The sequence below is a fragment of the Streptopelia decaocto genome (assembly GCF_964273445.1).
Source record: "Streptopelia decaocto genome assembly, chromosome: 17".
Taxonomy (NCBI): domain Eukaryota; kingdom Metazoa; phylum Chordata; class Aves; order Columbiformes; family Columbidae; genus Streptopelia; species Streptopelia decaocto.
This window is the reverse complement of record NC_138672.1, coordinates 3672645-3952329: the sequence shown is the minus strand read 5'-3', so window position 1 is coordinate 3952329 and position 279685 is coordinate 3672645. Positions and strand designations below refer to the sequence as shown.

At 52.5% G+C, this 279685-nt stretch overlaps 9 protein-coding genes and 3 long non-coding RNA genes across 23 annotated transcripts in view; 6 read left to right on the top strand and 6 right to left on the bottom strand.

The window, feature by feature from the left end:
- TNFSF15 (TNF superfamily member 15) overlaps positions 1-3814 on the top strand; it is a 17385-nt gene extending 13571 nt beyond the window's left edge. For both annotated transcript variants that reach the window (XM_082067795.1, XM_082067794.1), the window contains one exon: positions 1-3814. This exon is cut by the window's left edge and continues 1568 nt beyond it. The gene's annotated coding sequence lies outside the window, so the exon portion shown is untranslated.
- The window catches only part of LOC309447126, a 127921-nt gene extending 80467 nt beyond the window's left edge, over positions 1-47454 (bottom strand). For 2 of the 3 annotated variants that reach the window (XR_014185564.1, XR_014185565.1), the window contains exons 1-3: positions 47369-47443; positions 9779-9896; positions 7956-8077 (exon numbers count right to left, since the gene is read on the bottom strand). This is a non-coding gene — a long non-coding RNA (uncharacterized lncRNA). Of the gene's footprint in view, positions 1-7955; positions 8078-9778; positions 9897-47368 lie in introns of all 3 variants that reach the window. The other variant, XR_014185563.1, reaches the window with a different exon arrangement.
- On the top strand, positions 45257-48926 carry LOC309447125. The gene is made up of 3 exons (XR_014185562.1): positions 45257-45413; positions 46245-46346; positions 48182-48926. It is a non-coding gene; the product is annotated as an uncharacterized lncRNA (long non-coding RNA).
- A 524-nt stretch (positions 48927-49450) lies between these two features.
- On the bottom strand, positions 49451-69518 carry TMEM268 (transmembrane protein 268). Of its 4 annotated transcripts, none has more exons than XM_082067434.1 (12): positions 69495-69516; positions 66503-66765; positions 62811-63224; positions 61301-62246; positions 59352-59663; positions 57516-57625; positions 56884-56991; positions 55519-55668; positions 54119-54229; positions 52503-52583; positions 51420-51605; positions 49452-50645 (listed from the first exon to the last, which is right to left on the bottom strand). In XM_082067434.1, the coding sequence occupies exons 5-12, from the start codon at positions 59452-59454 to the stop codon at positions 50466-50468; spliced, it is 1029 nt and encodes a 342-aa protein (XP_081923560.1). In that variant the 5' UTR covers positions 59455-59663; positions 61301-62246; positions 62811-63224; positions 66503-66765; positions 69495-69516; the 3' UTR covers positions 49452-50465. The 4 variants fall into 4 exon arrangements, with proteins under 4 accessions (XP_081923563.1, XP_081923560.1, XP_081923562.1 ...); XM_082067436.1 differs by having other exon boundaries at positions 61315-62246; XM_082067437.1 differs by lacking the exons at positions 52503-52583; positions 54119-54229 and having other exon boundaries at positions 49451-50645; positions 69495-69518.
- A 122-nt stretch (positions 69519-69640) lies between these two features.
- Positions 69641-73360, bottom strand: ATP6V1G1 (ATPase H+ transporting V1 subunit G1). Its single transcript, XM_082067438.1, has 3 exons — positions 73220-73360; positions 71821-71921; positions 69641-70417 (listed from the first exon to the last, which is right to left on the bottom strand). Exons 1-3 carry the CDS (start codon positions 73299-73301, stop codon positions 70244-70246), a joined length of 357 nt encoding a protein of 118 aa, XP_081923564.1. The 5' UTR covers positions 73302-73360; the 3' UTR covers positions 69641-70243.
- Positions 73361-100209: 26849 nt separating this feature from the next.
- On the top strand, positions 100210-145352 carry WHRN (whirlin). 2 transcript variants are annotated; one of them, XM_082067898.1, is made up of 13 exons: positions 100210-100895; positions 114170-114385; positions 124112-124237; positions 131353-131555; positions 131925-131961; positions 133256-133468; positions 133798-134010; positions 135816-135848; positions 139831-139902; positions 140295-140892; positions 142702-142880; positions 143514-143636; positions 144605-145352. In XM_082067898.1, the coding sequence occupies exons 1-13, from the start codon at positions 100296-100298 to the stop codon at positions 144785-144787; spliced, it is 2796 nt and encodes a 931-aa protein (XP_081924024.1). In that variant the 5' UTR covers positions 100210-100295; the 3' UTR covers positions 144788-145352. The 2 variants fall into 2 exon arrangements, with proteins under 2 accessions (XP_081924024.1, XP_081924025.1); XM_082067899.1 differs by lacking the exon at positions 135816-135848 and having other exon boundaries at positions 143496-143636.
- Positions 145353-145790: 438 nt separating this feature from the next.
- On the top strand, positions 145791-160509 carry AKNA (AT-hook transcription factor). Of its 3 annotated transcripts, XM_082067877.1 has the most exons (22): positions 145791-145923; positions 150707-150988; positions 151112-152097; positions 152591-152665; positions 153086-153227; positions 153363-153529; positions 153604-153663; positions 153784-153884; positions 153994-154156; positions 154259-154386; positions 154449-154646; positions 154836-155043; positions 155179-155285; positions 155497-155720; positions 155922-156102; positions 156829-157002; positions 157238-157341; positions 157564-157668; positions 157757-157858; positions 157989-158114; positions 158421-158595; positions 158959-160509. In XM_082067877.1, the coding sequence occupies exons 2-22, from the start codon at positions 150829-150831 to the stop codon at positions 159209-159211; spliced, it is 3939 nt and encodes a 1312-aa protein (XP_081924003.1). In that variant the 5' UTR covers positions 145791-145923; positions 150707-150828; the 3' UTR covers positions 159212-160509. The 3 variants fall into 3 exon arrangements, with proteins under 3 accessions (XP_081924003.1, XP_081924002.1, XP_081924001.1); XM_082067876.1 differs by lacking the exon at positions 145791-145923 and having other exon boundaries at positions 150718-150988; positions 154473-154646; XM_082067875.1 differs by lacking the exon at positions 145791-145923 and having other exon boundaries at positions 150718-150988; positions 158424-158595.
- Positions 160510-160659: 150 nt separating this feature from the next.
- On the bottom strand, positions 160660-183057 carry LOC309447358 (syntaxin-binding protein 1). 2 transcript variants are annotated; one of them, XM_082067878.1, is made up of 20 exons: positions 182842-183057; positions 172534-172583; positions 172298-172379; positions 171499-171575; positions 171209-171287; positions 170771-170874; positions 169906-170054; positions 169211-169295; positions 168884-169014; positions 168260-168367; positions 168091-168151; positions 167429-167494; positions 167204-167284; positions 166954-167092; positions 166631-166740; positions 166359-166460; positions 165064-165149; positions 164609-164763; positions 162362-163682; positions 160660-162247 (listed from the first exon to the last, which is right to left on the bottom strand). In XM_082067878.1, exons 1-19 carry the CDS (start codon positions 182876-182878, stop codon positions 163573-163575), a joined length of 1812 nt encoding a protein of 603 aa, XP_081924004.1. In that variant the 5' UTR covers positions 182879-183057; the 3' UTR covers positions 160660-162247; positions 162362-163572. The 2 variants fall into 2 exon arrangements, with proteins under 2 accessions (XP_081924004.1, XP_081924005.1); XM_082067879.1 differs by lacking the exon at positions 162362-163682.
- Positions 183058-184574: 1517 nt separating this feature from the next.
- On the top strand, positions 184575-189012 carry LOC309447404. The gene is made up of 3 exons (XR_014185600.1): positions 184575-184646; positions 187474-187564; positions 188640-189012. It is a non-coding gene; the product is annotated as an uncharacterized lncRNA (long non-coding RNA).
- Positions 189013-191470: 2458 nt separating this feature from the next.
- Positions 191471-222564, top strand: NIBAN2 (niban apoptosis regulator 2). The gene is made up of 14 exons (XM_082067658.1): positions 191471-191650; positions 206792-206922; positions 210623-210751; positions 210870-210975; positions 211706-211873; positions 215679-215794; positions 215881-215985; positions 216956-217118; positions 217395-217582; positions 217748-217903; positions 218627-218743; positions 219408-219515; positions 219627-219738; positions 220410-222564. The coding sequence occupies exons 1-14, from the start codon at positions 191596-191598 to the stop codon at positions 221510-221512; spliced, it is 2757 nt and encodes a 918-aa protein (XP_081923784.1). The 5' UTR covers positions 191471-191595; the 3' UTR covers positions 221513-222564.
- Positions 222565-222702: 138 nt separating this feature from the next.
- On the bottom strand, positions 222703-228306 carry SLC31A2 (solute carrier family 31 member 2). Of its 2 annotated transcripts, none has more exons than XM_082067659.1 (4): positions 227821-228306; positions 225447-225513; positions 224259-224436; positions 222703-223695 (listed from the first exon to the last, which is right to left on the bottom strand). In XM_082067659.1, exons 1-4 carry the CDS (start codon positions 227824-227826, stop codon positions 223527-223529), a joined length of 420 nt encoding a protein of 139 aa, XP_081923785.1. In that variant the 5' UTR covers positions 227827-228306; the 3' UTR covers positions 222703-223526. The 2 variants fall into 2 exon arrangements, with proteins under 2 accessions (XP_081923785.1, XP_081923786.1); XM_082067660.1 differs by lacking the exon at positions 227821-228306 and adding an exon at positions 226535-226703.
- Positions 228307-228762: 456 nt separating this feature from the next.
- On the bottom strand, positions 228763-278592 carry LOC309447232 (uncharacterized protein; the record flags this gene model as incomplete). Its single annotated transcript, XM_082067635.1, has 69 exons — positions 228763-229131; positions 229931-230119; positions 230374-230454; positions 230724-230830; positions 231119-231284; positions 231580-231642; positions 231830-231883; positions 232023-232040; positions 232159-232212; positions 232370-232423; positions 232503-232556; positions 233619-233672; positions 234360-234413; positions 235168-235221; positions 235421-235474; positions 235950-236003; positions 236297-236350; positions 236468-236521; positions 236730-236837; positions 237492-237545; positions 237963-238016; positions 238247-238300; positions 238435-238488; positions 238789-238896; positions 239167-239220; positions 239638-239745; positions 239988-240041; positions 240247-240300; positions 240548-240601; positions 240893-241000; positions 241308-241352; positions 241644-241688; positions 241868-241921; positions 242569-242622; positions 242832-242885; positions 243081-243134; positions 243554-243607; positions 244292-244336; positions 244568-244621; positions 245229-245273; positions 245478-245531; positions 245803-245856; positions 246785-246892; positions 247323-247376; positions 247936-247980; positions 248573-248626; positions 248851-248895; positions 249551-249604; positions 249904-249948; positions 250039-250092; positions 250422-250466; positions 251230-251283; positions 251513-251557; positions 251681-251734; positions 253014-253067; positions 253789-253896; positions 254707-254760; positions 255216-255269; positions 255400-255438; positions 259229-259348; positions 260221-260265; positions 263175-263584; positions 263669-263933; positions 271705-271746; positions 273646-273789; positions 275579-275774; positions 276320-276478; positions 277351-277498; positions 278538-278592. The coding sequence occupies 69 exons, from the start codon at positions 278590-278592 to the stop codon at positions 228982-228984; spliced, it is 5394 nt and encodes a 1797-aa protein (XP_081923761.1). The 3' UTR covers positions 228763-228981.
- Between the last annotated feature and the right edge of the window lie 1093 nt (positions 278593-279685).

Here is a 279685-nt window from a genome sequence, read left to right as displayed (position 1 = left end):
ATTCTGACCCTGTTGTATATCAGATATTCCTCCACAGAAGTCAATGGCATGAAGTCAGAGTAAAGCCACTTAAGTGAGACAGAAGTCAAGCTTAAAGGGAAGTATCTCAAACAGGCCAGCCAAGCTGTGGAGTCTTAGATTTTTCTGAAGCTTAATAGGGACAGAAGTGTTCTCAGAAATTTGTGTTTATTGAATTAGGAATGAGAGTTAATGTAAATAACGTCTGGAGATGTGAAAATGCATGTGCATCAGCATTTTCAATTGAATTAGAGGATGATGAAATCTGGTCACACAAACAAGTGACCTTTCAGCCTGCGGTCAAACTGAAAATATGTTTTGGTTTGGTTGGATGTGAAACCAAAACAGTTATAAGAAAAAATCCAAGCTGGAGAAAAAGGGTGAAATAGGCAGCTCATGCTAATTGAGTTCAAAATACATTATTTCAGGTTTTGACCCTTACAGAACTCAGGAGAAAGAAAAACATACAAACAAACAACAACAACAACAAAACAAAACACCCACACTTTTCAGAATAAAACCATTGGTAAAAAAGTAACAGATTTTTTTATATGAAGTCTTATAAAAATATTTTCATTCTTAGGAATTACCTTCTTCCCTAATCTCTTTGACACCCAGAAAACTAACACTAAATATAACCCAAATTCATAAATAGGTTCACTTACCTACCGCTTCCTTTCCCCCTAAAAACTAAGTATTGGTAAATAAGCATTAACTTTTTCTCTGTGTACATACAGAAGTAAATTTAGATCAAGCTGTAAGTCTCACAGCCCCAATCTTACCAACATAAACTTGTGCTGTACTTAGTCCTGAATATGTGGCTAAAAGGGTATAATTCACTTTAAAAGCAAGCTCAGTTTTCCTATTTGGTGTATGGGATGAGTAAAATCTACACGGCTTAAATTAAAAGTGGATAAAATATTTTACCTGTATTTACCCTCAATTATATCATTATGGGAACAACCCTCCAAAGAAAGGAGCGCTCACATGGACCATCTTCAGCACGTAAATGTTGGCAGGATTAGGGTCTAGAGGTGTAAAGCTGAAAGTTATGTTCCTTAACAAAAAATAGCCAAAGTGATGAAAAGGATGCTGCTGAGATGATTTTGGATATAACAGTTCAGTGTATTGTATAACTGACCACACTGTGCTTTGTTGTATTAATCTCCTGAGTGGCCCATCATTTCAGATGAGAAGTGAGGAGAAAATTCATTCTTTAGAAGAATCAGAAAAATGTCAAGATTATTTGCCCAGATCTGGGTATTAGATACTAGTATGGCATTTTGCTATTGTAATGTATTTTAATATAAGTGATTATATATTGTTTTGTGCTTTGGTACTGATGTGTGTCTTTACCAGCAGAACTGACTTAGCTTCTTGTTTCCAAGTTCTATAATAATAAAAATTCAAGTTAAGTGATATGACAACTGCTGATCCTGGTCCCCTTCCAAAAACACTGGCCAAAGAGCACACCTAAGAGCAATCAGCTAATACAACCAGATAATGCTGATGTATAAGAAACCTATTTTGCTGTGTGTTAGTGTGTGAATGATTGTTATTTCACGCACGGTTAGAGGTGCCTCACCAGAGTGAACTCAGATTCAGACTTTCCCCCAGGGGCTGACAGAGACTTGCATTTCAAGAAGGAAAACATAAAGGCTGAGCAGATTGGCTTTTTTTAGTCCCTTTTCCCCTTTGCGGCATGGGGAACAGCTGATTGCCTCTTTTTTGTTACTTCTTAATCTATTTTGAAGAAGAAAGTTCTCCAGAAAAGCAGTGCACATCAGAAACTGCATTGCAGATGGACCGATGCTCCCGGCTGAGCACCCCAGGGAGACAGGACCCACAGTATCAATAACCAGTCAAAAAGCCAGATTGTAACCATATGTAAACTCACCTGGGAACTCAGTGTTCCCAGCTGCTCAGCTCCCATCTGCCAGGCACAACCCAGCTAGGAAATTTTGGCCAGATGAGGGTCAAAGCCCTGTTCGAAGGCAGCAGAGCTCTGTGCACCCTGAGCCCCCTTCTAGCATGAGCTTTGCTGTCTTTATACCTTCAGCACAACAGCAGCATCCACTGGATATGTATTTCTTATCTTGGGCGGTGTGATCTTGAATTCCTCCACTGCCAAGAATGCAAATTCTTTCCACTAGCAGAACTGAGAAACATTCTCCCATTGGGCCTATTATTTTGTATTTCCACAATTTGTTGTTTTCCTGGCTCCAAGTCAGAGTGTCATATTTAAATTGTTTCAAAAGAGGTTTCTGGTTAAGGGCTCTGTGTTCTGGATCAAGGAAGGTTTTCACTTGAAAACCCTGTTTACCCTGATTTCCACCCACTTGCAAATACCCAAGATGCTTCATTAGGCTGTGGGTGGCAGCTTCCGCAGACCAGACAGGGGTTAATTAGGCAGTAATCAGATCACTTTTTTCTATAATACCGATTGTTTTTTTAATCCAATAGCTACCTCATGTTTAAAATAACAGCAAAAGCAAATAATATTTTTAATATTATTATTATTTTCTGTTTTAACTTAAGCTAAGCAGAATTCACTTGTTTTATTGCCATTTTACTCTGTGCTTTGCAAATAACAGCTTCAGTTAACATCTTCTTTGTGGTCTAAATACACTGGCATATATATAGTCCCTCCACCTGAGCATTGTGTTTCATTTGACCTACTGTTAATCATCCAGGTGTCTATTCTTTATAAACTCCCAGTCTCCCTCTCTAGTGGGATGGAGGAAGAGATGCACATTTCTGACGGGCTACACATGCCAGGGAAGGTGGGGATAACAGAGATGCTTCTCTCCAGGGCTGCAGAGGGATGTATATAGTATTTTTCTACCTAAATACAAGTAAGGTGATGATACCAGCACTCAGTGAGAGTGGAAACAGCTCTGCACTCACTTTCACAGACTGCTGGATAAAGCTGCCCAGCTACTGCCTGGGCAGAATCCCCATAGGCTTAGCGTTGATAAAGATATACATGAAAACATATCTTGAGGGAAGGCAGAACCTCACTTCCACAGAATGAAGTTGTTGCTCCATGAAATTCACTCTGCAGAGTAGGATACTGCCATGAGAGGTTAATGTTCCCAGTTCTCCTCTGTTGGCCAACGGCAGCCGCATCTGCCCCTTGCCAGCTTTGTTCTTGCATGAACACCCCTTGTCCAAGCTGGGGACAAGTTCAGTGTCACAGTTAACACCTCCATCTTCTGGGAAGAGCTTTGAGTTCACTCTGGCAGGGCATGGAGACTTTTTCTCCTAACCATCTCGCAGGATGGGGCACAAGCTGAGATGAAGTGACCTGCACTCACAGGAAGGTCCTATGCTATAAAAATGTCAGCTCATAGACAGGCAAAATTCATTTTACCTTATGAGTATTATTGTGAAATCCTTCGGAGCAGCATGAAAGACATTGCCTGAGAAGTTATAACCTGGTTTATTAAGCACCTTGTTTATTAAGTCAGGGGTGTTTGGGTTTTTTACTGAATTATGAACTGGACTAGATTTCCAGATGCTCTCATTCTTGCACAAATCAAGCTATGTTCTTTCATTGACTGTAGAGTTTTATATTAAAACGTCAAAAAAGGCACTGAAAAAAGTTTGTTGCATATTTATTGGTACTGTACATATAAATGCCTTAATTTTATGTAAGAGAAATTGTAAAAATCGTGGTATAAAGTTTAGATCTATTATACTTAACAGCTATTTCTTTTAGAAACTAGTTTTGATACTTTCTGGGAATGAAGTTTATAAACAGCTTTTTAAAACATACTTTGTATCTTAAAGCAAAAAATAAAAGCATTTGATTCATATTTATTCCTGAGTCTGTCTTTAATAAATACCCAGCAAGTGGTCATATTTACAACTGGGAAGGGGAGACATTTACCTGGGCCAAAGTGGCTGAAGTGTGCTCTGTGTTGCATGTTATATATGTTCTTTCAGATGTGTAAGAGGTTTTTTCTATATAAGCTATTAATCACATACACACTACACACACAGAAAGTTATAAATCCTAACACTTCAAGAACAGTGAACTTAAACCCTATTCATAAGGGCTTTAATTAGAGAATTTTGCTCCAGTAGCATACGGTTGAGTACTAGGACTGTAATTTTCAATTCCACACGGATTTAATGTTTTTTCTCTCGATGTAGCTGAATCTCACCCTCATTTTTAAGGATACCTAACTCCCACTGACAAGACTTTCCACCCCCAAAAATATAACAATCAAGGCATCCCAGAGATGACGTTCCTTGCATTAGAATGAAAACCTCTCACTCAGTTGCCTCCTGCTCAGCAACACTAAGTTTATTTAGTAAAACCTATCGTGTTTTGAGTTTTCTTTAGAATTTCAGAGCATTGGAGCATTTTCGATTCAGAAAATAAGACTTTTTGTGGATTAACTAAATTCCTAAGTCTTGCAATAGGATCTATTTGACCAACCCCACAAATTGCTATTTCTGTAGAAGCACCAAAGGGAAAAAATAATTCTGTTTTCTACAGTAGTGAATTTTGTTCATGGGCATCAGCTAGAACTACAGAGGTGGCTCCACCTGCAGTCTGCATGTCAGGTATCAGTCTGGCTCCTTCTGAAGTCTGACAGAGACGGGTCAAATCTCAGGTGCCATCTCTCTTTCTCTATTAACTCCATAGAGCTTAGAAACTTCTCAGTGCAGGGAATCACAGCCTGAACTCCATTTTTGAGCTGAACAAGGGTCTGTTTGGGTGGGCAGCTCCATTAGTTGACCCCAGAACTGGCAGCTCAGCAACCAGAATAGAGTCTGCATGGCTGTTCTTCAGCAACCAGCACAAAGATTCCAGGTTTCCCCCTTCTCTCCCTGCCTTATTTGATGACAATCAACACTCTAGTTAAATATGAGAGCACTGTCCTACATGCCAGGAGGGGAAGAGGTTAATAATTCCCTCCTGATGGTCCAGACAGTTGATTACCACAAAGGTACACAAACATCTCCCTGAGTTTTGAGTTGATCTTTGCAGACAAGATATAGAGGCACATTTCAGCGTGCAAAGTGGAAGAGATCTATTAAGACGTCATCAAGCAAACAGCTGCCAGGACATGGTTAGCTGTGAAATCACAGAAAATAGATGTTTGACACTTCCCTTCTCTCATCAGTGCCTGAAAGCAAAGGGTGAAAACCAACACGCTTTCAAAGAGATAGTGAGCAGCAAGCGCTGCCCGTGCCCCAGCCCTTCAGCAAGATGACTTCACTTTTTGAAGAAAAGGAAGTGGGACATCTGCATGTAAATCAGGGGAATCTCTAGAACAAAAACAAGGAGATATGAAACAACTTTTTGCTATAGCAGTGAGATTGTTCCTCTTTGCTATCAAATTATCTGGTGAGAAGGTAGGAAAGACATTACAGCATGTGGAAAACTCCAGTATCTGTGTACAAATCTCTTGGTCCACTGAAACTAGATGGTCCCGAGGGTTCTGCTATCACAACCTTATGCATGGTGGCATCTCATCAGTTTACCTTCTTTAATAGAACAGGTGAGGTAAAGAGGACTGAAAAGGACCTTTTCTTTACCCATCAGCTAAAGCTAATTCTGACATAGGCTAAAAGTACAGGTCTGATCTCCTGTATATCACATCATTACCGACCCTCTACAGTCATAAACTAGACTTCAATGCTTATTCATTAGGCATGTTCTGTTGCACAAATCTGCTATTCCTTACCCCACCATCTAAATTACAATCTCATTTCCAGGAAGGTATTGATGCACCCATTCAAAGCCAAGAGCATAACCACAAACCATTTCTTTTGCAAGCATAGTTTACTATGGGAGTCTTTTCTTGCCTCAGCAGGGCACCATCAGGTTGTGCTTTTAGGCTGTAATTGTAGTAATGACAGAGTTCTTTAAATAGGTTTTACTTCATTTATTCTTGTGGAAAGTTTCTGAGACACAGGTGAGCAAAGTCCCTCTATTTTTAGGGCAACTACGCTGGGTAAAGAAGAAGGCTGCCACGGGGAATTTTAATGTCACTTCTTCCCAGAAAAGTCTTACTGCATCACAGGGTGGATATCCTACATGATAACATTAACTACCATGCTATACCAGCATCCGCTCTATAATTTCTGGAAAATCCCAGAGGAAGGCACGCACACCATGAGCTCGGCTGCGGTGAGTCAGCTGTGACAGCAGTGCCACCGATGCCCCGCAGACAGGCAGCAGGGGCTGCTTCACCTGCCCTCTGCTCACCTGTATTTTCTGTAACCACATCAGGTCACCGCACACCCAGAGCAAGGGAAACGGGACACCAGGCACGTGCCTGGGCCACCCCAAGTCCAGCAGTTGTGAGCTACATCATTTCTCCACCCTCCCTTTAAGCATGTACATTGGCAGGACACAATGCTAAAATTGTTTTGATTTCATAATCAATGGCTTTATGCCCATCTTCTGGTAGGCTAAGAAGCTCGCTGATAACTTCCCAAGTTGGGGCTGTGGCACCTCTCTGCTCTCCAACCCCTTTACTATCCCTACAGAAGGATCTGCAACCCCAACTCCGAAGGTTCCAAAGGCTCCTCTCTTCCCACACAGAACACCTTTCCCTTTGCAGTAAAGAATTCAAATTACATTATTCTACCTTCATTGTACATTTAGGCCTGTCTTATATGATGGAAACAAATCAAAGCTCATTCATTTAGGTTTATGTTCACACAGCTTAGAAGCACAGAAGACTAAAAACTTCAACTCATGCTTCACAAAACACTCATCTAGACCTCTGAAGGGCTCCCATAGCCTTTATTGGCCTCTCCAGCATCTGGAGCATCCAGTCACCACTCCAGCATCTGGGAATATCACACCTTCAGTGACTTTCCCAGGTTGTGAGCAAGCAACTCTCTGCAACTCAGAGGCAAAAAATGCCAGAATACTTTAATCTATTACAAGTATAGTACCAGCAGTGGGCAGTGCATTCAGCTCAGGATTCATCTCCAAAAGAACCACTTTGGCAAAATAACAGGTTGGTGTGAGGAGACGGCAGCTTCAATGGAAGTTCTTGCGAAAGGTTTTTCCACTCAAAAATGAGATTTGTTTCCACCATCCCTGGGGACAGACAGGGTCATAACAATGCTGGTTCCTCTGGCACAGTCATCCCTTTCTAAAGGCCTGACCGCACTCCAGAGGGGCTCTAAGAGCCCCGACCCTTCCTCCACAAGCTGTGCCCCTGGGGGCTGTGCTCTGGGCTGGAGCTTTCTACATGACAGGAATCACAGGAGTCAAGAGCATCACTAAGTCTACAAGCAACTGGAAAGCACCCATTGGAGCAAGGTCCAGGAGGGAAGCATTTCACAGCCTGGTCTCACCTCTCCCCTGGTCTCCAGGGAAAGAAGCTCATGCCAAGAGAGCGGGCAGGAACCACTGGGTGCTCTGCCCAGGCTTCGAGAGGTACATCGGGTGCACCATGTCTCCATGTGCCAAGGGGTCCAGACAGAGCCAACACCTCCCAACAGACACGTTTGCTCCAATACAAGTCATGCTGCAAGTCAGTAACCCAGAGCGAGCATTCTCCCAATAAATCAAAGACTGAAGAGACCCTTAAAGACATATGGCACATCCTAAAATATCAGACCAACAGTGTGTTGAGGCCAGTTCTTGAACAACAGTGGTAGAAGATGCTGTTCAGAGAGAACACAGGGGTGTTTCTTTTCCCTCCTACCCTGTTGCATCCACACTCACATCTGTCATAGCAATGGTTTCAGAGGATACATCCACACTTAATTCCCTTTAGTATTAAACTCACAAGTAACAGCTCCATTAACAGATTAACCACTTTTTAAACTATTCAGTAGCATTTGTTCGGTTTCCTGTGGCAGATGTCTTAAATTCTTTACTCTCTGTGTAAGAGCACTCTTACCTGTTCCAACCCAATGATGAGATCGGCCCTTGAGCCTGGGGCTGTGGCACTCACCTGGACCACAGGAGTCACAAAATCAGTCTAGTCCGGGGCAGGTTCTCCTTCTTGGCTGAAGCTTTGGAACATGACAGTTGTGTGTCAGCATTCGTGCTTCCCGTTGTTCATCATTCAGCAACCTGTACCACATGAAAGAAACCTCATCAGAAGACACAATCACACCCTTTCTCCCTCGCATACAATACAATGGCCAGCCTGTGTATCTTATTGGGTACAAGACTGGTCCTGAAGCCACAGCAATTCGCACAGATTCTAATAACCCAGACTTGCTGCACCACATGAGGCCACTCTCCAGCAAACAGAGATCCCCCTACTAGGGCCCTGTGTCAAAGGGGCTACTAGGACATTTTTCATCAAAGAGGTTATGAGTAAGTGTAAGCATCAGACTCCAATTTAGAGAAAGCTCCTGACTTCCTACCAGCTGAAGGCACATTTCCTTCCTTCCTTGCTTCCTTCCTTTCTTCCTTCCCTTCCCTTTCTCCAGCTCCTCTCTGCTGGGAAGAGCCACTGGGCTTCTTATGGGGAGCGGCTGAGGGACCTGGGGGGTTCAGCTGGAGAACAGGAGCTGAGGGGAGACCTTCTGATCTCTGAACTGCCTGAAAGGAGCTTGGAGCCAGTGGGGGTCGGGCTCTGCTCCCCAGGAACAAGCGCCAGGAGCAGAGGAAACGGCCTCAAGTTGCGCCAGGGGAGGTTGAGGTTGGATGTGGGGAACAATTTCTTCCCCAAAGGGCTGTGGGGCATTGGAACAGGCTGCCCAGGGCAGTGCTGGAGTCACCATCCCTGAAGTGGGTTAAAAGATGCGGAGATGAGGTTCTTATGGACATGGTTTAAAGGTGGACTGGGCAGTGTGAGGTTAATGGTAGGACTCAACAGTTTCAAAGGTTTTTTCCAACCTAAACAATTCTATGGTTCTACAATTTACTGCTTACATCAGAGAAAATATTATTTGCAGTTTCCTTTGTTTTCTGTCTTTACAGCTTTTCCTTTATGTAGTCAAGGACCTAAATCAGCACCCTGTAATACAGCCAAACTACAATGGTCTATACATGACAAATGGAATTAGTTATCAAGAACAACTTCCAAACACCACTATGTGCTTTGATGTAGTCACTCAAAATATTACTTGTTTTCTTAGGAATAATTGATGTATTCCCAGAAAATCAAGATCTTTTCTGGCTGTTTACTCATAGGAGGTACTGCTTTATCTGGACTCAGTCTACATGAAAGAGTATACAAGGCTCATTAGTGTATTTATTGTTTTATCATTCCTGTGACATAGGGAAAGTCCATTTTTGCAAGTGGGGAACTGTGGAGACATTAAACGACTTGTCTGGAGTCACACAGGAAATTTGTGGTGGGCATAGAAAAGAGAATCAGACGGCTCTTCCAAGGTCCCCCACTATCCCATAACCTCTTCCCTGTCCCCGGCACCGTGTGGGGGATCGTTGGTCAGGGGGTAGTGAGAGTCCCCACCCCTGTAGCTGATCTCAGAGAGACAGTGGATCTCCCCCTCCTACACAGCCTGAGTCAGAGGTGGTCACCGCTGTCACCCTGCTCCGCAGCACCTCTGGCCACCAAAACACATCACTTGAGTGAGAAACAGAAGCAGGTGAAGAAGCCATGGGCAGCACAGAGCTTGGACCTTCACTTGGGTTCCTGGATAGTCATCAGCAGTGGAAACATACTTGGAGATGTGGGAAATCTCCAGTTCAGCTCCCAGGATGGTGCTGGGACCAGCTGGATCTGCAGAACACATGGTCTTTAGAACAAATACCCCGGGGACTGTGTGTTGCCACTGCCACACTGTGCTGGGGGAATACCTGCACTCGGGAAAGATGTTGTGCATCTCCCAGTTCTTGGCTGTCTCCACAGGGAGACTGGAGAGAATTTTGGCACCGTTCCTCTCTGGGGGAAGGAATCCATCTGCTGCTGGAAACACTGCAGTAGAGGGGAAAGAACAAAAAAAAATATTTCAAAAGCAAATTTTTCTGCCTGCTGAATTCTCAGTCTTCAGGGTTTACTTTGAATTAATATGGTCTGTCTCTGCTCTAGGATTAAAGTTACTGATTCAGTCCTTGATTACTGTCATCCATCTTTGTTCCTGGACTTATTATCATCCGTGCAGGGCAAAAGTCTGTAATTATGGACACCAATTTCTGATCTTACTCCATAGTCACCATCAAGGAAACCATCAGCATACTGACTGGCTACAAAGTCTTTGGGCCAGCTCGAGTTAATGGGGAACAGAACTGCTCAGGAGGCTTCAGGTAGGGGCAGGTGGAGCTGGACGACCACCCAGGACCCCCAGCCTTGCAGAGGTCAGAGCTTCCCTGGCATTTCCCCCAGGCTCCCACAAAACCACTGGAGCAGCAATAAATCCCACTTTCAGTTTCTTAGAGTAATAAATATCTGTCCTAGCTTCAAGATTTGTTGGGATGCAAGTCAACTACTAAGAAGCATTTATTATCTAGCAAAATGGTTTGGATTTACTTTTAGTAATCCACATTTTCTCTCGGTTCTGCATCACCGGTCCCTGGTGCTGAGCTGAGAGGCATCAGACCACGCTGCTGTGCCATGGCCAGGCCTCCCAGGAGAAAACTACTGGCACGAACCATCTTAATTAACTGTTGTAACAAGTAGGAGAGGTGCGTGCCAGCGAATAATTACCAGGGGCTGTTCAGGAAAGCCCTGTGAAGTCCCTTAAATAACATTCCCATGAGTATGATATGATGAGGGACTGCACATCAGCCACCCTTACCCGGACAGGACAGAGCCTGCACGGCCACCGCACAGAGAAGCCCAAATCCTCTCCTGGATCTCCTGCGATCCCACTGGTGTCGGAGGAGGTTTTCACATGGATGCAGATGACTTCATGTCACCCATAGCTGCCCTCACCCGGCTCAGTGGGAAATGTGAACTCCAGCTCTTGCTGCTCTGTCCTGAGCATCCAGATACCCCAACCGAGGAAAACGTGGTGGTTTTGAGACAGTATTTACTCCTGGCTGGACTTCCCCTGGGTGTGATCTCAAGGCATGACTGGGTTATGCCCTTGGACCCATTAATTAGACACAGCTTATATGGCAAGAAACGTAGACATGTGGCAAAAAATCTCCTCTTGTAAGTGAAGAGTTGGCACCTTCTGCACTCAAGAGATCTGGAAGACTAGCTGAATTAGCGTTGCAGTATGAATTTTTACACGGTTTTGATTTAGCAGCAATTTGGGATTTATTGAGGCAGATCAAATTTTAATATATGGTTTTTAATAACTCTTAATCAACAGCTGATTAATCAAGTGATTTAAAGCAATTCCGTGGTATTTGTCTGGCAGGACAGACTCACCTCCTGTCCCCTAGGAGTTTTATGCAGACTATGCTCTGAATTTTCCAAATAATGTCTTCTTTTGTTTTTTATAGGAAGATTCAGGATTAACTGTCTGAAGTATATTTTCCCTTGGTGATCTTCTTTCATTTGCCCAGCCTCTCAAAATAGAAACTACTTGAACAATGTCTACCAGAGACATAAATCCTGCTCGCGTTCAGTATAATATGGAGGTTGTTATTCTTTTGGGAGTTTTGGATGTTGGACTGAAAGTCTATTTTGGGGAAGATTTGCATCAGAACAGTGTCTAACGCAGTGAGCAAAGCCTGGGTGACTGGTGGCTCTGGGCCATGCAAAAAGCTGAGCTTTAGCATCTGCCCTGACTGTTGCACCACTGGCAGCTGGGGGAGATGCAAGATGGACCAACAGCAAAGATCTGTCCACTGAATGCTGCTCTGAGGAGAATATTAAACAGTTAAAATGACGTGCAAAAAGTGGCAGGTGACCGAAGGCTCAGCAGAGCACTGACTATGCTGCAAGAGACATGAGGATGTGGGAAAGATTCCCATTTTCCATCTGGTTTTAGCCTAAAATGACCAAGTCCTCATGCACAAAGTTATACAAGACCTCTCCCTGAGCAGCTCCCTCTTATCAATTTTGTTCTCAAATGGGTTTTTTAAAGGCCAAAATATTTCTAGGCAGACATTTGGGTTTTGACTTGGAGTGACTAAATAAACAAAGCATGTTGAGTAAACTCATGAAAACAAGGACATGAAAACTTCGGGGCCATATCTGTCCATCTCCTGTCCAAAGACAGAATCCCTGCACTTACCCCAGGGTAGACATCACCAGGACTCCTCATCCAGGACCCCAGTACATCCTTTTAAATCTTTTCCTTTCCCCAAACAACCTTAAGCAAAATTAAGGACTTGTTCATTAATGTTAAAGCCAAGGTAACTATGCAAAGGGCTGTGTTGAACATGGCAAAAGAGGAGAGATGCATGGAAACGGGTGGGAGAAATGGGGCAGCCGGTGGGCAGGAGCTGGGAGCACAGAGATTAAACCTGCTTCCAGTCTACAAAAGAAACACATGGCAAAACCAGGAGCTGAATCTGAGCTCACACTTCTCCTTCCAGACCATTGTCCCTGAGCAAACTGGGATTTTTGCTTTGGTATGTTTGTCTTTGAGGTTTCTTGGGGTTCTCCTTTTCATTCCTTGAGACGGGCAACTTCAGTCAGCTAAAAACAAGCAGTCAGCAATCACATCAGACTCTCAAAATACAGCCTGACCCCTGTGACACCTCTCCTCATGTAACTGAATTGTGGAACGGGTAGAAAACCCAAATCCTGGGATTTCCCATCAACTGAGATGCAAGAGGCTCTGGCCAGCCGAGCAGTGCTGGCCCCTCACACCAGGCAGGGACCTGCGGTCGGGTCCTGGTTTCCCCGTCTCTGGTGGCAGAAATGGCTGGATCCTGGTCAATCCCACATCTGGAATTACAGAACAGCTGGATCACAGTGAATTCTGCAGCTGAAATTACAGAACAGCTATTTCTCCCGGGAAGTTACGTCTGAATCTCCCCAACATGCTCAGGGCAGGTTCTGTGTTGGTTTGGTTCAAGCCTGACATTTCGGAGTTTGAGGCTTGGGAAAATGTGGTGTTCACAAATAGAGACTGAAAACCTTGCCGTGCTGGCGTTCAGGAATCCCACATCCTTTCCCCACCTCTAAAAATACTACAGAATCTCCATCTGTAGCTCACACAGTTTGCTTGTCCCCTTTCAAACCCAACTTTTAAAAATCCAGGGGAAAAAAAACCCTAAAATATCTACTTCTTTCTGTATGTACTCCTCAGGTAAAAGTCCTCAGAGCTTTGAAACATTCAGCCTTCAAACATGCAAAACTATTTGAGCAAGGATGGAATGATCAGCTGAATTCTTACAAAGATTTCTTCCTAAATGATGGGAACACTGAGAGACTTGTGGACTTAAAGCCCTGGTTTACCACATTCGAAAACAGAACTTGCACCCCAGGGCAATTTCTGACATTTGGGTTTTCTACCTTAAAGCGGGATGAAAACTGAAAATATAGAAGTTCACTGAATAAATATACCCAAGAATTTTTTCTGTGAAAGAGGTGAAACTAAAGTTTCTGTAATTTCTAAAGAAATCTATTTCTTTTCCAATGTTGATGTTTCAAAATACCTCCCCCACAAATATTTCCTTATCATAAAGCCAAGAATTTTACTCTAAACCATGATTCTTCCATGAAAATACCCCATTCAATATATCATAATCTCATTAGGATTATAGTTCTAGGTGAAAAGGCTTTATTCAGCCTAGAGTTCAACATTAGATCCTGAACCCTAGTTAATCGCTTTCTTTTAATAAACATTTTCAAAACGCTGCACAGAAGCACCTAAAATGCCACAGAGAAATAATATTTATAACTAATTTAGTACCCTCCAAGTGTGTCAGTATTTTTGGCACCCAGTTGGTATCCAGTCCATACTAAATGACAATGAACAAATACTGCAGACCTTGAAGGAAAAGGTATTACACTGTGGAAAAGGTATTTGTTAGCTTTATGCATACTTCTTTCTGCATACTTTTGCCACTGATAAGAAGCCAGAAAATGACTCACATTATTAGTCAGAGGAAAAAGCTTACAACTGAGAGCCCCGAATGTATAACAGAATGAAATGAGATAATAAGAATTGGGAAATATATCAGCAAACAAATAATAGTAATAAAAAACTTAAACGAGCCACAAAACAAAGCAAAATAAAAAAAGCAACAGCAACAACACCACCCACAGAAAACCCTGTAGAGACACCTTTGGAAAGGCAAAGGTGAATGGGCAAAGCCACCCACAAAATTACCTGTTTTCTCTTTCTGCTTGTTTTGCATTCAGCAACATGCCAACTCACAATTGTAAATACGCCTCAGGTTGAAGTTTTGGTTAAAAGAATGAGGCAAGCACAGCCAAAACATACAAAACCTGACTGGATTGATATGGCCATTGTCAATAATTTGCTGAGGTTGGAAAAGTTTGGAGCATTTTCTCCCACTTTTTGAGCAGCAATATTAACAGCTGCTTTGCCCTTTAACAAATGACATCTCCAGCAGCCTGGTAACCTGCGGGGACCACCAAGTGTCACAGCCATTCATTAATTTTTTTACTGTCTTCATTTGAAGCCTGCAAGACAGAGCTGATCCCAGGGCCGAAGCCTCTACACAGCCATAAATAATTCCCTTGTCTCGTGTTGCATTTCCCAAACCTAATTGCCTTCAGCTTGCAAAGGACATGTCTCTCATTTCACTATTCCTGCCTGAATTCTGTTTGCTTAGTGTGCTGCTGTGAGATGTTTCTGTGGAAGCCATGCTGTAGGAAGAGGGCCCTTAGGGAAAACATGGGAAGTCTGGGGTTTTTTTTGCTATTTCCTTTCATCCTCATCTTATCTCATCAATGAAATGGAGCGGGATGGTGTATTTAAAGTGCATGAAGAAAACAACTCTCAGCTGGTTTTCATCAGTGGGTTTGCCTGCACACAGGAATGTGGCAGACTCCTCCAGCCACTGATGGGAGTCCCAGAGAGTCGGAACATCCCAGGGAATTCCTGCACTGGAATTTCTCCAGCAGAAAGGAGCGGTGGGGTGTCCCGGCCGGGCAGGACGTCAGCCCAGCACGAGGCAGTGGCAGCGCTGAGCTGAAACCACGCGGGCAGTAGACAAGGACAGTGTCATCGCAGACCACTGCTTTAAAAGAGGAATTTCATGAACAAAACAAAAAATTCATGACATTACAAATTTGGCTTATAACGTTAACCAGAGACCAGACATGAACTGTTTCTATTTTTTTTCTCCTCTTTCAGTGAAAGCCAAGACTAAGGCGCTTAGTACAGGATCTGAACCTGGCATGAAGAGGACATGTATCCCACCACCTGCCCCATCACTGGGCTTGGTATAGGTCCAGCACAGAGAATTGGAGACACAGGGCTGTGAGCAGCCCTGGACACACACTCAGCTTGTGTTTGCTCCTACAGCTTCAGCCCAAGAAAAGACACAACATCACAGAGTTTTCCATTGAGTTAAATGCTACAACAAAAAACAAAGAGTTGATTAACCTTAAGACCTAGAGATACCAACCCATGATTTAAGATTCTACCAGTGCTACATGTCAAGCCTGTGGCACTCCTGTAAACATCTGGTTTTAAGTAGCTAAACATCCAACCCTTGCTTACCTTCAGCCACATTTACAGGGCCTGGTGAGCTCCTTCACAAATTGCCAGTGACTTATTCACAGCCTAAGAAGTCGAAAAGGTAAGAAACAACAAAACCAGAAGCAAAGCAGATGGTCACAGAGCTAATCCACACCAAAGCTGGATTAGCAATGAGGGCTCATAACTTGCAGGTTCAGTTTCCAGTGCCACTTTCCAGTTCTTCAACATTTATAATACCCCTTGTGCTGCCTTTCTGCAGCTGGTCCTGAACTCTGCCATCCTCAGCAGTGAGCTGTACTTCCTAAAGATAACGACTATCATGAAAAAGTAGCGCAAAAGCCTCCCAAAGAAGATCTGATAGAGATGAGTGGGGGCGAGCAGCTTTGACCAGCTTCAGGAAGTTTTATTGCTTCAGGAACATTGCAAAATATGAGCAGCTTTGGCCTAGAGCAAAGAGGCAGGGAGTAGGGAAACCACATGGACACAAGACAGTCCATAAAGCCAGTATCTCTCCCTCAGGAGCGTGGAAAACAAACACAGATGTTTTCTTGGCTAGGAGAAGCCAAAACAACTTTCCAACAGCCCTTCCAGAACAGTTCAAAACACTGTATTAAATGAGTGACGCAAACACTGACAGCGCTGAGAAGCAAACTGGAGGAACCTGGCTGTGGTTTGGGTCTAAAAGGAACAAAGAGAGACAAAAAGAAGATTCACTCCCTACTGTCCCCCTTGGACATCAATTGCTAGTTCAAAATCTTTCCAGAACAACACTGAGTCTACCAAAAGACTGGCGAGTACTTCTCAATGTCATAGTGTTTGTGCCTTTGGGACTGCTGAAGGATGCCAGGGCCAGAACCACCTGCTCTCCCGTCCCCCAGTTCTACTGAGCAGCTCCATGTCAGACACAAAACAATGTTTTCAAGGAACTGAGTACGTGGTCAGTTCCATCTAATTCTTAGGGAGGTTGGACTGGGTTCAATCTCCCAACTGTGGAGTTCAGGTTGCCCAAGAAAGCCAACCAAAAGAAACGTGGTCTTCTGTTGCACAAAGACATAAACCCTTCTCAGATATCAAATTGTCTTGCATTGCCTATGGATGACATCAACTGATCAGCAGAGGTAGTTCTTATCTTTGGTCAGAGACCAGAGTGATGAATGATGCCCAGTTTGTCCTCCATCAGTTCCAAGAAGAGACTGGTTTTCCCTCAAGTGTTCCGTAAAACTAGAGGGGAGTAGGTGACCCAATGTTCTAATTGCTGAGAAACCTAACGCAATTAAAACCCCAGGAAAATCAGTCGCTTTCCCTCTTGATCCAAAGGTCTCGCGTAGTTTCAAAAGGACCACTTTGCACTGCCAGCTGCTGAGTATTCCCCTGCAGAACCAACGTGCGTTATTTCAGACACACACCTGCCTGCTTCAAAACCAACCAAACAAAAAGATAGCATAATTTATGCATTCCTTATTTAAATGACCCCACTATAAATACTACTGTGTAGGTAGCAGCAAGCACACCCTGCCCCATGGGCCATCCTGTTTCCTCAACAGTGTAAACCAACGCAGCCAAATTACACACGGAAATTTTAAAATGAAACATTCTCTATTCAACAGGACAATATTTGCAGTTAATAGACTACACGGCCTCTCCCTTCCTGTTGCAAATGGGATCCCACATGGGGATTAATTGTTCCTCAGAAATAGTACAACCAGTTGCAGAGTTATTGGCACTGCTCCCTTCTCATCACAAATAGGGAACTCTTGACATAGACTGAGTCATCTTCCTAGTAGTTCTTTTCAAGTCTATACTTATTGGCTTCCAGGTGAGTGAAGCTCTGATTTTCAGCTAACATAACTTTGGTTTCTCCAGTTTCGGCCAAATCAAGTAGCCTGCAGAGATGGAAAACAGCTGGCTGTAATTTAGTGCCAGCCTCACCCCACACGGATGAGCAAAGCTCATCAGGGCACAGCAAAACAAATCTATTTGCCTCATTAACAAAAAATGCTATTTGTTTTCATATTCTTTGGAGTTCAGCAGTATTATTCAGCATTTAAGAGTAAGAATACTAAAACCAGAAACAGTATAAAAAGGGAAAGGGACCAGGGGGTCCTGGGGACAGCAGGGTGACCATGAGCCAGCACTGGGCCCTTGTGGCCAGGAAGGCCAGTGGTACCTGGGGTGGGTTAGAAGGGGGTGGTCAGTAGGTCAGAGAGGTTCTCCTGCCCCTCTGCTCTGCCCTGGGGAGACCACACCTGGAATATTGTGTCCAGTTGTGGCCCCTCAGTTCCAGCAGGACAGGAAACTGCTGGAGAGAGTCCAGCGCAGCCACCAAGATGCTGAAGGGAGTGGAGCATCTCCCGTGTGAGGAAAGGCTGAGGGAGCTGGGGCTCTGGAGCTGGACAAGAGGAGACTGAGGGGTGACTCACTCATGGGGATCAATATGGAAAGGGGGAGTGTCAGGAGGATGGAGCCAGGCTCTTCTTGGTGACAACCAGTGACAGGACAAGGGGCAATGGGTACAAACTGGAACACAAGAGGTTCCACTTGAATTTGAGAAGAAACTTCTTCCTGGTGAGGGTGGCAGAGCCTGGCCCAGGCTGCCCAGGGAGGTTGTGGAGTCTCCTTCTCTGCAGACATTCCAACCCGCCTGGACACCTTCCTGTGTAACCTCATCTGGGTGTTCCTGCTCCATGGGGGGATTGCACTGGATGAGCTTTCCAGGTCCCTTCCAATCCCTCACATTCTGTAGTTCTGTGATAAACAGCAAAATCAGATCACTGGTTGAAGTGACATTCATTTTTTGGCACAAAATCTCCTTTCTGAGAACATGTCTGTTAAGTTATTTTCTGGCCTGTCTGTCCATTTTGGATACAGGTTCACAAGGAGGGCAGTGGCAAAATGCCACAGCCGAAGCAGCAGCACCATCCTGATGCCTGACCTGGAGCTGGACTCCACACTTCCCAGACATAAAGCAGGTCAGGCCCAAAATTATTTTAAAAATAGCACATTCACAATGAAAAAGGCATAACTTCACTACTTACATTCTTTTTCCAGATGCAAAACGGTGGTTTTGCTCACATCCCAGCAAGACTTGGCTTTGTCCAAAAGGAAGGAAACCAGAGTCAAACAAAAGGAAGGAATAAGAGGGTGAAATAGGGTTTCAGTGGTGCATTGAGCTGCCTGTTTGCCAAAACACTCACCTGAGCAGAATCAGACCAGGGACTGATATCTAAACCAAGTCTGAACCCTAATATCACACAGTTGTGCGTATCCTGTTCATAAAAGGATGGACAGATGGATATACCTTTGCTCAGTGACTTATGCCCCAGCTTTATACAAGGTAGATATTCCAAACAGCACCTTGCAGCAACTTCAGTGCCCTTTTAGGTCTCCAGATCAATTGCACTGAAACTAAACACACAGGACATTTCCACCAGGGTCGAGTAAAAGCAGCTGTACAGTTGAAATTAGATCCAATAACCAATAAAGGATGTTTAGGGGGGCAGAGGATTTCTACACTATATATACCTTTGGGTTTAACATCAGATACTCTGTGGCACACATTTCACCTTATATTCAGTGCCAAAGGCACATTTTATTTTCCTAAAGCTATTCATTACACTTGCATAGATTTAAATACCTTACAATGATATAATGGTGGACTACAACAAATTAGCAGTTAAACTGTATAGTATTATATGTTAGAGCTTTAATTTTTCCCAGCTTACTAAAAATCTGCACTATGCTTTTAAAGGGGTAAAGATTTTCAATGGCAGATGGAAAAACTGAAACAATTGTATAATCTCTTAAAAGTTATTGGATTTTGAAAATCCAATGGATTAAGTGCTGATTTAGAATTGTTTTCCTCGTCTGACTTTTGTTACTTTTAAATCTTGCAGCTATTAATTCCATCCTGCCAGAGAACTTCAAAGAAATCTCATTTTCTTCTGTGGAAATTTATATGTAGTGGGTTTTCTTTAACAGAAACCAGGAAAATTGTGCATGCAGTAAGTGAAATTCATTCAAAAGGAGTCTCATGCCCACCCCCTCCAGCTCATTGACTCAGTTCCTTGGGGCATTGCCCTGTGGCTGTTCCTCCCTGTACTGCTCATGGGCTTGAGCTCAGTTCTGCTTTGGCATAAAGATAAATAATCACATTTCTCGTACTCCTTAGGGAACTTTTCCGTAATTAAATGAAAATAAGCACTAAATAACACAGCATGTGTCTCGTATCAGTTCTTTTATCATAAAGACAGCTGTTCCTGTTTCAGTCCTGCACTAAAAATGAAGCCAAGCTCCAGTCAGTTATTGTTCTCTAAATGAATTATAAATGCCAACAGATGTCAATGAAAAGCTTTACGGAACTTTCCTTGGGGTCGCCTTTGTGAACAGCTTCTGGGAGGAATTCAGACATGAGATCAGCAGCACCAGGAATCCTCGCATCAGATGAATCACTGCATAGTTGTGGTTGGAAAAGACCTTTATGATGACCAAGTCCAAGCATTAACCCAACACTGCCCAGTTGACCACTACCCCATGTCCTGAGAACCTCATCTCTGTCTGTCCAACCCTCCAGGGATGGTGACTCCAGCACTGCCCTGGGCAGCCTGTTCCAATGCCCCACAGCCCTTTGGGGAAGAAATTGTTCCCCACATCCAACCTCAACCTCCCCTGGCGCAACTTGAGGCCGTTTCCTCTGCTCCTGGCGCTTGTTCCTGGGGAGCAGAGCCCGACCCCCCCTGGCTCCAAGCTCCTTTCAGGCAGTTCAGAGATCAGAAGGTCTCCCCTCAGCTCCTGTTCTCCAGCTGAACCCCCCAGGTCCCTCAGCTGCTCCCCATAAGAAGCCCGGTGGCTCTTCCCAGCAGAGAGGAGCTGGAGGAAGGAAGGACAGACATGTGCCTTCAGCTGGTAGGAAGCCAGGAGCATGAATGGAGAAGGTCACACTGGCAGGAGAGCTGACTATGTTGTAATCAGAGCACTGCCTTGTCTCAGTGACATCCATACCCAGTGGCACAATTTCCACATTCTTTTCAAATCAAGCAGTGACTTAGATCCCCAGGGTTGAGTCTGCAGGAGAAAGCTCATGGAAAATTTTAGGTTCTTGCCCATATGTAAAAAAACAGACTTGTTTAGAGAAAAGAGGTGGGAACCAGATAAGTATGCTCAAAGCAATGAGTGATAAAGAGAATATGCAGAGAGATTTGGAGATTCCCAACAGGAAAAGCAGAGGAAAATCTGATGGAAAATGATCCATTTAAAATTAGAACACTTTCTAGTGTGCCATTCAAATTATTTTTACATGATACATAATGCACCAAAATGATATTCTCTGAAGTGATCAGTCAGAAATGACAGAGAGAAACTATGGAACAACAGTATTTGTCAAGGTTTCAGTCTCCATATAGAATCGGGTCATTATCAAAGGTGATGCAGGAACATGAAAACACTGAGAGGCTGCAACATCAGTGCCTTCCAAACCACAATCATTAAAGACTGTGGCACTGGGCCAGAGCCACAGCCCCTCTCTGGAATAACCCCTTTCCACCCTCTGGGGCCAAGGAGCCCAAATTTCTGTATGGGATGGGAAGATCTGGTGGATTGTGGACCACCCCCCACCCCACCCCCCACCAGAGCCAGCCACTCCTACCCCCTTTGCCCTAACTGCATAAGTATCTGCACAGAACAAGCACTCCACCCTTCGATGCAAAAGATGAATATACCATGGGAAAAGAGCAGAACAGAGTGAGGACACCTCTGGCACTGAGAGTCCCCAGGTGACTTGTGCAGATCTCTCAGTAAAACCAAGATTTTCAAACCCACCTAGTGCCTTCATCCTCAAAACAGTGTGGCACTGATATCTGTCCTGATGCTGGAGGTGACAACAGCTTGCACCACCAGTATGATCAAACATCCATGCCACACAGAGCCTGGGAAGTCGGGGTTTGCAGGCTCATGCCTGCTGCTCTCTGGACTCCCCAGGCAGCAGGACATGAGCTGGTCCTTTCCCAAAGACAGATGCCAAAACATCAAACGTGCCCACTAGAGCTAGCAAAGGCCAGGCTCCTGAGCCGTCCACCAGACCAGTGAATGAAGTATCACATCATCCTTGAAGAAAACACCATCAAAGAGCTTCCAGTAAACACTGAATTAATCAGAACTTCCCAACAAAAATTACCAGTTTTCTTTCTCCTTCGCTCGAAATAACTGTGTGCTGTCTCTGGCCTTTTGAATTAACAGTTGGTGGTATTAGAATGTATGCATGAGCTGTTGGTCAAAGACCCCGCAGGTTTCCCATGAAAAAGTCCTGAGGGAAACACAATCCTGGGAGATGTAGGTGTGCTCCTGACACAGGAAGGTCATCTGGCCATGCTGACCGCAGAACAAAGCTGGACAGCTGCAAATCTGATACACATCAAGGTCGTGGTATGATCTTATCTGCTCTCCCACTAATCCTTCCAGCCATGTGTTAGTTTTGGAGCCAAGGCAGGAAAGCTTTAGCAGTCATCCATCCACTGCAATGTCTCTGAGTAATAAAAGCTGCAATTTCAGATGTCATAGAGCACCTAGACCCAGAGGTTTCCCCCAAGAATCTTAGGAAAGGAGGAAGCACAGAATGATGGAAGTAATAATTCTTGTAATGGGGTCACCACTGTAAGAAAATTACAAAACAAACCATCTGGTTCTTAACCTTTAATCCCAGCTGAAGGAAGGATGTTTGCCTGCAGCTGTGCATGTTCTGGGTCTGTGCTAAGGCCCCGCCATCTGGGAAGAGATGTGCCAGAAGATGCAGGGCTGGCCACTGCATCTTTATGGGGATGGAAACATGAGGAGACCAGAAAGGTCCCCAACCTTTGGTGTGATTCGTTCCCAGAATGGAGCCACCATCTTGCCTTGGCTTGGAAGCACCAGTTCAAAAGATTCAGAAGTATCCTGAACTTTCCAGGTGTTGTTTTTGCATACATGACAAGGCCAGGCAGCCACAGCTGTGTTGGCAAATCCTCTCTGACTGGGAAAACTCAAATGTGTTCAACAGACACCAAGATTTGTCAAATAACCTGGTCCAAGGATTGACAAGGGGGTGAATTTCCCAGGCCTGCCAAGGCATGACGGCCAGCACGCGAGAGAGGAGATGTCCTGTCACCTCCCAGGCTCTGGGGAACACCAGGATGGTGGCACCTACCTTTTCACTGGTGTCCCCAGGAGGCATTGGCAGCAAAGGCACAAACATGCACTCAGGCTCCTTTCAACAATTGCAAGGGGACACTTTCTTCTGAATTTCAATCAGCTAATCTCGGTTTGGGCCTCACGAGGCACTATCCAGCCATGTTTACACAGTTCTCCCCGAGATGTCAACATCACCTCTGATATTTCCACTGTTATTAGCTCTCTGAAGCACTGAGTTCTCCCACCATTTGGTCACAAATGTCCACAGAGTTTCAAGGAAATTGAAGAGCGTTAAGGCACTACTGCTGGAAACAACAACTTAGATGAATGCAGTTGCAACCTTTTTCCAGGAGATCAGAACAAACCGAAGTAGCATGTCGCATTTTCTGCTTTTCTAGCGCTAAAGACAGAGAGCTCCCATTGCAAAAGCTAAAGAAAAGTCCTGGCCTTATAAGGTCAACACTGCAATGTGCTCCAGCTGACCAAGGAATGCAAAAACCATGGTGTTTTTCAGAATAAAATTTTAAGAGTGTTTAGGGAACCTGGATTCTCAACTTCTTTCTGTCTCCCAGGAAAATCCCAAGCGATCGCTGTTTCTGACTTACCCTTGGTTGCACACCAGCTCTCCTGGGGAAGAAGTGTCCTCCCAAGCAGGTCCGTGCTCCTTGCACAGCTCAGCTGGTGATTTCACAGGCTGTTGAGGCATCAGCCACATATTTACACCACGTCATTCTTGTGGTAACAGCAAGAACATCGCACAAGGAGCAGTTGGTCACTGGAAGGAAATGTCGGTCTTGGTACTGGGACAGCAGTCTTGAGTACTAGTACCTGTTATCAAAAATGTACGGCATGGCTTATAGAGTCCCAGGTACAGCCTTCTGTGCCTTCAGCTCTGGAATAGTTATAGGAGAAAGATTGGAGTTTGGTTAATTGCCACTGGGATTCAAAGCAGGCAAAGCGGAACTTGCTCAAAGCTCCCATTCCCTGACACCAAAATTGCAGCAGCTCCAAAGAGCTTCAAGACTTCATTTTGATTTTGCTAAACGTTTGTATCAAAATAAGGATTGAAAATTCCTGCAGCCCCCAGCCAGGAATGGGTTGTGGACACGAGCTATAATGTGAATAAAGGCTTACAGACCAGGATGGGTGCCAGCCATGCTGTGACCAGCGCTCTCACAGCAGCTGTACCTTGTCCCAGTCTGCAGGAAGGAAAGATGAGAAGTACCCGAAAGAGCCCTAAGGAGCAGCTGGCAGGGGTCAGAGTTGCAAAAGCTCCGAAGCAGAACCGCTCACCTCCCAAACGCATCTGCCAGGCTGGCGGCATGAAAATGGGAACCTGGCTGCAGAGCAGAGACCTGGCAAACTCAGAAATGCTGCAAAGAGAGGGGAGAGGTAAAGCTGAGCCACAGCCACCCTCACCACAATTGTCTCTGTGTGCTGCTAGGAGCTCCCAGGTAGAATAAAAATGTGGAGTGGGTTAGTCTGGCCAGGATTGAGCTGGGTTTTACTGGACTGATCCAACACATGATTGAAATGTGGGAAACATGGTGCCCTCAGAGTTACCCACAGTGAAAGGACAGAGTCGTTACAGAGGGAGAGGTACGGCAGGAGGGGCAGCTTGGCCATCTTCAGCTAAGAGAAAGCGGATGGAGCTGGATGCTCCGCAGACTAAGGAAAAAGAAATGAAGTCATCCTATAACACACAAAATCACTTTCTCAGCCCTGCAGGACAGGCTGGATGCTGCAGCAGTTTTGGAAGAGTTGCTAGCAAGAGGAAACTGCTAGGAAAAGGCTGAGTAAAACCACCCCCCACAGCTAAACCACAGGTCAGGCGTTTTAAGGCAGTGGCTTCCAGCTGAGCTATGAAATGTCTCCGGAGATGGTTCATCCACCACCTCTCTGGCCAACCTGGGACAGGCTCTCACCACCCTCAGGGGCAACAATTTCTATATATTCTAGAGCGACAGAGCATCCAGTAGCAGAAACAGAGAGAGTTGTCTTTCCTTGGAGATATGTGTGTATATTACAGTAAAGGGAAACAGCCTGAATCTCCCTCCTTTAGTTTAAAACCATCACCCCTTGTCCTGCTAAAAGGTCTGTCCCCAACGAACAATAAGGAACTTAAAGGAGAAGCCCAGCATTTTGACAAATTGCCTACATAGGCACATACAATCCCATGTAGACCTTAGAGACAACAGTGCGAGAAATCCCACACTAGACAGGCAGAACAACCACTGGGCAGTCCCTAGGGCCAAAGAGATGTTCCTTACCAAAGTGAAGCTCTCCAGTTTCCATTATCTCTCTAAAGTAATTAACCTGGACACAGATGCGCTATGGGATTATTTTTTCCCGCAGTACATTGCACTGGTGTAACTGGTGCTTGCCCTTGGTTTATGTGAGAGGAAGTTATTGAGATCAGACATGTGCCAGTCCCAAAAGTCCCTCCGTGTTTCTCACAAGGCATTGCCAAGCCCTCCTGCAGCTGCTCGAGACAAGGCAGCAATAGGAGCCCTCCAACCTCTGCATCTGCTCCGCTTCCTGCTGAGAGGACGAGCTTCAATCAAAGGCTGATCCTTATCTCCGGGACACCTGGGAACAGACAGGCAAGGAACCAGTTGGGATTTCCTCTAGGGAAGAGCGGTGGGGACGGCTGGGAATGCAGGAGGTGGATCGCATGCAGCCCTGGAAATATTTAGGCTCATTCCTCAAATACCAGCAAATGCAGGAACCCATCCCGTTCCACACTGCAGATTCTTGAGGAGATGAGTGCAGACATGAGGAATGTGTTCAGGTGAAATATGCCTGAATTTATGTCAAAATTGTGCAAACATGCCAGGATAGCTGTTTGGCGTGTTCTTGCGCAGGGCAATGTGCCATGTGGAGGAAACCCCCAGAGCACCTTGCCAACCACTCAAAAACCAGATTAATTCTTTCAAAGTGTTTCCCTGAATGACCCATTTGGGGAACTTGGTTTTAGATCTTTATATTTATTTCTAATACAAATTAAGTAGGTAATATCACGTCATAAAGGAAGAGAACAACCTCAGCTAACTGCCACCTGCTTGTATGAGATTAAAGCTTTGTCTTTGGTGATTAAAACCTTCATATTATCAGCAGCGGTATCTCTCCAGTCTTGATAGTCCTAGTGCTAACATTGTTTCCAGCATGATAACAAGGTGGGCACAGACCTCTCATAAGTTCTCCATCATAAAAAAATAAATCTATTATTTGGATTATTTGTTCCCTGGTGGAAAAAAAAAACCCTTTCTGCTTCTGCTTAGACAATCGAAACAGTCTGGCTGATTTTTAAACAGTAAAAACATAAAAGGAAGCCAGAATTTGGAGTGCATAGTTCAGTCTGCAGAGACGGAGTGCCTGAAACGCCGAGCTGAGACCCTGAGAAAATCTGCTTCACACCTTCGAGCTGACAAACCCGGCCACTGAGCTTAAAAGTGAAAGAATGAGCGCTCACGCTTGTTTCTGTGGGTGAGAAATTCTTACCGTCAGGAGCTGAGGCGGTTTTGCACCGCTGCACACCCTGCAGAATAAATGTACCTGTGCAAAACAAGTGTGAAACAGTAACAAATCAGAGCTTCCCACTTCCACTGGTGGGAGTGTTTTGCATTCGCTTTCCACTGCTACCATTCACAGCAGATGGGAAAGCACTGAAGTCAGGCTTAATTCTCCTTTTGGGATCAGTAACTCACCTCCAAACTTGTCTAAAGATCAGCTAGTCTGTTATCAACAGAGCTGCTATTTGCGTGTTGTGGATGGCTGTGTGAATAAGTGTTTCTGAACCCTGAATACATTTGAAACCATGTAAGAAAGCTACAGTGAAACATATGAAAGAATAGTTACTTATTCTGATATTCATGAAGCATTTCCAGCCTGCAGGAGCACACAGCTGTACTGCAGGAATCCATAAGCCCTATCACAACAAACTGCTATTTTCATTTCTGACAAGGCATGTAGAGTTTGTGCAGTTAAAGATCATTGTATGATCTTTCTAAGCATGGGAAGGAGACTGGCGCGGGACCCGAGAAATTCACTTTATCTTTTCTGTGCAGAAAAGGGCACTTTGAGGAAAGGCATCAGCAAACCTTCCCTCCACGTTCTTGTTCTACAGCTTGGGGTTTGCAAAGTGCAAGATATTTGGTGCAATTATTTGAAGGAGTTGTCTTTCCTTCTGAAGAAATTCGCAAAATATATTTCTATATATATTCTAGAGAGACAGAGCATCCAGTGGTGGAAACAAAGAGAGGTGTCTTTCCTTGGAGATATGTGTGTATATTACAGTAAATGGAAACAGTAAGAATAGGGAATCTTGTGAAAGCTGGACAATGCAGCCAAGGGCTTTTAGTTTTCTACTTTGCTTACACTGCAAATTGCATTTCCAAATGCCTGTTTCCTTTCAGCTGCCAAGATCTCCTTTGCCCATTTGAGATACCTAGAAGATCAAAAAGTGGAGATCTCAAAAAAGGAAAAACAACAAAAACAAAACCACAAAAAAAAAAAAAAAACCCAATAACTTAATAAAACGTTTTGAGACTTGTTAGGACCATTGTTTTTCTTTGCATCCTGTTACATGGTACCGCCTGAACCACCATAGCAAGAGTCAGTAGTTGATAGGGATGCTCACTGAGGCAGCAGATGCCCAAGCCAGTCACTGCCAGATCTGGATGCAAACTACCAAAGTCTGCAGAAGACCAAAGCCGCCCTGTCGTTACCTACAAACAGCATCCCCACTGACATTTCACTGCCCGCAGCCCTCGAGCTCCAAGTTTCAACCTCCCTTAGAAGAACTTGGAATAAGAGAGCTCTGAGTCCAGAGAACGATGGGTCCATCTTGTAATGGAAAGGATATTTCTCTAATTGAGACAATTTCCTGGCTCTGACGTAACCGGGAGAATTATTTCTCAATGCATCAGCTTTACTGTCATGCCACAGCCTCATGTTCACTGCAAAGGCTCAAACTTGTCTTGCTTGTGCCATAAGATGACAGTTATTTGCAGCTGCATTTACGCAGCTGCCACTCCCAGGGTATTCCAGACATTCCCAATTTGAGGGTGTTCCTGCATCCTCCACTGGGGATGCAGCTGATGGATGGAGGAACATGGGGGTTTGTACTCGGTCCCTCGCTGTCACAGATTAGTTATTTCCATGCCATCCACCTAAATTCCAAATTATTGCCTTGGCCTTTCATCTCTATTTGTTGTGGCTAAAGGCAGACAGAGGTGATGGGAAATGATGAAGACGTGCAAAGTTTGGGGCACTTTGCATGTTTACCTGAGCAGCAGAATCTTCTAGAGTTTGCAAAACAGGTCCGGAAATCGCTCAATTACAAAACTTCTATTGCTTTCTACTTCCAGTCAGGCTAAAAATAAAATAAACCCTTGTGCCAGGCTCATTTCTGCTGCAACCACACTCCTCTCTGCCGTGTTACATGGGGTGAGCATGGGCCTTTACCGTGTTGTTTTTCAGCAGCACAACTTCCAGTCACAGCCAGAACACTGGAAACCAGTGGTGAGCCAGCTGGACCCAGCACTGCTCCCCTGTGCTCCTCTCCACATCCCCAAAACTCCCCATCTCCTCCTGTTCAGCACCATCGCCAAGTTCTTTACAAAGCAGCAATCAGCAACATGTGTTTGAAAGACCTGAGGGAAGACCCGGCTCAATCCCACTCCTATAAGGTCCCAGTTTTGTGTTTAGGCTTGGGCTGAATGCAGCTTAAGCAGGTTTGAAGCTGTCCTGCTTTGCAAGTCTCCATCCCACAGCCTTGCCCTTCCTTGTACTCTATGAAATTGGCGTATTATTTTGGTTTTGTTTGCTCAGAGATGATTCATTTCTCCTGGAATTCCCATGCAGCGTGTGCTGCAATGGGGAAGAAACTCTGTTGTTTCACCAAGGGCAAAACGCAGTGTTGGTCAATCAACCTACCGGACAAAGTGCACATGTTTCTGTCCCCAGCAGGTCACAACAGGGTGGTGAGAGCCTGGCCCAGGTTGGCCAGAGAGGTGGTGGATGAACCATCCCTGGAGACATCCCAGGCCAGGCTGGACGGGGCTCTGAGCAACCTGAGCTGGTGAAGATGTCCCTGCTCATGGCAGGGGGGGCACTGGATGGGCTTTGAAGGTCCCTAAGTTTAGACCAAACAAGAGAGATGCACCTAAACAGGGTTGGACTTTCAGTCTCTAAGGAGTATTTTGCTGAGAGGTTATTGCTCTGCACAGTGTGACAGGAGAGCAAGAACTGAGTCAATTAAGTGACAAGCAAATTCCTAACAAATAAATGGGAATAAGTCTGTGTGGACTACGTTGTCAGCACACTAGAATAAGATAAGGCTCAGCTCCTGCTGCAGAGATTTCATAAGAATTGATAATTTTCAACCCTCGCAATGTCTAGCAGCAGTAATTATATATCACACCTCAGATGAACAGAAAACATTCTCCAATATCGTACGGTAGCTCTGACAGGGTGAATATGGAGCTGCGTGTTCCCCTGGGACACGACGTGGAGGTCGCCAATGGAGAAAATATCAAATAAGGTCAGGATGACATGCTAATGCTGAAATTTCTCCAACTTTTACTTATTTTTCTAACAAGTTCTGAACAAGGGAGAGGGGAAAAAAAATCAATCATTTGAAACAATGGGCTGGAAAGCTTCCAAAACCAAAGCAGCTCAAGTCAGGCTCCTGCTTGTGCATTACTGAGAGCTGCCAGGTTGATTTTGCAGCCTTTTGGCTGAGGTCTCAGTGCATCCCTCCTTGCAAGTGCTGCTTTTGGTGCTGGTGCCACTGCTGCTTTGAGACTTGCTGACACTAAGAGCAGAAAGTTTGTGCCCGGCCCAGAATTTCTTGCATTTGGTCTCGTACCCACTTCCCAGCAGACGTCTCGGTGCACATAAAGCCACCAAGGCTTTATGGATGGTACCAGGGGTATCAGTGCAAGGACACTTAATTTATGCATCCAAAACGATAGCGCCAGGGCCTCCGGAGAGTACCATATTTGGACAATTTCCGAGCCTGACGCCTCTTACCCATTTACCGCAAATGACTTCACCAGCCACCCATTAAATCATTTCAGAAAGCGCATGGAAATATTAAGCAACAAAAAAAATCCCGCCTCATCTTTCCATTCAGTCAGATATACATATATAAACATTTTTTTGGCTAAAGGAAAAACAAACAACGATTTGAAATGTCATTTGTACCTTTGCGGTCCCGGTAAAAGTCCCTTGTCCCTTCTTCGGCTCTCTCGGTTGCAATTTCACAGACAACAGGTACAGGGATCGAAGCTTCACCAGGAAATAAAATATTAGATAGAAGGGAAATTCAACAAACAACGCATAATTGTTGCTCTGAGGTTAGGTTCATCGCTGAGCCTTGGGACTGCTTCCCAGCACATTGCACCATGGTGACCTTCAAGATAACCGCACGAGAAAGGGCTTTTCCACGCTCTGAATCCTGAAATGACTGACTCTGCTTACTCAAGCAGCGTCCTCCTGGGCAAATTACTCACTTTGTCGCTCGTTCTGGTTTCTTTGTTTTCTCACTCTCTCTGCAGCATGACACTGGGAGGCAGCTCCGGGTCAGGTCCTGCAGCATCTTCATCACCATCGCGCTGCTCACGGCTCAAAGGGCACGTTAGTCACTTGGGTACAGAAAGGATTAAGCCCAAGACTCTGCAGGACAGTTTTGTGCATCCCGGTCTGTGTTTGCTCATATGGGGGATTTCTGTAAAGATGCTATATATTCCCATCTATCCTTAGCAACTCTTACCACTCACCCTTTCCCAGCAATCCACCTGATCAGAGAAATGCCCAAAGGCCTTGCAGTAATAAATACAAATGTATTTGTCTTTCCCACACCTCTGTAAAGCACGAATCTCTCTGACAAGGGAAACGAAGATCAAGGTTTAGTGACCAAGCAGAGGGCTCCAAGAGCAGAAATGAGCCTTTTTACCAGTCATTCCACACAGCCCATCCTGGGTATTGACCCCAAAGCGCTTCACTGATCTCAGCTGGGACCCACGCAGGGAGGCTCCCCCACCGCAGCCTGAAGTGAGCTCCCAGCTGTTGGGAACATCTGGATTTTGACATCGATGTTGCTCTCACACCACAGGAAATGTTCAGCAATGCAATCAAGCAGTATCTTTGTGTAGCATTGTCTAAAAATGGAGCCTCTTCTGTTCCTGATGTGTTTGAGCTGTCTCTTGCCTTCTTTCTCATGCTGATTTCAAATTTTCAGACCCATTTAAAAATGCAGATTGAGGTGTTCTTCAAAGAGATCTTCCTGAATATTCCAGAGACTTCATCAATCTCCTTTGAACACAAATGGATGGTGATTCAGACTTTAACTAGAATTCGTGCAGATGCCCAGCATGTAGTGGATATTATGTTAACTATGACTGTGATTAAATGCTGCTAATATATTTGAACACCTAGTAAATGATTTGCCCCAGAGCTTCAGGGCATGGACATGTCCTGCACGCCAGGGACAAAGAGGAAGGCTCCTGCCACCAAGGTCCCTCACCTTGGGACCCCCCAGTGCTGTCCCTTGCTCTGGCACACCCAATGCTCCGCTGGCCCCATCCCTAGAGCCCCCCTTCTCCTGACGCCTCCCTTCCACATGGCTGCCATTCAGCCTGGGGATGCTTCCAGTGAGCCCTTCATTCCAGGAAGATGAGTAATAGTTTCCAATCAATCAACTGTCGTGGCTTCATTAAATTATTCTTATCCTTTCAAAAATGGCAGGCCTGAACCTTCTCTCCGGGTTCTTGTTTTCCCTCCAGTCACTGGTCTGCCACGACTGAGCCTCCTCTTGGAAGGGTTTCAAAAAATGGTGAAAAGCGTTTTTGAAGACGTAGCCAAAAAGTTGTGTTCCTGCAGGTGCAATGTTATGTACATACCCTTAGTTAATCTATGCCATCCTTGAGCCAGCACTGCTTTGAGAGGCCTTCAGCCCTCAATTTTCCTCTCATGCAATTTTTAAGCTCTTAAAGGAATTGCCTGCATTCAGCATTCAGCACAAGAGAGATGTCTCATCTCCCAAAACAGCATCTCCAGGGCAACGCATCCCCCAAAGAGCTCTAGAGCCCCCTCTGCATGAGGGAAGGATGCTCGGCCCGCATGGTGGGGAATTACCCATTTCCTAATAGGTATTTCAGCTCCATCCCTAGTCCATGTTATCACCACCCTGGCACTAACATCACCCAAGAACTCTATCAGCTCTCACTAGGCAGCTTAAATCTACCCTGAACCTTGACTTTCTGCAAACATCCCCCATAGCCAAGGCTGCAGGGAGGGACCCGCACTAAATCTGCCTGTTCAAACCCAGCAGCAGCCACAGAAACCTTTTGCTCTCCTCCCTCGTTTACAGCAATGCAAGTAGAAAGAGCTGCTCTGGGTGATCTAGTCAGTTCACCTCATCAGCCACAAGAATCTTCCTGATTTTGCAGAGATTTGGAACCACCCCAAGAAAGCTGATATACTTTTTTGTTTGGCTCAGATTCTCTAATCAAACCACCTGCTTTATACATGAGCCAGAGGTGTCTGAGTGTTTGCACATGAGATACGTGAAAGGTTGATACACAAAAAATTACTAATCTCATCTGCAAGATATAAATCACATGTATGCTTTGTTACTTAACAATGGCAACTCTCTTTATGGCAGATCAGTTATGCTAATAATGCTCATAAATAACTTTCCTGTTTATTATAATCAGATACTGGTGTGAATGTGACTTGTCTGACATGCTGATGTGCAAGTCTGTGCATCCAGCATGAGTGAACTTGGGTAGAGCTCTTAAACCTGTTTTTTCACCTCCAGCTAGTATAAATCAGGGCTAAATTCCTAATAACTCCACCCAAGGAAATGGAACATTTTTTCCATGTGTTTGCCTTTACCACTCTGCATCTGTTGTAAGTTTAGAGAGATGTTATGAATGCCTTTCTTTTCCTGTCCATTTTGGTCTTTTCCCCATCTCCAAATATCGCCATATCTTGTGGGACCCACATTAACACCCAGGCACCACTTGTTTGCCCCCTGTTTGAAAAGCATGGTTGATCTAAAATACTACAGCTCACTGAGGACCGGGACTGAACTCCTGCTGCTTTCAGCACTGATTTCCTCCATGACCATAAACCGGTTGCTCTTGGTACATCTCGCTTTACACAGAGCTGTGAGAGGGGGATGATGCGTCTTTCTCACTTTGATGATTCACATGTGATGAATCCTCTTGGGGCAGGGACCCAGAAGCCTGGGATAATGTGGCAGTGCCTCCAGGCAACAAGCTTTCCTGTGCTTGGACTACATACCAGCAGCCGCACAGAACAAAACCAAGAAACTGCACGTCCTCCTTTTGGCTTTTAAGGGTGTCTGTTTGGAAGTGCTGGTCTCTCTCCTCATCCCTGCCCTTACTCATGAAATAAATATCACCGGGCAGCCCTTGTGCTAAAATCAGCAGCTCACCCCCTGGGATGGAGGCTGATCTCTGCTCTTACCCACACCCTTGCAGATACACACCTGGCCACTGTGCTAAGAGTGTTTCTCGGCAGCATTCATAAGGTGACATGCACAGGTTTGGTAGGACCTGCTGGCACCCCGTACAGTGACATTTCGTGTGACACCTTTGTACAGAGCTAACACACCGTTCTCCCACTGCACCCACAGTACTTGTCTGTGCCCTGCAGCCCCAACACCTCCCAAACACGCTCATTTTTGCATACCCAGCTCCTGTGGACAAGACCTACGAAGACAAGGTTGTTTTGGCTTTTTGGGTTTTTTTTCCTTCAGCTTCCTGATGGTGCAGCTTTATCAGCTCCACCTTACAGCAGTCCTGACCCATACAATACACCCGGACACGAGTGTGTCAGCAACGCTCAGTGCGCTAACAGTAACGCTAATAATAAATACCTCACCTGTTAAACACACAGGGATGTATTTATCACCCATTTCCTTCAGATAAGAACCTGGCATGTGCTGGAATTCCCGTGCACGTTACCCACCACCGCATGTGGGACTCACTGTTTGAGGAGTGACCTCACGTGGCAACTTCTACTCTTTTAAAAGCATCTGTATGACTTGCCGTGAGCAGCCCTGAGCATCATGCCCAGTGGAGCGTCACGAGTTCCTGCAGGCACGTTTCTTTTCCAATCATTCCTCAGGGCTATGGCCTGAGGAAAAAAACATTAAAAAGGATAGTTTTGCCCTTGATGTGCTGAAAGACGGGCACCTCATTTCTTACATGAGCAGATCTGGAACAGACCTCTGCTCCCACAGCACTTTTGCCTTTAGCCCTGTCCCTTGGCTATGAGTTAACTTGGAATTTCCACTAAAACCCAAGAGCTATACGAAATCCAGATTGCTTTTCAACGTAATAAATAAACCTCATTTCCCAGATTGCTGTTTTGATTAGCCAAGTGGAAGCTGCTGTTTGAACACTGCGGTGCTTATCTGAAAATGTAAAGCTCTTGAATAAGCAATGCCAGAGTGGTGACCTCAGAGCAGGTAGCCCGGGCTATTTTTAAATCTGCTTTATCTAATGCAGCTAAATTTTCATACCAGCCCAGGAACTTGGTGCTGAATCCAGGATATAAATAGAAATGAGACTATCTGCCTACAGCCCTTGCCTTTGGCAGCTGGACAAGCAGCCGGTTGGGAGGAAGGACACGAATGTCACGTCACGGCCAACATGACCATCCACTCTGTCACTTGGCTTTGCTCACCGTAAGCAAACCAGCTACATGAGGTCACCTCGTCATAAGGAAGAAATGTCTCACCTAGACCAAAAAGAGGCTTAGAAACTAATATTCCCCATAGTTTGGCACCCTGATGGGGAAGAAAAAGCCCAGCTGACACCAAACTCTACTCCATTTCTGCTGCAAGCTTCTCTGGTTTCCCAGTATCCCAGTGAGAGGGACTGGGCACCGCTGGGTGCTAAAATCCCCTGCCTTCCCCAGGCCAGTGATACACAGAGAAAAGAATGGTGGGAGAAGATATAACCAAAAAGCTAAAGCCAAGAATAGGGAAGAAAATATTATATGAGTGTGGGACCAACAGCTACAAGAGAACCATCAAATTTCATCAGCTTCCCAAAAGGCCTGGCTGTTTCAGCACGGCGGCTGCTCAGAGGATTCGTTTCCCTTTTCCAAAGCTACACAAGGATGCTGCCAGATGGCAAAGCAAGAAAAAACCTCCACGGGGATACCTCCACCTAGAGGCATCCTCCAAAAAATGTTGGGTTTGGAGCACATCATGGGAAACCACCATGTCATGCATGATCTGGGCACGTCTGCTCCAGCCCTCACCTGAGCATCCCCAGAGCTCCCGCTCTGCCCCAGGACGGTGCTTTCAGGTGGGTTTGTATCAACAGCAGTTGGGTGCTCAAGTGTCAACTCCTCCTGCTATGTCAAGACTTCATCCGAGGCTGAGAGCGGCTCTGCTCCCCGCAGAAGGCACGCAGCATCCATCGCTGCTTCTGCTCCTTCTGGAACAAGCTATTTGCACTTCCCAAGGACCAGCTGCTTCTCCCTGTTCCTCATGTGAACCGGCATCTCCCAGCCCAGCCAAAATCAGCTTTTGGCAAGGGGCTGCACAGAGAAGTAGCAGAAAGAGAGGGTCACTGCCTTAAAGGCTTTGCAGGTGGGATTTGGTGGGGGAGGCAGCAAGCATGGTCTCAATTTCAGAAACAGCAAATGGAGAAGAAGAAATTGTAGCTGTATCCCTGCAATCACCAAGAATACCAGAGCCCCCAGCTCCCACACAGTCCCAAAACATCGGGAGGGTTTTCAGAGCGGCTGGCTCCCCATCACAGAGAAAACCTGTGATAAAGCTGGGATGGAGCCCAAACCCCTGCAGCACCAGGACTCTGTGCTCCCCAACGCCAGCAGCTGCAAAAGGAACCCACACCAATCCAATGAGTTTTCTCTGCCTTTCAAGCACCTAGCAGTAGCTTCTTGCCACACTAATTTGTAATATTGATTTTCAGTACCATATAGGAGTTAATGCGACCCTGTCTCTAATGCCAATAGACATAATACAGCAGAACTGTTAGAATGGATTAGGTGCAGAGCCTTTTACCCACAGAAATATGGAAAAGTGAAAATTTACAAAAACTCTCTTTCTAGCAGCCTATCATAGGAAATGAATTCTAAAGCATCCTCCAGGAAATGACAATGCCGGCAAAATTCATCAGAACAACATTTAATCTCCTTGGTACTTTGTCACTTTTTATCTCGTTTCTCCATAACAATGTAAGGTGGCCAAGGGAAAATATGAGCCAGCTGGGGTTATTTCTATGAACAACTATAGTAACAGGCTTGAACACCCAGTGAAAGCAGATGAGACTGTAATTCTTAACAGGTATATATATTTAATAATCCAAAGTCTGGAAGGAGATGATTAATTGCCTTTGTAGGAAGTTATTTATTAGGATTTATACCAAGGAGGAAATAACACTTTCCTGGAGCGAATGCATCATGACTAGTCTGTTGAAAAAGGCTCGGTGAAGGGTCCGTGGTGGGGTCTGTGCCGCAGGGCCGTGCGAGGCCACGTGCGCTGGGTGAGCTGCTCCTTGCACAACCACCCAGACAAGAGCTGTGACGTCCTATGGTTTTTCATCCCATCAGCTTCCTCCAGCCTCTCTCACCGGGGGTGCTTTACCCAAGCAAAATAAAGCTCAGTCCCTGCCCCCTAAAAAAATGCCTTAGCTAATCAGATGTGAAGGAAATGGAGAAATGAAGCCACTTGCATAAGAGCTCAGTGAGAACAGAGCCAGGAGGGGAGCTGGCATCTCCTGCCCTGCCCGGGCACCCAACTGCTGTGCCTGTTTAGGAAACCTCCCACATGGTTTGTCACATCCTCCGTGTCTGGCTTGTCTCATGGTGAAGGGGAAGAGCAAGGACTAAAAAGGAGGCTGGCTGAGCTGAGCGGGGCTGACAAGACGGCCCCGGGTACCTGCAGAGCATCCGTCCTGCACTGACACGCGCATGGCCAGAGCGTGCCAGCTGGCACGGGCCCCTTGGTATTTCCTTACCCCAGGAAACATCACCTGTCCCTTATAGGGGTGACTCCTGAAGGTCTTCTATCCCTGAAATCCCATTTTTACCACCCCTTTTGCAAGTCCCATCATCACCTCCATGCGCAACAAGGCACTCTTGGCATTTGCAAAGAGGTGAGTGGTTGAATCACCATCCGTGGAGGGGTTTAAACAACACAGAGATGAGGTTCTCAGGGACATGGGTTAGTGCCACTGTTGGGTTAATGCTTGGACTCTACCTTGAGGATATTTCCAACCAAAATGATTCTACAATTCTATGACTGCACACAGCAGGGAGCAGCCAAGCAGCAGGTCTCATCTCCATGGCCACACTTGGGACCATTGTTGCTTATCCGGAATCTACCTGAAATCCCAGCAAAGCCCCTGAGTTATGAGGTTTTTAGTAAGTTCTCAGCACTTCCCAATTCAGATCAGGCAGAACATCTGCCAAGAAGCAGCTTCCCCACACTCAGCATTTTGTTTTCAGGCATGGTGGGAACCTCAATGATGGGGCTGAGGGGGCTCCTGTGCCCCAGGTCCCCTCCGTGGTGCCACAGTTGAACATGGACCTGGGTGAGAGCAGCTTCTGCCCCCCATCTTTGCTGATGGACCCACCTCCTGCTGCCACATCCCTGTGCAAAAAGGGATGCTGATTTACCCAACCTAATTTATTACAGAAAGTGGTTTAATCGACTTAACCTCCCTGCGCTAAGGCTAATGAGTCACTCGAAAGCAGCTTGTCTTAGAGGGGTTACTCAGGCCTTTGTTTGGGATTTTCAAAGCCTCCCAACCCACAACATGAGTGACACTGGAAGCCAGTTACGTGGTTCTGAAAGTCCCACTGCCATTCCCTACTGGGATTTTAGTATTGCAGAAGCTTTGGCTGGCTGGGCTCTTTGCAAAAACATCAATTTCACCCTCTAATAGGTACCAAAAACTTGATTTCAGCCCCACTTACAGCACTGTAAATCCAGGCTAACCATATTAAAGTCAACAGAGCTGATGCCAGAGACTTAAACCAGCTATGAGTAAAAGTCACATCAGGTCTATGCAGTCAATAGCCTGGCCTGCAGCCACCTCGGGCTCATCTGTAGAGCAGCCCAGAGAAATTCTTCTATAAATGTTCCATTAATGTTAACAGCTAAATCCCTGGCCTGCTCTAAAAACCTCACCCCATCTAAGTTAGTAACAACCGTTCTTATTTAATTTGCTCCCAAACCTGACAGACCACACCATCAGTGGTTGCCAGCTGATGTAGTTCCCTTAAAGTCAATCACATTTATTACTGTCAATAGCAGGGGCATAGTTAGTGCCCTGGCTAAGGACCAAGTTTTTACACCATTCCCTTCCAAGGTACTGAACAAAACCTGATCAGAAAATACCAAAGACCTCAGTGCTACAACTTCTCCCTCAATTTTTCATCTAAACTTCACCTAGTGGAAAATGGAGTGTGAATTTTGGCAAGTCATTTTCTCCTTCAACAAGTTGCTTTTGAAGCTTACTAGTGTTCTCCCACCACAAGAAAGATTTGTAAGTAAAACACACCCTGAAGCTGATGCATCAGTCCCTGTGTTATGCCCAGCACACCAGGTATTCTGGACAATATTCACCCAATGATATGACTTATTAATAGGAAAATAGTGGCTTTTATTTTCCTGAGCTATAAGAAAAGCAGCAACTGAGCCAACAGCCGGGCACAGCCCTGGTCCATCCTGCACTTCATCAATCCTTTGGCACCAATTTCACCCTCCCTGGTCCCTGATTAACCATGTCCCAAACCCAGTACTCAATGCAACTCACTCAGGTGACAGAAGGAATTAAATACCATTTCATGTAAATAATAACCAGCTATTTAAACACGGCAGCCTGACCCAGAGGGGATTTCTTGACTTGGCAAGGATGCCGCAGCGTTTCCTATTTGCAGCCCAGAAGATGCTCGACTCCTGTCTCACCTGTCCTGTGCCCGGACCCCCAAACCACATTGGGTGTAAATAAACCAGAATAGGAGCTTCAAATGCTCGAAGGGAGAGTGCAGCCATTCATTACTGCTACCACTGATGGCTCCTGATGCAGTTTTCTCATTGTTTCAGCACCCCGCCTGTTAGAAAGTAAAAATGTGGGAAAGCAAGACATGCGGTTCCAGCCACCTGGGTGATAAAGGAAGATCAATACTAACATGACCATCTGGATGGTCAAAGAAATAATACTAACATAATCAGATCATAATAAAATATAAAGGACCTTGGACAGATTGCGTTGAAGTACGTTTCTCATAATTGTAAAGAGTTATAGCCCAGACTCGTGAGAATGGTACCTCGGGCCGGATAACCGCCCCCAACCGCATGGGATGTGTGAGTATCCTTGGGCCTGGTCTGTGAATGAGTGGAAAAACAGGTGAGACAAATATCACATGAGTTTAGTGTGGTTTTAATAACAATTAGTGGAAAAAACATCTCATGTAAACGTCTTAGTCCAGGCCCGTACCTGTAAATCCTATAAATTGTCAATGGTGAATAAAGAAAGCGGCTTAGGTCAAGCTCTCTGCTTGGCCAGGCTCTGTGCTTTTTTCCAGAACAAGATCCCTGTCTCTGTGAATCTGTCTTCATCTCGGTATGTGTCGTTCCTAATCGCCGCGCAGCCCCCCACCAAAATAAACCAATCTGTGGTCCAACCACATAACAACATGCAGCATCATCAGGCGAGACACTTGCCCTTCCCTACTGCTGCTGTATCTCCTTTTTGCTCCTGGAAGCTCTGCTGTGTGTTATGAGCCGCGGTTTATCATTGGAAAATAATCTGGGATCACACCAAAAAAAAAAAAGTCAGAATACTTGGTCACAAGCCAAAGGTCCTTTGCTCATTTGGCTGCCCTACAGCATTGCAGCGTGATTTAATGCTACAGATGCAACTCCCTCCTAATAAAAAACTGCATCACATCAGACTCATTAGACACACAGCAGCAATATCCAAGGATTGTGGATAAATGCTTTCTGCTTGAATACTTAAGGATTCTGATTGCACTTTTGGCTTTGGTGAGAATTAGTTCAGCTCCTGAACTTTTGGGTGAGGAGCTCTTGTTTTTGGTGCTAAATGAACCCAGATGTTGGCAGGGAGGGAGGGAAAGTATCTGCATCCCACCCAGCCAGGCAGTGCAGATGGACGGACAGACAGACAGCTCCCTTGCCCCCTCCATGTTCGGATCATGTGAACAGTCGGTTTTAGTTGATGACGTGAGCTGACTGCAAATCTGAAACCGGAAAGTAATCAAAGAGAAGCAGAAGAGTGGGCAGCTCGTAAAAGTAAAATAAAGGCACAACAGCGAACATTCCCTGTGCAGAAAAATAGGAAGTGTTGTGAAGAACCAGCACAGCTGCAACAAGAAGTCTTTCTGAAAATCAGAATGAGCGATACAACACCTAGAAATAAGGATATATGGGTAAATACCGTGTGGCACAAATATTTAGTGATTAAACTCAAATGCTGAGATGCAAACTGAGACGTGGAAAGGAAGGGTTAAGAACAAAAGAAAGGTTTTCTCCATTCATCAGAATGAAGAGAAAAAGAAAAGAAAGCACTGAGAGCCACAGGGAAAGCTACAGTAATCAATGCAAAAACAAGCTCAGTTCCACCCAGCTGCCCAGCAATACAGCACTAAATAAAGGTCGTATATGTTAAAAAATTACATTAAATATTAAGGAGTATTGAATACTCTGGTATTCAGCGGTTAAAAGACTCTGAGGTGTTAACAGCCATCCCAAAAACTCCTTGAGACACAGTGACTTGGGGGCCAGAGGAAGGGGACAGCTGAGCTGGCTGCCCAGAAAGGCGGCGAAAAGGGGAGAGGGGATGGTCAGGAAGGTGCAACATCAAAAGCCTGAAGAGTCTCTACATGAGCCATCTGAGGACACTGCAATGGCAAGAGACAAACAAATACCATTTGTCAGGAGCAAACTCAGCCACATAACAGCTTTTGTGAGAGGTGGATTAGGAGGCAGCAGATATACCCAGGATATATCCAGAACTCAGAAAGATTCATTAAGGTTTGCATAGATGAAGTTTTCTGCTGCATCTCCAATAACCTCGTAGTTTGGTTTTGAGCACTATGTTACAGGGATGCCTTTTTTTCTGGATTTTTAAGGCTGCCCTACATGGCAGCAGCTGCTGGAGAAGATGCACAGGAGACCGTGCAGCTCTGGCTTGCACGTTCACTCATTTACATGCACCCCAAGAAGACGCAGGAGACAACAATCTTTACCCTGTGCTTTGGGGGCAAATTATTTCCAAAATACTCTTCCTTCAGAGGCTGCCAGCAATTCCTAGAAGCGCCCAGCCAAGAATGACAACCGCAGGAAGGCCAGACCAGGTGACGGCTCCCATGCCATTAAAACAATTAGCAAACATCAGGAGAAGAAACACACCCCGAGGGATCTCCTGCATTGGCTCTGCTGCTGGTGTTTGCTCAGAGCACCTGGGGATGAGCCAACCTGGGGCTTCTTTCTGAGTTGCATCAATGTCTCTCTTCCATCTCAGCAAGGACGTCACCTTGCCAAGGGCTGGGAAAGGCACAGGTAAACAATTCTGGGGGAATTTTGCTGCGAAAGGCTTGCAGTCACCTTCATCTCTCCTCAGACTTGCAAATACCAGGACAAATGATTCAGAAATATGCTTTTTGTAATGATTGCATCCAGGCTGGAGAGGAAGAGCTGGGCTGGGCCAGTGGCACGGGGCCACCAGCAGGAATGAGCTCCATGCCACAGCAAAGAGGTCACCAAGGTGACAAGAGCCAGTCCCACCTGAGGAATGTTTGATTCAACAGGAATTTCCCACCATCAATACCAGGAACAAATCATTTGGAAAAACATGATGCCAACTTTGGCTCAAAAAAAAGGTCTTTCCCTGTCTTGTTATCCATAGTCATCAATAACTGTCATTGAGAGAGTCTCAGCAGCTCCTGCACACCAAGATCCTTGTAACCCCTCTGGAGAAAGCCTTGTTTGGACGTGCTGATGCCTTGACTCCTCCTGATGCCAGTGAGGTTTTCTGACACAGCACATCACTCTGACACTGGTTGGTTTTCAGCACTTGAGCAAGCAGTAGCAGCACCACGTTTACAGCAGCTCGTTTTGCCTCCTCGCTGCCCCGAGGTCGAGCTGCGCTGGAGCAGCAGTCGTGATGCCCAGCTGGTTTGCAGTGACCCAGCACCCTGGGTGCTAAATGTCACCCATTCTTTCTTCTGAATCAGACCAGACACCTAAACCCACCTCACCCAGCTTATTTACTCCTAAGGAAGCAGATGTGGCAATGCTGACGGTAAATCTCCCAAACAAATTGGGAAAATAGCGAGCATGTAACTGCGGCCACATCATTCCCTGTCACTGCTCTAGTTCATTCACACTAAAGGTATCTTCATCTCTAGCCACAGAACCCACAGGTCACGGACGTGCTCTGAAATGGGGTCACACTGATGCTGAAGATGAGGTCCCTCAACTTCACAAGTTAATGTTCTGTACCCATGGACAATATCAGAGGTTTTAATGGATGATAGGTTGCCTGCAGCCCATGGATTAATTTGACAGCTGATTTTTGAGAGATGCTTGTACTCCTTGAGAAGGAATATCAAGAGGCTGAGGATTCTCATCTTCAGGAAAGCTCAGGTCAGCACTCAGATAACTGCCCCGCTTCTCCCAAGATCCCAGAGCACTGGGTGCTGCGCTTTAGGAAAGCACAGCCTCGAGTAGCCTGATATAAACTGCAAAGTGCTGAGCCACTTATGACCATAATTTGCTGCTTACAAGGGGACTGAGCTGTTCTGAAAGCCCAGCCCAGATTATGGGTTTCAAATACCAGAAAATCTGTCCCTGAGCTCTTAATCCAGTTTATGGGCTCATCACGAATGGAGCTGAGCCATTCTTCGAAGGAAAACTTGGCAAAAGCAGTCTTTCTCCACTGCATCAGTAGAAACCACATTCAAAACTCAGGCCAACAAATCTGGATTGGGAAGCTTTAAAACCTGTGACATCCTCTCTCCATGACGGAGGAAACAGCGATATCAGGGCAGCAGCCGGAGCTAATTGCATGGGAACAGGACCAACACCAAAACTCACTTTTCAGGTTGTTTTCTAGGTTATGCAGCTGGATGCTCCTCAGTTCCAGTCAATCTAAGTGTGCTCCTGCCAAAGAGGTGTCTCCCACAGCCCTACTAAAAACATCAGGTTGTGTGGCGATCCCATCAGTGCCTACAAACAGCTTTTCCCTCTGCAGAACAAGGTACCAGGAGAGGAGCTCAATCCTCCTCTCCCAGCAGCACCACATCCACACAGTGCTATTGAGGTTAGAGAGTTGTTCCCCCCCTATTTATACTTAGTGGGAAGAAAAACAGACCTGAATGGGGCTATTATTTTTGAAAAGTCTCTTCTAACAATAGCTCTTTCAATAGCTTATTTACTACCCATCTGTGACCCCATGTCAAGTTTGTTCAGCTGTTGATCTAACAGACTTCCCCTCCACAGCTAATTCTTGCTGTTCTCTGGCAGCCAGGATGAATTCTCTCTTGATTTCCCACCTCAGTAAATCATACATTATCTGTGCATGAATTTGGTTAAGATTCTGGTTAATGATGCATGAGACAGAAGAGGACTCAGCTGATGTAGTCTTAGTTGTGCTGCTCAGCAAAACCGGTTGAAGTGGAAAAAGCAGCTAAGATGGATTTTTGCCATTAAAAAATCAACTTGTCTGCTGTAGTGCATGGGTAGGAACAGACACACTGATTAAAATCATGATGCATTTGTGGAGTCTCACACATCAGCAGGGAAACATGAAGCGGAAGAAGGGCCTGAGAAGCATTTGCTGCAAATAGAAACGATGAGCACCATAGGAGAGCACCCATACAAATGCACGGGCACCTGGCTGGCAGCAGAGATGTTCTCCACACCCAGGAGGCCTCGGGCAGATCCAGATGTGCAAAGGCAGAGCACCAGGACAACCTCTCCTCAAAGGCCTTTTGCCACCCGCCTTTTCTCTTTAGCTTAGCACCATCTAGAGGGATGCGCCTGCAAACCTGAGGCATCAGCTCCACAGTGCACATTTGGCCAAGAATAACACCCTCCTGAAACCCATCAGAAACCAAACAACTGAAAGCAAAGCCTCAAAGGAGCAGTTTACTCCTCCAGCCACCTTCACTATTTGTTAAAGCACAAAGCTGTGGTACAATCATTCCCTTTGCCCTGGTGAGCTCTTCTGTGAAACAGCTGAGTCCTCTAGAGAGGGTTGGAGGCTGGGGGGGCTTCTGCAGGTCTGGATGGGAATGATCAGGGTTTAGAGCTTTGGTTCTTATGGTTGTTTGTGTATTTTGTTGTTGTTTGGTTTGGTTTTTCTTTTGTTTGGTGGTTGATGTTGTTATGGTTGTGCTGGTTTGTTTTTCTTGTTTTTGTTTGGTTTTGGTTTTTTGTGGGTGGCTTTTTATTTATTTAAAACAGCTACAGATCTTGCATGACATACTCCTGCAGGCTCCAATGACATCTGATGATGCGATGGGGAGTCCTCTGTGGATTAGAGCAGAGATCATTCTTCACGCCCATTGAAGCCTTTGACTTTCATTAACACCACACGGCATGCACCAGCTGAGGTTTTCCATGCTGCCTTTAACAGTTTTCAGCCCAGTGCAGAGCTTACCTAAGTCTCCCAACATGAAACACCAGAACAAGAGCAAGGGTGGGGTGGAGCGACATTAGCTCCTCTCTATCTCACACACTGATCTCGCTCTTTCTTCTGCAGCAGCGCAGGCTGCTGACTCGCAGTGCCGCGAGACACAATACCCACACTCCATCAACCACGTATCTGACCAGCCTCACACAATCCCGAGGCAAGGATGTTGAAAGTCCAACCTGCCCGAATCAGCAAGTGCTTGGCTCGGAAATAGGAAACACATTGTCCTGGTCAAAGGGCAAAGCAGAACCTTTCAGAGTTCACCTGACTTGGAGGAATATATACCAAGCACAAAAACCAGCACGGTTTTGCCAAGGATGCACAAAACCAGCACTTCTTTAGTAACCACCTGCAGCGACCCCTGAGGACAAAAATCAAGCAGTGCTCTGGGGAACCACCCTGGAGAAACAGGCCAGTGTTACTGCCTGTATCTCATCTGCGAGGGGTGTCATCCTTATCTTCCCCCAAGTACAATGGGACGTGGTATAAGAGCGTTTGAAGGTTTGGCTGGGGGAGGGAAGGATATTGATGTCCCTGCAGTAAGAAAGAAGAAACCTCCCTTTCTTCCCCCCAGCTCCACGCAAGCAAAGTGCACGCTGCAGCTCTCCTCTCCAGCTCAGCTTGGAGCTTGCAGCACAATATTTACCTCCCCACCTCTCAAACCCAGTTCCTCCATCAGCACAAAGCACCATCGGCAGCTCCTCCAGCCGAGGCCAAACCGCCTTCCCGGCACAGCCGGTTCAAACCTCGGTGCTCGGGGTGATTCCTCCTTCCCGGGACGTGCCGGATCCCAGCACAGTGCAGCCCTGCCCAGGGGCCGTGCTGGGCCGAGCCTAAGTCAAGTCCATGTGTGACGCGTGTTACCCGAGCAACACCCCCGCGGGAGGGATGGAATGAGGAAGCCGGGCTGTAGAGAAATCTAAAGCACAGCAGAGCTGCCTGCAGGAGCGAGAGACAGGCTGGCCAGGAAGGAGTTTCGCTGAGCCCAGGAGAACATGGTTTGAGTAATTATCAACGGTAAGGAAACCTCTCCTTTGAGGCAAGAGGGTTTTGTGGGATTTCTGCACAGTAAATACTTTGCATATTTTCTGGCCTTGGCTTGTGGGGAGAGAAAGGCTGGAGCGGTTTGGAACACAGCCAGGACGCCAGAAATAGCAACTCCCTTTTACCCTGTTAAATCCAGCCCCCTCTATTTCCTCTGCTCCTTTTGGCCATAACCCACCAAGGGTCCCCAGCAGATCCTCCTCTGCCAGTGTAAGAAACGTTTAACAAAAGAATGTTGTTTTTGCAAAACTGGGGACCTGGCGCCCAAGCCCAGCAGGGGGGAAGGACTGAGAGACATCGGACTATGAACCCTTAATGTAAAACAAAGTCTTTTCAAACTGAACTAATCCCAGAATACAAACTGATTATTTAAAAAGTTGAGCTGGGGGAAGGGTAGCCAAAGAGCCAGAAATCCATATTTAAAATAAATCAATACGGGAAGGTGGTTGTTAGAATTAGGTGAATGACACAGGTAAACTGAGGCAGGCGTTGGGCAGTCTGTAAACCCTGAAGTACCAACCAGTGGGGAGTAGGGGAGGGAAATTGCAGCCGGGAGTTGGGGGGATATAAGCAGGGGCTTTTTGCCCTATTAGGTGTGCCCACCTTTAGGTAGAACACCCGGTCTTGCAAAACTGTTAATAAAACATGCTTTGCTGAGATATCCTCCCTGGGCTTGTTATGTTGGCAAGGCGATTGTTTCTTACACCAGGACCCCCAGCTCTGGACTCTCTGGGGAGGGATTTTCAGGGTAGCCGGTGTTTTGCACCATTGCAGCGAGCAGACAGGTCTCCCCTTTCCCACCAGCCTGTCGCTATGTGGCCAGGAAGATGTGGACCCTGTGCAGGCGGGAGCACCAGGAGCCACCACCCTGCCCAGCACAGGCAGCAACCCCCAGCCACCCCCACAGTAAGTGTGCAGCTCACTGGGGACGGGGACAGTGCACATCTCAGCCCAATGATGCTGGGAATGGAAGGGATGGGGACATCGCACACCTCAGCCCCAATGACACGAGATAGAAAGGATGGGGACATCACATGTCTCAGCTCCAATGACAAAGGGATGGAAGGGACAGGGACATCGGACATCTCAGCCCCAGTGACATGGGACGGAGGGGCCAGGGCTTGTTGGGACTCACAGGTTAGGGGGCACCTGCTGCTGCTGCCCAGCCTGCAGGGGAGACGCGCTGGGTCCCCATCCCTCCCTCTCCTGTCATCCAGCCACCACAGTCTCCTCAGAGCTGTAGCCATAACAGGTGGAAATTGCAAAAGTTTGTTTTCTTTCCTGCTTTATCTTCCCTCACTGGGTTTTACCTTTAAATGTCAGGGCTGCATCCCAGCTCCTGACAGAGAGGATGAGCAAATAGCAGCCTTTAAAAGGCAGGACAGACTGGGGGGTAATCAGAGGAGTGTGTGGATATAACCCCCTGAAGCACTATTTCCCCAGAGCTACGTCTCCCTGGAGCAATATATGTTATTTCAGGCACTCTGCTAAACCCCAAACGCATCACCACGCACCCCAGGCGGCAGTAAGACTTCTGTCCTTGCTGCCAGTCTGCCCCAGCCCCTTCCTGGCCCATTTAAACACACAAGCCGCAATGACTTTGCAGATCACTCATGCGACGTGCCCGAGAGCAGCTGGTCCCGCTTCCGCAAAGCGTTTCGTGGCTCCTCAGCCCTGCCCCAGGGGCTGGTCCGGCACCTCCAGCGCTGCCGCTCTGCTCTTAGAGCTCCCCGTCCAAACAAAATAATGTTTGAACAGCAGACGCGAGCCGTGGAGAGATCTGCCCCACTAATACCAGTTTCACTGGTTTAGCTGAGTCACTCGCGGTTGTTGTTGCTGTTGTGCAAACGTGCCCAGAGCTGCACTCAGGCACAAGCACATTCCCGGGTGGCTGCCACCGCGGTCAGGTTGTGCCCATGGTCTCCTACCTCTGCCAGGAGCTCAGGGCTGTCCCAGGAGAACCGCAGGATAGAGCTGAGTTATCCCCTTTCTGCTGCTCCCACGTGCTGTGTGCGAAGGAGGAAAAGGAACTGCAGGCTTAGGACAGCCCTATAAAACCACCTCTTAAAAACACAGCTGGTTCTTTAATGGGGGTAGGAGGAGGGGAGAACGGTTGCCTCCCTTTAGCTAATGCTTAATTAAGTGCTCATGAAGGAGAAGTCATCTGGCCTGCAACTGGAGCCAGGACTTTGCAGAGGCACCAGATGGGAAGAGCTGGGCAGGTGCTCGGGTGTATTAGTGATGGGAATCAAACTCCTCCTTTGAGCAAAGGAATTAAGCTCCTTCTCTGTAGTTAATTGCTGGGTGTTTATTGCAGACGGGGGGGCTGCCCCAGCTGGCACTAGCAGAGGGTCTGCACCTCTCTCGTGGAGCATCCCCAGCTGTGGGCTCTGCAGCACCCCAGGGAAGGCTGGTCCAGGACAGCGTGTGAGGATCACACAGCTCAGCAGAGCACAGGTGCAGCTGGGGAATGTGGGCGATCTGGAGGCACTGGTGGCATCCAGGTCACAGCTTGGAAACCGTGGAGCTTTGTCCCCTCCTTGCAGCAAGGCAGGCTCTGCCACAAAGTTGTAAACCTGCCCTGACTCCCTCACTCTTACCTAATGGTGCTTACAGTTCCCATCAGGAGGTTTTCCAAGCACATTGACACTTCACACCCCAGTCTTGTCCCTTCAGCAATAATCTTTCCCTTTGGCTAATCCTGAATCCCTCTCTTTTCTCCAACGCTTGTGCATTTGCAGATGTAAAGGCAGATGTAACAGCAGCCCCCCAAGCAAGAGCCTCGCTTCCCAGGAACAACCACCCCATCCCAGAGCAGCCCTGCAAGTCCTGAGGGTAGAAGCTCTCGTGGTCCTTGCCTGAGGCCCACAAGCTTTCTTCCCACCGCTTTCCCCAGGGAACCTCTTCGCTGGGAATCCTGCAGCCCAGAGATTGGAAAACATCAGCAAATGCCTTCTGTGTCTGCTCTCAACACAAGAGCACAATGATAGAAAACGTCCTGATAGGTCTCTCCTTACCAGAATTTTCTAGCTGGCAGGAAAAAAAAATATTGCCAATGTGTATCAGATGCTGCTGGCACTTCTGGGGAAGAGGATGAGCCATTGCATCCTAGCAGCAAATTGGAATTTTGTACCATGAAACTAAATTGTTCTCCCAATGATATTGGCATACATTCAGGTGATTTCCACAACAGTAAAATCAGCTCCTGAGCTGGAGTAAGGAGCCTTAGAGCTCAGGTCTGTGGAAATCCCGTGATGTTTCGTACAAGCTGCTGAAGCTGAGCTCACCCGGCAGCCAGCACCCGGCATGATGCACGGAGAGCTGCAGGGACCGCGGTGGGTTCCCCCGCTTCCCCTCCAGCAAACCTCACACTGTCACAGAGCAATGACAGCAGAATCGCAAACTCCGCATGTGCAGGGGGGAATCTGCCCGACCCCTTCCTGTGACAGCCCGAGCCGAACCAGAAATAAAGACAGATAAAAAGAGGCTGGTTGGGATTGCAGTGGGTTTTCTCCTGGAAGGGGTTTGCTGTTGTTACAGTGTTTGAACGGACTGATGCAGGGGATCGCATGTTGGCACCAGCAGGGTTTGCCTTGCTGCTCATGTAGGAAGAGACGGACCTTGACTCACCACTTCTTGTGGCAGAAACAACAGGAGAGAGTGCAGAGCCACCCTGGGCAGAGCTGGCACCAAGCTCCCGGCTCTCCAGGGCTCAGCCTCTTGCAGCCGCCCTGAGCAATGGTTTGGCCTTTGGTCCAATATCACATGATGGGAAGATGCTCAGTGGTAGGATGGGACATACACAACTGAGGGATGCACACAAACCAAGGACCTTGATTTTAAAACCTTGGTGGCTTCATGTGGGGCAGGTGTCCCATGCTGAGCTTTGTTCAGGTGGGAGAGGCACAAGCTCTGCCCAGGAGGCTGGGGGGCTCTGCTGGAGATGGGGAGAAAGGGAGGGTGGGCTGGGAGATGCAGAACAGACCCATGTATGCTCAGCCACAGCAAGGCTGGAAAACACAGACCGTAGGACTCTTTATTCTGACCATTGGCAGCTATCACCACCAAACTGTGCAGTTAGGTGGTCAGGTAATCATAAGCGCATGCAGGCAGCTGAATTTAATGGGAATGCCGTCCTCTGGGGACAGAGAAGGACACCAGCAGCTTCTGGACCATACCGCGGTTCTGCATTCACAGGCACGACCTGAGCACACAGCCTCTTGTAGGCTTAAAGCACTTTATTTCCCAGTCCCTATGGACTCCAAGCAAATGCAGAGGTCTCCTGCCCACCAATGGCTCCTCTTACACAGTGTGCAAATGTGACTGCGGAAAGAAGGCAAGGAAAAGCAAAGGAAATGAGCCTGTCCCAAAATGGAGCAGAAATGAGGGTCTAAAAAGAGCTGTGCTCCAGTGCACAGTGCCTTCTTTAAGGCCTCATACCATGGATCATCCAGATGCCCATCACCCTCCTCCCAGGGAGGCAGAAGAAGGGGCAGGTACCAAGCACCATCCTGAACTAGTTCTTACATGGAAACTTTGCCAAGTCATCAGCTGAGATGTTGTCCCCTGTCACAGGACAAAGCTCACTGTCACCAACAACTACGTGATGTAAACATAATCCAGAGCAAACATCACATTTGCAACACCATTATGTATATATTTCCCCAGTCTTTCTTGTACTAAACCCCCCATGTACTTCATTTCAAAGGCGTGGGGCTGGCACCTGCAAGTATTGCCTGTGGCTCCTCAAGTAGAACAGTGGGAAATGTCCCAGGGAGCTCCAGGGTTTCCTCAGAGTGTTTCTGCCCCCAGAGCAGCTCCTTCACCCCAAGCCGGTGGGCAGGCAGGTCTCGAAGGTGAGCAGCTTTCTGGTGAGCATCTTGCGTGTTTCATTAGAGTCACAGTTCCACTCGTTCATCCTGATAAGTCCAGGATGAGTGATTACAGCTCTGTCCTCCACCCCACAGTTTCTTCATGCTGTTGTGTTTCACAGCTCTTATTTTGGGGTTTTCCAGCCCGCTCTGGTCACCTGCCCGTGAACCAGCTCTGCTGTGTGTTGAGCGCGGTGGTCTCGATGAACTGGCAGAGACAGGGCACGCTGCTGTGCTCCAGGTGTCCCCCCACCCCGGCCCCAGGGAGCCGGCCGGTGACCAGGAGCCGCACGTAGCATCCGCTGAAGATCACCAGGAGCTGCTGGGCCATCACCTGGAACGAGCACAAGAGGTGTCAGAGCATCTCCCTGTGGGAAGAGGGGATGATACATCAAATACCATTTGCTCCCTTGTTCAAGGACTGTCCTTGTCTGGAAGAAACAGGACAGGAGCCAATGGCATATGTAACTGTCCCAGATCCCCTTCTGGTCAGCAGTGCTGGCACATTGTCCCCACGGGGGAGTGACATGGAATGACCACAGAGCCAGGCTGTTTGGGGACCTGCCTGCCCTGCCACCGCCTCATGACACTTTATCTTGCCCACAGAGAACCAGAGAGCTTCAACCTGCAGGCACATCGCCTGCACCAAATTCACTTAATAACAGTGAGCAGAAAACTAAAATAAATTCAAATCATCCCTTTTGAAGTTTCTTGCTGAGTGGGAATGAGGACACATTTGTCGCTCAGCGTGGCATAAGTCTTTGAAGGCACACTCCATGGAGGAGACAAAGGCTGGGGACATCCATGCCGCATCCCCAGCATGGACAGAGGCGCTGGGTCCCTGCACAGACCCTGGGGAGAGGTTTTCTTCCAAACAGGGACCCCCGGCCACCAGCAAGGAAAAGCACAATCCATTAATTCCTCAAGGATTAAGCACTAGCTGCTCAGTAAGCATTAACTGCTCAGCAGTGCCAGGTTTGGAGAAGGTATTTGTGGACCTCCAGGCTTCCAGGTGCTTCTACTGGTGAAAAAGGACACGTTCCCCATGGCTGGTGGCTGCTGGGATGAGTTTTGGAGTCAAGGTGCCTGGAGGGATATTTCTCATTACCTCTGGTGGGCCATCAGGAACCAGGCGGAGCAGCTCATTGCATGTCACAGGCTTTTTATTTGAGTTCCTTCCCTTGGATAGAAGAGGGGACTCTTCACATGGAGCCTCCTCCTCCGTCCCCGGGTCGGGGTGAACCACTGCCTCCATAACCACGCAGAGCTGGTCCAGGCTGCGCCGCAAGCCCGACTGGAAGAGAAAGAGATTTTGGGGGTGTCCAAAGGCAGGCAGCAGTGCAGGTTTGGGAACAGCCTTTAAAGGGCATGATTGTCTCCTGCACGTGTTTTACTCCTGGGAGTTATCATCCCGAGAGTAAAAAACAGCATTGGCCAAGGGCCGTGCCCGGCACTTGGAGCTGAGCATCTTCATCCCGCCTGCCACCAGCTGCCTCTTGTGCTGGTGACTGTTCCCAGCACGATGGTCACAGCCTGACACAGAGAATCTTGTCTTTAAAAACTATATGAGTTACATCAGTCAATATGTGAATTGGTGTATTACTGTCCATCCCCCAATCTGCATTTCTTAATTGATCCAGGGAGAGGAGCAGCCTTGAGAGGTTTGGGGGGTTGCACCCCTTCACCTCTCATGCCACAGCCATGGTCAGCAAGGGCAATTCAGCACAGGAGAGAGCAGTGTTTGTGTATTTACACACCCACATAGAGGAAAACACTTTCTGAAGGCCAAGAGGGCAAAATTTTTATACAGTTAACCCAGTACAGTGTTTACTTATTCCTCAGGCTATCCCATTTATTTCAGGAGGACAGGTCAAGGTGTCGGCTATTTCAAGTTGTGACACATGCTTTCAAAATTTGCCCTTGATTCTTGATGGCTTTCCTTTATTAAAGTTGTACAGTTAATTATCCAGATACGCAGGTACCGCAGGGTCTAAACAAACTCCTGCTGAACTGGACACCGACAGATGCAGTTTATCCACCTGTCCAGCTCCCAGTTCATAGCAGGGCATGCCCAGGAGGACACTCAAACACTCTGTTCTCCTTGTCCACCTCCATCCCACCAAAACTGGGGCCCAGGGGTGGACCTGGATGTGTCCCTAGGGGATCTTGGGCTGAACCCACCGTCATTTACCTCTCGTGTCCTCTGCAGGTCTGTGATATGGGCTGACAAGGACTGGAGGCAGCGCTCCGGGCTGAAGCGCACGAACCACAGCTGGGACAGGCAGGTTAAGGAAGGGGTTTTGCCGTGTTTCCCCCTCCCCAGCCCTCTGCCTCCATGCGGATCGCGGTACGGACCTCACAGGAAGCAGAGCAAAGGCAGGTGATGCCCATAGGATGCCCAGGACCAAGTCAGGAACCAAATCACATATTGCAGGGCTGATTTTAAGCCAAGAGTGTCTGGGATAAGGCAAGACCTCAAACTAATGGGGAAGAGAAGAGGGGTGGCAAGGAAAGGGGACATTCCCCCAGAGGGCAGCAAGTCCTCGCAAACCTGCAGCCTGTGGGGGTGACAGCTGGGATAACCCAGAGCCATTGCCCATCACTCATCTCAGTGCCTTACATCTAAATAAACTGGTGGGTCACACTGACTTAGCTCCCCTAATCCCCTTCCTCCTTTTCCTTTGTTTCTAGTGATTCATCCAATTTATTTTTTACAAAATTTACTGTACTTGGTGCTTGTCTGCAGGACAGAGGCACCACTTGCAACCCCCGCCCCAAACGCAGCCACAGCTCAAGCTGCCATTGGTAAGGGGATCAGGAACAGCATAAAAGCTGGAGGGTTAACAGGGATCTGACATCGGAGCAGAGAAAACGTAAATCCTTGGGTTATCTTCTGCCCTCAGGCAATTCTGGGACACACAGGTAAAGGTGAAGACTCGTTGGATTAGTCCTCATTTACTGAGGTATAAAACTATGCTAGTTTGAAAAAAAATGTGTAATTCAGGTTCTTAAGCATTTTCTCCTCATTCTGCCTGACTTCAGCCCTCCCCACCTGCAACATTTCCTGCCCCTGTGTCTCAGCCTTGGTTCCCTCTCCATTTCTCTTTCCTACCTCCCTGTCCATACAGGATGGGGTGAGGTCCACCAGCAAACCTGGGACACCACCTCTCTCACCGTCTTTTAACACTTTCATGCTGTCTTAAAACTCTCTTATTTGCCTAGTCCACAAAAGGAACCTCTAAAAAGCACCCAATGAGCCTCCCCTCTACTTGATTTCTTCAAGCTGCATTTTTAGAAGGCCATGAATGTCAGAAGTGCTTGGCGGCTGAAAGGCTCCATGAAACCAAATTCTCTGATGTGCCTGAAGCAGGGAGATGAGGCACCTGGATGCTGTTGGCTTAGTTTGTCTCTGCAAGGCAGAACATGAGCTCCCAGGGACAAGGACTCTCTTTTTCTCCATGTTGTGGATTTTTTTTTGCCATAGGCACATTTCTGTCACTCTGCTCATAATAAGAATCATCACTGTCATGTAGGTATAATACACTTCCAGGGATAATTGCCTGCCCAAAGGACTAATCCTCCTTCAATCCTTTAGACTCATTATTTCCAATTGCCTTTGGGCATATCTCAATTCCCAGTTATAGGAGAAGAAAAAATACCCAAATCCCTCGTACCATTCAATAGGAGAAAAAACAAATGCCAGGAAGCACACCCACTGGAAATCCTCATGAATCATAACATCAACAAATACCTCCACAGCGTTAGATACTCAGAAGGGGCATAAATGGTTCCCTACAGAAAGGATACTTGTAGGATGTTGTGTGGCCCATCCAAGGCATCTGTAATCCCCAGTATTAAACTGTGTTTGATCAAGATTTCATTGACAGCTGCCAGCCTCGCATCTGTATTCATATTTATCTGTTGGAGAATGCAGGAAAAATTACCACGCTCTACAAGAAAAGTTGGGCCAGCCTACAGGTACAAACTGCAGCTGGATAATCCCAAATACTCCATGTCTCAAAGGAAAATGGTGACAAGAGCAGTGTGCAGTCAAGGCAGGATTGTCACCAGCCATCAGCACTGGCCTGGCCACCACTAGCAGATAACTGTATAGACAGAAATCTCACCAAGGATTATTTCTCTTGCAGATAAAATGTCTGAAGTAGAATCGACACCCAATATCATGTTCTCTCTCCTGCCCCCCGCAGTCCCTGAGTTAAGGACTCCTCTCCTGAACCTCTGTGCCCCCACACATTTGCCAGGTTCCCCCTTGGAAGAATCATTGCACAGCTGTCATTAGAGGCTTGCTCCAAAATCCATTCAAATCAGTGCAAAGACTCCTCTGGATTTTGAATCAAGCCTTTCCAATATTATTTTTTCAGATCACTCCTTAGAAATTTCCGTACTCTCGTGATTCCTACAACCAAAGGATGACAACAACCATGCAGTGAATGCTGCAGGCAGGTTGCTCCTCATGGTAACAACATCTCCATGTTTCCTTCTACTGCCCAGTCTGCCTCTGTTTTACAATTTTTTTACAACTTCTGTGTGTTAAGAGCTGCCTTTTTGTCCTGGACCTCTTGCAAGGTCCAGAGCACTGCAGCAACACAAGTGAACGATGTTATTAATGACTGCACAGAGCTGATACACCAAGGACCATCGTGGAAACAGGGCAGGAGCCGGCTCTGCTGGTGAGTCCCTGGGGCTTCCCACCAGCCGTGGGAGCACAAACCACAATCACCATGGTGGCTTTATCTCCAGAGACAGCAGGCACTCAGAGCCAGCCTGCCCGGCTCCAACACCTACGGTTTAGGCATTACAACACCTAACTTGGCTGTAAAACATCCCTTGCCTGAATCTGATCTCTGAGCCTGCTCATAGAATCACAGAATGGTTTGGGTTGAAGGGATGTTCCCAGCTCCCCCAGTGCCCCCCCCGCCATGAGCAGGGACATCTTCACCAGCTCAGGTTGCTCAGAGCCCCGTCCAGCCTGGCCTGGGATGTCTCCAGGGATGGTTCATCCACCACCTCTCTGGCCAACCTGGGCCAGGCTCTCACCACCCTCAGGGACAACAATTTCTTCCTCATGTCTAACGTGCCTCCCCATACCATTATATTCTTTGTACACATCCAGGAGATGACCTGGGTCCCGGCACCTTGGTGGGAAGGAGTTCTGCTCCCTGCACACACCAGCAGCCCCCTCTCACCTTCCTCTGGCGACGGTCGAGAACCAGTATCACAACGACAGTGACCAGTACAGCAGCCAGGGTCACCAGCACGCTCGCCTCCCAGTAGCGACCAAAGGAACACAGCTGGACTGTGGAGTAAATGTTTGTCCAGAGAGACACGTAGAAAACCTAAAAAACCCAGAGAGACTGACAATACTCATAAAACTATGAAAGAGAGAGAGGTCAAAGGAAGAAGAAAACTACTGGTCCCTTCTCTCAGGGTAGTACCTTGCCATAAAATTAAGTCATAGGAGATTTTAAGAGGGTGAGAAAGGACAAGAGTTCTTTCCAGCAATAAACAGGGGAAAGAAAGGACTAGAAGGACTGAGTGGGCCCTAGTTTATTATAAAAAAATTCTGGTCGACGGTGAATTATTAATGATGATTCATACTGGGAAGGATTTCAACCGAGTTCTTCCATTTAGATAAGAAATGCATTCACTGATGCATATTGATAATAATTCTAACAGTCCCTGTACTTAGAAAGCTCCTATGTTAAAGCACTCAGGTTGGTACAGAGACTACTCAATTGTACTAACACTAAATTGGTGAACACTGACACTGGGCTCAAGGACTGTGTTAAGGACTGACAAACTTGGCCTTTGCATAAGGAGAGGCAAAACTGAATTAATTTGGCCTTTACTTCAGAGAGCACGCATCTGAGCAGGAGATTGCCTGGAAACAAATATGATGTGTACAGCACTGCGTGTCACAGCATCATCTTGCAATAATATAACTCATTTGCATTAAACAGGCACCAAAACCCTCAAAACACTGAGCACCAATTCCTACAATATTAGCGAAAGGAGAAGATATATACAATGGCTATTTGAAAAAATAAACACAACTACATTAAGGAGTCAGATTTTATCACACCCTTGGCACACTGCAAAGTATGAGCCGCACAGTAGCTGCTAACGGTTGGGGTCTCTGGAGGAGCTTCTCTCACCAGAAGAAGAGAAGCAAAACTAGACAATTACCTCAGTAGCCAAAGTTAATTGGTCCATTGGTCTAAATTAGTATCAGGACCAAAATATCTACAGATTTTTTAAATCAAGTTAAAAAAAAAAAATCCTGATGTGGGTACTACTGCCTCAGCATCTGCTGGTTATTCAGCCATGGACAGCCTGCTTTGGTGGAACTACCCGCAGGGGGTGGGCAAGGTGCCTTGCCCTCCATCTACAGAAAGTCTGTGAACTGGGGTTTCCAAAGGATGTGTGAAAACCAGCATCTCCTCCTCACCCAAACCTCTCTCCCTGGGCATAAGAACCCCACGTGTAGGTCCTGATGCATCTCAGCGAGTGCATATCTATGGCAAACCTGCGAGACACCCTGCTGTCCTTACCACGGCAATGGCTATCTGGAACGCCCTGGAGTTGTAGAACATGTACCGTCTCACTTCAGGCTTCAGGACAGCATCCTGGATTAACCTTCTGCACTGATCCGCTGCCACCTGCTCGGGGAGAAACCAGAAAACGAGGGTCACCCTCCAGTCTGGGGCTCCTACCCCATCAGAATCAGCTTGGGCCAGGCTGGTGCTGCAACAAAACGCTGTGTCCCAGAGCACCTTCCTGCAGAGAGCACCTCCAACCCCAGCCATACAGCTGTCACACACCAAAAACTTGTGTGCTTGCCCCATCTGCAGGGAGTCAGATCTCCCTGGAAAGTGCAGGGAAAGCCACAAGAAAAAACACCACCTTTTTATGACAAAGGATAAGACAGATTGTCCAAAGGATGCTGCCTCCCAGAGTGACTTTTTGAGCAATTCACTGTGGAGCAGGCTTCTTCATGAAGGTTTAAGCCAAGCCTGTTACAGGTGACTTGCAGTCCATAGACTAAAGCTGACCTGAAACAAGCCACTCAAGCCAAATAAAAAGATGAGCTGTCCGTCACATGGGTGCAAATGCAAAAGATGCTAATCCAGCCAGCATCCATTCCTACAGGGCTCCCAGGGGAGATTACACATGAGGAGCCTACCTGAACCCCAAGGGACTTCAATTTCTCCGCACAAAGCTCCATGTCGAAGGCGGTGGCCGAGCAGTTGTTGTCCATGCGGAGCACCAGGAGCACCTGGCCATCGAGGGGTTCTGCAAGAGCCCAAAGGAGTCATGAGCATGGGTTTTTCTCCCAGCAGTGAAGGAACACATGGCAAAGGGAATGCTGAGGAACACAAACCACTCCAACATGTTTTAAATGGACCGAGAACCCCACCTTGCACATCACAAAGAGCTTTGGGAGCAGCACAGTAGCTGATATCGCCCGTAAGAAATCAACATACAAAACAGGAGGAAACTCCAAACAGGTTCCAGGAGTGAGCAGGGATAACCTGATGCTCTGATCTTCAGCAGGATAATGTCCTGCCTCTCTGATCTCTAACTGAAATGACAATTGACTCAAGCTGTCCCTAACACTATCTGCCTCATTGCCTACTCACCCCACCCACCACAAGAAAAAGCTTGAGCAATCAAACCAAGGTGCTTTCCAATAATCCCATTGTCTGGGATGCAGCAGGGCTGCCCTGGAGCATAAGCTCCATAGATGCTCCAGCATCCAGGTCTCCAGTCTCACAGTGCTCCTGGGCTTTGCTCCAGGCTCTCAGCTTCCCAGTTTCAGCTAGCACTAGGATCAGAGATGTAATCCAGAGACCCAAGCTGCAACCAGGAGCCCAGAAAGTGTGAGGACAGCCTGTCCTGGATTTGAGGAGCCGGCTGCTGGGAGCTGAGGCAGAGCAGCCTTGGATCGGCACAGGAGAGCTGTGATCTCCAGGCATCCCATCTGCCGTTCACCTGGGGTTTACACAAGCTGTGCTGTGTCAAGAGAAAGAGCTCGGGTCTAAGGAAGTGGCGTGTTCATATGAGATCCTGTTTCACTGAAACGTTTCACCATTTTTCCTTCCCCTTTGCAGATCTGGGGTCAGGCAGGTGTCCCCTGGGGCTGCTCCTGCTGCCACTGCGGGTGCTCACCCGGCTGCTGTGCTGGCTGAAATACAGCACACATTCACCATCTCTTCTCTCCCACTTACACCCCCATCCTCACCATCCCTGCGCTGCTCAGCAGCACGAGATGCCAAGTGAAAGGAGGGATTTATATTACAATACAGTACGACTGCATCGAGTCAAAAAGGGATGAGTAGATGCATCTGAAACCTCCAGGATAACAAGATCCTGTTTGTTTGCTGAGGTTTATCTCCTCCCGACACAGAGCAGTGGAGGCGGTGAGTATAAAGCAAGAATAAAACCCAACGGCCTCAGCGCTGGGCTCAGCTCTCCTGTTCTCTGTGGCTTGGATCAAGCTGCTTGGCACCAAGTCGAGCACGTGTGGTGCCAAGCTCGGGCACCTGGGATGTGCAGAGGGGCTCAGCTCCATGGGCTCTGCTGGACTGACAAGAGCTGCAAAAACCGAGTGAGAACAGTCACCCGTGGCGCTGCCTGGGGTCTCTGCACAGCACCCGGGGCGGTTTTGGAATCTGTGCTGCAGCGATGGAGGAAATTGTTACCAGGGTCAGAAGGCACTTAAAAAACCCCACAGGTCAAGTTTCCCAAATATTCCTTGACTTTTGAAGGCCAAAAGAGGACTTTTGGGGTCCTGATTTTTAGTAAGTGGATGTCTATTCATGCCCACATATCAGCCCTTCCAAAAAAATCAAAGTGTGCCCATCCCCTTCCTGAAATACTGAAACATCCTTAACGTTTAGTTACTTTTGGAAATGAGGTGCTGTTAATAAGCTACTTTGGAAAATTTGTCTTCTGTTATTTGAAGGGCACTGTACTCGGTGCTGCCTTTCTCCTTATCGTCATCAAGTTGCTCGCTTACCTTGCACCCACGGCAGGGATCCTTCCGTTAAATCACTCTTGTAGAGGACAGAGGAAAGTGACCCATTTTTCTCAATTCCATCAGCTTGGGTTTTATGGGCCATGCTGAAGGTTCCTCTCCTCTGTCGTATTGTCAGAAATTCAGCACGTTGTGTATCTGCCTTATCTTTCAGTGCTAAGAAACATGGATTCAGCCCAAGGCAGCCGGCTCGCTCTTCTCATTGGGGGCCAGATTGTGAAATCCTCATTCACACTCCCACTGACAGCTTCCTCGATATCCTGCTTTCCGTAAGCAAGGAGGCATTTTCTAGCCCTGAAAAGAGGAAAAGAAAATTCCACATCTTAGAGAGACAGAGAGGTAACAGCACCGATCACTTGGGTGTTCTCTGCTCTTTGGACCCCACTCCCTGTGGGTGTTACCACCAGGTGGGTGTTAGCGAGACACAAGTGCAGTACATACAGACTCACCCTTTGCTGCAATTACTTTTTAACTAATAGGTGAAAAAGTTATCCTTCAATAGTCCTTAAATTAATCCCAACATCTTTAAATATTCATATTTTGTAAGCAATTATTCAAGGAACAGGAGGGATTTGTCTTTCCAAAGCCAACAGATGTTTTGGTGCTACCTTGAGTGGGCGCTCTCAGAAGAAAGTGGAGCTGTGGGCACTGTGCCCACAGGTTTTCCAGGCAAATGCTGCTGCTGTAGGTCTGTAACCTACTGCCAGGACCTGTGGGCGGCAATTAAAGCAAATGCTCGGAAGACTCTGGAGTTTACTTTTCAATTATCTTCCACTCCTGTGGTTCAGCTGCGTCCGCACTGACTCTCTAAAACTATAATTTACTTTTTAAAACCTCAGCTTGGTCTTATTTTTGCACCAGGAGCCTGTTGATGTCTCCTGGTGTAAGGGTCCCTCGCAGAACTCATCCATTCTCCTTCCAAAGAGGATTGCTTTATTTTTGACCGAAGGTTGTTGATGCAATTACCCCCTTGCACAAAGCCGGGATAAGTCACCAGCTGAAGGAGTGTCAGAAAGAAAACTGAGGCAAGAGAAACAGCATGAAAGGTTTTTCTGATCTTTAGAGGGCTGAAAGCTCACGTTTAAAGGAATCAGGCCATGGTACACGTTGCACAAGAGGCGTGCAGCCTGCGTGTGTACACGGGATGGGCACAGCACCTGCGTGTCACCGGCACAGGGTGAGTGTGACTCTGCAGTGCAATCTCCTTGCAGGTCATGGGCAGGCTCGTGTTGCAGAGCACGGCTCCCAGCACCCAAAGGTGGACTCAAACAGTGAATTTTCTCACTCCTTTCCCCTTCTGCCTTCGATCCCTTCAGGTTAGCATCTCGCAGAAGGGAAAGCAAAAGGCAAGACAGACCCACACAGAACAGAAGCAAAGCAGAGAGTGAAAAACTACAAGAAACAGAAGGAAAACCTAATTGAAACCTACCACCCTGTCATTGATTCATCTCTAATTTAACGTGACAGCAGCAGGGTTCTCTTAGATGTGGAGAACTTTGAGTCCCTGGAGGACAGACCCCAGAGGTGACAGCGAAGGCTGCGGCAGGGCCAGGGCAGCTCAGCCTTCCCCAGCCGGGACAAGCTTATTGCCAAAAGCAGCTTTGCTTTTACCTCTTCACGCAGCATAGATTTTGTTTGGCTCCATTGCCTTTTACTGCAGAACAACTGCCTGTTTTTAGAGACTGGTCCCCCAAACCCTGCTCTGCCACCTCCTGTGCTAATGCGAGGGGCATCTTCTCATCTCCCGCACTCCCCAGGCTCTGTGTCCCTCTAAATCTCACCTTTATGCAATGCCAACATCTTTCTAGTGACTTTGTCGCCTTTAGGCTATGGACTTTCTTTTTAAGACACCTCCAAGCCCTAGCTAAACAGCAAATAAACATGCAGAAAGTCTTTCTGCATCACTTCCAGAGCGATCAGCAGGAGCTTACCTGGTCCAGCTCACCTCCTGCTCCTGGGGACCTGGCTCAGCTCCCTCCTCCTCCTCTCACGGTCCTTTATCTGCCATCGTCCCGCTGCGCACAGCCCAGGCGCCATGCTGTCCCACCGCCGAGCAGGGAGGCCCCCGGTCCCACAGCCCCAACACACATGAAGAAGGTCACGTTCTTCCCCGTGTCTCCCGGGACTAAGCAGGCGCAGCTCACCCAAGGCAGGAAGCCTTCGCCCCCGCGCTCCCTCTCATCACCCCGAGCCGCAAGCACCAACTTGCAAAATTTCCCTTGTGCATGTGACTTTTCCCCTGGGCTGGTTTCAGAACCCTGGCTTAACCCTCTAGAGTTCCTCAAAAATGTATCCTCACCGCAGGCACAGCCTTGGGAGGAGATCCCACGCAGGACTTAGGCTCAGCTTTTGCAGGTCCAGAGCTGGACCCTAAGGCAGATGAGCAGAAGAGTAGCACAGACAGAAGGCTGTCCTCCTCCTCCTCCTCGATCAGACAGACAGACTCACAAAGCAAAAATCCCAAAGCTGTGCCAGATTAGTTGTCGTGAATATAGTAGTGAAAGCCAAGCATCGATGACTGGGCTGGAGAAATAAGAAGCGAATGAAGACCTCAAGGCTGAGGACAGATCACTGTATATTTAGCAAAAGATCATGTTAAAGCACAGAGAAACAGATAACGTGAAGGGTGGGAATTGCAGTTGTCCTCAAAACAGGAGGCTGTGCTGATATGGAGGGCGGGTGTGAGTTTCCTCTCCAGCTGCTGGACTCAGCAGAAAAGCAGGAGACTCGGACACAAGGTCAGATGGACCCTCAGAACAGCTTCATGCGCTGGAGAAATCATTCGCTTTCATGCAAAGAGACGAGCTTGGGAGACACCACAGGAGAGAAGGTTTCGTGGTTTCATGGCTCAGTGAAAGCCAGAAGATCCATGGAGGCCTGGAACAGAGTGAATCGAGTATCTTAGTGACTGTTAGTCTTAGTGAACAGTTTCAAAAAGTGAGAAGAAAAAGCTTCATTGCGGCGCCTGCGTACAGTTCCGGAGAAATTGCCGTTTTTCTCTTGGAAGGATGAATTTCTGCAACCCCGCTTGGTCCAGACATTGCTGAGCAATGTGCTCATCACATCACGTGGCCGCGTGGGGAACAGAACTGACTCCAAAACCACTTAACCACACGGGATCCGGTTACACTGGAAACCGGCAACTCACGTGGTAAGTCGTTCAGGTACTGAGAAATATCAGATAAATCTTCTTGCTGTTATCAGTAGCTCAAGGCCCAGCTCTAATCCCCGCCCAAGATAGGGCTATGCAAAGCTTTAGGTTGTATTGCAAATGCTCCTCATCAAAAGCTTTGGCTTTGTTTCCACCTCTTTTCACCCACACAAGGATCCTGACGGAGGGGGAATTATGATGACCAAAGTGCACTGTCAGCTCATTGAAGAAAAATGCCAGGGGCAAAACTCTGCAGAGGCAATAAACTTGAAAGCAATACCCGTAATTACCTGCAGCACGCACACCATACAGCTCTTGCTTAGCCAGACGTGCATGTATGGGTTGACAATTATCTAAGGAACCAAGGAAGAAGTTCCACAGCAGCTTAAACCAACAAAAATGAAAGTCAGGGTTCTCTAGTTGTTTCTCCGAGATGCTTTTCCACCCAACAACCTCCTTGAACTTGCAGGTCTGGCCCAAAGGAGATGCTGGATCTGCAGGTTGGGTCATGAGGAGTCCAAGTCTCTCAGCCCAACTTCAGAAGTGTTCACCAAAGCACATGCTCAGGAACCTTTGGCAGGTGTTAGTTTTCTGATTATCCTACTTGGTGCACAATTTTGATGATTTTGTTTGGCAGGTGAGACCCTACCAGGTATCTTCTCAATCCAAGCAGGTATCCATAGCCACAGGTCCCACAGAATAGTCTATAAAATATTAAATGATTAATATATTCTAATAAACAGCACATTTTAGGTTCCAGCTGGACAATAAACTGCTATTGTATCTGCACATATGCACTTATATCTGGGCTTCTGAAATGCAAGGATGGGTCTGTAACATTCCATCTCACCTATTAATGGACCCACCAGGGAGAACTGTAATTAACAACAAATACAAAGTCAGTCAATAAACTGGAAAGACTTTTGGGGAGAGGCAAAGGTTCACAAGAAATAGGGAACTGTGTGTGAAACAGAAAGAGGAGACTGGCGGGATCCCGGCAGACCGGAGCTGACACCCTCTGAATCCGGCCCTGTTTGAAAAGGAAGGTCTGCCAAAAATTGCAATGGGAATGAACTGAGAGTGAATGAAAAATCAGACTTGTCTCCTCCAGGAAGCACCATATCAGCTGTACCTTTGACTGGCAGGGGATCTGGGGATTCATTTTTATACAAATTCAGAGTTAAGGCAGCTTGAGGTTTGTCTTGAGCTTTACTCACTGGTATCTATGAAGAACCAAGTCCTGACTTCACATAAACCCACAGCAAAGCTATTTGCAAAGTCTCCCTCTCTCACTTCACTTGCTCTTTGCCTATTTTCTGCTCCCCAGTCTTACCTCTCTGAAAATTAAATGATGAGGTCCCACTGCAGCTTTCTCAGGAAGGGACATTTTCCCCCCAGCATGGTGACACCAGCTGCCAGGGCCCGTGGTTATTAGGGGACAAAACCCACCTGCACAACATGGGGACAGCAGGACTCCAGCCTGATAAAAATCAATTAAATACAAAATATTTCCCATTTCAAGTGAACCCAATTACTTCTTCCAGCCCCAGTGAATCAGGTGAAAAATAAACATCTGTCCTCTTCAAAACAATCTAATCTATTTCAAGATTTCTCCATCCAGACTAAATAATCCCTTACCTCCCCCCGTCATCACTCTGAGCCACATTTCCCAATCCCATCCAGGCCTTTCGATGGTCTATTCAAAATACAATTTATTTTCATGTCTTTCAGAGCTCAACATCCAAACAGGACACAGAGACTTGGCCACATTCATGAGCATAACAACTCTCTCCCTTTCTTTCCTCCATCTTACACCGGACACTTGTATCAATACTACATTTCAAAACCAAAGCATTTGCCAAGTCTGGGGAGTTCACCCTCATTTTCACCATTTCTGCAGTGCTGGTTATTGCTTGCTCGGGGTTTGTGTATTTCATTTCTCCTTTCTCAGTTCAGCTTCTCCATTCTCATCGGGGAGTTTCATGCTGTTGGTTGCAGATCATTTCTTCCATTTATCAGGATCATTTTGAACTATAATTTATTCCTCCGTACAGTTTGTATCTCTTCCCAGCTTGCTGCCCTGGACACATATTATAAATGTACTCCCTATTCCATCATGCTGCATTAATGAATATATTACAGCTAACCTGCTTCCAGGAACAAAAAGAATTGCATTTAAGTGCTTTCCCAGACTGACAGTAACCACCGATGCCTCCTGTCCTCTGGGATAACCTCATCCTCTATCACATTCGCAACATCATTTCTTAGATCGCTCTTCATTAATCCAAATACCACTGATTTAAATACCGAGACATATACCTATTAGCCTGCTTTTTCCTATTCTGACTCTGAAGACCCTGTTTTCTCTCTATACTTATTACATTATTTGATACACCTGTTTTGCAAGGTTTGAGAGGCTGATAACACACCACTGTTATTCCTGCTTTATTTGCAAGGTCTATGTGCGATTGCAGCTTCTCATGTTTGCGGCTCCGCACTTTGCAGCGGCCAACAGGCACATCTCATTTTCTTTTGAGGAAACCGCATTTTCAGTGGATAACTGTTCCATCTTTCCTTTTTTCCACTGAGCTTTAATGGGGAGAACAAAGCAGCCAAAAGCCTTGTCTTGCCCTTCCCCTCCTCCTGCACGCAAAGTCTTTTTCACAGACTCTGGGTTGGGTTTTTATTGTTGTCAAACAGCTCAGCAAAGCTGACAGTCATTAAATATAAAAACTTCATTTCACAATATCGCTAAATTATATATTTCAAATGAAAAATGACACTTGCTTAAGTCATAAAGCATGGTTCTCAGGGTTTTTTTTTTCCTCCTACTTCTGCCTTTTTCCCATGAAGACAAAGTATTATTCTTATTACTATGGTAATGCAAAAACCTCTTTCTTGCATCTTAAATTAGAAAAAGGAAAAGCTTGCTATGTGCCTTGGATAATGATTTGGCTATTGATCCAGCAGATGCTTTATTAGATTATTTTGAGACAGCTGAACCTAATTTAATACCTATTTATTTTCTATTCCTATGCCAGTCCAAGATACAATCTTCTCTGCATGAAATTAGTACTTTCTCCTTTCAACCTCAAGGAAAGATTACACTATGCTCCTTTCTTAGATTAGTGTGGAGAACTTTTTTAACAAAACATTGATCTTGAGGGTTCTGGATAGTTTTGCTTTTAATACTTTGAAGCCAAAACCTCAGCTGGGATCAGTGGGTCCTAAGCTTTTCTTTCTTATTATGCATAAATGTGAGAACCAGTGATGTCAAATAAAAGCTAAAGAGGTTCCAGATGAGGGAAATAGAGACAAAATGGAAAAATTAGGGGGTTTCCTACAGGCAGAGAGAAGGAAAAGGAATGGTGTTCTTTTTAGTTATCTATAACCTACAGAAGCTACATCAGAATGGCAAGAGAGCACGAGAGTATGAAAGTACTTAGGTCGGTCAAAATTAGGATTAAAGGAAACGGCCTCAAGTTGCGCCAGGGGAGGTTGAGGTTGGATGTGGGGAACAATTTCTTCCCCAAAGGGCTGTGGGGCATTGGAACAGGCTGCCCAGGGCAGTGCTGGAGTCACCATCCCTGGAGGGTTGGACAGACGGACATGAGGTTCTCAGGACATGGGGCAGTGCCAGGGCTGGGGTTTTTTTACAAGCAAAATTATTCTATTCTACATGCAGCTATTGTTGGGACACACCACCTTGTTGTCCACTTTTCCCACAAGCTGCCTCGCAGGCCAGCAACTGCAGATTTTCTGTAGGGTTATGCATCACCAGGGAACCCCACCAGGTGTAGGGTCGGGGGGGAAACAGCAGCAGCCCAAAGCTGTGGGTGGAAGGGAGGGGACAGGGACTGCCAGCAGCTTAGTGGGCTTATATCGGCATACAAAAAAGCCCCAGCTTTAATAAAGGTCATCAGGAATTGTGTAGAGTCCTTGCAAAAGAAGGATAAATTTAAGTTGTCAAATTTGGACTTACTGGAATACCTCGAGCGATTCGTCCCATCGAGCAGCCAGGCTGTCACTGCAGGACAGGACGAGGAACCAGCAGGAGCCACGGCATCGGGAAAAGTGAGGGTGCTCTCTTGTGGTTCTAAAACTGTCCCCATCAATCTGCTAAGGGAGTTTCTGATAAAACATCAGCAGCCAAAATTTGTCCTCTCTTAAGTAAAGCTCTCAAATTCCTGGGCTCTAGATATGGGGCTGAGGGTGATTTCCCTCCTTCCTTTCTCTGTTTGGACACTGGAAAAGAAGGAAGGAAAAAGGGCTGGAGGAACTTTGGAGTGAAAACTGCTTTCTCTGTAACAAACAAACAAAATTACCAAGTTAAATATCACACAAAATGCTCCTATAAAATAAATCAATGGTGATTGTTCTTACATCAGAGGAAGCACAACAACCCAAAGGCAGGAAGAATCATGGTCTCCTGCCACGACACACCAAGGGAATCCTCCAGGACCACATTTCATCCCTGCTGTCCATTACTGGACCTTTCTCGCATGCTTTTGGGTTTAAATGCAGCAAATGCACAAGGGATCAAACCCACACTGGCTCTGAACTGACAAAAAACTATTAATCATCATGAGACAGATCAGAGGTGACAGACTTGAGTGGGATTACAGGCTCCGATCTCCCCTCTGCCTCCCTCCCAGGGGTGCTGAGCTCTTTAACTTCTCGCTTAAACAGTGAGGAGACACCGACCTTCAGACGAGCAGCACAAGCCAAGTGTGCAGCAAGCTCTGTCAACACAGACACGACTTAAAAATTGAACTCTGGCTTCAAGCAGCACAAACGCGCGGCCTAATCACACCTCTAACCACATGTTAAGCCGTCCAGATGACACTGGTGTTCTGGTGTTAATAAGCCGTCTGTCCATCTGGTGCTTGTGCAGATAACATGTCTTCTCAATGGGATTTTAAAAGTGAAACGTAGAGACTCCATCATAAATCCATAGATAATGTCTGAATAGAAATGCCACAAAAATCACATACAAAGCATTGGTGATGAATGCAGATGTGACCGGAGCCAAACGGCACTGCATAAATCCTGACGTGATCCCAGGAAAGCACTTATTTGCCAACAGTTGTACGTGGGAGAAATCAACAGCAGCAGCCACTCACCTGGCACTGCGTGGACCAAACAAGACACGAGTCCTGAGCACTTCGTACCTCCACACAGCACCAAGGCTTTTTTCAGTCAGCATTTCTGGGGCCAAGAGCTCAAATTAAAGGAACTAGACATGGTGTATGTGCCCAAAGCAGCTTCTGGCCCTTTCTGGGGTACAGGAGCAAACTCATGTACATGGGGCCGCATCTGTGAGGGAAGATGCAGAACAATCGGCAGCATGGAGACTCCAGAGACAGATCTGTACTAGCAGCTGAGGCAGGTTTAACTCTGATTTATCAAACTTGCAGCACAAAGTCTAGAAAAATCAGATTTCAGAGGTAAGAAGCCACGTAGCCAACTCCACACCTCTGTCAGTAGCAGACTGTTCCCTGCAGAGTGTTTTTGTGGCACAGCCTGGCTTAGGCATGAAGATAGCGGTAGGTCTCCCTTTCCCAGGGCATCACAGCATAAAATGAAAGAACATCAATTTAAAATAAAATATCTGCCCAGCAAACAAATCCAGCCTTCCCAGACAGCAATCATTGGAAAGACTTTCATCTGTGCAAAGTTAAGAGTCAGGTCTAATTCTCAACAGTTAAGTTTCAGGGAAATATTACAGAAATACTTATATTCTTGCAATACACTGTTCAAAAGAGAGAGTCTTCACCTTTTGCCAAGAAGAAATAACCAGGGAAGGGTTTTTTCCTTTTCTTCTCTTATTATTCCAGAGATTAAGGATAGAAAGCCCTCATTAACAAGGGGAAACTCATGAACCACTACAAGAAAGTGGGGCACACACTATATTTTTTTCTGGATGTAGTATCAGCCTTTTACTGATAAACCAATGGATGAAATTGCTAATTACAGCCCAGAGCCAGGAGGACATCTACCAGGAGCATCACGCTGGAGTCTGAGCACCTGTTCTCAACAGGAAGAAATGTTTCATCTCCAAAGGACAGACTACAATTAGCACGGCTGTGACTTTTTATGAGGCCATAGCACCTCCTCAGTCATTAGACCAGATTGATTAAAACGGCTTTGATCCTGTTCTCCTTGTACTGACCTGGCTTTTTCCCCAGCCTGGCACATTTGACTTTGCAAGAGGCTTTTGTTTCAATTTCACAACCAATTTAATAGCTTGAATTCCTGAAGAAAGCCTTCCAAAACTACACCACCATAAAATATTACAACAGTTGGCGCTTTCATTAACTGCAGACAGAGATTCATTCCTTTGTGATGCTTTTCATCCATCCTGGTTTTCTCCCTCCCAATCACAATCAAACTCTAGAGGTCCAAGAGGCTTTTCAATGCTACACCAAGGGTGTGGGGAATTACAGGATGTTCTATTTGAGGAACAGCATCAATAAGGTCTCCTGCTTAGATCCCCAACTGCACAACTCTTGGGTGTGACCAGGTATGTGCTCATCAAGGTCTTTTTTCTGGAAAAAACAAAAGCCTTAGGCTGGACTCAACAAAAAAAGCAAAGTTACATTTAATATTCTGCTGGTGAGAGAGGAAGAAACCACCGAAACATGAAGCCTCCTGATGTATTTGTGTGTGATTAAAGAGCTAGCAAGCGATGCACAGACAACCCAAGCACACTTACTTCACACTGTTCCTGGGTACAGGATGCTGCAGGATACAGTATGACCTTGGTATAAAGCAGCAGTGACCAGTATTTGACTAAAGGAGCAATAATTACTGCACAGCACCTGGTTATCAAACTATTCCGGTGAACTGGCAACATCTTATTTCCCCTAATGGTCACTAGAACATTTGTTCCTGAAGGTTTTTAGAATAATCTGGCAGGTAAAACATCAGACTGGAGCCAAGAGGAGGAGATCTGTAATGGGGTTTTAACTCACCTGCTGCGTCCTTCAGACATTTGCTGTATCTCCTACTCCTCTTTTTATCTTGACATTCTTTTTTCAGAGTCCAGACTCCCATGCAACACAGCGAGACCTTTCAGCACCCTCAGAACAAGTGCGCAGGAACGAGACTGACTACAGACTTTGGAGTTAAATAAGTGTTTTTACTTTCAAGTGTCACAGTGCCAGACTTGTAACTCAAGCTAACAGCAGAATATACAGAGGATATTCAACACGAAGAAACTCAAGCACCTGAAAAATATCAGCAAGCACTGTACAGCCAGAGAATTCTGCTTACAAGGTTTAACCCCTGTACAAAGGTTAACAACACACTGAAAAATGCATTTTGGTCAACAAGAACACAGTTGCACAGGTCTAACAATTCCTGGCACAGGAATTAAACTCCATTTAAACCTGGCCAGCAACTCTCTCCCCTTTCTGCTTCTCAGAGGAAAGCCTCCCACTGAATACTATCCAGATAAAAAGGGAGCATTAATGTGCCAACTTGAATGTATATTGAATAACTTAGCCCACATTTGAGACATGGTCATTTAATGTTTGAGTAAGCTCTGAGTGCTGAGAGAGACAAACAGAACTCAACAAGATACTGATGACCTACAGGTTACTGAAATAATTTAACACATTCACAAGGGGAACAGTTAAGGTATGGCTGAGAGCTGTACATTCCACCTGAAGCTCAGACGTTACTACCAGCATTTCCAGTGTGCTTATGCCTCGTTCCGCCACTACCCGTTGATGCGGTAATTCACATGGATTTCGGGTTTGATGTCACACACTAGTGACAACAGCTGGGAGAGGACAACCTCACGGTTCCTCTGGAAGTTCTGCTGGATCACGCTCATCTTTTCCTGGGTCTCTTTCTCAACTTCAGTGGTGCAACTGCCATGAGATCCAAGTGCCTACAAATAGCAAAGGAAAAAGAAAGCTCAGATGTGCACAGCCTGACAAAGAAAATGTGATTTTGTTATTCTGGACTGCCTCACTGCATCTCAAAGATTAATCTTTGCTGAGAGAAGAACCGCACCAAAAAAAAACCAAAGTACTGTTGGATTCTTGACTCTCTGCTCAGATTTCTCACTACACTTATATTTCATCCACAGCCCCTGCCTTTTATCCTCTTATTCATAATCTATGAATTTAAAGCATGGGCTTCTAAAGAACACCCGAAATAAAGCTCCTGCCATACTGGCAACTGGAACTGGGAACCCCTGGGCATTGCTGTACTAGATACTGTTAGAAATGTAATAATCATGATTTAGTTTAAGCACGGTCTTCACACCATCCCATTGCTTCTATCCTTGAAGAATTTTCATAAAAATCTCTGCCTTCTAACCGGACTGTGGGCCACACAACACACACAGCAAGGAGTCTCTCACAGCTTACAATGTCCTTCTTGCCCTATAAGCAAGGGCAAAGAGAACAGACTCCTGTTATAATTGGGGGAAAATGGCAGGGGAAAAAGTACACTGAAGAAAACTTGCACCCCGGGACTCAAATTCAAAGAGCTTCTCTCTCCAAAGAAGGATAAATAAAGCAGAACCAGCTGACTGGCAGTGAAGTCCACTTTATGATCCTGGAATTGACCAGTACCATATACCTAGTGAACCAAGCTAACAAGTGGTTGTAAAAACTAATCCTGACCTCCTGACATGAAGGCAACTATGCAGAAGAAGGGAGGAGGTGGTATTGTGCTAACCAGATGGACAGAAGGGAGGGTTGCCAGGTCATTTTTTTTAAAGATTTTAGAACTGGTAGGGAGACACAGGCAGCAGAAACAACCTCGGCTGGTGAAGGACCCCTGTTCTGCACCTTTGGGAATAACTCGTCTTGTTCAGGAAAGGAAAACGCACCCCTTGGAACACAGCAGGCAATGCTGCTAAGCAGAATACAAGTCTTACAACTGCTTCAGCACGAGAGCAGCACTGATGAGGCAAGCGGTCTTTACCACATTAGCATCCCAGAAACAGCCTTGTCACAGAAGGAATAAGCTGGGTCTTTTTTTAACTCTGCTATGTAGCAGATTTTGGGAGGCTGTGACCCATCAGGGCACCAGCCAATACTTGAGCTTATTAAGCTAATTCACTGTCAATCAATAGTCCTGGCTGTGGAGATGCAACACACCGTGTTCTGATTCACTTCCACTGTTTTTTCCATGACATGTGGCTGTGCATCAGAGGAAGGCAGTTAGGGAAGTGCTTCTCCAGAAACACGCTCCACCCCAAGGGCTGCTCACAAGACAAGTAACCCCAAACACAAGGCTAAGGGGCTGGGTGGGTAACAGTGAATGATCTAGAAAACAAACCGCTGCTTCCTTGGCTTTGAACTCCTTCTCCCTCTGCAGGCGGTATTGCTCAATCTCTGCCTGGGCTTCTTCTTTTGCCTGCTTCAGCCGCCGATTCTTCCCTGTTTCCAAAGAACATGCCATATGAAACAAAGAGAAGAAAGCATTCAGAATGCTTTTCCCCACACCCCTCCAGATACCTGATGCAAACAGTGTTTGCTGTTGCAGCAGAGCTTTCTCTAGGAGGCATCAGCAGGGTACCACACACCTCACAGCCCCCCAGCTTTGCTGTATTAGCCAATCTCAGGAGCATGAGGTCGCCCACATGCCACCAAACCATCACCAGGATCACTACACAACCAGCTCCCACCAGCAAGAACTGGAGAGGTTCTCTGAGCCAGTGGATGCATGAGACAACCCACAGGTCTGGCCTTGCTCACATGAGCATGTAACATCCCTGAATGACCCCAAAGAGCAAAGCAAAAAGAACATTAACTCTTAGTTTTGCCTCAAGCCAATTGTGCAACCAAGAGAAAAACTGATGACTGCATCAACTTCCCCTCTGGACTTTCCACCACAGCCTCCCCTCCAAAGTTACCACCCTTAGAGTGAGCTACAAGAAGCTGCTTCTCACAACACTGTCAGGGGGCAGAACCACAACACTGTGTGTCTTCATTAAAATCAAATAAAAATGCTCGAAGCAGGAAAAATTTGTAAAGGTGGGGATCTTTGCAACCAGAATTTCTCTTGCGTAAAAGGAAAAGCTGACTTGGCTCCTTAAGGAGTAGCTCAGTCAGCTCTATGAAGTGTTTGATCACCAAGATGGAAACACACTGTTTTCATCAAGTAGTAAAAAAAAATAGGAGCAGGAAAGATGCAGATAAGGACACACAGCCACCCTGCTGCCGTGAAGGACGGGCTGGATGGTGGTCTCCTGGGGAGAGGCCCACGGAGCACCCCTGAGACTTGCCCAGGCCTCTCCTCCCATACGAACCAGGACTCCCCTGCGGTTCCGACACCTCCACACAGGCTTCCGGAGGCCTGACCCAAGGAACCGCATTCCTCCCCACCATCCCCGAGCCCCCCGGCCCAGCTCCCACCGGCGAGGCCCAGGGCGCTGCGGGCCCTGCTCCCCATCCCCGAGCGAGGTGAGACCCGCATCCCCTCCCCGAGGGCCCGGGGGGGGTCCCCACGATCAGGGCGGCCCGCAGACAGCGCTGCCCCACACTGCCCTCGGCGGGGCCGCACCGGCAGCTCCCGCTCCCCTAGAGCGACCAGGCCCGAGAGGCCTGAGGCGAACAGGCCGGGCCGGGCCAGGCTAGGCCAGGTCAGGCCGGGCCGGGCCCCTCCGCCGTTTCGGCCCCTCGCGGCAGCCCGCGCACCCCCCGGGACAGAGCGAGGCCGGGCAGGCTGTACTCACGCTTGCGGGCCTCGGCCACCTTCTCGGCGGCCCGTTTCTCGGCCTGCAGCAGCTGCTGGATACCCTGCGACTGGCTCGCCATGGCAGCGTCTCCCCGCTCCCCTCACGGCCGCCGTAAACGTCGTTGCGTCAGAGCGGGCCCCGCCCACAGCAGACAGACACCGCCCTAACCCCGCCTCCAGCCAATAGGCTCCGTCCTAGCACTGCCCTAACCCCGCCTACAGGTATCTGACCCCGCCCTAAATCCAACCCCCGCGCCCAGGCCCCGCCCCCTCCGGCAGGGCCGCTGCTGCCGGTGTTGGGTTCGCGGGTTCGCGCCCGGGGTGCCGTACAGAAAACACTAGAGATGACACCCCCCCCCCGGCTGAGGTTTCCAAGTGCTTTCTTTGCTCCCCCGGCCAGAAAATACGTTGAAAACCTGAAGGGAGCGTGGGGGACTACAGTGGTTCCGTGGATTCCCTGACGGAGGGTATGGGAACAGAGACTGACCTTTAGGATACTAAGGTGTACCTGTGAGAAAGAAGGGAGTAAAAGAGTAACATTTACAATAGCAAAATTAGCCAATGGTATGTTGCTATTGCAGTCTGTAAGCAATAGCAAAAAGACACAAGAGCTGGTAAAGACTATATAAAAAGTATTTGTGGTAATAAATGGAGACTGCCGTTTGTACATAAGAAGAACTTTGTCTATGTCGTTTGTTCATCTCAACTGCGACAAGGGAGCCTCCCTTAAACCCTTCTGGACAGCAGCAGGTGGAATTGATTTTTTTTATTTCACGTTTTTTATTCATTTGCCCCACGGCAACCCAGAATTCATGTTGCCATTAGCACCAGACTCCGCCATGGGAAGCTCTGGTCCCCTCTGGGCAGCAGCATCTCCTCCTGACCGCCTGGGACCTGGTGTGTCACTCCCAAGCAGGGGGGGAATTTATAATCACTCAGGAGCATCTTCTGCAGGAGCTCCCAGGGGAGCCAGACCCCTCTGCTCCAAACACCCACCCACCTCACCCCAACACCAACCCACCTCACCCCAACACCAACCCAACCCTTGGCCATCACATCCCAGGGATGATTTAAAGCCCTGAATACAGCTCTCTCGATGCTTTTGGAGCATAAATTACAATTACTGCTGAATAATATTGCTCTAATGAAGCATCAGAGCCACGACAGTGACTCACAGCACTGCAGGGAGGAGCGGGGTCTGCTGATATGCCTCTCCCATCCCTCGTGATGGAAAGGACAGGAGACAATGAATCAAATGCATATTTATAGAGCAAATAGGAATATTCTGAGTGCTTGGCAGGGTGACCTTCATCTGGGCCCAGCGATTAACTAAATGGGCTTAGCAGGTCTGTTTGTCAAGTGTTAAAGGAAAAGATAAAAGGAAAGATAGGGAGAAAAGCTCTGATCATAAACCTGGGGTTTGAAGCAAACGTGGGACCTGCTGGTTTGTGTGACCGGGGAGCAGGTGCTGCCGCACCGACTGCTCCTGTCAGACATGGGCAAAACAGCAATTCTGGTCCTAAATCCACTATCACAAAGGGGACAGGTTTAGCTGGGGGTGGCAGCTCAGGCTCCGTGCTGGTTATCAGTGAGCACAGAAAGAAAAGGACAGAAAATGCAGGTCCAATTCAAAACACACCACAGCCAAAAAACTCGGTGGGGTTCAGCTGGGCCAGATCCAGGCTGGTTTACAACAGCAATGGCTGAGAAACGGAAGTTTTCGCACCTGTCTCTCAAACTGAGGAGCCCCCTGCCCTCCTCTCACCCAGACCTCTGCAACAGCCATGAAGTGGTTTAACTCCCACCAACTCCTGCAGCCTCTGTCCCATTCCCATCTAGAAACTCACCACCCTCATTAACTGCTCTCATTTTTACAGGGATGTTCATCTGCTGCTAATTAAACCACTTGAGCTGAACCGACAAATTAACCCCCCAGCAAGATGCTCTGAACACATTGTGGTGCATCCAGCCGGGGTGGCAGCAAAGGGGCCCAAACAGGCCCAGCTCCCCCTGAAGTCGCAGCCATCACCAGGACATTATTTTCCTCAAGGGTAATTGCAATTTTCAGACTCGCTGCTTCTGTCTGTAAGATAATTATGATAATGATGCCCCTTTCTGCTCCCAGAAATATCCTGGCTATGATCACACTAAGTTTCCAGATGAAAATCCCACCCAAAGTTACAGTTTTGGTTTGACCAAAAACATTTGATAAGTTTTCAGTGGTTTCATTCTGATGAGGCAATAACAGCTTGCATTTAAAACCACCTTTGGTTTCATTGCATTGCTTTTTAGTTCAAGTTTGCTTGAAAGCTAAATGAAACCTCATGGTGCGCATCACATGAAACAGATGTGAATCTGAAAGCTCTTTGATCAACTTTTCAATTCACTTAAAATTTTAAAAAATGGCTTCTTGCTTATGGCAAAAAGTGTTTCCAATTCTCAAATCTACATTTACATGAATAAGAGAGCTGCTTGTAGAGCTTTAATTCCATCAGCAGTGGATTTATAATCAATTAGCATTACAAATACTTCCAAACTTGGCTTTTATTCCCCCAAAATTCATTTATGTGAGCTTGTCATTTGCTATTACATAGAGAGCAACTATTTCTGAAACCGATACCAGCATCCTGTTATTTGTCCAGTACTGATTTCTTAATACCATAAACTTGACTAACACTACATTTCACGTCACTCACACTCAAAGAAAAACATCTGTAGAAGGCTAAGGCTGCTTCTGCTCTCTATCATAATAAATTGCTAAAAATCTTTTTGGCACAAAACTGCTTCCCCTTGTGCTGCTCTGCCTGGGCTGGTGGATCATTCAGAGACATGAATCCTGCCCGCTCACCCTGAGACCCCAGCCTCTGGTTACACATACACTAAGATATTTAAGCAACATGAAAAGTTTAGTATTTTAGAAAGAAGTTCTGTCTATGTCTGGATTCTGTTGGGATCTGAAACGTCCTGAGGACAAGGAGGTGGCTCAGGGTTCATGCACCGGCTCTTGCCAGAACGAGCAAACGGTCCTGCAGAGCTGGAGGAAATAAAAGCATCTTGTTCTTCTTCAGCTGTTTCCACAGATCACATTAATGAAAGTGAAAATAAACACATTTCTTCACTATTTTCTTTCTTTTTTATTTTCTTGCAAGCGTTGAAGACTGATTTTCATTTTGGAGCGGTGTCTTTCTGCTTTCGTTCGACGCTGGGTCATAACTCCATGCACGCGTTACACCAGCTTCTAAAACATCAGAGGACATTTCTAGAATCAGGAAGAAAAAAAAAGAGAAACACAGGTTGCCTTTGTTTTTCTTTTAGGTTCCAAGCTCAGAAAACATGTGCCACGTCTCATGATCCTGAAGGCATTAAAGATTCTAAGACACTTTTCCTAAGAATGAGACTTTAAACGTGGTTCCTGGCTTCTTTCCAGATCAGGCAATTACATTTCTCCTCTCTAAATTTCCCTGCACTTTCAATTGGATACATTATTATTCTCCATTCCCCAACTTAAACTGTTACGCTGTGCAGTTGTCTACCCTTTTAAAAAGGTTTTGTGTTGAATGCCTGGGAACCGAACTGGTTTCTCTCCTCTGAGTTTTAATTCATTAACACAAATCACTTTGAGGCATTGAGATGATGCAGCTGTTGATTGCCAATAAGCGATCATCAGCTGATCATTACAAGACTACCACTGCATAATTATTAATTAGAATTCATAGTTTGGAGGTATATTTTAAATTTATAAACCGAGTATTAGAAATCTAAGCACAACATAGCAGTAAAATTTACATAGAAAAAAAAAAGACTGTATCTGACCTACACCAAGAATTTGGCCCAAGTATCCAAAAATAAGAACCGTTCATTTTTCATTCGGACTCTCCTTATCATCCAGAGCAGTTTAAAGCCCAGAGTAACCTGATTGCAGTGATGGAATTACACCAGAAGAATACACTTGTGTTTATATTGTAAGAATTGATTTTTTTTTTAAGCAGTTTGAACAGCCTTTCTTCTCGTGTCAACCCTTACTGTCTCTCTTTGGGAAAAATATGTTGCTGGGCTTGTTCAGTCGTTTGCTGGGCAGGCTGGGGGGTCCCCAAGCTGGGTTCTCCATGGGGTCCTGTCCCGCAGCCACATGTTCACTGCAGCCCCTTCCACTGGGCTCCCACATCCTGACCCAGCTGATGAATGTGTTCCCCCAGCACTAACGAGCTGCATTTGGAGCACAGGACCAAGGAGCAGGTGGTGGCAGTGCCATCGGCCTTGGCACAGCCCTGCTGCAAGGTGCCTTCTCCTGCAGGTACCTGCCAAAGCCACCCTTGTCCCATCACCTACAGCAACAAAATGATGTCTGTGTTTCATGTAAATCAGGATCTTTTCATAAGAGCAAGGGAAGGTGGCAACTCTGGTGATGTATTCTTCTGCTGCGATGAAATGTCAGCAGACCTTATTAATTCCTTGCATGCCAAAAGAAATCTCCATTCCTATTTCCTTGACATCTCCTGGTGTCCATTCTTAATCAGAGGTCAAGCATTCTTTGCAAGGGATGTGACTGGGATGTTTAATCCATTGTTTGACGAGTAACTGAACACTCCCCATGGGGCTGTTCCCTCTGAGCTACCAGCTGCTGCTGTGTTTGGTGTCTGCAAAGCCATTGAGGGCCCCAGCATCAGGGACCACAACTGTGTTGGCCGTCATGGATTCATCCATACAGTGCACAGGCTGTCCAGACAAGAATTTTTAGATACAACAGCAAAGCCAAGCAGGCCATGTTATACACTAATTAATAATAGATTCTCCTATAATGGGCAGCACCAAAGCTTTGACTGCTGAAGGCAACTACCAGTTCTTCATTGGCTTCTGCGAAAGCAATGACAGGACGAGGGATGATGGTTTAAAACTAAAGGAGGGGAGACTGAGATTAGACATGAGGAAGAAATTGTTGCCCTGAGGGTGGTGAGAGCCTGGCCCAGGTTGGCCAGAGAGGTGGTGGATGAACCATCCCTGGAGACATCCCAGGCCAGGCTGGACGGGGCTCTGAGCAACCTGAGCTGGTGAAGATGTCCCTGCTCATGGCAGGGGGGGCACTGGGGAAGCTGGGAAGGGCCCTTCAACCCAAACTGTTCTGTGTTTCTTTGAATGAGAGCACTATTCCTGCTCCACTGGGGAGAAGCACACAATCCAATATTGTTTTTCCTATCATAAAAGATCCCTTGGCTTTTCAGTTCAGCTTTCTCTGCCAAGACACTGAGTAATGTCATTGTGTACCACAGTACAGCCACTGCTTTCAGGTGGCTGAATTTCAGTGATGAATGAAGTAATCCCTGCATATGTAGATTGTTTGACACTTTGAGAGATGCTTAAATAAATGACATACTGCAGTATAAGACTCATTATCGATATTGCTTGAAAATACCAAAAACGTCTGAGGCCTCAGTTTAATTTAGATGCTTATCACAGGCTCTAGAGAAATGGGAAAATGTGGCAATAACAAAACACCGCAGCAGTGACACCAGCAGCTTCAAGCCATGGTGGAGAGCTGGTGTATTTGTAGGCCCATGAGGGAAGATGATGTGGGTGCTAGGGGATCCTTTTCAAACACTTGTTCAAACAAAAGTGATGCTGGAAAGCATCCAAGCGACAGCATCTGGGGCTTGAGCAAATATCCTGCTGGCCTCTGGGGCTGGATGAGATGTATAACAAGAGTTGCTGATGTGCAGGTTCCTCAAGGGATCGCTCACAATCAGCTACAAGACTCCTGCCTGCTAAGCGAAGTGGATTTTCTCCATAAAACAGCAGCAGAGCAATAGACCCTTCACTGCAGAGTTCAACCAAATGCTCTGAATTGCCCCAGGAAGGGGACTTTCCTCACCCCCAGCTCAGCAGAGTTTGGAGCCTCAAGTCAGACGACAAATAACTCCTCAAGTAAGGTTTTTCAGAGGTGCACAGGCACCTATGCATGAAGATAGCTACCTAGTGGAACTAATTTGTTTACAACATCCATGGAAAAAAATCTTAATAACCAATTTCTATATTTAGTCTAAATGCCTTTAAAAATCCAAGCTCTATATGACTGTGCTTACTGGCCATATCCACTCATTTGAGGCTATGGGAGAAGGTCAGAAATAAACTGGGAGCCAGCACAACCCTCCCACGGCCCTGATGTTTCTGCCGAACAAAACCCAAAGGCTGCTGGTCTGCTTTGGCAAAGCTGTAAACACATTTTTGACTCATTTATGAAAGGCACAGTTCATTGCAGAATCAAATCCACCCAGTTTACCTGAATTACCCCCTTGTTCTCTTACTGCTCTTCCCTCTCCAGATCAAAACCCTACACTCCATCCCACTTGTTTCCATTGCGATTTGCCAGACAGCACTTAGCTGCGGGGAAAAATAAAAATCAATGTGTTTTTCCACCACCTCATTCATCAGCTTCATGCTTCACCCAGCATCGAGCCATTCGTTGCCAAGATGAGTTCTCCAGCAGCTGGCCACCACCAAACAAGCCCAGGGCCATTGGTTTGCTGTATTACAGAGCTGCGAGTGCAGGGGCTGCAATTATCTGCCTGAGTGTGTTATGGGCAGGGGCACAGGAACCAAGTTTGGGCTCCGTGTAATGAAATTGCAGTTCAGTAGGTTTCAGGATATTAATAGCGTGATTAATCTGGAGCAACCATGATAACAAATTGATTATTCAAGAACAATAAATCATCTTCTTACATGGGTAATTCTGGCTGGTTTTTTGGCATTGGAAAGCCATGAACTTGTCTACAGGGCTGTAACAACCTCCAGTATAGAGCAATACCCAGCACTTGATTAAACTATTTGGGGAATGCAGAAGACAAAGGATGAGAAGGCTGCTGGCTTTTACATCTCTAAGACTTGGACACAAGTAATGGAATCACTTTCATCCTAATTTCTTGACCCTCCTCACCCCCAGCTACTGGCCAGTCCTGGAAGACTTTGGGACTGGCTTTACAGGGTCTGGAGCCAGGACAAGATGTGACTGCCCTGGGCATGAAGGACATGGGCAGGAGTGTGGCTGCTCCAGCATCCAAAGCCTGCAAGATACACCAAGTTGCTGAGTGACAGGCTGGGGACCCTGCACCCCAAAGCCCTGAGCTCCCTGAATTTTCTCATGCAGTTTTCCATCCACAGCCCTTTGAAGGCAGACTCTGGGCTATTTCTAAAGGCTCAGCCCAGCTGGATCCAGCTGCCTTCCCAGTGGCAGTAACATGGGTCACACAGGCTCACTGTGCTGCAATGTATGAAGAACCTTCAAGCATCAGATAGAAAATCTCACTCCCTGTAAACCACAGATGGAAATTGAACTCTCATTTCCTTTGAGGCACAAGTGGATAACTCCTGCACATGGAATACAAGTCATCTGCCCACACCTCCTGATCCAGAAAGGAAACATTGAATGAGCCCCAAGAAGAGCCCTGCTTGCGCACAGGGAGGATGAATTATTGTCTTGCCTTGGTGATCACACCTTTTTTTCAGAGGGGTTCACTAACCATCCACTGTGGCATTGCAGTGTACATATCCACATCCAAGCAGCTGGAGATGAGCACAGCTGAGACGGAATAAGTATGTGCCTCTCAGCCCCTGATGCAGGCTATTTATAACACCCAGGAACTTTTTGGCTGATAATTTGTAAATGCTGTCCACCAGCAGAGAAACAACAGCAGAGAAATAGCCATTTGGCTCCAGGTTAGCACCCAGAGTCCTCTGCTACACCCAGTCACCATCCACATGCAGGGAGGCACCAGCTCTGACATTAACTAGTCCCAGGGCAAATCAGAGCTTGTTTCACTTCCAGGCATCTCCTGGGTGCTCTCAAGTGTAGCATCTCTGTAGGAAGGTGCTCAGGCATTACTGAAGCTCAGAACATCCATGTCCCCTCCATTAACTCTGCTATTGCACTGGGAAACAGCAGATAACAGAGCCCTTCCCAGCCCTCCTGCCCTGGCAGGCTCTCCAGTGCATAAGGAGTTACACAGCTGCTCCTTGTACCGAGGCTAAGAGTTGAGCAGAAGTCTTCATTGGACAGATGGGATAAGAAGTGCCAACTGCTGCAGTTAATAAGTCAAAGCCAGTCCAGCTATCCAATTCAAATTACTGGGCCACAGCTCACTGCTTTAATTTGAGAATAATTTACAGCCAGTGACAAAAATTAGATCTAAGACAAGGAGATCACTAAGATATCCAGGGCAAGTTGGTATCATGCTGTCCATTGACCTGTATTAATATTGGCATCAGAGGAAAGACAGCCTGTGACCCATATGGGCTTCAAGATCCACTGGGAACAGCAGCAAGTCTCCCCTGCACCCCTTTCACTGCCTCCTTCGCAGGAAGAGACTTTTAGAGAGACATTTCTGGGCCAGGAGGAACCCAGAAAGATCCTGGGCACATTGCAGTGGTGGTAAAGTCAGCACATGGAACAACTGAGATGGCAGGTGGTAGAACTCACCCTCTTCCAGCCTTGGCAGTGATACTCCCAGAGAGGTAAGGGTTGCCTCTGGAAGGACCAGCCACACTTTCCCATAGCACCTCCTAACAGAATAGCTTCCATTCTTAATAATTCAGCTCTGCTGCCATCCCCAGAGCCATCGAGTCACTGCAGCACTCTTCTCCCATTGAGAAACTTGCAGGTTAAATGGACAAAATGTCTTGTTGCTTCTTGGACACCTGTGATGCAAAGGCCACAGGCTTGGATCCAATTTTCCCAGCCCTGGGACCTGTTCCCAACCACCTCACGTTGCTGTCAGGAGCAGAGGATGGAGGTGGAGGGAAGAGTGACCTGTTATTTTAGTCTGCCAGTGATAAGATGGAAACCCGACAGAGATATTACAAATTCATCTTGCAGATAATAACATGATATATGAGCACAGCAATTAGAGAAAGATGCGATCTGTTAGAGCAACACCAGGCCATTGGCACAAGCATCGTGGCTGCGATGTAGCTCTGTATTCACCCTCAACCTGATCCAAGCCCCAACAGCACAGATCAACAAAACCTATCGATTTCAGGGGGGTTCCATGGCAATCCTCATGCCTGAGGCAGAACAATGCTCCTATAAAGACTTCTTTGCTTACCCAGGGCTTTAAAAGCATCACTTTGGTTGTGCTGGTATGCATGCGCTTGCTCTTTCCCCATGTAAGGCTCTTCTGTTGGACTGACCTTTTCACTCGTGCAATCATTACATCTAGGTTTAGAAAGAAAATGGTTATGAACTTGGTGACCAGCTCCGACAGCAGTGCTGGAGTATTGCTATTTGGTTTTCATCAACAGATGCCAAGGGTTTGCACGAGTTGGAGTTTAAGTGGCTTTAAGAGAGTCTCCCACATAGCCAAAAGGGTTTAATAGTATTAGGTGCCTTTGATAATCCCATATTATCTTCACAAATAGATGCTGAAATATTCAAGCAGTGTAAGATCAGGCTTTTAAAACCAGTTGTGCATCTACAGATGACACTAAGTGCTACTTTGTGAGAATCCCACTTCTGGGACTCTCAGAAAGAAGTTCCCAACTCCTAATCATATAGAGGCGAGAGCCTAAACCCCCTTAGGCCTTGCCCATACACCAGAGCTGCACAGACTGGACCATGCCTAAATCAACACCCGCTCTTACTGATGCAAATACAGCTGAGATTGCTATTTCTGCTCCAGCTACTGCCACAGAGAAGGAAGCCTCCAACATAAAAACTGCATTCATTCAAGAATTGCATCTTGTAGCAGCATCACTAAGCAAACAATTGGGACAATCCTCCAGGTATGGACACATGAAATGAAACCTGGTGTGCAGAAGTGGAGCAATGTGCATCCCAGCTGCTGCCTATGAACAAGGAGGCTGTGCCTGGGTATCCAGAGGCAGACATTAGGAAAAAAAGCAAGAAAGAAATCAGAAAGTGCAGTTGATTCATGCAGAGATAAATTTGCCATCCCTGCTGTACAGATCCATCATTTTTAGACTTGCACTACACCTGCCCACATATCTGCAGCGTTTTGAAATGATGACAGCTTAGTTTTCCACATGTTAATCCGTGGTCTGAGTGACATCTGCATACAAGCAAAGTCTGAAACACCTACACTTTGTCCCTTGCCAAAAAAGCAGCCTTTTACTTCCATGCTTTGTAACCTTTATGCCCCAGACTCAATATTGGTGAGTCACCAATGTGACAAGACAGAAATCTCAGCATGGAAGGACTTCGTTGCTCCCTTTATTATCAGGCAAGGATGAATGGTTAAGATACCTGCAGCTGGTTTAACGGGAGCTTGTGGTTGATTTATGTAGCAAAATAGCACAATGAAGTGCAGGTCAAAGATACATAAAAATAATTCCCAGATTGTTCACATTTTTCATTGCATATATGAAGGATTAAATAAGGACCAATCCCCCACAAGGACCTTTGAGTGCTGCTGCAGTTTTAACAGGCAGAGTTATTTACTTCTGATACTTGGCTGCGACCTTGATATATTAATTCTCATAAGACTTCCATGGATCCATTTTTCTGTAGAAAGAAATTGCTCAATAGCATCTAGCACTGCTAGAATCAACGTCCTTTGAGGTCTAACTCAGTGCAAACTGCACACGTTGCTTCCCTTCCAATATCTGCAGTGCATTAAACATCCAGCTGACCCACACAGCTGCCACTGTACTCCATCCCAGAATCCCCACATCTCTGGGGAGGAGCAGACAACAGGGAACAGTGGACAAACCCCTGTTTTCTCCAGTCACACACTTTCTAATTCAGCAATTCAGCCTGAGCAGTAAATAAGCTCCACACTGCCAGTTTCTCACTGCAGAGCCAGTCCCTAGACTAGGGTCTAAGAGAGCCTTGAATTCACTCCTAGCAATAAACAGAGGCAGAGCCCATCTGTACAGCCTATGCTATACAGCCTCTGCCTCTTTATATCCAAATCACATTGACTTCCTGACCCACCTCTTGACACAGCCTAAAGCAGTCCCTTTGGAGCAGGAGATATCAAGCCTACCCAGCACATCTACTTGCTCGCTTGGTTGTTCTGCCCAACATAAAATAAAGTGAATTTGCAATAAAAAGGAAAAAAACATGAGGAGTTTCTCTTCGCAATCTCATTCTGCTCCTGGGTAAGACTCCAGCAGAGTCTGCACTCCAGCTCTGTTTCAGCCAGCCCAGCAAGGGGTGTTAGATCAAAGTTCTGCTTGTTCCTACCACAGACACCCTGTTCTTAGCTCTAGGAAACATGGTCTTGCTGCTGTTATTGGCACTGAAAAATATATTTGTGATGGGTGAAACCACCCCTTCAGTTCCAGCCCAAGCTTATTGGTACAGGAGGCTTAAATCCCGGGATTTCACCCAAGAAGAGTGCGGTTTGTTTGTCAGCAATGCTCCAGCAGATAAGATTCAAAGTGACACCTTTCTGCTACACCCACACTCAAGTTTTGTTTAATAATCAACAGCTTAAAGCCCCAGCGGTCCTCATTTCAGGTGGAGGCAAAGCACTGGCACAGAAGCAGCGTTAGCTCCCAATTGCATTGGTTTTCTGTGTGAGCTCCAGCATTTTTGAGAAAAATGTTTGTTATCAAACCCAGACATTTCATACATATATATTTATACAGATATACATATATCCTTTTCCTCCTCTCCTTCTAATTTAGACAGAAAGTGTAATTGGGGGCTGACACTTTAAATGAATTGCATCCAGCTAAGTGAAGTACCCTATGCAGTCAGCTACATATTTCATTACAAAACGCTCCAGCTTTTCTGTGTAAATTCATTTTCCATGAATAATGACTGGTATTTAAACAAGCACATAGCATTTTCTAAAGCATTTTATCCACTTTAATTAAAAACTAACATTTGAAGAGCAGGGCAGATGTGCTATCCACCAAGAGAAAATAACAGTCCCTCCTTCTGGATTGCTAGTGACTTTCTGCAGTAACTGGTATATAACCATTGTTAAACTGGAATAAGTACTATCGATTGGCATTTCTAATAGAGGATATGATTTTAAAGAACTTGCAGCACCAGACTGTTCAAGCTCATTGTATTTATTGACTGTGAAGGCTGTAATTACACATGAAAACATAAGATTATTTGTCATACATCAGATATTCTAAAGGAACATCCAATGCTACTCAAGTGAAATAAAACAAGGGCAACCGCTGCACTTTGCCACCATCCCAGGACTGCAAACCAGAGTGGTGGAGAGTCCTCACGCTGCTCTAAGCTTCAGACAGAGGCAGCTTCTAGGAAAACAAGATGCCAGCAGAAGTAAAACCCTGTGCCCCACACGAACACCCTGCCAGCAGAAACAAGAGACCAGACACTGTCTTCTGGTATCTGTATAGACATACACAAAAGCAATCCCAGCTGGCAGGTTGCTGGGTGGCATTTCATCCCAACAGCAAGAGCCTGGTGTTTCTTCTTCAAAACTGAATCTGGTTGTAAGCAAACACTAGGAATACAGATATAAGGAAGCTATCTATTCAGCATAAGAAAGAAATTCATGGAGTAACATATCATTTCTGTTATGCATAGCTTGCCTCTTTTTGTCTAGTAACTATCACTGTTTCTCCATCTAGCCTCCAGAGCCTTCCACATTACACCACAGCTTATTCATAATTACACATTACCTTATTTTATGATACCCCATTGCATATATGACCATAGAAACTGGACACAGCATCATCACTTCTCAGAGTGCAAGGTTTGTGCTATGGCTTTGGTAGGAAATGCCAGGGAACGACAAAAGGAGTGCTGGGCAAGGGAGGGGGAACCAGGAGCAAAGGGAAGGAGAACTGGGAACAAAGGGAAGGGTCCTTGACAAGGAGGATACAGCACCAGATACCCAAGCAAGAAGAAGACAAACACCAGGCTGGCCATCCATCTCCAGAAAATTCCATAGCCAAAAACTAAAAAAAAAAAACAAAAAAAAAAAAACAAAAAAAAAAAAAAAAAAAACAAAAAAACAAAACAAAAACAACAAACCACCACCACCACAAACCAAAACACAAAAGCACACACATACCCTATAAACATCACAATCTGAGGAAGTGCCTGAGCTTAAATTCGTCTCCTGAGCCAACAGGTGAAAGCCGGTGGGTGGAGACCCCAGACGGGTCTGCCCAGGGCAATCAGGGCCAGGTGGAGCGTAGGGAGAAAGAGCACCAAAGAGGGGGAAAACACTTCATGTGCACAGCCCTACCATTTTGCCACAGTAATTAAGGAGTTATTAAGCAAAATCAGTCCTTAAAAGTACTCCATCCCTGTGCTCCTTGCAATCAGGAGTGTCCGTGACCCCTTCTCAGTGACTAATGCCATCTCTTCTTTCACCAGATCTTCTCTGTGTTTTTCTCCTTGCCTCTGTTTACTTCAACTTCACTAAAAACTTCCCACCACAGCTTCATCACAGATGCTTTTATCAAAGAGCAGCTACATGATTTAATGCCTTTCAGTTGCTTATTAAATCAAGCAACCTACTGAAAGAAGTACTAAATTAGCCTTGCATGTTCCCTGTCAGATCATTAGCCATGTTGGCTTTTAGGCTGTTTTCCACTTAATCTGGGATTTAAGTGTTTTCTCTCTCCAATTTGTTCTAGAGCTCTGCCCGTTCAATGTCAAATGAAAGGTCCTGCTCGCTGCTCTTGTGCCATAGTGCTGGGGTTTCCTCGGGCACTGTCCTGATGTGACAACTTGGAGGTGAGCTCCTGTCTGCTGCAGATTGCTGTTTATAGCATCAACAAGCACCCAGCCTGTTGTAACATTGGGTTTCCCATCTGTGCCCTCAGGAAAAAGGTGACAACAATCCAATGCCTGGGGAAAACAGAAGATGTCTGGTGCAGGCAGTTAGTTTGGTGTGCAAAACTACAGGCAATCCTGATGCTGGAGGACATGTCCCTGATCCACGCGACCTGAATCGCAGAAATGATTTGGTTCTTGGAAGGCCAAAGGAAGTTCAATGGTGTTTGCAATGATGGTTTTGGCAAAAATAGTCCTCTACAACTTGCTGCTGTCTCAGAAGAGCATAGTCACCAGGTTAGAACGAGACACAGGTGACTCCGATAGCGTGAAATATTGCCTTTTGCCTTTTTGTTTTAGCATTTTGATAATCTTTGCAAAAGGGTGGGAAGCTGAGGTGACACTGGGCACTCTACACTTCTGTGTTCCTAATAATACAAAGACACTTGTAAGCTGCAGATGGGACCATCCTATCTGACATGTCTCCACAGCTCCAGGAGCTGCTTCTGAGCTAAATCCCTGCAAAGGGAACAGGAATCATTTCCAGGTCTAGCACAGGCCACGCAGCAATGGAGAAGTGGTCATTCGCCTATTCCAACAGCTCATTTACGTGGAATATTTTGTTTAAAAAGTTTACAGAACCTTCTCCCATAGGAATCCTATGAGGGAAAGCAAAACAGGGCTCAGGTGGTAGAAGACTTCAAAGCTTGCTGAGTGATTATTGGTAGAAGGAGAGCACCTGGGAAAGGACGGGCAGTTATAAGAGGGGTGGCAGCAACCAGGGATTTCTGCCACAGCTCAGGTAGGAGAAGAGGTGGCTGCAGCTGCCTTGGGTTTTGCTGGCTGGGAGAGCTGGAATTTTGTAGGGAGATCTGGTTGAAGTATTAAGAAAATGCATCTTGTGAAAATGTACTGTTGCGTTCTTAACTTTGCTGTTCTCTCATCTGTACTGGCTTATGTATGTGGGGTTGGAATTGGGGACAAACAAGCTCCTGAGTGCCCGCAAAGCCTGAGGAATGTGCTGGGACTTGGGGCTGGCACCCAAAGGGAGGCTGGAGAGAACCAAATGCTAACAGAGACCCTACTGGGGCTGTGGGAAGCTGAAGAGGATGTAAATTCAGTGCACGAGGGCTGCTGGCACCCCACTGCAGTGGTGTGATTGCCTTTACAACCCTCCTGCCTGTGCCCAAAGGAGAGGAGGGTGTTAAGCCCTGTCTGCCTGTCTCCCTGTCTGTTAGTTGGCAGCTCTCCTCCTTCATCATCCTTGTGAGTTTTATTGCCAAGTTTTTATGCAGAGTTGAAAAGCCTCATTAAGCGATGCTGAAAGTGCTCCTCTGTTGATGCTAAAGTGGGACAACAGTGTAAGTGAGCAAAATGTTCTCGTTGGGTTAACACTTCGTACAGGTACGAAATGATGCTGTAAGATGCACATTGAGGAAAAAATCAGGCCTGGAGAGGAAGGTGAACTGATAGAGTTTTCAAACTGTGTCAGTCTCAAAGCTGGGAAACAAGCCCAGACATCCTCATTGCAAGTTTAATATCCAGCTACACATGCCAAATGTCCTTTGACGTCTCTTACAGCACTCCAGAGAACAAATCCAGAAGGACAGTTATGTCCCCTCTGGTATGTCAGTGTTACTTGCAGTCTGTGGACACACAGAGCTTGGTTTTGTGAGCCCTTTGGAGTTGCTCTGTTGCAACCCTTTGGGCTCTGGCCCTCAGGCCAGATCATCAGCTGGTGTAAATCAGGTGGCTCTGTTGTAGCTGAAGGTGCTGTTGCAGTTTGAGATTGTCCTACACCTCCTCATGGCTGGAAGTCCCTCTGGCTGTCACCTCCAGGAGCATCTGATCCATAAAGCATCAGCTAAGAGAAAATGCTTGTGGGAGAGAACTAGGAGTTATGTTCAGATGTTTAACAATTGGAGCAACACTAACCTTGAGCTGGATACCCAGATGGTCTGAAGAGACCAAGGCACTTCTGGAAGGGATCTAAAGGATCAGGGGCTTTGGCTTAGAGCTGCTAAAACATTAAATGGATACCACTATTTGTGTCCAAACTCCTGCCTCTGTGTGGACTGCAACACAGAGCTGGGGTCTAGAGCATGGGGTATTTAAGATCAGGTGCTTTGATTTCTTCTCTGAAAGAAGCCACCAGTTCTCTACTGATGGTGTGGGGGGAGCCGAGAGTTGGGGCAGCACATGTGCACCTCCAGAGGAGTCCTCTCCAGCCGGGCGGTTAGGGACAATGAGCACATCTTGAACTGCTAATAAGCTCCATGCAGAAGGAGCTTTGCAAATTCTGGTTCTTCAGCTCCAGATATTAGGGGAAAATAAGGCACTGGGATGGGGAATCGCAGATTAAAGCCTGGTCCTTGTAGTGGTGCTTTGTTTCTGGAGGAGGTTGTAAAACTATTGTGTGCAGAGAGCTCTGGGTTCTGCTGCTGAAAGTCAGGGCACTTTTAGTGCTTTGCCTGGGAGCAGATTCTCCTGGGCTGGTGCCTGGATGAATCCCAAACACCTCAGAGCAGCTGCTGCCCCAAGAATGCAGTCGGATAGGGATTGTATCTTCATTTTTATTTTAATTCCTTTATTATGAAGGTCTCCAGAGCTTACAGAAATGGCACCTCTGCAGTTCAGTCTTGCAATGCGAGCAAGGATTTGATTGCATCCCTTCTGCTTATGCCATGTAAAAACTGTTTTCATCTGTCTGCTGACAGGCTGCAGTGGAAAGCAGAGCACAGGATGTATAACTGCAGAATTTGTCAGATAAACCAGTGCTTAAAATATCTCTTCTCACTGCATCCCATTACATCTCTACTCCCTGTTGCCTGTCTCATTCAGGATACTATTAACTCAATTGCTTTAGTCGTAGCTCTGCTTACAGCACGGCATTAAGTCAAAATAGAGCAACAGATGCTTGAGATGCAGCAAAATTAATCTCCACTTTCTATTAGCTGGAGGCTGTGGGCCCTCACCAGGAAGAAGGTAAAAAGCAATTCATATTAGAAAGCTGGAAAATTAAATCTGTTGTACCAAAGAGGAATATTTAGGACCAGACGAGAATCCATTTACCCCAGTAGTCCCTGCTGTCATTCCTGATTTCCAGCAGGGATGTGATGACAGGGGAGGTGTTGGTTTGGAGGAGACAGTCTTCATTCATGCCCAGGTGAGCAGCTATTCAAAACTTCCTGTGAATTCAGTTATCTTAATATAGCTTAGGCTGAATGAAGATATTTTTATTCCAGGCTAAACGAGATGTTTTTAATGTCAGCTACTAAATTATCTCGTGTAATCTAGTTGCTGCCTCCTGCTGAAGCAATGACTATCTGTGCTTGGGAGAGGCAGAATAATTTTCCTATTAATGTCTTTGGAGCAGCGTGATAGTGGCTTTACTCTGAGTCTCGTTGCAAAGGTGCTGTGTAGCTACCAGGAGCAGAAATCTCTTCCTTAGCCCAGGGCAGACTCCAAGAGGGAAAATAATCCAGGTGAGGGACTGAGACCTGTTGCTACCACCGATCTGTGGAGGGATCATTTCCTCACTTAGCTTTTATTTAGCTGTTACCAGCTTTCATTTAGATGGGAATCTCATTAATTGTATTTAGGGGCAGAAACTGGATGGGAGTGGGCAGCTCTAGCTCATATTCGGGCTGGTAATTCAGGAAATGGACACTGTGCTCAGCGACTGAGACCAGCTTAAATCTTTAGTGGAAGCTCTTGATGACAGAGAGGATGATGGAATCATAGAATGTCCTGAGTTGGAAGGGACCCCCAGGATGCTGTATTAAGAGCAAGCCTGAGGCTGAGCATCCTTTTCTCCCCTTCCCATCTGGCAGCATTTCCCTCTCAGAGCAAGTCACTGTGAACTGTTCCCTGTGGAGCAGTGATTTCTGTAAGCCCTCCATCCACACGTTCCTCAGACTGCTCCTACATCAGTGCTGCTTTTTGTGTATTCAGGTATCACAGGGCTGTCCATGAACTCACAGAAAGCAGCTGGGACAAGGGGCTTGAGCTTGCAGTTGGGTTTGGCATATCTGTGCCCGTCTTAGGCTCTGTGGTGGATCTGGAGTGTCCTGGGATGCCTGAGTGGCTGTTGTGTTAGTGTTGTATTCAGGGTGGGTGGTTTGTAGCTGCTGGGTTAACCATGTTACGGCCCTGTGTCAGCTTTGCCTTTTAACACCAAGTTAAATCAGTGAGGGACAGAGCACTTCTAACTCTTTCCTTCTGCAAAACAATGTTGTTCTTCAGGTTAGACAAAGCCTGGTTGGCGAGTTGTGGATAAAAGACTGGGCACTCTTTAGCCATTGAAAGTGGCTTGGTCAGGCAGACCTGGGTGCTCCTGCATCTCCGAAGAGATGTGGATCACGGTTATGCAAAGGGTGTTTAACATTCACAGCAGCGCGCTGGCTGCCAGGCTCGCTGTGCTTCACGTTTTGCTGCTGCTGGGAGCTCGAGGATGGACACAAAGCCAGCTCCTAGTAAAAGAATAACATCACTCGGTATAATCATCCTGGTGGTTTTACTCTTTGCATCTAAAATTATGAGATCAGGTGTCATCTAGTGTAAACCCATTCTCTTAATGCAGATGTGACACCATACATGTTTCTGTTATTTCTTCTTTTCCCTGCTTTGATATGCAAGATCTAAAATCCACAACTGCTGTAACAAAAGCAATTCAGCCCTTCCCCTGGGACATCCTGCAGTAAAAGCCTTGCTGAGTGCCTGCTGGTGCTGTCTGCAGTGCTAGAGGGAGGGGAGCAGAAGCACAGATGTCTCAGACCTACAACACCATCTATTCTACAGCCCAGCTGGGGAAAGAAAGGAGTGGGATGGAATGGATGTGCTGTGGGGTTGAATTTGTCCAGAGAGGGTGCTCTGGGCTGTCCCTCCTGCTTGTGGCCACGTCTCCTCCCTCTGTAGCTTTGGTAAGATGATCACAGGAATAGCTGGCTCCTAGCAAGAGCAAAGGGGCCTGATCCAGCCTGCACTGAACTTAGTGGGAGACATTCCCTCCCCTTGGGCAGGAGCAGATGTGCTTGTGACTAATGCTGTGATATTGTAGAGTAGTTTGGGTTGAAGGGCCCTTCCCAGCTCCCTCAATGCCCCCCTGCCATGAGCAGGGACATCTTCACCAGCTCAGGTTGCTCAGAGCCCCGTCCAGCCTGGCCTGGGATGTCTCCAGGGATGGTTCATCCACCACCTCCCTGGCCAACCTGGGCCAGGCTCTCACCACCCTCAGTGTCAAAAATTCCTTCCTCATCTCCAGCCTCAATCTCCTCTCCTTTAGTTTAAAACCGACACCCTTTGTCCTATGGCAATAGGCCCTGTTGAAAGGTCAGTCTCCATCTTTATTATCAGCCCCTGTTAAGTACTGAATGTGTGTGTGTGTATATATATTTATACAAAATATAGTGCTCTGCCCTGGGTTTTCAGAGCATAAAGGCTTATTTTTCCTCCCTTCCCCCCCGCTCCTCTCTGAGGACACAGCCGCCAGGTACCGCCTGGCCAGAGTCCCCGGGGAGTTATAAACCCTCCAGCCACGCTGTCACCATCAGGTCACTCAGCAACGAGGGCAGGAAAGACTCAGGAGGGCACAAGGCTGAAACCCTGCTCTGGGGACAAGAAGGGTTGGTATAAATACAGCTGGTACTGATTAGTGAAGGACGTGTCCATAAATATTTATTCTTGTCACTCCTGCTAGTTGACTTGCAAGAAAATTTGGCTGCTTCTGCCTGAAAAAGTGTTTTATTCTTATTTAACTGGAGTATGACTGTTGATGCACTGAAATGCGCAGACAAGCTCACGTCTGCTTGTGTGGTTCTCCCTCCTCATGCAATAGGAAATATTCAATTTAACTCTAGTCTGAGATGTGAAGTCATGTAGAAAATTAGGGAAGGATGAGCTGATGCTTTCAAAGCTTGTACCAGGGGAACTCCAGTTTCCTTAGGGCAAGGAGAGGAATGGGGACCAGTTCACCTTGTGTGGGAGCTTTGCTTGGAGCAAATCTGGGTTCAGAGCTTCCACTGCAAGCAAATACCACCTCGGGGAGGAGAATAAACATTTAAAAATGTAATCAGAGTCACTGGGGAAATGTGACAGGATTTAAACGATGACATAACACGCTTGTCTTGTCTCTGCTGCCTGTGCTAATGAGCATGAATTGAGAGCATTAGAGATCTATCCACAGGCATTAGTGTGTGAGTCAGGGGATCACAGCTTTAATTAGTCTCATCTTCTACTGGCAGCCAAGCCATTTGCCTGGCCGGTGCCTCTGATGCTCTGGAGTTACTACGCAGGCTTTGACGTAGCACTGTCCATCATGTCCTGAGGATGGACTTACACCTGGTTGTAGGGAGTTTCCTATGTCTTGGTCTCCTGAAGAGAAATCTGAGCATTTTTCCCTCCCTTCTGAGGAGTTTCAGTAGTGTTATGTTTCTTCTGAGACTTCTTTTGTTTTCTGTTGAACATTTCTCACCTCAGGAGAACTTCCAGTATTCAGAATAGGTTTTTGCCAAAACCAATATTCATTCCATCAAATGCTTAATTTCTACAAGAAAATGGTGCTTGTGACTGGAGACAAATGAATAAAAACCTGAAGAAAAAGGATTCAGGCTGGTCCTGGCTTTTCTTCCTATCCCTCCATGCTGCTAATTTGCCTTTTCAGTGAAACCTCATGGGGCCCCATCAGCCAGATTTGGTGTTACTACTGGTCCGTGCTGGGAGGGAATTGAGTCTGTGGCTGCTCAGCCAGCCATGCTCCTTGGGCTGGACATTGGTCCTCTGGCACCTCTTGGCATTGTCCTGATGGTATGAAATGAATTTTGAAAAAGAAAATCAAATGACTGATGTGATTGATTACATGCCTTTGCCCTGCTATGTCTAATCAATGGCAGCAGGTATTTATTGCATTATATACTACAAATCAATAGCGATTAGTACCTCATTACCCTTTTCTGTTCTTTTGATTGTCTTCTTGCAGTGTTGTAATAACAGAGCACAGAGCATCCCTCTCCAGCCTGGCAGAGATGGTTTTGCATGCTGGAGAAGATGAGTGCTGATGCTCTTGATGAGTGTGACTCTGCAGCCCTATTATTTCTCTGAGTAAGTGGAGAGAATATGGTCTAAATCATCCTCACTGGGACAGAGATGCTTATGGGAAGGTTCACTCACCTCCAGGCTCCCAGGGCATCAGCTGCCAACCTGGTAACTCTGTGGTAATGGTGGAATAGGGAGCAAAACTCTGAGCAGTGCAAAACCTCTGGTGTGATGAATATGCCCAAGGAAATGAGACCTGCCAGGTGCTCTGGTGGCGTTGCCACAGCAGGAGTTGGCTGCTCCCGGGTGACATTTGTGTTGTACTTGCCCCTAAGACACAGGACAGTCTGTATTGTGATAGATGCACAGAAAAGGAGGTGGCTTCAGTGAGAAGCTGGAAGGAGTAAGCCCTGCTTTGTCCCCCAATGTGTTTGTTCCCCCACGTCTGCACAAAGAGATATTGAAGCCGAATTATCCTGCTTGTTGGGCTTGAGCTGTGCTCCTGATGCAAACCCATGGGGGTGGTGTGTACCACAGCAGGCAGGCAGCTGGGATTTCCACCGCTGCAGAAAATGTGGCGGGGAGGTCGGCTCATAAATCCTGCTAGACTGACAGGCTTCCACTAGTAGCAGACTTAGATAAATTCATTTGAATTAGATAAATATCTTCAAATTAGGTAAATAACTTCAAATTATATTAGCTCTGTGTGGGTTTGTCAGTTGTCAGTGTGAGCGAAGCCCCTGAATTTCCCACCTACTGGGAGGCTGAACTTGTGCAAATGAGCTCTGCAATGCTCACGCCTGTTCCAAAATTGTCGGATATGTTCAGAGCTCCTCAGAAAGGGACTGTACTTCCCCCAAATTCATCTGGTGTTCTCCAGCTGCAGTGACTGCTGTAAGCGCCACAGCTCATGTGTGATGGGATTGGGAGCATCTTTGTGCTGAAAGGGGCTGCTGCACCAGTTTGGGTGCCTCAACTAGAGAAGTCCAAGCTCTGGTGTGCAGACAGTGTCAGGCAGCCCTTGCCTGAAGGGTGGAGACTAATTAGGCCATTAGGCTGGGGAAATGGTGTACCCAGCAGGAGAATTCAGCATTGGAGGCATACATTTGTACCATAGCACCGTCCGTGTGCAAGGTAGACCCCAGGCTGTGCATAAAGGCAACACAGGATGAAGAGTCTGTGCTCTTCCCTCTCAAAGCATCCTCCAACTTCACATGCAAATGCAGCCACCCAGCTCATCCAGGTGAAAATATTGCACTTGCTTGACAATTTCCACTGTTAATAAGCCCAGTCCTGTGGAGCAAGTTATTCACACCCAAGGCTGCCTACACCACCGCTCTGGAGACTTCACCTCTCACACCTAGGACAATCAACCCTCATGAACAGGCTCCGTGTCCTTTATACACCCAGAAATTTAATGGCCAAGGTGTCCAAATCCTCAGCAAGGCTCTGCTTTGCCTGTGTGTAACACCCAGGCCCACATGGTGACTTACGGATGATTTGTGCTGGGCATTATAAAAAAAGCTGGTGATGCAAGTGGCTTTTTCTTTCAGGCACTTCAAAAGGGACTAGAGAGAGCAAGGAATTGCTGGAGAGGGGAGGAAGAGGACTGCAGCTTTTAAACCGCCTGGCACTGAGATGCAGGGTTACACTCAGTGGTGTTGGCACAGTGGAGAGATCACTGCAGGCAAATCTGGGCAAAACTACTTCTACTTGGAAAGGGGTTTTAATTCCACCAGAAAATGTAGCTCTATCTAAAGCAAATGCTTTTCCCAAATGTGGTTTTAATTTGAATTGCTTTGGTTTGGGGGTTTTAATAAGTGTCAAAGTATTCCAGTGGCACTAAAATATTTCTGGTAGTATAAGTGAAACTATTGTTCTATGATTTTATTAACTTTTTAATCCAAGCAGTGTCTAAATGACTGATAAACTTTAATCCTGTGGTGTCCACCCTATGGAAACATTATGTCTCAGTGGTTTGGAGCTAAAGTTTGATCTCTTGCATAATGGAAAACAACAAATTCCCTCCCAGCTGAACCTGTTTCAAGCTGGCTTTGCTCACTAACAGGCTCAGTGTGGCACTGAGCAATATGAGCATAAAGATTTGTAGATACAGAAGGACTTAAGTGGTGTCTGAGTTCCCTGCCTCCTCTGCCTGCTTGAACCATGCTCTTCAGCATCTACCTCTGCCTGTTTGCTGGGACGTGTCAAATTGAGCTTGGGCTGATTAAGCACGGCAGGGCCAATAAATTGGAAACATTCCTGTTGTGAGTGGATTACATTTACGCTCGTAACTCAGAGCTCAGAAAATCCCCCTTGAAATGATGATTTCTCACTGCTCCCGGGGCTTTTCTTTAAATCCAACTTCTGCCTGTTACACCTGGAGAGATGGAACGTGCATCTCGGCTGTTTGTGCAGCTCCAAGTGCAGTGGGGACCTTGTGTTTGAATTGCGCTGGATCCAGCTTTACCGCAAGACAACTGGTGGGGTGGTGGGACCCAGGATTTCTGTCACGAGACCCTCATGATGCTTTTTCCTCTGCGTTGGCTATTTCTGTAGCCTGCTCAACCACGGCGCTCAGCTAATTCTTGCCCATGCTGAGGAAAGCACATGTTCAAGCTGCACAAACTGGTGCAGCCGGCCAGGGCCGGGGGATTGGGAGCCAATCTGCTAAACAGGGATTTAGCCAAGAGGCAGCCCCGAGTGCCAGCCATCCCCTAATACTCTCTTAAGGAGCCCAGCAGCACAGGCAGCTGCTGCCTCTCCGTCCCTCGTCGCAGCTCAGCTCTGTCCTCCAACTCTGCAGTGAGGCATTTCCAACCAGAATTATGTTTTGTTGTCTTCTTGCTACAATGCCTTTTAATTAGGAGCGCAGCTGCTCTGGAAACGTGGAGCTCACTTTTCAAAGAGTGCTCTGGAAAGTGATTGCAGTGGATTAAAGTGGAAAGGTTAGGCAATTTATTCATCTGGCACTCAGAAAATGCATGGAATTATTTTTGCACTGCAAAGATGACTTTAAAAAACAAATGAATAACACCTTCTTGGCTCTTGCTAGCCGTAAGGCACTGCTGTGCAAGCTGGGTGGTGGTTCTGAAATACTGCTTGAGAGTTGAGCTCCTGGCTGTATGTGGTGGTCCTGGAGTTCCATTGCCACCTTCTGTGCAGCTCCTTGGGTTACAAAAGGTCCCATTCAGTCAGGACTTGCCCCAGGAAATAATGTTGGCACCTTCAGTGTTCACTGTCTAAGCTCCCAAGGGCCATTTGCCTGGATGTTTGCAGAGTAACTGCCATTGTGTGTGGCATTGACTTTCCATCCCAAGCCCTTGCTGACAGCTCCCCAGCTGGCAGAGCTCCCTTTCCCAAAGGACTATTTTGATTTACAGCAGTGAGAATCTGGCCCATTGAGCGTCTCAGCCCTGCGCAGGTTTCGCAAGCTCAGCTTTATTCACTCAGCTGTGTTACTTGTACTGGGAAAGCTTTGAGAGGTTTTATTCAGGGGTGGGAACACTCCTGTGCCCAAGATGAACCCCCTCTGGCCCAAGGCCATGTGCTGCTCTCTCAACTGCGTGGCTTAAGTGCTTAAAGCTGTGGAAAGGATAAAGCCCCTAGAAATTAATCAGCTTCACTTAAAAGCTGAGGTTCTAGGAGAAGATCTCAATCCCTTTCTTCTCCTAAGGAAAAGCAGTGGGTGTCCCTGGCTGGACAGTGCATGATGAATATCCAAGTTGCGCAATGTGTGAACAATCTGGGGAGCAAAACTTCATGTGTTCTGTGAGCAGAAACTAGAACCGGCATCACATCCAGCCCTGCTCTGGGAGGCACCATGGGGTGATCCATGGTGAGTGGCAGCTGGATGGGACATCCCAAGGATGAACAGCCTCCCCTGGCAGGGCTGTAGCTGCAATGAAAAACAGAATTACTGTCAAACATATGGATGTTGTGTGTGTTTCTGCTGGGTAACATTGGATGGAAGTTGTCTTAGGCTTGGTGAATGGGCTTTGTGATAGTTTCTGGAGTAGTGGTCAAAATACCGGAGATGGAATGTGCAGCTTGGGTCATTAAATGCCGCAGTGGCTGTGGTTTGAGCACTGCCGTGCTCTGCTGAACTGGGAAGAACTGGAGCTGCAGCACAGGGGCAGCTCTTTCTGCGTCTGCTCGTGTTAACGTCTTCTCAAAGGATAAAAAAAGGTTGGAAATGTTCAGCTACTGCACTTGTGGGAAGAGTAGTGCTTTAAATAGAGGAGTCTTTGAGCGGGGTACTAGGCATTGAAGTTGTGTTTGAGTGCAATACCTTGTTTGCCCTCCTCTTATTTTGTTTGGCTTATGTAGGCGTATTTTTGTTTTTACTCACTTTTCAGTCCTGTGTTGTTCCTTTTTTTCCAGTAATGTTGACTGTTCCATCTGCTTATTTATCACCCACGGTTAGAACCCGAATTTCAATTAGCAATCTGCTTTGTTTAGTTTTGTTTCAAACAAGGCATTGAAAGCTTCAACAAAGCCTTAATATATAAAACTACTTGTAAGGCAGCTGTTAAAGCTATTCCATCATATCCACGAACAAAATGAATTCTATTGCTATCAACATGCATCTGAGAAATTAGGTTTAATCTTCCTTTGCTGCAGTGGATAGATGGCACTTCAGTGATGACAGAAAGATTTGAAATGACTGAGGTGGAAAATGGTCTTTGCTCAGTGCTCCAGAGATGTAAAAGAAACTAAAACCTCCTGTAGTAAGAAATAATTCATCCAGCAACTGGAAAAGCAGTCTCTGGATTTCTGCACTGGCTTCTAGTCTCGATGCTTCACTTTCAGATCTGAAGTCCCAAGTTAGGGGTGTGAAAGCAGAAAAGAAGGTGCCCAGGCCTCTGGAAGCGTCCCAGCCCAGAATGTGCCCCCCTGAGTCCCCCTGATCCACGCTCTGGTTGGCAATTCCATCTGCTTGCAACCCTGCTGGCTCCTGGATTGCTGGATCCAGATCATCAGGATCCCTCATTGAGGGGCTTCTCTGGGGCAACCAACTCAGCCTACATTTAGTAAATGAAGGACGGTTAATTGCACTGACTTTGGGTTTGACTCCAAGCCAATCATAAATTTTAAAAAGATGTATAGATGAGGCTCTTAGGGACATGGGTTAGTGCTAGATTTAGTTTATGGTTGGACTCGATGATCTTAAAGGTCTCTCCCAACCAAAATGATTCTATTCTATCCTATATTGCTTTAACGCCCTGTCCATAATGCACGTGCCTGAATCCCATTGACTTGTGATTAAAACTGAGCCTGCGCTGAAGTTCTCTGCTGAATAGCAGCTGAATGGATGAATTACCAGTATTATAACTTAGCAGTTATAATCACTAATGCTATAACTTAATGACAATCCATCATCTGACACACTGGGCAATGGAAAAACAACTGTGTGGGTCAAGTGACAGGTGCTGTGTGCCCCGGGCAGGCTGTTCTCCTGGGCTGTAAGCTGATTCCTCCTGCTCGCCAGTGTGGCTTTGCTGTGTGTCCCCTCCCAGCGCTGCGGGCTGAGGTGCCAGGAACAGTGTTTGCTGCTGTTCTGTGACCTGAGGGACAGTGGAAGAGCTCTACAACTATCTGGAAAGAGGCTGTAGTATGGTAGCTGTTGGTCTCTTCTCCCAAGGAGCAAGTGATAGGATGAGAGGAAATGGCTTCAAGTTGTGCCAGGGGAGGTTGAGGTTGGATCTGGGGAACAATTTCTTCCCCAAAGAGCTGTGGGGCATTGGAACAGGCTGCCCAGGGCAGTGCTGGAGTCACCATCCCTGGAGGGGTTGGACAGGCACGAAGATGAGGTTCTCAGAGACATGGGTTAGTGCCAGGGTTGGAATAAGGGTTGGACTTGATGATCTTAAGGGTCTTTTCCAACCAGAAGGATTCAATGACTTTGTGTCCCTGCTGTCCGCCCCCACCCGCCGTTCCTCGCCCCGTGCCCGGCTCAGGTGCCGCTGTTCCTGCGCGGCTCATCCCTGCCATGAGCTGCGCCCCGGCCTCAGCCCGGGCGGGTGGGGGCGGTCCCGGGGCAGGGCTGATCCCGCCCCGTCACACCGCCGTGTCCCCCGCTAATGAGCGGCCGCGCTAATTGCCGCGGGGGCGGGGCGCTGGGCGGGCCGGGGGTGTGAGGGGGGGCGCGGTCCCGCCGCCGGGGCCGCTGTGTATAACCCGTCTCCCGGCAACGGCGGGCACGTCACTTCCTGGGGAGCCGCCGTGAGGCGCCGGCGAGCGGGCGGCAGGTGGAGCGGGGCGGCAGGGTCCGGGCTCCGCTCCCGCTTCGGGCCGGTCCCGCCCGGTCCCGCCCGGCGCCATGAGCGCGGAGCTGGACGGCGTGTCGGTGCACTCGTCCTCCTCGTCGTCGGGCTCCCTGGGCTCGGCGGCGGGACCGGTGCCGCGGCCGCTGTCCGCCAACGTGCGGCGGCTGCACCAGGCGCTGACGGCGCTGCTGAGCGAGGCGGAGCGGGAGCGCTTCATCCTCTGCCTCAACGCTTACCACGGCCGCCGCAACGTCTACGACCTGGTGCGCTCCCTCCGCGCCCTCCTCGACGGGCCCCGGCGCCGCCAGCTCCTGCCGCTGCTCCGCCTCGTCCTGCCGCGCTCCGACCAGCTGCTCTTCGACCAGTACACGGCCGAGGGGCCCTACCTGCCGCCGCCTGGCCGCCCCCCGCCGGCCCCTGCCCCGCCGCCCGTGGTCCCCGGGGAGCTGCGGCAGGTGACCCTGCGGCGGAGCAAGGCCCACGAGGGCCTGGGCTTCAGCATCCGCGGAGGGGCCGAGCACGGCGTGGGGATCTACGTGTCCCTGGTGGAGCCGGGCTCGCTGGCCGAGCGGGAGGGGCTGCGCGTCGGTGACCAGATCCTGGGTGTCAACGGCAAGTCCTTGGACAGGGTGACCCACGCCGAGGCGGTCAAGGTAAGGGGGCTCCGGCTGCTGTGCCCCCCATCCCGGGCTTCGCTTCATCCCGCTCTGCCCCTCCCGGAGCTGCCGGCTGTGCGTGTCCCCCCGCCCCGCTGCTTTCCCCGAGTGTTGTCTCTGTGCGCCCCGTCCAGCCTCACCTCCATGCCCGGCTTCGCTTGCTGCTCCGTCCCGGTTCCCCCCCGGCTCTCCGGGGCGTAGCGGTGGGAACCTGCAGCCCCTGGGCTGCGCGGAGCGGAGCGGCGCCGGGTTCGCATCGTGCCGGAGACATCGGGCTCGTCCCGCCGCCGTGCGGGCACCAGCCGTGGGTGACGCCTAACCGGGAAGTTTACGGTGAAAATAACGGTTCCTGCTGATAGCACGGGCGGGAAGAGGCTGCTGGGGGCCAGCCTGGCATCGTCTGCAGTTTTTGGCACGGCAGGTTTGTCCCCTCGGAGCCGAGGGATACTTTTCTTTATTGCAACGTCTCTGAAACATAACGATGTTGTTTGTGTCTCCCTTTCAGTCTGGGAGTCTTGTGGAAGTTAGAAATCTGCTTGAGCCGGGTTTAAGGCATGTACTCTAGCTGCTGTACCATGTTTTCACCTCCCAAAGGTGGGGAAACTGAGGCACGGAGAAGCAGAACACCCACTGCAGGACTGCAGAGTGTCCAAAGCAAGAGCAGATCCCAGATCCCCTCTGGCTGTGTCAGGGGGAGAAGGAGAACAGTTACACAACTGAAGTGCCCCCAGCTTTTCCTGCAGCACTACACCTTTCCATATGCCCCAGAGACCTGTTGTAGCGCGTGCCAGCAGGGATGCTATCAATGAAAGCTCTCATGTAATGCTGAGCATGGGAGCCCCATAAACTGCGGTATTTTTGCTTAAAACTCCGTGTTTTGAGGCAATGTCCATGTTTGAGTGACACAGATCATTCACGGGGATGATCTTGTGGCTGGTGGGCTCAGCTCAGGAGGTTCCCATGGGACAGCAGCACAGAGAATCGACTTTTAGGGCAGCAATTTGCATGCAGCACATGGAGAACAGGGATCTGGGGTGGCAAGACTGTTTTGCAGTTGTTTGTGTGTTAATTCTTCGAGAATAAGCTGAAGCACTCCTGTTTGCAGACTGCTTCGTGTGGCGTGTTCCTCCGACAGTGAATTAATCTTACACAGCTTTGAACAGCATCTTCACAGCCAACCTGTGTGCTCCCTACCCATCTTTAAATCTGTGCCCCAAGCAAGGGCACATCTTCCAGGCTGGAATTGAGTCCCTACTAATCATGAGAGCAGATAAAAGATTTGTAGGCATTTCTCTTTTGTTGTTCCTAATGATAGAACAACAGCAGTTGTAAGCTTTTGAAAGTTAGTCTGCAATTTTTACCCTGAAGACTTAAAACAAACAAACAAAACCCACCCTGTATTTTGGCTATGGATAGAAACCAGGTGTCAGAAATGCTCTGGTCAGTTAAATGACTTCATCTCTAACTCAACCTGCTCTGCTGGGTAATTCACATCACTTTCTGTTTGTTCTCCGATATAATGTACACGATGTCTTTGAGACACTATTGAGTGAAACTGAGCGCTTCCTGCACAGAAATAATTCCTGTAGGATGCAGTTTGCCAAGGGGTTGTTCTGTGAACAAGAGCTATATTTTGCTAGTGTGATCTTAATAACAAAAGAGAATCTTGGAAATTGTCAGCCTGGGAGCTGAACCCCTTTAAACAACAGTTTCGTCATTAGCTCAGCTGTGCTGGCATCTTTGAGAGCTCCTGCACTTGTGTTACATCTGGGGAGGGTTTTGTGACCCATGTAGTGGTGGTAGAAACACTTATTTCCTTGGGAAGAGTCGTAGAGTGATTTACCCTACGGCTGTAATAGTTCCCCTGGAGGTTTTCAAAGTTAAGCAAGTGCTAATTTGTCCTTGCACGCCACACTTGGGAGCAGGGGAAGGAAGGGCAGATTGCATTTAGTGATGCTAAAGGAGAATTTCTCTGGGGTTAAGATACAAACACGTCAGACCGTGTTTTGGCCGTCGTGCAGGGTGTCAAAGCTTCAGGGATAAGAGGCGATGATGGACAGGGTGACTTGACCCCGTATTCTCTGCTTTTCCTTGAAACCCAGGATCTCGGGCTCAGTCTTGACATGTTAACAGCTCTGTGAAGGGCTCTGGCTGTGCTCTGGTCTCCTCAAGCAGACTAAACCTCACTGTGTCCCGACATCCTCGCTTGTGTCTGTTCCTCTGCTCTGTAGTGGATCATGGGAGAGAGAAATATTGGATACAGGCTTGTACCAGAGCTGGGTTTGTTCATGGAATTTATGCGTACACCGTGCTCAGGATCAAATACAGAGAGGGGGGGAAAAAGGTGAGCAGAGAGAGGCTTTCTTAATACAAAACCACGCTGTGTAGCTCGATCTCCCGAACGCTGCCTGCCTGCCTTAGCGGAGGAGATGTGCCGAGCTCTCTCATCTGTCTGATGAAGGCACAGCTCCCGTTCTGTGCGTGCGGCGATGCTCTGGCTCTCCATCTGTCCGCGAGGGAGCACGTTCCCATGCTGCGCTTCCATCCCGCCTGTCCTGCAGCAAGGAACTGTCTGTCTAGGGCAGCTCTATTATTCATAGTATGCAGAATGATGTTGTTGTGAGAGAAGTTGTCAAAGCTTGTTCTTCAGGGTATAAGACGACTGCGGAGATCAGGAAGGCTCTTCCACTGCTGGCACATCACACTCTCCGGGGCGAGATGACAAACTTACTGAACCAGAAATCAACTTTCTGTCTGTTGGGGTGCTTAGGGGTGCCCGGCTGTGACTACGGGCAGTGAGGCAGCTGTTTGGATGGAGCAGAGAATACACACATGGCCTAAACTTGGTTTTGCGATCTTGTAAAAGCATTCACACAGCTACTGCATTCATTTAACGAATCACGATAGCTCGCTTGCTGTATTTTCATGCATGTCTGGCCATGCAGGAGTGACCCAGCTGTTTTCCAGCACTCCAGCAATTTCTATCTCCTACCTTGTATTTTCCGGCGTTGTTCAGAGCTGTGCTGTACCAAAAGTGGGATCGTGGCACTCAATGAAAACTGCCACGAGACTGGGCAAAGAAGACAAAAGTAATAAGCTACACGCTGTCCCAGCTGAAAACTGACTGGTGACCTGTGACCAGTGCAATGGGGTTTGTAGATATTTTAGTGGAAATTAGATTAGAAAGTGGAATTCTGACTTAAATGACAAGATTACCTAAGCGCTCCAAATTTCACTTAATGACCAGCTTCTTAACCTTTATATGAATAGCAGAGCTTTATGCTTTGTCTGCTTTGTGTTCCATATTTCATCCAAATCAAAATTAAATTACTCCATTACAATTATAGCTCTATCATTCCGGCATTCAAGAGTGCACTTCTGCAAAAGATCACTGTAATTTGAATTATGGTGTAAGTGGAGAAGTTCGTATTGTCTGTCATATTTTTAGAGCTCGCTTAGCTTTCACCAGCCTTGCTCTATAGTAAATGGTTCATATTGTAGCAGTTGGGCTGAATTGATAAGCTGTAATATTTTCTCCAGAGCGGTTAAAATTGAGGAGCTTGTGGTTTTAAACCATCAAAACGTTACACAGGGAAGTATTTCTCCCCTGCTCTGGGGTTTGCATGAAACTCACACTCCCTTTCCCCCCACACCCCTTACTTTGGTTGCGTTGCATTAGGTTTTTATGCCCTTTAAATCATTTAAGGAGAAGAGAAAGTGTGAAGTATCGTGACTCTGGATCGTTCCTGATTGAGGATTTGGCTTAATGAGCTGCACCTATGCTACCGTTTGCCCTGCCATGTCTTTTTGTTCCTGCTGACAGCTGGGCAAATCTGGGTGAGCTTGATCAAAATCACCAAAACTAGAATAATTTGTATGCATTGGTCTTAGGAAACACGATTCTTTTATCGTGGTGTAAATCTGTAGTAGCTTCGCCAGAGTCAATGGACTCGCGTCGGGTTTATTCTGAAGGAACTGGGGTAGTTCAAGTTCAAGTCTTGGGGCCTTCCGAGTGGCTTTGGGGACAAGCTGCGGGTTCTGCTGCCGGCGCGGTGTGGCCAGGGGAAGGCTTGTGATGAGGCAGATGAAGGACAAGACGAAGGTCTCTGCTGGCTGTCCCTCCTGTGATGCTCCTGCAGCAGCTCTCTGGGAAGGCTCCTTCCAAACCAGCTTTTCCATCTCCTACACTGACAGTGTCAAGCGGACATTGACAAATAATTAAAAGGAGGTTAAAACTCTTTTTATATTCCATTCATTTGGACTTTCATGATGGCAAACAAGGTGATCTTTTCGGAGACCGTAACTTTTCATACGAGGTAGAACAGACTACAGCTGCTAGTTCTTGGGGGGCACTTATGATATTGCTAAAAGACCAGAGATATGTGCAGCCTTGGGCCTTGGAAGTATATTTAGAGAAATTTTACCTTCCAGGCAACTTAGAAGAAAGCAAATCTCATTTCATTCTTTCTTGTGATGCCCAATTAATTGATTATCATTGTCTGAGACTGCTTCCTTGCTGTAGTCAGTAAACGCTTGGTTCTTTGGTTGGTTTTTAACCCTTCCAAGTACATGGAGTTGCGGACCATCACACCCAATCATGACTGGGATGAACGAATGAAAGCAATACATCGATGCCCTGATCCTGCATGGATGTCAGCCTTGTTCCTTTAAATGCCTGCTTGCTTCTCTCTTTGTCTGTGTATTTTTAGAAGTCAGTGACTGATCCAGATGCTACAAACCTCTCGCCTTCCCAAGGGATCTCAGGGAGCTGGAGCACGGAAGAGAAGGATGTGACCAGCATCTACCCCAATAGTTGGAGCAGTAACCTATTCCTTGGACTCTGTTCTGCTTAAAAACAAAAATACCCAAGAACTGCATACAAAAAAAGCACCTACAGCTTAAAATGCAGGTGCTGTCGATACCACAGGTTCCTGCTCTGCTTTTCTGTCTTGCAAAGAGTTTCCATTTTAAATTGTGCAGCCAGCTGAGCTCAGAGACTGAGGGTGGCAAGTGTAAAGTCACCAGGATCTTCCTCTAGGAAAAGGGGAGGGGAAAACTCTTGAACTTGAAGGCATCTGCATTTTAAATTAGTTTTTAGGTCTGTCAAGTGGCGTTCCTGGTTTCACGGACGGATCGGATGGCACCGGTGGAGCAGACTCGAGCGCTGGACCTCAGCCGGTTCGGAGGGCCCGACATGGACCGAGAGGCGATGGCCATTGTCAGCGTCAGCTCCTCTGAGCTGATCAAATTAATACCATGTGCAGCTTGGAGAGGGGTGAACTTGCACACACAGAGAGCACCTGTGGGAACTGGAGTTAGGAGCAGGTTATATTTCCTGCTTTGCCATTGATGGCCCTCAATGGGCAAGTTACTTAGTCATCTGCTTCCCTTCACTACACTAGAAAATCACAATCAGCTCTAATGAAATCAAATGACATTATGCTGATGTGAGAGATTAGAATGAAGTCCTTAATATCTCCTCTCTCCATAATGCAAGGATGATAGTACTTGAAATGGGTATTGGCTTTTCCATCAGGGTTAGTACTGTTAGGGCATTCTTGAGTTCTTGAAGCATAAATATTATTTAGTAGGCTCCTTGTAAATAAACAGTTTTGTCTCTGTAGTGAAATTGGTAAGATAACCCAGAGCAGAAAAGCCTGTCTTTCCTTCCAGTGCCCGTTAGAAGAAAACGAAAGCATTAGTGTGCAGCTTAGCTGGTGAGTTAAAATTCTTTCACTCGGTTCCTCTGTCCTTAGGGAAGATGATGGATTTTCTTGACATCTTCCTCAATGCCACGTCTGCTCAGAGAATTATTCAGCTCTAAATCCCCTCGCCTGAACTGACAATGCGTCTGCTAAAATGATTTGGCTTAGTTTCTTTTGACTGGGTGCTCTGTGAATTCTCCCTGTCACGGACCACCAAGTGCTTAGTAAGTAAATACAAGTGAAGCAGAGACCTGGGCAGCCTGGAGAAGCTCTTTTCCTGCCAGCTTCCCACTGCTGGACTCAGAAAATGTGTCTGTCACTTTCAGGGTGGGAAGTGCTGCAGGGGAGGCTGGAAAGGCCCCCGATTTGTGAAGACACTGACAGTGCATCCTTGGTGCATCATCGGGTGTCTGGCTCATTTCCCCCAGTTGATCATTTCAAAGTTGGTTAGTTATTTGGTGGAAAACACTATATCTAGACAATATGAGTTTGTTGTTGGCTCTCATGATATTTTTCAGCATCACTTGGTGTGGAGTGGAATGAGAAGACAAGAGGAAGGGATTCCCCTCGTGCTCCCCCTCACCCCAGGAAGCACCCAAACACCTTTCCAGGCTGGCATTGAAATAAAGCTTTGTAGAGTTTTCTGCTGTTTTTCTACATTGTCCTGGACTTGCCTGAGGGATGCACAGGGCAGTGACCACCTTTGAGGTGACAAGGCTGTTGTCTGTGAGCGGGGATGGAGGTGTCAGTCATTGGAGGGGTGAGGGAGAAGCCCTGGAGCTAAGATTGCATTTGACCTTTCCAGGTGAAAGGGTCGTGGGCTTCCTGGTGCCTTGGGGCTAAATGTGTGCAATCACCACAATTATGCATCAATTTGCATTTATTTGCATAAACGCCACCACTTGAAAGCCAAAGTGCTGTCACCTTTGCCTTGGCAGAGGTGCGGACGTTGGACTGTGCCTTCTGTAATTGCCTTTTATCTTCCTGACAGGCCATTTCACACCCTCCATCTCCTGTGCTGTTACCTATTGCGTCCCTCTCTGGTTCCTCTTGCCCAGCACTCTATCTGTGGCACCTTCTCTCCCCTCCAGCCGTCCTCCTGTCCCCTTCTGCCCACCTGCCTCTGTGTCACTGTTTTCCTGGACCAGTTTTCCCCGTTCCCCAGCAGCACAGGGATGAACTGTTTGTGTACGTCAGTGCAGATGCATCTCCCAGTTCCTCTGCACAGAAGCAGTTCCCTGCTCTTCGTCTGTAGATGGGGGGAGGATATACTTGATCTGAAGCATCTTATTTACGGCTCAAGTCTTGGGCAGGGGACAACCTCTCCCTGTGTGTTTGCATGTCATCTGGCAAACTTGGCCTTAACCAAGGTGTGTAGTGGGAGCTGTAATAGTCTTATATTTGTCCTGCCTGCAGCGGATCTCTGGAGCAAGGCTTTGGGGGCAGGCAGGCAGGCGGTCCGCCTGCCTGTTGTCTTCTGCTCTGGCCTTTCCACCTGCAGAGAAACCATTTAGCTGATGTGGCTCAATCGGTGGTTCTGCGGAAGCTCTGGCAGTGCTGCCCCTGCAGCCCCCTGCTCCATACACATGGGGCCTCTTGTCATTCCCACTGCCACTGAGATGGCTTTGCTCATTCTAGCTGAGCCCACCAGCTTAAAACTGCCCGAGTCTACCTGTGTCTGGCAGGAGCACCCCAGGACAGGGCAGGAAATAGCGCTTAGACAAACTTCTGCAAATTGTTCCCTCCATGGTGCTGGAACATGCTGTAAAAGCTCCCTCTGCCTCCCTCCTGTGGTATCTCTGCATTTCTTTCCTCCTCGCAGCTATTTTTTAAAAGCCTATGCCTTACTTTTTTGGGACTTGGTGCGAAATTGCGTGGTACTTCGATGATTGATAACCTCCGCACTGACCTTTGGAGCTCGCAAATGGAGCAAGCGCTTGGCTGCCCATTATTTGAGCTGCCCAAGGAGCCAAACAGCTCTGGCGAGTCTCTTATTGCCAGAAGAAAGCAGCTTGCGTCTGCAGCAAGGGGGAGGATGGCTCATACTTAATGCTTCTTGTATCAAACTGTGATCTACCCACTAACGGAATGAATTGGAATAGATTGCTCATTTCATTAGTGGCGAAGGTGAGTGGGCTGTATCCGTACGAGACGCATATTTTATTCAGGCTGCCAGAAGAATACTGGTGATTAATTGTCATTGATTTCTGACATCTGCGTTCCTACAAAGGGGGTTGGGTTTGAAGGCTGGGGAGATGCTTTTACACAGCCTTCAACCTTTCGTCGCCCTCGAGAAGTGGAAAGAACAAGGGGAAAATTTGGAAGGCGGGAGAGGAAAACCTTCAGTAATGCAAGACGTGCTGGGCGAGAGTGGCCTGGCACGGGTGGGTGTCAGGGAGGGGTGGCACCCGTCAGTCTTGATCGTAGCAAAGAACACGCTGCATTGAGTGTCGGTTTGGCTTATTTTGTTGTTTAAAAAGGTGCGAACTGTGGGTACGTGAGATGTGTGTTTCCTATTTTTGATTATTTTAAATAACCTACTTCACTCTCGGAGGACTCAATAGATAATTGAATAGTGTGTTGTCAGGGGATCAGTGGCCTCCTGGAATCAATCTGCCCATCTCTGGCACTTGCCACTTCTAATAACATTTCTAGGCAGTTGGTGACTGTTTCCCTGCTAAATGTTTTGGCACTGATCCCCAAATTCAACTAAATTATTTCCTTAAGTTTGTCTTCTAGCAGGTGTGCTTGCACACTGTGGTGCCAGTGTTAAACCTTTCCTATCACAATCTTCAAATGCGTTATGAATGGGGCAAAGCCAAATTTCATCTGAGTCTGGAGCAAAACACAGCAGCACTGAAAAACGTGTAACAAGTCCCTGAAATGGCTTGAGAAAAGAAATGGAGACACAGTCTGTGCTGCCTGAATTCTGCAGAGGGGATTAAGGAGGCGGAATAATTTTATTTAGTCATCTGCTGCAAATAAGTTGTGTTCAGTGTGCCCATCAAATAATCCGCTTTCCCAAAAAGCTTGTGGGATGAATTTTTTGGTTGGTTTTGTGGTGATATCTCTTCAGGTATTGAACACGAGACAACTTGCATGTCTGTGAGGAAGAAGTTCTTGTAGTATCCCCATCCTTTCTCTCCATGGCCCCCATGCTTTTTAGGTTAGATAAAAACTGCCTTGAAGAGCTTGTCCTTTTGTCCCAGGGAGCTGGGGTGACCTGCTTCATGGGAAGCGTATTGTTCGTGTGGGCAGGTGCTGGCCCTCTCGCTTGCTGTTGTTGCTTTATAAATAGGGCTGACAGCAAAATCGAGGTCAGTGGACTCGTGCCAGCTCGCTGACGCTGTGACACCTCACCGGGAGAGGCAAAGCGCTCAATGAGCACAGGGACCAGCAGCCCGGAGGCTTGCGAGGGAGGAGGGGACAGCGGTGAAGACCTGTCACAAAACCCTCTTAACCAAGGGGACAATGCAGCTGGCTGAAAGCCTGTGCTCAAGTGGGCTTTGGGACCCCCTGCAAAGGGCCCATGGTGGATGCACAGTGCGGGAGAAGCTGATGTGATAGGGCTGGGTGATGATTCCTGCTGATCTCTTGATGGTCAGGGAGACCAGTTAGAAAATGGGTCCTGCCTTCTGCAGTAGAAATGGTCCCTGATGGCCACCTCCTCCCTTGTGACAAACGGCTTTGCCGCTGCATCCTTGGCTTGAAAACCTTCCATCCTGCCCGAGCAGCTGAGTCACCTATTTGTAACACAGTTGTCATTGTCCCCTAGTGCTGGTGTCCCCAAGGGCTTGCAGAGGCTCCCACTGCCTCTCCAGCTCAGCCTCCTTGGATGGCTATTAATGATTTCCATTTTTGCAGCACCTCTATGCTCAAAGCACTTTCTTCTATTAGATGCAAGGCTTGTACCTCAGTTCTCATTCTGAAGTGGATTCCTTGGGTACCTCAGCTACAGCTGGGGGGGAGTTGGGCTGCCCAAAGCCCCCTGCAGCCCTCAGGCTTAGCAAAGCTTGGCCCTGCATCGCTTGGAAAGCAGGCGGTAAGATCCTGGCCCAGCGGTAGTGCAGCAGTAGGCTGCACCTCATTACCTTAGTCGCAGGCATAAATGACCCCATTAAATCTACTCTGTATCCCAGTGATGTAGCAATAAAAACTGTCAGGACCAAGATGGTGTTAAGAAATTTATGGCAAATGCTCCTCTGGGTGGTCGCTTGGATTCCTCATAGGAGGCTAGAGCATCCTTTGGAGGGAGGCTTCTCCCAAAGCACTTTGTAATGACCTGAAGAACAGCTGGCAGGAGAGAGTAGTTATCATGTGCTGCTAACTTTCCAAAGGTGCTGGATGATCATGCTCAGTGGATGAGAAAATTACCTGCCAACTTGTTTGGGATGTCAAATCAACCTTGTTTTCTCCAGACTCCAAAAGCTGTGGAGAGCCTGGTGGAAATGTGTATTAGCGGAGCAGAAGGGGTGAAATGGGTGGAGTGGAGAGCAGCTGCAGAGGGCACCTGCCTCATGCCCCAGGCTTGGTGAGAAAGTCATCCTGGGTCTGTCTGCTGTGCCTGGGGGGAAAATCCAGATGAACCAGCTCTGGGGGGGACTTGCTGTTGGAGTTGTCTCAGCCTTATTTCCAAAAGCGAATGATTTGTCAGCCTCAATACATGGAAACTGAGGCACTTATTATGTCAGGATCTGTAACAGCTGGAGGGTTTTTGGCTCCCAATCTAAAGGCTACAGCCTGTCAAAGCACAGGGATGATAAATAGGAAAAACACACCAGTGGAAGTGGTTGGCCCTGCTGGCATGGCAGATGTGCTGGGGGCTCAGTGGGGACAGGGGTGAAGCCCCCCAGGTCAGCATGGGGTTGGTTTTGTGTGCAGGATGGGTCACGGGCTGTGGGTGATGGTCACTCTGCATAGGCTGCTGACCCAGTGTGTTCCCACCAGAGCACTGCACCACTTCTCCTGTTCCAGAGATCTCCTCTAATACCACTGGGACCACCGTTTTTCCTCTTTCTCCCAAAAGCAACAGACTTCTCCCCAGATGCCAGGAGGGGCTTTCCTACAAACCAGAGGATGAACAGGTGCACCAGCCTTGGTAAAGCCAGAAACAAAACCACAGAGGGGGAAACATCAGTGTTTCTTCCAGGGCAGGGAGATGGAGAGTAGCTCTGCTTGCTTGAAGCTCACCACAGCTGCAGATAGTGATTCTTGTCTCTGTTTGGTTGTATGATGGAAGCTTCTCCTGTTTGGCTCACCTGGTGCCTCATCGCTTTGCAGCTCTGCAAGCCAAGTGCTTTGTTAAAGTCTAGTTCGGTGTGTGGATGTCAGAGGAGAAACACTGTGCTGGGCAGGAAACTGCTTCACTTGCTGAGTGCTCGAGAAGCCTCCGTAAATGTATAAAGGACTATACAGAGTGTCACCAGCCTTCTGCTGGGAGAGGCTGTCACCAGCAATGTCCCGATGGGCACCCCCGGCTTCCCTCCCTCCTCTTGTGCTGAGGCTGGTGCCTCGAGCCAGGCGGCTGCTCTCCTGGCCTCCCGGTTCGCTGCTGTCACCTTCATGCATAAAACATCTCCCTCTGACTGAGATCCCATCTCCTGGTGGCCTTGTCAAGGGAGCTGCAGAGGGACATAAAAAGTCCCTTGTAAATCTCTGGCCTCTCATCCCTGGAAATTTTCCTGTGCCTCCGGAGAACGGCTCTACTGCTGTTCCTGTGCTTTCAGGGAGTGACATTTAGCTGAGGTAGGATGGGAACAGCCAGTGCTCTGCTTGCTGCCACCTTGAGCAACGACCACTGCCCTGTCCCCAGTTCCCAGCGCAGAGCGGGAGTCCCTGTCACTTCTTCTGGTGTCCCTTCTCCCAGAGGTTATTCTTGGTCCCCCCTCCCCTGCCAGGATGGATGCTTTGAGGAAGGGAGGAGATGGGATCCCTATGTCAGTCCCAAAAAGCCTCGTGTGGGAATGGGGTGGCAGCAAATGCAGGGGGCAGGGGGAGAGATTGAGATGGGGTACAGCCCCCACAGAAACAATAGGGATCACTCTGTGCTGGCAGGTCTAGAGCAGATGAGAAGCCTCCCTGCCACCCCCAGCTCATTGCTGTGGAGTTCGGATCATCCTGAGTGTGTCGGTGTGGCAGCTGATGAAGGGGCTTTGGCTTGGGAAGCTGAACTGTGCCCTGAAGCGTGGCTGGGCACCTGCGATGTGGTGTCCCTTTGAGTGGTACCAGGTGTGGACGGGGGGCTCAGGAATAGCTCCATCGTCCCAGTGACACTTGGGCTGATGCCAGCAAGACTGGAGCGTGGTGAGCGCTTCTCCTGTCTGCTGGCCAGGCTGGGCTCCACGTGCTCACAGAGGATGGGTTTGAGGGGACACGGACCAGAGCTAGTGAGCAGCCCAGGATGTCAAAGTGCTCTGCGGTTGTTCTGATGGGGCTGTTGGTTTCGCAGTTCTCGTTTAAGCTCTCCAGGCACGTGATGACCTTGGGAGCATGTGACAAAGTTGCAGCCAAATTACTGTATGTGATGGAGATGCTGAACTGGGAATTGGCGAGCTGGATTCTCTCTGGCTCTGGCAGGGAAGGACAGAAGCATTGCCAGGTCAGAGCTGGGACTCAGCCAGCCCAGTATTACTGGTGATATTACTCTTTACCGAAGAGCTGCTGGTATTAGTTCTTCCCGGTCACGAGCTTTGCTCGGCAGCTTCTCTGCTCAGTGGGGAGAGGAGACCTTGCAGGAGCAGCTCATCAAAAGGACGTATATATGTGGGGAAAAATAGAGAACCCAAAGCATCTCCTTTCTGAGAGCCGATCTGGAGCATTGATGTTCCTGAGGCCTCAGAAGGGATCAGCATGTACAGCTGTCCCCAGAGGGAGCTCCTATATGTTGATTTAAATTTATTATAAAGCTTATGTCAGCTTCTCACAGTGGAGGCTGGAGGAATGGAGGAACAATTGCAAATGGGCTTATCTGGATCACAAGGTCATCTCGGTGCATGCTGTTTCAAATCTATGTATATATTTATTAACTCTTGTACTCATTAATTGACTACTTGTGCTGGGGAAGCAGCTGGTAATGAAATGGCAACAGAGGCTGAATTTCTGGGAGCGTTGTGGAGCGTTTCCTGTGGCAGAGCTCGGGGTGAGCTGAGGGGACCAGCAGTGCTGTTGTCCTCCAGCATTGATCCCTGTCCTGCTCCGGCTCCTCTCCAAAGCTGCAGAAGCTGCTCAGTCTCAGGTTCAGCCCATGCTGAGGTTCCTCTGGCCATGTCACTACCCACCTTGCCTCCCATACTCTCCTTCACCTGGCTCTTTCCCTGGCTGTTGGGATGAGCATGTTTTCACTGTCGGCAGCAGCTTTGCCGTAACACTGTTGTTATTCAGGAGAGAACAGAAGAAATCCCACTTATTTCACTAGTTTGTGTAGCTCAATCATTCAGCTGGTGGTTGCAGAGTAGCTTGACATCTTTCAACCTCAAGGAAGATCGAAGCCGTGTCACCCTAGAGTCCCAAGGAAGATTGTCCTTCCCCCTCCTTAGGCATTAACTCCCTCCTTGGTTTGTCTTCCAGGTGCTGAAAGGCTGCAAGAAGCTGAACCTGTCTGTACATTCGGTGGGACGCATCCCCGGGGGTTATGTCACCAACCACATCTACACCTGGGTGGACCCGCAGGGCCGGAGCGTGTCCCCGCCGACGGGACTGCCCCACCACCAGAACAGCTCCCTCCGCAAGGACAGCGAGAAGAGGAGCCACCTCCAGCTCCTGCAAGAGGGAGATGAGAAAAAGGTGAGCAAGGGGGACAGCCACAGCCACAGGGACCTGTCTGCGGTTACCTGTAGGTACCAACTCTCCTTGTTCCCTTTATGCTTTTCATTCGTGTGATTCTGGCCTCCCTTGGGATAGTCTGTCTCTGGGATACTCTGCATCCTGGTTTTCTCCTTAGGTCTGTAGCTCTCCCTTCGTCTCCCCTGAGGAGTCCTGCAGGACAGGATGGGTTGGCGCTGTTCCCACTTGGCGCAAGTAGAACCTGAGCTGGAGACAGATGCAGCTTGTCTGGTTATGACGGTCCTGCCAGAACAGTGGTCAGACCAGAAGCTGCTTTTAAGGCTTTTCTTGAACAGGTGGTGGTTTTGGCTGAAGACTGTGGCCAATGTGGTCACTGAGAGGCTGACATGGATGTTATGTTCTCATGGATTTGGAGGGCTGGATCTCAGAGTGCATTACTGCCCTTCTGCATGTGTTTCAGGTCTTTCCTCAGGTGTTCTCATCAGGCTTTCTTGGGTCTCTTGGCAGTTATGCTATCAAGCAAAATGGAGGATTTTCCTTTTCTGTTTGGGGAAAGGCAGGCTGAGCCGGGAAGGGCCTGAGCAGTGCTGTGCAAAAGCCCCTGGCAAGTGAAAATGGAGTGGGAAGGGAAGGAAATGGCTTTTGTAACAAACAGCTTTTGTAATGGTACCCAGGGGAGCTAGTGGTGCCTGGCCAGTGCTGGCCACTCCAGCAGAGCCTGCATCTTGGGTCTTCGACAGAAAGGAAAGCATATCAGCACACCTAATTCCAGTCCTCTTGCTGTGAGCCTTCCCTCCTTAGAAATCAGCCTTATAATAAGTGAAGCCAGCAGAGGATAAGTTCAAGCTGCAGTATCTGATCTTGGGGATTTAGTGTTTCTCCTCCCTTGTGCTTCCCATGCCCAGACAGACCTGGAGACTTGTAGATGCAGAGGAACAGTGTTCAGATGCCCTTGCACTGAAGGATAGGCTGCGGAATCATAGAATAGTTTGGGTTGGGAAGAGTCTGCTCATGCTCTCAGTGGTGATGGATAGGGAACCAGTTTGTCTGGTACAAGCAGGACATGGTTTTTCCTCACCAGTATTCATGGGATATCAAAGTACTGTCATGTGAGCGAGCGAGGTACTTGCTTCCCAAAGGCACAGAGTTGCTTGGAGCCTTGACATATTTCCATCCTGTTATCCTGAGTCTGGCTGTCCCCAGCACTTAGTTTGTATGCCCAAAATGTCCTCAGCTCTACCTGGAAAGGCTGTGGAGGAATCTGTAACCTGCAGCTTCCCACCTCAACCAGAGTGCAGAAAATCTGATAGAGGATGAGGTGTTTTGCTGATGAAATATTCATGTGGGCCACAAGGGAGAAAGCCCCATTATTTTTACTTTAAAGAGAAGAGAAAGGCAGGCAGTGCTGGCTTGCTGGTGTCCCCCACCCCCTATCCCTCAGTGTCACCTTGACAGGGCTGGCGGTGACTCTTTGAAGCTGTAGGTAGGAGGTGTTTCTCTGCACAGTGTTCCTTTACTCCTTGCTCTGTATCAAGGTGAAATGCTCAGAATCCTGCAGCTCTTCACATCCCTGAGCCCCACACAGCCCCAGGCAGCCCTTTCCCGTCAGTCCCCGTGGAGACGCGGTCACAGGTGCCCTGGTTGTCCCCAGGCTGCTGCACGGTCCGGTCATCACACCAAAGCACCTTCCTCTGCTGCTCCTGGTCCCGAGCTCATCAGTGCTGGCTCCCTCAGGATGTACACAGGAAAATGGATCCAACTGAACTTTGCAAGTTAAAAGAGCTTTAATTACCATAGCTTAATCTGCTTTGGAAGGGAATGAAGCCAAGTTGAATGAAAGCCATGTTAAACTTCAAAGAGCATCCATGCTGGGCTTGGCTGCTGTTGGATACACTCATTCCCAAGGTGTAGGGGGCCTCAGGTCCAAGTTGCTCACCATTCTAGCTGAGCTGGGCTGTAGGACCTTGGCACACAGCGTAGCTACCCTTGTTCTGAGCTGTGATTCTCTGGAGCCATTGCTGTGATGCCTCTTTGCAGCACTGGGAAGATTTGCCAGCCTTGGGTGGGAGGCGCAGTCTTCATGGTGCTACCAGCCTGTGGCTTGCTGGCTTCAGGACCTTTTGCCCGGGTGTGCAGAGTGGTGATGACCCTCGTTCTCCACCTGGCTCTTCCAGATTCTGAGTTTCTTCTTCCTTTCCTTGGTACTGCATCGAACAGTCAGCCCTTTGCCTTCTTCTAGTGCAGGATCATGCTTGGACCCCAGGGCAGGGGGTGAAGTCCCCTTTATTAACCTGGGAAGAGTCAGGGACCATTGCAGGAAATATTTGAAGCTCACAGAAATGATTGTGCAAAGATCTGACGCAGAGGGCAGCCCTGGCATCATGAGAACTGGCTGTATTCAACCTCCAGGCTTGTCTCCTCCGTGGCGTGTCACCGGTGACATCGGTCACTCTGTTCCCATCCTGTCCCTCTGTGCCGTGCCGGCCATGTGCCACCCTTCTAACAGAAACTCTCAGCCCAGTGTTGTTCCAGCCCCGGGAATTATCTGGCACTGCCAGAGGTCTTCTCCTTGCCCCGATAATGGCCTCTGTCCTTGCTGGCCACAAGCACAATGCACCGTTCTCCTTTGCTTGGTGGTTCAGAAGTGCTTTCAGCAGTAGCTGTCAGCTCTGGTGGGACCCAAGGTTGCTCAGAATACCACCATGACCCGTCCACTTCTTGCACTGCATTGAGCCTGTGTCCAAACCCAGCTCCTGCTCATTGGTGCTGATGCACAAGGCTTGGTGTGCGTGTTGCAATAACCTGCCCTCCTGAATTCCCATCTGTAAGACCAGCAAAAGAAAATTACTGGATGCTACAGCTGTTAAATGACGCAGGCCACCCGGACAGTTCTGTGTCCAGAGGTGCCTTACTCTGCCAGATGGTGGTGGAATAAAGCACCACTGTGATCAGAAGCTGGATGGCAGCATGGAGAGCCTGACCTGGCTGGTAGATTGGAGAGGAGTTATTTGGCGTGACTGCCTGTGTCATTTGTCTGAACGCACGCTTCAGGGCACGAATTACTGAGTTGCTTTGTCCTGGCGTACTGTGCACCGCTGAGAGATGGAAACATGTGCTAGAGCACAGAAACAGCCTGCCTCTAGTTTTTTTCTCCTTTTTTTTTTTTTTTTGTATCTGTAGAGATAAACATATATAACTGTTGAAAGTGGGGTTATTCTGTTCACAAATATCATGCAAATAAATGCAACATATCCCTGGTTAATTCAGCCCAGTCAACCGGAATTGACAGGTACCCCCAAGGGCTATTTGATTTCTGGATGGTTTTACATTCCGAGGGAAGGGCTGGGGATTAGCTGGTTATTTTTTCCCCTTTTTCTCTCCTATTTCTGATTGATCTGAGCGTCCTGGAATACATATGCAAAAGCTTTCAAACAGGCACCGTTTGGGAAAGTACAGCAGAGATCAGACTTCAGCCCTACAGCAGGAGAAGTGATGTAAACCAGCAAGTTTGCTAGTGCATTGCTACAGTTCAGTGAGCCTGCAACGCCGCTGTAGTTCAAGTGGTATTTCCAGCTTTTCCAAGGTTAAATTCAAGGTTGGTGGAGGCATCTGACATTCATCAGGCAGCAGAGATATCCCTGTCTGGCTACCTTTCCCTCCAGCACATCTGTTCTGTATGCCTGAAAGGATGGGTTTTGTAGCGTAGTTTAACAAGTTTGCTTATCTGGAGGCAGGAGCATTCATTATCAAAAGGCTTGAAATGGAAACCGCTGCGGTTGGCGTGTGTGATAGTGTAACCGATCCGTCTGGCGGAGGAGGGACCTGGCGCACGGCTGCGTCCCTGCGCGGTCCCACCGGGCGCTGGGGTGGAGCTGTGGAGCAGGGGTGCTTGGGCATCCAGCTGTGGGGTCAGTCTGACCTCCCTGCACAGCTTTGCTGTGGGATCAGGACAGAAGGCATCCAGCATTACTGGCCTAGAGCTGACACATTCCTTGCCTTTCCCTTTCTATGGTAGTTTTGGGTGGACACTGGGATTCCTTCGCTCTCAGCTGTGGAAGAAGCCACCATGGGGCTTTGGGAAGTGACTGGGGGATTGTCAGCTGTCCACTGGCTTTGCCTTCACCATCTCAAGTTGTGCCAGGGAGATTTAGATCAGATATTAGGAAACATTTCTTCATGGAAAGGGCTGTGGGGCATTGGAACAGGCTGCCCAGGGCAGTGGTGGAGTCACCATCCCTGGAGGGGTTAAAAGACACAGAGGTGAGGCTCTTAGGGACATGGGTTAGTGCCGGAGTTAAGTTATGGTTGGACACAATGATCTTAAGTGTCTTTTCCAACCAAAATAATTCTATGATCTTGTTGCATTCAGTGGTTCTGGGCTAAAATCCAGCTTGCAGCAAACTTGGGGCACAGGCTGTTTTGTATGGATGAGCAGGAGGTGAATGGTAAGACCTGGGCCAGTTATTCAGTGTAGACCTGACTTAACAGGCCTTCTCATGAGAAGGCACAAGAAGGGATGTGTGAACTAAAGTGAATGAAGGAACGAAGGAGGTATCTTTACACTTTCCATATCTGTGTGTCTGTGGCAAGTAGAAGAGGTGGCTGTATTTCCCAAGTTTTGCTATTATTAATCTCCTGCCTTTCCTCAGCCTTCTCTGGAGTCGCAATCAGAGGATCCAGGGTTTCATTAGGGCCCAGTTCCCATCTTCCCTGTAGGTGAAGCAGCCAGCGATGGTGGTCAGTAATAAATGTGAAATGAAAGGCTTGCACTAGTGCAAAGCTCTGGTGAAACGTTCTTAGAGCCACCTGTTTCCAGGTGGCAGTGTGACAGGTGATGGTCCCCAGTGCCATCCCAATAGAGGATGGGGCCTCTGTGCTGGAAAGATGGGACTGGCTCCAGTGCTCACCTTGTGCTTCAGAGCAGTTTGATTTTTAGGATCTGTTCAGGCTTAAGTCCTCTAGATTTTTCACAACCGCAAGGACCATTTGGCCTGTGAATTGTCATTGATGTAGTTCTGGGATCAAAACTTTATTTCATTAAAAGCACTTTGGAAACCATCAGCCAGCAGAAACTCATAGGTGCTCTTGAGCCAGGAGGAAGATGAACTGTGCAAAATGCTCGGCAAGTGTCGGACTGCTAATTCTCTGAGAAATGCCATTTCATCAGCTGAGTCGTTGCTCTAATGTGCTTATTGCCAGGGGAGCTGCTTGTTCCTTTAAGCTTTTGGTGCAGCAGAAGAAAGAAAATATATGTAAAGAAGAGAGTGTGAATGTCTCCTTGCCTTCAGGCTGTTCTGTATTCAAAAGTAGCTATAATTATTACAAAAAACAAAAAGAAAAAATATATCTGTGATAACATTGTGTGGCTTAAACGATTGAGATGCTAGTGGTGACTAGTTGAGCATGAAGGATAAGAGATGCAGGAGAGATAAGGAAGGATTTCTTTCTATTAGATTGTAATGACATTTTTAGTGTGAAGTGGTACAGCTCCCCGTGTCTCTCGCTATTTGTTCACTCTGACCTTGCTGGTTTGCTTTACAGCCAGAACCGTATCCAGGCTGCTCGGGGGTATGTGGTTAGTTCCCTGTGGTGACTGGAGGATGTGACGTGAACCCCTGGTCCCCCAGTTCCTCAGGGACAAAAGGTATCCTGCTGCCTTGGGTGGTCTGGAGCGCTGTCCCAGCAGACTGACCCCAAAATGTGCCTTGGATCAGACCTCACCTCATCTTTTTGTTGTTTCAGGCACTTCAAACACCCCAAAGTGGTAATTAATGTGCTGCAGGAGTCGCGCAGCCCCATGGAGAGGTGGCTGTTGGGCTCAGCAGCAGTGTGGCCAAGAGCTGGGCAGTGCTGCTGGGCTAAGGCTTGGCTTAAAGACCGTCCTGCACTACTGCTGTTGTTGTCTGCTGGTCCCTCTGCCCTGAGTGTCACCTCTCAGCCGTGGGAGATGCACACACCTGCTGCAATAACCTCTTTGCAAACCCCTGCCCCACACGTCTGTTGTGTAGCCAGAGGCAGCACTGCAGCTGTGTTCATATTAAACACCCTTGGAGGTGGCTGCCAGGGTAGCTGTGACAGCAAAGTCCCCAGCATGGCCTTACCAAGCCCAGCCTGGGTGGTGGTTGGTGTTGAGGCAGCTCTGATGGATCCAGCTCCCCGAGCAGCGGGGACTCTGCTGCTCCCAGTGCCTCAGTGAAGGGGTTGTGAGCTGGCTCTGTGTCCCTGGGACTGTGCTCCCACATTTGCAGGGTGTCTAGACATAAGCCAGGGGGTTTCCTTGGGAAGCAGGAGGAGGATGAGCCCTGTGAGCCTCCTTAAGTGTTGTTTTTGTTGTGTGGTAGCAGTAATAGCGTGGAAATAGCTGTCAGCATGGGTGAAACCTTCTCAGCCACTCAGCTGTGTGCTGAATCGTACTGATGCAGAGTAATTCTTGTTTGAAAGCGCTTTTTCCAATGGCAAAATTGAATCTGTCAACAGGTAATTTCATAAACGTGGAGAAAAGAAATCCCATGCAAGAATCAACTCAGAGCAAACGCCGTACCAATGATGGCATTTGTTTCCTTCATTTCCTGCTACAGGAGGCAGCAGATGTTTCAGTGTTGAAATTGAAATTAAAATTGTGACCCTGATCTTCCAAATGCTTCTGTGTTGTACGCACAGGAGCAGCGCGGGGCTGGACACAGCCTTGGTGCGGCACGGGGGACGAGATGGGACCGTGCAGGTCTGTGCTGCTGCGGGCCTGGGAACACCTGCTCTTTCTCAGCAAGGTGTTGGGGGGTTCCTTACCTGGATGTCCTCGGTTCCCCCCACAGAATAGGTGCATTCCTGCACAGCCTTGCTTGCTGTTTCTCTTTTAGGATGGTGTTAGAGCAGCTGGGAGTGATCCCTGAGGTATGTTACAGCTTCTCTGGACTCCTGCCTGGCAGCAGAACAGGGAGGGAGTCAAGGAGGGAGGAAACAAAGTGGAAATGTAACCAAAATGAAGCAAGACTTGCACAGAAGTGTTAATCATACGTGGACAAACCCGTTTACCTGAGTGGAAAAGGCCAAGCAGAAGCACCTGGTCCAGGACACGGTGTGTTGGAATCTGTCCCCAGTGGGACCAGCGCTTTCCATTGTGACAGGATCAAGTCACGGTGGTGAGAACGGCTGGAAACAACAGCCTGGTCAGACTGGACACATTTACCTCCCTCCTTGGACAGCAGAGCTTGGTCTGTGCCTTGCTGTCTCCCCACAGTCTCCCTCCCACCCCACAGCCATGCCAGGACCGTGGGCGTACGGTGCAGGAGAGGTGTCCCTGATGGGACAGGACTGTGGGCAGCTGGCATGGTGGTGTCACCCCACCTGCCACTGTCTCTGTGCTGTGCCCCATCACTGGGGCAGCCTTGGGAAACAGTGTGCAAAATATCTCCCTTCTTATCCCTTAACATGGGGTGTCTCAGCTTTCGCTTCCTCCTGGCAATCGGCTTATCACTCGGTTTGGCTCCTGGGCGCTTTCTCTCTGCTCCTCTTGCCCCCCTTGTCGCTCCCCAGTCTGATCAAACTGAGCCCCCTGCCTGCGCACACCTGCTTTATTTCTCAGCTATTCCCTAAATCTGCAGTTTGCCAATAAACCAAATGTTCCCAAAGCAGTTATTTCCCCTCCTGCCACGCTTTTCCTGGCACCCTGGGTTTCTATTGCAATTTCTGCGGGGTTTATTTGGAGAGGCGTAGACATTAGTTGATTAAGAAATGCAATTAAGTCCTCAACAACCCAGCTTTCTGGGATTGCCAGCAGGGACATATTCTTAAGTAGTGCTTAGGTTTTTTTTTTCCACGCAGTTTGGCTTTGCAGGAAGGTCTTTCAGCCCGTTATTGCTCCAGGCTGTATTCATTGCTTTCTGCTTCTTGAAGAATAGATTTGCCTGGTACGTGTGTAAACAAACCAGCTCACCCAGCAGCCAGGTTTATAGGGAGAGGGAGTATCTCTTACTCGATCTGATGTTATCGTGGTGGGGAGAGCAGCCTCTCAGCTTACCAGCCGGTCGGGATAGTGTTAAAGGGAAATGTAAATGTCTTGGTATGGAGCTACCCCACCTGTTGCTAATTCCAGTGAAGTGCTGGCACATGTATTTGTTCAGGGGGCTCATAGAGGGGTTATGTGCATTACCAGACCCTGATCTGTGATTCCATGCACTTTGCTGCGTTTCTGCTACTTGTATTTTTCCCAAAGTTGGGGAATTTTTGGGAGGCATGGCCACGATGTGGTGAAGAAGTTACAGTAGGAGGGAAACGCTGAATGTCATTAGAAGGGGAGAAAACAGAAGTACTTTGGGAGAGTTTAATATTTTTCTGGTTTTAATAAAACCCAGTGAAATGTTCCATAAAGTAATCTGTCTCTATCCAGAGCAATGTTCTCATGTAAAGATAAAGTTAAACTGCCCTTGATTTTGACAGACAAACGCTCTGCTGGGTGGGTGCGATGTCCCACTCTCCTCTGTGCCTGAAGCGTGAAGGTCTCTTTATGGTTCCTTTATAATACTTCAATCCTAAAATTGTTTCCAGCACTTTGTGCACTTTAAAGCAGAGGAAGGACTAAGCCAGGGAACGTCAGTTTTGTCCAGCCCTGGACATGGATGCTGATACAGGTAGTTAATATATTTCCAGTTCTCTCTCCAGCTTTTCAGCTGTTCCTGGAGCGTGGGGAGCTGAGACCCTGCCCGTGTCCCCAGTGCGTTTGTGGGATGAAGATCCATAAAACACACGTAGCTGATGAGGCTTTCATGCAATTGCCAGCCAGGGGTGATACCGATATAGAAAATTAGGAGCTGTTTTGTCATGCATTTCTTAAAGTATAAAATTCTGCAGTATTCTGTCCTTAGGTAGGTTTATGTCCTGCTGCTGATTTCTGTCTTGCTGCTGCACCACCACCAAGATTAAAAAATGGGTTTTCAATACCATCCTCCTTAAGGCTGGGCTGAATTCCCTGTGTGATGCCATGTCCTTCAGAAAGGCAGGTTAATTAGTGACTTGAAGCTGGAAATGACTTTGCCATCCAGGTAAATGGACAAGCTTTCGATTTGACTGCGATGAAGAGTTTTAAATATAAAAACCATTCACAAACAGTCTTTTCCTATCAGTGTGAAACACATTTTGGCCTTTCTCATTTGTTTTTATTCCTGCTGGCTGCTTTTCTCCAGAACTGGCTTAAGACCTGGGACAAAGGCAAAAAAAGAACCCTAAACCTTGGAGGTTTTCATGTAGAAAATGTCGTGCAGCTAGTGAACAAAGGCCATTTTAAATTGAGCGTCCTCGAGGGAGCTAAATACCGGCTTGCTCATTCACTCTAAATTCTCACCTGAACTTTAATATATCATCAGGCCCTCAGAGTAAGAGAGGCTGGAAGAAGGCAGATGGGAAGCTGGCTAATAGCTTGGCCATACTTTGCAAAATCAGCCCCGCGGCCAGCATTTGGTGGGGAAAACAGCTGTCCAGGTGCTGCGTTGGTACTTCAGCCTGTCAGAGGTTTGCGGAAAATATTGAACATCTGTTGCAGTATGTGCTGCCCGCTCTGGGAAGGATAGATGGGAAAAATCTGTCCTGGCGTTATTAATTAGCGATAATAAGGTATATGGCTGTGCAGAGGCATCTACAGAAGTGGAAGAACTGGTGGCAGTGGGGGGACGTGGCTGTTGTCAGAACCACGGAGCTGACACCACATAAAGGACTCTTTCTCCTCCTCTGCAGGTGAATCTGGTCCTGAATGAAGGGAAATCCCTGGGCCTCATGATCCGAGGAGGGGCTGAATATTCCCTGGGCATCTACATCACCGGAGTAGATAAGGGCTCCGAAGCAGAGAGCACTGGCTTAAAGGTAAGAGCGATGCTGGTAAAGCTTCACACGCTGTGGCTGTGGGGACACATCAGTGTGTCACTGCTGCCGTTCTGCTCTGTGTCCCCACTGGAGAGGTGAGCGTTGAGTTTCTCAACACAGCTTTTCAAGGCAGGTTCTTTGGACATTTTGGCTACCAAGCCTGGAGGGAGCAAGGTGGTTGTGCAGAGAGAAATAGTGTCTTGCAACTTCAGAAGTAAGTTGTGCTTGCCTTCTGTCTTAGTGCACTCCCACACCTGATTTATCCCCCTTGAGGCAGCCTGGGGATGGGCATGTTTTTGGTGGAGATATCTGAGAGTTCAGCCCAGAGCCGGCAGGGAAAAGAACTCACTCCTGAGCTGGCGGAGAAGAGTTTTCCATTAAAACTCCTGGTCCTCTGTCCTCCTCCTGCATCTCACACCCAAACCCGTTATGCCTGCAGGAACGTGTGATGAGAGGAGGCCGGGCTTGCTGCGGCGGGACAGGCTCGCTCTGGTTTCCTACCGCAGCTTTGGCATTCACAAAGATCATGTCTTAGCAAAGCAGAAACAGCAGGATCAGCTTCAGGGCTAGAGCAGAGCTGATCTATCAGCAGCCTCACTTGGTGGGACCTCCAGCTACATCCAGGTCAAACAGGTTCCTAAAGGATGCTCTGTGGGTTGGCTGGGCCTGTCTGAGGCTGCACAGGTCCGGAGCTGGCTGCAGTTTTGCTTTGGACCTCTTGTAAAGTGAGATCCTACATCTCATTCATCCCACTGTGGACACACATCACCTCTGAGCTGCTCTACCCTTCCCTCTGTACCAGCTCTCACTTCACACCTGCCAGGGAGGCGACAAAATCACCCTCAGGCTGTACTCGAAGCACATGTGCGGTGTCTGCTGCTCCTCTCCGTCCCTGCCAAGCACCATCCCCACGCAGTGGTGATTGTTTGCACACCGGAGCCTCTGCCTGTCAATTCCTTATATCTCTCTCCATGCTGTTCTGTTTTCTAGTGGCTGATTTGTGCAGGCCAGCAGGCTGATGCTTTTCTGAATATCAAGCCTTATGTGATTTCAGATACGCCGGACACTTCCCGCTCTGATTTGAGTGTGCTGCAGGCTGCAAATTTAGAGCTGCCTGGAGATTTGGAGATAAAGAAAGGTCTTTGTTCTGCTGTTAGACACGAGGGTTTAGACTGGATCCGCATGCTCCCTGCACTGCTCTGGGTGGTACCACAAGGAGGGAAGAACTCGATGGGTAAATGTGATTTCCAGATAATTCATTGCCCTCTGAACAAACACACAATTTATTTTATTTTAATGTGGGCTCAGCCCAGCCTTGCTGGAGTCAATGGGAAGGATCCTCCAGACTTCCCAGGCAGTGGATGCTTCTGTGGGTTTTGCTTCTTCCACTGAATCTGTTACCAGAATTGCTTATGAGTTGATTCTGCCAAACTTCTCATTTTAGGGAAAACCTTTCATCCGTGACACCAAATCTTGAATGTTTTAATGCGTATTTTTAATTTCCCTTAAATTTAGATGAAAGGATGAACAGCATGGTGTTGAAAGCCAGTCAAACCCCACGATGTTTCTCTCAGGCCTGAAACCCAAGCTGGCGTTTGCCTGCTACAGAAACAGGGGCCGTGGTCCCGCGATGGGGACCTGGGGGAGATGTGGCCCCGCTGGAGCCAGTTTGGTACCACAGCCCTGCAGAGCGCTCTGCAGCAGTCCGTCCATAATTAAATATTCATACCCTTGGCCTTGGCCTTCTTGATGTTTATTCATTCATAGAAGTTCTGACAACGTGTTCTTTGGGCTTATTTTAAAATCTGCTGCCTCGCTCTAAGTTCTCAGGCTGAAAAAGTGCAGGTTAGCAGAGAACTGCAGAGGAGGAACGTGAGCCAGTCTTGTTTGCTTTCGGCTTTTGTCCTTTCTGTCTCCTACGTGACATTCACAGCGATGCAGGCGCTGAGCTTGTTCCGCTGGTGTTTGTGGCTCAGCTCATCCCAATTTCTTCCTTGATCATTTTTTCTGGTGGTTTATTTTGTCAGGTTTCTTTTTTAAGACCATTTTTTTCTCCTCTCCTTGACCTTCACATCAGAAATAGCAGATTTCAAGTAGTTTTCTTGGAACAAACAACTCAATATTGAGTTCCCAGCATAAAGGCCGGAGTAAAAAAAATGGCACAACAATCCACGTATATCCATATACAAGAGAAAAAGAGGAAGAGATGAATGATTTTACATCATCGATGGCAGTGATGAAGCCTCTTGAAAACTGGGTTGTATTTTGAGGTCTGCACGTAGACAAAGATACTGAAAAGAATGAGAAAAGAGCCTCTTGGCTGTCTCATAGGGTGAGAAATTCACTGAGGAGGTGGGTGGTTGTGGCACACAAAGAGAGGAGTGGTCCCTCACCCGATGTCACCTCCACGGGGACAATCGTTACTTAAATTGCCTACCCCAAGAGCCAGCCTTTTCTTCTGGCCCAATTTCATTGCCGACTTTGTTCCTTGGGTTTGTTTTGCAAGGTGTTTGGGGACAAGAACATGTTTTCAGACAACACTTGGCACCTGCTGGTCCCTTGCCTTGCTCCCAAATTGGTCTCATCCTTCCAACACGCCGTGTTCACCTTGGTGGCCATGGATCATCTGCCACATTTTGTTTCTCTCCTGAGGAAGTTGAGAACCTCCTTATTTTTCTGCAAGTCTTAATTTGACCATTTCCAAATTGACTCATACTTTTTCCAGCCCATATTTTTAATTTCCTAAGGTCTGCTTTTGGTAATTATTTGTGCTAGGGAGAGACTCCTTCTGCTTTAGTGGTATCCACGAGTGTAATTTAACCTCTCTTCTCACACATTAGTGGCATTAAATAAGACCTAGTGCCGATGCCAAACCATTTTGCATCCTATTAGTCCTGTTAGTCCCAGCTCAATTTGGTGTCATTTAATGTTAACTCATGTTTAAAATCCCTCACCTATTTTTCTGTGTGACTGAATTTCTCCCAGAGCTAATTTTGATCATCTTTAAGAGACTTTAGGTGCTCAGAATCCTTGTCTCAGGTCGTTAAATCTCTCGACTGCACCTCCCTTTCCCATGTTATTCTCTGCCCAGAAAAAGGAGCCCAGCCCCTGATTGGGGTGTGTTACTTGTGAACTCCGCTCCTTGTTTGTGGTCAATCACCTTTTATATGTTATGTTCAGCCCCTGCATTTCACGGTAGATTTTTCCCTAGGAAATTAGAATAATCTCATTTTCAGGAGTGGTCAGGCCGTCAGTAGGTCCCATTATATCCACCCACCATTAGCTGAGCACAACTGAAAACTTGTTCCTGAAATATCCAGAAAAATATTTTTTTCCATGATTTATTGCAACTTTTTGTGTGTCTTATTATTACCTTTAAATTCTGTGCTGGTTTGGATCTGTGCACACAGCAAATAATTCACCGGGGTCAACTTTTGTTCGAATAGCTGGTTCTTTTGCATCTCTGCAGCCTTTTGTTGCCTTCCCAGTTGTCCTTGACTTAAGGGGAAAAAAATAATTATTATCTATGCTAATTAGCAAAAAATTCTTTCCAGCTCTAATAGGAGCCTATCAAGATAGGCTGATTTACAGGCAATGGAGCTGTCTGACAATTCCCTTATCTGCCCTTCACCAGCAATTATTTTTGCAAGGTTTTTTTTCCCCATGCACAAGGTGCTGAAACTCACCCCAGTGTTTTGTGGCTGGTTGTTCTCACCCCGTGTTAATGCTCTGGTAGCACCAGATAGAAGTGGTTTTGTGTTGGGCACTATAATAGCAGAGCATGGGAGACCAGAGAGCCATGAAGAACTCAGAATCAATGTTGAGGCAGCGATGAAGGACGGACACAGAGAGATCAAGTAGCTTCTCCAGGGCCCCTCAGGTCTCCCCGATACAATGAGGGTTTGCCAGGTTCCTTTTGGTCCCCTCTTGAAAGGAGAAATTAAAGGTTATCAAATCTGTATAACTATCCTGAACAAAAAAAGTCATGAAAGTTTAATCCTTGATAGGGAAAACTATTAAAGATTCATAATTGCAATAAAACTTATCTAATCAAATTTGGATTTTCATCATTTCGGTGCTGCAGTGAGCCTGGTGCTGCTTATATGAGCAGCAAATTCCACTCCAGTGGGTTAGGGAGACCTGGGAACTGATGCTCATTGCACCTGAATGCGCCTTTCTCTTGGCAGTTTAGGCACTTGTGTAATTTTCCCTCCCTGTTATGTTGGTGGTCAGACATTTTCTGATTGTTGGTTTAAAGCTGACAGAGCTCGGAGGGAACCTGAGCTATTTCTGGGGTCCGGTTGTTGGCACTGTGGTCATTTGTGTCGTTTGCCTTCCCTTGGGCTCCCTCCTTTCCCATTTCTCGGTCTCGGTGGCTCAGCTCAGGTGGAGCCACGTGTCCCTGGTTCCTTGAGCTGGTTCACAGAGCTGAGCTTGGCCCCGGGCTCTTCCTTTCAAACCAGGGAAGTTTCACATCCCTGGCACATGATTTTGACCACTCTGCAATCATCTGGGGTAGGTGTGAGTATCTGTGAGTATCCCACCCTTGCTATGTGCCCTCTCCTCTTCATCCAGACGATGTAAAGGGCCACTGTCCCCTGGTCGTGACCTGCAAAGCCTGTGCCCAGTGCTGTCTCTGTCTTTCCACAGGGAAGGCTGAGGAGGGAAGGACCAGCCAAGAGCAGGCAGCTCGGTTTGCAGGACCTCCTGATTTGAGCATCTTACAGGAGCCAAAGGAGAAAGATGGTGCAGCCGGACCTGCCCTGTGCCAGCACCGGGGCCTCGTGGCAGCTGCTGCGATGCGATTTTGCCAGGAAGGGTTGGACCAGATGATCTTTGTGGTCTCTTCCAACCCAGTATTCTATGATTCTATGATCTGTCACATGCTCCCTCTTCCCCTCGAGCTGCAGGCTGCCATCAGCCCAGCTTAAAGGATTCAGCTCGCTTCTCAGCTGGCTGTAGGACTTTGGGTTTCTCTTACCTACACCTCCTTTTTTGCCTTATTAGCTGTGTTGCTGCCCCGTTAACAGCGGTTTTGAAGATGAGCAGAGGGCATCGGCTGACCCATGTGAGGACAAACCTCAGGGGCCCTGACAGCGGTGTTGGGGATGGGGCTCTCTGGTGCTGTCACAGCCCTGGCTGTCCGCCAGCCTCTCTGTCTGTCATGGAGGAAGGAACTGTCCCCAAAAGAACAAGGCAAATCTGCTTGAGGTCACTGGACAGAGCGGAATGCAGAACTGAGCTCTGCTGCATCTGGTGTGTTTGCTCCTGGTCCTTTTCTCCTATCGATGCTACTCAGAGCGTCCTTCCAGCCTCCCTGAGCATCCTCTGTCCTTTCATCAGGATGAAGGATGAACAGGAGCCCTTCTCTGGCTTCTCATTATTGCCAGCATTATTTTGTACAGCCTCATCAAGCTCCCCACACATTATCTCCTCTCTAAATTTAACAGGCCTAATCTTTTCGATCTCTCCTTTCGCAGGCACCTGTGTCTGCCACTAATCATTTCTGTTTCCCTTCTCTAGAACTTTTCTCCCTGTGTCTCTGCTCTCAGTTCCCAACAGCCCTTCGCTAGAGGAAGGGAAACGTTGTCCTGGGAACACAAAGTGCGATCAGCGGGTCCCTTGACAGGGATCTTGTTCACCTTGAAGCCTCGGTGGTTGTCGGATCGACCATGTAGATGCCCCAGGCTGGCAGAAATCGAGTGGGAATGTGCATTTGAGTGTGCAAACTGCCCATATGTGTGTCAGCCCTACTGCCAGAGCCCCAACCACCTTTTGTCTCAGCTGGTAGTGCTGTTCCTGCAGAGCAGCTGATGCAAACCCTGCTCCTGCGCTCTTGTGAGCCTCAGCGTGGCTGTAGCATGAAACAGAGGCCGTGTCCAAGTGTCCAAACGCTGTACTGCAGTTTGCAGATTGGCCGCTGCTTCCTGGAACCGTCAGCTGCCGCCCTTCCCACCAGAGCAGCTGTCGGATCTGTCGTGATTACGCTGAGCTGAGCTGTGCTGGTGGTAGTCCCGATGTCCACTGTTTCACCCCAGCAAAGTTCAGGGTAGCACTGGAAACTGGGGTGACAGCAGTGTCACAGCCCACTGTGTAGACTTGGCAGTGGTTAATCATGGCTTCTCGCTTGAATAAATGATTTAAAGAATCTGGAGAATTAATCCCAGTCCTCTGAGGCTTCCTTGACCCAGTGGCAGAATGAGATGCCCTGAGCTGAAAGGATCATATTAACTCTCCAGGTTATTTCTTCAGCCTTAGAAATTCTTCTCACTCCCTCTTTTCTCCTCTTCTCCAAGATAGAGGCCAGTTATTTAAAGGAGTGTCTCATTCTGCTGGCATTGCAGCATAAAGAAAATAAGACTGTGTTTTGACAGAGCCTGTGGTTAAGCAAAGATATGAAAAGGCAGTTTCAAAGACGTGGCTTATCAGAAACAGGGTGAACTGTGATACGGAGGTGAGGAGGAGTGGCTCTGAATGCCCTAGAAACAAAGAGAGAGGACCTGGGGTAAAGGAGGAAATGCCACATGTGCGCTGGGTCTTGAACATTGCCAGGCTGTCAGGGAAGCTCCTGATCACAGCAAAGGCCCTGGCCACCAAATGGAAGCTCTGAAGGGGCAGCTGGAGAGGAAATGGGAGGAGAGGAGAGATGGAATCCAGCTGTCCCAGATCCCGCCATGTACAGAGAGCTGGAGGCTGGTGAGATGCTCAAGCTGAATGCTCCCTGCTGCACAGAGATCCAAAGCTTCCCCAGATGGTTCCTGGTGTCCCAGATCAGCAGGAGGGATCAGGGCTGCAAGTCTTTATATTCTCTGGGGGTTGTTTCTAACCAAGTGGGTCTGCAAATCAAGTTAATCAGGAAGACTGGGCAGATTGGTCTGACTTGGGGTCCTAAACAGGCTCCTCCAGACTGGTCATTTACTGGCTGTCAGCTTGAGTGCTTGGTCTCCAGCCACTGGCACTTGGCCCTTCTTCCTTGTCTTTCTTGATGTGGTCCTAATTTGGTGGTGGGGTAGACTCAGTAGCTCCTCCCTGGTGGGAGAAGGAGGCAGAAGAAGGCATATTCCTAACAGGAAAGCCCCAGGGCCTGCCAGTCTCACCCCATCCTGACTCCGCAGGTAGGAGACCAGATCCTGGAGGTGAACGGCAGGAGCTTCCTCAGCATCCCCCACGATGAGGCAGTGAAGCTGCTCAAGTCTTCCCGCCACCTCATCATGACAGTGAAGGACATCGGGAGGCTCCCCCATGCGCGCACCACCGTGGACGAGACCAGGTGGATAGCGAGCTCCCAGATCGGAGAGACCTTCGTCAGCTCGGCAGGGTACGTGCTTGGTACACTTAGGTGAGGTTGCTGTGTTGGTCTGCTGACCCAGAGCTCTGTAGGGCACATACATCACGCAGAACAGGTGTGGGGTGGCAGCCTGACACACTGAGATGTGCATCGGGAGCAGGTCTATGGGAGAAACCCCAGTGCTGTGGTGTGTGGCCCCCAAATCTGGTGCTTAGAAGATGGCATCTCTGGGCTGTAAGGTGGGTCAGGTCTGGACAACGTGCTGCTGCCCCTTCCCTGTTCTCTCAGACCAGCAGCTTTTAACTTACAGGCACAGAGAGGACAGAACAGATCTTGTGGCAGGTGGTGGGTGACAAGCACAGGGTGCTCGGTGCTGACTGATCTTCTCCCTCCTTGCAGGGCGGTGGGTGATCACACTGCAGAGGCCACAGCCCGGGTAAGAGACGTCAGACCTTCCCGATGCCTTGTGAAAAAATTGCCGTCGCTGTCCCCAGTTTTCTATGGGAGGGAGTGCTTTGTGCACCTGATTGTAAAAGCGATGTTAGTTCCATGAGGACCATGAGGTTTTAACTGGCTTTAGCCTTTCTCCGGCCCATCTCGCTTTGCCAGCTGCATTTCTACAGTGCTGCTGGTGGGGCAGTTCTGCTGCACATCTGGTGTCTCTAAGCCTGGGAATTACCACATTAATGCGCAAGGGGCCATGATCATACATGGGCAAGGACCGTGGGGACCCTCAGAGGTGACTGTGGTGGCTGCCTCAGGGATGTCCCCAACCCCGAAGCAGGGCTGAGCCAGCCCTCCCCAGCACAGCAGCAGGGACTTACCCGTGCTGTGGCTGCATCTCCATGCCAGCGTGTCTTCTCCAAACACCTCTTTGCAAAGTGTGTTTCCTTTAAATGGAAATAAAGCAGGAAGGTTTCACAGGTGGCTGTCACTGATAACAGCTTTGACTGTTTGCTGGCAAAACATGCTCCCCAGCCTCAACTCCTCAGTGTCCCTGCGACAGTCAGGGGTTTGTCTGGCTCTGTGTCCCTATGCTGACTGTGCCAGCACTGTCAGGGAGGGGAACAGCAAGGACCTCCTCTTGGAAAACCCTCACAGAGGAAAAAAGCCTTTCATCTGCAGCCAGACATGTCTCTCTGTGGGACTCCCTTGGTTGCCAGTGGCTCTTTCTTCACCAGGGTCTGCTTTGAGCTTGCAGGGCAGCAAAACCATTGAATCTTAGAATATCTCAAGTTGGAAGGGACCCATAAGGATCGAGTCCAAACCCCTGCTGCTCGCATGGCTACCTAGAACTAAATCATATGCCTTTTACAAAGATGGGAAGCCCCAGGTCTGCCAAGAGGAACGCTGGCTGTTATTAAATCAATAGCTGGTCAAGGAATGCATCCATGCTTGCTGAACAGAGTTGAGAAGCAGTTTTGTTTATTCAACTGGTGCTGCATAATCACAGCTCTGGAGTTACCCAGACAAGTAGTGGCACTGAGTGAGTGGCCATGGTGGTGAATCCACAGAGGTAACTGCCTCCAGTTGCTCTCAGCATCCCCCTTCCAGTCTCGTTTTCCAGCTTTGCCACAGGTTGTGGGGTGAGGGCGGTGGGCTGACACATGGCCAGCTTGGGCTGGTGGGCAAAACCTGAGCAAGGGGACAGTTCTTAGACAGCTCTCTCCTCTCAGCAGCTGATTCCTCAGCATCCCAGACCAAAACGTACCTCTTGTCTTCTTCTGCAGCCTGTGTTTTACCGGGGCCTGGCCGGCTCGCAGGTAACGCTGAGCACCATGGTGAACCAGACCCGAGTCATGCTGGAGGAGCAAGCACGGCACCTGCTGAACGAACAGGAGCGGGCAACCATGGGCTACTACCTTGACGAGTATAAGGAGGGCAATATCTCTGTGGATGCTCTGGTCATGGCGCTCTTCGAGCTACTCAACACACATGCTAAGGTGAGACCCACACCAAAGTCGGGGACAGTTTCTTGTACCCATGGGACTGAGCCATTGTCACAGTGTGGCTTGTGCCTCCAAGGTTATCTGCTCAGGGTCAAGGGTGAGAGTATGAAAGCAAAGTCCAGATGTGGGACATTATGGGGGATACAGGCTGGTGTGCAGGGAAAGGGGAGCTTCTGGTAAAGTTTAGGACCAAACCTCCTCGTGTATTACCTGGTAGTACATCTCGTTAGCGCTGTTGAGCAATGTGGGAGGATGGGTCTTCGCCTACCCAGGAATATGATCATTCTCCAACCTCTCTCTGGTTGCCTGTCTGCCTGGCGCAGTTCTCACTGCTTTCAGAGGTGCGGGGTGTCATCTCCCCGCAAGACCTCGACCGCTTCGACAACCTGGTGCTGAAGAGAGAGATCGAATCCATGAAGGCCCGGCAGCCCTCGGGGCCGAGCATCAGCACCGACTCCTACTCCATGATGTCCTACAGCGACACCGTCTCTTCCTCCAGCAGCCACTTCACTGCCACCACCGTCAGCTCAGCCCGGGTGAGTCCATCCCTTCCTTTTTCATTCAACACCTGCTCCTGGAAGCCTTACAACAAACGCACTTCCCTGCAGCGCTCTAGAGACATTTCACCCACGGGGAGCCCTGTTCACTCTCCTTCCCCAATGGGTTCCCCCAAAGCTTTTTTTATTCCTTGCGGTCTGGGTGCAATAATGTGATTTGTAGGTGCAAAAAGGTGATTTTGTGACACGTGCTTGGTGTCTCTGTGGCCCTGAGACTGACTTGCCACTGTCCTTGGCATGCGGACTGGGCCTGGTGCTAAGTGTCCCTTTGTCCCCAGCAAGGCATGAAGTCTGCTTCATTTCCAGGACCTCCATGGTGCAATGCAAGCTAAATCCACACAAATCTCAGTGACTTGTCACTGCCACACCATGCCTGCTGCTATTCACCAGCTCTGGCTGTTGCTTTTAAATCACCTCCTTAAAGATGCTGGTTCCTGCTCCCTGTCCCAGCAGGGACCACAGCAGCCAGACCAGCTGCATCGTGTCCCAGCGCCTGCCCACTCTCCAGCATTAAGCATCAGCTCTCCCACATCTCTCTGCCAGGTCTTCATTGCACGCACCGTCTAATTAACTTATCGTAATCACCTCAGAGTGTGCAGGCACACAGCCCCGAAATTAATTTCCTGGCCATAAAATGCCTTTCATCATAAATGCATTAGCAACCTTGGAAATTAAAACCTTCATGAAAAGAAGGGATGACAATGGGCTTTTTGTTAATGTGTCAGCAAGCAAACCAGCCCATGGCCGGGATGAGCAGGACTGTGCTGGAGAGCCCAGGCAACACAGCCTGGGGGGAGAGGCTGGGGCTTTCCTGGGACTTTGCCTGCCCACCCAGTTTAGTCCAGCCCACCCAGTTTAGTCCAGCCTCCCAAGAGGCCTCAGAGAGTTACAGAGCATCAGAGCTGTGGTTTTTATCCTGTTGACTTCACAAATACCCATAGGACAGCCATCTGCTCTGTTTCGGATGGATTCAAGCGAGATCCTTTCTGGATCAGGATAAATAAAGTGACTTTTGTGCTGCTCTCTGAAGGCCTGCTGGGAAAGTCTGGAGTATCCGAGAGCTCGCACAGGTCTGCTAGGACTTGCTGAGCGTGATGCCCTGTTCCTGTGCTATCCCTTGTGCCTGGGCTGCCAAGCAAAGAGCACTGGTTTGTGGTGGATCATAGAATCACAGAACAGTTTGGGCTGAAGGGCCCTTCCCAGCTCCCCCAGTGCCCCCCCTGCCATGACAGGGACATCTTCACCAGCTCAGGTTGCTCAGAGCCCCGTCCAGCCTGGCCTGGGATGTCTCCAGGGATGGTTCATCCACCACCTCTCTGGCCAACCTGGGCCAGGCTCTCACCACCCTCAGGGCCAACAATTTCTTCCTCATGTCCAGCCTGAATCTCCCTCCTTTAGTTTAAAACCATCACCCCTTGTCCTATCACAACAGGCCCTGCTAAAAAGTCTGTCCCCATCTTTGTATAGGCCACTTTTGAGTAGGATGAGTGCTCATCTCAGCTAACAGGGGAGAGAGAGGAGGGGCAGAGCTCCCAAAGTGCTCCGGACTGTTCTGCCCTAAGCCCCTGCTGCTGTTGCCCCTCCAGCACATGGGGGGCTCGTTGCAGCCATCACGTTCAGCACTGGGTGCAGCTGGATGTGGATTCTACAGGGCGGGTTTGGGGGAGGAGGGGTGCATGGTGTCGGGATTTGCTCGTCTCCCTCATTTGTTCCGCATCCTCCCTGACGTTACGTTTTCGCTTTTATGGTTGTTTTAATCTGCTTTTCCCCTCGCACGTCCCCAGGAGCGGCTCTTGTGGCTAATAGACCTGATGGAGGTAGGGGCCGTCATTGACACGGGGAGTTTGAGTGCTGCGGTTGCCATAGTAGACGGGCTGAGTGCGCGAATGTGCGTCGGGCGGGAGGCGGGTACAGGCTGTCCAGGGCCCGCATGCGACTCGGCCACGTGAACGGCCGTCTGCTTTCACCCACCTCTGCTTGTTCATCCTGTGGCTCTGCTGAGCCATTTCAGAGCTATTTCCTCAGCTCGGCTGCAGGCCTCGGTGCTGTGGACAAGACTCAGCCTTGAACCAAACCCAGCTGGTACCACTTGCATGAAAGCCCCGGACAGCTCAGGGCTGAGTTTTCAGAAGGATCAGCAGCATTAATGCCTGGTGGACCCCTGACTGCCATCCCTGCCTGCTCTGCCTGCTGCTGTCTCCCTGTATGGGCATCCTGGCTAAATACCAGTAGTCTGGTCACATCCCATCACACAGCCTCAGGGATGGGGGAGAATTTTCCTTATGGGCTTTGGGTCTGCAAAAATCTGTGCTCCAGTGCAGGAGGGGTTGGTGCACTCAGCTTTGTGCATGTTCAGCCTTGGAGAAATCCTCCTGCAGACTTTTGAGAGGCTAGAAATGGATGTGGAGAGAGCCTCAGAAATCCTCTGTCATAGCAGAGCTCTTGGTTGGGAGGAGGATGCCTCTTTGGTGACTGATCTCGGTCCCCAGAGAGAGAGCAGAGAAACAGAGGATGTTGTCCTCACCTGTGTCCCCCATCACGGAGCTGGTCCAGCTCCCTGCTGTCTTCTTACCCTCTCCAGCATGGACACAGACATCCCATGTGGAGGGATTGCATGTTCTTGGCACAATCCTCTTAGGTGATGAGGACAGAGACAGTGTGAAGCCACTGCCGGGGGGTCATTGTGTCACCCTCAGAGTTCCTAGAATCAGAGAAGGCAGGGATGGGAGCTGTGGGCTGGGAGAGGGAAGCGGAGAGAGGAGGAAAGCTGGGCTTATTCTCAGACTGGCATGGTTGTTAAAGCTCTAAACCCTGCAGGAGTCAGGCTGAGTAGCTCTGCAAAGCAGTCGTTAGCAGTAACTGGAAAAGAAGGGACTCATTTGGAGCTGTGAGGTTAATTAAAGGTTGGGTTGTATTCCCCAGGGAGGTGGCGGTTTCTCCACCACTTAATCTGTGAACAGAAACTGGCTGCCTGTCTGAAGGATGCTCTCCAGCTCCATCGCTCTTGCTGTGGACTCTGCACAAGGCAGGAAGGACCAAAGTCTCCCGGCTGCACCCTGCAGAGGGGCCGGAGGGGCCTCCCCTGGCCTCCAGTTTCTATAAGTAACTAGAAAATAGATGGGGTGAAGGAGCGGATAGTCGGTAAGAGGAGCAGTCTCCTTGATAAATACTCATTTTTCAGAGCAGTGGCGTGTGGCTTCGGTGGGTCTTTCAAGGGAAATCCAGGAAAGCAGAGTCTTAAAATATCCAATTCCTGAAAGCAAATGTGCTCGGCTTAAAAGCCATTACATTTTATAGCCCAGAGCAATTTCTATTTAATTGCTTTTGCCCCTGAAGTACTAAGCTTGGGCAAAGGCAAATCTCCTGCATGCACACTTCAGCAGAAAAAAGTGCCCTGAAGAAGATGAGCAGTGTTGGTGTCCCTGTTCGGGGGGGCAGGGGCTCAGGGCTGTCTGGTCGGGGGACACGGGGTGCAGCTGGCTGAGCCCCCTCCCTATGCCAGGAGGATTCACGTCTGGGTGCAGACTGGTCCCAGCTATGAGGTTGCGACATGGCACATGGGATGGGCTTGATGTCATGGTGATGGGCACAGAGTTCAGTGGCAGGGCTAGGGGAAAAGACACTGCCAGGTTTTTGTGGGGGGACATGGGGCACTCTTCTCTTTTAATAGCGATGTAACTATGCCTATTTGATGGCAGGCTGCTCCCAGTCATGGCACAGGGCTCTGGTCCTCACGCCTTTGCCAGCAGCTCAGTGAACTCTTGGAGGCAGGTTGGGGCTGGCACAGACAGGGCTGGCAAGTGGAGAGTCAGGGATGCAGCTGAGATCCTCCCAAAAGTGGCCAAGCTGAAATGCCACCATCTCCACCATGGCTTCTGTCCCCCTGCACGCAGCCATTTGGCTGGATTAAAGGCTCTGGGCAGCATCTGGGCATGGGCTGGTGCAGGGGGAGGGTGATATTTGGGCAGCTTTCTGCAGAACAGCTTTCTCATTAGAGGAAACGATGGCAAAAGAGGGAGCTCTGCGGCGAGCGCGCTGCCGCAGCTCGGTGCAGTTTCCCCAGCGCTGCCTTTTGCCCGGGTGAGCATCCCTGCTCCTTGGCGTCACGCAGGGACACGATGGCACTCGAGCCTTTGAACTCATTGGCACTTCAATCAAATCTGAAGACCTGTTGCTAATGCGTGCACAGCCCAGAGAAGTTCATGGTCACTTTAATCAATATGAAGGCAGATTGCTTTTGAAATAGCCCTACTTGCCTCCTCCTCCAGCCTCAGATGTGGTGTCACCGTGTCCTTCGTGCTGCTGCTTGGATTTGCACAGCCCTGTGCCGTGTCAGGTCTGACTGAAGCCTTTTCTTTCTGTTACTGCTGTCAAATGCTTCAGCCAAATCTCAATTCTGCCCTGGCTTGGCCGCACAGTCAGCAACCCACGGAGGGGCAGGGGATGTTTCCCTTTCAAAAGCCACCTGCCTTTATGTTGGATTAATTGATGATGAAATCAACCCTTGTCAGAGGAAGGAATGATTTCCCAAGCTAATACTTTACTTGTCACTCTCTGAACAAGCCATTTCTTTTAGTTCTCATTCTCCAGGGTTCCTTCTGAAACCACAGGGCTAAAAGCACTTTCCATCAATGTTTTTGCAGCTTCTCTAATGTCTCCCGTGTCTATTTTGGGACGCTAACGTCTTACAGGCACAGCAGCAGCCTCCAGCAGATGGGGGAAAAGCAGATGCACCAGCATTTCAACTAATCAGTTGTTTACCCTGCAATAAATAACACGCAGTTAAACACAAACTGTACCCTGCCTGTTCCGGCACAAACATGCCTGTGAACGTGACAGAAAGGAACTGCGCCCTTTCTGAGCAGCAGCGGCACCTCCAGATCGGGAGTTACCGTGGGAAGGGGGTGCTGAGTCTGGGTTTGCTCTTGCAGGGGGATCAGAGGGAGCTGGGGATGTGTCCCATCGTCACAGCGTCCCCCAGGAGGTGTCTGGTACCCACCTGGGGCAAAGCCAGCAGCAGAGCCACGGCTCTGGGCTAGACTCAGGACCAGCCGGGTTCATGCTTGGCTTTACCAAGACAGAGCTGTGCATCCAGCCTGTGCCGCTCACCCCGGCCTTGCCAGCCCTGCTGTTCCTTAGCCAGGGTGCCTGTTTGCTCTGCTGGGCTGTATCCACCTCCTCACCCTGGGTCCATCCTGACTGACAGCTGCCCCTGTGCAGACAGACTGACGGATCTGACAATCCCTCCTTGATTTCTGGAGCTGGGATGCATTCAGAGCTGTGTTGTGACATTTTCTAATGTCATTTTGACTCAGAAAGGGAAAGCGGTGGCAGCAGCTTCTGTTTGCATCTGAGACCAACTGCTCTGGTTTGCAAGTGAGGGGGGTTTTAAACTTTTCTATTGCCCTTTTCCTGGGAAAGATCCAGGTATTGAACCTGCAGCCCTCAGAGCTGGTCCCTCCCCTCCCAAATTAAACAGAAGGAGCTGGGATTTGGGTTAAGAGGAGCACACTCCTCTGCTGCAGCAGAAATTGCCCCGGTGGCTCAGGTTCACAGCACGCTTTGAGCACGCTGCTTAGCTTGGGAGAGCGCATCCCACCAAAGCTGCTTTACTTGTGTGATGTGTGAGTCTCCCCAGAATGTCCAAAGAAACAAAAACCTCTGGGTGAAAGACTGGCCTTGTCAGGGGGGTTTGTGCAGTGCCCTGCATCACTCTGCATGTTCCCTGTGGTGCTGGCACTGCGGTGGTTGCTTCTGGCTGCTCTGACCTGGTTTTCTTTTCTTTCTTTGCCTTATCAGAACACGTCAGAGCTGGAGGGAGGTGGAGACGGCCACCAAAGCAGCATCAACACCCTGCCAGACATCTCCCTGGTAAGACACCGCGCTGTGCTGCTGCACCTCGGGTGGGAGCTGAGATACTGATGATACGGGGTTTTGCCTCAGCTTCTGTAGCTTTTTGCTACATCAATGCCCCACGTATGTCACGGCAGTCACTGAAGTAAATTAATCATATTGATTAGGAATTAGCTGTCTGAATAAGAGTAGCATCTGTGCTAACCAAAGCAAAAATTGGGTATTTTGTTCTCTAATCATCTTCACTTGTGAGTCATATTCTTGTTGCCAATAAGGTCAGAAAGGTGTTTTTATGAAAATTGCCTCGTTTCGCCGCGGTCACTATGAGAAGGCAGATGCAGGTGACTGAGCCTGGGGAAGTTCTCGCAGCTGAGTCTGGTGTCCTAAAAACTCTGTCCTTGCTCTGGCAGGATGATCTCTCCTCCTTCCCAGATGAACCACCCAACTTCAAGCCTCCGCCTCCTCCTTCAGCCCCTCAGATGCTGGACCCCTCTGCTGCCCAGCACAGGCACCCAGGGCAGGACAAGCCCAAGCGCCCTTCCTCCGAGTCCTCTCAGTCCGGCCTCTTCTTCGTGGCCCCCCGAAACCCCACGCCCCCTCCTAGCTACTCTGAGAAGGACACGGTCAGCGTGACTTCCACTGCCACCACCTCCACCGAGGAGTCTGTCCCCGGCGCTATCTACGCCACCATCTCCCCAGCCCTGCGCAGCTCCAGGAGGCAGATGGATGCCCAGCTCTCCTTGGTCAGCCAGCACCCCATCGGTCCCTTCCCCAGGGTCCAGTCCCCAACGAGGTTGAAGAGCCCGTCCCCAGACAGCGCTGCAGCCGGTGGGCTTCAGAGCCCCCCTTCCCCATCCCCCCCGCCCCCCCCACCCCACCCGGCCCCCCCTCCGCCAGACAAGGGCAGCCCCCAGGCTGTGGCCAACCAGCACTTCATCATGGTGGAGGTTCACCAACCCAACAGCGAGCCCGACGTCAATGAAGTGAGGCCCCTGCCCCAGGCCAGAGGTGGGTGTCGTGTTATGAACCACAGGATGAAAAAGGAACTGGGGAGGGAGTTGGAAAATACCTCCATCAGGCTACAGGTCCCTGCCTGAGCACCAGCCTTGCTTGCAGAGCATCCCCTTTCCCAGCAGGGATGTGAGATGGCAGCCGTGGAGGGGCCACGGAGGCAAACGTTGTGATTTTGGTTCAAACTCCAAGTCAATAGGGCAGGGTAAAAACCACAGAGCCTGGATCGATGTGATGGTTGGTAGCCGTGTGTTCATTTGCTTTTTTTTTCCCTGGGATGAATTTTCGGTTGCAGAGAACAGTTTGACAGCATCATGGCTTAAAAAAAACCAGAAGACGTGAAAATCCAGGAAACACATAAAGCTTTCCGCAGTGTAGCGGTGTTAATCTCTGAGACAAAGCCCTCGGCTCTGGGTTTTGGCAACGCTGGCAAACCTGCGGGGCCCAGGGCAGCCAGCAGCTCCCCATCGGCATCCAGCTCGCTCTGAAAAGCCTCCCTGGGTTCCCAGCGCAATTCAGGCTGACCTTTAGACCAAGCTCTGTTAGGCTGTTGATTGCAATTTCTCTCTTGTGTGGGCTTTGCTGCGTTAGGTCATAAAATCTGCTTCCAGTGGAGTTTTAAAAGAAGCAATTCTCATTTTTCCCATTAACTCCGGATTTTTTGAGGAAAAAAAAAAAAAAAAAGAAAAAGTCTAATTGTGCCTGCACTGAGCTTGAGAATCAGATTTGTCCTGAGCATATCCCGGGAAAAAGAAGTGGGAGTGAGGGAGGAGCGTCTGTCAGCCCCCCTCGAAATGTCCTGTTTGCAGCCAGGCTCTGTGGGACCCGCTACGAGTGACTTTGTCGCCCTCCTGTGGTACCATCCTCCCCCTGCAATTAGTTGCTTAATCTCAGGATAAAGACCGAGTGGAGCGTGCTTCTGGCACTGAACAGAGGCCGGATCCTGCCCGAGGGGTGTCAGCAGTGTCACCCCGGTTCCTCCAAGCCCCAGGGATGATTCCTGGACCCTCAGCCCTCTCTGCAGGTGCTGTCACACCCCGGTCCCTGACACCTGTTTCCAGAGGCAGAACCTCGATCTGCACTCAGAGCTTTGGTCCTCCAAGGGGAGAAAGCTCCTACCATGCAGCTCCTCTCTGCTCGGGTCTGTCCCCAGCCCCTCCTGGGTCAGGTTATAGAATCATTTCAGTTGGAAGAGACCCTCAGGATCATTAAGTCCAACCATAACCTAACTGTAGCACTAAACCATGTCCCTGAGAACCTTGTCTAAATGCCTTTTAAACACCTGCAGGGATGGTGACTCCACCACTGACTGCCCTGTCAGCCTGTTCCAATGCCCGACAGCCCTTTCCACAAAGAATTTTTTCCTAATATCCAACCTAAACCTCCCCTGGTGCAACTTGAGGCCATTTCCTCTTGTCCTATCACTTGTTACTTGGGAGCAGAGCCCAACACCCTCCATTTTACAACCTCCTTTCAAATCTGTCCCATACCCTCCCAGCACAAGTTGGCTCCAACTGGCCTCCAGCAGAATCTCTGAACTCATTGCCCTCTCCTTCCATCCCAGTTCGGGATCTGGGTTGGATCCTGGACCTGGGTGTGAAGCCACTTGTTCCTTGATGCTCCCTGTGCCTAACTTTGCTCTTGAGGAGGGATCCGCTTGGGAACCCCGCTCTGAAGTCCAGGTCTAAATCCCAGGGGTGCTGCCCAGCCCTGGGAGCGGGTGACACGTCCTCCCTCCGGCCCGTGGGTGCTCGGCCGGCCGCAGGGCCGCGCTGCCCGACCTCTAACCGCCCCGTCTCTCCCCAGCCTCCACGCTCTCCCAGCTGTCGGACAGCGGGCAGACCCTCAGCGAGGACAGCGGGGTGGACATCGGGGAGGTGGAGACGAGCGGCAAAGACAAGAGCCGGCAGCCGGTCCCTGGGAAAAGCCGAAGCCTCAAGGAGGTGGCGAGGAGCGAGGGGATGGCAGAAGGGGCCTCCAAGCCGGTGAGGCTGGGTGCCCAGGGGCCCCGGGGTGGGCACCCAAGGGTACCAAGGGACAGCGCTGCTCCCCACTCCTTCCTCGTTAATGCTTTGATGGGTTATTTAGCCCCTTGTTTGATGAGCTGAGTCAGCTCGCTGGTGGGCTGAGCTGTGGGGAAGGGAAGCAGGAACGGCTGAGAGGGGCACGTAGGCTGATTCACCCCATCCTGAGTAAATCTGGTCCCTCCCAGCCCCAGCAAACAGCTGCTTGGGATGTGGCAGAGCTCCTGGCCCTGAGGGGACATCTGCAGGGCACAGTGAAGTCTCCCGTCACCTGGAAAGGAAGGTGACACCAGATACCAGAAGTAAAGTGGAGGGTTTCTGATGGTGGCAAGTTTGAGGGGTGTAGGCAGGCGGTTGCAAAGCTGCTCTGCAACTCCCTAAGCCCTTCCAGACCTGCATATGGTTGGGATCTTGGATGTCAAGAGTCAGAGAGCAACTGTGGGCATCGTGTCCATCCCACTCCCCTGGAATCCAGCCCTGGGTGAACGTGCCCGGCCTCCTCAGCAGCGCTGCCATCTCTCCCTGTGTTGTCGTCACTTAAAAGAATGAATCCTGTCTGCAATTTCTAACCTAAAGATATGTAAATCCTCTCAGCCGGGGCTCCTGGAGCCCACATCGTGTCTGATCCGAGTGTCCAAGAGCGCACCCACCCTGGGGATCGCCATCGAGGGGGGAGCGAACACGCGGCAGCCGCTGCCCCGCATCGTCACCATCCAGGTAGGCTGGGCTGAGAATGAGAAGAACTCGATGCACGTCCCATCCCGCTCCTCCCTGGACAGGCTCAGGAAAGCCCTTTGGCCACAACCCTGCCCCAGATGGGGTTTTGGAGATGGGCTTCCCCCTCCTATAGCCCCAGGCCTCATTCTGCTGGGGGGCTGCTGAGGATTACATTTGTGCTGTGTGGATGATCCCGTTCCACAGAACACGTCCTGGGAGCCAAGGATTTGCTGCAGACGTTTCAGAGGGGTGCGGGCAGCCCCAGAGGCTTGGCTGGTGTCCCCATATGTCTGGAAACGCCCTTTTTCTTGCTCAGATAGGGGATTGGGGAGGGGGAATGGTGGATGAGAGCTGGGGAACTGAGCCCTGGAGAGCTCTCTCCCCACACTGTTTCCTCTGCTGTTTACTTAGGGCAAAATTCAAGTTATTTACAGCAAAACTAATGCAGAGCTGACTGCGTCTTGGTTATTCTTGGCCATCCCAGCTGGCGCTGTGCTCCAGGAGCAAGCAGGGGGGAAGCCAAATTCATCCCCACTTTCCAAAATGTGAAATGTTTCATTTCATAGAATCACAGAATGGTTTGGGTAGGAGGGTCCTTCCCAGCCCCCCCCAGTGCCCCCCCTGCCATGAGCAGGGACATCTTCACCAGCTCAGGTTGCTCAGAGCCCCGTCCAGCCTGGCCTGGGATGTCTCCAGGGATGGTTCATCCACCACCTCTCTGGCCACCCTGGGCCAGGCTCTCACCACCCTCAGGGCCAACAATTTCTTCCATGTGTGTTAGCTCAATATCCTCTCCTTTAGTTTAAAACCATCACGCTTGTCCCATCACAACAGGCCCTGTGTTCAATGGGTCAGGCTGAGTATGATGGAAACGAAATATTTCCCATTTTCTCCAGCTTACCTGTATTTTATCCCTGGGTTGAGTTGGGGGGTGGGGGGAGCACGAGCTGACCCCCTGTCTCCTGCAGCGCGGGGGCTCGGCGCACAACTGTGGGAAGCTGAAGGTGGGCCACGTCATTTTGGAGGTGAACGGCACGGGGCTACGGGGCAAAGAGCACCGGGAAGCCGCCCGCATCATCGCTGAAGCCTTTAAGCTGAAGGAAAAGGACTACATTGATTTCTTGGTCACAGAATTCAACGTCGCCCTTTAGGAACCCGAGTGGGATTTGGGAGCGTGGCTTGGGGCAGGGAGCACCCAAATGGGATGAAAGGCAGCGCCGAGGTGTGAAAGCAGCATCCCACCATGCAGAGCCCTCACCCGCACGTGCAGACACCCCCAGCTTGTCCCCAGATGTCCCCTCACCCACTGCAGACTCTCACTGCCTGGGTAGGGTGGGTGAGAATGGGCAGAAATCAGTGCACGTCCATTAAAGTCTCCATGCCCGTCCACTCTGGGGTGGGGGGGCTGCCCTTAGGAACACACCCTCTCCCCCTTGGCCAGGCTGGGGAGTGGGGTGGGGGGATGGCGGGGATCTGGGTGTCCCCGCTGTCATTTGAGTGCCACACACAGAGCAAGGTGGGCCTGCGGCTCAGGCTGGAGGGTTTTCAGGTGGCCGCTGCTCCCTTGGGTGTTTGCCCCTGTACCCAGGTGAGTGGCACCGACCATGGGAGGGGATGCAGAGAGAGCAACCGGAGGCCTTGTATATTGCTGGCAATGTCGTCGTATTTATATATACAGAGCTTGTGCTTTTAATTTTTCAATAAATCTATCGGGTTAGAAAAAGGCTGGTTTGTGGGGGCTTCTTCGGGGCTGGGACATGGCGGGTAGGAAGGTGAAGCATTTTCCAGCACCGCCATGAGGTGGCGATGGGAAGAGCTGCCCCGGGCCCGGGAAGGGGACACTCCATTCCCGTCCCCGCGGGACATCCCCGGGAATGGGGCAACCCCGGCCCCGCCGCGCCCCAGCAGGGGGTGCCCGTGCTGCATAAATTATGACAATGAGAACCTTAAGCCGCGGCTCTGATTGGCTGCCTGCTTATCGTTATGCAAATATAGGGGAGGGGCGGGTTTATGCTAATGACCTTCCGGTCCCCGCTCGGCGGCGTGCGCGGATTGGCTAGGAGCGGGAGGGATGTTAATGAGGGCGCAGGCCCCGCCCACCCCCGCCGCCGGCGGGACCCGCTATTGTCCGGCGGGGCCGGGCCGGGAGGCGGCGGCGGCGAACGGAGCCGGGGACGGGAACGGAGCCGGGGACGGGAACGGAGCCGGGAACGGGAACAGGGCCGGGGCCGCCGTGCGGAGCCGCACAGCGCCGGGCGAGGAGGGACCAGCCGCGCCCACCCTGCAGGTGAGCGGCCGCGGGGCAGCTGTTGCATGCGCGGGGCGGGGGGCCCCCTCCAGCGGTTCCCCTCCAGCGGTTCCCCTCCAGCGGTGCCCCCGGGCCAGATGTGCCGCCCCAGCTGTGATTCGGGGGGCCGGGGCTGGCTCGGGGCGTCGGGCCAGCGCTGCGCCGCTGCTCCCTGCAAGGCGCCTGCTGCAGCTGGAGAGAAGGAGGGGGCACCGCTGGGGGCACCGCTGGATGCACAGCTGGGGGCTCTCAGGGCTGGCCCCATCCTGGGGGGCGCGTCTAGCACCCTCCGGCTCCGCTGAGCCCGGCTCTGGCAGGACTGACTCACAGCTGGGAGGTGGCTGAGGTCCCTGGACAGAGACGGGGAACCCCCAGCCCCACCAGGGTCCCTGTGGCTGCGGAGATGCAGCGGGAGGGCGCGGGACACGCTGCTGTGTCGCTCATCGCCAACATGTGTCCTGCCCACGCCATCAGAGCCTTCATGGCCCAAGGCAAAACTTGTCATAACTTTCCTTATTCCGGTGCTTCCTCCCCGCCCAAGGTCGAATCTGCCGCCCGGCTTGTGCGCAGATTTCGGGAGGGTTTCATCAGGCTGGCGTGGCCGCGGCCACGAAGGGCGGCACGAAGCCAAGCGCGGAGGGTGCGGGACACGAGGCCGTGTCGCTGCCTGCGGCTCCTCCGAGGAAGTTGCAAGAGCTACCTTCAGCTTCAGTTCCTTGTTTTATTTAAAGGGCAGCTGCGTTCCTTAAAGTCAGCGGGTGCCCGTGGGTGTCGTGGGTTTTCCTTGCTCTGCAGCACCCGTTCAGAACGGTTCAGGCAGCGGGGGTTTATGGACTCTCCGGAGGGTTTAGCAGTTGATGCATGATGCTGTTTGCTGGTTATAACCCCACCACACACTGCTCAGGGCTGGCTGCCCTCCCGTGTCCCCCACCGCCCTCCAGTGTCCCCTGCCACCTCTGAGATAAGAAGGGATCTCTGTGCCACCGGCTTGGTGGCAGCTCTCTGCAGACAGGGATTAATCCTTAAGGCCGCTCTTCACAGGCATTATGGCCGTCAGCAGCCCCCGGCTCCGGCAGACAGATTGGGGTTCAACCCCAGAATGTAAACCCACAGGACCTGGGGACAACACTGTCCCAAATGAGGACAGGGCCCTGTGTTGGGTAGGAGGTAGAAAAGTGGCCGTGGGTGCAGCTTCCTGCCCCACCATGAGGCTTCGCTCCGGTGTGAGTGATGCAGAGAAGCTGTTTTTGCCGTTTCCGTGGGGTTTTGGTTCCCATATGTGGGGATGTGCTGGCTCAGGGGAGCTGGGGGGGGACACGGCCCCTCCAGGCAGAGGGACTTGGGGGACACATGGGCTTGAGAGCGATGGTGTAGTAACAGGAGTGTGTGATTTCAATGAGGAGGGTTTGTCGAGCTCCTCCTCACTCTGATGGTTTCTCCCTTGTCTTAGAAACGGCGCAAACTAAGAAAGCGGCGTTTCCGCTTCTCTGCTCTCTTTCACGCTCACAAAAACGAGACTCTGTGGGCTTTAAAAATAAAAAAGGGTTTATAAACCAGGAATTCCTCCCTCCTGGAGTGCAGATGCCCCTTGCCAAGTTCCAAATAGAGGCCATTTGGGCCACCTTACCCCTCCAAAAGAGATGTTTCGGGTGAGAACACTAATGTGCCGCTCCTGCGAGGGGCTTTTTAGACGCTCGAGCAGAAAAAGATGTGTGTTTTTATACAGCATCTCCTGCAGAGCCTCGGGCTGCAGAGCTTTTTAGCCAGGTCTTTTTAGTGGATCCCTACAGGGATAGGGGTGCCCAGCACCTCTGGGAGATAAGCTGGTGGTTCAGGAACATAGAATATCCATCCATCGCCTGGGAGGGGGGTTAAAGACCCCCCCGAGTCCCAGACGGGCACGAATGTGCCCGTCTGGGACTCGGGGGGGTCTTTAACCCCCCTCCCAGGCGATGAATGGCAATTTTCTTTTGGGGCACAGGGAGGGTTATTCTCCATCACTCAAGGGATGTCACCTTCAAGCCACAGGGATGGAAATGGGGGCCTAGAGCCCCCCACAACCCGCCTGCTGTGTGCAGGGTTGATGAAGCAGAGTGACAGCAGCCCCGTCACCCCCGCAATGTCACCGAGCGAGCCCTGGGGCGGTGGATGCGGCGTCTCCTTTGCTGTCACCACCGATAAACCCAGAAGTGGTGACGGGGCCTCGACCTCAACGCTGTTCTTCTGCGTCACTCGTGCAATGAGTTTGGCGGCCTCAGCCCCGCACGCCCCTGTCCCATAGCACTGAACAGGGGCACAGTGGCCGAGGATGAAGCTGCCTGTGGAGGGGATCACAGATGAGGGGACATGGACAAGCTGAGACCTGGCAGCGCTCATCACAACCCCAAGCACCCTCCAAGGCAGAATTCAAGTCCGAGGGTCTCAGGCAGAGAAGAGTTCAAGTGTAAAAGACATTTTCCAGCTGATGCTTTTAAGTTTCTTTTTAGCCCTTTGTTTGCATTTGCTTTGTGGTTCCCGAGTGCGTAACCACATGGTTCTTCAAGCTCTTCTGCGCTACCAATAACAACGAGCAACTCACTTAAAGGGGAAAATAAAACCCTGGATTTTTCTCTCTCACCACCGTGACCATCAGTGGAGGGACTTTCTGGGAAAGTGATAGACGTGGCTGGATTTGCAAGACCCTGAGGACTGCAGCTGTTGCGGGCAGCGCAGCTGGGGGGACGCTGCTTAGAAAGGGGGTGACAACCTATGGCGTACGTGTTAGGATGATCCGGGCACCAGCCTGGCCAAACTGGGTAGGAAATGTTTTAACCCTGGGACCCACAGGCTCCTTTCCCCCAGCTGGGGCTGCTATTTGGGGCTCCTCATCTCCCGGGGGTGCTGTGGGGCTTGAGGTGGGTTGGGGGGCACGTTGTTGTGCTGCTTCTCTGGTCTGGGATGCGGGAAAGGGCTTGGGGCTGGAAACATCCCACCTCAGAGAGGTTTAGCCGCTTTAAGCTGCGTTGAGAAGCTGCAGAGCCTGAAGCATCCCATGGGCAACCCCGTCCTCCCTGGAGGCAAGAGAAACTGTGGAGCATCTCCAGGTGCACAAAGTGCAGTTGCCTGGCCAGCGTACAGGGAAAAAACACCTTCTGCAAACTCTCCGGGAGGTTTTCAAGACCCTAAGGGATGCTTCAAGGTTTGCTCCCTGCCCATAAAGCCCCAAGGATGCAGGCAGGGCTGGGAGTATGACGATGCCTGAGGACCCTGATGCCAATTGGCACCTGAATAAAAACCCAAAACCCCACTAATAGCGGGATTTAAACCAGGGGCCTTGCGGATCTGAGGCTTTGGGGGGGCTTAGAGGACTTTCCTGGAGCATGCTGCTCATCACCACTGTCCTCATGCCAGCAGCACCCCCAGGTCACCACAGCACCCCCCCAGCTAAATGCAGGCACCCCAGAGACCGAGCTGTGGTTTCGTTAGCAGGCAGAGCTTGCGCAAGCTCTCCTCCGCGTGCCACTAATTACACAGTAACGAGCTGGATTAATTGCCCGCATACAAATGTGCCAGGACGCACCGGGTGCCTGGTTACAGCCGCAGTGTTTCCTGGGACACCAGGAGCATCTTGGGGTGGGGGCCAGGTGGACCCCCCTTGGAAATTCGGGATATGGGCTGAATTCTGGGGCCATATGACTGAATTTTGGGGCTGCTTGTCCTCCTGGAGGACCCTCATCCCAATGACTTTTGGTTTCAGGAATCCACCCCATTTTACTTTGGCGTTTTGCTCCAAACTGGCTTTAAAAAGTAAAGGTTTTAATGAAAAGCTGCACGGAAGGAGGGATGGGCCCCTGCCACGCAGGGCTTGATGGGGTTAAAAATCTTGCGGCCGCCTGCAAACTTGCAGGAAGCACCGAGCGTGGTTTTCCTACTTCTGCAAAAGCTCAGCTACCCCGCAGGCGCAGGGAGGTTCTGGGGTGCTTGGGGACCCCCAATGGGGTCGTGGCGATGGGGATGTTGGGGGGATGCTGGTACGGGGTGAGTGCATCCCTCCGGGGGCTGGTTGCTCCGCCACACTCCGGCATTGGGGTGGGGATGCTGTGGGGTGATACTGGTGATGCCAGCATGGTGTTCAGTACCAAAACGTTGGCAGCTGCCTCCTCCAGCACCCCATGGCCAAAACTGAGGTGCGGGGGCTCAAATCCAGCCGCAACAGTGTTGCTGGGAAAACCCCATTTCTCATCACCCGCCCCATGGCTGGGTTTTCAGCATCCGGTGCCTCTCCATCCGCTGCTGTGGCTCGGGGAACCCCGGCACCCCGAGGAGCGGAGCGAGGGCGAGCTCCTGCTTTTAGGTCATCAGTGTAGTGAGTGTGTGAGGCCTCGACCGTGATCCCTCTCACTGTCAGCCCCCTAGAGCCAAAGGGACCTTGGGGTGCTCCTGCCCCTCCAGCCCTGTCCTGTGCCGGGGTGACACCGCTGATGGTCCCCAGGCCATGGCTGCCTGGCCATGGTGACATCTGGAGGGTGCTGTCACAGGCTGGGTGCCCCCAGTCTCTGGGGGGAAATGCCTTTTGGGGTGGCCCTGGGGGGCTCTGGGAACCATTGTGGCCATGGGGGATGCGGCAGCTCTGGCTTCCTGGTCCTGATAGTGGGACGCAGGGTGTCCTGAGGGTGTCACCTGCCATTGTGAGGGGTTGTTCTTGTCCCCAGGGCCTGGGGGACAGGTGAAGCCCTGGCAACAGGGTGGGGGGACCTCAAACTTGCCCACCGTGTCCCACTGAGCACGCCTCCCTCTCCCTCAGCCCCACCAGGACGAGGCAGCGATGATGTGACCTACATTTGCAACAAGGAGGTCCCCAGCCCGCCACCACCGCTGCTGGGACATGAAGCGGCACAAGTGACAGTGACGCGGTGCCCGCGGGCCATGGCCAGCCCGGCACCATGGCTGCGCTGGACACAAACAGAGCTGACGCGCTGGGAGGGAGAGGAGGAGGAGGAGGAGGAAGACGACGACGACTTTGAAAGGCGGATGGATGAGGACGGGGTCATTGGCCTGGGGGAGGATGCCAGGAGCCCACCGTGGGGTGAGTCCTCTCCCTTCGTGGGGGGACCCGTGTGTTCCAGGAGCTGCTGGAGCTGGGGGGGCTGTGAGAGGACCGGGGACACCGGCCGGCTGGTGGCAGCCCCGCTGTGTGGGTGTTTTGCAGGACACAGCGAGGACCTGGAGGAGGGGTCCCTGGTGGAGGAGAGTCCCTGGCACCCCCAACAGCACCTGGAGGAGGAGGAGCGGGGCAGTTCCAGGGGGGATGAGGGGCCCTGGGGGGCAGAGAGCGATGGGGACCCCTATGCTGAGCTCTCCTACGAGGGCCGGTGGGGCTCGGGGTCCAGCGGCAGCCCCGAGGTGCTGCGGGGTGGCCGGGCTCTCTGCCAGCCCCACGGCTGCAGCACGGACGGTGGTGACATCTCGGGGCTGTCAGACGTCAGCCACAGCCCCACCACCCCCTCCCGCCAGCACCGGGGCTGGGACACGTCTGGGGACACCGGTAGGGGACACAGGCAGGGCTGGACCCCAAGCCGGAGCCTCCAGCTGCACCTCTCCGACAACGACCTCTGTGATGCCACCAGCGTCGAGCCTGTCCCCAAGCCCCAGCTGACCGGGACAGGGCTGCCAGCCCCAGGCACTCCTGGCTCAGCACCCACCAAGGAGCCCATGGGTGCTGGGCCCCCCCCTGCACCCCAACTGCACAACAGGTCACAGGTGCCCAAGAAAGTGACACCCGCGGTGCTGCTGCCCCAGCCTGGCCGGCCATCGCGTTCCCTGAGCCCCCGACAGCGGCATGTGGGTGACAAGGGGACGAGAGGTCCTTCAGGACTGGGGACCGGCACGGCCAATGGCACCCAGTACACCCAGTATGGCCGGGGGCGGCTCAACCACCCCCTGCCTGACCTCTCCAAGGTGGCGGCGCGGGTGAAGATCGACCAGAGCTACCGGCCACCACGGGGCCGAGCGCTGCCCCCCAACCCCGCGGCCCCAAGGGGCCCCGTCGGCTTCAAGTCCCCGGCCGAAATCGTGCGGGAGGTGCTGCTGAGCAGTGGGGAGGGGGTCGCCCCCGCGCCCCCCACTGCCACCGCCGGGCTGCCACAGGAGTTCAGGTCCCCCCGACAAGCCACCGCGCTGGTGCAGCAGCTCCAGGTAACACCCAGCTCCCCCAGTTCAGCCAGAGAGGCCTCACTGGGGGGGGTCTCTGGGGTTGGTGGGGACCAGGGGCTGCAGATTACCAATCCCATGAGCTGTCCCTGTGTCACCCATGGAGGGGTGTGGGACTGGTCACCCCTTCCCAATCCTGCGCAGGGGCTGGTGAGCAGACAGGGATGCAGGCAGGGATGCAGGCAGTGCTCAGGCTGGAGGCAGGGATGCTTGGGATGCTCATGTCCCCTCCAAGGATGCCTGTGCAGTGCTCTTCACCTGCGATGCTTGTCCCCTGTGCTGCCCTTCTGTCCCCTGGGGGAGACGGTCACCCCCATTCAGTGAAACCGGGCCCACATCTGCGCCAGCTGGGTGCTTTGGGCAACAGTTTTCTGCACCCCAGGCTGCCCCTCCACCCATGGGACCCCCACCCAGCCTCTTCTGAACCCCCATCCCCTGCACCCGGTGCCGTCACCTGCTGTGTGTCCCCTCTCCGCAGGATGACTACCACAAGCTGCTGACCAAGTACGCGGAGGCTGAGAACACCATCGACCAGCTGCGCCTGGGTGCCAGGGTGGGTGCTGGAGCTGGGACGGCTGCAGGGGGGCTCCCCACTCTGCTCCGCCTCCCCAGGGGTGTCTTTCTCCCCCCTCGCCCCACTTTTCCTCTTGGGGAGCTGCGGTTTAGCCACCCCAGCCCAGGGAGGGGGAGTGAGGCTGCCACAGAGCCCACAGCAAAACCGGGGGGCTGCTGTGCCCCCCTGACAAGCAGTGGGCTCCCCTCTGTGCCAGGCAGGGGGCTGAGCCAAAACAGCCCCAAAATGGCAGGGCTGTCACCCTCACTGCCTCCTGCACCACTGGGCGGGTGGGGAAACTGAGGCACGGACGGTGTCCAGCTGTGACCCCCATCTTCACTCCCACCTGCATGCTGTCCCCATGGGGATGGGTGCTTTGCGATGCAGGGTGTGTGCCCCAAATCCCCTGTCCCTCCCCAGGTGAGCCTGTACGCCGACCCGCCGCGGCCCAGCCACCCCCTTGCCATGGGCACTGTGGGCACCAGCTGCCGCGTCATGTCCCTCAGCATCCCGCGGGCCAGCACGGCAGCGTTCAGCACAACCCCGGCCCCCCCAGCTGGAGGTGGGTCAGCCCCTGTTCCCCGCTTCAGCTCCTCACCCTCCTGTCCCAGGTTTGGGGTGTCACTGCTTCCCCGCGCTGGGGGAACTAGTGCTGGGTGGGTCCTCAGCATCACCTTGTCCTCGTGTTTTCTTGCAGCTCCAGCAGCAGCACCATCCAACGGGGGGTCATCACCCCAAAATCATTCCCCCTCTTCACCCAGGGGGGGCTGCCCCACCTGCCCAGGGTCATGTCGCTGCCCAGGGACCCCAGGTACCCCGCTGACACAGAGGCTGGCAGGACAGACCCATAAGCTGCAGGCACAGGCAGGTCCCAGACGGGGGGATGTGGGATGGGGGGCTGCAGCAGGCGGGGGGCTCAGCCCTTTTCCTCCACATAGGTTGAGGCCCTCGAAGACTGGATCCGGGCAGGGAACCCCCCGTCCCCGGAGCAGCTCCAGGTGTGTGAGCCTCTTCCCGACACCCCGCACTGGGGACACACGGTGGGGTGGGGGGTGGCAGGGACAGGGGCTGGGGGGTGACAGGGACCAGGCTGGGACATCACCACCCTTGTGCCGCAGAGGTTGAGGAAGCTGAAGGAGGCGCAGGACGCGCTGGAGCGGGCGTACCTGCAAGCCCGACAGCGGCACCCGGGGGACTCGGGGGACTTCGACCCTGACCGGTTGGTATTCGTCCCCCTCCCCGCTGGCAGAGCCCCCAACCACAGTGCTGCCAGCCCCCGCATTACGGGGTTCTGTGTCACCCCAGCACTGATGGTCGCTGTCTTGCAGGGTGGTGGAAGGAGAGATTTTCTGTCTGGGGCTGCGGCTGGAGGAGCTGAAGGAGCGGCTGGAGCCGGGGGCCGGGGGGCAGCCCCCCCTGCAGCCCCCAGCCAAGCCCTGCTCCCCCACAGCCCCTTCCCCACCACTGACCGCCCACTCCCCACGCCCCGAGGTGAGCTGGGCAAGCTGGGGGGTGTGAAGATGCTGGGGCAGGGGCACCCTGCTGCAGCTGGGGGGGAGTGCTTCTGTCACCCCCTTTTGCTGTGCCCTGCAGAGCCCGGTGCTGATGGAGGGTCCCCGGGGGACAGTGGGGGACAGCAAGGAGGTGACAGGGAGGCTGCCCCGTCCCCTCTGGCGCAAGCAGCTCCGAGTGGAGGAGGATTTTGGTGACCTGCTGGCGCAGTGAGTGCCCTTGTGTGGGGATGGGGGGAGCAGGCAAAGAGTGGGTCCCCAAACCCCAACAGCTCCTGCCTATGGGTCTCCCCCAGGTACAAGCACTTCAAGTCCTTGCCGGAGTCGCTGAGCCTGGAGCAGCTGAGCCTGGCGGAGAGCGGGTCCCTGGAGGAGGTGGATGGGCCCAGGGCAGGGGACGGTAGCCCCAGCAACGTCCCCTGCAGGACACGGTCACTAGAGGAGGGGGCCGACCTCGAGACCTCCCCCTTGTAAGTATTGTGGACGCACAAGTCTCCCAGGCAGGGTGAGCATGGGATGTCATGCCTCAGGTTTTACATCACTGCCATTGATAGATTTCAGAGTTAACAGCCTCCATGGGAGAGCTGGCTGCACCAGAGTGTTTTCCCACATTTGGGGCTGCTCTGCCCTGTTATTCCTGCTCCATCCTCTCCCCACAGGCACCCCCTGGAGCAGAGAGCAGCACCACTGTCCCCCAAGGAGCCCCCATGGCGAGGAGGCACACAGGGCCACCTGTCCCCAGTCACCGCTGAGGAACCACCAGCCACAACCAAGCCTCTCCTGGGGCTTCCAGAGGCACCACGGGTGTCCCTGTCCCACCGCAGCAGCAGGGCGGGCAGCGCTGTCACCCAGCACCGTCCCCGCAAGGTGAGTCCCCTGAGACTGAGGTTCCCCATCCACCAGCACCCCCAGACATCAGCAGGGGGTCCTGGGGACCCCCGACCCTGCCAGGGGGTCCTGGGGTGTGGGGCACCAATCCTGCCCCACCCGCTGCCTCTGCAGGATCAGCGCATCGTGTCACCAGAGACGGACAGTGGCTTCATGGGCTCAGAGGCCAGCAGGGTGTCACCCCCCGTGCACACCCCCGAGCACCGGCCCGCCGGCACCGGGTATGGCTCTGGGTCCCTGCCCTCACCCTGGGGGGCGATTTGGGGACATGGGTGGGCTGTCTGGGGGAATTTGGGGCATCAAAGGGGAGCAGGAATGGGGAAGAGGTGGGGACCAGGGGCGGGGTGCTGTTGGGGCTGGGGATGTGCTGGGTGGCACATGGCTGGGGGGACAAGCTGTGGGGGCTGCCTGCATCACCTGTCCCCTCCCCAGGACTCCTGGCTCGCTGGGACCCTCCATCCCCATCCCCACCACCCTCCGTCCTCTGTGGAAGAGAGAGGCACCCGCGCATCCCCCCGAGCCGGCGCTGATGGGCATCTACCCCACAGATGGCACAGGGGGGCCCCACCAGCCCCCCAGCACCCCCTCACGGAGCAGCTCCCCACCCCGCTGGGCCGAGAGCGGGGGCAGCGAGGGGGGACCCGATGGCAACAGCAGTGAGTAGAGAGTGTTTGTGGGGAGATGTGTCCCCAGGGAGAGAAATTTGGGGGAATACCAGCTCTGATGTATGGGGTGCCCCAACCCCCTCGGGATGCTGGTCTGGGGGTGCCCCCCGCTTGCTGGCTCTGCTCTCCCAGTCTGTTCTGGGGGTGACACCCCACTGCCGACCTCCACTGACTGTCCCCCCCTCTCCACAGCTCACACGGACTCGGAAGGCAAAAGCTGCGCCAGTGCTGGCGGCCACCCCCTGAGCACGGCCAGGGACCTGGTGACCACCCCCCTGTCCCCAGAGCCACTGTCCCCTGAACCGCTGTCCTCTGAAATGCCATCCCTCGACCCGTCTCACTGTGACCTGCTGGGCTCCCGCCTGGAGCGTGAGTGAGTGTCCATGTGTCCCAGACTGGGCTGAGTCCCCCCAAATAACACAGGGACCAAGTCTCCAAAGGCTTTGGGGGCTTCTTTCAGCCTGGAGAAGAGAAGCTCTGGGGAGACCTTATTGTGGTCTTCCTGTGCTTAAAAGGGGCCGATAAGAAAAATGGGGACAGACTTTTTAGCAGGGCCTGTTGTGATAGGACAAGGGGTGATGGTTTTAAACTAAAGGAGGGAGGTTCAGGCTGGACATGAGGAAGAAATTGTTGGCCCTGAGGGTGGTGAGAGCCTGGCCCAGGTTGGCCAGAGAGGTGGTGGATGAACCATCCCTGGAGACATCCCAGGCCAGGCTGGACGGGGCTCTGAGCAACCTGAGCTGGTGAAGATGTCCCTGTCATGGCAGGGGGGGCACTGGGGGAGCTGGGAAGGGCCCTTCAACCAAACTGTTCTGTGATTCTATGGTTCTAAGGCACCAGCATCTTCCATTGGGCAGCAGCAGATTTTTCCCTTCTCGCAGGCTGGCTCTGGGTTGGGGCTGAGTCCTCTGAACTCCTGACACGTGTGGGCTGGCTGAGCCTGAGCCCCAGGCTTGGCTTTGGGGGGCATCACAGCCTGAGCTGTTCAGTCTTGGCCAGTGGGACTGGGGGGCTGGTGTGGGGTCCAGGGGGACCAGGGCTGCTTCCCCCAGCCTGGCTGGCCGCGGGCAACCCTCACCGTGGCCTCTGTCCTGCGCAGCCAGGCCATCCGGGCGCTGCGGGACGAGGTGCGGCGGCTGCGGCGGCGGCTGGAGGAGAGTCTGCGCCATTCCCGCAGCCATCCCGAGGGAAAAGCCATCCCCTGTGCCCCCCCGGGCAGGAGGCAGCCAGTGACCCCCAGCTCATCATCCCCCAAGGACGCAACATTTTCGGGGTAGGTGGCAGGAGGGACCCTGGGGTGGGGGCCATGGCAGCAGCCACCTCTGGTTGGGACAGCACCATTTCCCATGGGTGTGGGGACACCCCCAGCCCCAGGTTGTCCTGTTTCTGCAGTGGCCGGGTGGAGGTTGGGCTCATGAGGATGGGCAGCTGGGCTATGGTGGGGATGGAAATGCATGAGGGGGCAATGAGGTGTCTGGTTGGTGACAATGGCTCTGTCCCCTCTGCAGGGAGAGGAGTCCCCTGGCGCGGGGCGGAGTGGCCCTTGGGGTCCCTCCTGTGAGGAGGGGGAGGTCGGCATCGCTGCCGCGGGACAGGTCGGAGCTGGACACCAGTAAGTGGGACTCCCCTGGGGTGGGTATGGAGGGGACAGCGGAGACACGCTCCTCCCTGAGCACCGCTGCCCCAAACGGAGCGGGGTGCTGGGGGGCTGTGAGACCATGGGGCAGGGCAGGTGGCCCAGTGGGACACAGCAGCGCTCAGCCCAGGGCCAGATCCTGTGGATATGGGGCAGGAACCCATCGGGTCCCCCCCACTCCTCCCTCCTCTGCCGCAGCCTCCAAGTCGGACCCCCCCTCCGCCGGGGCACAGGCCACCCCCTCCCCACACAAGAGCCCTGGGAGCCCCCCGGATGTGGTGACATTTCGGGGACAGTACACAGGTGGGTGCCAGCAGCAGGCAGTGCTTAGGGCTCAGGAGAGCTGCCCCCCCATTGGGGTCCCCCCTGTGCTGACACTGGGTGTTGACAGGGACACGGTACCAGGCGGTGACATCACGTGCTGCCCCGGCACCCCGAGAAGAGCCGGACACCCAGGAGTGCCCCCGGTGCCACAGGAGCGGGACACCATCAGGTGAGTGACCCCGGGAGCAACCCCCAGCCCCTTCTGGGTGTCCCTTTGGTCACCCCGCTGTGCCCCCCCACACCACCCTGCTCGTCCTGCACGGGGACAGTCCCCAACACCCTTGCTCCTCTCTCTGCAGCCGGCTCCTGGGCAGGTGATGCTGTGAGGCCGCCCCAGCACAGCACCCCAAGGAGGGCGCGCTGCGCCACGTGCCGGGCACCCATGGGTGCCCCAGCACCTGACGGCAGGGACAGAGCTGCACACGGTGGGTGACGGGGGTGGCACATGCTTGGCATGGCTTGTCCCCTCATGGGGGTTGGTGTGGGGGGACAGGGAACAACCCTCAGACACCTGGCACAGTGCTGGCACACTGCTTGAGGACAGAAGTGACAGCCGGTGGTGCCACCACCCACTCCCAGGGGACATGGGTGTTTCCACCCAGCAGTGACAGCCCAGCATAGCATGGGGGTGGGCACCTGGGGCTGCCACTTGATGCACCCCCCTGCGGACATCTAACACCCCTGGGGACATCTGACACCCCGAGGACATCTGGCCACCTTTGTCCCCACAGCAGAGCGTGTCCCCGGTGGCACATTCCCCCCGGGCTCCCGTGTTGGTCCCCGCGCTGAGAAGCCGGAGCATCCCGGACTGTGGTACTTGATGACCAGCCCAGCTGCCACCGCTGCCACCACCGCCATCGGCTGCCTGGCGCCTGTCCCCCTAGTGCCTTATGTCCCCTCTGTGCTGTAAGGATGCTCTGCGGTTGGGGGGCGATATGGGGGTTCAGCATCTCCCTGGGGAGGAGGCTGAACCCAGGAGGGGCTGTGCCCCCCAGGGACCTGCTGCTTTGCCCGCAGAGCCTGGGTGGCAGCTCACAGGGACGGGGAGAGGGATCACACAGCCCCTGGCTCCTTTTTGGGGGGTCTACATGGGGGTGAGCACAGGGAGATGGGTGCTGGGGGTTGGAGATAGACGAGGTCGGGGAGAGGGATGAGAAACAAGGCGGGGGGAAAGCACAGAGCCCTGGGCAATGGGGGGGTCACAGAGCCCTGGGGAGGGGGGGTCACAGCCCACAGAGCAGACCCAAGCATGTGTCTCCTTCTCTCCAGCTTCTGCTCCCCAGCGGTACCTACCTCAGCTCCAACCCCAGCTGGGGTCTCCCCCCAGCACCCCACAGAACAGCCGCCCGCCGCTGCCCCCCACCACTGCCCAGCCCGAGGGGGGCTGGAGGAGCTGGACCGGTCCCTAAGCCGGGCTCTGGAGGCTGCGCGGAGCGTCGGGGTCACCACCACCCGCATGGGCCGGGCGCTGGCCACCGAGCTGAGCCGGGCACGGGCCCTGCGGGGCTCCTGCCTCTTCTGAGGGTCCTCCCGAAACCCCCTGCCCTTGGTGGGGCCACAAGGAGGAGGACAGTTCCCCCATCAGCATCCCTGCCAGATCTGTGGGCAGCAGCGGGGCTGGAGGCATCTCCACGGGGTTCTGCTCTCAGCCCCATCCTGTTTGCCCTAGACCTGCATCGCTTGTCCATCTGTCCGTCTGTTTGCAGGACCATCCAAGCTGCAGGGAAAGGGCAGAGATGTCCTAAGACCTGCAGCGCCCCGGCAGGAGGGCACCGTCCCCTGGATGTGTCCCCCAAGGCAGGTGCCACCCCCTACTTTGTGTAGGACCTCCCGCAACCCAGGTGGGTCCCCGTTGGCAGCTGTGTTTACCTCCGTGCCTGTGTGGGCAGAAACACCCGCATTTCCCTATTTTATTCTATATTATTCCTTTTCCCAGCCTTGAGGCTGAGGACTCAATGCCCGGGGCACGACCCGTGTCCGCCCTCCATCCTCCACTCTGCCCTTGGACTTGAACTGAGCCGGGAAAAGCTCTCTTTTCTATCTGATTTCATGTGAATTATTTTTCTTCAAGGTAGCTAGCAAGCAGCTAAATCACTTTTGGGGTTGATCCACAATATATATAATATGTGTTTGTGTGTGTCTATATATAGACACATATGTTTTGTTTTTAATTTCCAGCATAATCCTTAGGGCATTTGAGGTTTGTTTTTGTTTGTTCACTTTTTTGTCTGTCGCTGGATGTGGCCACTCAGTGTCATCCGGGCAGCAAAATGAAGGATTTGGGGTTTTTCTTGGGATTCCCAGGGGATTTGGGTTGATAGAGGACAAATCACCCCATGAGACCAAAGCAGGGGCAGGATGGGTCCAGCCAAACCCCCCCCGTCCATCCCCTGCAGTGACACTGAAACCCAGCTGTGTTTATGTGTAGGACCTACCTAAAGTGCCCCTGTCAAACTTATTTATTTTTGTAATACTTTTTTGTACGAAGACCCTCATTTTGGGGGGGTCGCTAACACCCCCGGCGAGTTACTCAGGACCAGAGCCTCCCCAAGAGCTCTATAGCCACTGAGCCCCAATCCTGCAACCAGCACAGTGAGTGGGGACAGCAATGGGGCTGCCCCCCACTTTGGGGGGAGACGTGTGGGTTTGGGGGACATTTTAAAGAGGATTTCTGTGTCTTTTATCCCAAACACAATAGCCAAGAAATAATATGTTGTTTTCCCGCATCTCCTATTTTGTAATAACCAGCAGAGCCATTTGGATGGTATTTTATACAAAGATAATCGCCTATTTTTGAACAAAATAAACACGGTTGGTTGGCTTGCGGGGTTTTTCTTCCTTTCCAAAGCCATTTCTCGGGTGTGTTTTAGCATCGCCGCACCAGGATCTCTCCCAGGGAGGCATTTTGGGGGCTTGGTGAGAACATTTCCCCTCTCCTGGCCCCAAGCAAGCGGCACAGCAGAGCCCCGGTTGCACTAGGGATGGAAATCGCTTTTATTGAATCACTCGAGTGCTTTAGTACAGAAGAACAGATATACAGAGATGATACGTTTGTGCTTCAACACTTTCAAACATTTAGATTCCAGTAATTTCAAGGTAAACAAGTTCCAAGACAGACTAGATTGTTGGTTTTTTTTTTATAGTTTTCCTTTTTGATAAATTATTTTTTATATAAATAACTGTAACAGAAAAAAAAAATAATAACCAAACGATAATGTCCAACATACAAGAACCTGAAGCATTTGCATTGCTAAACCGAGAAGGAACTCAAACGGGGTGGGAGGACCAAGAGGGAATCAACAAATATCAGTGCAATGATACAGCCTTTGCCCTAAAAATATATATTTAACTTTATGGGCAAGGAACAGACGGGTAGGGAAGAGGGGGGGCTTAACCACCAACGAGGCAAGAAAGAGATCTGGAGGAAGGAAAAGGGGGGTCACAGCCTTCAGAGGGAGAGAACAAAACAATGGACCCCAAAATATTGCAGTGCACCTAATGGCAGGGGAGGGTGGGGGGGGGCAATCCTGGGGTGTAAAAATAATAATAAAAAAAAAAAACAAACACCAAAAGAACTAAAATCAGAGGTTTGGTTAAATCACTATACACCAAGCTTGTAAGAACATCACAAGACACAGTCATTAATATACACAGAGTCCGGGGGGGGGTCTCGGGGCGACAGCACGCTCAGAAACGCTTCACCACGGGACGACACGAGCGGAGCCGGGCGCGGGGGGGCCGAGCTGCCGTGGGATGGAGAGGGATAGATATAAATTAAACTTTTATTTTATATATATATGTATATATGCATTCTAAGGAGCACCTGGGGAAGGGGGGGGGTGGGGCCGTGCGAGCAAATGGGCCCCGTCTCCAGGTTTTGACCGTTTTGGTCCCTTTTTCGCATGGGAATTGCCGCAGCGTGAAGCATCCTGGGTGCAGCCCCTCCCCGCCCCAGGCCAGATGTTGGCGTGCACATCTGGTGGGAGCACCTGCCACCCCAAAAGGCAAGGGGCAGGCGATGGTGGCGGGGACCCCCCCAAAGCAGAGGCCGGAGTGATGGTGGCGTGTCCATACGTTCATCCATACATGACCCCAATGAGGAGCGAAACTTTTGGACAATGGTATTTTTCGGGTTGTTTTTTTTGTCACCATCATTCGCTAGCAATGGGCAGATGGGTTATTCAGCAATGCGCTCCTGGGTGCTTCAGATAGCTGCAGCTACAAATATATTGATATTCTTTCCTTTTCCTCTTTTAAACACAATGCATCGGTTTTCTTAATATATATATATATATTTTGGTTTTGGCTGTTGTCCCCTCCCTGTGGATAAAATGAGATGGGGAAGGCGGCGGGAGGGGCGGGGGGGTCAACACAAGAAAGCGGGGCCGGGCTGGGGGGTGCGGGGGGGTCGCACCCGGGGCTGCGCGCCCGGCGAGGGGGTGAATTCAGCATCGAGTCGGTGGCGGCGTTTCCTTTTAACTGCTGCTTTCTTCCTCTGTTTTATTGAGTTTCTTCAGCGTGTCCAGCAGTTTCTGTGGGGTGAGGATGTGTGTGGACCCTGCGGGGGTAGAGGAAAAGGAGGGGGGAACATCAGTGATGGTTTTGAGACCCCTCCCCATTGTGCCCCGGCCGCTGTCCCCGCTGTCCCCGGTCCCCCCCGGCGAGGCCTTACCTGCGGCGATGGCCCCGCGCGCCGTGGAAATGCTTGCGAGGAAATGTACGGCTGTGGGGTGGGGGGAGGCTGGGGGAGGAGGGGGCGGATAACAGGAAAGGAACGGAAAAGGAGACATGAAGGAATGAAGGGGATGGGTGGAGCTGGGAGGTGCCTGGTCCGTGGGGTGGCTCCTGGGCTTGTTGGGGTGGCCAAAAAGCCACCGGGGTGAGAAGGCAAGAGGTGCAGGCAGGGAGCAGGCAGCGGGCGGGCAGGGAGGGACCCTCCACAGGTCATAGAATCAGAACCATAGAATAGTTTGGGTTGGAGCTTAATGAAGGAAGTGTGAAGGCACCCTAGTAAGGCAGGGAGTTGTAGAATCACAGAATGGTTTGGGTTGGAAAGGACCTTATAGATCATCTAGTTCCAACCCCAGCCATGAGCAGGGACATCTTCACCAGCTCAGGGTGCTCAGAGCCCCGTCCAGCCTGGCCTGGGATGTCTCCAGGGATGGTTCATCCACCACCTCTCTGGCCAACCTGGGCCAGGCTCTCACCACCCTCAGGGACAACAATTTCTTCCTCATGTCCAGCCTGAATCTCCCCTCCTTTAGTTTAAAACCATCACCTCTTGTCCTATCAGAACAGGCCCTGCTGAAAAGTCTGTCCCCGTATTTCTCATCCATCCCTTTTAAGCACAGAAAGGCTGCAATAAGGTCTCCCTGGAGCTCTCTTTCTCTCAGCCTGTCCCCCCAGCAGAGCTGTTCCAGCCTCAGACCATTTTTGTTACCCATCGACTCAGGATTTCAGCCCCACCACACCCCAGGCTGGGGGACCCAGACTTTGCCATAGGGGACATGGAGGGGCCAGAGCTGGGACAAGCGCCGGGGCTGCGCCCGCTGCTGCCCACGGATCCCGGGACACCTTCACCGGGCAGGCAGGACCCCGACCCGCCGGCCCTGGCCCCTCTGGCCCTGTCAAGGGGGAACTCATGGCATGAAGGAGCCGGCCAGGTCCGGCCAAGAGACATGGCAGAGGGATGATGGAGCGGCGCTGGATGCTTTTCCACCTGGTAGGAGGAACCGCAAGCATTTTCTTATCAGAGAACCAAACGGAAACGAAACCCAAAACAATAATTAAAGAAAGGAGGAACAGAAGAATCAAAGAAAACCCTTCGGGGAGGAAGAGTTTCTTTTTTTCATTAGTAAGCTGCCTTTACTTGGTTTCTTTGGCTCACTCCATTGCTGGAGCCTGATCCTCAAATGACACCCTAGTAGAGTCCCTGAAGTCGGGGTGCCTCAGGTCCATGAGAAATTTGGTGGGAGTGAGAATGTGAGTAGAACCTGCGGGAGAACAGAGCGGGGCTGACGGCTGCGCCAAGACCCCCCCACCACCTTTTTTTGGGGGTGAGGAAGGACGCGGTTGCCACCCGGAGCATTGCAGGCACATGCAGGGGATGGTCCCCGGAGAGATGCAGGATGAGATGGGCAAGAGGCGGGATGGAGCTGGGGGGTGGTGGTGGGTCTGGTGGGGGGGACACACATTTGGGGGCAGCAGGAGGTGATGGAGAAGGGGCTGCTGCTCCCAGGGGAACACAAGGAGTAGGTGAGATGCTGGCAAGAGGCTCTGACAGCTGCCTCAAGAGAGAATCCAGGGATCAGATGAGACATTGAGGGGCTCCTGCCCCTGCCCTACAAGGTGTGTATCCAGCTGTGCTTCCCCAGGGGAATTTCAGTGGAGCTAAAAGCTCCTTGCTAACATCTGGCAGGGCTTCCATCATGTCCCACACAGCTCTTTAGGGTGCTGAGATTGAGCACACAACACGTCTAGTTGCACACACAATGCAACAGGACGTGCAGCACATGTGCAACAAGAAAATGCATCTCCTGTTGCACGCACAGCGCATACTGTGGTTGCTGTGCAGCGTTGCACGGCTCTTTATTTTTTCTCCCTGAAATGACCCCAAAGATGAGGGTGCAACACGAGCGATTCAAGATGCAAAACTCCCTTCTTTCACCCAGTTCTGCCTGAAGAAAACCAGACAGGGAGAGGAAATATGGGAGCAAAAATGGCGATTGATGGAGGGACATGCCCTGTCCCTGGGGAGCAGGGACACAGAGGTGACACTGGGCGGCAGGAGAAGACCTTTCCACAGAGCTCCTGCTCCCACACCCATCTGGAGCCGGGAGTTTGCAGGATGGAGGAGCGAGCGTGGGATGAGCAGCCACGCGATGGGGCGCAGGGTCCGGCCCGGCTCCCGCTCACTCACCTATTAGCACTTCCCACTTGCCGCTGGCTTGTGTCACCTCGTAGGCGCAGCGCATCTCGTTCATGCTGACACCGCCCAGGATGAAGATGATGAGGCGGGGGCCGCTTCGGTACTCGCCAGGGGCCTTGTTCTTGTGCCAGTGGCCATAGCGAGCGCTGGAGAGGGAGAGGAGAGGGATGAAGGAGAGGAAGGAGAATGCTCACCAACAAACTACGCACTGAGTTCACATCTTAACTAAAACCACACATTAATCAGCTTCCGAACTGCTGCTGGAGCAGGTTAAGTCCAGCTTTCCAGCCAGCTGTTACAGGTAGGGAAACTGAGGCACGGAATGCCTAAATGAGGGCAGAGCAGCTCACAGACCTGCTGATGGATACAGCCCCTCCAGGCAAGCGAGGGGTGGATGCTCATGGTGCTATAGGTGCCGATGTATAGGGGAGGGCGGGGGGACGCACCTGACAGCGGTGGTGCTGAAGGAGGCAGAGGAACGGGTGGAGATGTACGGGTAGTGCTTGGTGTCCAGCTTGTCATCGATGGCGTCCTGCGGGCAGAGAGTCCCCATCGGGGTCAGCGAGGAGCCAGGCACAGCCCCCAGCCCCCCTGCCCAGAAGGACTGGCCCAATTGGGTCAGGATTCATTTGCATATATTTGCATCGCCTTGCTTTCCAGAACAATGTGGCTGTGTTCGTGTAAGGGGATGCACTTGGGGGAAGGACGGCAGTGCAATACGGCTGTGGGGCAGGGGGCTGCAGCATGGGGGGACAGGGGAGGTTCACCCCGAGTTTGGGGGTGTCAGGGGAGGTAGGGTAAGGGGTGGCCAGGGTGCAGTGATTTTTCTGGGAAGCTCAGGAGCATGCACTGAGCTGGAGGCTTCACATCTGAGAGCCACCCCTGGGGTAAGGGACATGCTCTTTGCTTTTTTCAGTGGTGGAGGGTTGATACCATAGTGTGAGATGTTGTTGCTCTGTATGGTCCCCTCTGGTCCTGGGGAGGAGGTTTAGGGGTGCCCTGGGCATGGAGCCACCCCGGTGAGGGTTTACATGGGCTGTGGTAGACAAAAGTGGGAGCTGGTGTTATGTGTGCTTTTGGAAATCGAGAGAGCTGGGGCTCTGCTTGTCATCAGTGCCTGGGAGCAGGTGGCCATGAGCTGCTCCCCAAAATGTGACTCCAGGGTCTGTCTGTCTGAGCAGGTGGGAAATGTCTGTGTTTGGGAGTAGTTTTGGTGCCTGGGACCTCCCCAGCTCCGGGGCTCTGGGTGAACCCCAAGAGGCTGCTCCAGCCAAGGGGTGACCAGGACAGAGTGGGTCGGGAGGATGGCAGTGCCTGGAGAAAACACTTTCTGGCTCTGCCCAGTGCTACCTGAGCACAGAGCTCAGAGGCAGCTCCCGCAGGCACAGGCAGCAGTGAATGGCACCGTGCCTGTCCCCCAGCTCAGCTGGGACATGGGTGATGCTGTGACAAGGCCACTCAGCCATGTCCATCATGTCACAAGGAGCAACCAGCTTGTTACTGCATTTTGTACCGCGGGGATGCCGTGCATCCCACCTGGCGCCAGTGTGCGCATGCAGAACAGGAAAAGCTGCCAAAACATCCCACCCTTGTTTCAATGACAGGCAGCGAGCAGCCTGGAGGGCACGTGTTGGGCAGAGGTGCCAGGTTTGGGCTGGCAGCCCCCAGCTCTCCACAGGTCCCTTCCTGGGCGGTGCTGGGGTCCCTGCTCTGTCCCCTGTCCCCGTGCGTGCTGGCTCACCTCCATGATGTCCTTGATGACCGGGGTCCATCGGGAGAGCTGGTAGGTTTGCTCGCTGATACGCTCCTTCCGCTCCGGCTTGCTCCGGCGGCGCAGGGTGGACTGGGGAGAAGATGGATGGGGACACCTTGAGACACGGGGGCTCCAGCTGTGGGACCGGGGACACCCCAGAGGGGAGATGGGGGCATCTCAGGGAGTACGCAGTTCCCATAGGTGACATGGTCCTTTCGAGGGGTGAGGCGGGCCGTGGGAAGCTGGGGATGGGCACTCACGTCTGTGATGATGGGCACCCCGAGGTGGGCCATGTTGGTGATGATCTCGCTGTCCTCTGCTGGGATCTGAGCGTGCTGGATCAGCTTGTTCAGGTTCTCCTCAGTGATACCTGGAAATGCAATGGGGAGATGGTATCCTCCTGAGAAATGCCTCCTGTGGGGACATGATTGCTCCATTGTCACCTTAGGACACCTGGCTTTGTGGTGGTTGTGGGGACAGGGTTGAGCTTTTCCCTCTCACTTATCTTGGCCAAACCCTGAGCTGTTTGTCACCCAGAGCTGCCTGCACGTCTCACCCAGCACTGCCCAGCTCTCCTCCTCACCGTTCTTCAGGAAGATGTAGAGCAAGATGATGCGGATCTTGTCATAGGTGCTGACGTTCCCATCCAGCAGGATGGGGACAATGGCCCTCATGGGGTCCTTGATCTTCTCGCCTTCAGCATCGGTGCCCATGGCCAGGTCCTGCAGAGAACACACGTACTCGTTACCCCACGGCTCCATGCTGAGCTGTGGGGCAGGAGCTGGTGGTCCCAGTTTGTCCCCGTGCGGATGTGGGTCTGGGAGAGCCGGTACCTGTTCAACTCGGCAGAGCTTGTCCACCGTGCCCTGGTAGTGCTTCATGCAGTCCTCGGCCAGGTGCAGGTGGGTCGAGTACTGGGGACACACAAGCCATGTGGTTACACTGGCAGGGCTGGTGGCAGCCCAAGGTCCCTGTGCCACCGCCTGGGGACCCTCCAGAGCAGCTGCCATCGCCTGCTCCCCAGGTGGGCTCTGCAAGGGCATCCCCCCACCTTATACCTTGCTGAGCTCCTTCTGGTACTGTGGCATCTTCTTCAGCATCTGGGACAGGTCCCTCATGGTGGTCTGCAATGGAAGGAGACATTGTCACTCTCAGGGACTTAGGGACCATGAGAAGGGAGGGGATGACTAAGGACTTCTGTCCCTGTGAGAGCCCCTCGCGGGGGTTTGGTAACACCAGTTGTGGCATTGCCAGGTCTGTGGGGCAGGGAGGGGTCTGCAGCTCTACACATCAGAATATCGAGGGGAGAAACCCCGCCCAGGACCTTCCTCCAGGACCCTTGGGCACTTGGCTGAGGCTGAGGTGGTGCTTTCAGCTTCTGGCCATTTTTACACCCAATTTTCACCAAGGTACCCTCACTACCACTGGCTCAGGGGCTCTCAGGATGGGAATGGGCTGGGGACAAAGGCTGCTGGGGGGCACAGACGCCATGGTGGGGGCAAGCACACTTGCCACCTTGTGGGTTAGGGTTAGGGCACTCCCAAGGCACCCCATTTCCCCAGCTGCCACCCCACAGCCTTCGCCTGCTGTCAGGGACCTGAGCACCCTTGTCCCTTTACAGAGGTCCCCATTGGATGTCCCCAGGAGACCCCACCATGTGCCAGCACACGGCCGAGCCCCCAGGCGCCCGTCACCTGCTCGGCAGGCACAGTCAGGTCACCTTATCGCCTGTGTTCATCCTCTTGCTCGAAGAAAACTCCTTCAGGGACCGGGTCACCTCCCTGGGGACAGGAAAACACAGCGTCAGTTGGGAGGGGACCCTGAGCAGCAGAGTGGGTGGCAATGCCGATGTCCCACGTAGCCAGCAAACCATCCGCAGAGACACTCACTGGGACACCTCGGCGATGTGTTTGTGGCGCAAGGTGACCCACAGGTCATCATCCTCATCCAGGAGAACCTCTTTGATCCGGGCTTCCCCGATGCCGCTCGTCTCGTACCTGGGGAGAGGGCAGGAGTGTCACAGCGGGGACAGGGCTCGGGGGCACATGGTCCCCTCACTGTGGGGGCTCTAGGTAAGCTGAGGGGACATGGGGCAACATTATTCTTAGCTCTGCCAGCAGTGAGGTGACATTATTTCAACTGTGTTTCACATCTTGCCTTCTTGTACCCCTTCAACTGCCAAATGATGGGAGGGCTGGGAAAGCCCCTTTTCATAGAATCACAGAATGGTTTGGGTTGAAGGGACCTTCCAAGCTCATCAAGTCCCACCCCTGCCATGAGCAGGGACACCTTCACCAGCTCAGGTTGCTCAGAGCCCCGTCCAGCCTGGCCTGGGATGTCTCCAGGGATGGGGCATCAGTCCTGCCCATCACACCTGCCAGGCTGCAGCCAGGAGTGGTTTCTCCCACCCGATGACTTGTGATGGATGGAGGGATGCTGAGGCTCAGGCTTCATGGCTGAGCTTCCAAATCCTGCTCGGGGGGGTCATGGAGGGACAGCAGCACTGCACTCACTTATAGACATCGTTCTCGATGGGTAGCAGGTCGTAGCTCATGGCCTGGAAGGTCAGTTCGTGCAGCACTGGGGACGCAGGGTCGAAGCCACGGTCCAGGATGAGAAGCTGGGAACGAGCCTTGTCCGGACCCTGCAGAGCCAGGGTGGGGCATCAACAGCAGGGCTGGGAACCCCTCCAGCCCCATATGCGCTTGGGGAAAGCCAGGGCCATTTCGGGGTCCCCACTTGGGGTCTGCAACTGCTGCATGGCTGAGCTCAAGTGGGGCTTGAGGACTGGAGCACCACCCCAGCATCCCCCAAAGGGCTGCGATGCCGTCCCCACTCACCTCACCCATGGTGGGGTCATCAGCCTTGTAGGCATCCAGCTTGTCCTGGATGAGCTGCGCCAGCATCGCGTTGTCCTTGTAGTCCCTGGGGGACGCAGAGGGAGGGGTGAGCTCCCTGGGTGGCTCTCACCAGCACGGGATGGGGAGGAGCTGCTGTTTCCCTGTGCAGCATCCTTGGCTCATGGGAGAGGAGGCACCTAAGCAGCTTTTGTTACCCATTTCCACCTCTCTTTGCCATGCTCTGCTTTGCCTTGGTGCCACTTGGATTTCAGGGTCCCAACCCCCACCCACCTCTCCAGAGCATTTTCAAGTCTGTTTTTACACTGAGTGCAGGTGTCTGTCCACCCCACCCTCTCCTTCATCCCCACACCCACACAGGACACAGCATGGCCTCACAGAATCATTTTGGTTGGAAAATACCCTCAAGATCACTAAATCCAGCCGTTCCCTCACCGCTGGCGCTGCCTCATGTCCCTGAGAACCTCATGTCCGTCTGTCCAACCCTCCAGGGATGGTGACTCCAGCACTGCCCTGGGCAACCTGTTCCAATGCCCCACAGCCCTTTGGGGAGGAAATTGTTCCCAAGATCCAACCTTGACCTCCCCTGGCACAACTTGAGGCCATTTCCTCCATGCTCAGCATCGCCCCAGCCCTGCCGTGCTGTGGGGGGATGGCCGGTCCCGGGGTGCCCTTACCCCCGGTACCGCACAGCCGGGTACTCCTTCAGCGTGGCGCACAGCGTGGCGATCTGCTCCGCCAGCCGCTCCAGGATCGGGTTCTTCATCTGGGCCTTGTGGGGGCTGTAAAAGCTTTGGAAGGAGTCGGCCGAATCCAGGGAATAAACCTGGGAGGTGCAGCAGGAGGGAGGTTAGAGGCGGGGTGTCCAGAGGAGAGCGGCCCCGCAGGACACCCTGGTGGCTTTGGAAACAGGATTTAACTCCCAGCTGGATCTCAATGATGCTCAGAGCAACTCTTGGGCTTTGGTCTGCCAGCTCTGGCTCCATGGCATGCTCCCTACCCACGTGTGGCCACCCAGGATGAGCAGAGAAGGCAGGAGCCCCCCCCAGCCCCTGCCCACAGCAGTCACCTGCTCCCAGGCAGGGAAGCAGAGACCTGGGGACAAGTGGGGACCTGCTGCTTCCTGGCCATGCCACCAGTAAAGACCAGAAGCCAATGTGGCTATGTGTGGGGATGCCAAGAAGTCACCTCCCCAGAAATGCTGCAGCTCAAAGAGTTAACAGCACCAAGCAGGTCCCACACCATCTGTCCCTCCCTGTCCCCCTTGTCCCCTGGCTGGGGGCTGTGCTGGGGGGGCGTAGAGCCAGCCAAGGCCCAGCACCTGCTAAATACCCCCCAAGCACATCAGCCCCGAGAAGTAATCAAAGGAGACAGGGAGAAAGAGCGGAGTGGGAGGTGGGGAGCCGGCTGGGACAGAGGGGTGCGTGGCGGCTTCAGGGGCTCCTACACAAACCCCAACGGGCTGGAGAAGGAACCTGGAGCATCCCCCAACTGCCCCATCCCCAGACCACCCCAGCAGGGACGGTCCCACCCCGGCCTCACCTGGGACTCGGAGGGGAGGAAGGCGATGTTGATCTCCGTCAGGGTTTTGATGACCTTGGCAGCACGGGATTTCACCAGCTCGTTGAAGAGGGCGTCAGGGCAGGCTGCAAGGGGAGGAGGAGGAGGGTAGCGCTCAGCATCCCAGCATCCCTCCATCCACACTCGGATGTATTTTAGGGATAGGGACTTTCCATGCCCCCCATTTCTGTCTTGGAGGAGGCCTGGCTGTCTGTGGCCTGCCCCGGGGTCCTGAGATCCAGCCATCCATTTGGTGATGAAAATCACCCATCTGCACTCGGAGACGCTCAGTGCCATGGGCAGGATGGGGCTGCCACCCCACAGTTTGCTCCTGCTCCTTCTCTCTGGCCCAGGAGGTGTATGGGGGGAGCTGGGGTTCCAGGGTGCAATAGGGTGGGAGCCGTGACCCCCAGTACTCACAGTCAGTGAAGAAGACATGGGCAGCTCGGTACTTGGAGGTGGGGGGATCCTTGAAGTCGTTGATGAGGGAGTGGATGGACTGCAAGAGAGAAGGGATCGCCTGGGCTGGGGACGGTGGCACTGGGGGCATCTCAACAGGGTCACCCAATGTACCCCCTCTTGGTGCAGGGGACACTCTGCCCCTCTGCACCCCCAGCCTTGCTGGGGCCGAGATGCTGCCCAGGGGCGCAGATGGCCATCCCAGCATGGGCATCCCCCCGCCAAAGGCCCCTGCACCCCTCCATGTTCACCTTCTCAGAAGGGGTGATGAGATAAACGGCCTCCAGGCTGGGCAGCGGCTCCCGGCGCTTGTTGATGTCTTCAACAACTGGGGGAGAAAACAGGGGCCATGGCAGGGACAGGTGCAGGCAGGGACACGTTGGGTGTCAGGTACCCCACGGCAGCACCGGACCAGCCCTGCCAACCCCTCCACATCCAAAACATCCCCAATCACTCACCTTGCCCACCAGGAGCTGGGACAGGGAATGTCCCCAGCTTGTCCCATCCCTGTGGCGCCCCATTGGGGTGTGTGTGGGGGTGCCTGGCAGGTCCTGGGGGCTAGTGGATTCGGTTTTTGGTTTATTGGTTTATTCTCACATCCCTGCACGGGAGGGTACCACGCTGGGGTGATGCTCTGGTGGTACCCGGGCTGGGGCAAACCCCCACCACCCCAACACCTCCCAGTGCACTGTCTGGGGTTTCCTTCTCCTTCCCAGGTGCTGCAGGGAGCTATTTATGGGGCTGACATAAAATTACACCTTGTCTCCTCCTCCTTGGACTGAGATACAGCCAGGAAACAAGGCGTTCAGGCTCCTCCAGCCCCCGCAGCCAAGGAGGGAGGCTGTGAAACATCAACCCGGCTCCAAGACAGTTGGCCATGAGTGATGGGAGGCAGCTCATCTCCATCCCACATGGGACGGGGCTGGGGGGGGCCACGCCGCTGCCTCGACTGGCTCCTGCCAGCCTGGAGGTGCCTTTGCGGGTCCCCTGGTTTTGCCCTTCCCACAGGTTTGGGAGGTTTGGGAGAGGTGGCTGGGAGCCGGTACTCACTGGTGATGCCCTCGGTCATGATGTCGGTCATCTTGCAGCAGGAGGAGAGCATCCGCATGCTGAGCTGGTCCACCACCAGCACCTGCGCAGAGGGGCTGTGAGCAGGGGGCACAGCTGGGAACTGCCCTTCCCACCCCCCTGCCTGCTCTGGGGACTCCCTGCCCACCCCACCCCCTGCTCTGCTTCCTTCCCATCACCCTCCTCGGCTCTTGACCCCCCCAGGGTTTGGCGCTTACCTTCCATTCGCCCTTCTTCTTCACTTTCCGGATCACATCATGCATAATCTCTGCAAGAGAAGGAGTACAGGGGGGGGCTGTGAGCACCCCAAGTTCCCCCCCGTAACACCCTGGGGCCCACTGGCAGCAGTGGGGTCACTGAACCCCCATGTGTGGGGTCACAGCCAGCCCTGCTCCCCCAGTGCCTCTCCTGGGATGTGGGGAGGAGATGGGGGGTTTTGGGGTACCCAGGGAGGGGTGGTCACCCCCCAGCCCCGTTTTTCTCTCATGTTTGGCACTAACGGACGGGGCCTGTGCCAGTGAGGAGCCATGGGCTGGCAGAGGGTTGGGGGGTCCCTCTGGGGAGCTGGGGGCCACCCCACATGTCTCATCCCTAATCCAAAGGAAAACAACAGCAGCTTAAGAGCTCCTTTTAGAAACAAGAACCCAGTGGCCTGAGCCTGTTCCTTGTAATCCCCCGCAATCTCATTTCGCCTCCCGCAGCTGCTGGGCTTATGCAACCAGCCGGGACAGCAGCACCTGAGGGTCCCCCTGTGCCCCAGGGCCCCCAGGGCTGGGGACACCCTGCACCCATATTCCCAGGCACAGACACCCCAGGCCAGGCTGTGGGGCTGCTCCCCATGGGGTGCAGGTTAAGGCCATGCAAGGAGGTGGCCCCAGCAGCGGGACGGGGACGTCACCTTTTGGGGCTCGGTTGCAGGGAGGGGGTTTCAAGCCTTGAATAGGGACGTGTCCTCCTGCCAGACCAACGTGCTGCCGAAACATCTGTGTTGGGGGACATGAGGTGTTCCCAAGACCCCAAAGGTCCCCGTTTTACCCCAGTGTATGAAGCACCACCCCTCGCAGAGCAGGGACATGCTGGGAACTGCCCCGCTGAGCCTGAGGGGAAGAGTCCGTGTCCACCCCGGGAGGGTTTTGCTCCAACTCTCTGATTCCAGGGACTGGGATGGAAATGCCCAATTAAAACCCAATTTAGAGATGTTTCTAGATCAGAAAAGGCAGAGGTGTGGGGAGATGGTAGTGAGGATTTCACCCTTCCTGGCCCAGCCTTGGGACCCTTCCCCCGTGGCAGTGACCCTATGGGTACCAGTCCCCCAGGTAAACCTCGATCTGGGTTTACACGCAGCAGTTTGGGACCTAAATTTCCCGCCACTGCACATCCATCTCCTTGGGGAGCCCAGAAGGATGCTGGCCATGAACTGCTGGTCCTGCCTGCCCTGGGTCACATCCCTTGGCCTCTCCATCAGTAAAACGGGTGTGGGGCATCTCCGGGCCACGGAGAGGGGATGGAGGGTGAGTGGGGTTGGGTCTGTACCCCGAGTGCATTGGCGGGGTGCTGCTGGAGGGGGAAGGATGCTGCCTGCACCCCTGTGTGCTGCCCACCCGAAACCAGGTCACCCACGTGCAAAAAGCTGAACCAGGAATTGTTTTCCTAACCCTAACAGCACATCCCTGGTCCTGTTCTCTGGTCCTGTGTGGGGCCAGGATGGCAGGATGCCAGCACAACTCTCCTCCTCCTCCTTTCATTACTCACATTTGGCTCCTTCCCCGGATCAAGGATCCAGGAATAACTGTGCTGTTTACAAGGCAGAACGCAGGCGCCCTCCATCCCACACCCACAACCTCCACCCCACAACCTCCATCCCAAACCATGGGACTAAAGCGCGGTGGGTGCCGCTGCACCAGTGCCAGGCAGCGATACTGGTGGAGAAGGGTCCAGGTCTGTGAGCAGCCAGAAAGAAATCCTGCCCTGCCATGAAAATACGGCTTTGCTCCGGGGCTGGGAGAGCAAGGAAGGGTGGAAGGAGAGAAGGATGGAAGGAGGCTGGGAATAAGCATCCTGGTGCCTGGGGAAGGTGCTGTCAGTGCAAAGGCTCCCATGGTGCTCCCAGCACCCTCTGCTTGCTGCGGCAAGTGGGGGGACAGGGGCTTGGGGCTCCTCAAAATGCAGCCTTGGCCAGCCAGGAGCTTGTCCTTGCTGTGGCAGCTGCTGCAGGTGACATGTTGTCCTCAGAGCCTCGCTTTTTGGGGACTCCCTCGCTCCTTTGCATGTGTAGGGGTTGAGCTGGATGTGTGCGATGCAAGGAGCACCTGCCTGGCTGAGAACCTCCTGGTGACAAAAGTGTCATGTCCCCTGGCCTGATCCTGGCACCACGATGGGCCTCCCAGAGTAGAAACTGGGCACCTCGGAGTGTGATTGCTCTGTGACTGCTCTGGGCTTTGTGGTTTTAGGGTGTCTGTGCCCCGGTCAGAGGTGGGTCCCCACTGGCACCAGGATGAGCCAATTCCACACTCAGGGAACATTACAGAATGAGCAAGAGACTCCCAGGGGAAACAGCAGCTCTTCCATTCCCCAAGGTCCCCAAGTCAAGCCCGGACGCCTCCCGGGAAGCAGAGCTCTCACGTCCCCGCATTAGCAGGTCAGATGTTGCCGCCCGTGTCCCCAAATGGTCTGGCCAGCCAGAGCTTTTGGGCTTGAACGTCAGTGGGTGACGCTCACAGTCGAGCTTTTCATCTTGGAAATAAACCGGGTTCCAGGACCTACCACGTTGCTTCTGTTTCCTTCAGGATGGAAGAATTTTAATTACAATTTCTACCAAGAGCAGACAATACAGAGAGACTTCCCCCAATGTAGAGACAACACCAGTGCCTGTGGACAGGAAGCACATCTCACCTACAAAAGTGAGACCTCCAGTGTTCTTGAGTAATATGGTCCTAAAAGTGCAATCATGGAGATCACAGAATCACTGGATGGTTTGTGTTGAAGGGACCTTCCCAGCTCCCCCAGTGCCCCCCCTGCCATGAGCAGGGACATCTTCACCAGCTCAGGTTGCTCAGAGCCCCGTCCAGCCTGGCCTGGGATGTCTCCAGGGATGGTTCATCCACCACCTCTCTGGCCAACCTGGGCCAGGCTCTCACCACCCTCAGGGCCAACAATTTCTTCCTCATGTCCAGCCTGAATCTCCCCTCCTTTAGTTTAAAACGATCACATGGTTGAGAGCAACCACCTCCCCCAGCCCACCACCTGCAGTTGGGCTCATTCTCAGGGTGACACATGGCATGAAAATGACCCACTGCATTGTTTTCAAGCAAAGCCAGGTGCTGGTGACATGGTGGCCTAGTAGGACTTGAGCCCACACGTCACTCCAAGAGGCTTAGCCCACGTTATTTACACTGAGCAGGGCGGGCAGCCTTTCTCCAAGCCAGCTTTGCCTCGCTTGCTCATGGCAAAAGCAACCAGCCCCACGTCTCCAACCGGTTCTGGGGGAAGAGGGACCAACCCTGCCACCGCTTGTGCATGCGCCAACAAAGCCGTGACCAAGTGCATCATTTTGGGATGCTCTAAGCCCGTTATCCTGCTGCAGAAAGAGCAGTAAAACCTTGTCCTGGCCACCACCGCATCCTGGAGCCCTAGGAGGGGTGAAGGATGCTGCACCCACGGCCAAGCCTGTCCCTTCTGGAGCAATGCAAGAGGCCGAAGTCCCGCTTCTCAGAAATGCTCCTTTGCGGGCACATCCCAGGACTTCATGGGCTGCACACCTTGGTCTGAAGTGGTCAGGGAAGCTGGAGTTGCTTTATGGATGCTTTACGGATAGGCAGCAGAATTGCCCAAGGTCCTACAGGTGGTCCTAAACACGGGCTTTTCCCTCTGTCACAGGCAGGGCTCAGTCCTTTCGCTCTCCCCACATGTCCTCTGGTTTGGGATCCAAAATCCTGGAGCAGCTCTGGAGAGCCGGGCCACAGAAATTCACAGGGAGGTTTGCTCGAGACCCACTTCTCTTAAAAAGCTGTCACGATGCATCTCCAAGACGAACATGTTTGGCTTTGGGTTGGCCTGGCAACTGCTTTTTTGCCGGTTCATTAACTAATTGCTTAAGACAGTGTAAATGTTACACAGATACAACCACGTTTGAATGTAGTGGAGCACTTATCTACCTCTGCACATCCTTGGTCGGGGTTCTCTAGGTGCCAGTGCACCATCCCCAAGCAGTCCCCAAGGAAATTTTTGGATTACATGATCATTGTAGGTCCATTCCATCTGAAATCTATTCTATTCTATTCTATTCTATTCTATTCTATTCTATTCTATTCTATTCTATTCTATTCTATTCTATTCTATTCTATTCTATTCTATTCTATTCTATTCTACCCTACGCTACCCTACCCTATCCTAAACCAGGCCCTATGAACCTGAGGATGGTAGGAAGGCTGTCAATCCCATTGACATAGGGAATAATTTCATTTATAGGAGGCAAAGCCCAGCTGACGTCCTTCAGCTGCCATCTCAAGAACCATCTCAAGGATTATTTGAGCCTGGAGACCCCTGTGTCCATAAACCAAGCAAGTCTCAAACATCTCTCCTCCAGCAGCCAATGCCCTGAACACCAATTTTTCTCACTAGATTATTTCGGATGCCCAGCTGGAAGAACTCAGCCTTTCTGAAGGACACGTTCCTCACATAGGAACCTGTTCTTGGTGCAGCCCAGGTGCCGTCCAGCTGCGTTAAGTCCTGCATGGGCAGAATTGCCCAGGTTCAGCTTCATCTTTTCCTCCCCAACCCTGGATGAGGAGAACTTTGGTATTTTCTCATCCAGAGCATCACACATCTCCCTCATGTCCCCTGGTGGAACACGCCACATGTCAAAGCCATGCCGAGCAGTATTTGTGCTGCTCCGGGGAGCTGCGCAACCCTGCGTTGCTGCTGGGGCTCCAGCTTCAAGGATTAGTCACTGTAATCATAGTAACCTGTGATTAATTCCTCCTTTTCCTATTTGCACTGCTCTCATGGAGGATATATGTATCTAAACCCGCCAGCCAAAGCCAGAGCAAACCTGCACAGCCTGGAGAGAAGGAGGACAGAGATCTGAAGGTCTTGAACTCTTTAGAAATTTAATAACATGCCCAAAAGCAAATAAGGGTAATGAGATGCAGGATCATGCCCACGAGTCGCTCTCATTGACTGCACTGGAGAAACGGGGTAAAATTCACACAGGTTTTCCCTGCAGGATCACTCCCAGCCCGGTTCCCGTGGGTCTGCTCGAGGATCTGGGAGTTGAGCAGAGCTGCTTCATCTGGGTAGGGTCAATGCGCCACAGACCACATCAGGTCCCCTTTGAAGGCATCACCCTTCACTATCGCTTGTCCTCTTCCACCAGGTGTTGCCATCCCCAGCAGAGATGCTGGACCTGGCTGGTGGTGGCTGCAGGGTTGGTGCAGCCAACACTGGTGATGCTTCAGTGCCAAGAGGAGCCAAGAGCTTTCTTGCAGCAGGAAGGTACGCACGGGGTGTCACAGTGTCCTGGAGGGGAGGTGACCCTGTCCCAGGGGTAAGTCACTCCATCCTACACGCGTGGCTGTGACTTTCTGAGCTGGTTCTTCTCTTGGTCTTGAACCAAAAGGGAGGAAAACACCAACAAATTGGGGCACTCCAGCCTCAGCTCACTGGGAATCCAGGCTGGGCTGGTCCTCTGTGCCCATGCAGATGTTGGGGATGGGATGGGATGGGATGGGATGGGATGGGATGGGATGGGATGGGATGGGATGGGATGGGATGGGATGGAGGGCAGCCAGTCTGGTCCCACTCTGAATGGTCTTTGCCGCTCCCTTGGTGGCACAACGTCAAACCATCCGATGGTCTCCATCTGTGACCCTACAACATGCATGTTGACGTGCATGTGTACACATTCACGTGTTTGTGTGAATGATGTAGAAGCCCCTAAACTAACGCACCTTCAGCCTGATCTATTTCTGCGCTCTCCAAAACGCCAGAGCCAAGTTCCTTCCCGCACTGTGAGTTGGTGGACACAGCATCTGCTTCTCAGCATGCAACCAAAAGCCATGTGATGATGATTCTCTTTATAAAATGTGTTGATTTTGTGGAAAGAGGGAGGAAATCACTCCTGGGATGTTCTTCCTGAGAGGTGCAGGGGAATTAAACCCAGGCCATATATATATATATATATATATATAATTTTTTTTTTAAGAGGGAAAAAGCCTAGGTCCTCTACTTTGGTGGCTTTTTCAGTCTTCTTGCACATGCAGACACCAGTAGGTGGATGCAGACCTGCCAAAGTGAGGGTTGTCATTCTTGGTAACCTTCCATGGCCACGTACCAGCAAGTTTTCCTCAGCACCTGGTGTAAACCGTGGTTTGGAGACTGAAACTGCTCTGCACTGTGTGGGAAGGTGAATCCTGAATTTTGCACATATTTTTTTCCGAGCTTTTCCAACTCAGAGCCGATGTTGGAAATGCGACAGATCCTGGTGACAGGATCCCAAAAGGGCAAGTGATACAGACCCCAGCAGAGGCTTTGCCAAGGGCCCGTTCCTGTACCCACCTGCGGGGCAGGCAGCACCGCACCACCCTGGGGAGTCCCCGAGGAGGAGACTGGGAGGGTGGGATGCCCAGGAAGGGACTGGATCACCCATGGGAGTCCCTCTCCTCCTCCCCCAGCCACTGCACCAGCACACCAAGACCATGGCAAGGCTGAAGGCTCTGCCCCCATGCAGGGAGGAGGATGCGACGCGCATCCCTGCGACGTGCTCACTGGCCCTTTGCTGCCTCCTCTTCCTCCTCTGCTTGTCAGACCTGGCTCCGCGGTAGCACAAAAGCCTTGTACTCTGAGACGGGCTCAGAGCATCCCTGAGGGGCAGCATCTGGCCCCCAAAGTCCCCCTGTGCCCTCAGCCCAGGGTTGGTGGCAGCAGGGAGGTGCTCCCAGCAGCCTGAGTGACTCAGTCACCAGCCACCCGGCTGCAGGTCTCCAGGGTCCCTGGCTGTGCCCCGAGGCCTGTGCCACCTCCCTATCCCCCCGAGGTGCAGCACAGCATGAGCCTTGTCCCAGAGCCATTGCATCCCAGCACCCAGCCAGGGAGGGGAGGACCCTCAAGAGGTACAGATGGGGACACCAAGTGACACAGTAGGGCAGTTGAGTGCTGTGCATGGGTGCGGAGGGCACATCAGACCTTGTCCAGGCAGGATTTAACCATGAGGTTCCTCGGTGTGGCGGTGGCAGGCACCCAGGCACAGGTCTGCTCTGCGGGAGGCTCTATAGACAGGGATGCTCCATGGAGAATTGGCTGCTGTCCTGGGGGAAGGGTGTTTTCTTGCTGTCTCTGGAAGTGAGCACGGTGCTCCTTTATCCTGGGTCTGCTCTGCACCAATCTGTCCATGACAGCAACACGAGCAAAAGGAAGCCCTTGGGAGGTCTCTCTCCTCTTGCAGGTGAAGGGGTCCAGCGGTTTTCAGATCCAGCACTGGTACCACCACCCCGTGCTCCGGCTATGTGTCCTGCAGCAGCCCACTGTGGCGGCAAGCGCTGCACAGGTGTCACCCCTGCAGCACAGCCCGTTTTGCCTCGCTGGTGATGGCTCAGTGAAGTAAACCCAGCCTCCTCCTCCTCCTCTCCACTGCAGGCTGCTGCAGGAGAGCGGGGACCAGGCTGGGCAGCTCGGGGCAGGCTGCCCTGAGAAGATCCAAGGAGGTCCTGGGGCAAGAAGATGGGAAGAATGTCCACATGGTGGGGGTTTAGATGAAGATTTGGGGATGTATGTCTTCAGATGTGGGTCAGATTTTTCCAACCAGAACCAGAGCAAAGCGACTGGTTCTCCAGTGGGTTCACTGGGAGGTGACCACAGAGGGAGGAGAAAACACACCAGGAGGACCCGGTCCTCAGGCATGGCCTCCAGGGCTGAGTGCACTCAGGTGAAAGCGAGTCCTGGAGGGATGCAGCCATCGCTGCTGGAGACTGCAGGAGGCGCAGGGACAGCCCCCCCAGCACGCACCCCCTGGCTCTGGGGGTGACAATCCGGTTCTGCCCATCTCCTGCAACACTCACCCACCTCGTCCCCCTGCCCACCTCCTCCCACCTCTCCAGGGGCCGTCAAAACCTGCCTTGTTATGGCACCAGCTGGTCACAAGAATAATCCGGGTCTGGAAGGAAGCCAGGGCAGAATGCAGCTCCGGAGGGGGGGGTGGCAGAGCGAGCCATGGCAACGCGGCAGCATCCTTCCTCCCTCCCCTCCTCCTCGGGAGGCAGCGCAGCAGAGATGCTCTGCCCCAGGGTCAGCCCCAGGCTTGGACCTCTTGCTCCTTATGAACAAACACCTTCTCCTGCAGGTAAAGCTCGGGGGAATCCCTGTCTGCAATCAGACTGGCGCAGTGAGGGACAGCCAGGGAAATCTTGTGCTAGCCGCATTGGTGGCCAGGGGAGGGGGAGATCTGGGGACCCTGAGGATGGGTCCTAACTCTGAGGGAGCAGCTCCAGCTGCAAACAGCATCCCAAGGCAAGGAACCGGCCCACCGAGACCAGGAGCTTCCCACAGCAGCCTGCAGAGCAGCTCGAGCCGGGTGGGAGCGCAGGGCTGGACCCCGCAGGGTGCTCCTCCGAGGGCCCCGTCCCTCGCTCCTCTGCAGCATTTTGCCTGCACAAACCTTGCTCTCCCCTGCCAGACACCCACACCTTCCCGATAGCCCTGCTACAGCATCAATGCCCAGTCACCAGTTATCATTTTCAGCCCGGAATACATTTTTCAGCGAAGAACAGAGCGGTTTGTTATTAAACCCTGAAGGGAAGGACTGAGCCAGATTTCCATGATGCTGCCTTGAACCTGTGTGTGTGTGTGTGTGTGCTCTCTCCCAGCCTATTTCAGTGCACAGACAATGAATGAAAATAAGTGGCACTGGTCTCTGTCCCCGCTTTAGCGAGGGCACTGGATGTGGCCCTGCCTGGGGGTGCGTGGGCGGCTGCTCCAGCCCCCCTCCCCTGCCTCCTGCTAAGGCGAGGGGACCAACCCCCCCCAAAGAAAAAACAGCAAAGCACAACAGCCAACCTCCCCCCTCCCCAAAGCTGATCCTGCAGCACAGAAACAACGGGCTGTTTCCCTGCCCTTTCATTTTGCAGCTGGCCGGCTCTAAACCGCCCCCCCATGCAGCACCCCAGGGTGCTGAGGCGGGTAAGGGGCATAGGGATGGTGCATGCCCCCCCCCCCATCCCCAGGGTAGATGACAACTGGGAAGGAAGCAGGGACATGAATCCAGGGGGATATCCCCCCCCCACTCCCATCACCACCCACCCGATCACACCACCAGCCCCGGCCGCACCATCTGCAGCCTGGGCGGGAGGTTTCGCTGCACAACGGAGCCAAACCCACCCGCGGGGGTTTCACCCACGTACCCCCCCCCCCCACCCCGGATTACACACCAACCGCCCCCCATCCAAAATAAATAAATAAATAAAGAGATCCGGTCCCGGCTGGCGACGATGCCACGGAAATAAATCATGCAAGAGGCGCGGGGAGGGACGAAAAAGGCTTTTCATGGCTGCGGGGAGCCCGGGGGAAGTTTCCACCGTTTCCTACCCTTTCTGCTCTTGGTTTATTTATATATTTTTTTTTTCTATAACGTGGAGCTTTTCGCTTTAATTTTGCTACGGGGAAAGGAGCCGACCCCCACCCCCCCACCCTCGGGCGTTTTGGAGAACACCCCCCCCCCCCTTCCCCTCCGCCATCAAGACGTTGAAAATATCATCTTGCAACAGCCGGGGAAGGAGGAAGCGAAGCCGGGGCTGCTCCGTTCCCCCCACCCCGCGGCTCGGCCGCCAAAAATAGCGACCCCGAAGGGCGCAGAAATGTCCGGGAGGGGTCTGGAGGGGGGGACACGGCTGCCCCGGGATCAGGGAAGCGAAGTCACGTCCGGGAAAATTGAAAAAATAAACCTCCATGAAAGCAGGATTTGCGGCAGACAAAGCCGAGGCGCCCGGCCTGTCACCGCGGCGGCGCGGGGGGGGATTTCTGCACTGCCGGACATCCCTGTGCCCCCCCCACCCCGCGACCCCAGACCCCCTCATGGGGGGTCCCGGTTGGTTTTGCTGATTATGGTGTGATGGGGCAATTCCCCCCCCCGCCCGGAGCCGGATACGGGGAAGACTCCAGCACCTCTCACTTCCCTCTTTACCCCCCCCGGCTTTTTCCACCGCCCCCCCCTTCTCCTCCCCTCCCCTCAGCACTGCAGAAAAATCCCAACAGCCTCAACACACACCCCTAAAAAATATAAATAAATAAAACCCGGAAGGAGACTGCAAACCACGACCCCCCCAAACCGTGGGGACGCCTTTTCCCCACGTCCTGCCCGCTGGCCCACGGGGGTCCCGTCCCCCCACCCCCGCCGGGGGCTGATGCCGCCCCGAGGCTCCGTATTGCGCATCCACTGCATCCCCCCACCCGCGGAAAAGGGGAGCGGGAGCCTGGGCAGCTTCACCCCCCTTTCCCCCGCGGGGTGCGCAAGTAACGCGGCCGGACGCGGATCTTACTTTCTCCCACCACAGCCTTGAGTCCGACAGGGGCCATGTCGCCGTGCCGGGGGGGTCCGCAGCAGCTGGGGAAGGATCCGGGGGGGGCACACACACGCACACAGCCGGGCGAGGCTGCGGGTGGCGGGCGCAGGGATGCGGCGGGAGGGAAGGGGGGGGAAGAACGGGCGGGCCGGGGCGGGCGGGGGGGCAGCGGGCTCCGGTGGCGCGGCGGGGCTCAGCTGACCGCGCCGGGGGGAGGGACCGGGGGGGGCGACGGGATGCGCGTCACTGTGCCCGCCCCCGCCCCGCCCCGCGCCGCAGCGCAGCGACCGCGGCGGAGCGCCCCCTGGCACCCAGAGCCCCCTCGCACCCAGCGTCCCCCTCATTGCACCCAGCGTCCACCCCCGTACCCCGCACCCCTGCACACAACATCCCCCCCTGCACCAAGCTTCTCCGCCCATTGCATCCAGCATCCCCCCCGCCAGGCACCCAGCATCCCCTCCCTGCACACAGCATCCCCCCTATTGTACCCAGCGTGCCACCCCCTTCCCCAGCACCCAGCATCTCCCCTGCACAACCTCCACAACCACCATCCCAATTCCGGTACTCACTATCCCCGCCCCCAGCATCTCCCCCCTTGCATCCCCTCTTCACAGCTACCACCTCCCCTGGTACCCACCATCCTGCTCCCAACACCCAGCATCTCCCCTCCACAACCACCATCCCAATTCCGGTACTCACCATCCCCCCCATTGCACCCCCCCCCTCCAGCATCACCCCCTTTCACACAGCATCCCCCCTCCACAACCACCACCCTGCTCTGGTACCCACCATTCCCCCCATTGCACTCAGCATCACCCCCTTGCACTCGGCATCACAACCCCCCCTCACACCCCCCATGGCTGAGCTTTGCACCTCCGGGTTTATTTTGCCAGCACCGAGGGAAACGTCTGCACCCACAGCCATGGGGCTGTAGGAAACCTGCCCACCCACCCCAGGGCTGCAGCATCCACTTTGGGGGAGAGACCCTGCCTGGGGCATCGGGGAGGGCATGGGGAGACACCCCATGGCCACCCACTCACAATGGGCATGGCCAGGGCTGTAAATCTCATAAACCTCAGGGCAAAGGCTGCACGTTCACGCGGCACCTGGCACGGCAGGAAGGTGCCTTTCCCTCGGAGCTGGGTGCAGGGTGGGTGCCAGGGCTGCCAGCTGCTGTGGGGGGACACTGAGCTGGCCCCCAGGGCTGTGCTGAGGGCATCAGAGTGTTTCTGTGCCCCCCCTTCCCAGCCTGGGCAGGGGGTAATGGGGCGATGGGAGAAAAATGGAAAAGGAGGTGGGAAACAATACAGTGCTAGTGTAGAACCTGAGCTAACGGCAGAGTGCTCCAGGGGCAGGCTGTGCACACAGGTATACTTATAGATATATATATTTATGGCCATATATACGGCTCACTCCATCACCTAGAGGCAGGGCATGACAGGGGGCGCCTGGGGACACAGGACAGTGAAGGAGGGACAATGGGGTGACAAGGGCCCCTGCTCCAGCCCGGATGCCTGGGTTCCCAGCAACCCCAGGCCAGGCAGACATGCGTCTCAATCGTCTGCTTTCAAACCTGTTATTTTCAATGCTTCCTTAAAAATAAGCTGGAGTTGCATTTGTCAGAGCCGCCGGACTCTCTGCCAACCAGAGGCTATAAATACCAGCAGGCTATTTAAGAGCGAGGTATTTATATTGCTTTCCCATCTCACTGTCAATCTGCCCCGCGAGGCCGAGCATCGCTCGTCTGTGGGCAAAAACACGGCACACGTACGGAGCCACAGGTGAGCTGCGACCCACCTGCTGGGGGTGCTTGTGGTGCCCCCCCTCCCTGCCCTCAGGGACACTCAGCTCCCCAACAACTGAATGGGTCACTTGCATCCATCCCATGTGGCAGGAAAAAGGGAAGGAAGGAAGGAAGGAAGGAAGGAAGGAAGGAAGGAAGGAAGGAAGGAAGGAAGGAAGGAAGGAAGGAAGGAAGGAAGGAAGGAAGGAAGGAAGGAAGGAAGGAAGGAAGGAAGGAAGGAAGGAAGGAAGGAAGGAAGGAAGGAAGGAAGGAAGGAAGGAAGGAAGGAAGGAAGGAAGGAAGGAAGGAAAGGAAGAGTGACACTTGCTTCATTCGAAAAGCCTCCTCTAGAACTCCAGGGAGGGGAAGCCACTCAGCCTCCATCCTCCTGGGGGACGCAGCCATCCTTGGGGCTGCTTGCACCCCACCCTCAGAGCAGGCAGAGGCAAACTGGTAATGATGAAGCCAAATGTTTCACCCTGAGGCTGGGAATGTGTCCCAAAGGAAGGTGGCTGTGGCAGCGGGGCATGGTGTCACCTATTGCTTTCATCCCTATGAGCTGCCTGGGATGAAGTTGCTCAGGGTTAATAATCTCCAAGGGTCCGGTGTTTTCGCTGGAGACAGTGAGGGGTGACACCTGAGCAGAAATACTTGTTCTGGGTGCCCATAGCTGGTGCTCATCCCAGTGCCTGTGCCAGTGACAGTACGCCATGCCGGTGCTGGTGCCCATGCCTGTGCCCATAGTGGTGCCAGTGCCTGTTCCCAAACATCCTGCCCATGTTGCTGCTGCTGACAGAGACATGGTCCCCAGTGTCAAGCCCAGACTCCCCGGTGTGATGTCAGGGTCAGTCACAAGAATCCGCCGGGACACCGCTGACATGACCCCAGGCTCAAGCAAATCCCCCCCTGGCTCGATGCAGGGTCAGCCCTGGGACTTCCCCAGGACCCACTGACAGGCTCTCTGCCCTGCCCATGCTAATGTCAGTCACAGTGCCCACAGAATCATAGAATCATGGAATCACAGAATAGTTTGGGTTGAAGGGACCTTCCCAGCTCCCCCAGTGCCCCCCCTGCCATGAGCAGGGACATCTTCACCAGCTCAGGTTGCTCAGAGCCCCGTCCAGCCTGGCCTGGGATGTCTCCAGGGATGGTTCATCCACCACCTCTCTGGCCAACCTGGGCCAGGCTCTCACCACCCTCAGGGCCAACAATTTCTTCCTCATGTCCAGCCTGAATCTCCTTCCTTTAGTTTAAAACCATCACCCCTTGTCCTATTGCAACATGCCCTGCTCAGAAGTTTGTCCCCATCTTTCTTATTGGCCCCTTTTAAGTACGGAATGGCCACAATAAGGTCTCCCTGGAGCTTCTCTTCTCCAGCTGAACACCCCAGCTCTCTCAGCCTGTCCCCCAGCAGAGCTGTTCCAGCCTCGGATCATTCCTGTGGCTCCTCTGGCCCCTCTCCAGCAGGTCCATGTGTGTCCTGTGCTGAGGACCCAGACTTGGACCAGCACTGCAGGGGGGTCTCACCAGAGCGGGGCAGAGGGGACAATCCTCTCCCTCCACCTGCTGGCCCCCATGCACCATGACCATGCCATGCCTGAGCGGCCAGGCTGTCGCACCTTACGCAGGCTGCACTGCCAAAGCCTGGCTGGCGGCGACCAGTTATCCCAGTCCCGACCAGCAGAGGGGAATGGTGATCCACATGAGCCACCTCCTCCACCCGTGCCCTCTGCAAGCCCGAGGGGGCTGCGGTCCCCTGGCTCTGCTGGCCCACCAGCCCTGCTGGTCCCCCCGCCCTGCCTCGGGATGCTCGCAGGCGGGTGGATGCTCGCAGGCGGGTGGGTGCTGACCCACGGGGGTGTGTGGGTGGTGACCATCCCGGGCAGCCCCCGACCCCTGCATTGCCTGCCACAGCCCCGTGGGACTGCCTTGTGGTTTTTTGCAGGGTCCCAAGTTGCTCCCCAGCCAAGGCCAGGCTTGGAGCTGGTCCTCTCCATCCCTCTGCTCACAGGCTGGAGCTGGGCTGGGGGTTATTGATCCTGCCCAGGCTCTGGCCCTGATTCAGCAAAACCCGGGGTGGTGACAGGCCTGATTCAGCACTGCTTAATCACCTTGTTACAATATCTCTGAGCGCTCCGCGGACACAGCAAATCCTGCTGGGGTCAGTGGGACCGAGGGTGCGACAACCCATGGGACTGTCCCTGGAGCCACGGGCACAGCAGCCACAGCCCTGTGGGGCCAGGCAGAGCCGCCCTCGGCTTTATCAGCAGAAACAAGTTTTACTGCTGCAATTATATAGCTGTTAATTGTGCCAAGACTGGTTCCAGTGAAGACAAGCAGCCCCCTGCAGGAGGGCACGTTCACACCTTTGTTTGCTGGTGCTTTTCCCTCCTGCCCAACCTTGGCTTGCTCAGACCCTGTGCCGCAACAGCGTCCTGTGACAAGGACAAGGCTTGTTCAGCTCCGAGGCCTTAGAGGTGACCCTGGGTGGGTTTGTGTGTGGCTGTCCCCCCATGGATGGTGGCCTGAGCTGTGCTGTGCTGGCTGCCAGGGCCACTGGAGAAACATATGCATCTGTATTTGCAAGGGACACCCTGAAATCCCGTGGGCTGCACCTTCTGCCGGCAAGCACCCCCAGGCTCTTCCCTCAAAGTGATCAGGTTTCCAGATGATCCGGCTGTGGTAGAAACAGATCCTTGGCCTGGGGTCAATGAAAGTGAAAGGAAAACTCCGCTGATTGCTCCTGGTGTCAGAGAAAGGGAAATAAATATTTACTGGGCTGGAAGCTTTATTTCGCAATGTACTGCTGTGTTTTGTGGTTGCAGGAATTCAGCAGGTCCTGGTGACAGTAAGTGATGTGGGACAGCCGGTTTCTGGGCTCTCTGCAGGTGCATCAACCACCTTTGCTGCTGAGAGGTCAGATTTTACACCATGGTAATGACCACATGGAAAATCCAAGGGGAGCAAGGCAGGGTGACCCTCCCCGTGGGTACCGAATCCAGGGGAACCAGCTGCAGGGGCAGGGAGCTGAGCACACAGACCCTGCCAGGCTTGGTTTGACTGCTGTGAGCATAAAAATATCCTAAATAATCAGCTTTTTAAAAAAAAGATGCTCACTCATGGACATGGATTGGGGCATCAGATGTACTGGGCTCCCTGGAGGGTGAAGAAGAGGTTTGGAGTACTTTGCTCCTCATGGCAGACTTCTGCACCAGCCTTCACATGAGGGCTTTGCTGGTTTGGGGACTATCTCAGATCGCTGCTGCCATCACCACAGTCCCAGGCAGCTGCCTGAAACCATGAGAGCATTTTATTCTCCCAAGCTATATTGAGAGGGAAATCCTTCATTTTGAAGCTGGGGTAATTCAGCCAGCTCCAGACAGATAAGTATTATTTCCATCTGTTTAGTGACATGTAATTAGCTGGGATGATTAGACTTTATCACAGTGTAATTTTTTAAAGCTCTGTATCTGCACAGTCTCTAACAGGAGGGATGTCAGGGCTGCGTTCGCTTGCAGGCCCGGCATGGGGGGAAGATGTGGGGCTGGCCTTGATAAACTCATTTGAGCATCATCTGCGGTGCAGGAGATGCTGCTTTTGCTGCTCAGGGCTGCCAAGGGCTCCTGAACCCAGCAGCGCTCAGCTCCAGCTTTGGCAGAGGCATCACCCAGAGCCGGTGCCTTTGCAGAGGGATGCGGGGAAGGAGAGCGGGGTGATGCTGCCAGTCTCTGTGACGAAGGAATGAGCCTCCCTTGCACACAGGCAGTGCAAAGGGGGCTAAATTTAAAGACACCCCGGGGGAGGAGAGGAAGCAGGAGAGCAGTGGGGGGCTCTGTCTGCACCCCCTGCCCTGTCATGGTTGGGCTCAGTGCTTGAGCAGGGCAAGGATGGGCTCTGCCCCCCACTGCTCCCAGAAACTGGCAGTAGGAGAGGAAGGACAAACCGTCCCCATCCCTGTCCTCATCCTCATCCCTGTCCCCATCCTCCTCAGGTACCCAGCAGGGCGGTGGGGATGGAGAAGACACTGACCAGGACCATGTTGGGGACAATCTCCTCTGTGCATAGCCACATGGAAATACATCGAGAAGTGCTCAGCATGATACCACTGCCGAGCTTTGAGCCACCAGATGCCTCACATTACGACAAAACCCTTCTGGTATCTCCTTGATTTCCCCCCTCCCAAGTTCTAGCAGCTGAGCCTGTCTCTGCCACCAGCCAGCGTGCAGCAAAAGCTCGTCACTGTGCCACTGCACAACACTGACTAATGGTGCCGGCATGCCGTGCTCATCTTCAGGTGGTTTTTCAAGCCTCAGGAACAGCCTCTGTGTCTGCGTTATGGTCTCCAGTCTCTGTTGACACTCTATTTCTGAGTGCCACAAATATAACCTTCCTGTTTGCAAATCAACAATATCACTGCTCTCTTTTTTATACCTTTTAATTAGGGTTTTTTTTTTCTTATTTAAGAAATACGTCAGCAGGCAGAGACAGGTAATGGCTCAGCATCGTGTGCTCCAGTGCTTACATGGATTGATTTTTCAGAAATAAGGGGTTTATACTACTTATGCGGTCTATTTAGCAGGTCTGTGTGTGCACTGCCTAAATTATATTCCATACATTGCTTCTGTTGAAGAAATGAAGCTTGGTTTCTAATAATGAAGTTATTATTATGGGTGGATATTCACTTCTTTTTTCTATTTGAGGGAGGGAGATGCATTTCTTTTAAATACCATCACCCTTCTAAGGCAGACTTACAAATGAATTCAGAGCCAGACTCCTTGGGGATCAGTGCTGGGGAAAGTGTTTAAAAGCCTTCAGTGGAACAATATTCTATTGGAAATGAGGTTTTGCTATAGCTAAATTTCCCATGAGAATCTCTTGATTTCAACAGCATTTTGGCCAAGCAAACAAACTTGCTGCTGAGGGTAAAGGCTTCTTATGGAGCATTGCAAAGAGAAAAAGGTAAATATTTCAGCTTTGAAGCCATTTCCCTTTGAAATGACTTCAGGGGTAAGAAACATCTTAAGATGGAAAGGGCTGATGCTTGGGGGGCATCCTTGGTGGGGTAAACCCAGTCCAGGGGATACCCCAGATTCAGGGTGGCATCTGGATGGCGGCTGATGTCCTGATGTTCTTTGGCTTCGTGTCGAGTGTTTGGCTTCAGCAGAGCCCAGCCTGGCGTGGGAGCATCCGCACCCCTTCCCATGCAGGGGGATGTTTGGCCCCAGGGTGACAACATCCTGGCACGGTGGGGATGAAGGAGCCCCTGGTCCTTCCCCACATGGGTGTTAGTGCCAGGCGGGTGGTGGGCAGCATTTCGGGACAGGGCTGGTGGCTGCTGGCAGGGAGAGCTGTGAGCAGCCTCCTGGCCCCCTCCCCAGCCCAGCAGCCTGTGGCCAGCCAAGAAGAGCTATTTTGGGCAGGATAAACAGGATGCCTCACTGCAGGGCTGGCCACCTCCACTCCTCCCTCCCACCGCCGGGTAAACAGTCCAGCCCAGGAAAAGACTCACGGCACAACCTCAGAGCTATTTCCACCCCAGATAGCCTAGACCTAGCCAAGCAACCTGGCCACGGTTAAGCCAAGCTTTGCCTAGACCAGCCTGAGCTCCCAGTGGCACAGAAGCATCCAGGGTCCAGAGCAATCCCAAGGCAGGGAAGCACCTCAGCACAGAGTTCCCAGAGCCGCCCTGCAGCTGGGAACAGCCTGAGCTTTCTGGCCACGCTGCCACGTCCTCCCTCTTCCTCCTCCTCTTCCCCCCTTGGTCACACCCCGGCTGCTCGCTGTGCCCAGGGCTCTGGAATCGGTACAGCCAAGGCCTTTCCTCCGGCCGGATCCTGCACAGGCAGCTCGCCGAGGATCCTACGAGGGCTGTTTCCGCCTGTTGCTCCTGGGAAAGGAGCTACAGCAACAGCAGGGGAAGGAGGAGCTTTTCCACCGCTTCCTCCAGCTGCCCAGCCCCGGCTGCTTCTTCCCTCCCTGGGGGAGCAGCCCCGGGTCTGCGTGCTCACCCGCCACCCAGCAGCACCCTACGGATCCGGGCAGGGGATTTTCAGCCCCAATGGTGTGTGTGTGTGTGTGTGTGTGTGTGTGTGTGTGTGTGTGTGTGTGTGTGTGTGTGTGTTAAGGGAATTTTGCAAGACTGGTACCTCGTTACTGGTTCTAGTATTGCATTTTGAGTGTACCCTCCAGCTCACCAGTGATGCTGGTCGATTTGGGACGTGCCATCCTTCTCCTGGCTTGCCCTACCCTGGGAGAGTGGGACCAAACAGCTCCTGGTCCAGAATCCATGGCCAGAGAGTGCTTTAAGGCAACTTGAGTTTTTCCATGCCATTCTCCCATATGATGAGGGCTGGCCGGGGGACCGGGGAGGAGCGGGGCCCCTCGCCCGCCTCCCGCTCTGCTCCGCTCCTCGGCCGCCCTTCACCTTGGCATCGAGCAGAGCTCAAGGTCGCGGCTGCTGAGGACCTGGGCGTGAGGGCGCAGGTAGAAAGGGAGGAGCGGGTGTTGCAATCGCCCCGTGAAGCAATGTCAGGAGCGGAGGAGGCCGGTGCCAAGACAGGGATGGTTTCCCTGGCGCCAGCAGTCGCGGGGGCTGGCAGGGTCCCCCCGTTGTGTGCGGTGAGGAGGGACGTGGCACAGCGATGCCAATAAGCTGGGGGGGCTTCCCAGCACCCCGGGGTGGGGGGGGTGGCACAACCGCTCTCCTTGAGCCACCCCCATCCCCCAGCCAGCAAATTAGAGCGGCTAATTATCAGGAGGAGGCGGGGGGTGCTGGCGCGGCTGCAGCGGGGCGGTGCGGGAGGAGTGGCCGGGCTGGGGCTGCCATGGGGCGCCGCGCTGCCTGACCGCCCCGGGCGCGGCCTTCCTCCTCCTTCTCCTCCTCCTCCTCTTTCTTCTCCTCTTCCTCCTCCTCCTGCCGCCGCCCGGCCCGGCCGGCTCCGCTCGCCATGGGAGATGTGGTCTCCACGCACCTGGACGAGGGTCGCCGCCAGTACATCGCGGGTGAGCCCCGGGCGCGCTCCCCACGTATCCCACCCGGGTTGTCCCCATGCTTCTTCTCAGTCCATGCGGGGGGGACACACCTCCCGTGTTCCCGAGGGTCCCCCGGCTGCTCTTCCCCTCTCTCCCGCACTTTCAACTTTTTCTTTCTCTTTCTTTCTTTCCATCACGTTGCAGTTTCCCTGTGTTTTTGCCTGTCCCCTTGGCTGGGCACAGCCCGGGGCGGGGGGGGGCGGTGAGGGAGGCAGCCGAGGTGCCTGTCTGCCTCCCAAATGAAAGGCTGGGTTGTGCCGGGGGTGTTTGTGTTGGCTCCGGCGACCGGGGAGCGTGTTCGTGCGCTGAGCTTCCCCGGGCGGCGGGGAGGGAAGGGGGGAGCTGCGCTCCGGAGAGATGCCGGCAAGCCGGGTCCTGTGCAGGGAAACCACTGTCAACATGGGGTTTGCTGGGGCTGGGCCGGCAGATGAACTTTCTCCCTCTTAGCAATGCTGGGGGAGAGTTCTGGGGTAGGGGAAAGGACTGGCTGCACCCCTGGGGTACCCCAGCATGCCCCAGCACGGGCAGGACACAGCAGTTCCCCCGCCACCGTGGGATGGGAAAGGGTGACAATGTGGTTATTGAGATCCCAGCCGTCCCGGGACGTCTGCCCGGCGCAGGATGTCTGGTCAGTGCCGCCCCGGAATCACGGAACGTGGGATTACGGCGTCGGTACAGTCACGGTTTTGTGCGAAGCAATGGCTGGGGAGGGCAGGGCTGCTAATTAGCGCCTGCGGTGACATGCTTGACCCCCATAAGTGGGGTCACCCCTCCGTCGGGGTGCCGTGCCCCCCCGCCCTGAGCCGCCTTGCGTCACTTGTGATGCGGGCGCTTCGTTCCCTGGGGCTCCTGAGCAGGCAAGACTTGACCTCTGAGCCCTTTTGTGCTTCGGTTTCAGCTCCCCAGGCTGAAAAACCCTGCTGTCCGCTGGCTTAAGCAACCCCCCTGCAAAGCTGCGTCTCATCGGGTGGCTTCATGTTGGACCTTGTGCACCTTGCTGGGAGCTCGGGGATCACCGAGTTTTGGAGGTGGTTCTGCAATATCTTTCCTCTGTCTCCGCCATAAAGCCACGGGAGTGGCTTTGAAGTCCTTTTTCCCCAAGGTCTTTGGGGAAAAAGCTGCTGTGGGTCTGGCACTGATGGAGCAGCGGGGTGCAGCTGCCGGGGTACCGGCACACGGGCTTGATGTCTTATGGTGTACGGTGGAGCCCACCTGATGCTGGCCAGGCCCCGCTGTCCTGGGACGCTGTCAGGAATGCTTACGTGGTATGTGGCTCAGCAGGACGCCAGCAGGTTTGCGAACTTTGAAGGCGAGCTTGTAACATGCTGTGGGGTTTTCGTGGCGCACAGTTAAAGCTCAAGGCAGCCGATCCAGTCTGTGCGTGACATGGTGTCGAGTCTTGCTCTCCGCAGCATGGTTGGGTTCAAAGCACATCCTGAATCTCCCCTTAACTTACTAGTTCTCCTACACAGAGGCTGCTCCCTGTCCAAGCCCTGTGGTCTTAATCCTGAAGAGCCTGGGAAGAATAACAAGGAGGGAGAGGCTCAGCTGGGTTTCCTATGCAGGAATCTGTCTTGCTGGGCCAGAAATGAGGTGTTTGCAAGGCCAGGCTGGACAGCTGCACCCTGGCAGGGACTGAGCTGTTACACAGGGGGATTTCAGCCTGTGTGAGCTGCAGACAAGTTTTCATGGGGGAAATAATATTCCTGTGAAATAGGATTATGGAGATTAAGTTGGTACCTGTCCTGAGCCGTGCTGCAGCTCTGAGCTCTCAGGGTGAGTAGGGGGACCCACAGCTGTACTGGGACACCTCCCTGGGAGAGACTGGAGCCTACTGGGTTCACTAAGCACCTCTCTGCTCGGGCTCCTCGCTGGGTGCAGAGCCCCCAGAGCTGGGAGGGGCCGTAACCCGGCAGGCAAGGCATGACTTGCTGTCAGGCATGCAAAGCAACGTGGCGGGGAAAACTCCGGGTTTTCCTGCCTCGCTTGGCCTGTTCTCCACCGCTGCTGCTCCTGCCGGCACCCGGGGAGGGATCCATCCTTTCTCCAAGAAACTTGTCCCAGTTGTCCTCCCAGTTTTGGCGACTTTGGAGGAGCTGCCCAGGCTGATGTGACCCCTAATTACAGGAGGGACGGGGGATCTCTGGGCTTGGTGATGCTCCCCATGGCCGCAGCCCCCATGCAGCAGCAGAACTGCACTGGCTGGACACACAGCAAATCCTGGTGCTGCAGGGATATGGGGAGAGCCTGGGCCAGGTCTTTTTCTCCCTGCTGGGTGCAGAGCTGTCAGCATTGCAGGAGGGTTAAAGGCAGGAAGGAGATGAAAAAAAGCCTTCCCATGCCATGCATGGTGTGGTCCCGTCTGCCATCACAGCCATGCTGCGAAGGTCCCGTGCTTTGTGCCAGCCCACGTGGTGGTGGCTGCGGTGAGGCTGATGTCAACATCTCTTAAAAGTCACAAGCCACACACACGTGACTTGTTTGTTGGTGGCTCAGGATCATGGTCTTTCCTCCCGCTGGTGGGACTGGACCATCCTCCTGCTGCTGGACCAGGTGTGTGGGCAGCATCCCTGCCCAGGGATGTCCCACTGTGCTGGGGCTGATGGGGCAGTTGGGGGATGTGATTTACAACAGGGTGGTTGTCAGGCAGTGCTACCAGCAGCTCCTGCCTCCCTTTCTCCGGGGTCTCCACGACCATGTATGGGCTTGAGGAGCAGTTGTGATGGGGCAGCCAGTAAGTGCTTCCTTCTGCCACCCTGCTTCTGACATTGTCCTGGCGTGAGTCACCCAGCTTGTTTGTCAACACCCTTTGGCTGCTTCCTCCTCCTCTTCCTCCCAAATGTGGGTAGGGAGTTGCTCCCGATGTGCTCTGTGGGCTGGAGCAGGGACTGGCTCTCACGCCGTGCACAAGGATGCCCAGCACGGCCACCATCGCCTGGGGACATGAGGGTGGCTGGTGCAGGGTGTCCTGCCAGGGGTCCTGGGAAAGCCAAGATGTCACCGGGTGCCTTGAGGTTTTTGCACAGTGTCCCCTCTTGTCTGGGGCAATAGGTACCCTGAGCAAGGGGCTGGGTGAAGTTCTTCCCCCATGCTGGAATAACTCCTCCTCTGGTGCGTCCCAGCCCCATGGTCACCTTCTTTAGGGGGTGGCAGGAGCTGGTTGGTTCTGTCCCGTGGGGCTGGTGGTCCTGGGTGGATGGGAGAGCCCAGGGATGTGGCAGGAGATGCCGGATGTTTCTGCAGCCAGAGGGATGGGAAGGTGGGCGGCAGAGCAGGGAGGGTTCCTGGGAACTCACACCTCGTTCTGGCATCTCCAGGGAGTCACCAGCCCGTTAATTTGTGAATAAATCAGCTGTTAATTGGGGTGGGAATTCCTACAGACACCAGCCCACGCAATGGTGGCAGAGGTGACACTGAGCCTCACCCCTGGTGCTGAACCCACATCCTTTCCTCTCCAATGACACTTGTGGAGCATCAGTGGCTGCTTGTCCCCAGCGTCACCGAGGAGCATCCTTCTCCTGCTACGAAGCTGGGTGCCAACAGGATGGGCTGTGGGGTCGGGTCTGGGGGTGCCCAGCAAACACGGAAAAGTGTCTGGCTGTGGTGTGCTGGGGGGGGAGACTGCTGTGGCTTCCTGAATCACGACACTCATTTCCTTGCCATGGCCGCAGCTCAGCTCCAACCAGCACGTGAGGCAGTGGCTGCTGGTGTTGGGCTCTGGGGTTGGTCTTGAGGATGAAAACCTCACCCTGCCCTGGGGTGGGACGGATGCAGGGAGGCTCCGAGGGATCGGCACTGCAATGTGCTGGAGATGTGGAGTGCTTTCTCGTAAAGAAGAGTGTGTCTTCTTTCATCGTGAAATAAATAACTCCCCTGGCATGTCAGGGCTCCCTGCCAGCGGGGAAGGGCTGGTTCTGGCAAGCCAGGGCTTACCTGCAGCCGTCGTGTCAGGGCATGGGGCTCGCTCGGAGCCAGCGTGTCGGGGCAGGGGACATCACCCGCTGTGGGGGCCTCTTGTGTCGGTGGCCCTCCCGCATGGGCAGGCGGTAGGAGCCCTCCAGCCCTGGAGCAGAAGCTGCCGTCCCTCCTGGGGAGTCTTTTCCGGCCTCCCCCAGCAAGGGCTTATCCAAAAGCATTGCCTTGAGCACACTGGGGTACTTAGGGAGGGCATCTCTGTTCTGCCTGGGAGCAGGAGCAGAGCTGGCATTGCTGCCATTCTTCTGGGTCATCCCCAGAACAGAATAGCACCCTATAGAGCAGGATCCCCCCCACTGCAGTGTCAGACATTCCCGTTCCCATTGCAGGGACCCTGCAAGGGAAGCACAGCCAAGAGCTGGGGTTTCCCAAGCCTTTGCCTCCCCCCATCCCCAGATTGCAGCAGAGGCTGGCTGAGAGCCCAGGGAGGCTCGGCACACCCCTGTCAGCTCTATCCCACCCTCCTAGGGACTGAAGGGCTCCCAAGCCTCATGGCAGGTTGCAACAAGCTGCTGGCTCCCACCTCTAGCCCTGCTGTAGCCATGGTGCTCCAGGTCCAGCCTCACGCTAGGAACAGCAAAGGTGCCATGTGGGTGGGGGACGGTCACTGAAACAGCCACCGTAAGAGCCCAGGGAAGGTGTGCAGACAGCCCTGGTCCATAGGGATGCAATGGGTGGTGGGTCCTATGGACACACCCAGGAGCCTGGTCCGAGCCCATGGGGAGGGAGTGGCATCGGACCCACCCTCCCCATTTCCATCCCTCTTACAGCATCCTGCCATCAGGCTTTATTTCACAACCCCGCAGGCCGCTGCTCCAATGGGCAGGGAGGTGGGGGGAATCTCAAGAGCTGTCTGCTTGCAGAACAGGGCTCTTGCCTCCCACAGCACCAGGACCCCGGGCTCAGTGTCTCAGAGTTTTCCAGCAGGCAGGGAGACTGGAGGGCTCCAGGGATGCTTGTCCACGGGAGCTTGCCAGCGTGAAGTTTGAAGGCATGTGAGCACCCCAGCACGGGGCTGAGCAGCCGCTTTGCCCCTGCAGGACCCAGGTCTGGTCCCACCACCCAGTTTTGCAGAAGGCATCACCCCACGTTTGCTGGCAGAGGCTGTGCCCCCAGCCCTACCCCGTGCCTGGATGTGCCCATAGCAGCTCTGTGGGGAGCCCAGTGCTGAGGGGCCAGTGGGGAGGAAGGGGCAGAGCAGAGCCCGATGCTCACAACAAGCAGATTTCCTCCCAGCCTGCCCGGAGCGGAGGGGGAGGAAGGAGTAAAACTCCACCTTTTCCCCTTTTTCAAAGGGAAAGGGCAGCAGCATTCAGCACAAGTCCCAGCTCCGGCTGGTAGAGCGCGATGCCCTTCTCTGTGCCCTCCTGCCCTTCTCCGGCAAGGATCTGTCCCCAGCCCTGCTCTGGGGAGCTTGGATCCCTTTGCTATAGGAGTCCCCACAATGGGATGTCCCCACACAGCAGGGATGGATGGGACACTCTGCCCTGGAGCTGGCAGGGGAGCCAGGGCAGGACCTCCTTCCCTTCTTGCTGCATTCGTGGCTCCTGGGGCATGGGACACTTGTCCTGGCTCCCTCTGCCAGCTCTGCTCAGCAATATGCGTGATGTCCCTTGATGGGTTTCCCTGCATCAAGGGACATGCCCCAAAGCTGGGGTGACCTCAGTGCCACTACGTGGGGCAGCAGAGCAGGGCTGCCAGCTCCCAGGTACCCAAAGTGATGATGGTTCAGCCATGGGAAGTATCCTGATCCCCTTCCTCTGCTTCCAACGCATGCAGAGCATCACCTGCGACAAGGACAGAGCCTTGCCTTGGGAGTGTCCCCACATTGGGAACATTCCTGCCTTGGGGACATCCTGTCAAGAGTGTCTGGCTCTCTCCTAGAGGCTGCTTTACTCTGCCCATCCTCCTGCAGTGAGGAAGACGCTGGTGATGCTCTGTGCTGCGTGGCACTAGTTGCCAGCCCTGTTGGGCAGGTGCCCACCATCAGGGGACATCCACAGTTCACCAGGAACCATGGTGCTTCTGGAGCATCCTCAACTTTGGGAGACACTGATCCCATGGCCACCCTGAGCTGGGGCATTGCCCTCCGTGGGGCAGAGGGAACAGGCGCGGGGACGTGGTGCGGGATGGGTGCTGTGGGGCAGGTGGAGCCCCTCTGTCCTGCCATGGCTTCAGGAGGCCAGGCTGCTCTGTCTCGTGCGACAGAGCCCAGCAGAGTCTCGGGGCTGTTTTGTTCAAATACCTCTTGGTTTTTGTTTTTTGTGGATGTACATAAAAGTCTTTGTTTGCCCTCCTCCCGCTGTGCTGGATTGGGTTTCCCGCTGTCACCAGCCAGCTCAGCGGCGAGAGAGTGTGCCAGGATCAGCTCCTCTCCCTGCGCTGGGCACAGGGGCATGAGGGGACCGGCTGCTTGTCCCCTGCCGAGCACAGAAGCGTTTGCTGGGGCATCCCAGAGCAAGGAACACCCACCCCCTGCTGTCCCTGGCACCCGGAACATGACAGACCCAGGGATGTCCAAGTCTGATCTGACCCCTTTGCCCTGGGAACCCCCCTGTTCCTGCAGCTCTCGGTGCACCCCCACAGCGCCACTGCCTGTTCTCTGGTGTTGGCTCGGCCGCAGTGGAGGTGGCACCATGCCGGAGTGGGTGCAATGCTGCCAGGCTGGTGCTGGCAGATGAGCAGGGCCTTATCTGGGGAGGGGTGATGGTGTGTCCCACCCTGCTGTGGGGCAGCACCAGACTGGGGTGAGCGCCAAAGGGCTGGCAGCTCTTTTCCAGCCTGGCCAGACACTGATGGGTCTCTGGGGCATGAGACATGTGGGATGATGCGACTGCAGCTGGGATGAGGGCAGTGGGTCCTGGTCCAGCGTGGGGTTTGGGGGTGGTACCCAGCTTGATCCAGTCTGCTCCATGGGGATGCTTCACCTCCCCACAGCCACTTCCCTGCCCGTGGGATGTCTCCCGACTGTTCTGCCCGTGCAGTCACCTCTTCTGGTGGCCTCGAACCTGGTTGCTGTGCCCACCAGGCAGGTGGCACTTTAACATGGGGTGGGTTTAGCCCAGCTGGGGTGCTGTGTGGGCACCTGTGCCCCCGTGGCTTTGAAGCATCACCCCTGAAGGTAAAGGAGAAGGAATGGGGCAGGAGGGTCTTGCCGGGATCAGGCAGGGCTGAGTGGGCAGGGAGGGGACTCCTCCTGCCCCCATCCCTCGGAGGCTGTTTGTGCAGGGAGGTTCAGGGCAGTCGTCTCACGCTGGGCTCAGTCCAGCCCTGACCGGCTTCTCCAGAGACGTTCAAAGGCTCCGAACGCTGTTTGTTATGCACATGGACATTCCTTGCACACAGCCCCGCAGCAGCCTTGTTCCCGGGGAGCAGCAGGAGACCAGCATCCACAAACACCCGCCGGCACGTAGCCAGGCGCTAATCCCTTGTCTGCTGGGCTGGATGCGCCCCGAGCTGTGGGGCTGATGCAGGGGGCTGAGTCCAGCTTTGTGGTTGGGACTGGGGCGCAGGAGCAGCGGGTGAAAGGTGTCCGAAGCGCAGTCGAGGATTTTTATTCTGTTCTAAGGCTGAGGAGCCGCTGCTGAATGTTCTGCTTCGTTTTCGGCCCCGTGGGTTCCGTGGGCTGCTTTAGATCTGGCCGCAACAGCGCCGAGTGCGGCTCCGTGTCGGCAAGTTTGTTTGCTCGGGGCTGGGAGGGGAGCGGCGTGGTGCAACTGTGGTGCGGCCATGGTGCAACCGCCACGGCTGGGTGCGGTGCTGGGCCACGGGGTGGGTGCTGCCACGGTGGGGACAGACCCCCAGGGACATCCACAGGGACACAGGGTGCTGCCAGCAGTCAGGATGGGGGATGCCTCAGGGTGCTGGGCGCTGGTGATGGGGTGCACCTTGCAGGCGGCAAAGCGCAGTGCCATGTCCCCAACGGGTGCCCCAGCCCTGAGCTGGCACCATGGGTGCTTCTGACTCATCCGGGGGCAGAGCCGAGCCTGGCAAAGGCAGGGCGAGAGAGGATCAACCGGTTCAGGCCTGGGCCCAGCTGGTTTCTCCTCTGAGGCTCCGCTGCCTCATCCCTTCCTGCTGCTCAGCCCCCGTCCTGCCCACCCTTCCCCGCAAAGGCGTGAGTCAGAGGCCAGCCGGCTGCTCGGCTCAGCCCCAGCCCAGCCCGTGCCTCCGAGCTGAAAATATTCCTATGAGTTTTGGGATGGTGCTGGAGCCAGGCAGTGATCCCCATCCTGCCGGGTCCCCTGGTGCTGAGCTATGTCCCAGGTGCCAGCATCAGAGGAAGGAGCAAAGAGCCGGGGCAGGCACTGGAAGCAGGCTGCTCCCGGATTGTTCCAGATAAGCTCAGTCTAAATCCCAATAGCACGCTGGAGCAGCAACACCCCGCGCTGATTTTGGGTGGGTTTCTGTGAAGGGTGCATTTGGGTGCAGGGAAGGAAACTGTCCCCAGTCTTTGTTTCCTCCCCACTCCAATTTGTTTTTCCCTGTTTCAGTCTTGCCTGGTCTGTATGAGGGAGGAAAATATGAAGGGATACTGGGTCAGCACCTGGATTTTGGTTTTATCAGGAACAAGCCCATCTTCAGCCCCTTTTCTGCCACGGTGTCCTCCCAGTTGGGGAGCTGGTTCCTGTCCCCTCCAGCCCCAGGATCGCCCTGAGAGCCTGTGCTGGAAACCCCCTCCCAGGGGGATGCTCAGGGGATGCTCAGCCAGGCTGAGTCAGGCCCATGTGAAGGAGTTTGTGTTTTCTGGGTGGAAATGAACTCATTCAAATTCTCAAAATCCTGAAGTGCCAGCTGGGGCTTAACCCCTCGAGTGCACCCGTTGTTGCTGCGAGATGCTGCTGCAGGGAGATGCAGCAACTCGCAGCTCTTCTGTATCCTCGCTGACAGTGGCACCTCTTGCACTGTCCATTCTGCGGGTTGTCACTGCGTTGCTGATGCTCAGCCTGCACAGAGCCATCACATGCCCTGTCACACTGCCTTTCCTAAAATCTCATAGGGATGAGCCTGCGCTAAGCCCCACTCAGCATTGTGTAGGGACGAGCCGGTGGGCAGGGTGGGTGACACAGCAGCGGGGCTGTGTGCCTGATGGGGACAGCTTGTGTCTGTGGGTAACTCCCAGCTCAGCAGCTCCAGTGGTGCTCAGGGCTCATAGGGTGCTGCTGGTTTGAAGTCTGGCTCAGCACCCCATCCATGTGTGCTGTGCACCCCATCCGTGTGTGCTGTGCACCCCATCCATGTGTGCTGTGCACCCCATCTATGTGTGCACCCTGTTCCTGCTGTGCTGTGCACCCTTGGTTGGGGATGCCCGGAGTCGTTGTCTGCATGTTGCCAGGATTTGGGGCACACAAGGCTGGCCAGGGGCAGCGAGGAACACCCCTGGGCACATTTAGACCAGGCAGCAGTGCAGGATTGCTGGAGCAGCCCCGCTGCGAGGGGTGATGGTGGCATTAACCTCCCCGCGGTGTCCTTGTCCCCATTTTCCCTTGCTGGGAAAAGCTGGAGCAGCCCGAGAATGGGATGCGAGGGATGTGGCATAGGCAGGGGGCCAGCGTGGGAAAGTCGGCGCTTGGGTGACATTCCAGGCGTCACATGCATGGTGGCACTGCCCGTCCTGCCCGGCTCCCATCCCACCAGCCTGGCACAGGCAGGATGCCGGTGGCTCCGCTACCCCCTCACACAGTGGGCATGGGAACCGGCAGCCTGGCGGCTGCTCCCTGTGACGCTGGGGACAGCCAAGGATGCCACAGGGTGTCCCCATGGGCAGTGCCCCCCCACCTTGCACCAGCACCCCTGCCTGCACCCCACAGCCAGTGGCTGGGTAAGGGGGGGCACTTTTGTTTTTCTTCTGCCCTCATCTGGGTGGAAATTGTCTTCTGTCCATTCCTGCCTCCCCGAGGTGTGGGCTGGTGGCACTGTGTGCCACCCATGGATGTCCCTGTCAGTGTCACTGGTTCGGGGCTGCTGAGAGCCTCCACTCTCCCCAGCAACCTGCCCCCGCTCGCTAATCATTTACTGGCTAAATTAGTGATTAACTCCTTCCCGCAGCCTTGGCAAGCTGGGCCAGGCCAGCACATGCTGCTCATGCGTCCCCTGCCAGTGGGATGTCCTACAGGCCATTGCCACCATGGCACAGGTGATCACCACTGTGACACAGAGGGACCTTCACTGGGGTAGAGGCATGGCCCCCCACGCATCTGCTTGTGCCATCAACCCCTTGCTGAGCCGGCAACGAGGGGACAAGGGACACCTGCATGGTGGCCGGGCGAACTGGGGGTTTCCTGCCGCCCCCCTGAGTCAGTCAGGCTGTCCCACGGCGGCCAGGGAAATGAGCCAGGAGAGGCTTTGTCATGAGTGCGGGGGCCACGGCTCAGCTGGCCCGGGGGCTCTGCTTCAATGAGATTTTTGTCCTTTATTTTCTTATTTTTTTTCTGGATCAGGGGGAAAATTCCCTGCCATGGTGAGGCATCCCTGCGGCATCCCGCAAGGGCTTGGGCACCCGCCTCCCAGCTGCTGCTCCCCCTCCCACTCGTCTCAGCTGCATAAACCCAGGGGGTCCTGGGGAGGGTTGGGATTTCAAAGGCACCCTCACCCCTCTGACTGTATTTAAACAGCAGCAGAGGGATGACACAGTCTCTGGAGGGTGTGGATGTGGGGCTTCGGGCTTGCAGAACGGGATGTGGGCTGAAGTGAGGTTGTGGATGACTCTTCCTGCATGGATTTGTCAGACGTGGCCTTCAGCCTCTCCTGGTGGGGGGGTATGCGTGTGTAGGAGTGTGCAAGGGCGTGTGTGGGCATGAGTGTGTGCATGGGGGTGTATGTGTAAGTGTGCATGGCGGGGTGTGTGTGTGCATGTATGTGCGTGTTTGCGCATGTTTGTGCATGGGGGTTTGTGGATACATGTGCTGCTTCAGGCACAAGCTGTTCATCTGCAGCACCCTGTCCTCGCTGTCCCTGTACCCCATGGGGTGCATTTGGGAGAACCCCGTCCCCTGGGTGCTCCCCCCTGGCCATGCACACTTGCAGCGATGCCACCCTGCTCAGGGCTTGGGGACCCGCTCCTGGCCCTTGAGGGGACACAAAAGTGGTGGCCATGCCCCAGGGGACAGCCCAAGGGACAGGAGGCAGCTCTGTGTCCCCAGAGGGGTGCTGGCTGTTTTGGGTGCAGAGGAGCAGTGCACCCTCCCCTACCTTTTCTGCTTATGCATTAACCCTTTGCTGCCCACTCAAGTTCCTGCTACATTAGAAACAACCTCAGCTGATCAGTCATCTTTGAAGGGATACAGGGGGATGCTCATCTGAAGAGCAGCTTTGCCGAGCATCCCCGACAGAGCCTGCCCAGTGCTGGGGGAACCCAAGCTGGTCTCCAGCTCTGGGGAACCACCTGTGCTGAGCCACGTTCCTGTCCCTGCTGGGCTCTGTCCCACCTGGGACGTGCTGTGATGCTGCAACAGCCCTGATCCTGCAGATACCTCCATAGGTCATGGATGCATTGAGAGGATGGAGAGCAGGAAGGGTAACGCTGTTGAATGGGGGCCGAGAAAACTTTGCAGCAAAACCTGTGCAAGATCTGACATCCCCACTGCCAGATCTGCTGACTCTGCCGGCCGTGGCCTGGACTATTTAAAGCATCACTCTCATTTTCACATGATTTTGAGGGTAACGAGGAAAATGAGCTCTGGCCATGCCTTCCTGCTGACGGGGCTCTCTGCAAGACAGAGGTGCCAGGATGGTGTTTCTGGAGCCCTGACCTCCCCACCGCGGTGATACAAACCACAGTCAGCAAATGCAGGCAGCTGGAGGGAAGAACACGGTCGGGCTGTATGTGCTGTGCTCCAGGAGATAAGGTCTCTGGGTGAGACCTGGAGCTCATTTCTTTTTCCCCTTGGCTTTGCTCTAAGAGGTGCTGGAACTGGCCCTGGTCATATGGAAGGTCAGGATAAGAGCTGGGTTCTGCCATGGGATGTGCATGAGTGGGGCTGGGGATGCTTCTGAGGGCAGGACGCAGGCAGCCGAGGCTGCTGGACCAGCTCGGGCAGCTTTTGGAGTCCTTCTGAGGGTGAGATCCACCTCCTGCCCTGCTTCAAAGGGACTGACACCAGACCAGGGCTGCTGTGGCCGGGCTCTGACCTCTCTACATGCAAAGGCTGCACATGCCTTTGGGGGTGCAAACCCCAACACTGGCAGCACCGGTTGGTCCAGGGGTTGTCACCTTCCCGGCCAGTCCATGCCATTGTGCACGGCTTTGTGACTGGTGATAGCTGCAGTGGCACGACCGGTTGAGGGGGTGGCAGGAGCAGGAGCTGCCTCTCCAGGCTGGTTTCGCCCAGACAAGCCTCAGGCTCCATGATCCTTGGGCGTCACCCAGGACAAGGACAAACCTGTGCTGCCTGTTCCATCCCACTGTCAGGGTGTCCTCGCAGTGGGGGTGCTGGGTGGGTGGGTGGCTGTGTGGGTCCCTGGGGATCTGGCAGGGATGTGACATAGCCAGACCATGCGAGACATGAGGAAGAAATTGTTGGCCCTGAGGGTGCTGAGAGCCTGGCCCAGGTAGCCAGAGAAGTGGTGGATGAACCATCCCTGGAGACATCCCAGGCCAGGCTGGACGGGGCTCTGAGCAACCTGAGCTGGTGAAGATGTCCCTGCTCATGGCAGGGGGGGCACTGGGGGAGCTTCAAAGGTCCCTTCAACCCAAACGGTTCCATGATTCTATGAGATACCCGGATATCTATGAGATAACTCTCCTTGCTCCCTGCATCCCCCCCAGCCCTGTGTCCAGCCTGACCTCAGGGGTTTGCCCAGCACTGGGGTGCCCAGCGCCCTTTTTTCTGCCCCTCTGTGTGCAGCTGCTGCAGACAGAGCCCCTTTATCTCTGCCTGCAGCCGCCACGTGTGTCTTAGTCATGGGGAGGGACGGCGGGAAAGATGGAGCCTGTGCCCAGAGGTGCTGGCACTGGGGCTCCTGCTGAGCCAGGTGGTGGTTGTGGTCACCCCTCTGCCACCACGGAGCTGGTGGCTTCCCCCCACCCTTGCCAGGAACCAGAGGGATGTCCTGGAGTCCGCGCTGTCCCCTGGCTGCTTGGGGACTGTCAGCTCTGCTTAGACTGTTCAAGACAATGAAAAACTAGCCAAGAAATATTAGTTTATAGCTTTTCTTCACGCTACAAATATTCTTAGAAAACTGTCATCAAATTGTACTATCTGGTATATTTGTACCATTTACAATATTGTTTTTATTTGCAGCATTTTATTAAATAGGAAAAATTAACCATGGGGTGGATTTTTTTTTCTCTTTTAGATTATATATTGATATAACAAATATATGCCAGCCCAGTGTCGCCAGCATCCCCTTTTCACCCCAGAGGGGCCTGCTGGGCCGGGGGAGCTTTAGTCACCTTGGATATTTGACTGCAAATCTTTTGTTTCAATGTTTGCAAGTCATCGACTTTTGCTTTTCCATTTACTTAAGCCCTCCTAATTGGCCCCGTTGTTAATCAGGCAAGAATGAGTGACTAAGCCGACTCACCCGCCCCGGGGACTGGGGGTTCTTTTTTTATTTCCCATGAGCTGAAAGGAAATGAAACCACAAAATGTCCATTTAAATCTCAGCTGTCAGCGTCACTGCCCAGCGCCCCGGCCAGGATCACACAGTTGTGCAGACAGGAGCTGCGGCGTGACTGCGAGCGAGCTCTTTTCCAGGAGAAAATGCCAAAATCGGGGGTGAGGAATTCTCTGCTGGGACGTGCAGGCGTCTCATTCCTCACTGAGAAAAAAAAGGTTGCCTAAATGCAAAGGGATTTTCAGCCTCGGCGTGGTGTTTGGCCCATCGCGGTGCCAGCATCTCCTCGGGGACGGGTTTCTCTGCCCCCAGCCGCCCTCCTCAGGCGGTGTTTTCCTCTGGAGCTGCTCAACCCACGGGGATTTGCAGCACCCTGGAGCAAGCTGCTGGGGTTTGGCTGCGATCGTGGGTCTGGGTCTGCCGCTGCGGGAGGTTTTGGCTCCCGCCGAGCTGTGCCGGGGCTGGCGCGAGGGTCTGTTTTGTCTGGGTCGATGCCCCCAGCATCGCGCTGGCTCCCGCTCTGGGGATGCCGAGCCAGCACCGTTCCTCCCCGCGCCCATCGCCTGCGCCCTGGCAGAGCCTGAGCCCTCAGAAATACTTGGAGGAGACTCAAATTCTTTCCTTTTCACAGGCTCTGGAGCAAAGTTGAGAGTGAAATTCAAAAGTTGAGGCTCCGTGTGCCAAAGGCAGCTCTGGGGGGAGTTGCGTTCCTGGATCTGGGATGCTTTGTGATGGGGTTATTGGTGTAGGAGGGATCTGGAGCTGGGGTGAGGGTAGAGTGGGTGCTGTATGGGGTGGGGTGTGTATGGGGCTGGGGTGCTGGCGATGGGGGTGATAGGGTGATGACCCCATTTCCCGGCTGTGGCTGTTGCCCCAGGAGGAGCAAGGCTTTCCTGGGGCTGGGAAAGCATCGTCCCTGCTGCTGGGGGGGTGGGTTTGCAATGCCCCCCTTTATCAAGGTGCTGCCAGGGAAGGGTTCTGCCTCAGGATGGAGCGGGACCTCCTCTGGTGTGGGGTGCAGGGGGGCACACGGCATCTCAGGCTCTCCCAGCACCTCGGGATCACCCCAGTCTGGAGGTCAGGGTCCTGGGGGGGTGACATGGGGAGCATGGTGGGGGCCAGGCTGTCCTTTCCCCTTCAAATCCTCCTGCTGAGGGGCCTGGAGCTGCCCAGCCATGCTGGAGGATGGTGCTAACGGGGGCACACCAGGGTTTGGGGGGAGCGATGCTTGGGGCTGAAGGGGGGGGAACTTCCCCCCAATCTCAGCCAGCCAAGGCGGTCAGAGGGGGGCTGGGGAGCCGCAAGGGGCACGGGAAGCCGTCAGCATCACCGGAATCAGCTTAATGTCAGGAATTTCCTGCCCGGGAGAGGAATCTATGGCATTAACGTGAAAGGCCAAAAAAAGATGGTGCTGACCCCAAATGAGTCCCTGGGCTGGACAGGGAGGTGGCCCCTGCACTCTGATGGGCAGGAGGGTGGGTGGGGGAAAGGTGTCCTTGCAGGATGTCGGGGGGGTCTGCAGCAAGAAGACCCCCAAATCCAGCTTGTGCCTGACGTGGCTCTGCTCTCCCCTTGCAGAGAGGACGGGGAAGGTGCTGGGGGAGTTTTGTCGGTGTTACAAGGAGCAGTATGGCGTAGCGCTCTTCAACAGCGTCCGCTATGAGATCGAAGGCAACGGGGGGCCACAGGCCCAGCTACTCCACCGCAAGGTAAGAGCCAGTGGGGAGCTCCATTCCCCTGCCCAGCAAGCACAGACTGGTGTCCCCCCCAAAGCCCGGGCACAAACCCTCTCCCTGTCCCACCCTGCAGGAGGAGGATGTCCCTGTGCCACTGGTCCAGCCCATCCCCGTGGCATCAGGCACCATTCGTGGGGCTCCCTGGGTTGGTTTTCTTTCCCAACCCATGCAACGAGCACACTCCACACCCATCAAGCAGGGGCATGGCTGGAGCCCCTGGGGGTGGCTGTGCTTGGTGACAGTGCTGACAGGAGCTCCTGGGACCCCCCTGTCCCGAGGGACACCCTGAGCAGGGTGTGCCGGGCTGTTGTCCTGCTCCTGGGTCCAAGCAAATGCCTGGGGAGGGGTAGGAAACCCCTGGCAGGTGTCTTTGTTCCCATGGGGGCAGAGGAGGTGGCTGTGAGTCTGATCTCCAGCAGTCATTTGTCTTCTGCCTGGCAAAGGGTCTCCAAGCATCCCCTCTTGTTGCTGGGGGTTCCAGCACCTGGGGATGGATCCTGCCCTCCTCTCCCACCTCCACAGGCAGATGCACATCAGCTGGGGCTTCTCAGCAGCACACAGGGTTTGGGGTCCCTCCCTGGCCAGGTTGATGGAGCCACTGTCCTGTGGGTGCTCCTTGAAAGCAGGAGGAGATGTGATTGCACGTGGGGATGGGCTTCTGCTTCTGTCTGGGCCTTAAAGGGTTGTTTTCTTAAGAAATCTTGAAATTGCATCCATGAGATTGGAGCTCTGGGTGCTCACAATGGTTGTCTCGCTGGCTCACCCACAAAAGTGTCACCTGGCCATGCCCCATCTCCTTGGGAAGCTTCTGGGTGTGTGGAGCAAAATAAAGGTGTGGAGGTTCCCAGGCAGGATCCGGGAGCCTGGTGTCCTGGGCAAGGCATCCCTTGGGTTCCTTGCAATTTGGCAGATGCCTTCAGCCCCCCCTCAGGGTGTACCTCCCTCCCAAGGTTGGTTGCTTCATTTAAAAGCTCCATCAAGCAGCCCTGGAATGTCTGGGGAACGGCGGCAAGGCAGGGAGGTCAGGGACGCCCTGCAAGCCTTTGGAAACACCAGCGTATAAATGGGACATTCCTCTTGTCCCATCTGCTGCCCGTCTTCTGCTGGGGTCCTCACGTTGTCACTGGAATGTACGGGGGCTCCAAACACCCTGGGACCTGCATGTCTGTGGGGTGGCTCTGCAAGGAGCTGGGGAGAGCATCTCCTCCAGCTGGGCTTTGCACTCCCCAAATATGCCCAAAAAGTCAAGAAGATGCAGGGAAGTGTTCTCCCAGGCCTCGAGTAGGTCTAGCTGGGATCTAACATTTGTTTTATTTATTTTATTTATTTCATACCTTTTTTTTCTTGCCATCTCTGTGGGGACATGGTGCTCAGAGGTGATACCAGGGGCTGGTGGCCCTCCTGGGTGGAGGGGACCAGCTGCGCTGGGGTCCACAGTGTGCCTTGGTCACCTGAAATGGCAGCAAGAAGCAGCAGCAATGAGAGCAAGGAATAAATGTTTCCACTTTTGGCTTCTTCAGCAGCACCCCTGAAAACTGTCCCCAAGCATTGTCTCTTCTCATAACAGCCTCTCCTGACTGAGCCCCAGAGCCAATGTACCCAGACTTTCCCCACCTGGCTCCCCCTCCCCGCAGCAGGGATGCAGGCAGTGCCATCCCCAACCTGCCCAGCCTGGCAATTTGGCACATACCTGCCTGTCCCAAATATTTGCCGGGGTTGGGTGGTGCTGCCTCGGTGCCTCCCCCGGGCAAGGAGGGTGTGCAAGGAAGGGACGGACACTCTGTGATGCTCATGGCCACGAGCAGCCATTCCCCATCCAAGCATCCCCTGGACCTACATCAGGGCTCAGCCTGGATTTTATGTCATTAGCAGACAGTCCATAGGGCTTCATGTGCCTTGGGCAGCACTTTTGAAACTCATTTATATGGAATGATTTCTCCTTGGATGAGCCACCCCAGTGAGATGCTGATGGGGACTCCCAGAACTGGCACCACCTTTCTGTCCCTATCCTGGGTGGTGGCCTCGGAGTTGAGGGTCTCATCGCTCCCGCTGTCCCCCAGCCCCACAGGGCTTTGTGCTTCTTCTCCCCCTTCCCAGGGCTTTGGAAAGCAGGAGAGAGCAGCGAGGTGCTGTCAGCCTGTTTGCTGAGCCAAGCTGCTCTCAGACCTCCCTGCAAGTCAAGGGTGTGCGGGGGCTGGGAGGAGGCAATGGGGTGTCTGTGAACCAGGAGATGCAGAGAGGGAAAGGTTGTGCTGCTGGGTGCATGGTGGGACCCATGGCCTGGCTGGTCCCCCTTGATGGCCACCATGGTGGATGGTGGGTGGCCACGGCAGGAGAGGCGGCTGCTGCACGATCCCTCCCTCACGAGAGCTCTCGGCTCTTGTTTATGTTCCTGGGATCATAAAAATTCTTGGGACAAATTCTTGGCTTGCTCAGCCAGCCTGTGTTTGGAATGGTGTAAAGGCTGCCGGCATGTGGGCCAAAAGGGGCTGGCGACGGGCTGCTCATCACAGGAGGTGCTCAGGAACACGGGATGTCCTCAGCCTGTTTCTGTTGTTGGTCCTCCGTGAAGCCCAGAGCATTCGAGCATCGTCTGGTGCTGAGCTCTGTGGGGTGGATTTTTGCAATTCCTCTTCCGCGTCCCATTGGGAGCCCATGCAAAGGTTCCTGCCATTTGCAGCTTGCCTCTGACCTGCACTTCGGCAGGATCTTCTGGCTGATGGCCACTACTGAGGAGCACCAGGAATGGTGCTGCCTACCCCAGGCTGGGGAAATGGCAGTAGTTGAATCATAGAACCATAAAATTATTTTCATTTTGGTTGGAAGACACGCTCAAGATCATCAAGTCCAACCATTAACCCACCCCTGGCACTGCCCCATGTCCCTGAGAACCTCATCTCTGTCTGTCCAACCCTCCAGGGATGGTGACTCCAGCGCTTCCCTGGGCAGCCTGTTCCAATGCCCCACAGCCCTTTGGGGAAGAAATTGTTCCCCACATCCAAACTCAACCTCCCCTGGTGCAACTCGAGGCCATTTCCTCTGCTCCTGGCGCTTGTTCCTGGGGAGCAGAGCCCGACCGCCCCTGGCTCCAAGTTCCTTTCAGGCAGTTCAGAGATCAGAAGGTCTCCCCTCAGCTCCTGTTCTCCAGCTGAATGCCCCAGGTCCCTCAGCCGCTCCCATCACACTTGTGCTCCAGCCCCTCACCAGCTCCGTTCCCTTCTCTGAGTGCTAAGGTTGGGAATCGCTGATGGAAGCTCTGCCCTGAACTGCCGCTTGGCCAAGCGAGCTCAGGTCACTCAGCAGAGCTTGGTGCGTCATCTCCCAGGAAGGAGATGACATGGACAAAGGTGTGACCACCATCATGGTGACCATGTGCAACTTAGCTGCTGTATGAACAGCCACTCTGGGGTTTTCTAGGGCTGCGCATGTGGAACCCCCAGGTTGTCACACAGACACACCTATTGAGGCATCTAAATTTGCAATGCTATAGGAGATGATCAAGTGGTGAACACAGAGACACTCAGCATAGCCCTAATGCAGAAAACCCCACCCGAACCACCACCAATGGACCTTGCTGAGCTCCCCATGCCAGGCTGTGACCCTAGGATGAAGGGATACCCAGCTGGGAACCCCACCACCCATGTGCCACCCACCATGTGTCTCCTGCCCACAGGTCCCACTGGAGGACCACGTCATCTACTCTGGCAACCTCTTCCAGTACGTCGAGGAGAACAAGAAGTGGAGGAACCGCTTCTGCGTGGTCCCGCACAACTACGGCTTGGTCCTTTATGAGAACAAACTGGTGAGGGACATCACCCTGTCACCCATCTCCAGTGGGGACAGCTCCAGAGGGGGACACCCCATCACTGCAGTGGTGTGGCCGTGCTCCCTGTTATCCGTGACCATCTTTTTCTGCTCAGGCCTATGAGCGGGACCTACCGCCCCGCGTGCTGGTCAACAGCGCTGGCTACAAGATCCTCACCTCCGTGGAGCGGTACCTGGAGCTGGTGAACAGCAGCCTGCCCGGTGAGTGTTCTGGTGGTTGCGGGGCAAGGAGGGATGCTCACAGTCCCCTGCCACCCCTATGCTGCTGGGCATCTCTCAGGACCTTTGGGAAGGGGTGGTTTGGGGGTGTGGACATCCCTGTAGACCTTCAGGAACGGATGGTTTTGGGGTGCAGGGCTGTAAGGAAGGAGAACAGCCCCATCCCCTCCACAAGGTGTAGGAAGCTGTGTGAGGTTTCTGCTGCTTGATTCCTGCCACAGACAACAGGAAAGGAAGGAAAACGTGTCTGCGGCTCCATGAGAGATGCCCTGAGCTGCTGCCACCTCCCTGTTCTGGGGATTGCTGAGTGAAGGCAGCAGCTCCAACTTTTCCATCCAGACCCCCAGGAGGACCAGCCATCACCCCGCTCATTGTCATAGAATCACAGAACAGTTTGTGTTGAAGGGACCTTCCCAGCTCCCCCAGTGCCCCCCCTGCCATGAGCAGGGACATCTTCACCAGCTCAGGCTGCTCAGAGCCCCGTCCAGCCTGGCCTGGGATGTCTCCAGGGATGGTTCAGCCACCACCTCTCTGGGTACCTGGGCCAGGCTCTCACCACCCTCAGGGACAACAATTTCTTCCTCATGTCCAGCCTGAATCTCCCCTCTTTTAGTTTAAAATCATCGCCCCTTGTCCTGTTGCAACAGGCCCTGCTGAAAAGTCTGTCCTCTTACCCCATTCCCTCCTCAACGCATCCTTCCCCCCTCCACAGGTGTGACACCCAAATCGGGCCAATCTCCCATCCTGAAGTGCCCCACAGATTTCCCCCTCATCCTCTGGCACCCCTATGCCCGGCACTATTACTTCTGCGTGATGACGGGCAAGGAGCAGGAGAAGTGGCGGGCGGTTTTCCAGGACTGTGTCCGGCACTGCAATAACGGTGAGTGATGCTGAGGGGAAGCAGGGAGGCTCCAGGGTGGGGAGAGCATCATGCTCCTGCTCCAGAGGGGTGGCTGGGTTGGGTTTGGGGCCTAAGGAGATGATTTGGGGTTCAAGAGGAAGAAATGACTTGGAGTTGTTGAGCATCACAGAATCATTTTGATTGGAAGACACACTCAAGATCATCAAGTCCAACCATAACCCACTCCTGGCACTAACTCATGTCCTGAGGACCTCATGTCCGTCTGTCCAACCCTCCAGGGATGGTGACTCCAGCACTGCCCTGGGCAGCCTGTTCCAATGCCCCACAGCCCTTTGGGGAAGAAATTGTTCCCCAGATCCAACCTCAACCTCCCCTGGCACAACTTGAGGCCGTTTCCTCTGCTCCTGGCGCTTGTTCCTGGGGAGCAGAGCCCGACCCCCCCTGGCTCCAAGCTCCTTTCAGGCAGTTCAGAGATCAGAAGGTCTCCCCTCAGCTCCTGTTCTCCAGCTGAACCCCCCAGGTCCCTCAGCCGCTCCCATCACACTTGTGCTCCAGCCCCTCACCAGCTCCATTCCCTTCTCTGAACTCACCCCAGCACCTCTTTCTTGTCGTGAAAGGCCCAGAAGTGAACCCAAGATTTGAGATCATTAAGCATCTCATCCTCTCCCTGAGCAAGGGGGCTGTGGGGGCCTCCAGACAACCAGTGCATCCCTGTGCCCAGCTTCATCCCATACAGAACACGACGCCAACTCCAGGGCAGGCAGCATTTGCAGGAACCAGCATGTAGCCTGGCTCGAGAGTCACCCTGGTGCCTATTTTCCACCCTGAGGTAGAAAATATTTGGTAATTAAAGTCATCAAACCTGCAAGCCCCACTGTCCCGCTCCCCACCCACTGGCACCGCCCGGGCTCGGTGCGGGAGGACCCGGGGGTGCGGGGCTGCGGCAGGACCTGCCTCCCGTGTCAGCGATACTCTGGCAGGAAAACACGATTTTCCTGTTCAGCTGGGGCCCGTGTGCTCCTGGGCTGAGCCCCAGGTCCCAGCAGTGCCACAAATGGCGAGAAGATTCCTGGGGAAGGAGGTGCCAGCACTGAAACCAGCTCAAAATCGGGTCTTTTAGTGGGCAAAGGGTGATGCTGTCTATTTTTTTAGTGCTTCTTTCACTGCATGTAGCCCCAATTTTGCCAGAGCTGCTGGTTAGGGAGCAGAGGAACGGAGCTATATCCCGAGCCCGGGTTTTGGTGACGGTTTCCATCCTCCCATGTTAGATTTAATCTGAGAACTTTGCTCTTTCCCTTCCTTTTGGTGCTCCTCGCTACCAAACACATCCATGCAGTGTTGGTGAGCCCGGGGTATCCAAGCTCATCAGGATGAGCATGTCCTGAAGGAGCTTGGGCTCCTTTAGGGGTGCAATGACCCCCCTGCCCCTCGTCGCCCTGGCATGCTGCTGCACCATCATTGCCACGCATGGTTCAGCACCCAGGGACCCCCCTGCTCGTTGGCTGGACCCACAAAACCGGGGCACTGCGAGCAAAACCAGCTCCTGATAAAAGAGGAATTGACTTCTCATACTAACAACAAGCCAGCGTATTTATCTTTAGTGTCCCCCACCCGGGTGCTGCTGCAGGAGAAAGGAGAGATATGACCCTGCTGCCAGCCAGGGCTGTGCTATTGCCTCCCCTCCTCCCTCTCCTCCTCCTCCTCACATGTGATAAAAAACCCTCCCAGGGTGGGCAGCGGCCCCAGGACAGTCTGTGCTGGTGGGTTTCTGCATTTCTGCAGCCTGGGTTTCTCTGTGAGATAGTTCTTTCACCCCCCCGAGCTCCATTTCTGCCCCTCGCTGCTCCTGCAAGCTCCAGGATACTGTTTCAAATCCCATGAAAGCTCTTTTGTTGTTGTCAAGCAATTGTAACTTTTTTTTTTTTTTTTCCCCAAATTAGAGGCTCTGTCTCTGCCTCCGGTTGTGATTAGTGTGGGAATTTTCACCTCCCTTTCTCAGACTGTGTTTTTGTAACACCAGCTCTTTTATAAGGACCGGGGAGGGACGTGCAACATCGTTCCTCACGCAGGAGGTGTCCAGCCTGGTTTCCCTGGACCCTGGGTGCCCTTGGCTGCTCCAAGATGGTCTCTTTGCCCAATATGGTGACACATGGGGCTAGAGCAGTGCCCACCCCACTGACTTTTGTCCTTTATTTCAGGCAGGCTGTTGTTTTGGGCAAAAAGCGTTTTCAAACACCCATTTCTTCTTCAGCACTGTTCCCTCAGCGAGAGGAGATGATCCTGTGCTGTGAACAGGGCGGATTTTGCAAAGGTCAAGGTGTAGCATCACTCTCCAGTGTTGGGGACACAGTCACCCCGGGAGCCTTTCCAGGACAGGGTCCAGGCTTGGGTGGTTGCTTCCCATCCCCAACAAAGGCGAGCTCATATCAGTGCTTAATTAGCCTCACATTAATGCAGCCAATTCATGAAATTTGCCCTGTGAGGTGGCACGGTGGCTTTGTGCAGCCAACCCTGTCTGGGTGTCCCTGGGGTGCTGCTCAGCCAGGGACAAGTGACTCTGGTGGGTCTGATCCCGGTCGCTTTCTGTGGGGTGAATCCTGGGTGGTTTGAAGGATGAGGATTGGCTGTAGCGGCTCTGGCAGGGGACAGAAGCCCATATCAGGTTGTCCCACCTGGGAGGTGACACTGAGCTCCATGGACGGAGAAGCACTGGTCCCTGGAAGCACAACCCTGGTCCAGCTCCCCCTGAGCACTGAGAAAGGGCCAGATTTGACTTTCTCAGCGTTTTTTTTCCCCTCCTGTATATTAAGCTGCCCCTTAGGAAAAGCTGCTTAGGCTTGGAGTTAAATGTAATCAACTTAGAAAAATCTGTGTGTTGGAAAAGAGCTGCTCACCACCCCAGGAGGGGAGAAGCCACCTCTGGCTGCGGCTCCCCAGGATACTGGCTTGCTGGGGGGTCTGGGGACATGCCACGACCCTCTGCTGTCATCGCTGTGCCAGGGGACCCTTTGCCACAGGGCGGGTCCCATCCCACCTCCCTCCTGGCAGAGTTCCAGGAGGGAGATTGGGGGTTTTGGGGCAGTTCACCCCCAGGAGTGTTCCTCTCCAACTGGCAGGCGCCTCTGCAGCCTGGAACAAGGCAGAGACATGTGTGGGACATATGCCAGCAGCGTCCCACTGTCCCCATCTTCTCCTCCCTGCAGCACGTGGCTCCCAGCACCCTGCGCTCCCCATGATGGGTGCCACGAGAGGGTGGGGGTATGCCCGATCCCCCCTCGTGCCAGTGGCCCCGGGAGCCAGGCTGTAGTGACTCATGGCAGTGACATCTCAGGGACAGCCTAATGTCCCTCCCACAGGCTCAGGGACGGGACCTGACTCATCCCAACGCCTCTCAGCCACTTTCCTCTTCCTCCCCAGCTGCACCATTCCTTGCAGGGCCCCCACTTCCTCCAGCCCCCCCTGTCCCGTCCTGCTGTGCTGGTGGGGGTCACTGAAGCCCCCAACCTTCTGAGCCCCTGCTGCTGCCATGCCATGTGTGATCATCAAGTCCCTGAGCACCCCCGTTCTACCTCCCTACCCTTTGTCTGGCTCTGGGGGGCAGGTCAGTCTGTGGACAGAGTGGGACCCCCCCAGCCATGGGTGTATCTGAGGTCTGCTGCCCCGCACCCAGTTACAGACAGGGCCTCAGGAGGGGATCCCCCACCCCTGGTGACAACCCTGGACTCCTTGCAGGGGTGTGGGGGACATGGGGGATCCCCCGTGCTGGTGGGCTGGGGCTGCCCCTCACTCCCAGTTCTTACTTGTCCCCCTGTCCCCACCCCAGGGATCTCTGAGGACTCCAAAGTGGAGGCTCCAGCCTTCACGGACGCCATCCGCATGTACCGCCAGGCAAAGGAGCAGTACGGCACCTGGGACATGCTGTGTGGCAATGAAACCCAGGTGAGGACCTGTCCCCCCCAGCTCGGGTTGGGGGGTGAAGGGTACAGGCTGAGCAAGGTCCCCAAAACCTCCTCCTGCCTTTGCAGGTCCTGAGCAACCTGGTGATGGAGGAGCTGCTCCCCGAGCTGCGGACCACCATCGGCCCCCGCCTGAAGGGCAAAGCTCCGGAGCGCCAGCGGACCTGGATCCAGGTGTGGGGCTGGGGGGGACATTGTCACCTCCCCCCCCACCCCTGTGCTGCCTCTGCTTTGAGGACTGCACTGCCACTGGGATCACTACCCGCCGCATTACCCCCTCTCCAGCCACTAAAGAGTCCATCCTCATTCTCTGCTGTGGCTTCTTAAAGTTCCTTGTTGTCCCCCTGCAGCAGCCCTGCCCGTCCCTGCCTGTGCTGCCTGTCCCTGGGGCCAGGGAAGCAAACAGGAGGAAGCCCAGCCCTGGAGCAAAGCCCGTCCTGGCTATATTTAGCGAGAGCCATTTTTAGAGCAGCACTGGCTAAATCCAGCCTGGAGCATTGCGAAAGACAGAGGGCTCTTCAAAACAGCCTGTGAAAACCTTAAAAGCTGATAGTTAATTATCACCAGGCTCATAACATGCTGCTGGAGCAGCCTAAAAATGCACAGACTCTGCTTTTTCAGTAGCTGCGGTCTTAGCTGCAGAGCTGGGAAACCCAAGGGAGGGAGATGGGGGAAGGCTCTGCCTCCCGCTGACCCCAAAATCACAGCTTTTGGCTGCAAAGTGAGCGTGAAGCCTCAGCGAGTGGCTCCATCCCACTCAAGAGGTTGGTTCCTGAGACCCCAGGCAGGGTACAGCTTTGAAATGGGGTTAGGGGCTCTCCTGTCTGGCCCACCAGCATCCCTGGACCACCAGCATTGCTGGACCACCAGCATCCCCAGACTTGCAGCATCCCCAACCCTGCCTGGAGCAGCACTTGGCTCTGTGCCCCTCAGGCACCACTTTGAAGTATCTTCTGCACCATGGGGGCTTCATCTCACCCAGCTGGGATGACCCTGGTGTGGAAAACCTAGTGCCAGGGTGCGAGGAGATGTCTGGTCAGGGCATGGGTGAAGGCTCAGAAGGCATTTGATGCTGGACAAGATGGTTAGTGGGGGCAGCAGGAGGTGTGGGAGGATGCTGACCACTCCACTTGTCTCTTGCCAGATCTCAGATGCCGTCTATAGGATGGTGTATGAGCAGACCAAGGCCCAGTACGATGCAGTGACGGCCAAGTGCGAGCAGGAGCGGCCCCAGATGGAGAGCACCATCCGCACAGACATGGACCAGATCATCACATCGAAGGAGCACTTGGCCAGCAAGATCCGAGGTACAGCCCTGTGGGGTGATGCATTGTCCCAGGAGGTGGGGGTCAAGGTAGGCAGTGATACTCTGGATAAGGCAATGTGGCAGGACCAGGTTCAATACAGACCAAGGGCCCCTTGCAAGAACCAGTTGCATTGTTTTGCAAGTCTGGGACACCACTCCTGGTGGGACTCGGGGAGAGGGCCAGGTCCCTGGCCCTAGGGTGGGTTTAGGACCTGATCTGAAGAGCTGGAAGGGCGAAGGAGGAGCCTCACCATGCTTCTCCCCGCTCTCTGCCCAGCATTCATCCTCCCCAAAGCGGAGGTCTGCGTCCGTAACCACGTCCAGCCCTACATCTCCTCCATCCTGGAGGCCCTGATGACCCCCACAAGCCAGGGCTTTGCCGAGGCGCGGGAGGTGTTCTTCAAGGAGGTGACAGACATGAACATGAACATCGTCAATGAAGGTGGCGTGGAGAAGCTGGCAGAGGTGAGAGCTGGTGATGCTTCTTGCTGACTTATGGGTGTTAGGACCGGTCCTGCTGGCATTGCTGGTGTGGAGGAAGCTGGGGCACTCCAGGCTGAGAAAATACATGGGGATGAAGGCCACGTGGGGTGGCATGTCCTGCCCTGCTAAGCTTGACTTTATCCTCAGTACATGGAGAAGCTTTCCCACCTGGCCTTCCACCCCGTGAAGATGCAGTCATGTTACGAGAAGATGGACCAGCTGAAACTGGAGGGCCTTCAGCAGAGGTTCGATGTCTCCAGCACGTCTGTCTTCAAGCAGAGAGCCCAGATCCACATGAGACAGGTGGGACGGGGACTGGGGTCCTCCCATGTCCCCCTGAGCTGAGCACAGAGGGCTGGGGAGTGTGAGCAGAGAGGGGATAGGGGATAACCCAGATAGGGGTTTGGCCAGGATGTCTGTGTTGTCTCAGGGACCTTCATGTCATTGGCAGACAGCTAAAGGTGTGTGGTCATAGAATCGTAGAATCATTTTGGTTGGAAGAGACCTTCAAGATCATAGAGTCCAATCATTCATCCACCCCTGGCACTGCCCCATGTCCTGAGAACCTCATCTCCGTCTGTCCAACCCTCCAGGGATGGTGACTCCAGCACTGCCCTGGGCAGCCTGTTCCAATGCCCCACAGCCCTTTGGGGAAGAAATTGTTCCCCACATCCAACTCAACCTCCCCTGGCGCAACTTAAGGCCGTTTCCTCTGCTCCTGGCGCTTGTTCCTGGGGAGCAGAGCCCGACCCCCCCTGGCTCCAAGCTCCTTTCAGGCAGTTCAGAGATCAGAAGGTCTCCCCTCAGCTCCTGTTCTCCAGCTGAACCCCCCAAGTCCCTCAGCCGCTCCCATCACACTTGTGCTCCAGCCCCTCACCAGCTCCATTGCCAGACTGGGCTGCCAGGGACCATATCAGTGTGGAGGCTCATCTTGGTGTGGCAGTGCCCCCAAAGAGCCCCTTGCCCACCCCCATGGTTGGTCTCTCTGGGTGCCCCCACATGGTGACCATCTGCCTCTGCCCACAGCAAATGGACGATGCTGTCTACACATTCGAGACATTGCTCCATCAGGACCTGGGGAAGCTGCAGGGCAAAGACGACGTCTGCAAGTCCATCCAGCGCATCCTCGAGAGGGTGCTCAAGGTGAGGGGTGGTGGCTTCAGTGACTTTCAGTGGCCTTGTTCCAAGGGCCAGCAGTCTGGGGAAGAGGCCAGAAGTGACCTTACCGATTTTAACAGAAGTCTTGTGGGGAAATACTTCTTTATGCTGACATTTTTCATGCATTTTACTGGGATGTGGGTGGGTGAGTGGGAAATCACTTGGAAGAGCTGTGTCCCCCCACAGAATCATAGACAGGTTGCAGGGACCTCTGGGGATCATCCAGCCCAACCCCCGCTCACGCAGGGTCACAGAGCAGATCACACAGGTGGGTCCAGGGGGTTTGAATGTCTCAGAGAAGGAGACTCCACACCCGCTCTGGGCAGCCTGGGCCAGGCTCTGGCACCTCCCAGCAAACAAGTTTCTCCTCATGTTCAGATGGAAGCTCCTATGATTCAGTCTGAGCCCGTTACCCCATGTCCCTCTGACCACATACATCTCTATAAAAGCCACCCAGGGTTCGGACTGGCCCAAAAACCCTTCTGCCAGCAGTGGTGCAGGACGTGGTTCCTACCCAGGCTCAGGCAGCCCGAGAACCAGCTGGAGAGAAAGATGGGGGGAGGAGCAGAGGAACCTGCTTGTGCAAATGTGCTGGAGGGGGGACAAACTGCAGCCCTTACTGACCCAGGGCTGCCCTCTTATTCTGCAGAAATTCGACTACGACAGCAGCACTGTGCGGAAGAAGTTCTTCAGGGAGGCCCTGCTGCAGATCACCATCCCCTTCCTGCTGAAAAAGCTGGCGCCGACCTGCAAGGGGGTAAGAGGGTAAAGTTTTGGGGGTAGTGGGAGAAAGACCACCCCTTTGGAGAGGCTGCAGCATCCCCCCGCCCCGTCCCCCCAGCGCTGAATGGCCTCTCCCCCGCGGCAGGAGTTGGCCAAGTTTCAGGAGCTGATCTTCGAGGACTTTGCCAGCTTCATCCTGGTGGAGAACACGTACGAGGAGGTGGTGCTGCAGTCCGTGATGAAGGACATAATGCAAGGTAGGGTCCTGCTGCACCAGGGGGCATAGACCTGCTGAGCTCTGAACCTTGGGGGGGCTCCAGCACCCTGGGGTGGGTGCTGGGTAGAGTGAGGGTGAGCTGAGCCTGGGCTTAGCAGCACCTGGAGGGCTTATGATGGGTGCTGGAGAACGCAGGAGGACGGGCTAACCCTGTGCAGGGTGCTGGTGGCTATATGAGAAGGGATGACCCCATGTAGGGTGCTGGGGACCATAGGAAGAGGGTGTGATTCCATTCAGGGTGCTGGGGACCATAGGAAGAGGGGGTGACTCCATTCAGGGTGCTGGCAGCTGTGTGAGGAGGGGTGACCCTGTGCAGTGTGCTGGGGACCATAGGAGGAGAGGGTGACATGCGGTAGGGTGCTGGGGGTTGTACAAGGAGGGGGTGACCCTGTGCAGGGTGCTGGGGACCATAGGAGGAGAGGGTGACATGCGGTAGGGTGCTGGGGGTTGTACAAGGAGGGGATGGCCCCATGCAGAGTGCTGGGGCTGTACCAGGAGCCGCTGTTCCCACTGGCAGGGCTGAGCCCCCCCTGCCCAGCTGCAGCCCCCTCGCTGCACCCCACACCACGCAGAGGACTGGGAGCACTGCCCGAGCCCAGCAGGCGCTGCCCCGTCCCCGCAGCCTGTCTGACATCTCTCTTGGTGCTCCAGCTGTGAAGGAGGCGGCCGTGCAGCGGAAGCACAACCTGTATCGCGACAGCATGGTCATGCACAACAGCGATCCCAACCTGCACCTCCTGGGCGAGGGTGTCCCCATCGACTGGGCCGAGGAGCACGGCGGACAGCCCGAGGCCGAGCTGGCCACCGAGAAACGCCGCAGAGCCAAGCAAGTGGTGTCGGTGATCCAAGATGACGAGGGGGTCCTGCCCTATGAGGTGGGTGCTGAGGTGCTGCTGCAGCCTGGCTCCCCCAAGCCGGATCCCGGGGCACCGCCGAGCTCCCCAGATGGGGTGGAGAAGATCCGGGAGGCACTGGCCAAGGAGAGCCTTGGGGACGAAGTGGAGGAGCAGCTGACGAACGGTACCGATGCCACACGAGAGAGCCGTGCCACCAAGGAGGTGGCAGTGGCAGGGGCTGTCCCAGGTGATGTCCCCTCCCAGGGTCTAGCCAGCCAAGGGGATGGGGTACACTGCACCGCACCAGCATCGCCTGCACCCGGAGCAGACGTCCTGTCAGAGGCTGTGGTGCAACATGTTGCACCAGCATCACCCATGCCAGCGTCACCTGTGCCCAGAGCCGATGTCCCATCAGAAGCCAGTGTGCAACACGCTGCACCCAAACCCACGCCATCACCCAAACCCAGAGCTGGTGTCCCATCAGAGGCCAGTGTGCCGCACGCTGCACCAGTATCACCTGTGCCTGGAGCTGATGTTCCATTAGAAGCCAGCGTGCAACATGCCACACCACCGTCACCTGCACCTAGAGCCAGTGTCCCATCAGGGGCTGGGGTGCAACATGCTGCACAGGCATCCCCTGCACCCGGAGCTGATTTGCCCTCAGGAGCTGAGGTGCCTCACACCACACCAGCATCACCTGCACCCAGAGCTGATGTCCCATCAGAGGCCGGGGTGTCCCATGCCACACCAGCATCACCCATACTCGCAGCCGAGACCCCATCACCATCCACTGGGTCACCTTGCCACCAGCCCAGTGACAAGGAGACGGGTGAGGTGTCCCCACCTGGCAGCGATTGCAGCTCCCCACAGCTCACGGGCACAACGGAGAGCAGCGAGGGGGTGCAGACTGAGTTCTAGCCATGGGCCCACCCCCCGTCATGGACTGGCCCCAGTGAGGCTGGGGTTTGGGGTAGGGGAAAAGGACCCACTGTGCTGCTGGGGATGGAGAGGGAGGGGATGGGAAACACCGAGACCTGATTGTCTGGCTGGGGAGGGTCCCTGTTGCTGCACAGGGCTGGCCACAACCAACTGGTCCTACTGGGTCATACTGGGGGAGGCCCCCAGCCTGACACGGGGCACCCCCTGCACTCTGTTCTGTCCTTCTGCCTTATTTTCTGATGTTCTACTGAAGACATGCTTTATCTGCCCCCCCAGCAGGAGTGCCTGGGGCTGCTGGGGGCAGGGGGGGCTGGCACCCCGCTCTGGATGGGTGTGTGGGATGGTCCTGCCTGCCCTGGGTGGCTTGTCCCCTGCCCCACCCTGGGGGGGGGTTCCTGGCAGCCTGGCCCCCACCATCCCACCCAGACAGCTCTGGGAATGCCGGTGCGAGCAGGGGCACTGAGAACGATGGAAAAACATGATAGTGGGTGGTGGGGATACAGTGATACCAGGTGGCTCAAACTGCTGCTGATGGGGCAAGAGCTGGAGCAGGAGAGGGCTAACAGCACCCAGGCTGGGCTTAGAACACCTAAGCTGGGCTCACAGCACCCAGGCTGGGCTAATGGCACCCAGGCTGGGCTCAGAGCACCCATTGCTCGCGCTGGCCGCCCTCACCCCGGGGTCTTCCAGCAGCTATTTAAGTCCAAAGCACAAAACTTCGGGGAAGGCAGCACTCACACATCTCCAGCTTTGCTGGGCAGGACGGGGCAGCCCCTGGGCTCAGGCTGGCCATGCCACCCTGGCTCTTGCTCTCCAGAGCTCCCCAGCACCATGCACAGACGATTTATCTGGCTCTTGGGCACTGCAGGTTTTGGCACCTGCAGTGATGGTCAGGAAAAGAGCTGGGGCTTTAATAGTGGTTTGCTGGCAACCCAGGGTGGGGGGACAGGACTCACACAGCCCCATGCAGAGATGCTAAAAGACCCTGAGCTGCCGGGGACTGTCAAGACTCACACCTGCCTGTATTTTAGGTGCCTCTGAAGGGGGGTGCCCAGCCTAACCCACTTGGGGAGCCCCCGCACAGTGCCTTGCTTTGGGAACTTAAAACCTGTCTCTTCCAGGATATTTTATTAAGAAAGTTATACAAATGTTTAAAAATATGCTTATAATAATTAATAAAATGGAAAAGCTTTATTTAAAGCCAGAGGAGACTCTTCTTACTCCTGAACCAACCTCCTGAAGGGGGGTAGGGCTGGGGGACCTGGGAGGTGTCACATCCCAGGACCACCCTGCACCATCACACACCAGGAGCCGAACGACTGAGATGATTTTATTAAAAGGGGTGTCCCGAGGAAGCAGCAAGAGGCACCCGCAGCAGGAGCTTCTCCTCAGCATGGCCATGCCAATGGCTGGGGGGCTTCTCCAACCCCATCCCTGAAGCATTGCACAGGAGAAGGGGCCTGGGGGGGCAGCAGGATCCCCGTTATCCCCAGAAGGCACTGTGTGAAGAGGGGCTTGGTGCAGGGCAGCTCTGGGCAGGGGTACCTGTCCCCAATGTGTCAGCCAGGATGAGCCCCGTAAAAAAAGTGGGGGGGCAAAGGAAATAATAGTTAGTATGGGTTGAAGGGACCTTCCCAGCTCATTCAGTGCCCCCCCTGCCATGAGCAGGGACATCTTCACCAGCTCAGGTTGCTCAGAGCCCCATCCAGCCTGGCCTGGGATGTCTCCAGCAATGGGGAATCACCCAGATAAAGCTCCCTGAGAGCTGTGGGGGACAGCCACCCGCCGAGGACGGCGGCAGCGTGACAGAGCACTGGCCATGGGACTGCCCTTCCCCAGCGCCAGCACCGAGGGTCCCCACAGCAAGTCCCTGGGCTGCTGCGTCCCGCACAGCATGGGAACAAGGACAGACCCAGCAGAAGTGACAGCAGCTATTCCAGACAAAGTAGCAGGAGGTGCAGAGCACATTGCCCACTGTCCCAGGGGGGGCTGCCTAGCCCCGGCCGAGCAGGGGGTACACCACGAAATAGCCCAGCGTGGAGCCCACGATGGCCCCCAGGAAGATCCAGGCATTGTAGGACATGACGGCCAACATCACCATGTAGCCCAGCACCACCTGCACCACGTGGAACAGCGTCTGGGCAACGTGGTACTGAAACCACCTGTGGAAGAAGAAGGGAAACCCATCAGTGAGGGACTGGGGCAGCCCAGCATCTTCCCCCCGCCCCAGCCCAGCATCCCAGAGTGGCCAGAGGTGGGTTTGGGGAGCAGGGAGAGGGATGGGGGCTGCAAAAAGCAGCACAGGGGGAAATCCCATTCCAAAGGAACAGGGAGGATATAATTAAGGAGTTGGCAGCCTCAGGCATGATCTGGGATTTAATACAAGAGCAAAAACCCCCAGCTTGGCTCCAATGGGTTGTGCTGGGAAGGAAACACCTGGGTCAGCCTTGCTGGGGTGCCTGAGCTGCCGCTTGCACCCATCCCTGAATCACGGGGACCCCGCTGTGCCCACAGTGGCTCCTGGGGCAATGTGAGCATTTAAAACAGCAGAAAAACACCTTGGACACCTCCCAGAATACCTGGAGGGGCCAGGATGCCCCCAGGGCCACCTCCCAAAGCTGGACACATCCCCCTTCCTGGGAGCCTGTCACTCTCCAGCTGCCCCTTTATAACCTTTCTCCCCTCCAAACAGCCAGCCCCAGGGGACACAGGGGACACTGTGTACCTGCCCTCGGGGGGGTTGGGGGGGTTGGTGTCCGTCTCCTCCGGCTCCACCAGTGACTCCCGGCTGAGGCTGCGGGGCAGCGCCAGCAGCGCCCGCCGCAGCAACACGGCTTTGCCCATCTTGATGGCTTCGTAGAGCACGGACAGCAGCAGGATCACCAGCACTGAGAGCACCATCCCTGCCAGGAACAACCCGTCACTGCCCCGTGTCACCGCCCAGTGTCATCTGATGGCGGGAGGGGGGACATGGGGGCAAGTGGAGGGGGTGGTGGGTCCTGGCACGGAGCACTTGGGCACATCCATAGGGTGGAGGGAAGGGATCACTCCTGGGATAGGGGTTGGGTTGGAGCGACATGGTGTATTTAGCCCAACCCTCCCTCTAAATTTCTAGGGAGCACTTTTGGTGGCGGGTTGCTCTGAAAAAAATAAATACCTTTGAGTTAACTCCACAAAAATGTGGGAGTTAAAACATGATGCTAGAAAAATAACTGAAAAAAAGAAAGAGCGTACAAGCAAAACAGAAGCTGAGCTGTCAGTGAGTGGCTGTGGGGGCTGCCAGGGATGTCGGGGGGATGATTCCCACACCTGCCTCCCACTGCTGTCACCTCAGGGGGATCAGCCTCAAGTTGCGCCAGGGGAGGTTGAGATTGGATGTGGGGAACAATTTCTTCCCCAAAGGGCTGTGGGGCACTGGAACAGGCTGCCCAGGGCAGTGCTGGAGTCACCATCCCTGGAGGGTTGGACAGACGGACATGAGGTTCTCAGGGACACGGGGCAGTGCCAGGGGTGGTTTATGGTTGGACTTGATGATCTTAAAGGCCTTTTCCAGCCACAACTATTTGATGATCCATGACTCCTGCCCGGGGCATTCCCAGGGCACAGAACAGCTCATGGGGTAGGAGATGCTCTGCCCAAACCAGGCACTCTCCCAGCTCTGGGGTGAGCGGTGTGTGGAGCCCTCACAGCTCTGTCCCGAACCCCCCATGCAGCAAGTGCCCAGCATTAATGGTGGGTGGTCCCTGGTTCCCCTTCCCAGCCCATCACTAACTGCTCCTGCGGAAATGCAAAGCCGCTCTTTGTTTCTCTGCCCTGCAGTCTTTCCCCAGGCAGAGAGCACAGTCAGTGGTGGACAGACAGACAGACAGACAGACAGAGGGGTGTCTAGGGGAGGCGGGGGCTGGCAGTGTACCTGCAGGGGTGTGGACGCTCCAGAAATCAAAGAGCAGCACGGCTGTGTCCGAGAAATAGAAGGTCATCTGGAAGGAAAGGGCAGTGTTAGGGCTTGGGATGATGGGTCAGATGAACCCACCGCCCCGAAGGGCGGAGCCCTGACATCGATGCTTAGTGGGGTTTTACAAAATGGTACAATTTGGTTTTCCCCTGATTCCTGAAACGGGAAGAGGAACTTGGACTGAAAAATCACAGTCACGCTGACCAGGCTTAGCTCTTGCCTTTGCTTCTAGCAGGACAATCGTCACCTCTAGCAGCAGCTCCTGTGTGTGTCTGGGCTGGAGAGAAAAAGCCAGAGTTTATCCTCGCGGTAACGAGAGATGAGCCCAGGACTTCATTAGCCCAAATCTGAGAAGAGAAGGCCCGTGGGAGAGGGACAGAGGCTGGTGGCCACTGTCTGTAGCCCAAAGTGAAACCAGCTGGAGATCAGAGCCCAGCCAGCCTCCGCATTTCTCTGCCGGCATCACCAGGACTGGCCAAAGCACCCAGAGCCGAAACAGGCTCCTCCAGGGGTGCCTCCCTGGCAGAAGAGCATGAATACAAGTGCTATCTGTCTGTCTGTCTGACCTGGGACTGCCAGAACCTACGAAGGCATCAAACCCTGATCCTTAGCACTGTAAAACAGGAGGAGCAAGTATTGCTCTTCTTTACCAAACACACCTACAGAACTGATACCACGGCTCATTTTTGCCACCAAAAATAGAATTTAGTTGTGGGGTTTTTTTTCCCCTTCACATCAACCCGGTTTTGGCTGCATTTACCCGCTGTTACTGACATCAGCAGATGCGGCTGATGGGTCTGGCCTCGGCCAGAAACACCATTGGATACCCAGGTGTCCACGCCACAGCTGTGGCCGGGCTCTAATTACACCCTTTGGTTGCTCCTTACCCAAAACACATTAGCACACTTAATTGACTCCAACTTTCAAGCTTCTTTTGGCAACAAATTAATGATAATTAGCCTTTAAATGGAGCTATTTCTCCTTTGCAGGTTTCACCCACAAGTCTGCAATGCTGTGCAAGAAGGAGGTAACATTATTTTACCCACAGGGAAACAGAAGCGACAGGCAGAAGATCCCCCAATGCACCGCGTCTCCCAGCCTGGGGTAACACCACATGTTTTTGGGTACTGTGAGGCCAAAATGATGCTTCTTGGGTCAACAGCCCTTTGTTCCTTTCCCTGATGCTACAGCGATGATTTCTCCAGAGACAGCATCCCTCTGGGTGAGACGCATTTGCAAAGGTCAACTGGGTAAGTCCTAAAAAATCTCTGTGCTCTTTGCAAAAGGGGAATTATGCTCCGGGGTAACGCAACAGGATTGGGATATTCGTGGGAGAGACGCGGTCCTGTCCTCAGCCACCTGCCCACGCAGGTGATTCAGCTGCACCCAGCTCCTCCTCTGCACCGTGCAGGTGTTCGCACGCACAAACAAAGCTGCTGAAAAATATCCTGTGCACAACATGCGCATTTAGCGCCCGAATCTGCTGCAGTTTTGGGGTTACTCTTTTCTGGCAAATGGAAAACCAGCGGTGCCTGTGTGGAGCCATGTCAGGCTGCCCGGTGCATCCCAACCCGCTGCTCAGGTCTGGCTGGGACACCCAGTCTCATACATCGGGATGAGCTTGTTGGTTTGCATTACACCAACCCATGATCTACACAAAAACATGACAAGTGGGACACTGTCCCAGCCGGCCCAACCTGCGGCCCCACGCTGGGGACATGGTGGCCTGGGGAGGTGTCCCCACAGCTGCATGGTCCTTGGAGCTGGTGTGAGCTGCTCCCAGAACTTGCAGGGATGCTGCTGTGGGGGGGCTGGTGCCAGCAAATCGGGGAGACCCGGTAGCATTAAACACCACGTCTGAGCTCAGAGCATGAGGCAAACCCGCTCCAGCAGGATGGTTTGAGCCCTGCGCTGTGACTTGAGCCACGCTGCGAGTTTTGCTGCAAGTTTGCACCCTCACCAGCTCCTCCACGGGTGATGGGCGTGGTGGGGACACAGCAGCCCAGGGGTGCGAGGAGCAGACAGACCCACAAACAGCCCACCCTGCTCTGGCGCAGCCCCGGTACAGCACGGGAGGGAAACACGAGGTGAAGCATAGGGAGAAACGGGAACCCGGGAGAAAAGGGAACCGGGCCGAAGCTCCAGCAGCAGGACGCGGTGCCGGAGGGTGAACGGCGATAGCGCAACTCGTCCCCAGGGAGCTGCGGGGTTTCAGGGGGGATTTACGGGAGCAGCCGGGCTGCATCCAGCCTCACACTGGAGCTGTGCCCATCACGCCCCCCTCGGCCCAGTACCCCCCCGGTTCGGCTCAGCTCGGCTCGGCGCGTCTCACCTGCATGGCGGCGGTGCGGGGCCCGTCCCGGTGCGGCTCAGCCAGACTCGGTCTAACCGAGCTCCGCTCAGCTCGTCCCGGCGCGGGCGCGTGACGCGCGCGCAGGGGTCCCCGGGAGTTGTAGTGCGGGGGGGGAAGGCGGGGCTGCCCGTGTCCCCGCCCCTCCCACACCCCCTTTCCGCGTCACCCCCCGGGAAGGGGCAGTGGGGTTCCCCGGGGCTTCTCTTCCTCTTGCCCCCCACCCGCCCGAGGCTCCGCAGCGCGTTCCGGGTCTTTGTGCCGTTTTCCCGGGGGGCAGCGCCGCGGCTTCGCAACCCGGCAGCTGCGAAACGGGGAAGCTTTGAAAGGTTTGTTTTTCCCCCCCAGCCCTTTGCTGAGAGAGGCGGGACAGAGCGGAGGGAACTGCCCTTCCCAGCACGCAGCTGCTCGCTCCTTGTGACATCCCCATGACACCAAGGAGCGCTGGGGCTGTCCCTGCCTCAGTTTCCCCAAGCGCAAACCGGTGCTGATGCCCGCAATGGCCCCAGAGCCTGCCCGCGGCTTTGTGTGTAACTGCCAGCTCCAAGCATTTGTGCATTTGACCAAAGCCCTTTCCTTTCCTTTCCTTTCCTTTCCTTTCCTTTCCTTTCCTTTCCTTTCCTTTCCTTTCCTTTCCTTTCCTTTCCTTTCCTTTCCTTTCCTTTCCTTTCCTTTCCTTTCCTTTCCTTTCCTTTCCTTTCCTTTCCTTTCCTTTCCTTTCCCCTTCACCCCATGCAAGCCTTTTTTGCCTTTTTTTTTTCATGAGGTGTTCATGCTGCTGCTTGTTGTTTTTTTGGTTTGGTGAGTATTTTTGTTTTGTTGTGTTTTTTGGGTTTTTTTTGTTTTTTTTTTTTTTTTAGGAGATAGGGCCCCATTATTATATGACCCTCAATCAGTCATTAAATTAGCATCTTCTCTCATATATACAATAATATATATAATTTATAGAGAAATGACTTCTGTAAACAATATTCTCCTACTCCGGAAGGAAGTGTAGTCCGTGGCATAATGCAGCTACAAACAGGGGTCTCGAAAACAGAACTGGCAACTCCAGGAAGCCCTGTGCCACCCCCAGCCTCCAAACATGTCCCCAGTTCTTGGCTGGGGAGGGAACTGGCTGGCTCAGTTTGGGTGGCACCGGTTTCAGCTGAAGCAAACTGGTCCGACTGTGAAACCAAACTGGTGGGAGGCGTCGCCGTTGTGGAAGACGGCCAGGTCCCGCAGGGGCAGCAGGGAGAGCTCCTCGGTGCTGAACTGGAAGATGGTGTCGGTGATGGAGGAGTCATTGTCCAGCTGAAATAAGCACCGGGGGCAGCTGAGCAGCATTGAAACCCTTCTGGAGCCCCCACTGTCCCCTGCACCGCTCTGGTTACTCCACAGAACCACTTTGGTCGGAAGAGACCCTCCAGATCCTTGAGTCCAACCATTAACCCTGGCAGTGCCCCATGTCCTGAGAACCTCATGTCCATCTGTCCAACTCTCCAGGGATGGTGACTCCAGCACTGCCCTGGGCAGCCTGTTCCAATGCCCCACAGCCCTTTGGGGAAGAAATTGTTCCCCACATCCAACCTCAACCTCCCCTGGCGCAACTTGAGGCTGTTTCCTCTGCTCCTGGCGCTTGTTCCTGGGGAGCAGAGCCCGACCCCCCCTGGCTCCAAGCTCCTTTCAGGCAGTTCAGAGATCAGAAGGTCTCCCCTCAGCTCCTGTTCTCCAGCTGAACCCCCCAGGTCCTTCAGCTGCTCCCATTACACTTGTGCTCCAGGCCCTCACCAGCTTCATTCCCTTCTTTGAACTTCATCCACCCAACACCCCCCAGGAGCCAGGTCTCCATCCCCAGCCTTGTATGGCTACCGCAGCAATGTGGCCTCCCCAATGTCCCCTGGAGCCCACTCCATCCCCTGCCCCATCCCCAGGACTAGGGCAGCTCCTTGGGACTGCGGAGAAGATGCTCCTCAGCCCCATCCCACCCTGTGAACCCTCAGACACCAGGTCTATCCTAAATCCTGGAGATACAAACACGTGCCAAGGGGCTCTGCAAATGTCGGAGGGCTCTTCCAAGCAGAGCAAAGGGTCTGGTCCTGGCCAAGCTCACCAGGCAGCCCTGCAGGCTGGCCGCATAGCTCTGCTCCTGGGAATCGGCCAGGAAGCGGATTTCCTTCTCGGGCTGGGGCTGGCCGTGCTGCGGGGCCGGTCGGCAGGAGTAGGAGACCTTCTGGCTGGCCCGGTGGCTGTGCAGGCGGAGGAAGCGGAGCTGCACCGGGCTGGCCCCTGCGTACTCCAGCTACAGGGACAACCAGAGACAAAAAGAAGTAGCGGGGGTGGCTTGGAGGGGTCTGTGCTCCCCTGATTGAACACTGAGCAAGATTCACTTGGTTTGGGTTCTCTTGCAGAGAGAGAAGGTGTAGTGTCCCACCATGCATGGCCAGCAGGACCTTGTGCCCAGGCATCACTCACCGCAGTGGGACAGACACTGGGAAACCCCGAACCCCATGAGATGGGCTTCGCGTCCTCTTGGCTGTCCCGCCGGACACTCACCAGGAAGCCCCCGGGCAGGGTGCTGAACCACTCAAAGGTGTTCTTAGAGGTGTAGGTGCTCAGCCAAGCCTTGATAGGGACCTGTGGGGAGCAGGGACCATGTCATGCTGTCCCAGCAGGGATGGTGGTACCACCAGAACAAGGATCCAGTCGTACCAGCCCACATAGCCTGGTCACACACCGTCACCAGGATCATCACTGCAAACTGCTCCAACAGCTCCCTGTGCTGGCAGCGGTCACCACGGCAAGGGAACGGCCACGCTGTCCTTCCCAGCCCTACAAACCCTCGTCCTCACCTGCCCCAAGGGGGAACACGGGGCTGAAGCTGCCCCACGAAAGCCACCCCATACCTGGTTGTGGACGGGGGCTATGCAGGTCTCACCACCCGCCGTGAAGTTGCAGAAGGCCACCAATGCATCCTGGGGGCTGCCCTGGTTGGGGTCGATGTAGTATTGCCCTGGGGGGAGGCAGAGGGGAGCTCCTGGCACCCAGTTTTTGGCACGGGGAGGGTGCTACATGGTGCCATCCCAGCTCAGCTTGTGGCACATCCCTGGCTGCAACCTCCATCCTGACAGGATGTCTGTGAAACCCAGCTGAGCTCATCCACCAAATCCTCATCCCCTCTTAACTGCAAAGAGCTGCTTGTCCCCCCGCCTTGTCCCTGGATCTGGAGAGCCATCCCAGAGTGGGGAGGGCTCTCCAGGTCAGGAGTCAATGTGGGGGGATCCCATGTGCACCCCAGTACCGTCAGGCAGGCTGGGATGAGCCAGCAGCAGCTCCTTGCAGGTGGCTGCAGGGTTGGTTTTGGTGCCATTGGGATGCTCTATGAGGGCTTGCAGCTCCCGGCTTAGGGTGTCCAGCAGAGCCCAGACCGCAGTGTAATTCAGGTGGCTGGATGGATAAATTAGGTGCTGAAAAAAAATGAGGGAGATAGAAGTAAGCTGATATTAGCCCCCCACTTCTTATTTTGGGCAGGAGCATCACCAGGTGCTCAGGGAAGGGATGGGACACGCAGGGGACAAGGCCAAGCGTGGTGGGAGTGGGATCAACCATATCTGCTTGCTCTTCCTGCAAGGACCTTGTGCAGAGAGGACCTCAGGAGCAGTGGGACATGGGACAGCATCGCTGTCAGCCCCTTCCCCTCAGGGTGGCACCCACAGAAGTGGGGCTGGAAACCCCTCACCCCCACCTCACCAACGCACTCACCTGCAGCTGCTCCCCAGACAGCATCACTGTGGGTCCGCGGGGACCAGGGGAGCCGGCCAGACCCTGTGTGACAATGACAACGCTGGTCATGCTGCCTGCTGTCCACGAGCCCCCCGGCAGGCTCGCAGCTCCTCCAACAGCGCCAGCAGCCAACCGTCCCCATGGTGTGGCACGGTGGGACCTCGCTGCCACAATTTAGGGAGCAAAGCACCCAAATTTTGGCAGAAGGGACATCATCAGCCCCACGTACCGGCAGGCCTGGTGTGCCTTGGGGTCCTGGCAGTCCCGGGAAGCCTTTCAGCCCCTGCCCAAGGAGGGAAGAACAGCAAGATGGAGAGATGCTGCACCCCGGGGTGCCCCACAGGGCCACCCTGCACCCAAGAGACAGGGCAGGAGGGGAGGGTGCCCCACAGCACCAGCTCCAGGCGCTCCCCCTGACTTACTTTGGGTCCAGACAAGCCCTGAAAGAGAAGAACAAGACCCAGATAAGGGGGACAGGTGGGACCAAAGCCCCATCCCAGTGTAACCCCCACGGGCCAGGAGTGAACCCCAAACCTGCCAGGAGGGCGAAGGACTCACCGGCGTCCCAGGGATGCCAGGGTGTCCCCGTGGGCCAGGGCGGCCACTGTCACCCTGCAGACACCAGAAAAGGTCAGGGTGCTGCACAGGGCAACCCCCAGCCCTACGTCCTTCTGCAACCCAGCCCCTTCCCCAGGTGGATTTTCCATTGAAAAATCAGGAAATCACCGCAAATACTCATCTTGGTTCCTGCCACCCACCCTGTCCTTACCTGCTGTCCCTTGGATCCTGGCCTCCCTGGGACACCATGGGGTCCCGGCTTGCCCTAGGAGATGTGACGGGGTGTCACACAGGGTGACAAGGGACCAAGGGGAGGGAGGAAAAGAGCAAAACCCCTCACTTACCTTGAAGCCATCATCCCCTTGCTGGCCTGGGTCACCCCCACTACCCTTCTCGCCCTAGGAGAGAGTCAGGGAGAGCATTGGTGACAAAGGGGACACTAGAACCACCCTGGGACACCAGCCTGGGCTGGGGGCTCTGCCCCAGAGGGTGGGCACAGGGACCCCTGCTCTGGTTATTGCATCGGGGGCATCTCCTTGGGTGGGCAATGGAGCTTTTGCTGCCTGACACTGACAAGAGGCACCTACATGGGGACACATTTTCCCTGGCCAAACATCTCTAGTAAGGAGGTGGAAATGGGAAATTCTGTTATGGCTGGCTGCAAAGCATCTGGAAAAAAAACCAAACCCAACCATTCCATTTGGTAGAATTAACTGTGCCCATATTGCTGGGGCAGTAGGATGATGTGATGGAGCGTCTGCCTCCCCTGCTCAGCTGTGAAGGCAAAACTGAAAGTATTTTATCCCAGACTAAAATATCATTCCAGGAAACCTTGGAAGTTCCTAGGAAACATGCTGAAAAAATACAGAAAACTCCTTGTGTGCCAAAATCTGGAGCAGGAGCAGAAACCCCCGCGCAGCAGAAACCCCCGTGCAGCTGCTGCCTGCAGCCCCCCCCGCCTGCTCTCCCAGCTCTGGCCTTGCTGAATGCCCTGGCTGTTAACTTTTGCCATCGCTCATTTAGCTTGCAATAAATTGAAAGCTTTATTTATTACTGGGGTTTCATTTTCCTGAAGGCTACGAGCAACTACCCGCCGCCAGGGACTGACTGCTTGTCGCTCTTATTTACAGCCTCGCGGCTGACGGATGGGACCGTGAGGATGCGCTCGGTTTCTGGGGCCAAGGTTGGACCCATCAGCTCATCAGTCAGCAGTTGTGCGAGAACAGGGGATTAAAAGATTGCACACTGCTGCTTGCCATGCCACGAGGCTGGAAAATAACATGGGTTTGGAGAAAATCTAAAGGTCCCATCTCCCAGCATCAGGGGATGCCGTGGTCAAGCCCCACAGAAGGATGCTGCAGCGATTGGGGTTCAAGAAAAGGGGAATAAGTGATTGCATCCCACTAATTAAATGCAAACTGTGCCCAGAATTCCTGCTGTGCCCAGGGCATGTCACCCACCTTGTGTCCTTTGGGACCAGGGTCTCCCTTCATGCCCTTCAGCCCTGGAATGCCCTAAGAGAGAAAAGATGCAGCACCGCATCACGCTGCGGCTGAGCCAGGAGGGACCTCACCACAGCCGAGATCGCCACAGGGATTCTGAGGATTTCAGGCACTTTTAGAGACTTTGAGGCATTTCTCATCAAATCTGTGATTTTTGCTTTCAGGAGGATCCCTCAGCAAACCCCATTAAAAATGCAGTTCAGGTGCCTTTGCTGGTTACAGAACACCCCAGCTTTGTCTTGTGAAGCTTCCAAAGCTGGGATTTTTATTTTAAATACAGAAAAAGCCATTTCCAGTAAATAAAAATAAAAGATTTCAGTAGTTTTGTTGGCTCATGCTGGCTGCTGCAGTGCAGCTGGTTACTCCAGCCGTGCAAACCTGGGTAGGTCCCGGCTCGAGCCAGTTCTCTGCCAGCACTCGGCACTGCCAGGCATCAGATGCTTAACTGGAAGGATTTGGCTTCTAGAACAATACATTGGAACGATGTGATTTGCCTGACTGCACACACAGTGCTGCGATGCTCATTTGGGAGCAGAAGGCAAGATGAGATGTATGAGCAACGGATGGATGAAACACCCAAAAACTTCATTTGTTTTAAATAACTCTCTGCTTCGGTTGTTTGCAGAGCAGGGTTGCATGGGACCCACGGGAGCCAAATGGGGAGCACTGGCACCCCAAAACCTTGGAGCTAATACTCACATAGAGTCCTTGGGGGCCCTGAGGTCCTTCTGGCCCCTCGTCACCTGGGTAGCCCTGAAATGCAAAATCAAGAGAGCCTGTCTGGGGCACAGTGGTGCAGTGAGAGCAGGGCAGGAGTGACCCCAGTGCCTCTTGCAGGGAGAGCAGCTGGGGTGTGGGAGACCCCCCCATGAACTGGAAGGGATGGGGGGACAGAGCCCTCCAGTGACATGATGCCTCTAATCATAGAATCATTTTGGTTGGAAGAGACCTTCAAGGGCATTGAACCCAACCATTAACCCGCCCCTAGCACTACCCCATGTCCCTGAGAACCTCATGTCCGTCTGTCCAACCTTCCAGGGATGGTGACTCCAGCACTGCCCTGGGCAGCCCCTTCCAACGCCCCACAGCCCTTTGGGGAAGAAATTGTTCCCCACATCCAACCTCAACCTCCCCTGGCGCAACTCGAGGCCGTTTCCTCTGCTCCTGGCGCTTGTTCCTGGGGAGCAGAGCCCGACCCCCCCTGGCTCCAAGCTCCTTTCAGGCAGTTCAGAGATCAGAAGGTCTCCCCTCAGCTCCTGTTCTCCAGCTGAACCCCCCAGGTCCCTCAGCCGCTCCCATCACACTTGTGCTCCAGACCCTTCACCAGCTCCGTTCCCTTCTCTGAACTCGCTCCAGCACCTCAAGGGCTTTCTTGACCTATTCTCTAGGTTGATATACCCTCTATTTTGACACATTGTCTATATTGACCCATCCTTTTCTAAACCAGGGGCTCAGGCAGGTGGGAGCACCCCCAAGCTGCACCCCCAGCAGGGCAAAGCCAACCTACCTTGGGTCCCCGGGGACCTCTCGGGGGCCGGTGGCCCACCCTGCCTCGCTTGCCCTGGGAACAACAGATTAAAGACTCATGAGCAATTCAAGATTGTTAAAGGCACTAAGCCATCTGTCCACATCCTCCTCGCTGTTCCACCAGGGATGCTGAGCCCCCAGCAAACTGGGGCCCCTCTGTAAGACCTCTGCGGGTTCCCAGCATCAGCTTCATGCCTCCCGCCACCCCCCATGGGGACAACGGTGCCATTTACCTGTCTGCCAGCTTCTCCAGGGGCCCCTTCTTCCCCTTCACGTCCCACATCACCCTGGGTGGAAGAAGAGATGGGAGACATGGGACACCAGCAGCCCAGTCACCTGGCTGGGACTGGGGACAAGGGGCTGCTGCCTGCGTGGGGAGGGGGACAGAGCTACCAGGCACTGTGGGACCCTGGGGATGGACACCAAGGCCATGATGCAGAGCTGACACATAAAGGGGAGGTTCCCTGTCACCCCCCAGGGACACCTGAGCTGGGACAGAGGCAGCCCTGTGGGGCTGGGGGCTGAGCTGGGGATACTTGCCAGCCCCTCACCCAAAAACCAGCTAAGGCAGCCCAAGAGCATCTCAGGGCTCTGTGTTTGCCGGACACGGATGTGCAGCTGCCTTTATAGCAGAGAGAAACGGGTTCTCCTGAGGTCATTCCCCCTGGACCACAGCAGGGTTGACCAGCCCAGACTCAGCCACCCCTGCCCCATGGCCAGTCCCCCTCAGGTGCCACCCGCAGAGGACAAATTCAAAGGTACCTTTTCTCCTTTGCGACCTTTCCGCCCTTTCGGACCAGCTTGTCCCGGAGACCCCTAATAATCCCAAAGGAGAAGAAAACCCATCTGTAAGGATGATGCACCAGGGATGTGCCCCCTCCAGCCTCCCGCCCACTCTCGCCACAGTGTGCACAGGAGGATGCTCTAAGCTGACGTCTCCATTTAGGATTTTTGCCCCTTTTCCATAGCAGGCTGGGCAGAGCGGGGCCGTGGGGGTGTTTCACAGGAGCAGGAGGTGATGCCCGCATAGGAACTCACTGTAGAGGGAGATTCTGGTACCCTGTGACCCACACCCAGGAGCACCAGGACATCCCCATCCCCTTCCTCACCATTTGCCCTGGTTTTCCTGGCTTGCCCGGCTCCCCTTTCGCACCTGCCATGCCCTGGGAAGCAAAACAAAGATCAACCCAACTCTGCAGAATAACTTCTGGGGTTATTCAACCAAATCCTGGGCTGCAAGAACAGCCGGAGCGGGGAAGGGGCCAGAGGAGCCCACTCACCTCAGTGCCACTCGGCCCCATGGCTCCAGCTTCACCCGGTGGCCCAAGAGGACCCTGAGGTTAATTTGGGGACAAAACACAAGGTTGGAATCAGCTCCAGGTTACTCAGGGGAAGGCAGGAGGGTGAGTACAGAGCCAGCTGCCTTGCCCCAGGGTCTGGACTGGGTTGTCCCCCCAGGGACCTCTGGGGACATAGCTATGCAGGGGATGGCCATCCCACAGGGATGTCCCCTGCATGTCCCCAGGCAGAGAAAGGAGTTACCTGCCGGCCTGGATCCCCCTTGCCACCCGCTACTCCTCTCACTCCTTGATGGCCAGTGTACCCCTGGAGCCCAGGGACACCAGCCCGTCCCTGGGGACCTGCTGCACCCTGTGGAGCACAGAGATGAGGGGACACTGACACCCCCGTCCAGCAGTCGCCCCTTGAGGGCACATCACAACCTCTCGCAGCAGAAACAATCACCCGAGTTAAGGGCATGTCGCACCCAGGCAGAGCAGCATCGCAACACGGGAAAACTGGGATGCAAATGGGATTTATCCTGCAGCTGAGGGCAGGGCAGCACCTGCGGCTCTGCACACATCAGGACCCCGACCACTAAATGCACCTCAGAGCAGCACAAGTGCTCCTGAGCATAGGGCAGGCCCCCTGACCTTACAGACACCCACGGATTCACTCTGTGAAAGCAGAACAGGGGGAATCCAAATGCCCTGTACCTGCGTCAGGCAGACTGCAACAGCCGAGCATTAATTGCATAACAGCCGTGGCGCTTATGCATGGTTTTTAATAGCTGTATTAAAGTGCCTTTAAGGAGCTTTGGCTCTAGGAAAGCCAAGGAAATGATGACTCAGTTAAAGCCATTGCTGGGCAGGACACAGGAGATGTGTCCCGGCACTCCGGCTGGCAGAGGCCACTTTGTGGCTACCCCAGCAGGTGATACCCAGCCCCAGGCTCTGCTGCTCCATCACAAGGTATGACCAAACCTCTTTTCCAGGGATGTTTTGCCAGAGCAGGGCTGGTACTCACCACCAGACCAGGCTTGCCGCTGTCTCCCTTGACTCCATCGTCTCCAGCAAGTCCCTGCGGGGTTGTTGGGGATTTAGAATCAGCCTCTCACCACCATGTGCGTGGTGCTCAGGTCCTCTGTGAGTATTTTAAGCATCATCTCCCTTGCAGCATATTCAGCTGCCCAAGGGTCATGCCCAGGCAGCACCTGGCTCCGTATGGGAGTGGATGTGATGTGACAGCAAGAGCGGCTCTTCCCCAAGGCACCCCTGGGTGTCAAACTGAAATGGTCTCACTTTTGGGGTGAGGGCATGTAAGTATCTCCTGGGAGTCAGTACCAAGCTGTGAGGCATTAAAACCCCCTTCTCACTGCTGAACCCCCTGGCCTGCATAGTTAAGGGGCAATAAATCCTTTGGGCTTTTGTTTGTGTTGGTAACAGCGAAGCACTGGGAAAGCTTTTGGGAGCTCTACAAGATCCTGGGCATCGATACCTCGAATCCAGCAGCACCAGCAGGTCCATTCATGCCTCGTGGCCCTGGATCTCCCTGGGGAAGGAGGAGATACAGTTCTGTCCCTGGCAAAGCCCTTCCTTGCCTCGTTGACTTTGGATCTCAGGCAAGAAAGCAGGGAGCGTCCCCATGGCAGGTCCCGCAGGTCACCAGCCTGCCCAGGCCTGACCCAGCCCCAGCACGTGGCAGAAAGCGGAGCTTGGGAAAAGACCAGAAAAAGGCTTTTCACCCAGAGATGAAGGGTCGGAGCCATCACCCTGCTGTACCTTCACTCCCTCGGGTCCGTCGTGCCCAGGAGGACCTCGGAGACCAGTCACACCCTGTTAAGGGCACAAGCAAAGGAGCCACATTGACTCAACCCTGCCCAGTGCTCCCAGTCACAGCCATGTCCCCCCACCTGCCACGCCAGGTCTGTGATCAGCCGAAACAGGAGGAGGGACATGAGCTGACTTACAAACCATCCTCTGGCTCCAGCGGATCCTGCAGCTCCGGTGACACCGACCTGGCCCTGGGACAGAGCAGAGCCAGGCTCAGCGGGGTCCCAGCCCCAGGGGGCTGGAGGCAGCACCAACCCCAGCTGCCTACTAAGTTTAAACCATCCCCTTGTACCAACAAGACCCAGTTTTGGTGTCATGTCTGTGAGCCATGAAGCTCCCTATATTTACAGAGATTTGCCAGTTCCCAGTATTTTCTGCAGCCCAAGGTTTCCCGTTGGGGGTGAGCCTCGCTCCTTGGCACCCAGCACCCAACCACCCGCCTGGGGGACACAGGGAACCCGGGGGCTGGGGCAGCTCCTCACTGTACTTGCCAGCAAACCTTCCTGGCCCTTCTCTCCTTTGTGGCCTTTTTCTCCAATTTCTCCCGCAGCAGCTCCTGGACCAGGTGCTCCAGGAAGACCCCTGGGGCCAGTGTCACCCTGCTCGGGGATGGAGACAGAGGTGTCACCACAGAAGAAAAGAAAAATAGCAATTAAATGAGCCTCTGCATGGAGACAACGTGTTTCACCCTTTCAGTGGGTGCTGCAAACCTGAGGGTGCTCAGGAGAGGTGCTGATGCCAGGTCTGAGCCCCATATCTCCAGTGGTCCACAGCCACAGGGACACCCCTGTCCTGCTCTGCCCCCATCACACCAAACCAAGCAGCTATGGGTGTCCCCAAGGAGGGACAGCATTAGGGGCACTCCTCACCTTCTGTCCCTGTGGTCCTGGCTCACCCGGGTCTCCAGCATCACCAGTGTCACCCTGCCCGGAGGGGAAATATCAGCATCAGATGAGCCGTTGCTCCCCAGCCCTGTCCCGGCAGGGTTAAAAACTGAGCTCTGACTTCCACAGGCTTCCCCCCGCTCCTCTGGCTGGGATTTTGGTGCTGGGTATGAGACAGCCCCACAGTGTCACCTGCCCCAGGAGGCCACCCCCAGCCATGACCCATGCCAGCCCAAAAGCAAGTGAGAACAAAATGTTGAGCACAGCACCTTACCCAGCAAGGAAACCCCAAAGCATCAGCCCCCACCTTCCCCAGGGGCACCTCAGCCTGCCTGCGGCAAAGCCGTAGCAGGGCAGCTGTTCAGAGCACTGACACCTCTGCTGTCCCCATCCCATCCCCTGGCAGGGACACTGGTGGGCAGTGGTGACCACTCTTGTGTCACCCGGCTCACCTACCTCCTTCCCTCGCTCCCCGGGCCTCCCTGGTGGCCCCTCTGGGCCATTGTCTCCCGGCTCTCCAGGATCCCCACTAACGCCTGGAGCTCCGCAGGTTCCTGCCTCTCCCTGGATGGGATGAACACAACCAGCATTATTCTTGGCTGATTTTCCAGCTGAGCCTGGCTCTGGTCTCTGTCATTTCTCACTGCACAGACACCCCAGCTTTCCTTGTACCAGGTGTCCACAAACTTTGAGGGGACCCCAGACCCTTGCCCAGCAACATCAAACTCCAAGCATGAGCGTGCTGGAGGGGGATGATTTCAAAAAGCTCCACATGGATTTAGGTACCAGCCCCTGTGGGAACCCACCTGCTCGCCTTTGGGTCCTGGCTGACCCTCGGCTCCTGGTGGTCCTGGTGGTCCCTGGGGAGGAAACACACAGCCCAGCACGGCTCGTTTACCCCACGTTGCACAAAGCTTCTGGTTCAGCTAATGCAGACACAGCTTTAACCTTCAGCTTTAGTTGAGGATCAGCATCCTCCTCCCTTCGTTTCCCATCCCCAGGGTGGATCGCAGGGAGATGCAGGCTCTAGAGTGAGGGGAGGACAGGGCTCCCACACTGACGTACCTGCTCGCCATCCAGCCCGCTGACACCCGCTTCCCCAGGATGTCCCGTGTCACCCTGCCAGAGGACACACAGACATGAGCACAGGCAGCCCTGGTGGTCCTCCACACACAACCACCACTCCAGCCCCACAGGAGGGCTTGCACGGCTCTTATCTCACCTTGCACTTAAATCCCCATCCCACTGAGCAAAGCCAGTGGCCAAATTGGGAGGAAAACATCCCCTTTGGGCAACCAGAGTGAGCTGGGCAGCTCCTGACTCACAGGGCCAGCAAGGGGAACCAAAGCACATTCTCTGACCTTACCTTCTCTCCTCTCATCCCTGAAGGCCCTTCAGGTCCATTTGGACCTTCCCGTCCCTGAAAACAAACAGTCCACATCAGCAGCAAGGTATCGCCTTCAATCATGAAGCCTTCGCAGCTCCTGAGCATGGGTGGCAGAGGCTGGGATCCCGCATCCCATCACATCCCCATGGACAGAAAAACAACTCACAGCTTCTCCAGACCCCTTGCGCCAGCTGCCCTTTCCCTTCCCTTTCTGCAGGTGCTTTTGGAAGCTCCCCAAAAGTGTTGCACCAGCAAAATTGTTGCACCTGACTGAGGCAGGAGATCATATTGGGCATCAATTGAAGGAGCCACATCTGCACTCACCGGGTACCCAGGTAGGCCAGCAGCACCAGCCACTCCAGGAGCCCCCATTTCTCCTGCTGAGCCAGGTTTCCCGGGGACACCATCCAGCCCCCGTGGGCCAGGGACACCCTGCAAGGCCAAAAGGTGACTTAGCACCTGGAAACACAGTGCAGGGTGCAGCTCCAGGGAGGTCAGTGCCAGTGGGAGCCCCGTGCCTGAAGCAGTTGTGGTACCAGTGGTACAGTACATCACTGTGTGTGCAGGAGGCCACTGCTGTCCCCTTGCCCAACTTGTGACCACCCAGCTACCCATGCAGGGTTTGGGTCATTCTCTGCCCTGTGACCAGACCAGTGTGGGCACCCATCTTTCACCCCATGGTCCATCACCCATCTTCAGCCCACAGAGCATCTCTGTGAGCTACAACTCTCCCACTTACCGGCAGCCCTGGAAGCCCTCGAGGACCTGGGTCTCCTGCTCTGCCCTGAAACAAGAAGGGTGCTCAGCAGCGTGGGGACACAGGGGACCATGGGCAGGGTCAAGTTTTGCTTGGACAAACCCCGCATGCCCAGGCCAGCTCAGCTGTGTCCATGCAGCAGCACAACAAAACCCAGCTGGCAATGAGCAGGACCAGGGTCTTGCCTGCTCCTACAAATGGGTTTGGGGTCTATGTTGCTAAAGCACACAGTATATATTGTAGAATATTGCACATCCATGCGGGATGGCAGGGGAGGGAGTGGAGTGAGCTGGGTACATGGGAGCACACAAGCCCTACCTGGGAGCCGGGAGCACCTCGTGGACCAGGGGGACCTGGCAGGGCCTGTGGGAGGAGAAGGCAATGACAGCCCCACACCACAGCCCCCACTGCTCCCCTCCCAGTTTAGCCCCTTGATCCCTGTAGCAAAGGTTTCCCATTTTCCTACAGGAAGCCCAGCAAAGGCCACTTGCTCTGTGCTGGGGGGAATGGAGCTGCCCAGGGCGGCAGCAAAGAGCACTCACCTTGGGACCAGCTTTTCCTGGAAATCCCGGTGGGCCTTGGGCTCCCCTTTCCCCCTGTTGGGAGGCAAGAAAGATTTCCTTTCTGCTGTTATGTTTTAATGCAGTAAACTCTTAAAGAAAAAAACAATCCAGCTGCCTGATGTCTTATAACAAACTAAGGGAGTTTGGGCAGACGAAGTGCTGGACAACCAACAGTTCACCCAACATACATTCATAGAAACATAGAATAGTTTGGGCTGAAGGGCCCTTCCCAGCTCCCCCAGTCCCCCCCTGCCATGACAGGGACATCTTCACCAGCTCAGGTTGCTCAGAGCCCCGTCCAGCCTGGCCTGGGATGTCTCCAGGGATGGTTCATCCACCACCTCTCTGGCCAGCCTGGGCCAGGCTCTCACCACCCTCAGGGCCAACAATTTCTTCCTTATGTCCAGCCTGAATCTCCCCTCCTTTAGTTTAAAACCATCACCCCTTATACTATCATAACAGGCCCTGCTAAAAAGTCTGTCCCCATCTTTCTTACAGAATGTGGGAGCCACCTGCAGCCGTTCCCCTCCTGCCACCTGCCTGGCATGGCTGATGGAGACCATTCACAAACATCACCCAAACCATCACTGCGTTCAACAGCCCAACCCAGAAACATTGCTGAAGCCTGGACCCCCACCCTGGCGCATCCCTCACCCCAGTGCTGGACCTCCCAGCGCTACCTTGTCCCCCCTGCGCCCCGGCCTGCCGCGGTCACCAGCAAGTCCTGGGTAGCCCTGCGGAGAGGATGGCGTTAGGAGGCAGCCAGGGCATCTCCAGGGTTTGGGGGAAGGTGGATGCCAAGGCTGAGCTCTGGCCTGGGGACAGACAGGACCCTGGCACCACGGGAGCACTGCCTGGTGGCAACACCATGTCCCCCCAACCCAGCTGCTGCCCATGGGCAGGCAGGACTGTCCCCCCCTCCATGGGCAGCTCCGTCACTCACGTAGGTGCCAACAGGTCCCTGCAGCCCCTCCAAGCCAGGTTTCCCGGGCAGGCCCTGCCAGGCGAGACAAGGGCATTAACAAAGCTCCGCTCCCGGGCATCTTCCCAGCCTTGGTGTCCACATCTGTGCTCGTGCAACCTCACAGGTTCCCCCATGGCTGCCCAGAGCCTCTCAGGGCTGTTCACCCTCATCACTGCCCCAACCAGCCCTCCCAGCACATTCATGCCCACCCCAAGACCCAGCTCTCACCTTTGGGCCCAGGGAACCCGGGTCTCCATCAGGGCCAGGTTTTCCCAGGGAACCCTTTGGAAATATTTGGGAAGGAGGTGTCACTCAAAAGGCTGAGATGAGACAAGCCCCACTGAACCCCTCTCCTGCTTCTGTACTCACAGACAGGTGTGACCTGCTCCAAAACGGGTTGTTGGGGCTGGTGTCCCCCATGAGACCTCACTAGGCTTGGAGAAGCTGCAAAGCCCCTTGTGCAGCCTGATTCTCTCCAGAAACTATTCTGCTCTTCCCCACCCCCAGCTATTCCTGCCACTGAGGCTTCTTTACGGTTTTTAATAAGAAAAGATCCTCTGTCGGTCCACAAAGAGGGGACAATCCTTTATCCCCCACCAGTGGCATCCATCCTTGCTGGACACCTCACTGACTTCCCACCCATGCTGCTTGGCAGACTAAGTAAAAAGTAGGATTCACGCAGAAAGAAGGTTTTTCCTTACTATCGATCCAGGAGGTCCTGCGTGTCCACGAGCCCCTTGCGAGCCAGCAAAACCCTGGGAGAAAGGGCAGAAGTTGAGCAATGGAGAGAAGGCAGGAGGGATGGAAAGGCTTTTCCCTGGGAGTTTGTGGTCCGAGACCAACCCAAAGCCAAGCCCAGTGCCCAGGAGAACAGCTCAGCCCATCAAAGGCAGTGCTGGAGCTTCCCACTTCAAACCAGCTCTTTGGTTCTTATTGCTGAAGTAGAGCGGCTGTGTGTGCACAGAAAACACCCACACGCACAGCCAGACAGCTCACAGCAAATTCAGAGCATCCTTTCGACCCAGAGCAGAACATTTTTCATATTTTGTGTTGAGGGAAACGTCAGGTTGGTTTTGGTTTTGTTTTTTGTTTTGTTTGTTTTTGTTTTCCCCTTTCGCATCTCAGAGAAAGAATAAACAAACCCTACAGAAGGGAAAACTTGCTGCCAGCCCAGGTCTTGCTGATTGGCCTGTTTTGGATAGGAGCATCAGGGATAAGCAATCATTTTGCAATAGCCAGTACTTAAACGTGCTGCTCTGTTTCCGTTCAGCACAATACTCGGCAGGTCCCTGCCTGCAGCCGCAGCCAGAGGAGCACCTGGGCCACCCACCACCCGCACCCCATCCCACGGACATGCTTTTGGTGCACATCCCCAAGGGGAGAGAGCTGAGCAGAGGGGATGAAGGGCAGAAATCAGGCAGCCATGCAATTCTACTCACTGGTGGTCCCCTCCTGCCTGGGCTGCCCGTGGTTCCTGGGAGACCCTGTATCACAAGGCAGGTGATGATGAGGATGGGGAGGCAGAACCGCCTCTCCCAGTCCCACCGTGCCAGCCCACACACATAGCGATGTCCAAAATGGTTTCAAGGGCTTGACCTGTGTGGCCACAGGGATGGAGGAGTTGGAAAGTTCCCCCCCTTGCTGGGCTTTGTTAGCCCTCTTGACACAACCCCCCGCCCCAGCCCTCACCCAAGTACAGAGTGGAGGATGGGAACCTGGGTACCAGGCTTTCCTTCTGCGCCTTCTGCTCCTGGGATGCCCCGCAAGCCCTGCAAGTAGAGTCTGGTCTCAAGAAAGGGGAGTCCCACAGCTGGGTGCCCTCACCAAGGGTTCATCCAGCCCCACAGCTCCCCTCCAGTATTAAAAACTGCTGAATCGACGATGACATGGGCCCCTGGGTGCTCATCTGGCCTATACTGAGCCCCGGGTTCGTTAGCGCACAGCTCATCCCTGCACAGCTCCTCCTGCTCCATCCCACCTCAGGATGCGATTGCTGGGAAATAACAAGTGTGGGAGGAAAACCGCTCTTACTGTGAACTCTCTGACCGTGTATTTTACCCCCTCTTGCCCCAGCTATTTATTCCTGGCTCCTTCACCAAGTACAGCTTCACAGGATTTTCTTATAAAGTTGTTATTTCCTGAATTTTCTATGCCCACGGGAGGAGGGAAGTTGTTGCAGGTGGATTGTCAAAATGCTGTGTGCAATGTGCAAAAGCCCAAGCTGCTCATCTCCAACTTATTCTGTTCAAATTCCTAAGCAGAGCCTGACCCTGTGATCTATCCACACTTGGGAATGCTGCTCCCCGAGAACTGGCTTCCCTGTCCCAGCACCGACAGCACCATGTGCCAGCACAGGGACATGGGACATCTACTCACGGGCAGCCCGGGGTCTCCAACCAGCCCACGCTGGCCCACGCGGCCCTGCAAAACAGCAAACATTAGGAAAAGCATCCTTCTGCCAGCAATAACACTGCATATTTTGGGTCCTTCCCATGGCAAAGCTGCCCCCAAGGTGCCCCATCTCTGCCCCAAGCCGCCCGGCAAGGGGGCTGCAGGGTTGTTTCAATCTCTCACAGCCAAAGATGCTCCAACATTCAGCTACAAGTACCAGCACCCATTAGTTACCCGGGCTCCCCGTGGTCCTGGGGTTCCCTTTGGGCCATCAGGTCCTCGGCCTCCCTAAAATTCACAGGGAGGGACACATGGTCACTTGGGTCACCCTGCAGCACCTCCCAAACCCCCCAATCCCAGGACTCATCCAGCCTCCACCACCTCGGTGGGTGGTGTGGGGCTGTGGCAGGCGCAGGCATGTCACGGAGGGGTGGGGGAACAAGAGGCTGTGGGTGCAGCATGATGCTGTCCCCTGGGTGCTGGGAACGTGCAGGAGGTCACAGGCAGGGTGGCCACATCCCTCCATGGGGAAGCAGGGGACACAATGGCTGGCACTGACCTTGGGTCCCTCGCTGCTGTTCAGCCCTGCCAGGCCCATCTGGCCTTCCTGCCCCTGCAAGGAGAGAGGAGAAGAGTCCGTCAGACTCCTCGGGAGCCCAATCTGACCCACGTGTCAACAGGTGCCACAATTCAACTGTGCCCTTGGTTTGAGCTGTTTCCTTTCCCTTTGCTGGGACGCTCTCTGCCTACAGAAAAGCTCCCTGCATTTGAGCTCCTCACACCAAGAGGTGCTGGAGTGAGTTCAGAAAAGGGAGCGGAGCTGGTGAGGGGCTGGAGCACAAGTGTGATGGGAGCGGCTGAGGGACCTGGGGGGTTCAACTGGAGAACAGGAGCTGAGGGGAGACCTTCTGATCTCTGAACTGCCTGAAAGGAGCTTGAAGCCGGGGGGGGTCGGGCTCTGCTCCCCAGGAACAAGCGCCACGAGCAGAGGAAATGGCCTCAAGTTGTGCCAGGGGAGGTTGAGGTTGGATGTGGGGAACAATTTCTTCCCCAAAGGGCTGTGGGGCATTGGAACAGGCTGCCCAGGGCAGTGCTGGAGTCACCATCCCTGGAGGGTTGGACAGACGGACATGAGGTTCTCAGGGACACGGGCCAGTGCCAGGGGTGGGTTAATGGCTGGACTTGATGATTGAGGGTCCTTTCCAACCAAAATGATTTTATGAAACACCAGTACTGCCAGGTGGGCTTTTGACTAGGGCGAGCCTTCAGCCCATGGAAGGAGGAAGAGGGTGGTGGAGATGCCCAGGATGCTGGAGGGGAGCCAGGATCAGGCAGCAGGAGAGAGCAGCACTGCATGATACGGCTCTGGGATGGGTGCTGAGCCATGGCATCCATCGCTGGGCAGGGCTGGGACAAGGCAGCGCCGCCCACCCTGCCCACATCCTGCAGGGCTGCCCTCCCCACACCACCCACCCCATGGCGTGACACTGGGTGCACATGTGTCCCACCACGCGTCACCCCAGAGCAGCCACAGCACTTACCTCTGGTCCCCGGGGTCCTGCCGCACCGCGGGGGCCGGGAAAGCCCTGTGAGCCGACCTGGCCCCGAATCCCCGGGGGTCCTTCAGCTCCCTGTGCTCCGCGGGGACCCTGGGAGGAATAAGATGCAGAATGTCACAGTGGGGCTCACAGGGGCCCATCTCGCATGAGCTGCAAACAGGAGGGGGAGCTGGTGCCTGGGGCTCCCCCACCCGTGGACAGGAGACCCCCAAGAGCCCTTTGCTTGCTGTCCCACTTCTCTGTACCCCCAGATTTTGGCAGGAGGTTGCTCTGGGTGAACACTCCACAACCCTGCTTGGAGAGCATCCCTGGGGCAGTATAACATTTTTAAACAGCCAAAGCAAGACGGAGCAGGGAAGGATGGATCAGGGGCAGCAGCTCTCACAGTTCTCCAAAGCAAATGCCCCTGGGCACCTGGACATCCACACAAACTCATCCACTGGCGGGGAAATAGCACATTTGAACACCAGAAAGGGCAGCAGCTTGAGGAACTCCCCCCACAACCCTGGGTACATGGTACCTTGTCTCCTTTGGCTCCCAGGTCTCCCTTGGATCCACCTGGACCTCGACAGCCCTGCAAGAGCAGAGAGTAAGCTAAGGGAACCACGCTATGCTTCTCCTTGCAACCCAAGCGTGCTGTGCATGCGAAGAAAGTTTTGCCCCATTTAGATCAGAGCTTTGCTCCCAATGAGCCTTTTGGAGCTGAAAGTAACTACATGCAGGATCTGCTCCCCATGGCAGGGGAGATCCAGAACTTTTGGGTTTGTTCCTACCAAAGCATTAGTGCCACAGCACCCCGTGCCAATCCCATTCCCAGCACCCAGCTGCAGGATGATGATGAGCACCTTGTCCTCATCACTGTGCCCCTTGACACACATTAAAGCATTCCTGCTTCCCTTGCCACCTGCCCAAAGCAGAAAATAGCTTAAGGATGCACCATGGTGTCTCAAAGCTCCTTTTAGCAAAGCCAGGCAAGGCCAAGGGCAGCTCTGCCTTCCCAAAGCACTGCATTTGCCACCTATTCAAACGTCAAGTCTTAACACGGGCGTAGCACACAAAGCTGGTGCTTTGGGCTGCTGTAATGCAGCTCTCCTGCATCCCAAGCCAGACATGGCGTGAGTTCCATCACTCACCTGCTCTCCTTGGGCGCCTTTTGAACCTGGCAGCCCAATAAACCCCTTCAGAGGGAGACACAAAACACAAGTTAAAAAATGAAACAAAAAACACAGCAAAATATCACATGCCATGAACTCATGGAGGCTGGCGATGCTCCCACAGGTTGGGAAGATGTTGATGAATTGGAGACAAGGTTCAGCTTTGCAGAGCTGTTGCTGCTGATGCCACAGTGGGATTTGCTCCCCAATGGGGACCAGTGGATGCAAAAGCCCTCCCCAGGCTGCCCCCACCCACACAGCAGCCACTATCATGAGGATGAGGTTCCTGTTAGCCTCCAAAATGCACAACCCGCATCCCACCCTGCATCCATCGTTCCTCTCGCAAGGACCAGTTTTCAGCTCTGTGTGTCAGGGTTGCAGCAATGAGAAGCAAATGCACCGATGGCCATGCTCAGCTGGGACACCTGGGTGACGGGGGAGGCCAGGCTGCCCTGGCCTTGTCACCCTTGTCACCCCCAGCAGCCCTTGTGCCCCATCACCCCTGCAGGAGGCTAGGATGGCAGAGGGAGCAGGGCATCCCCCCTGGTGCTTTGGGGTGCTGCGAGGGGGAAGACAAGGGTACCCCGCACCCGGCCACCTGCTCCCATGGACTTACCCCAGGGCCCTCCTGTCCCAGCTGTCCCCTCAGCCCGGGGACACCGTCTGTGCCCTGCAAGAGCAGTGTAGGATCAGGGAGCATCCAACCCCACCGTGTTCCCCGATGGGGCTGCCAGGGACCTTCTGGCTTCATTTGTCAGGTCTGTTGCAAGTGCTGCCCCCTTTTCCCCTCAAAAAGCAGGGACAGGGACCCCTCACCCCAACTCTCATGTCCCTCCATGGAAGCCCTCAGGCTTCACCCCATAATGTCAAAACCAGTCAATGAGAAGCTCTTACGGTGTCTCCTTTGGGACCAGCTGATCCCTCTATCCCAGCTGGACCCTGAGGAAAAGAAAGGTGGGGGGGAGAGTTGAGAGAATCATGGAACAGTTTGTGTTGAAGGGCCCTTCCCAGCTCCCCCAGTGCCCCCCCTGCCATGAGCAGGGACATCTTCACCAGCTCAGGTTGCTCAGAGCCCCGTCCAGCCTGGCCTGGGATGTCTCCAGGAATGGTTCATCTACCACCTCTCTGGCCAACCTGGGCCAGGCTCTCACCACCCTCAGGGCCAACAATTTCTTCCTCATGTCCAGCCTGAATCTCCCCTCCTTTAGTTTACACCTTCACCCCATGTCCTACAAGGGCTAAGAAGAGGGATGCTGCTCACTGTCCTGCTCTGTGGATGAGCCCCCAGCCCAGAGGAACCCTGCCCGGTCCCCCAGGAGCTGTGTGTCACACTCCAGGGACCATGTCCCCATCAGCTCACCCTTCCCTTGGCCCGCCTCCTGCACATCCTGTCCACAGGGCATGGCCTTTCACACCCCTGCACCCCTCCTGGGGGGTCATAAAGACCTGCAGGGTCAAGGACTTTGTGCCCATTTGCCAACCCCCTGCCTGAGACAAGTCCCAGCAGCTCTGTCCTCGCTCAGCAAGTGCACAAGTGAGGGGACCCACACCTCAGGGACATGGTGAGCTCTGTGCCAGGACAGCACCTGCTTACCTGCAAGCCCCTGGGGCCGGGGGGGCCACGTCTGCCCTGCAAGCCCTGTGGTCCCTGCAAAAACAGTGGGGATTGACGAGCTGCCATTAGAATTAAATCCCCATGCACATTTGTAAAACCCCTCCTGGGAAAGACCACCCTGCTGAGTCCATGGGGAACCCCCCCCATCCATCGCTGTGAAGGGTATGGAAGGGATTCCCACCCCCCCATCTCAGCCTCTTTGCAGATTTTGGAGTGGGTTGAGATCACAACCCAGCTGGAGCAGACCCCTCCAAGCTGGGTGATCCTCAGGACACCCCCCAATCTGTCCCAAGACACCCCAAGTCTTCAGGTGCAGTCACATACCCACGTACCTGGGGGCCCCGGGGGCCAGGTAAGCCGGGGGGACCCATTTCTCCCTGGGGAGAGAGCAGGAGAGGGATGGGATGGGGTGAGTGCAGTGGCTAGAGAACCCCAAACAGCAAAGGGGGACAGCAGGACAGACCCACCTGAGAGCCATTGACACCTGGGCACCCCACTGCTCCCGGCTGGCCCGGCTCCCCCTGCAATGCCAGAGCAGGCTCAGCCCCACGGCCATGGGCACCAGGACGGGCCCCCCGGCACCTCTCATGGCAGTGGGGCAGCCCCAGGCTGGTGGGTGTGCTGGAAGGGCTTTGCTGGTGTGTGTTTGAACATCATTTGTAACACCATTTGTCCTTTTGCAATTTTCCACCCTCCACTACAAGGCGGCTGCACTTTCAGCAGGCACATCCTTTTCAGGTGGGCACCAGCAGAAGGGATGAAGGTGGGCAGGACATCATGGCACATCCCAGATGGCAGCGGCCCCCACCTGTGTTTCAGCAGCACTTTGAACCCCAAAGCTGTGACTTACCATGGGGCCAACAGGACCCGGGGCACCCACTGAGCCACCTTCTCCCTGGAGCAGGAGAGAAAGGATCCCAGTTCCAGCCTGTTTTGCTTTGATTCTCTCTTTTTAGTCTTCACATCCCAAATCCTCCGTTTTCTTTGCATCAAGCACCAGCTACTTGATGTCCCTACCTGGCCAGCCCCTACCTCCCCCACTTGCTTCATATTAGAAAGGTGTTTCCATCCACCACCACCAAACCACTTCAATTTTCTTCTTAAACCCTCCCCTGGCTGAGATTTCTCCCACAGCCGCGACAGCAGTGAAGCTATCAGCATGCTGACAGCAGCGTGGAAAAACCCAGGTGCCGGCAGCCTGGGAGTCATCTCAGCTGAAGGTGGTCACCGAAAATAAACCGCAAGGCAATGTGATCTGCGAAGGCTCATTTCTCTTATCACCAGCCAGGAGAACGAGCTGGGATGCAAACATCCATGCAGATGTTGTAGGCAAAGGGAGGCTCCTGCAGACATGCAGAGGGACAATGTGCCTGGTTGCTCCAGAGCAATTTCCCAATTAATAAGAGCTACTTCCAGGACAGACACAGATGCAAAAATGCAAAAGGATTATGGAGACGTAGGGTTTTTTTTTTCCCCTGAATGCTAAAAATAAAATAAGGGTTTTGTAAGATCAGACCACAAAGTAGGGGCACTGACCTGCAAAGCACAAGCCCTCCCTCCTGGGACATGTCTTTCCAGTGGGAGCAGCAGGAGAATGTGGCTCCTTGGGGAGGGTTAGTGACACAGAGAAAGCAAAACCCACCAGCAAACCCACTCACCTCCGGCCCCACGGGGCCCTGGAAGCCCATCGCACCCTTCAGACCCGACAGCCCCTGGGAGAAAAGACAGGAAAAAAGCATCAGTGAGGTGCCCACCCCGAGGCAGCAGCTGCCATTGTCCCATCATCGCAGAAGGGTCAGGGGGTCAGAGACCTCGAGGGCTCTGCCCAAAGCCAGGGAACATGGGATGGAGCCAGGGATGGAGCTGAGGCCACTGCAGAAAGAGGGACAGCTCAGGAAAGGGGATGGAGGGAAGGAGCCACCACAAGACACGTTAACTCACGTGAAGCCCAGCAGGACCCGGCAGGCCATTTTCTCCCTTCACTCCCTGGAAAAGCCAAGAGCAGCCTGAGTGATGGAGGATGGAGCTCGGGGTGGTGGGACAGCAGGGAGGGAACAACCCCCTGCCTGAGACAGGCAGGGCTGGAGGAGCAAGGACAGACACCCTCACCTTCGCTCCCTTCTCTCCTTTGTCCCCAGCTGCTCCAGGGTCTCCCAAAAAACCCTGAAACAGGAACAACAAGGATGTGTGAGCCCCAGCTGGACCATCAGAACCCAAAACGTGGCTGCTGTGCCCCACAAGACTTGTGCTAAATGAGGCAGCCCCAGAAGCAAAGCCTGGCTGCTTGTCCTCAGCACAGTGTCACTGCATTGTGGCCACCCCACACCTGTGTCCCAAGCTGGGATTGCACCACGCCATGCATGACGGTGACACAGAGGTGTCCCAGCACCGCCAGCGATGGGACAGGGCTCTCCATGGCACCAGGTGGCAGGGCCACGGCCATCACTAGTGCCTTGGGGACACCACGGTGCCCTGGGCTGCACATGGTGGCACCAGGGAAGGAAAAGAGCTTCATGGGGCAAAGCTTATGCATCCGCAGCTGCTGAGGGCTCAAGAACAGAGAGGTCAAGACCAAGGGCAAGAGATTCTCCTGGATGCTGGGATGAGGCTCATGGGCAGGAGGGTCTTAAGTGTGAGCCAGAAAAGATACACAAGGTGTTTCAAATAGATGGACCCAATTTCAAAGCCATATATTTCATGATGGCAACACATTACAATTACACAAAAAATTTACAAACAGTTTAATCAGTTATCTAGCCATAAGAACTTGAAACACTATGCCCTGCTCTTTCACGTGGCAAGAGTTTCATTCATGGGTGTTTTGTGGTTGCAGGGATACAGTGATTACAAATTAGGTCCATCTTTTTCAAACACCCTGTATGCTGCTTTGAAATTGGGTCCATCTTTTTGAACCCCCTTGTATCATAAGTGGCGTGGGATTGCTGTTTCAGAAAGAAGAAATCAGGTTTCAAACACCCCAGGCTGAGCAAACCTCAGAGAAGATCAGGGCCAGAATCTCTTGGTTAGGTCTGAACATTTTGGCTTAAAAAGGCTGGTGGGGGGAAAGGGAAAAAAAGCAATAGAAACCACTAATATTTGCTTTTTTATGGACATTCTATACCCTGGGTGACAAAGCCCTGACTGCAGTGCTATGCACCAGCAGCCCCCAAGCCCCCATGGGATGGGCAGCTGGGGACACTGAGCACTTGCCAGCTGGACCCTGCACAGCTGGAGGGTGACAACAGGGACCCCATGCTGTCCCCCAACATCAGGCTGACACGTGTGTGCCACAGGCTGGGAGGGTGGGACACGGGTACTGGGCACTGCTGGTGCAGTACCAGTGAAACCAGTAAACAAAAAGCTCTTACTGGTTGGCATTAAGTGTGTGTGCTGGACTGGGGCTGGCAGCGGATCGTGCCCATAGCAGATGAGAGCAGCTTACCTCTTCTCCCTTCTCACCAGCCATTCCCTGGTCACCCTGGAAGCCTTGTGGTCCCTGGGGAAAGGAGCACAGTGGGTGCTGGGGGGACACCCACCACCTCCCACCCCTGCCCGGCCCCATCCCACCTCCCCACTGCTGCCTCCTGCCCACAGCAACCCCTGTGTGGATTCCTGGGGGGCTGCTGAGACCCCAAAGCTCTCAGCACGGTCCAGTCCTTGTCATTATCCTCCAAAAGCCCCCTGAGAAACCTTCCAGCCCAGGTGCATTGCCCATATTCCCCAGGGATTGCTGCTGTGGGTCTGGAAAAGGGCAGGGACTGCCACACCGCAAAGTGACAACCTTCAGAGCTTGAATACTACCCAGGGAGTCTGTAATTCTCTCCCTCCCTCCCTCCCTCCCTCCCTTTCTCCTTCCTTCTCCTTCCTTCTTTCTTTCTTTCCCCCCCCTCTTTTCTCCTGTAAATGCAACAAGGAGGTTCGGATGCAGAAGAGAATCCCAGCCCTCATGCTCAGGAATGCTCAGGATCTGCAGCGCTCAGGTTGTCCCAGCTGCACCTGAACACACACATGTCATATTCTACAACTCTTTTTTTTGGGAAACATGAATCTTGAGGCACTAATCTGGGACTGCCTGGATTTGTAGGCTTCTTTTAGTTAAAGAAGGTAAGCGAACATGAAGAGCAGCAGCATTAGGAACCCCGTGTCTCCTGTTCAATGCTTGGGGCTGCGGTTCCCTCCCCAACACTGGCCATTCCAGGGCCCTGCCCGCAGCTCACCTGCTCTCCCGGCAGCCCCCACGGGCCAGGTTTGCCATCCAGGCCAGGGAAACCGTCCGAGCCGGGATAACCCGCACGTCCCGGCAAGCCCTGCAGCCCGGGCTCACCCTGGGGAGAAAAGCCAAGCATGGGAAATTAAAAAAAATCCACATCATTATGAAACTAATAAATTCAATCTGGAATAGTGTGTCCAGTTCTGGGCTCCTGGTTTAAGAAGGACAAGGAATAACTGGAGAGAGTCCAGTGGAGGGGCACAAAGTTGCTGAGGGGTCTGGAGCATCTTTGTGATGAGGAGACACTGAGAGAGCTGGGGCTGTGCAGCTGGAGAAGCTGAGAGGAATCTTATTGATGCTGATCAATATCTCAGGGTGGGTGTCAGAGGATGGACCAGACTCTGTTCAGTGGTGCCCAACGCCAGGGTGAGGGGCAACGGGCACAGACTGAAACACAGGAGGCTCCATGTGAACATGAGCAGAAACTTGTTTGCTGGGAGGTGCCAGAGCCTGGCCCAGGCTGCCCAGAGCGGGTGTGGAGTCTCCTTCTCTGAGACATTCAAACCCCCTGGAGCCACCTGTGTGATCTGCTCTGTGACCCTGCGTGAGCAGGGCTGGGCTGGGGGATCTGCAGAGGTCCCTTCAACCCAGCCAGGCTGGGATTCTCTGAGAAGGGTCCAGGGCACCACCTCCCATGCCCCTCAAACCAGGCACATGTTTCCTTGCACAGTTCCCAAACCAGCAGCAAATCTGTCACAGTTGTCCCTTGTCCAGCACTCCAGGGTTCCATCCCAGAGGGACAGGGTCTCAGAGGGTCCCCAGGACAGACCTTAGGGCTTACCCAACGTCTCCAAACCAGGTTGTCCCCACAACAAAGCCTCCCCTCCCCACCCCACAGCGGGGGTCCCCCGGCACCCCCACTCACCGTGTACCCCCGCTGGCCCTTCTCGCCTGGTTCCCCTGGATCTCCACCGGGTCCCTGTGCACAAACAGGGCTCAAGTCACCAAACGTGTCCCCCTTGTCCCAGCCCGTGGCGAAAGAAGCCAGAGCCCTGCAGTGGCTGTCACAGGACAATGAGCGATGCCCAGAGGTGGCCTTGGGAAGGGCAGAGTGGGAAGATTCACATTCACATCTGCCTGTCACCCTGGAGAGGGGGACATGGGACAGCTCAAGGACCTGATATCCCAGGAAGATAAACCAGCCGTGTCTGCCAACAAAACCCAGGGAATTAGATACCAAACATCACCCAGTTTTTGGTGGGAAGTAGACAAGTAAACCATTAGGCTTCTTTGAAACCCAGTCCCAAGGCCATAATTACAGAGATGCTTTTTGGGACAGCCCGGGGCTGTGGAAGTGGCTGGGGATGGACCAGGGGTGGCAGCAGGGTGACAATGAGGTGGCAGCGGGTGGACACCAGGGGTTTTCTTACTTACAGGTGCTCCTGTTTTCCCTGGATGTCCTGGGGGCCCAGGGGCTCCGGGTTTTCTCTGGATAAAAGAAAAAGAGAAGTTTAGGTAAAATAGATCTCGCTGCTGAAGACCCTGGAGAGAGAAAATCCCAGCTGACCAAGCCGAGGGAAAAATGAACCATGGAAAGTTATTGACAAGCGATACTCACCGGCCAGCCCGCATGCAGAAGCTGGTAAAATGACGATTGCTGAAAGGAGAATGGGAAAAAAAGCAAAATATAAACAAAAATTAAAATAACTCAAATCCCTTTTTGCTGGTTTCAAAGTCCTTTTCCTGTTGCTTGGGAAGACACAGCGATGACCCAGTCCTCTAATTCGTTTATTATTGTTTTTTATATACTGTGTTTATGCAAGTCACAGGAGAAGGCTTAATCTGAGAACAAATGTACAGGAGATAATGAACTACTGGTCTCATTAGCAAATTAAGACGGAGAGCCCATTTCTTCTGACGTTTGCTGAAATTCAGCTCCCCCATGGATGCCCCAGCAGCCTTGGGACACTGGAAATGTTTTGCATGTGGAGAGGTCAGAAATGTGTTGTTGGTGAGCACAGATACCACCATATTTAGCCCAGGTTGGACTAAAAGCAGCTGTTTTGACACTGCAGTTTGCCCCAGGTGGGAAACCTTGTCCTTACCAGCCCCATCTGAAGGCACAGATGAAAAGATGTCCAGGCAAGGCTTTCATGCCCCTCCAATAGTTTTAGAAGACCAGATGACCACAAAGAGAAAAGAAAACACCCAAAAGCCTCAGGGTGGGCTAATCCCATCATAGCAACATATAATCCTGGCTGAGAAAACCGCCCCCTGCTCCTCAGCCCAACCCCAAGTGGCTGGAGGGGCAGGATCCCCATGTCCTCCCCAGCTTTCTGCTGGAAACCCCCACCTGCCCCCCCTCCAATGATCCATCTGCTGATACCAGAAGAGACAGAAGGGAAAAAAACAAGGAGCTCACTAAGGAAAATAAACACAGACCTTTCAACATGTGGAAATATTTCTAACAATGAGAGGGGCTCTGGGGTGCAGGTGATGGATGGATGAATGGATTTAGCCAGCTCAAATGCTGCACCAGGCGTCTCGGTTCCTTTCAAGCTGATCCCAAACTGATCACCCAAATCATCCCAAGGTGTGCAGCCCTTGCCAGCCTGCCATGGCCTGGCCATGCTCCTCTGCCCGGCCAGTGCTCATTTCCCTCAAAAACTGCTCACAAAATCTTTTTGGCGAGGTTGGAGCACAGCCAAGGCTTTTGCCTTATCTTAGGAATTGGTGAACTCGGGTTCACTCAGGACAGGATATTATTTCATTAGGCTTCAAAAAAAAAAAATCCAACCTTTTAAAAAGGAGGGGGAAAAAAAACCCACAGGAGATGTGAACTCTTATTTTGGAGCACCAGGCGCCAAGTAGAGAGGCGAGAAATTAATTGCAGAGGCAGTAAATCCCTAGAGGTTTCCTCTTTTTTGCATGGAGCAATATTTTCTTTCACTGTACTGTTCCCAGCCCTCCTTTCCCAGCAGGAGCTCCTGTTCTCCTTCTCAGGCTCCGGGGTCTCCACCACTTCCAAAGTCAAGGCTGCCAGAACAAGACAGCCCTTCCAGTTACACCGAGACAACGTCTTGGCAAACCCAACGTCTGTCACCCTGTCGCCAGTAAAAACACAGGACAGGGCTTGGGGCAGAATCTCAGTGGCTTCAGGCTGGTTTTGCTCAATTCCCATGAACATCAAAGGCTTGTTTCAGCATAAAGAGGCTATGGAGCACCTCAATGGCCATAACTGCTCCAGGGATGGTCACCAACATCCATTGGTGTCCCGGTCTGTCGCACTATGTCACATCCCCTGGGCTGAGAGGTGGCTGCTCTGACTTGCACTTCCCAAAGGCTGAGTCCATAACAAACTCCAGCAGCCCCCAATTCCCACCTGCAGCCCCCAAAGCACAAACCCTCAGGTCCCAAGAGCAGCCCTGTCCCCAGTCACAGCATTTCTCCAGCCCCCCAGGACATTGAAGTGCGCTGCAGAACCAGCCCCCCCATCCTCACAGCAGCCAGCTCTCAGCTTTTCACCCCTGCGCTATCTCAACAAAGATTAGCAAAACCCAGCCTAGAGCTTTGCACTCCTGTATCCCGCTGCCAAGCAAAACGCCGCCGCCAGCACTGCCGGGGTCATACGGCCACAGACACAATAGCCCAACACGGCTTTCGGGTGCCCCACGTCATCCTCACCAGACACTGCCTTCCCCTCCAGATCGGCACTTTGCCAAAAGCGCGGGGCCAAGCGCCAGCACACAAACCCCTGGGAGCTGCAGCCAGGGCCCCAGCAGCCTCCAGCTCCCCAAACACGACACCATCCGCTCCCCACAGCGTTCCCAAAGGTGGTAGCACACCAAAGAAATCACAGGCTGTATCGACATCCATAGGTACGAATGTTCCTGCCTGCAGGAGAATGAAGCCTAAGGTCCTTTTCCAAATGCAAGCAGGAAAACAAAATTATGCAATTCTGGCTGAGCGTACAAAGCAAGGAGCATCAGGAGCCCTGTGAAATGCTGTAGTGCTTTGAATTGGTTATGCAGATGTCCACCCCAGACACCCTGCGAGCAAGGTGATTGCCCTGGAGATGCTTTCTGGCACTGCAGGCTGCTTTGGACAACGCTTCCAGCTCACTGTCTCCTGTTCCTGTTTGCTCTGTGTACCTGCAATGGGTCTGGTGAGCACTGACACCGGCACAGCCGTTGGTCAAGAGCAGCAGGAGGACAGGAGAACACACCAGGTCAACTAAGGTACATCCCAATGATCTGCTCTCCTAAGCTTCCCAGAAGGAATCTGGTATTTATCCTTTGCAGCTGCTTTGATCCATTCCAACACAAACTGCAAGGGGCAGGTCTGGCCCAAGGACTCGTTGGTCAACACGAGCTGAAAGCCCAATCGGCATAAAGCCACTCTCTGCCATGTCCCCTCTGGCCAGCATCATATCTTCCTCGGCATGTGCTGCCCTGGCAGAGCAGAGCTCCTCCTCACTGTATTGTTCTTCCAGCATTAAAGGCATTTGCCCTGGAGCACAGCGTGCTATACGCCTCTTCACAAATGAATGAGCTGAAGTTCAGAAGTCAAATGTCCTGCGCAAGGTCATTAAAGCTTTTAGAAAGCCAGAGCATCCAGCCCATTACTCTGCCTGTTCCACCAGCTTCCCTTGCAAGCTGCTCTGCCCAGCTCTGCTTCAAGCAGCTCATATTATCTGGACAGATTGCAGTCCCATCAGAGCGACATCACAGACACACAACACAGAGAGCATCCCCCCTCCAGGGACCTCCAGCCCTGGGTCAGTGAAGTGCCCAAAGCAGTTAGAAACCCAGTGGTTCAGAATCACAGAACCATTTTAGAATTAGGATAGCAGCTGCAGCACTGCTGTCTCCCCGCAGCTCCCATCCCTGCTCCTGTGCTCCCCACAGCAGCCAGGCTTGGGTCAGAAAATATGTCAGCACGAAGCCTGATGGGCACAAGCCCTGTGAGCTAAAGCCACGGCACACAGCTGGGTGATGGCAGAGAACTGGCTTGTGGTGGGAAACAGCGGCAATGCTGTTTAATCAGCAGCACGAAGCAGGAGAGGGACTGCTTTCTGCACAGTCTGGATCTTCTTCAGCCCCCACATTACAGAGGCAGGACATGAAAAACCCTTGGGAGGTCATGGACATGTGTGCACCATGGGGACCCAAGATCTGGCAGGGGACAGAGGGATGGGCAGCTGTGTGAGCACAGCTGGAACAGGGCACACACCGATCCCATGTCATCCAAGGACAGCAGCATCTCTCTCTGTGGCATCCTCCCTCTGTCCCCACCTGCCTCTCCACCTCTGTCCTCCCACCCAGCAGATCAGGAATCACAAACCATCACAAATCCTTCCCCTCAGCTCCCACCCCAGCAGCACAGAGGTGTGTGCATGGGAGCTGATGGGGAGGTGTAAGCAGAACTCCCCGAGTGCTGTAACTCACCGTGAACGTCTGCCAGTCCTCTCTGGAGTTCCTCCAGAGGACAACGGTGGGGACACCAGGGATGCCCATAGGGCCAGGGTCTCCTGGGGGGCCCATCCGCCCCATGGCTCCAGGGTACCCCTAGGAAGACAAGGGCAGCTCCTTAAAACCAACCAGCACAGGCTGGACACAGGTTCTGACTCAAATCAGCGTCTGAGCAAAGTCTGGGTGTAGGCACATTCACAATTCCTGGGTTCAAAACAGCTCTTAACATCTAAATAACCCTGACACCACAGAAAGCAAAAGGAATGAGGTTCACAGGTACACACCTATGCCCAGACCTATCTAAATGCTACAGGTATTGAAGCTATAACGCACACGGAAGTTACACGACTCATGAGGCAATGAGTTTGCCCCTCTACAGCTTGGGAAAGATGGAAACTGCTGTGCAAAGGTGGTTAGGAGCATGCTTGCTGTTTTACTGATGGGGAAACTGAGGCACCACCCTTAACCCAGAGCATGTCCGAGCGTCTGTCCATACATGAGGCAATGCTGCATGCGGCCCGAGATGGAACTGGGCTGTGCTGGGTTCTGGAGCAGGACGGGCAGCTGCGGGTCTGAGCAACGCGGTGCCGGGGGACAGACGTCCCTCCAAGATGACTTGGTGGGTACAGCATGGAGCTGGACTTTGGGACATGCTGGTGTCCCTCTTCTAGGTGAGCTGAGCTAAAGCTGCTTCATCTCCCAGCTCTGTCACCTCTGCAGAGCCATCAAATGGCTCAGATGAGAGACAGCAGCTTGTCCACGCTCAGTCCTGAGCCTGGGCTTAAAATACCCCATAAAATGAGTTCTTTCCTCTTACAAATGCACATAAAGTGTCACCAGGCTGCAGTTTCAGAAACTCACACTGCCCTCTTGATGAAAAACACCCAAACTAACCCAAACCATCTGTGGTGTCTGCCCCAGAACTTACACCACATCCCATACCTTCCCACATTTTCCTCAATACTCACTTTGTCTCCTTTGGGTCCCACCAGTCCACGTCTCCCAGGACAGCCCTGAAAGGCAAAGGAGGGGGGCTGTGTGACCCCAAAGCAGGATTCCCCCAAACCAGGGGACATCCCATGGTGGCTGGGTGACCAGTGCCACAGCCACCCAGGGAAGTGGGTGACCAGTGCCATCCCAGCCCCAGGGAAGCAGGAACTGAAAACAGCTGATTCAGAGCAAACTGGCAGCATTGAGTCTCAAAGAAAAAACCCATTTTATACAGGCAGGGAGGAGGGTGCACCCCATTTTATGCAGCTCTGCTCAGCCAGCTGAGCGGCGCAATCCTGCAGCATCCATCCCAGAAACACCCCAGCCCATAAGGCCAGGGAGCAGGAGCACATTTCCTGACACCCGGTGAAGAAAGGCAGCACGTTAGGAAGAAAATCCCATAAAGCTGGATCACGGCCACCCGCTCAAACAGTAGTTTGGACAAGGTTGCAAACATCTGCAGCTTTGAACTTGTGTGAGATCTGATCTAGCGCGTCCCTAGTCTAAAGTGCACAATTTGGCCAAGCGGTGACCCCACTTCAAGGCTTCCCAAAACATCCGTCCTGACAGAAACAAAGCCAGTTGGGAGATCCTGGCTTTTCTCGATGGAAGAAATCTACCTGGAAGATGTCAGCAGAGACTGACAACACGCCGGCTGCAGCACAGCGTCTGTCTGCCGCAGAGGTGCGGCTCTGAGCCATCAGTTACAGCCGCTGCTTTTGTTCTGAGCTTGCAAACAGACGATCCCCATGAATTACAGACATGGCTGCATCCCCACAGCCACTTCGGCAGCCCCCACCTCGCTGCCTTGTGCCCATGGGATGGGTAAAAGGTGAAGCTGCACGTCCAGAAATGGCTTTGGCACCAAGGGATGCTTTGCCAAGGGGAACATCATCATCTAAAATGCTTCATTGCTCAGTTCCCCTTACACAGGGGCTGGGGACCCTCTGAGCTCGATTCCAGTACAGCATGGACTAGGTGACCTTTGAAGGTCCCTTCTGTTCTATCATTCTGTGATTCTGCGTGTTCGTGCCGAACGGCACAGGCAGCAGAAGTGATGCTGACAGCTCTGCTCTGATTTTCAAACCTTGGGTGCTGCTGAAGGAGGTAAAATAAAACAATTCCTGCCAATGTACTCAATGTTAAAACATGCACCAGAATGGGCAGAGATCCCTCCCAGTGCCAGGCAGCCCCCCGTTTATTCCCCCAGCACCCCTGCTTTAAGTAGCTGGATATGTGCTGCTGAGAGACCAGTTCTGCAGGAAGGTGCCCAGTTTGGAATCACTGGGATTCTCCTGTGAGCATTGGGTGCCCATTGCAAGGTGCCTGGGGACAGGATCATCATGTCCACCCTGGGTGCAGATATAAATTAGATCATAGATTCATAAAATCATTTTGGTGGGAAGAGATGCTCAAGCTTATCAAGTCCAGCCATTAACCCAACCCTGGCACTAGTCCACATCCCTAAGAACCTCATCTGCCACTGCAAAGCTTCAACCTATACCCACTTGCACCAGCATCACAAACCCAAACTCCTAATGCTGTGATGGAGCTGTTTGTACCTGCGTGTCCATCCAGGATGCTCACAACCAAGAAAACCCCCAATCTTAATGCTTTCTACAGGAGGGAAAAGCAATTCCCTCTTGGCTGGGTCCCCTCCCGCTGGCTGACAGCAGGGCTGTCAAACACCGTGACGTTTCCTTCACTCCCGGGATTTTTTCATCCTTCAGCATCTGCTCCTTTTGCTATTTTCTTCTACATTTTGCAGGCAATGGCTGCAAGAGCAAGGAGACGGCTCGAGAGGGAAGCTGGCGTTCCTAAATTTAACCAGTATCCTGCAAAGTCTGGCTCATTGATGACGGATTTAGTGCCAGGACCCTCAAATACAGCCATAAAATTAATTGTGCATGGAAAGTTGCCCTGCAGCCCCCAGATGAACCCCCCCAGGCAGCCCCGAGCTCAGGATATCCCAGACACCTTTCGTGTGGGTGTCTGCCTGGGGGAAGGAGAAGATGCTCATGGTCACTTCTGGCACTGGGTAAATAAAATGTAATTTTCTAGAGGAATTGTTAAGAAAATTTAGCAAACCAGGGAAATAATTTTCGCAGATGAAATAAATATGGGGAAAAAAATGTAAAAACATTTTTTCAGTTACTTCTCAATGAAGATTTGTCTACTCTAAGTTTACCGATTTTTTTATATTTCCTTTTTTTTTTCATCTCCTACAATGGATGAATAATCTGAAAAACAATCAAAACATTATATTTCACAACAAATTCAATGCTCTGCTCTGAACCACAACAAGTTTTGGGGTGTTGCTATGGTAGAGAAGCAAAGGACGGTGATGCCAGGGGGGGCTGTGGGCTGACTCCTGGGGTTTGCTGCGGGGATGGGGGCTGGAGGAGATGCCCTGAGCCCTCCGCCTCTGGGCAGGACAGAGGGAAATAAAGGCCAACAACTGGCTAAATGACTTGAGACCATCTCTAGGGCAGTGGGGTTAAGGGAATCATAGAATCACAGAATGGTTTGGGTTGAAGGGCCCTACCCAGCTCCCCCAGTGCCCCCCCTGCCATGAGCAGGGACATCTGCACCAGCTCAGGTTGCTCAGAGCCCCGTCCAGCCTGGCCTGGGATGTCTCCAGGGATGGTTCATCCACCACCTCTCTGGCCAACATGGGCCAGGCTCTCACCACCCTCAGGGCCAACAATTCCTTCCTCATGTCCAGCCTGAATCTCCCTCCTTTAGTTTAAAAACATCTTCACAGACATCACAAAACCCTCTTGCAGGGTCGGGCTGGTGCACAGTCACATGTTGCCCACACAGAGTATTCCCTGCCCAGTTTCCCATTGTAAGGTGCCCACCACCCGCCCTGAAGGAGAGGACATACCACCACCCATCCCTCCCTCCCACAGCCATCGCCTCCACCACTCACCGGCAGCCCCGGTGGTCCTGGCAGCCCTGGCGGTCCTGGCTTAACGTGACCCTGCTGCCCGTGTCCCACTGGTGAGATGGGCTGTCCTGGGTGGGCAGCACGATCCCTAAGCCCTGGGACATCAGGGTTGGTTGCTACTAGAGGATGCTCTGGGACACCTGCCGTGGACCCCGTTCCCAGAGGACCTTGAAGCACATCTCCTTTGGGGGTGGCTGCCTGACGCGCTGATGTGGAGACCTTGGTGAAGGTGGTCGGCACATCCAGGTCGGTGATGGCATCATCGGGTTTGCTGGGCAAGAGCTGCCGCCAGGCGCCCGTGTCACCCCTCAGCTTCTCCGTGGTGACATTCTCCTCCCAGGGCTCGGAGGCACGCTCCTTCTTGGCTGCTTTGTGCATTTTCATGGAGGGTCCTGGGTGGATAAAAGCACCATCAGGTACTCAGACATCATGACAGTGCACAGGAGAAACGTACAAAACCATGACTGTGGACTCACCAGAACTACCAGTGACCCGCGGGATGCTTCTGCCGAGCCCTGGCCTGCCAGGGCCGGTGATTTTATTATAGGTGGAGTTCAACAGCTCAAACCCTTCATCCTCAATAGAGAGGCTGTCGTCCTCCTCCTCCTCAGCTGATGGCATCTCGGTGGCAGAGGGTGAAGTGAGGTCGCTCCCATCAGGCTGGAAGTTGAGGGTCTCCTGGGTGTTCTCCCATGCCCAAGGTGGCCCCAGGGTCAAACCTGAATCAGTGAGTCTGGAGTCCTGAAAAGACAAAAAGAAAAAAAATGAAATTTTAAGTTTTCACTTTTCCTCCCTCTCTGCTAAACACACTTCGTGATTCTTAATTTCCTGCGGACACAAGTGCCCCTGGGGACACAGAGCAGCCCAGGGCTTGCGAGCCCCAGGGAAGCTGGTTGGTGATGGGCATGTTAGTTCAGCCACGTGCAAAACCAAACTCACCCTTCACAAGGGACACAAGCCAGTTCTCCGCATGGACCACGTTCACATGAACCTCCCACTGCCATGGTCCTCCCCCCAATTTTCTATGCTGGAGGAGCATCGGGAGAAAAGCTTAATGATAGAAATCCAAGCTTGAGAGCAATTATTAAAACCATTAAAGCAAATGTATAGAGCTACACTAGGGATCAGGCTGTTCCTTCAGCCTTTGATTTTGCTGCTTCTACATATTTTGAGGCTCCTGGTGGTCTTAGGGGGACGGCACAGGAGCTGCAGCCCCCCGCACACATCTCATCCCCAGCCGAGCAGCTGCAATGGTGCTCCCGGCAGATCTCCGAGGGCTGGGAAGGGAAGGCAAACACAAGTGGAACCTCCTGGATGCTTGTGGCAAATTAATTTAAGGCAATGGCTTGCAGAGGACTCGTTCTGTCTTCAGCTGCCATGATAAATGGTCCCAGGTCACAATAGCTCTGTCAGCCCCACAACCACCAGCAGAGCCTGGGCACCATGGAGGGAGAGAAACGGCAATATCAATAAAAATATCTACACTCAAGATGAAAGTGCTGAATATGGAGACAGAGTTAAATTTTAAAGAGTTTACCTGCATCTAAAATATACATTGGTTTTATACCCAGGACCAGTCTAAGTGCCTCAGACTGGGCTTGCACACTGAGCCACAGACCAGGATTGGGTTGTTTGGTGGCTGTGAAGGACCGTCACCTCTCCATCAGCCCCGCACAGCCACCACCCCCACTCAGAGCTTGCTCCACACTCCCACTGAGCTCCATGGGGCACAGACAACCCAGGGCATGGCACCCAGAAGAGCTGGTGGGACCTCAGCCCTGGCTGGTGACTCCTTGGTGCTGGTGGCTCTGCGGTGCTGGTGCTACTCAGCTGGTGGAAAGATAGTCTGCAAGAAGTCACTAGAGGGAGATGCAGGCCCACGCTTGCCTTGCGGGGTTGCAGAAGGGGAGCAGAGCCACACAAGGAGATACGGAGCATCCTTCCCATCCTGTCTTCTGGTGATTGAACCCATTACTTGGCTCTGCTTCAGTGTTGCACCATGGACCCAAGACTCATGTTCACTTGGGAGCACCAAGTTGGATTTGTATGAACAGCAAGCAAAAAAAACACCAGCTGCACTGCCAGAACTGGTGATTCTGCAGATCCCACAGTCCAAGCCCTGCTCATGCAGAGTCACCAGAGCAGATCACATAGGTCGGTCCAGGCAGGTTTGAATGTCTCCAGAGAAGGAGACTCCACACCCGCTCTGGGCAGCCTGGGCCAGGCTCTGGCACCTCAAAGTAAAGAAGTTTCTCCTCATGTTCAGATGGAGCCTCCTGTGTTTCAGTCCATGCCTGTTGCCACTCACCCTGTCACTGGGCACCACTGAACAGAGTCTGATCCATCCTCTTGACACCCAACCTGGAGGCGTTTATTGGCATCAATAAGATCCCTCTCAGCTTCTCCAGCTGAACAGCCCCAGCTCTCTCAGCCTTTCCTTACAAGAAAGATGCTCCAGACCCCTCAGCATCTTTGTAGCCCTCTGCTACACTCCCTCCAGAAAAACCTCACTGGATGATTCCCCATTCCCTGCTCACACAGCCATGCGCATCCATCTCCAAGAGGAGCCCCAAGGCAACGCGTCTTCCCAGGCATCCACTGCACAAGAAGGATCTCCAGGGTGAGCAGTGACCTGCCCTGGTCCCCAGGCCCCATCGGCCAGGAGATGCTGGAGGGTTTTTCAGGACATTTTCTCATCTGCAGCACTGGCTGCTGCCATGGAGACTGGATTTCTATGGGCTGCCATGTGAATGTCTGTAGCAAGAAAGATCTTAATGCGCTGTTACACAGGAGTATTTTTTTTTTAATTATTATTTTTGCTGTTAAACTGCCAAAATAAGAGAAGCCACCTGATACCTAGACATACCTTAAAGTCCCAGGCAGAGAAGCTGCAAGGGTCCTATCAAACCCCTCATGAAAGCAGAGGGGAGGTTTCTAAGCCCCCTCCCTTGACCCCATCACACATCACCAGTAGCAGATGTCCTCAGGGAGGTGCTGACATGTGTCTGTAAAAGTTCGCCTGAAGGCATGACAAAATTGGGTCCCTGATGCAACCAATCGTGCCCTGGCATCACCTGCCATCCTACAAGCCAGGCTTCCACCCCACCTTCTTTTAGCCAGAAGGAGGATCTGCTTGAGGTTTGGAGCCCAAGTCCCTGCAGGTGCTCCCGAGCATGACCATGGTCCTCCCTGCCCGGCCATGACAGCACGACCACAGCAGGTCCCTGCCAGGTCTGAGAAGCCCCTTTGGAGAGAATCTCAACAGCTCCGTTCCTCATTTATACACCCAGACGAGCCCCTAAGAGGAGGACAAATGTGAGCAGAGATCTATGACACCTGGGTGACTGTCACTGTCGACAGCAGGTTCCTCAAAGGGAGCAACGTGAATACTTGTTCTCTATGCAGCAATCTCCAGAGGTGGTAAAAACCACAACTATTTCTTTATAAGTTGAAATAAGAATTTAGTTTTTATTTTTAAAAAATAATTTTTTAAGTAGTATGGATTTGATATCACACTTTTGTTGCTTTTGGGAGTTTTCTTATTAAAGCCAGTCTTGAAATACAGCTTTAATGGTGGAAAAAAAAACACAGACTACTTCAGCTTTTCAACCTGACCTGTATTTATCCCTCAACGAACAACTTCGGCAGCTTTGACCCAAGCACTAATTTCCTTAAAACACATTTTGCAACACATGAAACCACAGCATTGAAAAGTTTCAGCCACAGCCACTTGTACGAGAACTTGGTGCTTCACTCTGTGCATCTTAAAGAGGGAAATGAATGAAAGATATCGGTACCTCTCTGCTCCACCGGGCACCACGGGGTTGGATGATTAAGCCCATGGGCATCATTAACCAGAAATCATTTGACAGGCAGAGGACAAAAGGGAGACCCGGCTTTAAAAAGATGCCTCATGAAAACAACTCTGCAAAGCCACAGATTTAAAAGCCAGTTCTTCAAAGGAAGGTCACCCATGGATAAGACATCTAATGCACAGTTGGCAGATGGCATCAGGTAAGGAAGAGTATGGTGGCTTGAGCTCTGTCCCCACTTTCCTGAAACACCAGGTTTAAATGTTATTTTTATTGCAGCCTTGAATTCTACACATTGCAGACACGCATTATTTTAATTTGACTTCAACATCTGGCATGGGAAAGGTCTGTACTGGAAACTCTCATCTGACGAGCTCAGGGGAAATGGGTCTCTAAGCTAAAAGTTACTGGTCTCTTCGGCATAAGTAATCACGACCGAATTATATAGGTTCTGTGTAAACAGAATAAAAAGCCAAAATCAATAGCACACATGGCTGCTCCTTAAAATAGGCCAAATTTAGAGAAGAACCAGCTGAGAAAGACAAATTTGGAACTGTTTTAAACAGCTCAGGAGTTGCCCAAAAGCATGAGAGTTGAGGCAGAAGGCATGGGGGTTTACAACCCTCCAGAAATTAGATACGGGAAGTGGGGAATGAGCACAAATTGAAAGCAGCCACTATGGATGATCTGTCATAAAACAGAACACAAAGAGATTTGGCATGTGACAAGCAATGCAGAGTCTGTGATTTGTAGACAATTGACTTGGGCAAGGAGGATGCAACAAATCTCTGACCCAGCCATCCCCCCTTGCAGCACACAGGGAAGATGGAGCTGGAGGAGCCACATTTCTGTCCACATTTGGGAAAATCCAGATGACAACAAAATAGTTTCCATTCCAGAAGTGACAAGGAGGAAGGGGGGGTGTCTCAATCCCATCCCCATAATTCAAACTACAAAGAGTTAAAATAGCAAGCTCTGCCAAACACAAACACTGATATTTTTTTCTTATTTGGCACAGAAATCTGGAGAAGGTCCAGGGGATTGGGAAAAAGCTTTATGTTGTGCCAATATGCAAAAAAAGAGGCAAACAGGGGACCTCGAGTAATTACAGACCTCTCCCCCAAAGCTGAGCCCAAACAAAACAACAGAGCAACTGATATGAGGCTCATTATTAAATAAACCACAGATAATGCAATTAATGCCACAGTTTTGAAAAGAGTTGCCGTGTAACTTGGTATCTTGGCTGAGGAGATTAAGAGCGGTTTGTTGACAAAGATAACAGCATTGATGTAACGATCTTAGACTCCTGGAGGGCTTTTCAGTTTGTAGGGCTCAATACCATGATCCAAAAAACTCAACTGACTTCCTAACCAGCAAAAAGGTGAAAACCCAGCTCCAAACATCTCTACAGGAGCCCAGACAACTGGAGTAACGAGCTGCTGTAGTTTTCAGTTAGGTCAGGCTTGGTAGAGCCTATTTCAAGGCTCTTAATCATCAAGAGCACCACATTGTGATTTGCTTTATTCAACTGGAATGTTTCTTGATAGGATCAAAAACTAATGATCCAATGCTGTACAGTAACATTTTTACTGTGTACATTGTATATTCTAAAACCTCAACAACAACAAAATAATTTTTAGTTAAAACTCAGACTTGGTAGCAAGCAACAAAACATCACAATTAATTTTTTTTGACATCCATTTCATAGTAATGTCCAAGCTCATTCTGGTCCATATTCTCCACTGGACCCAGCTGAAATCCACACTCATGAATCGTGCCGCACAGGAGCAGCTCCTCCTCTTTAAGCCCGTGCAAAACCAGCAGCAGAGACAAGCATTTGCCCACATGCTCTTCTGGTTTATTTGGCCCCCTGCTCCCTGGAAGCGCTTCTGAAAACTCATTTGCAAGGAGCTCCCTGGCTGCCGGCTGACACACGTCAGAAAGCTAAACCAGCGATATCAGCCTCACTCCGCAACTCCCCTTTTGGGCTGAAGATCTGCCCCGTTATTCCTCCCAGCCCATCACCGTGGAGTCAGGCCACCTGCTAACTGGAAAAATGCCACACTGCTAAATAAGACTCTCACCAAGCTCTAACAACAGAGCCCAGGATGAAAATCTTGAATCCTTGCGGAAGCACTAAGACATTAATAAGAGACCTACCTTGGGTTTTTATAGTTATGAAGAGCAAAGACAATGGCAAGGAGGAGGAACGTGCAGCCCCTGCTGCTGAAATGCAGCATTTGTGGGCTCAGTGACCGTGTTGGTCACTACTGAGCTGTAATTATTTAAGGAGCTATCAGCAGTTTTAGGATTGATAGAGACTGAACGAGTGGCTGCAACACCAATTTTGCTCAATAACAAACCTGAGCATGAAAGAATAGACATGCCGTGGACAAACCACACATTTTCAGAGAGCTTTCACTGCATTTTCATATCAAGAAATAATCTCAGAAGTAGCTTGAACTGCCCAGATAATTAAACCTGTGACATTTTGGAAATCAGTAGGGTTTAAGCTTTATTTGACTTTTGGTTGAATGGCTTTTGGAGCCCAGATTAAATTGCTTTGGCAAAAGCCATTCAGTTTAGTCATCAGCTCAGCCCTCTTGCTCACATTTAGTACAGGCAGACAAATAGAAGACAAAAGGCAGCAGTGGCTCAATACCATCCATCGCTTGAAGATCATTCATAAATTACAATCAGCCTCTCAAAAAAATAAACACTCACAAAAGGAGGAGACTTCAATTCAGGTATAATTCACCAGTATCAAACATCTAATCTATTGCCTTCATCAACTTACGTCTTCCCCCACCATCACCCTAGCCCTCCATAATTATTTAGCTCTAATTAGCAATTAAGGAATTCATCAGTATACTAAATTATTATACTTCTAAATGAACAAAGGCACAGAAAGCTTAACTACAAAATGTAGCTTTGGACTGTCCCTGCAGCAGAGCTGATCTGCTCTTCATTATTTTCAAACTGTAACGTGTTAGTAGTGCATTTTTTTCTTTTAATAAATCCAAATGCCAAAGATCCTGAGGCGTCTCTGGTCCTGATTAAGTGCTCAAAAAATAAACTTGTCCCATATCCACAATATCATTAGTCTTCCCTTGTGTAGACCCATGAATTTCACCGTTTTTCTTATTACGGCAACATCTCGCCAATTGACACCAGTCGCTGAGAGAACCACTGCCAGCAAAACCAGCTGCCGAATGAGCATCAGATGGGGGCGCATCCTAAACAGGATCCATCGGGACTTAAGACTAATCTCAGGGAGGCAGGGACCACCTTTCAGACACACTCAGGAAGAGCGATTTTGCCATCTCGGTTCATTATCAGCATTACAAACCTGACCCATGAGCTGGGAGCCTGGCCGCTGCTGTATTGCAGTTAAACCCCAGAGCGCCCAGTACGGAGCAGATGCGAAAGGCCTCTTGCCCATATGTGAAGAGTAGTTTGCATGAAGCAGTTAGCAAGGTGTAGCCAGACAGTTTAAACCAGGCGTGAGAACAGAGAGAAGCCTCAAATAGTTAATGGTGACACCTGGGAGGGCGAGGGGAAATGGGAAAGGACTCCTTACTGCTCAGTCACACAAAAATCTCAGTTCACATTTGCTGGCAGGTCTCCCCCTCAGGATGTCTGTTTGCATCAACTTGAAAAACAAACCTTGGCTGGAAATCGCAAATAAAGCAGAAACTTAAAGGACTTGCAGCCTGCCTCACTCTGAGCAATCGCTCATTTTCCCTGATGTATGTGGAAGATCTGGAGACACATTGTCCAGATGCCAGAGCAGCTCTGAGGAGGAGGAGGAGGCAGCCCCCAGCCCCACGAGCACCAGTGGGACCTGGGAGCACACGCCTCCCTCCCATCACTGGACTCCTGGGGAGCCAAGGCAGTGTGATGCCCCGCAACCCCAGAATCACACCCACGGCCAGCAGCAGGTCTTCCCCAGACAGACATTCACATCCCACGCATGGGTGGAAGCATCAGTCATCCAGCCTCCTGCTTTTTCCTGTGCCATGCAAGAGACCTGCCACCCCCACCCACCTCACCATTTCCTTCCCTCCAAGCTGCAGGCAGTGGCCTGATCCATCTTATCATCACCTGCACTACACCACCCCTCTTGGGCTCAATGCAAATGCTCAGGAAGGTCACCTAAACTCAACCTGGCCTCCACCTGCTCAAAGACATAGAATCGTTTTGGTTGGAAGACACACTCAAGATCATCGAGTCCAACCATTAACCCACCCCTGGCACTGCCCCATGTCCCTGAGAACCTCATCTCCGTCTGTCCAACCTTCCAGGGATGGTGACTCCAGCACTGCTCTGGGCAGCCTGTTCCAATGCCCAACAGCCATTTCTGGGAAGAAATTGCTCTCAAGATACAACCTCAACCTCCCTGGCACAACTTGAGGCTGTTTCCTCTCATCCTGTGGCTTGTTACTTGGGAGAAGAGACCAACAACCTCCTCACTACAATCTCCTTTCAGGTAGTTAACTTCAGTTAAACTACTAAGGAGAGATGTTGCAATAAAGAAAATTGTATCTTGTAGCCTTGCCTGGGTATTTTAGCTTTTTAACAGATTGCTCATTAGAGAAACTAATTTCTCTAGGAGCCATGAAGTCAGTGACACATACCAGAGAGACCTGGGGAGGGGGTTCACTGCACATACCCCCTGCAACAATTCAGGACAGACGTACCTGAGCAGATGAGTCCTGGATTTCATTGGTTTCATTTGGCACCTAAACAGTTGGAGAGAGAAAGAGGAAAAATATCACTGCCCAAGGACCTGCGTTGACTTCAGCATGTGCTCATTACTGGCTCCAGCACGGGAAACATCCTGGGAATGCACACTGAGAACCAGTCATTCATAGCAACACGAGGGAACGGCTTCCCACTAAACCTCTCGAGTCTTCGGGTGGTTTTTGTGGTTTCTTTTGTTTCTGAGGCTTATCAGCCTCAAGAAATGCCAACAAGGGACGGGAACTGGTGTGATGTGGGGCAGAATTATGCTGCGGGTTCCCACTTGCAGTCAGCTTACTGATGCTTGAAATAAAACCATTTCCCTGCTGGGTAAACCACTGGAATCACTCAGGTGAGTGCTCCAGGCCTATAAAGCATAGGATAATACAGATATTAAGAGCAGATTAAGAGGAGCCCATCACCTTGCAGGCTCAGAGGACACATCCCGTATCTTTTAAATCTTAGCTCTAGGGAGCGAATCCAACTTATCTCAGAGGTACAGACGGTACCTAAGGGCTGTCAGCAAGAGAAATGCCAGGCAGCATCTTGGGGATGACCATGGGTTGTGTTTTCTGGTAGCTCAGACACACTGATCTCTCTTGGAGCAGGCGGACAACCAGCCTGAGCTGCTCATCCCTCCTCTGCACCACACACTTGCCCTTCTCTGCATTTGCTCCCTGCAAAAGCCAGCTCCAGGTAATCCCTTATGATCAGGGCTTTTCCTAAAATCCTCCTCTTAAAATAATAACCATGGAAACCGATGCAGCTCATGCTGGGGGATGGAGCCATTACTGTAGGACTGTGGTGACACTGGGTGGTGTCACCGGTCCCTTTGCTGCCTGGACCTGCCAGCACCAGGATCCCAGGGGAAAGAAACTTTGGGCAGGACCCAGAGAGGGCAGATGCCCCATCCTACGCCCAGTTCCCTCCCATGACACGGCCCTTTCCCAGTTCCTCACTACACCATCAGAAAAGGGGATGACACGTGAGAGGTTTGTGCCAAACATGGACATTCCCGAACCTCTGCCAGGCAGCTCGGAGGCCCTTCCAGACACTTGGCCTGGAGAGATGAGGTGTCTCCCTGGTCCAACTCCAGCTCCAACACAAAGCCTGGGTGCTTTGTGTCTTTGGGGATTTATTGTGTGATCTGGGCTTTTTGGACCAGATGTATTTCTTGAAAAATTGCTGGACAGTGTAATAAAAGGAAAATCCACAAAACTTCCACTTTCCAGCAAACAAAACAGCCTTTGAAAGGACAATGCAAAGGGTGCAATGCAGCAATCCTGCTGGCAGGGAGCAAGAATTTCAAATTGCTGTACCATTCCCCATTGCTTTCACCCTTTCCCAGAAGCAAAGCTGCAGCTGCAGCATTACTCAACAGCTACTCAAAACTTTCCTGTGTTCAACACATGAGCACATACAGTCATACACACACCCGGGCTTGCTTTGGCTCAGAAACTCTCCCTCTAACTCATTCTTCAACGGCACCAAACCCATCTATGACTTGAAGGGAGGGTTTGGATGTTGAAAGAAGAACCACCCCATGTGCTGGCCACCATCACCTCCTTGCATCTCAACTCCAGCTGCAGATGCAAGTGATTCCAGGCTGCATTAATGCCTTGGGTTGGTCCTTTCATTTGAATCATAGAATCATCTCCATTGGAAGAGACCCTCAGGATCATCAAGTCCATCCATAACCTAACTCTAGCACTAACCCATGTCCCTAAGAACCTCATCTAAAAGCCTTTTAAACCCCTCCAGGGATGGTGACTCCACCACTGCCCGGGGCAGCCTGTTCCAATGCCTGACAACCCTTTCCATGACAATTTTTTTCCTAATATTCAAAAGAAGAGCTTGGACCAGCAACTCCCAAATTTCTTAGGTGCTCCCAGACACACCTCTGGCCAGGATGGTGGAAGCTCCCGCAGGTAACCAGAGCGGTTGAGGTTGAAGGAGTTTATGCACGTTGCATTGTAGCTGCGGCAGTGCTCGCCGGCGGCTGCTGGGTCTCCCATCACAAAAGTCAGTTGCTGTAGAGCACCCTGGGGAGGAAGAGACACAGAAACCACAGTTTAATCACATGTTTCCTCCAGAGGAGCAGGAAAGGTCTGAGCAAGGGTCTCCAGCCTCTCACAGCCAGGGACTTCTTAACAGGCTGGTTTAGGCAATCAGCATTTACTCCCCATCCTCAAGAGCTGGACGCAAAGATCCTGGGAACGTTGCTAAGAGTCAGCAATGTGCAAGCTACTCTTGAATTAAGTAACAGTGAGGATTCAAGTGGTGCTAATCACACTGCAGCATCAGGCCCTTACTCTTTATTCCCAAAAGAGCATCCTTCCCTGGGCCAGCCTGCACAGAACCCCAGTGCAGGGGGGTACCCAAAGGGACCCCTCGCCAGGGTGACAGCTGGACGTCTGCGGGCAGAGATGGTCTGAACCTCCTCCGTCACCCTCGCACACCCAGACACCACGGCTCTGAGCGAGGGCTGCTCACTGGGGACTGCACAGTGGCAGCAAAAGCCCTGCTGAAAACAAGGGGGTATGAGGAGAGAGAACAAAGAGAAAATATTCTATACAGGAGAGGATTTAACAAAGAAAAACAAAGTACGATATTGGACTCCCAGCACAGACCAGCAAACAGAGGAGGGAGGCAGGTAGATACATAGAGATGCCTGTTTGTCTGCATAAGGCAAACCTCCAAGGTTCTGCACTTGTCAGAATCAAAACTGATTAAAAAAGGGCTTTTTCTTCTCCATGAGGGTGGTGAGAGCCTGGCCCAGGGTGCCCAGAGAGGTGGTGGATGAACCATCCCTGGAGACATCCCAGGCCAGGCTGGACGGGGCTCTGAGCAACCTGAGCTGGTGAAGATGTCCCTGCTCATGGCACGACTGGACTGGATGAGCATTAAGCTCCCTTCCAACCCAAATCATTCTATGATTCTATGACTCCCTGCCTCACTAGGCTGCTTTCACATTTCCTTCATTAAGCTCAGGGCAACTGAAATAATTAGTTAGCAACAAGGCTCCACTGATACTCAAGCAGCTTTTCTGCACGACACGACTGTTGAGGGGAACATCTGAGCTGGCTCTGTCCACCCAGTGCTCCTCTGCTGCCTCGCAGCAGCAGCAAAAGCAGAGAGGAGCATGTCCGAGCTGCCAGCTGAACTCGCTAAATGAGCTGAAACCTTCATCCTCAGGCTGGAGCAGGTGGGCAGCCCACTATGAACCAGGGACAAGGAGAGAGGTACCACAGAGGAGTGGAGAAGACCTTCAGATTAATGATACAAACCAGAGGTTGGTCTCAGAAATGCCACTTGGATTTTTTCTGTAAGAGCTAGATTTGTTTGATGCCCTCAGTTTGAGGCTGACCATCAGATGTTTCAACACAAAGCCTGACAGCCTTGGATTTATCAGGCATTTTAACAAGGCCATCTACACTGCCCCACCAGGAACCGTTTGCTTGTAAAGCCCTCAAAGTAGGGATTTTATCTTCAACACATGCATGGGACAACCTCCCCAACCAAATACTTGGTATGGTGACTGCACAGACATGGTACAAGTCATGGTCAACAAGAGAGGATGAGTGTAAGTCTGTAACCTAGAAGTCTCTACAGCTGATGTGACTGCTGGCATCTTGCTCTGACCCAAAAACAAGCACTTTCCACAATTCAAAGCCTTTGCAAAGCTCACCCTCCCCAACTCTGAAAATAAATGGTGTGTTTTAGGAAGAGAAGGCAATGGGCTCCTTCAGAGGGGTGCTGCAGCCTCACTTCATGCAGCTAGAGCAGATCATGTCCTCAAACCCAGCCCTGTGAGGTCTGCCCAGCTCTCACCTTAAAGGGGATCTCAAAGGACTCAATCAGGCCCCCGATGATGATCAGCCCGTCAGTGTTCACTCCCATCCCGAAGTAGTTGGACCAGCTCACTCTGTCCACCAGCCGACAGTCCACGTGCAGCTCCAGCCTCTCCAAGGAGATGCTGAGAGCAACTTGGTGCCAGTGCCCGTCGCCGAGAAGGGAAACTGGGAACCTGCGTGCCCCAGAGGGGAAGGGAAGAGGCACAACATGAAACTTTGGTCCCATACCTTATGCAGGACTGGGCTTCACCCTTACCAGCTCCGAGGGTCCCTCACATATGCATCCTTAGTGCAGATGCCAAGGACAGTACAAGAGAAATCACGTCACAAGTCAGCACCATCACTTCTCTTCCAGCATAGGAGTGCTATTTCTATTCAATAGATTCAGGTATGTCTACAAGCAGTTGAGGCCACCTGAAAATTACCTGTATTTGTGTCTCTCCCCACTTGATTTATCCCCCAGGCATTTGAATCTTTTTGTTATTTGATCTGTTTTCCAGATCTGCATCATTTTGACAGACTTGAGTTAGGCAGTGACTACCTGTGCAGTCACAGCACCAGGTCTGAGGGATCATCATCCAGGAGCGGGGACACAACCTTGATCCAGTTGAGTTGGTGTCAGAGCAGCACTGCTCAAAGCCCATAGTAAGGAACCTTAACTTGGGAGTAGAAAAGGAAGCATGAAAAGGCAGAAAAAAGCACCTGAGCTGGAACTTACTCATAGTGTCTCCTTCTGGTGGTGACAAAGACCAAGGCGTAGGGGTTAATCCTGATCTGGAAGAGCACGTGGCTCCGGTGGCTAAGGATGGTCACCAGGCTAGTGTCCTCCTTCAACAAGTACCTGAGCTTCATCAGCACACTCAGCTCATCCGCAAACCTGGCAGAAAGAAGCAACACATGGTGTCCTGCAGCAGCTGCTGGATCACCCCCAGCTGCCCTCTTAGGACATAAAAAAGTCTCAGTACAAATGAACCCAGTGAGGACAAAAAATGAAAAGCCAAGACCAAACAGCCATTCAGGTTTTAAGGTCAGGGATGCAAAAAGAAGCAGCAAAGGCAAAATTAGCATCCCCCATATAAACTTAATGTATCCCAGGTGCAATCTCAGCACATGCTTGTGTGGCTGTGCATGACTTTCCATGGGACGCCTGCCCTGCCCACCTCTGAGACTGGATGGTGACCCTGTTACAAGCAGCTCTTCAATGCTGCCCTCTCTCACAGCATCCTTGTCCACAGCAAGCTACAGCCCCTTAGCAAGTACAGCAAAGGTCTGACCTGCTCTAGGTCTCCACAGAGCTTGGCATCAAGCAATGCTGATGGACACGGCTGTGCTGCCTCTCTTGCTCTCTCCAGTTCTGTACTGGAGCAGAGAGGTCTTCCTCCTGGAAATGGTCAGTCAACCACTGTGCCAATGTGTCTTCCTGCACATGACCAGAGAGGTGGTGGATGCCCCATCCCTGGAGACATCCCAGGCCAGGCTGGACGGGGCTCTGAGCAACCTGAGCTGGTGAAGATGTCCCTGCTCATGGCCAGGGTTGGACTGGATGAACTTGGAAGGTCCCTTCAACCCAAACTATTCTATGATTCTGCAACCAATAAAGATGGAAGAATAAGAAGAAGCACTGAGCTCTTAACACCAGAGTGAATGTGTTCTCTTTGTGTTGTTACAGAATAAGGTCTTAAAGTAACCCCTCAAGCCAACAAGCATGCAAGAGATGATTTTGAGTACCATTCCCCCAGCCCAGCCCACCTGTCCCCAAACGCCTCCCTGGTCGGGATGTTGAGGGTGGCGTACTGCCCGATCTCCAGGATGCTGCAGTTGGCTTCATCATAGCTGAAGGAAATATTGCTGAGGTCCTGCGCGTGGGAAGTAATTTTGTCCAGCAAGTCCACTTCATCTGCATTGGGGAAGAAAAAAGAGATGCTCAGCAGCTGAGACACCTTCACTACAGGGCTCTGCTCTCTTTGTTTTTCCTATTACATGATAGACAAAACCTTCAGGAAGGAAAGAATGCAATTAGGGGAAATCAAAATAATTCACAAATTCAGCAAACTCAGACCAAAATAAACATTCAGATAACTTCAGAGGCAGCCAGGTGATATTTTTTGAAACAGAGGGTGTTTCAAGGCCAGTGTCCCAAACACATGAAGGGCGATTCCTACCCCAGCAGTGGTGGTACCTTTATATAGTGAGGATGCTCAGGACTATAAAGCAAAGCCTGAGACACAAATTGTCCTAAAACACAAGTCCTGAATCAGATGTGTACAGAAAACCCTGCTCGGCCCTTTCCCAAGCTTCCTTGTTGAAGTCTGTCTAGTTTCAATAAGGAACTGGACAAAGGAGTGGGCTGAGGTTACTGTGTCCTGACCAGAGGACAGGAGCACTCCCCTCCACCCAACACAGGGCTCATTGCTGCGACAAGGTCAGGAGCTCCATCAGGAGCTGTGTATCATGCAATAAACCTTTCCCAGCACATCAAAGTCCCACCTTCAGAACTACACTCTGAACATGCAAGATGGTTTGAATTGGGTGAGAGATCCTGGTCTGGGTTACTTGGCAGCACCATCACTTCAGTCTCACAAGGAGTTTTTGATTCTCTTGGTGAACAGACATTCCTTTTCCAGGTTCATTCTTTAACTAAAGAATCATTCAACTACAGAAACAGCTGAACAAAAATTTGTTTAAAACCACAACATTTTTTGTTCCCCTCCATTAGCAAAAAAACCCCAAACCTGCAGACATCTGGCTCTATCCAGACACAGTTTCTACCTCCAAGCCATCTCTAACCAGTTCTCTCCTTCCTTGTCATGCCTTGACACCGCTGGGCAGTGGGCAACAACCCTGCCACCTGCAAGGGGTGGGGGCAAGGGACAGGCCCATGAGATCACTCTAGATCCACCACAGCCCCTTTACGGGGAGGGCCTGGACAAGCCCACTCGATGACTTGTCAATGGGAATCCTGCCAGTACCATCTGCACTCGCATCTGCCATCGCTTGGGAGGCATCCAGCCTCCGTATTCACTCTAAATCCCATTGCCGATGAGGTGCGAGATTTATTGGTGGGCAGATGAACAGCCTCGGGTGTGCTGCAGCCTGACAGGGGATATACGCACCATATAGATCTGCTGCTCTGGAAAATAACAAGTCAATTGAGCAGAAAGCTGCTTTGATCCAGTTCAGATGCTAACATAGCAGTCCTACCACCACCTCCTCCGAAGGTTTTGCAAGGGAAAGAGTCCTGTGCTGGGGAGGAGGGCAGGGAATGCAGTCCTGCAGGACACATGGCTATTTGTAGGGACCTGGGATTTCACCGGGGGTTTCCCCAACTCCCCGCATGGTCACAGCATCAACACGTTCCCAGGCAACTCTCAGCTCAGCAATGTCAACGTGCAACAGCCTTCGGCACCAGGAACCAAAAATAGTACCAAGCCTGACAGGCTGCAGGGCTGAGCCCTCAGAGACCTGAACAGTCATAAACCCTGAAATGGTATCGAGTTGGCGGAGTTTATCAGTGCTGCAAGTGATGTGTGTGCACAGCGTGGGGAATTAATGTGAGACCAAACACAGCTGATGGAGGGGGGAAAAAAAACCCAAAATAAACAGGAATGTTTGTCCCTTCTCATTCCCAAGCAGTTTTGGGAGGTGACTTCCCAGCTGCTGTCACCAGTGGATGTGCCAAGACCCACATGGTCCATCTCCAGGGGCTGCAGCTCTCATCACCAATCAGCTTTGCTGGTGATTACAGACAGACAAGTGTGAATTCAGTGGATTCTATCAGGTCTTCCTACACAAGCTGCAGCTGGAGACAGTACCAGAAATAACACAAGTACATGGAAGTTTTGCTGGGCAGGGTATGGTCATAGCACACAACTGCATTTTCAATATAGGGTTTTCCTGCCTTCATCAGTCTTTTGGCCCCACACAGACTTAAAATTCCAAAGGAAGAAGAAGAGAAACAGGAAACACGTCTTGGTCAGACTGGTGACACAGATGGACAGCCCCAGAGGTAAATACATCCTTTGACAGGGAACATTGTGGAGAGGGATTCTGGTTACTCTGTGAGGCCAACTGGGAACCTGATAGG

Coding starts and splice junctions, on each gene's coding strand:
- TMEM268 (XM_082067434.1), bottom strand. CDS start 59,454: ATGGCCCATAAAACCCAAGCTGATGGAATTGAGAAAAATGGGTCACTT. Junction 56,992..57,515: donor TGAAGTCCCTTGGGGTTCAG/GTAGGCTCCTCA, acceptor CTCCCCGAGCAG/GTGGCAGCGGATCAGTGCAG. Junction 54,230..55,518: donor TCGACCGTCGCCAGAGGAAG/GTGAGAGGGGGC, acceptor ATTCTCCAACAG/ATAAATATGAATACAGATGC.
- SLC31A2 (XM_082067659.1), bottom strand. Junction 224,437..225,446: donor GAGCGTCCACACCCCTGCAG/GTACACTGCCAG, acceptor TGTTCCTGGCAG/GGATGGTGCTCTCAGTGCTG. Junction 223,696..224,258: donor CCCAACCCCCCCGAGGGCAG/GTACACAGTGTC, acceptor CTTCTTCCACAG/GTGGTTTCAGTACCACGTTG.
- ATP6V1G1 (XM_082067438.1), bottom strand. CDS start 73,301: ATGGCGAGCCAGTCGCAGGGTATCCAGCAGCTGCTGCAGGCCGAGAAA. Junction 71,922..73,219: donor GGTGGCCGAGGCCCGCAAGC/GTGAGTACAGCC, acceptor CTTTGGAAACAG/GGAAGAATCGGCGGCTGAAG. Junction 70,418..71,820: donor TCAAAGCCAAGGAAGCAGCG/GTTTGTTTTCTA, acceptor TGCTATTTGTAG/GCACTTGGATCTCATGGCAG.
- NIBAN2 (XM_082067658.1), top strand. CDS start 191,596: ATGGGAGATGTGGTCTCCACGCACCTGGACGAGGGTCGCCGCCAGTAC. Junction 218,744..219,407: donor TCCTCGAGAGGGTGCTCAAG/GTGAGGGGTGGT, acceptor CTTATTCTGCAG/AAATTCGACTACGACAGCAG. Junction 219,516..219,626: donor TGGCGCCGACCTGCAAGGGG/GTAAGAGGGTAA, acceptor CCCCCGCGGCAG/GAGTTGGCCAAGTTTCAGGA.
- AKNA (XM_082067877.1), top strand. CDS start 150,829: ATGGCCAGCCCGGCACCATGGCTGCGCTGGACACAAACAGAGCTGACG. Junction 152,098..152,590: donor CGCTGGTGCAGCAGCTCCAG/GTAACACCCAGC, acceptor CCCTCTCCGCAG/GATGACTACCACAAGCTGCT. Junction 153,530..153,603: donor CCCATAAGCTGCAGGCACAG/GCAGGTCCCAGA, acceptor TCCTCCACATAG/GTTGAGGCCCTCGAAGACTG.
- WHRN (XM_082067898.1), top strand. CDS start 100,296: ATGAGCGCGGAGCTGGACGGCGTGTCGGTGCACTCGTCCTCCTCGTCG. Junction 114,386..124,111: donor AAGAGGGAGATGAGAAAAAG/GTGAGCAAGGGG, acceptor CCTCCTCTGCAG/GTGAATCTGGTCCTGAATGA. Junction 135,849..139,830: donor GGCTAATAGACCTGATGGAG/GTAGGGGCCGTC, acceptor TTGCCTTATCAG/AACACGTCAGAGCTGGAGGG.
- LOC309447358 (XM_082067878.1), bottom strand. CDS start 182,878: ATGGCCCCTGTCGGACTCAAGGCTGTGGTGGGAGAAA. Junction 170,875..171,208: donor CCATGTCTTCTTCACTGACT/GTGAGTACTGGG, acceptor CTCCCCTTGCAG/CCTGCCCTGACGCCCTCTTC. Junction 168,152..168,259: donor CACATCGCCGAGGTGTCCCA/GTGAGTGTCTCT, acceptor TCCTGTCCCCAG/GGAGGTGACCCGGTCCCTGA.